Genomic DNA, 240,359 nt, shown 5'->3' on the forward strand with positions numbered 1-240,359 from the left:
TTACATAACCACAGGTCAGTTATCACATTCGGAAAATTTCACATTGATTCATAACTATTTCCTAACAGACTGTCCGTATTTAAACGCTGCCTCTCCTCCCAGTGCTGCCCCCTCCCTTCACGCACCCCCATCCAAGGAGCCGATCAGGGACTGAGTTGCATGTAGTTGCCTTGTATCTTTTCATGACACTGATATTTTTTGAAGAAGATGGTTGGCTGTATGGAATTCTGTCGATTTGGATATGTCTGATTGTTCGTTCATGAACAGACGCAGGTCTGGATTTGGCCTGAGTGATGGTGGAAGTGATGCTGTGTCCTTGGCTCATTGCATCCAGGCGCACATGGCGTCAGCCTGTCCCGCTGTGGGCCATGTTAACCGATAAGGAACTCCACTGCAAGGTACCCCTTTGCCTTCTGCAATACAAGTAATCTGTGGGGAATATACTTTGAAATTGTGTAAATATTTTATTTTTTAAGAATCTTTAATGAACTGATCTTTTCCTGAATCAATTATTAATAAAGTTGGTTATAAAATAGTGATTTTCTGACTCTATCAAGATTTACCTCTTTTTATTCCCTCCCTGTCCTGTTCCTTCCTTTCATGCTTCCCTCCCTCCCTCCCTCCCTTGTTTCCTTCTTTCCACTTTCTTTATATATATACACAAATATACATGTGTTTGTGTCAGTATAGAATAATGGACCATTCTTGAAAGTTCTCTGTTACCCATTCCTCTCATTATTCATTTTGTTGCTCAAACTGACCCCAATTTGGCCAGTGAGAGTCCCTTTATGCTTTCTCCTATTTCTTTTTTAAGTCTCTCATTTTTAAAGCATTTTTTTAAACCTTCTCGCAAACAAGATACCCAAGGTTTATCTTGTACTGCTTCTTTCCTGGCTCAGAAATCATTTACTTCTCCAAAGAGAACAGTATTTAGAAATGAAGACCTAGGCTAGATGTGCTTATTGCATTTCAGAAGTCTCAGCAGTCAGAACTAGGAATTAAGTTTGTGTGTGTTTGTGAGTGTGTGTGTGTGATTAGTTTATATTTTTATCTTCTAATTCCAATGCAATATTATAGAATTCTTCCTTGCCATGTTTGTATCTCCCTTCTGCTACAAAGAAAACCCTGATTCCTAACAAAATCAATGTTCGTTTATTGGTGCCACCCTGCAGTACACACAAAATAGTTTTAAAGTAACTGAAATCCATGTCATTGCTATCAAGAAAACTATTGTTCAAGATACTTTGTAGTTCTGTTTGTCCTTAAATTGAGGTAATACAGTCAAAGTCCTGGGCTCAAACATTCCTTGGACTTGTTCTGTTTTTGTTTTCCCTGTAGTTATGTTTTATATTTGGTTAAGTTCACTTGTTTCTATTTGTTTTCAATTTTAGTTTTGCCCCCCTCTTATTTAATTATTTATATTTTAAAATATTTAAACTACCAAAGTAGTTTCTGAAATCTAAATCATACAATAAGATTTCAGAATTGTGCCGATGCTTATCCTGGATCTTTCTCTCCTCCACACTTATCGAATACTCTCCCTTGTATTTCTGATACTTTTCTGGGAAAAATAAAAGCCATCATCAGCTCTCAGCTTTATTTCCTCAGTTGCCTCCTAGCTGATCTTGCCTCCTTTTGATACAGTAGTTTTGAGTCTTAGTTGTACAATCTTAGAATGGAATCATCTGAGGAACTCTAAAAATTACTGGTGACTAGATTCTATCTCCAGAGACTGTAAATAATTGTTCTGAAGAGGAACTTGGGCATTGGATTTTTAAAAGCTACCAGATCACTTAAAAACTACCGAGATGAGAGCCACTGGGCATCAGTGATCTTCCATAAATGCACATCTCATCATGTTACATCCTCTGCTTAAAATTTTCCATAACTCCACTGCCCTCAGCATGAACACCTGACTCCCCAGCAGGGCTCTTATGATCTGGACCAGCCAGACTTCCGTCCCTTCCCACAGCCCTCCTTCCCTATGCTGTGTGAGCCATACAGACTAAATTGTTTTCATCCCCAGGAATCCACCATGAACTCAGTCATCTCCAGACCTTGGCTGTTTCTTCTGTTTAAACTCCCTTCATCTTATTCTTTATCTGGCTAATACTTACTCATCATTTGGGAGCCATCATGACTATGATTTTTTTCAATAACACTTTCCTTTTCCATTCTGTCCAACTCTGTTAGAAGCCCCTGTGTGTTCTTCCTTGAATCCACCTCTTGCTCTATTGAGTTGTAAGCTTTATGAGAGTTGGAGCCAGTCTGACTTCATCACTTGATGGCACCAGTACCTTGCACTATGTTTAGGCCACTCTGTCAATCACTATATGGTGAAATGAATGACTGGGTGAATAAGCAAATCCATTTGAACTGTATTCTTTTGAGAGAATCCATTTGCGATAGTCAAATGCTGACGTTTCCACTGCTAATCCAATGAGAGAAACAGGTAGTCTTGGGGTGAGAGTGTGGCAGGTGGGCAGATGCTTGACTGACAGGTCCCATTAGTTAATCCATATGCTAATTTAATATTTAAAAAGTATTTATGTCAAAAGACATGTCTTGGGTACTGTGGGTAAACATGAAATAATATTACCTGGGACATGGAATATTTTCTTTTCGGCAGAGCTCACAGGGTTCTTATGTCCATCCCCCCTTCTTAAAATTAGGTAATAGAGGAAACTTTTAAAGATCATATGATTTAATCTTTTAATTTTACAGATGAAGATTCTGAAACTGGAGAAGCTGAGTAACTTCCTCAAGGTCATGCAGCTGGTTATGATCATAGATTTGTATCATTTTTCTGCTTAGTTGAAAATCTGACTCACTTCTCTAAATTTAGCATCCCACTTGGTAAATTCGTGTTCCTGACCATTACCACAGCTATATTTTCCCAATAGGTGGATGAGATTTTTCCTGAGCTAACTGGCCCCCTACACACACACATCTGTAGAAATATGAACACAGTAATCAAGCCCTCCTGCCATCTGCTCTGAACATGCCCAACTCCCTGTCTCATTCCAGAGTGCATTTTTAAAGCCTGCTTTGAAAGGGCCTCGTGTTTTTTTCAGACATTGTCAAGAATTCATCTTGAAAATTACAAAACCAAAATATGTTGAGTAAATTAAGATCCATTTTCTCTGACAGCATTTGGTCTAGGCAATGATTGCAAAAGTTCCATCTGCATTTTATAAGATGCTTCTGTGTGAGTATAGTTTCAACGACTTGATTTAGGAGTGTACTTCCGATGTGAATTTGACCACTGCTGTTTCTGCCGCAGACAAATAGAGGACTGTAGTCTTCAGGGCTTTTCATCAGAGCACCATGTCCGAGAGCATTTCTTTCTCTGAGAAATATTTGTTGTGGCAGTGTTCTCTCTACTGGGATCATAGCTTTCAATCTTTTAAAATGCAGTTTGTCTCAGAACTTTCATTTTTACAAGTTTTGAATTCCTTTTTATTGCCTTTTTTTATTTCTTTACTTTCCTAGACAGAATTTCTTAGAGTAAACAAAGGGGAAATGGCAGCATTTTTCATAGGAGTGTGGATTTTTCTGATTTTTTTTTTTTTTTTTTTGCATGTGTGATAAGTAAAGGGTTGACCTGGAGAGGAAAAGAAAGTATGAAACAGATAAAAAATACATATATTTGATGCCGATCTATTCCTCTTTCTGTGATCTCCCTTTTATTTATGAAAACATTCATTCAATAAGTATTTATTTGGTGCCAAGGATGTGCCAAGCACTGTGCTAGGTGCTTAATATTATATAATAGTATATAATATGATATACTATTATAAAACCTGTCCATGGGATTTCCCAAGCAGGAATACTGGAGTGGATTGCCATTTCCTCCTCTAGGAGATCTTCCCAAACAAAGGATTGAAGTTGGGTTTCCTGCATTGCTGGCAAATTCTTTATTGGTTGAGCCACCAGGGAATTCCACATAAAATATAATCAGTTCAGTTCAGTCACTCAGTTGTGTCCAACTCTTTGTGACCCCATGAACTGCAGAATGCCAGGCTTACCTGTCCATCACCAGCACCTGGAGCTTGCTCAAACTCATGTCTATTGAGTCGGTGATGCCATCCAACCATCTTTTTCTCTGTTGTCCCCTTCTCCTCCTGCCTTCAATCTTTCCCAGCATCAGGGTCTTTTAGGACCATATTATTGTATTATAAAGATTGTATTTACATTTTATTAATTTAATAATAATAGTAAATATATTAATAACACACATTTCTATACATAAACTGTCTTTCTTGTATTACCATATAAACAACTGTATGAATTTCCAGGGGCTGCCATAACAAATTACTACAGACTGAGTGGCTTCATTAAACAGCAGAAATGTATTATCTGACAGTTCTGGAGGCTGGAAGTCCAAAATCGAAGTGACAGCAGGCATGCTTCCTCTACAAGCACTAAGAAAAGATCTGCTCCAGGCCTCACTTGCTTCTAGCTTCTTCTAGTTCCTTGGCTTGTAGCAGGGTAACTAAAATGCCATTTTGTGTGTGTGTGTTTAAGTACAAACTTCCTCTTTTTATAAGGACACCAGTCATACTGGATTAGGGCCCACACATCCCCAGTATGTTCTGCTGCTCCCGCATGCACGCATGCTCAGTTGCTTCAGCCATTTCCAACTCTTTGCGATCCCATGGACTGTAGCCCGCCAGGCTCCTCTGTCCATGGGGATTCTCCAGGCAAGAATATTGGAGTGGGTTGTCATGCCCATCTCCAGGAGATCTTCCCAATCCAGAGATTGAACCCAGGTCTCCTGCATTGCAGGCAGATGCTCCACATAACACTGAGCCACGTGGGAAACCGCCTTATCTTAATTTAACTTATTATCTCTGCAATGACCCTGTTCCGAATAAGGTTACATTCTGAGGCATCAGGGGTTAAGACTATATGAATTTTGGGGCCACATAATTCAAGCCATAACACCAATTTCAATGCCACCTCTTTCAAAGCTATCTTTGCTCCATCCACAATGCCCCCTCAAATATATGTAAGCAATCTCTTTCTTTACCACTTCCACATAGTGCTTCATCTATAACACTTATTTTACCTGAATGAATCATTTTGTAGACTTTATGTCCTTTATTGTTAGGACCCATGACTGATAACCATGGGTATCATGACAGTGATACCTTGCACATGTTGGCATAGAAATATTATAAAATAAGTGAATGAATCAACAAAAAATACATATTCACATATCTGGTCGGCAAATGTTTGCACATATGTGGTCCCTTTTGAACCTTAAAGTGAGTCTTTGAAGTGGGCATGTAGGAATTACTATCTCCATATATGACTGTGGAAAACTGAAGCCCAGAGGTAAATATCCAGTGTTACGTGGAATAGTGGGACTACATTAAAATCCTGGTCTCCTAACTCTGACTTAGAGCTCCTTGTCTCCTTATATTTTATCTCTTCTGGATATTTTGTCTCCTCTGGATATTTTTATCCCTGAATCATACCTGGTTAGTGATTAGTGTTCACCCAAAGCCTATGGCTGCCCACGACTGTCCCTTGCTTTTGAGACAACTTATCTAGAAGCTCCCAAAGTTACATTCCTAAACATGTCTCCTCCTCTCTCTCTTTCTCTCTCTATATGCATATGTATGTGTTTACATTTATGTATACATATCCTCCCTTGAGGTTAAGCCATCCAGAGAGTCCATATTAAGTTAAAAATCCACTTCCCTTTTAAAACAGAATTTTCAATGCTTTATAAACAAAACATCTGATTCTGGGGATTTGGACACTTGAGTAGTAAGAGGGTGGTGTTATGACAGACAGTGGTTACACTGTTTCAGTGATGGGAAAGAACTATTTCCATTATTATTATTAAAGACAGGTTCAGCACCAAGCAGATTTCTATAGCTACCATTAGCTCTAACTAACTCCAAACAGAAAATGTTTTTCAAGTGTTAAATATAACATATACACACATAATAGATATTGTATTTAATAACTAACCTTGAAAATTTTTATATGGCACTGATTGCTGTGGGATGGATTTAGATATAAGAACTAGGAGCAGTGAAAATGATGGTAGAATCTTAGCTTCCATAGTAAATGTCATGACATGGATAATTTTGCTTCATTCTGCTTTTCAGTTACAGTCTTGCAGCCTCTCTGTGAACTACTACCCATATTCCTGAGTTTGAGGGGATTTCCCTTGCACCGTGTACTAATATTAATACTAATTCATTTGCATAATGTTTTTACTGTTGACAGACTTTCATCACCTTATGTCATTTTAACCTTAAAGCTACTCTGAGATAAGCAATACTCTCTTCATTTTGAGAAATGATCCAGCTGCTCAAGAAACAAAGGATTGAAAGGGAGAGATTTAAGACCTGAACCTGGTGTACTGAGTCTAAATTCTAAGTTCCTCTGACTTTATTACCAAATATATGCTTTCTCATTTCCTCACTTTTCACACATCTCAGCTCCCAAACTAGACCAGAACTTAGTCTAGTGTCTAGCAGAATACTCTGCACAGGTTTTACACTATGGAGAACATAGAAGGCTATAAGTTTTGAATTATAGTTTTGCTGGGTCACCTTAGACAAGTTATTTAAGTCTCAATTTCTTTACCTATAGAATGGTGACCATACGATGCCCACATCATAGGATTTCAAGGAGAATTAAATGAAAAATTGTCAATCTTGTTGTTTAGACTCTAAGTCATGTCAAATTTTTTGAGACCCTGCCAGGCTCCTCTGTCCATAGGATTCTCCAGGCAAGAATACTGGAGTGGGTTGCTCTTTCCTTCTCTAAGGGATCTTCTGGACACAGGGATCGAATACATGTCTCCTGTTTGGCAGGCAGATTCATTATCACTGTGCCACCTGGGAAGCCCATGTGTCAAGTCTTAGAAGAGACCATAGTATGATATTATTGTGTTATACAACTTCCAAGTTGTGTGAAGTTGGGCAAGATACTTCATCTTGTTTAGTACCATTATCAGTAAAAATCAGTTTGGAAAATATTAAGTATCTTGCAGGGATATTATGAGGCTTAATAAAATTACAGTTGCAAAGGTGCCTAACAGTGTTTGGCATACACTAGGGACTCAATAATTGTTTATCTCCCACCTACCTGCTTTCTTTCTTTCTTTAAGGGTGAAATCAATAAATGTTTACTGGATTTTCAGTGAGTCCTTTCTTGCAATGATTTTATGACTACTTTTTAGTGTTTCTATACATGGATGCAAGTGTTCGATATCAAGGTGACTTTGACAAACTGTTCTCAAGCTCCAAGTGGAATAAAATGCAGCGTTCTCTCCGAGAGGCAACATAAAGGAATTTGGCAACCTAGTTCAGAGTAATTGCCCAGAAAGTGGCTCCCTGGTGAAAATCCCAGTGACAAACAACAAGACCATGTGTGACTTTGAACATGGACATTAGATTTCAAAGACAAGAATTTGTTAAACCAAAGAGGGCCTCAAAAACTGATTAACTGTTGGGAACGCTTATCAGGATTTACATAAAATTTGAACTTTAGAATATTTTTAAGCGCTGGTTCTCCATATTTAGTTCAGTGGATCCAATGTATCTACTGGTAAAATAAAATCATAGTTGCTTTTTTCATATGAGCAGGAATGCTTAAGTCAAAACTTAGGATTTTCGCAGTTTTACCTTCCACTTCCACATATTGTAAAATTTGGCTAACACTGCTGCTTAGACTAGAACTTGACATATGATGATATGCAATTTATTGCACAATGATAAATTTAGTTATTTTAGTATATCATGAATTACTATTTAATGAATTCTCAGTATTTAAACATTTGAACAGTCTGAGAAATGCTGTTGTATAAAGACAGTTTTCTTAATTTGGGCATTGTACAGCAGATCAAAAAATAAAAGGCAAATGTTATGTGGTTTAAGAGTTAACAGGGGACCTGCTTTCTCAAAAGATAAAATTAAATAACAACACCATAATTGACTTTTTAAAAATTTTGTTTTGGGTTTGGGTTTTTTTTTAATCTGTTTCTTTCTTTTTGGCTGTGCCACATGATTTGCAGGATCTTAATTTCTGACCAGAGATTGAACCTGGGCCCGTGAAAGTGAAAGTGCCAATTTCTAACCACTGAAACCGCTAGGGGATTCCTCAGAATTTACTATCATGTCTCTGAGCAACAGTGAGCATAGAGCACTGTCTCATTCATTTTTGCTTTTCTGGTGTCTGGAGCAGTGACCAGAACAGAGCAGGGCCTCAACAGGTGTGCATCTTATGTAGAAATTGCATGTATTAAATGGAACACTTTGTTTCAAATGTTCTCAAACAGTTTTCTCTGAGAGCCTTGAAGATACAATCGCAAATTTGGTTTCCCTCATTAATTATTTTATTGTGGAATTCTACCTCTATTTCAGACTCAATACCACTCAGGAAACTGTCCTGAAAACTCAAAGCCACAGGAGAATTTCCTTTTCAGCCCACCTTATTTTACAAATAGGCACACACGACTGTACCACTGTGTAGTTTATACAAAGCTCTGTTTGGGCCATGTTAGGCTGTAGGCTTTAGTGAGGTACTGTCCTTGTTCTTAGGGAGTTAATGTGGTGGGAGAGAGACAGATACACAGGCAACTAATTATACTGCAAGGCAGAAAGAAAAACTGCTGTGGTTAAAGTGTAAACAAAATGCTGTGGTTGCAGAGTGAAAGGAGTAATTAATTTGAGCCAGGAGGATCTGAAACAAGAAAGGAGAAACTAATATTTATTGAGGGCTTAAAAGGTGCCAAGGGCGGAGCTGGTCCTTTCTCTCAAGCTCCGAGAGGAGGTGATGTTTAAGTGAGCTGGGAGCTAAAAAGAGAGGGCTGTAGGGGTGTGTTTGGCCACAGGGACCATGTTGGGGAGGCGTGCCTTCAAGAAGCAAGGAGACTGTGGGAAGATACCCTGCCACTGGCCCCGAGGGCGGGGACTGGGGCAAGGAGCAGCCTCAACTTGAGATGGTTTGGTAAGAAAGGGGGTTTGTAAGGGGAAGCTGGTTTCTCTTATGTGAAGGAGATGGAGGGAGAAATTTAGTCAAAGATTATGCCTCAGTGGTAAAGAATCTGCCTGCAAATACAGGAGACTCAGGAGATGGGGGATTGATCCCTGGATTGGGAAGATCCCTGGGAGGAGGAAATGGCAACCCACTCAAGGTATTCTTGCCGGGAATACCCCTTGGAGAGAGGAGCCTGGCGGGTTATAGTCCTTGGGATCACAAAGAGTTGGACCTGACTAAGCGACTAAGGTTGCACAAGAATGTTAGTAAGAACAGGCCTTGGTGTGAGGAGAGGAGAAACAAAGGGAAGGGAAATTAAGAGGAAAGGCAGGGCCTGCTATTTTTGTTGGTGGGTGTGAATTATGGGGGAGGAAGAGAGCAGGGATTCGGGGGTGAACTGGGAATTGTGACAAAGACACATATGGGAGTGTCTATTCGGTGGGGATAATGATGCCGGCCCAAGGTTCCAAAAAAAGCACAAGCTAGTGATGTATCTGCTTGCATGGTCCTCTTGGGTGCCTAGGCTCTGCTGTGCTGGTGACTGTTGGCTGGTCCCTGCAGGAGAGACAGGCAAGTGTCAGTCAGTCAGCTTTCTCTCCAAACTAGAGCTCCCACTTTTAAAAACAAAAAGTTTAGGCTGCACTGGACCTTCGTTGCAGTGTGCAGTCTCCTCTTGTTGCAGCACATGGGCCCAGTGGCCACGTGGCATGCGGGATTTTGGCTCCCCAACCAGGCATTGAACCTGTGTCTCCTGCATTGGAGGGCAGATTCTTAAGGAGCGGATCACCAGGGACCTTCCACTTTTTGAGAGCATAGACTGTCTTCATCACTTCCCTGTCCCACACAGAGCCTAGGATGGGACTGGGCACGTGGCAGATTTTCACAAACTCATAACTGATGCTTGGAAAGCAAGGAGGGTAAATGTCAGCATAGGCAAGAGTTGCAAAGAGCTGGACATGACTGAATACACGTACACACAAAAGACTAGGTATAGACTTTTTAGAGTGGTAGAAGTTTAACCTGAAAATTAACCACACCATTTCAAAGAAGGTGAAAGCCATGGAAGGCTTTATGATGGAGAATGAATTCTAATGCCTTGATTTTACAGGAAGGAAGCTGTGTGAATTGATTAACTTCTACAGTAATTTGTTGGCTGCTCATTATAGCCTCCCGTTTTGACTAATGAATACGTTTAGAGCTGCATCTCTGTGCAAGCTAAGGCATCCAGGCAGTTTGACTGTCTTAGAATAATTAGAGAATTTTGCATTGTCAGCCAGTGGGATACTTACCTCTCCCGGCGCAGCTTCACAGAGTATTTTTTTCTATTTCCTCTTCCTCCCCTCATTAGTGTCTGTTGTGGAATTAATCCCAACTGTCCAACAGATCACTATAAAACATTTTATAGACATTTACAGGACTGATCTGACTGAACTAAACTATTATTAATTTGCTAATTAGGATGATAAGAAGACAGATTTTATTCTTATGTGAGATAATTTAGGGGAATTTATCATATTAGGGCTTAAAGATGTTTTATCTAATTTACTGAAGGGCTAAACCAGGAAAGTTAAATGTGTAATAAACATGCTCCCCTCAGCCCTTCTGTGCCTGTGATACCCATTTATAATTTATAATGCCACTCTTTTCCCCTGAGCCTGCATATGGCTTCACAATTCTCCACACAGCACTGGAAACAGCAAGAGGTTGGGACTTGACATGAAAGATGAACCAGAAAGCTAATTGTTCCTACAAGACTATAAGTCCCTTACAGGTAGGCACCAGGTCCAAGTCAGGACTCGACATACAAGAGACTTTTAATAAATTGTTTTCGGAATGAATGATAGAGAGATGGATAAATTAATGGGTGGATGAATGATATTTCATTTTTTTCACTACTGGTTCAGGAAAGCCTGTGGGATGCGTCCATCTCTGTGTTGTAGGAAGCATGCTTTGTATCACCTTGTGCCTGTGAACACCAGCTCACTGAATAATGTTGCTGGATGAAAACTTAGAGAACATCTTTTCAGTTTTACAGAGATGAGAATAAGGTTCAGAGGAGGCATGCATCTAAAGCCAGGAGCCACTCTGCCATTTTCTACACCTTGCGTTAACTGTGAGACTTTTGGGGTCAATGTTGCCTCTTCATCTGTAACCTGGAGTAGGAAATGACAGCCCACTCCAGTATTCTTGCCTGGAAAATTCCATGTATAGAAGAGCTTGGTGGGTTACAGTCCATGGGGTCGCAAGAGTCAGGCACGACTGAGTAACTTTCACATCATCTGTAAAGTGGGAAGAGTGAGCTTGTCTGCTTTGCAGGATTATTGTGAAGCTTTAACAAGATAAGGAATTGCAAAGTGCTTGGTGTAGTGTTTGGCACATGGTAAATGTGAACTTTCTCCTTTTTCCTTTCTTTTCATTAATATTAGCTGAACCAGTGATGGTACTGAAGATAGTTTTATCATAAGATTTATCATATTGTGTTATACTGTGTTCTCCTTCCATATTTTCAATGAATTGAAAAACTATGCTACCCGTGGATACAAAGCACCTCCTGTAGACTGATGATAATTTTACTTCCAGATGGGACAGAAAATGAAATATTTGTTTGGAGAGTTTGATTAATCTCATATATGAAGTTATCAGCATTCCCTCTGACATTTGCCATCTGCGACTGTGTGTTGTTCCCAGTGTTGTCAAAAGTACATAGTAGGGTACACACTGCTGTTTTCAAAAAGGATAACCAACAAGGACCTACTGTACAGCGCAGGGAACTCTGCTCAATGCTATGTGCCGGCCGGGATGGGAGTGGGGGCTGAGGAGAACAGATGCATGTTTATGCATGGCTGAGTCCCTTCCCTGTTCCCCTGAGACTATCACAGCACTGTTAATCGGCTATACCCCGTTTCTGGTGTTAAAAAGTAAATAAAATTTAAAAATATATATAGTAGATGCTCAATAAATATTTATGAAAGGAATGAAAAAAAAAACAGGCTAAACCATTCCCATTTTATACACATAGAAACTAAGACAAAGAGATGATAAGAAATGGATTCGTATTAAACACAAATGAAACATTTTTACATAGAAAACGTAAAATTCCTAAATTCATTGTAGTTTTCTTTGAATAATCATCTTGCTTCATAATACATATTTCATAGAAAATACGTTTATAAAAGTTGTCTTTAAATAGTGCAGTGATGAAGTTTAATTAAAAAAAATGAGTGGGCTGAATGGTCCTTTAAAAAATCCTCAATGTTTACATTATTTATTCAGACCTTTAGGTCAGTCATTAGTTGCTGGGCGGGATGGGGGTGTGAGGAGGAGGAGAAAAGGGAGAAGCCTTAGTTGGCTTCACACTGGTTGCCTAGAAGCACACAAAGACAGCAGGCGCGCATGAAAAAAACAAGGCCATGTTGCTGGGAAGGTAGTCTTCAGAGGCACACACTTCCCTGGGGCAGAAAGCCTACAGCTGTGTCATCTCACATCTCAAGACAAGAAAACGGAGTTTAAACCCACGACATATGAATAAAGGCAAGGTTAGCCAAAGAGATTTTGAGAAACTGCTTTTCTAATTCATTTTAAATGAGTATTAGAAGTTGCATTTTGTGTCAGTTGCTATAAACCTGGGGGAAAGCTTTTACACTCTTGTAATCAAGCCAGGTTAAACATAATATTGGTGGGGGGATGTTTTAAAAGGATTCAACAGTGGGCTTTGACAATAAACTGGAATTAAGGAAGAGTGAGGGTCGAGAGCTTTCATTCCCTGCCTCTGGGCTTGAATTTTTTGCCTCCTAATTGACTGCCTTGAAATGTACTTTTATTTTGAAATTCGATTGCTAAGTTGTTTCTTTTCAAAGGCACCTGTTGAGGGAAAAGGAAAAGAAAGAAAAAAAAAGAAAAAAACTTACAGAGAGAGTTGAAGGCTGCTGAAAAGAGGTGAAGCCATTATGAGTTGCCAGAATGCTACCCCTGGGTTGAACAAAGGGTCTCAGCCCCGGCCAGAGAACCCGGAGAGGACTTCACATGGTGCAACTGCAAAGGAAGACGCCCGCACCGCGCTGCTTGACAACCAACTCACCCTGGGCGACTTTGTCCAAATACAGAGAGCCTTCGAGGTAAGCACTCGTCTTATTTGCTGGAGAGTTTGAGTTGTTTGTGAAAGAGATGAAACAAAGACTTTTCTCTTAAAAGATTTTTTTTTGTTGTTGTTTTAATACACTTAATAGTTAAAAGGGCTTCCCAGGTGGCTCAGTGGTAAAAAATCTGCCTGCAATGCAGGAGACATAGGTTCGATCCCTGGGTCAGAAAGATCCCCTGGAGAAGGAAACGGCAACCCAGTCCAGTATTCTTGCCTGGGAAATCCCACAGACAGAGGAACCTGGCGGGCTAACAATCCATGGGGTCATGAAAGAGACACAACTGAGAGACACAACAACAGGGGACTGAAGAGAATTAATCACACTTGGATTTAACACGAGAGTAACTTTATCCATTGGTTCATTGGGTGAGATAAAATTATTTGGTATGAAATTGCTGCTACTGAATATCATTACCATCCAGGAAGGAAAATGAATTCTTAGACAACCTTTTTTTTTTTAGACATCAATGTATTTTTGGAAATAGAAAGTTAAAATGCTAAGAAGGGGAAGCCAGATCTCTAGGGTGACTCCCAGCAATAACCATCCTTGTAGGCAACATGGAAATATCCCTCTGGAAATGCAAATAGGCACCTCCAGGTATATGGGCTGCCCAGGAGTAAAGAATCCACGTGTCAGTGCAGGAGACACTAGAGATGCAGGTTTGATCCTTGGGTTGGGAAGATCCCCCGGAGCAGGAAATGCAACCCACTCCAGTGTTCTTGCCTGGAGAACCCCATGGGCAGAGGTGCCTGGTGGGCTACAGTCCGTGGGGTCACAGAGTCAGACACGACAGAGCATGCGCCCACACATTCACCTCCTGTGTGCAGACATTCTCCCTTGCCTCACCCCAGGCAACACGGCTCCTTTTCAAAGCAGGTGGTGGCACTTCATTGTCCCAGATCTCCTGTGAGGAATCGGTCTGCCACTCTTTTTTGTAAATATTGGAGCAATGCCCATGAAAACAAAAATTTCAAATTTTAATTCTACGTATAAACCTTAGGACTTTTAGCTATAAATGAATAAGTTCCTTCTCTCTATCTCAATTAATTTGGAACTCGGCAGCTGTGCAGAATGAACAGCGTACATCAAAATGACTTTTAGCCTCTCTGCTGATAGGAAGAAGTGTTCTTCCATGCAGTGGAATTTCAGTAGACATGAGCCTCCATCCTTTCTACTTCATTACACTTGCTAAAATATGCTCTCAGGGCTTCAGGATGTCCTCTGGGGGTGCTTGAGAATGTCATGTTAATTTGAAGCAGACATAAAATGTTTGGGAATACCACCTTGAAATTAATAAAGCATGGTGAAATCTAACCATTCTATTGCCCTGTAATTGGCACAAATTTTATCTTTATCTACCCCCCAAAATAGTTGCTAGCTACTGAAAAACTACTATACCCTATTTTGTCTAACCAGTTAAATTGTACCTATGTTGATAATGTCTCATTACTATCAATCATCTCTTTTTAATAGACTCTATCATATCTAGTAGGACAGACATGCTGTGCCCTACACTTTTCTCACTTTAATCTTCATGTTTTTGCAGTTCATCCAAACCCACTTGTCTGAAAAAACTTTTAGTGCTGCTCATGTCCAATGCCCCAAATGAATCTGGCATGTTTTTATAGACATTGCAAACACTATGACAGCTTGAGGGCATTCAGAAAAACATAACCACAGACTTTGACAGCTTTGACTCTGGAATGAACAGAAATGTGAGCAGTTTTGTTCTGGTCCTCAGAACATGAAGTAGAGTGCTAGGGTCTGTTAGGAGAGTCTATGTTATAAAGTCCATGCGTTAGACGGTGAAACTGCTACAAAAGGTTGGGGTTGGATGTTCTTTCCAAATTACTGATTAGTCTGGAGTGAACCAAAGTGAAATGGGACAATTCAATTTCAAGATCTTTTTTTTTAAATCTCTAAATGTTTCAAAGACTGGATCACTTGTTTTGAAATTAACCACTTTGAAGATCAGGTACCACTGATGGATTGAAAAGGAGAAAGAGATTACTATTCAGAGCTTGCATGAACCTAGAGAATCTAATGACAGTGTTTAAAAAAGAAATTGAGCTTTGCAGGCGCTTACTTCAAGGAAAAGTGAAAGTCCATCCAATTTTAACAGACTCAACGGAGGGAATGGAATGATCCAATGACAAATGTACAACCAGGAACAAAAATTAGGCCCTCAAGACAACACAGTTTCCACAAACAGCACAGACACCTAGGGAAGAATGATACACTAGATGATTTCCACAAATTCCCTCCCATCTGTTGTGAGGGATGGGCCCACAGGTCACAAGTGTAGATTCCTGTAAAAGGAAAAATTCCTTGTAAAAGGAAAAATGCAGGGGTTGTTCTGCATCATAGAACTCTGAAGGCAGTTATCTGTAGTCCATTCACTAAAGACACACCCTTAGAATGCCAGAATTCTGAAACTGGATCCTTTTAGCTCTTGTTTTGTTTTCTTGCACCCAGATTGCTTATTTGGAGCTGAAGATTTGTCAGGTAATAGGCAAAGTCCATGTTCTTAAATAGCAGTAGGAATGTTTGATTGAAAAATGGAAAGATGAGTCTTTGAATTGTGTAGTGAATGTTTCACATGTTTCCAAGTAAGTTATTACACACCATATAAATCTTAGTAGTACCATTTAGAAATAAAGTGCTTGGGGCTTCCCTGGTGGCCCAGTGGTTGAAACTTGGCCTTCCAAGGCACAGGGTATAGGTTTGATCCCTGGTTGGGGAGCTAAGACCCCACATGCCTCGTGGCCAAAAACCCAAGACATAAAACAGAAGCAATATTGTAAAAAGTTCAATAAAGAAGTTCAAAATGGTCCACAACAAAAAATTTCTTTAAGGAAAAAAAAAGGGAAGAGAACGTGAGTAGTGCTTACGTTTATTGTATGATGGTATAAATGAGTCAGAATCAGTGTTTAAGAGTTGGGGTAAGACTTCTTGGATTTGAATCCTTCTTTTGTCACTGACAATGTGACTTTGTGCAAATCAGTTAATCTCTCTGAGCCTGTTTCCTTTATTTCTAACCTGGGGATAATAGGGTTGTTGTGAGGATTAAATGAAATATTATCTGGAAAGCACTTGAAAGAGTGCTTGAGATAGAAAAAGTGCTCAGTCAACATAGTTATTATATCTTCAGTGAGTAGAAATTGAACCACATGGCCTTTAACAGTCTCTTAACTTTAATACATACATTTTCCCCCAAAATTTAAACTTTGAATAACACTCACAACTATGCTTTTATATTCCTTTTGGTTGGGGTAGGAAGTGGAAACAATGAGTTGCAAAGACATAAATTCACATAGAAGAGTACAAAAGCTCATCTTTTCATCTATTTCATATTTGATTACCATGTGAAAGATGTCAAGATATCTTGATCCTCTTCTTTAGAACAAAGAAGTTATCTGGATAGAAGTACTAGAAAAGTAACTATGAGGTTTTTTTTCTTTTAAATGATGGTGTCCAAAAAGCCATATATCAGTTTGCAGGGAATATAACTTGTATTAGTCATAGAACTGTAAAATGCTTGTTACCCAAACTTCCCTACTTAAAGAAATGATGTGCTCTCTGGATAGTCATATTATTTTAATGTCAAACATATTTTACATTTTCTTAGATACTTCAGTAACCCCTTATTGTATGAAGAAGGATGCCTATGATTTGCTGATTTTATAGGAATCTTGAGAAGTAGAAATTAATGGTCCAAGGGAAATGGAATTTTGGAAATGCTGCATTGAGACTTGATATATTTTGATTTTTTCCCCAAGACTGTGGCTATGTAGGTTCTTAAATGTTTCTTTTCTTGACTTCTCCATCGTTGACTTCTTTATATCAGCACCATCTGCTCTTTGATCTTGGAAGCCTTGTTGTCTGTTTGGCTTGGGTCTATAGTTTGCTACGCTGCTGGACTCCCTGGACTGGGTCCTGACCTGCCTCTGTCAGCCGCGCTGTCTGTAGCATCCCCTGGTACATCCTTTCTGGCTCCACTCTGCCTGCTCTGTGCTGCCCTTTGCCCAAGTCCTGCTAAATCTTAAGCTTAAATAGCTTGAAATAAAGCTCCTAAACCATATGTAAACTGTGAAATATTTATGCTTAAAGTAGGAAGGGCCAAAGCAGTTCAGTGTGAGAAAGGCATAGTAAAAATCCTAACAGGAAGTCCCCAGAGATGTTCAGGGAAGGTTCTCAGAACACACTTATCTTGAGGGGTGAATGGAATCTAAACACAACACACTTGTGCTCACTTAACCTCGATAGACCAGAGAAGTTCAGGAGGTATTTGCAGTTCTGAAATTTGTGCTTAAGGTATAATAAATGATTAAATCCACAGAATTTATGATGTATTCATGCTTGATTGTCTTTATAAAAATTCCCAACATTCTTGTCTATAGCAGGGCCTATGAACAATGCTTCCCTTGTACCAACAGGACAAAATCGAGAGTTCTGATGCCTTGCTTGGCAGGGTAGACTTTAAGGAATCCAGAAAGTCACTGTTATAAAAAATTTAATTACATACATTTACAGTTAGGTAAGTCATATTAACCCCCCCTCCAAACAAACAAATAAACAAACAAGAGTGATCTCGGTCTTCTGATCCTCCTGTTCCACCCCTTCCATCCTCACCTCTCCCAGACATGAGAAGGAGAAATTACTTGAGTAACCTGATTGATGGTGACAGTGTTGGTCTGTATTTTTAAAGTAAGCGGTGTGTGTGTGGGGGGGGTAATCTATTAAAAGGATATGAGATTGAAAAAAAAAAAAGACAGATTCCCACTTTTCCATTGTTTAGCCTCTCTTTTTTATATGTATAAATGAGTTTTATTTATTTTTTGTCCATGCTGTTTGGCCTGTGGGATCATATTTCCCTGACCAGGTTCTAAGCCCTAGCCCCCAGCATTGGAGGTCAGAGTCCCAGCCCCTGGACTGCTAGCAAAGTCCCTACCCTTCTTTCTAAACTCAAACTCTCCCAATTCATAAGGGACTTGCCTTCTCATTGCCCACTGTATCTTTGCTATTAATTTACCCAAATGGACAGGCTTTCCTAGATGTAACTCATGTTCTAGAACTCTTCTTACCTCTTGCTTCTTTTTTTTTCCTACCCTAGACATCACCATCCCAAACACATAAATAAAACCATCCATTTTTGCCTCACCTCTCCTCAGAACTATTAGATTTTGCTTGTCTCTGTCAAAATATGATACAGTCCATGAAGATCACTTAAAAATTATTTTTAAGGTAAGACTGATAGGTGATAACTGTATAGTATGGTATCCAATAAAGTTCTGAAATTAGAAAATTTTACAGGGTGTGCAAATTGTGTGAAGTATATAATAGCACATTCAAGATAGAGGTTTATTTATCACTCATGTAGAGGACAGATATTTCTAATTGGCAGCAGCTCCAAGTAGGGATTCTAATAGGCAGGCTCCTTCCATCTTCTGCTTGCAGGCTGGCTGTGTGTCAAGCTAGTCATGGGAGTAAGAGCTTGAAGGAGCAAGTGGGGCAGGGTTTTGTGGGCCAAACTCCCGTCTCTACTGCCGGGGCAGCTGGAAAGGGTAGGCAGGCGGGTGCCCAGAAAACAGTCTCACTCACTAGCCTCAGAGTGTAATGGTAGGAAAATTTCCGTCTCTCCTAGTAAACCTGTGCGCTGTATTTCATAGATTAAGGAAAGCTACATACCTAAGGATGCTTTATGTTTTGCCTTTGTTGCCAGGAAGTTCAAAGTTAAATTTAGTCCTCAACTGATACAATGATTCTTAACATAAATTTTTCTGAAACAATTATCTTCTGTTTTCATTCTATGATTCTTTTATCTTGGTTTTAATGGTCTGACTGCCTATGTACTGTAACTGAACTCAAGTTCTTTCTGGAAATCAGTGGAGGTAAAAATGATGAATAAAAATTTAATGTCTTTGAAGTACGGTGAGATTTTACCAAATACCTCTGTAGGGATCGTGTGATTTGATCCTCTCACCAGCCTGGAATGTAGTCAGGGCAGGTATTTTTATTTCCCATTTACACATGAGGAGACTAAAGCTCAAAGATATTTAATTGAGTTACCTTACAGGGCAGAGCCAGGGCCCTGGGGCAGATTGTCAACCTTCCAGCCCTTTGTATGGCAGGGCTCCCGCTGGCCACCAGGCACCCACCCTTTGGGATTGGTGCTCTAAGGAACAGGAATCCAATAGGATATGGACTTTAATAATGAAACGAACATGTCAAGTTAGTACCACACAGACACTGTGCCTTGGTCCCTTGGAATTTGAAAATTTATTTGCAAATCAGCAGATAATAAGTCCTATAATAAATCAATGCAGAGAAGGGTAGAAGAATGAAAGGGAGGGATAGGAATAACTCACTGCCTTTATATTACTTTTTCCTTTCTGAAGGCTTTCAGTGGAGGCCTGTGGGAAGGTAAACAGGTAAAGCTTAACCTACAACTGTCTTCCATAGTACAGAGTGCATCCAGCAATCTCAGTCAATCCATCACTTGCTGATCAAAGGCAGCAAGTCAGAGCATTTCTCACTCCAGCTCCCTTAGAGGAATCAAAAAACCTCATTTTTGATGGGAGCAGAAAATCAGTGAACCCTGCAGGTGCCCCTCCTCATCATTAAGGTAATAGCATGAAGACAAATCTGATAAGCCTTGGTGTTGGCACAATCGGAAACAACAGAGAATGCTTTGGTGGTTTTGTCTGAGTTGTTAGAATTCATGGGGAGGTTAACAAAGGATGCCATCATTGGAACACAAGCAAGTGACGTTCTCTGTCAACATACATGAAAAATCGGCCTTCCTGAACACTACTGCCCGTGCGCTGAATTTTGTGACAAGTTCTAACAGCTTCATGCCTTTTCTAATTTCTCTGTTTGCTTTCAGAACTGGCATTTATAAAAATTAATCTAGATTAGAGAGGGTGATGAAGAGTACTTTTGAGGGACAAACATTTTAACCTTAAGCTTTGGACAGCATTGGGGTAGAGAAAGCAAACAAGAAACTTGTTATAAAGGAGAAAGAAAGCAAGCAAAGTTGCCTGTTGCTATTCATTTGTAGTATATCAACTTAGCCAGACCTTTACACCATGGGCCTGTGTGCTTCCTCAGTCACTTCAGTCATGTCCAACTCTTTGTGACCCCATGGATCATAGCCTGCCAGGCTTCTCTGTCCATGAGATTTCCCAGGCAAGAATACTGGAGTGGGGTGCCATGCCCTCCTCTAAAGTATCTTTCCGACCCAGGGATCAAGCCACGTCTCCTATGTCTCCTCTGTAGAACGTGGATTGTTTATTGCTGAGCCACCAGAGAAACCAAGATGAAGGGCACAGCCTACCTTTTCAAATTTCCCAAAAATTAAGAAAGAAACATGAGGAAAAGAGACAACTGGAGAAATATAATTTGTGCTATTTTGATTTTGCATTTGTGCTGTGTTAGCAAGTATAGTTAAACCCAATGATTAGACAAGAGCCCTCTGAATTGCCCTTCGTGATTTCTGATCTTTTCCTGAAGCTCTGGTCAGACACAAGTCCCTCGGGTCATTTTTTCCCCTCATCAGGTGTTACCAACACATTACAGAAAAGAGTCTTGTTAGATCTTGACTCGGGCACCAGCATTCTCTGCTGAGGACTTTCAGGGACAGAGTTTTCCTCTGTTGCTTCCCGTGTTCTCTCTTCTTAATTCTCACAATCTCTGAGGCCAGGTTGTCACACAGGTCTTTCTCCAGATCTGTCCACTATGGCGGCCTTGAGCCAAAGGTGGCTATTTAAATTAAAATGAAATAAAGCTAGAACTTACTTAATAAAATAATTCAATTCCTCACAAGCACCAGCCATGTTTAAAGTATTCAGTAAGTGCATGTGGCTAGTAGCCACCACAGTGGAGAGTACAGGTTATAGAACATTTTCTTCATCAGAGAAAGTTCTATTGGACAATTAGTCCTTTCTCTTGGTATCCTAGTAGCTCGCCCCCTTTCCATACTTCTGGTCATATATATATGGCCAACAGGCTACTCTCAGCCCCTCAGTACACCCTGGAAGTATATCAGACTCCTCATTCCTTAGAGCTGGAGGCCAAACTGATTATTGGCCCTGGTGATTGTTGGTGTTGTTCAGTCACTCAGTCATGTCCGCCTCTTTGCGACCCCATGGACTGCAGCATGCCAGGCTTCCCTGTCCTTCACCATCTCCCAGAGTTTGCTCAAACTCACATCCACTGAGTTGGTGATGCCACCCAAACATCTCATCCTCCTTTGCCCCCTTCTCCTCCTGCCCTCAATTTTTCCAACATCAGGATCTTTTCCAGTCAGTTGGCTCTTCGCCTCAAGTGGCCAATCTAATGGAGCTTCAGCTTCAGCCTTAGTCGTTCCAGTGAATATTCAGGATCAATTTCCTTTAGGATTGACTGGTTTGACCTCCTTGCTGTCCAAGGAACTCTCAAAAGTCTTCTCCAGAACCACAATTTGAAAGCATCAATTCTTCAGTGCTCAGCCTTCTTCACAGTCCAACTCTCACATCCATATATGTCTACTGGAAAACCATGGTTTTGACTCTATGGACTTTTATTGACAAAGTGAACATCTCTGCTTGTTAATATGCTGTCTAGGTTTGTCATAGATTTTCCTCTCAGGAATAAGCGTCTTTTGATTTCGTGGCTGCAGTCACTATCTGCAGTGATTTCAGAGCCCAAGAAGAGAAAATCTGTCACTGTTTCCACTTTTTCCTCATCTACTTGCCATGAAGGGATGGGACTGCCTGCCGTAATCTTAGTTTTTTGAAGTTTGAGTTTTAAACCAGGTTTTCCCACTCTCCTCTTTTACCCTCATCAAGAGGTTCTTTAGTTCCTCTTCACTTTCTGCCTTTAGAGTGGTATGATCTGCATATCTGAGGTTGTTGATATTTTTTCTGTCAATCTTGATTCCAGCTTGTGAGATATCCAGCTCTGCCCTTAGAGATACCAGAAAATATTTTCCTTTTTGCTTTAGTCTAAGACCCATTTCTCCACATTCCTCTACCAGGGTTGTAGAGAATGGGGACATCCATTTCTCTCAGAGGAATCCTTACCTCCCCACTTCAAGCCCAGAGCTTACCCCTCCCCACCAGTATTCAGTTAGGCTTACAGTTCCAATAAGTCAATCACAAACTTATCTGACACTGGAACATTACCCATATTGTCCATGCTTGTGGCATTTTAGTTACTTGAATGCTTTAAGAGTACTTCTGTTTTAGAACCTATCAAATGCCGGTGCCTCAGGTTGAAATATTCCTGCTTCTCTCCCTACAATCTCCAGCTAGCTCCTATTCATACTTCATGTTTAAATATTGCTGTCCCCAGAAAGCCTTCCCTCTCCACCCTGGCTGGATTAATGTCTTAATACCTATTCCTGTCCCCTTTCCTCATAGCTCCTGTATGTTCTTCTCTTGTACTAATTGCAGATGCTCTAATTAAGTACAACTAGAGCCAAGTAGAAGGATCAGAAAGGCAGAAAGAAGTCCATGTGAGATCCCGGAAGGTGGAGACCCTGGGTGCATATGAGATCATCTTGAGGAAAGAGCAGAGTGTCTAAGACTGGATCTTAGGGAACTCCTTCAAGCGGGTAAAGAAACAACTGGACTCCATACAAACAATACAATACAGAAAGAGAAGCAGGGTTATTTCCTAGAAGATGAGGGAGGAGAAACACAGGCAGACAGGGGAAGTTGGTGCAGCCAGTCATATACAATTTCCTTTAACAGTCCTTTTAAAGACAAGTTAGAATGAATACAACATCTTCATGGTTATAAAATCAAATTTATCATGTGAAATCCCCTCTGGCCCACCCTCAGTGACTAGTCTGGGTAACTACTCTTTTTTTTTTTTTTTTTTGGTAGTTGTGCTTTTTTTATTGTAATGGTTTTATTTATTTATTTTTTAATTGGAGGATGATTTCTTTATAATGTTGTATCACTTTCTGCCATACAACAATGCAACTGATAACTACTCAATGTTGCATCCTTCCAGTGTGTTTTTTGTTCATATCTACCCATACATGCACATATACATATCATATGTAGCGTTATTTTGCATATATATTACATACTTTGTCATATTTTGTGCATTCAAGGAAAAGTACCATATAACTAGCTGCTAAACATGTTAAAAGATACTCAAATTCATTAGGACTTGGATTTGAAGCTCTAAGCAAGAAAGAGGACAGCCTTTTCATTCATCACCTTGGAAAAGAGTAGAAAGATTGATGATATTTTCTGTTGGCAAAGAATCAGGAAAATGGACACTATTACTGAGACTGTAAATTGTCAAGGCTGTTTTTGGTAGGCAATTTTCTGAAATATATCAAATGTATACTTTTTGAACCAGCAATTCTAATTCTACAAGCTATCCTAAATAAATTATAACAGGGGCAGAAATAAAATTTGTATAAAAATATTCATTGTAATATTGTCAATAAAATGGAGTATTTAAAATAGCCCAAATATTCATCAATAAATTAACAGATAAATAAATTGAGGTATACTTTAGTTCAGTTCAGTTCAGTCGCTCAGTAGCGTCTGACTCTTTGCAACCCCATGAACCGCAGCACGTCAGGCCTCCCTGTCCATCACCAACTCCCTGACTCTCCCCAAACCCATGTCCATTGAGTCGGTGATGCCATCCAACCATCTCATCCTCTGTCGTCCCCTTCTCCTCCTGCCCTCAATCTTTCCCAGAATCAGGGTCTTTTCAAACAAGTCAGCTCTTCACATCAGGTGTGAATAAGAAAGACACAAAATTGCCAAGATTTACTATTCAGTGAAAAGAAGAAAATAACAGAACAGTGCATAATATTATTCTAAAATGAAAAATGTGTGTTTTTGTGTATGTGTCAAGGTCTCAATTATGGAAAAATAGAACCATGCCTATAGCAGGGTAAGGTATGCCAAATGGCTTTGTGGGCTCTTTATACCATAATTCAATGCAAAGATAAACGTTATTAAAATGTCAGTGTATCTTAATAGCCTAAAGACTTGTTGCTACTGTTTTCTAAACGTATGGTCTAATGATGCTGAATTTAAAAGCAGGACTGTTTTTGGACTTTCCTCTTGGTACAGTGGTTAGGACTCTGTGCTTCCACTGTAGGGGGCATGAGTTCAATCCCTGGTCAGGAAACTAAAATCCTATATGCTGCTCTGTGTGACAAAAAAAGATTAAAAAGTTAAAGTTAAAAAAATAAAAATAAAAGTAGCACCTCCTCTGGATATGTTGTCTTTCTATTAAGTAGTTTTCTTCATCACTTTCCTTTCATTGAGCTTTAGTATCAAGAGAGAGACTATAGAGACCTATTTTATTGCCTATATTTTACAGATGAGGAAACGAAAATCCAAATGAAAGGATTTGTCCAGGTCCATTTGAGTTGTTGGCAGAACCAGAATATCACCCCAAAGTAGTCTCATATCTATTTCTGTCTGTTTACTCTTAGTGAAGAACCCTAAACTTAACTCAAACTTACTTCTAATTTTCCAATATTATTTTACACACTGTGATCTTATAATTTGGGCTTTCTTTACTACTCTGATCCCCGCAAAGTGAAAGTCGCTCAGCCGTGTCCAACTCTTTGCGACCCCATGGACTATACAGTCCATGGAATTCTCTAGGCCAGAATACTGGAGTGGGTTGCCATTTCCTTCTCCATGGGATCTTCCCAACCCAGGAATCGAACCCATGTCTCTTATGTCTCCAGCACTGGCAGGCAATCTTTATCACTGCGCCACTTGGGAAGTCCAATGTGGTGTATGTATACACACACACACACACACACATATATACATATACATATAAACAATGTGTTAGTCCTTTCAGGAGGCTTAATACAATATGACAGATGGGTAGCTTACAAACAACAGAAGTTTATTACTCACAGTTCGGGAGACTGGGAGTCTGAGATCAGGGAACCAGAATGGATGGGTGAAGACCCTCTCCCAGGCTGCAGACTTTGTGTCTTCACATGGTAGAGAGGGCTAGGGAGCTCTAGATGCCTCTTGTACAAGAACACTAATTCTGTTCATAAGAGCTCCATATTCTTAAACTATCACTTTCCAAAGGCCCCACTGCCTAATATCATCATGTTGGACATTATAATTTCAATTGGTGAATTTTGAGGGGACATGAATATTCAGACCATAGTACATCATTTTACCTCAGTCATTTAAAAGTGAGTTCAGGCATGATAATAGTTTGCCCCAATTAGCTCAAAATATATCTCTTAGGAACAAGGGCCTTCTTCTAAATTTAACTTCATATATTACTTAATAAAATGTGTATATTAAAATATCCCCATTTGTCCTAGTAATGTCTTTCATTTTTTTTAAAATTACAGATCCTTTCCAGGATTACACATTTCCTTTAATTGAGAAGCATAATCCTACTTTTTGTGATCTATCATGATACAGACATTTTTGAGGAGTCATGCCATGTCTAGAATATCTCACAATCTGTATTTTCTCATTAATTTGATTTAGGTACACTGTTAGACTTAGGGTCACCATTTTTGGCAAGAATACTTCATAAGAAGTGTTATGTCTACATCTTGAGATATCAGAGGCACAGTATGTTGTTTGTCCCATTATTGGTGATGCTGTAAGTTGGATCCCTTGATTAAAGTGGGTTCAATAGGGGTTTTGGATTCCCAGGGGGCGCAGTGGTAAAGAATCCGCTTGCCAATGCAGAAGATACAAAAACAGAGGACAGAAGAGCCTGGCGAGCTACAGTCCATGGAGTCACAAAGAGTCAGGCATGACCGAGTGACTGTTCTAAACATTGTATTACTCTGTAAAAAAAAGGCTTCTTCTTTCTCACCCCTTTTGTTCTCTTCCCCCATTATCACTCTGTCTCTGTGTCTTGAGTATTACTACAGACTCATGGATTCATTAATTCTATTCAATGCATTATTATCTATTACCATCATTATTCTTTCTGATACTGGAAATTGCCCCAAATTTGGTCAATGTCAGTCCCTTCAAACCAGCTCCCACATCCTTTTTACAAGTTTCCATTAATCTTTTAGGGCTTCCCTGTTGGCTCAGATGATAAAGAATCTGCCTGCAATTCAGGAGACCTGGATTTAATCCCTGGGTCAGGAAGGTTTCCTGGAGAAGTGAATGGCTACCCACTCCAGTATTCTTGCCTGGAGAATCCCATGGACAGAGGAGCCTGGTGGGCTACTGTCCAAGGGATCACAATCAATCTTCTATCACTTCCTTGCTTTCTGGCAGAGCTTCTGCCCAACCGTCAACCTTGATCAACTGTGCACTTTGGTCAGTGAACAGACACTGGTAAATACTGCCAGAAAGACTGGAGCTTTTCCCATCACTAGTGTGGTGTGATCAGGCTACTGTGAAGTTCTGGGGAAGGGAAAGCTCCCAAAGCAATTTGTCATGAAGACCAAATTCTTCAGCAGAAGAGTGGAGGAGGGGATTGAGGATGTGTGTATATGTGGGGGGCTTTATCCTAGTGGCTTGAAGTCACATGGAGGGAGGTTCATGAAAAGCTGAGTATTTATATATATAAATTTTTTCTGAGCTATGTTGCCTGTGGAATTTTCTCGGTGGCCATGTCACCACCCACCATCTTGTTGTCTCCGATCTTGTCCACCTCCCCTGTCTGACGCTATTCTCTTCCCATCTGTTTAATCAAACAACAAAAACTACCAAATTCTTCTTCTCTCCTTTAGAGCAGCTTGAACCTTTTTCTTTCTTGATTGATGTCTTTCATGTGCCTCAAGTTTCACTTTCCAACTAAATAGGAGTATCAAGAATCTGAAACAAAGATATTTTGGCATCAAAATTAACTTGGTATATTTTACCTTATAAGAATTGGAAAGAATCCACTAAAAGATTTAGCTACAAGTTTTTAATCCTCTTTGTAAGAACAGCTTCAGTGGAGGGGAAGGGAAAGAAGCTGGATTGCAAAGATTGAGAAAGTTGGAGGAGAGAGAATTGAAACAGTGAAGGAACTTGATTCCTTCAAGGTGGCTGTTCGAGAAGGGTGGGGCAATGGCTAAAAGAGATGGGAATGTCGGATAAAATTTTTTTTTTTTTTTTGGGAATGTCGGATAAAATTTTTAACAAAAGTAATTTGATTACGTTGAAATGCTAATGAAAAGGAGTCAATAGACAGCAAGAGAAGATATTCACTGAGGTGGTGGGGGAAGGACATATCTAGGGAACAGGAGAATTTCTGTTGCCACAGGAAGGAAGAAAGAAATGGCTATAGATGCAAGTCAATCTCTGTGTGTATGCAGAAGACTGAGGAAGTTCCCATCTGATTGGTGCTTCCCCAACCCCCCACTTCTTCTTCTCTCTATTCCTCTTCATTTCTGTGAGTGAGTAGTCAGATTTCTGTTAGAAATGAACAAGGAAATTATGAAGTAGGTGCTTGAAGAAAGCAAATGAGTTCAGACAGGAAACATGGAAGGGTTCATATTAGCAAAAGAGGGAGTTTTTGAGGTTGGAGATCATGTAGTTTATTATAGTGGCACCGTTCTGCCCATTTCGGTGATATTTGTTCAGCAACCTGGTTGTAGGCATGGAGAAGATGGTTTACCAGGGTTAGTGTTTTGCTGGACACCTGGAACGAAAAAGTGACATCAAAGGAATAAGTATAAGGGCCAGAGATTGGTTGAAATATTGGATTTCTGGTTTGAGAATCCTACAACAGCAGGAAAGATAATTTGGTTTAAAAAAAAAAAAAAAATCCTTTAGAGCCTGGAATGGAATTTTTCTCACTCATTTCCTGCTTACTTTGTTGATTCAGAGTTCATATGTATATTTTAAGTACCTCATCAGAAAGCTTCAGTGTGAAATTGAAAGTATTAGTTTCTTAGTCGTGTCTGACTCTGCAACCCCATGGACTATAGCCCACCAGGCTCCTCTGTCCATGGGATTCTCCAGGCAAGAATACTAGAGTGGCTGGCCATTCTCTTCTCAAGGAGATCTTCTTGACCCAGGGATTGAACCCAGGTCTCCTGCATTGCAGGCAGATTCTTTACCGTCTGAGCCACCAGGGATGCTTCAGTTCAGTTCAGTTCAGTCGCTCAGTCGTGTCCGAGTCTTTGCGACCCCATGAATGGCAGCACGCCAGGCCTCCCTGCCATCACAAACTCCCGGAGCTTACTCAAACTCAATGCCCATCACCTTCCAATGAACACCCAGGACTTATCTCTTTCAGGATGGACTGGTTGGATCTCCTTGCAGTCCAAGGGACTTGCAAGAGTCTTCTCCAACACCACAGTTCAAGAGCATCAATTTTTCGGTGCTCAGCTTTCTTCACAGTCCAACTCTCACATCCATACATGACCACTGGAAAAACCATAGCCTTGACCAGATGGACCTTTGTTGGCAAAGTTATGTCTCTGCTTTTTAATATGCTGTCTAGGGTGGTCATAACTTTCCTTCCAAGGAGTAAGCGTCTTTTAATTTCATGGCTGCAATCACCATCTGCAGTGATTTTGGAGCCCCCCAAAATAAAGTCTGACACTGTTTCCACTATCTCCCCATCTATTTCCCATGAGGTGATGGGACCACATGCCATGATCTTAGTTTTCTGAATGTTGAGCTTTAAGCCAAGGTTTTCACTCTCCTCTTTCACTTTCATCAAAGGGCTTTTTAGTTCCTCTTCACTTTCTGCCATAAGGGTGGTGTCATCTGCATATCTGAGGTTACTGATATTTCTCCCGGCAATCTTAATTCCAGCTTGTGCTTCTTCCAGCCCAGCATTTCTCATGATGTACTCTGCATATAAGTTAAATAAGCAGGGTGCCAATATACAGCCTTGACATACTCCTTTTCCTATTTGGAACCAGTCTGTTGTTCCATGTCCAGTTCTAACTGTTGCTTCCTGACCTGCATACAGGTTTCTCAAGAGGCAGGTCAGGTGGTCTGGTATTCCCATCTCTTTCAGAGTTTTCCACAGTTTATTGTGATCCACACAGTTGAAGGCTTTGGTGTAGTCAATAAAGCAGAAATAGATGTTTTTCTGGAACTCTCTTGCTTTTTCGATGATCCAGCAGATATTGGCAATTTGACCTCTGGTTCCTCTGCTTTTTCTAATACCAGCTTGAACATCTGGAAGTTCTCGGTTCACGTATTGCTGAAGCCTGGCTTGGAGAATTTTGAGCATTAGCTTTTATCAAAATTGCATGAGGCTATTTGGGTATACACATTCCAACCTCATATTTTTCTGTTTTTGTTGTTGCTGATTAATGTGTTATCCTAGAGAGAATCAGATTTTGCTGAAGTCAGTGTATTTGTGCTATGATTAAGGTGGTTATGAATTAAAAATCCTAGATTCTAACCTTATTTCTGGCAGCAGTGAGCTATGTGACCTTAGAGAATTAATTTTAATTCTATGGGCCTTGGTGTCTTCTTTTTAAATGAAGGTTTTGGTATAGATTCTCTAAAATTCCAGCTCTAATATGCTAGAAATTCATGGATGCGTGCAATTCTTTGACTCCACCTATGGGTTTCCAGTGAAGAGACAGCAATTGTTTTTAAAAACAGTGTATATTTATCCTACTGTATTGATGTTTCCAAATGAAGATCTGTGAAACTCAAATGTCTCTTGGCAACACCATTCCATTGGTCAGGGTGCTCCTTCTAAGTTTTTAAGCTTAGTTAAAAGAGATGATAGTAATCAACATGGTTTAGGTCCATAGCAGAAAATTAAAGACTTCCATGGGCTTAGAGAAAAAAGATATGAGCAGTTACACTTCTTAGGAATTATAATCTTTATGTAAAAGAGAAAGATATATTAACTTTTTATCCTGAAGCTGCAATTCACTTCTAACTTATTTATTGGATAGGAAATATGTTGAATTTTGGGGTATGAAGTACGAAGCATGAAGAAAGTCTTTCAGTTGTGTCTGACTGTTTGCGACCCCACGGACTATACAGTCCATAGAATTCTCCAGGCCAGAATACTGGAGTGGGTAGCTTTTCCCTTCTTCAGGGGATCTTCCCAACCCCGAGACTGAACCCAGGTCTCCTGCATTGCAGGCAGATTCTTTACCAGCTGAGCCACAAGGGAAGCCCATTTTTTTGGGGGGGGGGGGCGGTTATGGGAGAGCTTAATTCTAAACCTTCAATTCAGTACAGGAGTTTCAAGGTTTGTATCTTTGTTAGTCGCAAAAACTTAACTCCATTTAGATTTCTGAGTTCTTGAATCATTGATATCATAATGTAAGTGAAAATTATAACCAATTAAAATCCATCGAAGCAAGAATAAAGAGCAGTATGAACTTTGGCTGGCAGACTAGTCTGTTCTGTTCTGTTGTTCAATCTCTTATGAATGTTCACTGGTAGATGAAAATTGCGAGGGATGATATAAAATGATGCATCTGTTTTGAAATAACATATCTAATCTTCTGCTCCAGAAGATGTTCACAGTGTTTGACAGCAAACTCTAATACATATTCATAACCAACGTACTTTGTAACCAAGGGAAATTGAGGCAAGTGCAATGGAATGAAGCGTGAGGAAGCAGCATGCTAATTTTAAATTTAATTATAGAGATGGGGAGAAGGATGCATTGAGATAGTATATCCTCATTCAACTGTCATTGAACCTTACCCAAAACTCATGCCACAAATTTGACAGAAAAAAAATAATAATTTTGGTGAAGTGATTAAACTAGCAGTTCTGGGGAAAACAAGATTCTGAGATCCTACTAGAAACTATTTTTTTTAATTTATTTTAAATTGAATAATTGCTTTACAATAGTGTGTTGGCTTCTGCCATACAAAAATGTGAATCAGCCATAAGTATACTATTTTTTTTTTTAATGTAGAGAAAAAGAAGCACTGCAGAATTCTAATCATCTTAAGAAAAACAATTTTTGTTTCAGAGGAAAGAAAGTTTTCTGGTCCATTCAAGATTTCTGTTCGTGGAATGTCTTTGACATGTTTAAATCCTAAATTCAGTTTGAAATTAGGAAAAGCACTAATTACTGTGATTCTTGTGATGTTTTACTTTTGGTAATAGTGTGATCAGTATGTCGGGGATCCTCACTGCAGTATAAGGATTTGAAGAGCAGAGACCTCTGCTGTCTTATTCAGAGCTGGTTTGGCATGGATCAGACATTTTACAAATACTTGTTCAATGAATGAATAAATAAATCTACCTCATGCTACCTTGTATGGGCTACACGTTCAATATATATTAATAAATAGGTCAATGGGTAGATGGATGGAAATATTTCTCTAAGTGACCTAAAACTCACCATTTGATATTAATTTTCAGAATCTGAAGGAAAATGCTTAACAATGGATAAGGGCAATGAGTGTGACATGTTAACCCACTATCAGTTTTGAAAAATACTCCAGATTTCTGACCAGATTGGATTGTGTCTCTCCATAGTTTTAAAGAAGAACTTGTATTCTTGTCTTAGGCAAGTCTTTTTTACAGAATAGGAAAAAAGAAGAAAAATTATCTTTCTTTTACTCATTATAAAATATTGCTATAGGAAAAAGTTAAGGAAAAAACAAACATAAACAGCATTTCTAAGAGTTGGCGTATTTTTAAAGAATTAAGTGTCTGGTTTGAGAATGTTTCGCTCCGTGTTGCCAGCAAGTATGTCAAGCTCAGGCATACTAGAACTATTTTTTAGAAACCAATCAGTGATTCTTAAAAAAGAATAAGAATACCCCAGCTTGGTGAGGGTCTTGCATGTAAGCAATATCATACTTTGTTAATGAAAATGTAAATTTGTTCAGTCTTTTGGATGACAATTTGGTAAAATATACCAAAATCTTTAAGAACGTGCAGTCTTTGATGCAGCACCTCTAAGGAATTTCCCTCAGGAAATAATTTGACAACTAAGCAAAGATGTATGTGCAGGAATGTTTGTTGCAGGGTTGTTTATTTGGAATGGGAAAACACTGGAACAATTGAAATTTTTAATAATGGGGGGTATAATTGTATTTCTTCTCCATAGAAGATTGTGTGGCCATTAAAATGATGTTAAAGACAAATATATATTACATAAGGTGTAGCTAGATGGTATGATATAAAATGGAAAAAGCACACAAGGTATACATTAATAAATCATGACACCACTTTGTAAATAATGCATAAGATAATGCATAAGTTGGTAGGCTGATGGCATTATGGAGGATTTTAAATTTTGACTTGTCTATATTTTGGCTTTTCTATAGTAAACATGAATTATTTCATGTAAAAGGAAATAATTTTAAAAATGTGTTGGCACACTCATATGTTCCAATTGAAAGTACATGATCTCTTCTTGATGAAAAGAAAGGGCTGTCAAGTATTTTAAAAAGCTATATTTTCAGAAGTTTGAACTTAGGTTTAGTGCTCAGTTTTTATATAAGTTACAGTGAAATCCAAATCTTGACAAAGCTGAAAAGCTGAGAGAGTTTTATAGAGTTCATGCTTTTTATTTTTTTTTTAAAGCTCACAAGAACTGACTGTAGCTGCAGAAGATACTTTCTAGGCAAAAGAAAATGATTTTTAGAATATTCTTTGAAAGGGATTCAGGAAGACAGGAAGACTTTTAAAGGTCTAAAGTTGTGCTTGCTGAAATAATCAACCAGACATTCTGAGTATATTAGCTTCCTTGCAGGAACAGTTGGAGGCCTTCGCTGGTTATTTTCTTAACTCAGTCGTTACATAGATATAGCAAAATAAATTTATTGACATTATCTTAGCAAGGGCTGAATAAGAATATATTTTTTAATAGATCATTCACCCTTTGCTTTTATTAGAAGAGGAATTCTAATAGATGCAGAGGTACTAATTTTTACTCAAAAAGATTGACAGGTTGTGTGGTCATGACTAATAGGAGTGAAAGGGTGTACTTTAAAACACTATGCAGTAGTTTTTGTCTGGAAGTCCTACATTCAAGTTAGAACAAATTGCCTATGGGAAGACAGTTTTGTTAAAGCAATACTAATTAAATTTTTAACTGAAGAGACAATTATTTTGTACTCCGTTTTATAATGAAATCTAATTTCCTAAATTCTTAATATTTTGCTAGCTATACTAACTATATGCTTGTGAATTTAACTTGATGTGGATGTCTTCAACAATAATAAATATTGCTTGAATAAAATCATTTAATGTAAAAAGATCCCATGGATTATAACTCACCAGGCTCCTCTGTTCATGGGATTCTCCAGGCAAGAATACTGGAGTGGGTTGCCATTTTCTTCTCCAGTTTCAAGATGGCTTTATATACATATTATTTTTACTGAAGCCTAATAAAAACCCTGGGAAGTTTAATTAGGTCCCATTTGTTTATTTTTGCTTTTATTTCCAATATTCTGGGAGGTGGGTCATAGAGGATCCTGCTGTGGTTTATGTCGGAGACTGTTTTGTCTATGTTCTCCTCTAGGAGTTTTATAGTTTCTGGTCTTACATTTAGATCTTTAATCCATTTTGAGTTTATTTTTGTGTGTGGTATTAGAAAGTGTTCTAGTTTCATTCTTTTACAAGTGGTTGACCAATTTTTCTAGCACCACTTGTTAAAGAGGTTGTCTTTTTTCCATTGTATATTCTTGCCTCCTTTGTCGAAGATAAGGTGTCCATAGGTTAGAAAAGATGCTGAACATCACTCATTATCAGAGAAATGCAAATCAAAACCACAATGAGGTACCATTACATGCCAGTCAGGATGGCTGCTATCCAAAAGTCTACAAGCAATAAATGCTGGAGAGGGTGTGGAGAAAAGGGAACCCTCTTACACTGTTGGTGGGAATGCAAACTAGTACAGCTGCTATGGAGAACAGTGTGGAGATTCCTTAAAAAACTGGAAATAGAACTGCCATATGACCCAGCAATCCCACTCCTGGGCATACACACTGAGGAAACCAGATCTGAAAGAGACACGTGCACCCCAATGTTCATCGCAGCACTGTTTATAATAGCCAGGACATGGAAGCAACCTAGATGCCCATCAGCAGATGAATGGATAAGGAAGCTGTGGTACATATACACAATGGAATATTGATATTACTCAGCCGTTAAAAAGAATTCATTTGAATCAGTTCTAATGAGATGGATGAAACTGGAGCCCATTATACAGAGTGAAGTAAGCCAGAAAGATAAAGACCAATACAGCATACTAACGCATATATATGGAATTTAGAAAGATGGTAACGATACCCTCAGAAAAAGAGACACAGATGTACAGAACAGACTTCTGGACTCTGTGGGAGGAGGCGAGGGTGGGATGTTTCAAGAGAACAGCATCGAAACATGTATATTATCTAGGGTGAAACAGATCACCAGCCCAGGTGGGATGCATGAGACAAGTGCTCAGGCCTGGTGCACTGGGAAGACCCAGAGGGATCGGGTGGAGAGGGAGGTGGGAGGGGGGATCGGGATGGGGAATACATGTAACTCCATGGCTGATTCATGTCAATGTATGGCAAAAAACCACTACAATATTGTAAAGTAATTAGCCTCCAACTAATAAAAATAAATGGAAAAAAAAAACCCTGGGAAGATTATGACTAACCTATGGTCACACAAATATTATGTTGTAAATTCAGGCATAAAACTCAGATGCTAACTAAATTAGGGCTAATCTAAGCACATGCCAAGCCATACTGTGTTGCTTCAGTTGTGTCTGACTCTTTGCTACCCCGTGGACTGTGGCCCGCCAGGCTCCTCTGTCCATGGGATTCTCCAGGCAAGAATACTGGAGAGGGCTGCTGTGCCCTCCTGCAGGGGATCTTCCCAACCCAGGAACTGAACTCATGTCTCCTGCGGCTCCTGCATAGTAGGCGGGTTCTTTACTGCTGAGCTACCAGGGAAGTCCAATTTAAATACATATCTATATGTATATAATGTTAATGTATATAAACATAAATGTAAATTTATACATACCTATATATAAATATATAAAAATATATCCAAAGATGACTCAAAGATAAATTATTTTGCCAGTTAGGACTGAACCTAATACAGATTGAGAGTTTGTAACAACTAAATCATGGTATGTGCAAACTCATTTCTAAAATAAAGGATTTTCTTCCTTCTTTCCATGAAATTATCTATTGCCAAGAAGACAGGGACTGCAGGCTCACCTGAAATTCATAGAGTGGCACTATAAATAGCTCAAGACAAAATAGGAACTGCAATTACGGTAATGAAAAGTCAGCGATATATAGTGAAATAGTCTTGGTTGCTGGGAAGAGGTAAGCTTTACTTTCACTGGACTCGCCTAGGACAGTTTTATATTTGTGCCTCTGAGGAAGAGCAGCTGAAACGGTGTGCATCTGCTGTTTCATAGTAAGGCAAAAACTAGCATCTGCTCCTGTGACAACAGTGGTCATAGACACAGAGAGCTTCAGGTAACCCTGTGAGAGGACATATTCTTTGGACCCACTAAGATCATTTTTAAGACCATCTAGCTAGTAATTAGCCACCCCTGATAGATAGGATCAATTTACTAAAATTCATAATCATGCATACTTCCCAAGCCTTACACACATACGTACATATAATGAACAAACGAGTTTAGATAAATTCTCAGAGAATAATCATTGCTGGCATGATGACTCAATTTATAGCTCTTTTTCTTTTTCAAGATTTTTGATGTGGACTGTTTTTCAAGTCTTGATTGAATTTGTCACAATATTGCTTCTGTTTTGTGTTTTGGTTTTTCTGGCTGCAAGGCATGTGGGATCTTAACTCCCAGGTGAGGGATCAAACCCACACCGCCTGCATTAGAAGGAGAAATCTTAATGACTGGACCACCAAAAAGTCCCAATTTATAGTTCTTTTATTCTTTAAACTCTTTAGCAGTGAATTGATAATAAATAAGGGTTTCCTTGGTGCTTAGACGGTAAAGAAACTGCCTGTAATGCAGGAGACCTGGAGTCGATCTCTGAGTTGGGAAGATCCCCTAGAGAAAAGAATGGCTACCCACTGCAGTATTCTTGCCTGGGAAATCCCATGGACAGAGGAGCCTGGCAGGCAACAGTCCATGGGGTCACAAAGAATCGAACACGAATAACACTTTCACTTTTTGACTTTCAATAGTAAATAAATAATAACACACAAATAAAAAATAAAAAAAGAAATGTGTTGAAATCACATTAAATGACCCCATGTGGTATACATACATTAAATTATCAACTAATCCTGATAACAGCTCTAAGCATTAGTTATTAGCTCTACTTAGAGGTGTAAGCTGAATCTTCAAGCTCCTATTATGCAACCACACAATCTCCCTACTACAACTTGTGGTACGAATAATACAGTGGAATGAGTGAATGAATTCTAATGCCAGCGCATAAGTGGGAGCCACAGATAAAATGAGAGTTCATTGTTCAGTAAAAGTTAATGCATTTATGATTCTGAGCTTGAATCAAAGTTCATATATTTTAATTGTACATTAAATTTATTAAAACTGGCATAGGGTAGAATTAATAAACAAATCTCACACTGATCTAGGCACAGTGCTTCTTGAACATGTTAGGATTTCTTAATGAACAGCTTCCTAAATTATAACCAAATTATGGCAAAATCATGGTTTTAGTTTCAGACTAAAGCAAATAAAGCTAGCGAGTGAACAATCAGTAATAGAATTGTCAAGGATATATAGTACAATTGTACATATCTGTCAATTTCATAAATTGGAAGTATTTCTCAAATCTTCCCCCAGTGTATATTGGCACTATCAATGTGCATAAAATTATGAAATGGATTGTATGTATTACTTTGGGGAAGAAAATTTATTTTTGTCCTTGTTTATGGTCTATTTACAATTCCACATTCTAGAATGTAAAAAAGAAATTGCCTTTGTATTTGTCAGTCAAAACAGTTTCTTGATTGTAGAAATAAAAATAAATTACAAACTCACAGGAAGAGAATATTTTGATTCAGCTTTAAAGTGTTTTTTTCATTAAATGGATTAATAACAGTAATAAATGGATTAATAACAATGTATATTTGAGGCATTGATTGATGTCATTATGTAATAGTTCAAAGGGTCAACATCTACTTAGCTTTCAGAAACAGTTTGCAGTTTGGCTCAGATGGAGTGTTTTTAGGATGAAACTTCTTTCTGCATTGTTAATATCTGGGTCACTGAAAAATTTCCACCTATTTGAACTTTTACATTAAAAATAATTTAACAAAGACAAGAATGATGGACTTCTGAGTAGTTCAAATTTGCATTTTCCATTTAGGTCTGTGATCCATTTTAAGTTATTGTTTGTGAAGGGAATAAGGTCTGTGTCTAGTTCACTTTTTTGCTATGTGAATGTCCAATTATCCAGCACTGTTGAAGGTGTTATCTTTACTCCATTGTATTGCTTTGGTTCTTGGTCAAAGATCAGTTGACCATGTTTACATGGGTCTATTTTAGAGCTCTCTATTCTGTTTCATTGATCTAGTTAATATTCTTATGCCAATATCACAAATGTCTGGGTTACTGTCATTTTTTAATAAGTCTTGAAGTTGGGTAGAGTCAGTCCTCCAACTTTGTTCTTATCCTTCAGTATTGTGTTATCTCGGTATTCAGACTCTCCATGTTGACTTGGAGTCAGTTTGTCAGTATTAATAAAATGACTTACTGAGATTTTTATTAGAATTGCATGGAATCTATAGGTTATCTTGGGAAGAACTGAGGTCTTAACAAAAGTGAGTTTTCCTATCTATTAACATGGACTATTTCTCCAATTATTTATTCCTTTATTGTGCTGATAGGAGTTTTGTAGTTTTCCTCATATAGATCTTACACGCATTTTGTTAGATTTACATGTATTTCATTTTTGAGAATGCTAATGAAAAGTGGTATTGTGCTTTTAGTTTCAAATTCTTCCTGTTCATTACTGGTGTATAAGAAAGCAATAGACATTTGAGTGTTAATCTTGTGTCCTACAATCTTGCTATAATCACTTATGACTTTTCAAGACTTTTTCCATCAGTTCTTTCATATATTTTACATAGATAATCATATCTTCTATAAACAAGGACAGTTTATCTCTCTTTCCAATCTTTATACTTTTACTTCCTTTTCTTGTCTTATTGCATTAAATAGAGCTTCTAGTATGATGTTGAAAAGCCTTGGTGAGACGACATCCTTGCCTTGTACCTGATCTAAGTAGGAATGCCACAAAGTTCTCACTGTTAAGTATGATGTTTTGGTTAAGCTGTATGTTTGTGGTAGATCCTCTCTTTCAAGGTGAGGAATTTTCTTTCTATTATTAGTTTACTGAGAGTTTTTTATTTTTTAATTTTAAATTGGTATTGAATTTTGTCAAATGCTTTTTCTGCATCTATTGATGTTCCATTTAACATTCATAATCATTTTCCTGAGACTGGCATTTTGCTATATCTACTTTACAGATGAGAAAATTAAGTCTCAACAATGAAATAACTTTCTAGTAGTTCCCACACATCTGGTGAAACCAGGATTAAACCTAAAATTGTTTGACCTGCTCTCCAACATGCTGCCTCCCAGCGCTTACTGTCAAATCTGACTCTTCAGTGCTGAAACAGTAGGAAGACAGATTTTCTCACTGTGAAGCTCACCAAACTAAATAGCCTATCAGTATTAAACTACACAGTTATTTGGAATACAGATGGTTCTCATCATTGTCAGATTTTCTATCTGTGAATTTGCCTACTTGCTAAAATTTATTTGGGTTCCCAAAATCAAAGCTCAAGTCACCTTCATGATCATTCACAGACATGTCAGTCAGTCAGTCAGTTCAGTTGCTCAGTCGTGTCCGACTCTTTGTGACCCCATGGACTGCAGCACGCCAGTCCTCCCTGTCCATCACCGACTCCCGGAGGTTACCCAAACTCATGCCCATTGATTCAGTGATGCCATCCAGCCATCTCATCCTCTGTCGTCCCCTTCTCCTCCTGCCTTCAATCTTTCCCAGCATCAGGGTCTTTTCAAATGAGTCAACTCTTCGCATCAGGTGGCCAAAATATTGGAGTTTCAGCTTCAACGTCAGTCCTTCCAGTGAACACTCAGGACTGATCTCCTTCAGGATGGACTGGTTGGATCTCCTTGCAGTCCAAGGGACTCTCAAGAGTCTTCTCCAACACCACAGTTCAAAAGCATCAATTGTTCGGTGCTCAGCTTTCTTCACAGTCCAACTCTCACATCCATACATGACCACTGGAAAAACCATAGCCTTGACTAGACGGACCTTTGTTGGCAATGTCTCTGCTTTTTAATATGCTGTCTAGGTTGGTCATAACTTTCCTTCCAAGCAGTAAGCAATTTTTAATTTCATGGCTGCAATCACCATCTGCAGTGATTTTGGAGCCCCCCAAAATAAAGTATCTCACTGTTTCCACTGTTTCCCCATCTATTTGTCATGAAGTGATGTGATCAGATGCCATGATTGTAGTTTTCTGAATGTTGAGCTTTAAGCCAATCTTTTCATTCTCCTCTTTTACTTTTATCAAGACGCTTTGCAGTTCACTTTCTGCCATAAGGGTGGTGTCATCTGCATTTCTGAAGTTATTGATATTTCCTGGCAATCTTGATTCCAGCTTGTGCTTCCTCCAGTCCAGCGTTTCTCATGATGTACTCTGCATATAAGTTAAATAAGCAGGGTGACAATACACAGCCTTGATGTACTCCTTTTCCTATTTGGAACCAGTCTGTTGTTCCATGTCCAGTTCTAACTGTTGCTTCTTGACCTGCATACAGATTTCTCAAGAGGCAGGTCAGGTGGTCTGATAGTCCCTTCTCTTTAAGAATTTTCCACAGGTTATTGTGATCCACACAGTCAAAGGCTTTGGCATAGTCAATAAAACAGAAGTAGATGCTTTTCTGGAACTCTCTTGCTTTTTAGATGATCCAGAGGATGTTGGCAATTTGATCTCTCATTCCTCTGCCTTTTCTAAAACCAGCTTGAATATCTGGAAGTTCATAGTTCACATATTGCTGAAGCCTGGCTTGGAGAATTTTGAGCATTACTTTATTAGTGTGTGAGATGAGTGCAGTTGTGCTGTGGTTTGAGCATTCTTTGGCATTGCCTTTCTTTGGGATTGGAATAAAAACTGACCTTTTCCAGTCCTGTGTTCACTGCTGAGTTTTCCAAATTTGCTGGCATATTGAGTGCAGCACTATCACAGCATCATCTTTCAGAATTTGAAATAGCTCAACTGGAATTCCATCACCTCCACTAGCTTTGTTCACAGTGATGCTTCCTAAGGCCCACTTCAGTTCACAGTCCAGGATGTCTGGCTCTAGGTGAGTGATCACACCATCGTGCTTATATGGGTCGTGAAGATCTTTTTTGTACAGTTCTTCTGTGTATTCTTGCCACCTCTTCTTAATATCTTCTTCTTCTCTTAGGTTCATATCATTTCTGTCTTTATTGATCCCATCTTTGCATGAAATGTTCCCTTGGTATCTCTAATTTTCTTGAAGAGATCTCTAGCCTTTCCCATTCTGTTGTTTCCTCTATTTCTTTGCACTGATCATGGAGGAGGCTTTCTTATCTCTCCTTGTTGTTCTTTGGAACTGTGCACTCACAGCCATGTCCAGAATGTCCAAAAGTTGCAGTCTCCCAGTGTGTCTGTTTCGTGCTGAGGTCAAACTTGATGACACTCTGCCTTCTTTTATTTTTTCATTTATTTACTCCAATTGAAGGATAATTGCTTTACAATGTTGTGTTGGTTTCCTCTGTACATCTACATGAACCAGCCATAGTTATACATATGTCTCCTCCCTCTTGAACTTTCCTCCCGTCTCCCACTCCATCCCACCCGTCTGTGTTGTCATGGAGAACCAGGTTGAGCTCCCTGTATTACACAGCACCTCTCCATTAGCTATCTGTTTTACGTACACACTTCGCCTTCTTTTCCCGTTCTTGCACTATAAACAGGGGTTCTACTTGTGCCCCACTTAGTGTAAGGTTTTTGCACTTTGAGCTTTTTTTTTGTGATTTTCACTTTTTAAAAACGCTCCCCAAGTGTAGTGTAAAGTTCTGTCTAAATGCAAGGAGCCTGTGCTGTGCCTTTTGGAGAAAATACATGTCTTAGATAAGCTCCATTCAGTCATAAGTTATAGTGCTGTTGGCCATGAATTCAATGTTAGAATTAACAATATATATTAAAATGTCTTTCAATGGAAACAGACATAAAACAAAGTTACGATTTGACCAGTTGATGAAAATATTGTGACCAGAGGCTCACAGAAACCTAACCTTGTCTTTCCATAAAAGCCATCGTTCAGTATCTGCTAATTTTGTGTTTGTAGAACATAACCATTATAGTGCATAACTATCATGAATAACCAAAATCAACTTATAAGGTTTCACTGTTTTTGTAATTTTGGGTTCGTATAGGTGACTTCTTGCTCTTGGATTAAAGTGTCACTGTGATACCATTTTGCTGGCAATGCTAAACTCTTCTCAGGGATTCATCTATTTTCTCTAAACCACTATATTCATTTCCTATTGATGCTATAACAAATTACCACAAACTTAGTAGTATAAAACTCATACCTGTATTATTTTACAGTTCTACAGCTCAGAATTCCAAAATGGATTTTCCAGGGCTAATGTCAAGGTGTGGTCAAGATGGTCTTCCTTCTGGAGGCCCTCTGATTCCTTGCCTTGTCCAGCTTTTAGAGGTCACCTGCATGCCTTGGTTTACAGTCCTGTGTCGCTCTGACCTCTGCATTTATCATCATATTAAATCTCTGACTTTCCTGCTTCCCTCTGCCAATTACAAGGACATCTGTGATTGAGGATGTCAGCTTGCAGATCTGTCAATTATTTGCTCTGCAGCCCAAATTTACTTCAGTGTAACACCATTGTAAGGTTAGAAGGTATTTTTTTGCATCTTGGAAGAATTGCTGATGAGATTCACCTTTGAGGGTAGCACAGTGGTCTCTTTCACTGATGTCTTATTTTTGTTCTTGTTTCTAGCCCTCGGAGCCCAGTCAAACCATTTGTATGTCCAGAGAAGAGTTTGTGCAGAGAATGACAGAGATTGTTGGCTGGGGTACAAAGGAAGAATATGGAGAGCTCTTTGATAAAGTGGATGTGGCCCAAGAGGGCTTCATTAATTGGGACAAGCTGACTTCATTTCTGCTGTTAACACTTTATGAGAAAGATGAACAAGCAAAGGCAACTGTGGTTCCCCAGTGGAGAGACCTTGAATTTCTCCCAGTGAAACACAAAGATACCATCCAAAGAGTAATTTTCTTAAAAAGTTCAAGTCGTTATCTGACCATCAGTAAGGAAGGTTCAGTAGGAATCTGGGGAGAGAATTTAAAGCTGCAAAAAACACTTCCCATCACTTCAGATGCCACCAAGCTAAAGCACCTGTGGGTGACAAGTATGGTTTCTCTGGAAAATGTAAACAAGGTACATAGTCTGTGTAAATAAATTTATTGCTTGTAAAAGGGAGGAAATGATGAGACAGGACTCCTGATAAATAGCAAGTGTAACACTAACAGTGATAGAGAACTGCATTATTCTTCCATACCTTTAATCTGACCTGGAGGGAGCACAAGTCAAGCTGAGTGAATTATTCCATTTCCCAAACTATTCTGTTGTGTGCCTTTAAATGACAAAGCCGGTGGTGACTCAGATTCTTGGCTCTGTCCCACATGAGGTCAGGGTGCATTACTCGCTGATAAGGCCTTCATGCCTCTGTAGTTTTTTGCAATCTGAAAGTATATACATTTATATGCAGAGTTGAGAGCCTGTCCAAGTGCAAGGCACAGATCAGAAAATTTTAGGAAACATGCAATTTCAGGAAACTGCTTTTCTGATTTTGACTGCTGGATTAGTCAGTTTTTTAATTTTGATGGGTAGTCCATCATCAGTATCAGTCCAGATACCTTCATGTAACCATACCTATGAGGAAGATAACATACTGAAAGGAAAGTCAGTTTCTGAGGGAATAATGCAGCTTAAAAAAATCCATATTCTTATATTACATTAAGCAGATGGTAAATTTTACTGTGAAAAAATTAAAGTGCACACACAAACAGAGATAATCCCATTAAGAGCCAATATTCACCCTTAACCATTTCCAATTCACAGCCCTTCTGTTCCTTCTACATCTCCTCTTTATACTGAAATCCAAAATTCCAATCATTTAATCTGTAGATACTTCAGTATTTCTGAAAAATGTCTCTTTAGCACAACCATAATACCATATCACATTTATATCAATAACAATAATTCCTTAATATAATCAAATGTCCAGTCATGAACATATTTCATTGTCTGATGATTTTTTAATAGTTTGTTGTTTGTTTTGATAGTTTGAGTCAAGGTATGAATAAGGTCCAAACATTATGAATGGTTGATATGTCTTTTTTGATTCACACATTTTCCTCCCTCTCATTTTTGTTTTGTATTTTGTTGTCATTGCTATCGCTGTTCTTCAAGAAGCTAGGTGTTTGTCCATTAGAGTTTCTCACAGTCTAAATCTCTCAGACTGTTTGCATGGGGTAGTTTAACATGGCCACTTGTTCTCTGTGTTTCCAGTAAATTGGTCCTCAAGTCAAAAGCCTTGATCGTCTGTATATTTTAGAAGAGGTGTTCCTCAGTCAGAGGGCACAAAATGCCTGGTTCTTTCTCTTCTTGGGATGTTAACAGATGTTACGGATTATTCTTAGATACATCAATTTATCAGGAGTTGCAAGATGGTGATATTCTAATTTCATCATTTCCTCTTTCTTTATAAGCTGGAATACCTCTATAAAATAAAGAAACTCCCCATCATTAGCTACCGTGTAATACAAATTGGAAAAGACCCTGATGCTGGGAGGGATTGGGGGCAGGAGGAGAAGGGGATGACAGAGGATGAGATGGCTGGATGGCATCACTGACTCGAGGGGCATGAGTTTGAGTAATCTTTGGGAGTTGGTGATGGACCGGGAGGCCTGGCGTGCTGCGATTCATGGGGTCACAAAGAGACATGACTGAGTGACTGAACTGAATTGAACTGAATACAAATTGTTAACAAAAGCAGAATAAATGCCCAGGTATTTCCTTTTATTTACCAGTATTCAAAATAATTAGCTACTTTTCTAATTAGATGAAAAATGAGTGCTATATCATTATTGTTATCAATATCATTATAAACTCATGGGTTTAAACAAACTTGGTATATCTCTATCCACTGAGTTATTATCCTGCCCCCCCTAAATTATACCATCTTTGGACAAAGGAACTAGTACAAGTTAGCTGGAGTCTTCTGATATAACCCTATCTGTCTTTCAAAGCTTCCTCGTTTCCTGGGTAGACTAGATGTTCCAGGATTATCTTGTATATTTATTATGCCAGACCCAGAAGCAGCCATTTGAATGGCTCCAAAGAGCCAGATTCTTTCAAGTGGGGAATAGTATGTTCTACTGCCAAGAACCATTAAAAAATAATCATCATGAACATTAGCTTTCTATGTAACATGCCTTGCTCTATTAATCATCTCCAGATCACCTTGTTGTTCGGTCACAAAATGGTCTCCAATTCTTTGTGACCCCATGAACTTCAGCTTGCCAGGTTTCTCTGTTCTTCACTATATCCTGGAGTTTGTTCAAATGAATTTTCATTGATTCCATGATGCCGTCCAACCACCTCATCCTCTGTCACCCTCTTCTCCTCTTGCCCTCAGTCTTTCCCAGCATCAGGGTCTTTTCCAATGAGTATACTCTTGGCATCAGGTGGCCAAAGTGTTGGAGCTTCAGCTTCAGTCCTTCCAATGAATAATCAGTTTCAAGGGGATGTATTCCCAATTTAAGAAAGAGAGAGGCAAGGAGAGCTTGTGATATGTGCCCCGTGTCACACAGGATGCAATCAGTGTTGCAAGATTTGTAAACCAAGGTGGCTTGATTTTGGAACCTGTGCTTTAGAATCTTCGCTGTGTCCCCAGTGGCAGTTGATGTCATATCCAGTTCTTTCTTGCTAAGGATCTGATGTTAATGTTTAGCTGCTGTGGATTAAAAATGTTTCTAGTTTATACTTTTTTTGGTATGTGTGTGTAGCATTCTGTGCGTGCGTGTATACTAAGTTGCTTCAGTCATGTCCTACTCTTTTGCAATCCTATGGACTGTAGCCTGCCAGGCTCCTCTATCCCTGGGATTCTCCAGGCAAGAATACTGGTGTGAGTTGCTGTCCCCTCCTTCAGGGAATCTTCCCAACCCAGGGATCAAACCCACATCTCTTACATCTCCTGCATTGACTGGGTTCTTTATCACTAGCGCCACCTGGGAAGCCCTGGTAACATTCTGTATTATCATGTAATGTTTGTGTTGGTATCAAGTAATGACTATGTTGCACTGTTTCTGCTTTCCAGGACTGATAATTAAATCTTAGCCTTTCCTTTGTTTTTACCCAGCATTAACATTTATTTTTTTCTTCTTTTTTAAACAGCTTTGTTTAGGTGTGATTATACAAAATCCACTGCATATATTAAAAGAATCCAATTTGACAGATTTTAATATATGTATATAGCTGTGAAAAATCAATAGTATGATGAAGATAATGAATGCATTTTTTCACCCTCAGATTTTCCTCAAGTAGTTTTGTAATCCTTCATCCAGCCCCGCCCTTCCTTACTGGTAAAGTAACCACTGGTATGCTTTCTGTCACTATAGTTTGCATTTTCTCATCTGTTGACATTATACAGTGTGTAAACTTTTCTTTTTTGGTTTGGCTTCTTTAACATAATTAGCATAATTATTTTGAGATTCATCTATGCTGTTGGATATATAAGAAATTTATCTTTTATGGTTGTGTAATATTCCACTTTTGATATAACATATCCTCACCAATACTTGGTATGATGAAGTTTTTTCCCCTTAATTTTAGCCCTTTTAGTAGGTTTGTATTTTATCTTATCGAGGTGTGATTTCACTTTTCCCTAATGAGTAATAATGTTGAACATATTTTCATGTGCTTGTTTGCTACCTATATATCCTCTTCAGTGAAGTGTTTGTTCAAATTCTTTGACCATTTTTATTGGGTTTACTTTGTTATTATTGAGTTTTGAGAATTCTGTATATATTCTATGTATGCACAATTATGTGATAATTTAAAAATAGTGTATCCCAGTTAGTGCTTTTTCTTTTTGTTCTATTAACATCCTCTTTGATAATTTCATTTTCCAATTGTCCATTGCTAGTGAATATAAATAGGTTTATAAAAGTGATCTTATACCCTGCAACTTTGCTGAATTCATTTATTAATTTTAATTGGTTTTGCTGTTGTTTATTTTTCTTGCCTAATTTCCCTGGATAGAAATTCTAGCACAGCATTGAGTAGAAGTGGTAAGAGTGAACATCCTTGTTTTATTTCTGATCTTAGGGAGAATATATTCAGTTTTTCACCATCAAGTATAATATCAGCTGTAGATTTTTTCTTTCTTGTACATTCTCTTTATCAAGTTTCTTTTTATTCCTGATTTGTTGAATATTTTTATCATGAAAATGCATAGGTCTTTGTAAAATGCTTTTTTGCAGATATTGAGATGATAATATAGCCTTTCTCCTTCATTCTTTTAATATGGTATATTACATTAGTTGATATTTGTATGTTAAACTAACCTGGCATTCCTGGTGTTGGGAATAACATGTATATCAGAAGGATCTCAGATGAACTGAGTAACTCACCAAAATGTCCAAAGCCCTCACCTTAAATACCATCTTTGTTGTTGATGTTCTTTGGTTGCTAAGTTGTGTCTGACTCTGCAACCCCATGGACTGCAGCATGTCAGACCTCCTTTTCCTTCACTATCTCCCAGAGTTTGCTCAAACTTATACTCATTGAGTCAGTGATACAATTCAACCCTCTCATCCTCTGTCAGCCCCTTCTCCTGTCTTCAATCTTTCTGAGTATCGGAGTCTTTTCCTATGAGTCAACTCTTCATATCAGGTGGCCGAAGTATTGGAGCTTCAGCCTCAGCATCAGTCCTTCCAATGAATATTCAGGGTTGATTTTCTTTAGGATTGACTGATCACCTTGCAGTCCAAGGGACTCTCAAGAGTCTTTTCCAGCAACACGTTCAAAAGCATCAACTCTTTGGCACTCAACTCAGCCTTCTTTATGGTCCAACTCACATCTGTATAGTGGAAAAACCATATCTTAGATCATACAGACCTCTGTCAGCAAAGTGATGTCTCTGCTTTTTAATATGCTGTCTAGGTTGTGAAAAATACCATCTTTAGGAAAGACAGAAGAGGGTGTTGGAGTGGTGGTTTGGTATTTCAAAGGGGATAAAGACAATTTACATGAAGATGGAAAAGCAAATTTTTGATGTACAAGGGTTTGCTGGGCCATACAGTGATGCTGGGACCTGGAGTAACTCTGATCTCTAGACTCTGAGTTTCTGCCACCACACACACCTAGCCCATGGTCTTTGCAGATATCTCTGGTGATACCTCTGTTCTGGTTTTTGTTGTTGTTCAATAGCTCAGTCATGTCCGACTCTTTGCGACCCCGTGGACTGCAGCATGCCAGGCTTCCCTGTCCTTCACCATCTCCTGGAGATTGCTCAAACTCATGTCCATTGAGTCAGTGATGCCATCCAACCATATCATCTTCTGTCGCCCCTTCTCCTCCTGCCCTCAATTTTTCCAACATCAGAGTCTTTTCCAGTCTGTTGGTTCTTCGCATCAAGTGGCCAAAGTATTGGAGCTTCACCTTCAGCATCAATCCTTCCAAAAAATATTCAGGATTGATTTACTTTAGGATTGACTAGTTTGATCTCCTTGCAGTCCAAAGAATTCTCAAGAGTTCTTTTCCAACACTACAGTTCAAAAGCATCAATTCTTTGGCACTCAGCCTTCTTTAAAGTCTAACTCTCCCATCCATCCATGACTACTGGAAAAAACCATAGTTTTGACTCATATGGACCTTTGTCAGCAAAGTAATGTCTCTGCTTTTTAAAACACTATCTAGGTTTTTGATAGCTTTTCTTCCAAGGAGCAAGCATCTTTTCATTTCATGGCTGCACTCAACATCTGCAAAGATTTTGGAGCCCAAGAAAATAAAGTCTGTCACTGTTTCCATTTTTCCCCTTCCATTTTCCATGAAGTGATGGGACTGGATGATTTGCATGTCTGCTTTTCATTTTCATTTCACTAAGCCATCAGAAATGTTTTCTGATTTTATGTTTTGTTACTTTAGATAGCAGTGGCTTTTACAAGTAAAGAGATTTGTTTCTATGATCTACTGTCCAAAGAAGAATTTCCTTGTCAATATAAACTCCAAGGCCTGAAAGGAACACCAATTTGTATGGATTATTGGTACAACCCTCTTGATGCCAATGAGTCCATTCTTTCTTTTGGGGACATAACTGGAAAGGTAAGTGAGGGGAGGATAAGGTTGAACATTATGGATATAATCATCAAACTATAGCTCAAATAGAAAGAGTGCAATGAATGTGACCTCCTAATTGAACTGCTTTATAGATTACAAGGCCACATACCATGGACATGAAAAAGATGGACTAGGTCATAGTTCCTCTTCTTGCCTATGAAAACCAATCTTCACTGTGGTTTTCTTGCCTAGGTATAGACTCATTTTCTTTCTTTAGGAAAAAGTATTTGCTAACTTTTTCACCATAGGATGCTTAATCTATTAGGTCCCAGTGTTAATCAACATATAATGTTAAATGTCTAAAGTTATGTCTCACAACTGTTTCATATTGATTATTCAGATTTTTATTCATAGGGTTTCAGGCTTCTCAGTAGTGGGCTCCAGGGATATGCTTATTTCCTGTCTCAAGTGACAAAGGAATAGATGCATTAAGGAGAGCAGCACCAAACCTCAGAGACTGCATACAGTGATTTCTGTTTTTCCATCAAATTCTACGATTTTGAAAAATGATTTTTTTAATGAATGACATAGACATAGAATATGTCTATGAATGCTGAAATAGCCTAATTTGAACAGTTTCATTTCATAATTATCTAAGTTTTTCATCCTTACTGTTTTTAATGACAAATATATCATAAAAGCAAACAAATAAATGCCCTTGGTACTTGCCTTAGTAATCTTGTAGTGTCATGCCTTTCAATATAACTGCTTGTGACTTTTAAATAATATTAAATAAATGCCTGTTTGTTCAATATCTATTCCTTATTAATCTTAAAAAACACAGTATCTTCTTTCAACAATCACCCTATGCATATTTATTTTTCTTGCAATGTCTCTCTCAAGGTTCAAGTAATTGCTTTCACAACAGCCTTGATTTCCCTTTTTGAGCATCCTGCTGGTGCATGTGAAGATGAAGAAGCAACAGTGACCATTAACTGGGCAGAGCTGCGCCCTGGACATCACAAATGTTGCTACACGTTAGGGCACAAACTTCATCACGGAGATTGGGTCAGACAAGGTACTGAACTTAAACAGTGATGAAAGAAACAGTTATCTTAGCCTTCTACAGTTGTATTTTTTCATGAAAATATTTCGTATATAGTGTTCAAGTCTAGAAACTAATAATGGACTCCCAGGAGGTTCTGACCTGAACTCGGCTATCCTCTACACGCTAGCAGGAATTACTTCTTTCTTTCTAAAATTTATTCCTCATACAATTAATTCAGATGGACTGTGCAGTTAAGAATCTCAAGAGAGAGGAGAAAATTATCACAGAATCCATTTAACTTCACCCCAACTCTGATCCTAACTAATTTTGTGTGGTCACATTTGGGTCTACTTAATAAAAGAATTTAACAAGAGCCCTTAAAACACTCCCTTGCTTTCTTTATATTCTCATGGGAGGTGTATTAGTTTGACTGTCTTCAGAATGCAATCTTCTTAATTTTCTTTTCTTATTTCTCTTTTTCTGTATAATGACTGAACTGCTGTGATCTAGAGTACTTGAGGGGCAGTTCTCTGTGAGATAGGATTATGTTATAAAACAGTATCTATGGAGGTCAGGACTTTTTAAAAACCTAGTCAACAATGAGTTTGCTAATTTTGTATTATGCCTAATTTTTATGAAATTTGCATCTGATGGTTTAAGATCCAAATGTGCAGTACCTGTTCTGATATCTGTTTTGGTCCAGACCCTAAGACTATGGTATTTTTCTCACTTCAAAACTATTACATAAACAATACCCACTGAAAAGAATGGATCAGTCTCATTGTTATATGGCAGGTATATTCTTTTTTTTTTAAATTTATTTATTTATTTTTATTAGTTGGAGGCTAATTACTTCACAACATTGCAGTGGGTTTTGTCATACATTGATATGAATCAGCCATAGAGTTACACGTATTCCCCATCCCGATCCCCCCTCCCACCTCCCTCTCCACCTGATTCCTCTGGGTCTTCCCAGTGCACCAGGCCCGAGCACTTGTCTCATGCATCCCACATGGGCTGGTGATCTGTTCACCATAGATAATATACATGCTGTTCTTTCGAAACATCCCACCCTCACCTTCTCCCACAGAGTTCAAAAGTCTGTTCTGTACTTCTGTGTCTCTTTTTCTGTTTTGCATATAGGGTTATCGTTACCATCTTTCTAAATTCCATATATATGTGTTAGTATGCTGTAATGTACTTTGAAGAAGAGATAGTCAAAATGGACCCAACAGTTGGTTAGTGTGATAGCTTTACCCTCTTTGAGTTGTAGGAGTTTGGAACTAACTCTTTAATGCATGACCCACAATAATAATATCCCACATGACGAACTATAAGTTCTGCAATTTTTTCTTCAGCATGAATCATGCCGTGTCTTTTGTAATTTCTGTGCTGTGTTATGCTTGGTCGCTCAGTCATGTCTGACTCTTTGTGACCCTATGGATGGTAGCCCACCGGCCTCCTCTGTCCATGGGGATTCTCCAGGCAAGAATAGTAGAATGGCCAGCCATGCCCTCCTCCTCCAGGGGATCTTCCCAGCCCAGCAATCAAATCGGGGTCTCCTGCATTGGAGGCAGATTCTTTAACAGCAGAGCTACCTGGGAAGCCCTTTGTACTTTCTACCTATCCCTTAATTCTTGAATGATATTAATCACGGGAAAACAAAAAATAAAACTTTTGGTCATCCACTATGTGTGACAGGCACAAAATTCTGTGTTATGTTTTCATAACATGGAAACAAGTAAGTACTAGAAAGTGAAGAGAGTACTTGAAAGTGATGGAAGGTGTTACAGCTGCTTCCAAACAAGTATGATATTTTCATATATAAACTAAAGACTTAATATTTTTTGTGCTTTAAAACAGTCTTATGCATTGGAGGCAATTGAAGAAAGATAAATTATAGGCTTATCTCAAAAAACAATATACAAATAAGAATGAAAGACTAATGTAAAATAACTTATTTAAACATTGTACAATGGTACTGAAAATTAACTACTAAGTCATATAAACAAGATTTTGACTCTTGGAATTTGTAAGCAGGAAAAGACATGAGGAAAAGCTTCAGGGGTGAGTGGTGGTAGTTGAAGGATAAATGAGGGGAGAGGAAGAGAGCACAGTGAACATGAGTAAATATAGGCAAGCAGGCATAGTAATGGAGGCAGAGATGGACATGAATACATTAGAAATGGAGTATTAAGAAAATAACAATGCCAAGGTCTAACAGGGATGTCTATTGGAAGATCTTGGCAACCAGACCAAGTTCACATTTAACAGAAAAATGGAACAGTGAAGCCCTGAAGGTTTTTGAGGAAATCTGTGCAGACTTGATATAGATAGCATTTAGGAAAAGTTTATGTAGTAGTTTTGTCCAGCATAGATTGGAGGACAGAGAAAGAAACTGCAATCAAATTGGCTAGTTGGGATCATGAGAAAATGGAAATGATAAATCCAGGAAAGAAACAAGCAGCCTTTTGAAATGGGATCTTCAGAACTCAAAGTCTGAAATGTGGAGTGATGAGCAATATTAGAGTATCTTATAATGACTTCGATTCCCAAGTAGGGAAATGTTCTTTTTACAGATGACAGATGCTCTCTGGAGGCCAATGCTTGAACTCTCCCTAGCTCACTTTCTCAATGTGGACTACTTCTGAAGGAGTCTGTATTCTGAGATATTCTAGATCTGCCACCAAAGAAGAATCTTCCTTGCCAGTATTGTTATTGAAACTTCTCTTCCCTTTGCCAAGCATCATATTTATCTCTTCAGCCATCAAGTGCCGGTGGACGCTTCCTTGTGTAATTTGCAAACTCCTCAATTCTGGCTTTGCTCCTGGGTTCCTACAAATTTCTATTCTCGTATCAGAATCTTGATTCTGTCATAACCTTCCTAATCCCAGCAGGAAGTTTGGATGCCTGACATGCAAATCACATTACACAGAAATTGAAAATTAAAACACCGTTTTTAGGGCAGGAAATATGTCCTTTATTCTCGTTAAGTTCCACTATAGCACATAGGACAATGTTCATAGGGTCTTTCCATTTCTCACTGATTTTAAGCAATTTGATTGTAATGTGCCTTAGTTTTTTTGGTGTGTGTGTGTGTGTTTAGGCTGTTTAGAATTCACTGAGATTCTTGGATATGTGGATTTAGAATACTCATTAAATTTGAAAATGTTTCTATTGTTATTTTTTCCAAAGGTTTCTGTTTCTCTCTTTTTTTTCCCCCAGGGACTTCCATTATTTATATGTAAGATGCTTGATATTGTCCTACATGTTATGGAGGCTTTTTCATTTTTATTCAACTATTTTTTAAAAAATAACTATGCTTTAGATTTTGTGTGTGTGTGTGTTCAGTTGCATTTGACTCTTTGCAACCCCATGGACTGTAACCCACCAGGCTTCTCTGTTCATGGAATTTTCCAGGCAAGAATACCAGAGTGGGTTGCCATGTCCTCCTCTAGGGGATCTTCCTGACCCAGGGATTGAACCTGCATTTCTCATGTCTCCTGGATTGACAGGCTGGTTCTTTACCACTGCGCCACCTGAGGAACCCATGCTTTAGTTGAGCTAGATTCTATTACTCTGCCTTCAAATTCCTAGATCTTTTTGTCTTGAGATATTTCAGAGTGGTTTCAAAGGGTGAGTGAGGCTGCCTCTGTGGTTCAGGTGAGCCAGCACACCTGTGGTTAGGGTCCACTTTTCAGTTCACAGATGCCCTAACCACAACTGTTTCTTGGCTTCTTTGTAACTCAGGTGTTTCAGTATGGGGCGGAGGGAGGAAGGCTGAAATGAGGAGGCAGGAAAAAGAGGAAAGCGGGCTGGAATCAAACATAGGACGGTGGTCTTAGTAGCGATTATGTTCCTTGGTCTTCGAGCCTTTCTCTGTCAGGAGCAAGCAAACACTGGTTGCTTTCATGTGAGGCTTTTTTTGACCCCAGCAACATGAACTGATATTCTTAGACCTCTTCGAGGAATATTTTTACTGATTTCCCTCTCAGTGAGGAGGGAGTACACAACAGACGGAAGAAGCTAGTACATGGGCAAGCTTGGTAATATTTCACTGAAGCTAAGATAAAAATATCCGTAAAACTGAAATATAAGAATTACTCACTTTCAGACATAAGAATATTAGCTTACTGCTTTAAGATAAGGTTCAGGTTTACTTAAAACTTTGAAGGAGAAAATGCTTTCATCTCGTCTGAGTGGTTCTGTGTTGTATCTTAATGGAAAAATAATTACCTTCTGAAATGTAAAGTAAGTGCAGAGTAAGTACAGAGATTTTGAGCAATAGTGGCAAGACATAAACATGTTGAACCTCAGAGAACTTTCTCTCTTTTTTGATCATAAAGAATTGCCTTTTCATATAGATAATATCATTGGAAACCTTGAAACCCACAGACTCGAAGTTCAGCTCTGGAAAGAGTGAATACTAAATTGCCTACAATAAAAATGATTGATTTTTTTATTATGTTGGAAGGTGTTTTGCCCTCTTTGTTTGACCATGGCTATGAGAAGGTACAAAACAGTTTGAACTGATAAAATCACTAATTGCTGAGCTGATTAATGAAAGTGTGCCAGAGAATTTAGAATACAGAAAGCAGGTTGTTTTCTTAGGGAGCCTTCCTAATTGATGGGGACTAAGTCTGAAAGAGAAGCCAGATTTAATGTCTTGCCTGTGTGTTTTTCCACTTCCCTACATCTATGTCAGTCCTCCAGACATAAACGGTGCACCACAGAATCAGCTGGAACATGCTGCTCTTCTGGGCAGCGCTCTTGCTGGGTTTAAAGCAGTTGAAATCAGCCGTGAGCGACTGGCCAATGTTTGCAGTAAAAGATCTCTTCCTGTAGCTTGTCCCATGGTGTGGCAGAAGGGTAAGATCCATTGTAAGTCTAGTCCAGTATTTTGAAAATTCATTAAAAGAATGGCATTATTATTTTTAATATGCCTACTAGGGCTGAGTTAGATTTTTTTTTTTAATGGAATAGCTAGCTTTATTCTTTCTTATCTTTCCTCTTTGAAATGGTAGTTATTCAGAATGTAGAGAGTCCTGGGGGTGGTCTCAGAGAATGGGACTACTCCCACTTCAAAATAAGGAATACAACTGAAAATAAACTCCATCAGACAAGACTACTTCAGACAAGAGACCTTCCCTGATAGCTCAGTTGGTAAAGAATCCATCTGCAATGCAGGAGAATCCGGTTTGATTCCTGGGTCGGGAAGATTTGCTGGAGAAGGGAGAGGCTACCCACTCCAGTATTCTTGGGCTTCCCTTGCGGCTCAGCTGGTAAAGAATCTGCCTGCAATGTGGGAGACGCCAGTTCAACTCCTGGGTCAGGAAGATACCCTGGAGAAGGAAAAGGCTACCCACTCCAGTATTCTGGCCTGGACAATTCCACGGACTGTATAGTCCATGGGGTCACAAAGAGTCGGACATGACTGAGCAACTTGCACTTTCATTTCACTTTTAGACAAGAGAACATCAAAGAAAGTTCCAGGTAGGGAGTTTTCCTAAGTCACATGACTCATAAAGTGAAAACCTGAAAAATGATAATAAGAACTCTTAGTTAGAAATGGCCCAATTTTCTACCCTGCTATAGTTCATGGGGTCGCAAAGAGTCAGACACGACGGAGGGACTGAACTGAACTGATAGCTTCCATCTGTTGGCAGATAAGAAAAAGGGCCTCATTCTAACTTACTCTAAGTACACTTAATAGCATTACTTACTGAGTTTTTAGTATCACTTTTTGTTTTCAAATCATGTTTTCCACATAAACTAATTGCTATTACACAGTTATTTTGATAGCAACACAAGGGTGAGGATCGATGATGACAGCTTCCCTTAATGCTTTTTTTATGACTAAAGGGCAAGACAGTTGGAAGAGTTGAAAGTTAGCGTCTTAAGGAATGGACAGACATGATCAAATTGTCCTTTTTATCCCTCAACATATTATCTAAAAGTAATTTTAAATATTTTTCTACCAATCCTCAAACTCATTGAGAATGTTTAAAACAAATCATTTATTTTATCAGTTCTTCCCATCCCCTAGCTTGATAGTTTAAAAACTTTTTCATCATAACCCATCATTTCCTTTTCTCTCTTCAAGAAGTGAGGAACACATTTTGATCAACCAGGTAATTTGATTTCAAAGAAATGTCTTTACTTTCACATTTTGCTTGGGCATTCTCAGGAACTCTGGCATTCTACAGTTTAACCAGAAACGAGTTATATCTTGGTTTAAAAACAAAGTGTGAATTGTTTGAAGCTCCAGTATGTAAGACTACAGGTCCAAAAATGTCACTTGCTAACCTCCAGATTAAAATCTTAAAGCAATACTTTAAATACAAGGACAGAATGTACTTTTTAATATGTTTTTCTTTAAAGCCATAAAACTGAAGAAGATACCTGGATATAATGACATGCCAAAGCAATTTTCAGGGTAGAAATACTTTATTTTGATTGTACTGTAATGACATTATGGAATGCCCATGGATTTGAAGATATAATTATAGTGCTCTGTAGTATACTTCATGTGTTATACTACTGTCAAGTTATAGTAACTCAGCATTTTCTGTAAACAAAGGGAATTGTTTCATTGAGGATGCTCCTGATAAGGACATTGTCCTCAGATTTTATACTGCTGGTTCTTCTAGTAATGTAGCAGTATTAATGTAGCAAGTGATCAGCAATCTTTATGCTCCTAAAATTAATTGCTCCCCCGTGAGGTTCAAAGGGGCTTCCGCAGTGGCTCAGTGGTAAAGAATCTGCCTGCAATGCAGGAGACCCAGGAGACTCGGGTTCTATCTCTGAGTCAGGAAGATCCCCTGGAGGAGAAAATGGCAACCCACTACAGTGTTCTTGCCAGGAAAATCCCATGGACAGAGGGGCCTGGTGGTCTACAGTCTACGGGGTTACAAAGAGCTGGACGTGACCGAGCGACTGCACTTGCATGCACACAATGAGGCTCAGTGAGTGTAGCTGGTCATGGAAAGAACTTCAAATCAGATAATAGAAAAAACCTGGCATGCCTATGGCAGTGTGACTTAGTGGAAAAGAAAGATTGTTGTTTGCTGTTCAGTTGCTAGGTTGTGTCCGACTCTTTGCAACCCCATGGACTGCAGCATGCCAAGCTTCCCTGTCCTTTACTATCTCCCTGAGTTTGCTCAATGTCTATTGGGTCAGTGATGCCATCCATCTGTCTCATCCTCTGTCTCCTTCTCCTCCTGTCCTCAATCTTTCCCAGCGTCAGGGTCTTTTCCAGTGAGTCAGCTCTTCGCATCAGGTGGCCAAATATTGGAGCTTCAGCTTCAACATCAGTTCTTCCAATGCATATTCAGGGTTGATTTCTTTTAGGATTGATCTCCTTGCAGCCCAAGGGACTCTCAAGAGTCTTCTCCAACACCACAGTTTGAAAGCATCAATTCTTTGGTGCTCAACTTTCTTCTTGGTCCAACTCTCACATCCATACATGACTACTGGAAAAACCATATTTTTAACTATACAGACCTTTGCCAGTAAAGGGATGTCTCTGCTTTTTAATATACTGTCTAGGTTGGTCATAGCTTTTCTTCCAAGGAGCAAACCTCTTTTAATTTCATGGAAAAGAAAGATGCGATAGTACAAATGAAAAGCTCACAGCCAATCAGGATGGCACACAGTCTCGTCTCTATTCTCAATTAGCCACATGACCTAGGGTGATATGGCTTTTGGACTATTTCCTCTTCAGTAAATTTGGGATATCTGCCCACTAAAGATGATTACAAGATAAGGACATGGTTTAATATCTGGTAGTGGAAGGGATTAAAAAAATTACTCTAATAATACTTTTAAGTAATCCATAGATTGAGGGAGATTACATGTTGGGGGATGAGCAAGAAACAATGGTCCAGGCAAATTCTTGGCTGAGTGGAGAACTAGACCATTTTGGCCCTTAGCATTCCTTTTGTGTTTCACAATATTTCACAGCACACTACTTGGTGAATTATTATTCTGCCTGGAGCTCTGTGAGGTCTCCTTTCTAAAAGTCCTCTTTGCATTATCAGAGCCCCTTCTTTTTTCCTCAGAAATTGTGTTCTGATTGGCATTGACTAGTAGAAACTTAGCATCAAAACTCGGTTAAACTCATTTACTTTAAGAAGTAGAAACTAAAAAGAAAAGCCCAAACTCAGGTTCGGCTGCTCACCAATTGAAAGTCAATACTTGAGAGACAAGCGCTGGCAGGAACGGAAGTGCCTTATTCAGGAAGCCTGCATCCTGGGGAAGAAGGTAGACTTGTGTTCCAGAACCAACTCCAGAGATTCTGCTTGGCCTTAAAAGTTTTTAAAGGGAAAAAGGAGACATAATCTCAGTTAAGCATTGAGAAAGGAGGTCAGATTCATCACCATCTCCCACTGCGTGCAGACTTGGGGACTCCTTGTGATCTTTCTTTAGATGCTGTCTTGTTCACATAGGTAGCTTGAGGGATTACGGAAGGGGAAACTGGGGAAAAGATATAGTTCGCTGTTAATTACTTATCCTTCATCTCTATTTCTCTGATCTAAGAAAAGAATCAACAGGTTAGACAAGGCACTGTGTGATCAAAGGATTTGAAAGGTGTGCTTGAGCAGGAGATGAGTAGAGCCCGGGAAAGTCTGGTTTAAAGGTTAGTTACAATATAGCTTTTCTAAAGTGACAAGACAAAAGGGGCCTCCTGCAGAGAGTAGCTTCCTGCAAAGAGCTATTTCCTGCCAAGAGCTGCTTACATGGGTATTGATTAACACAAAGCATATGCATCATTAGTAATAGGAACTTTAAGAATCATTTGAGAAAGCAAGTGAAAGTTTTGCAATCCCAAATTACCTTGTTGCTGGACATTTCTCATTTGATTTCTTCAGATCTATCATTGTTGGGCTTCGTGAATAGAGGTGGGGAGGTTGGGGAGGTTCCTCGAATCCTGATATTTTATACAAAACTTTGTGTGTACACGTCTTTTTGATGGAGAGGGTCTACAGCTTTCATCAGATCGCCAAAGGAGCATTTGATCTCCCAAATTTTAAGAAAATGAAAGCGTTAGTTGCTAAGTTGTGTCCAACTCTTTGCAACCCTATGGATCGTAGTCCACCAGGTTCATCTGTCCATGGGATTCTCCAGGCAGGAATACTGGAGTGGATAGACATTTCCTTCTCCAGGGGATCTTTCCAACCTAGGGACTGAACCTGGGTCTCCTGCATTGCAGGTGAATTCTTTACTGTCTGAACCACCAGGGAATGGTTTAATTCTCTAGAGTATAGAAGGAGAGCCATGCTCTTAGTAATGTATTCTAGTGTCTTGTTACTCAAAGCATGATCATCACCAAAGAGCGTCACCAGCCACAACTGGGGATTGTCAGAAATGCAGCATCTTAGATTTTCTGAATGAATATCTGCATTTTAACACAAGTTTCTAGGTGACTGTTTTGCTTATTACAATATGAGAAGCCCTGTTCCAGTGGTCAAGAGGTCAGGTCTGAATTTGTACTCTGGCTCTGCCAAACTCTAGTTGTCCTGAGCTTGGATCTTTGATATTGTATGTTGTATAACATTAAACCAAACTCAGTCTAAATACTTGGGCTCCAGTCCAGCATTTGACGACAATCAGTTGCTGATTTTTGCCAAATCCTTGAATCTGCACAGGTGTCTATTTCTTAGTCTGTAAAATAAAGAAGTAGATAAGGCCTCTTTTAGCTCTGAATTCTGGAGTTTACATTTGTTTTCCACCCATTGTTTTGTTACCGCTCAGACAATAAAGAAATGCAATGCAGGAGACGTGGGTTCAATCCCTGGGTTGGGAAGATGCCCTGGAGGAGGGCATGGCAACTCACTCCAGTATTCTTGCCTGGAGAATCCCATGGACAGAGGAGCCTGGCGGGCTACATACAGTCCATGGGGTCGCAATGAGTCAAACATGACTGAAGCAAATTAGCACTCACAAAGCACAGTCATGTTAAGACATACATTTTGTAGTGAGACAGATATGAAATATGTTAAATTAAGCTATTCACTTGTCAATTGCAGTTGTTGTTTGAGTCGCTAAGTTGTGTCTAAGTGTATCTCTTCCCATTTACTTTATTAAGTATATTATATTGAGTGTATTGATTAAGTGTATTATATTAAGTGTGTGATGTATATTAAGTGTATTATTAAGTGTATTATATTAAGTGTATTGAGCTACACTTCTGCCTCTCAGAATCCTTGCCTTTACTAATTCAGAAATATATATATTCATATATCTATATGCATATATGTATTCATATGTATACATGCCTCTATATAAAGCAAATTAAATTCTTTCAACCAAAATAGTAAGACTGTTTCCAAGTTAGTTACTAGTAAGTTAGCTTGCCATTTCCAGCACAGCCAACAATACAAATACTGTGGCTCTCCTGTGGAGAAAGAACTTTTAAAATAATCTTAAAATGAGAGAGGACATAAGACTCCTGTGTTACAGAAAAAAGGACTTCATTATTCACAGCACAGCAACCCCCAGAAGTAGCAGCACATTCATGTCAATTCCCCGTGACACTCAGGTCTCACAGAGGCAAAGCGGAGAGTTGCAGATGAATGCCTACACAGTGGGTCATGTTACAGGAGAAGAACCCTGAGCTTATAGAATCTGAATCTTCTGCAGTGGGCAGGACGCATGCTGTCCTTGGCTCCAGAGTTATTTTTGGTAGTAAATTTGTCTATCGTTTGCTACAGAAAAAGAGGCAGTCTCATATTCTAAGGTGTTTTCTATGCAAACACTCTTGACAAGATAGTGAGGAACAAACTGCAGTCAAGGATTAGTTTAATAAGTGTAAGAATTCTAGTGATCCCTGAGGATTGTATTCCAAGCGTGTTAGCTCTTGACGCTGGATAATAAATAGATCAGAAACATTTTCAAGAGCCGTTCTATTAAAACAACTTGTCTTAAGCTGTACGAAGTTACAACACCCCTCTTTGTGTGAGGCAGAAATTTGGGTTTGAGGTCAAATTGGAAATCTTTCACCTTGGGGCACAAATATATTGTCTCAGCCAAATGTGAAAGAAAACTGTCATCTAACCATGGAGGGCATAGTGGTGAGAAGTTTGTGGCAGAGCAGCTGTGTCTTTTGGAGCCTGAGTCTATAGGAATGCACAGGTCTTTCTGACAAAAGACAACAGAATCATTTTTCTTGCTTGTGGGGTTTTGCTGCTCATCTAGCGTATTCTTGCCTGGACAATCCCATGGGCAGAGAAGCCTGGTGGGCTGCAGTCTATGGGTCACAAAGAGTCAGACATGACTAAACACGCATGGTCCTCTCACACTCCTAGTACTAGATCATCAAGAACAGGAAAACTGCCAATCGACCTAGACTTCTAGCTGTGAATCTTGGCAGAGCTTCAAGCCCTGGCCACCCCACTCTCAAACATTCTAGACCAGTCAAAACATAAGTAAACCAATGGTTTGGGCATGAGCTGGACCTCGAGAGTAGCAGATGGTTGCTCACCTCCTGTTTGCCTACTTTAGACCCAGGAAGAAGAACCCAGCATTTTAGCCAGTTACTTATATCTCCAGAATCCCATGTGATTATTGTGATTCATATTGTTTCCTGTCATGTGTTCTAATTAAAAAATTTTAAGCTATCCTTGGGGTCGAAGAAACGTCTGATTGCAGATTTTTTTGTAAGTTTTCACTCTAAGTTTTTTGGTGGGAGAAGGGGTTAGTGAGGTGTTTTCTAAGTGTCAGGTTGTATCATAATATGAGTTTAATTTTTAACTTCATGTATTAAAGTAATACTATTCTGCCTGTGTCTTGTGAGAAATCCACTAAAGATTTTTTTCTTTTTTCTTTACTCAGTTACTTACAGTGCATCTTTAGACGCTATTATTTCCAGTACAACCAGCAATACCAACACTGTGGTGCTGGCCTGGAGAGAGAAATCCAAAAAGCACCTTAAAATGACATCTTTCAACATTGCCCAGGGCATTCATGCTTTTGATTACCACTCTCAGCTCAATTTAATTGGTATGTAAAATAAATCATGATAACTATGAGGGACTCCTGAATAGTGTGCGATGCATATTTGCATGCATGGAGCCTCTTCACCTTGTTGCTTTTATTGCCAGAGAGACCAGCTCGAGCAGCTCACATTTTATTACCTGAGAATGTCTGATAATGATGCATTAAGATGTATAGCATATATGAACTACTTTGGGGTGAAAATATGAGAAAGTACTCTAATGCTTTAATGAGCCTTTTTCTCAGAATTGGTGGGGAATGTAAAATGACATAGAGAAAGAACACTAATTGTGCAGTGTCTGCCCTCTGCCGTCTCCTTAGCATAACCAAATGCTCAGCCTAAACAGTGGAGAAAGAGATGGCTACCCACTCCAGTATTCTTGCCTGGAGAGTCCCATGGACAGAGGAGCCTGGCAGGCCACAGTCCATGGGGTTGCAAAGAGTTGGACAGGGCTGAGCGACTATCACTCACTCACTCTACCCAAATACATCATTTTCCTTGTTCACGTCCACATACACACATACACTCACTAGAGAAATGTAAAATGTAGAACATTTTCTAATCACCTCTCAGAATATAGCTTCTGATGCTTTTGGAAAATTTTCAGACTTGTCCTTTAGCATACTAAGGGAATTTATTTTTAAAGTAAATTTTTACTGGGGGTACATTTGCTTTACAATATTGTGTTAGTTTCTGCTGTATACCAAAATGAAATATCTATAACATATAGGTATATCCCCTCTTCTTTGGATTTTCTTCCCATTTAGATCACCGTAGAGCATTGAGTCGAGTTCCCTCTGCTATGCAGTAATTTCTCTTTAGTTATCTATCTTACACGAAGTATATATGTATATACGTCATTCCCAATCTCCCAGTTCATTCCACACTCCCCTTCCCCATTTGCTGTCCATACATTTGTTCTCTGCATCTGTGTCTCTATTTGTACTTTGCAAATGGGTTCATCTGTATCATTTTTCTAGAGTCCACATATATGTGTTAATATATACAATATATATTTTTTCTTTTTGACTTACTCCACTCTGTATGATAGCCTCTAGGTCTGCAAATGGCACAATTTCATTCCTTTTATGGCTGAGAAATATTCCACTGTATATACGTGCCACATCTTTATCCACTCCTCTGTTGAAGGACCTTTAGAGGAGAGCTCTTTTTTTCTATGTAAATTTTAGCTGAGGAGATAAGCAATAAAGATTTTCAGGTGTCGTCTATTTAAATAAATTTTAGGCATTTTGAAAGCTGATAATTTGATTTATATGATATTAGTTCAAATATGAAAAGTGAGGTGTTATTTTAAAAATTGATAGGGTAGTTACAGAGAATGAATAGGTAGTTACACATGGTCTACAGAAGGGGTCTTATTGACCCTCTTTCAAAAGTTGTCATTCATATAAAGAGTATTGATATCAGCTAAGGGGCTGAATCTCTAAAATTCCCAACAATCATAGCTGCCATTCTTGGTAAAAGAGACTGACTTTGAAGTCAGGGATATGCGAACAGCAAACTTTCAAGGAGGATTGTAGATTTATTAAACAAAGCTGGAGGAGTTAGTGAATTGGGCTTAAAAGGGCTCAAATAACAACCAGTGCTTTGATTCATTATTATTTCAGCCCCTCTGTACTGATCTCTACCATATACCTGGCCCAGTGCTGGAATTACATGTTACTGTATGCAATAATACTCGGGGTAAAATTTATCACTTACTAATTTCATACTATGGGGTAAAGACTTGAAACGAAAGTACATTCAGTTCCTCTTATTTCTGTAACCCTGAGCTATTAATCCAATAGGGGTCTGACATTTACGGTGACTCCATAAATGTGAATAGGTTCAGCTCTGCAGTTGGCCCTAAACATGGGAATAGCAGAGAGGGCTCTGCTGAATTTCCTCAGAACTGAAAAAGCACAAGCACTGTGCTCCCAGTTTCTGATGCACTCCCTGAATATGATTAATTTGCATTTTTTAAACCCTTATTCTCTCAATAGAGCCGGTCAAACACATATTTCTGCTGCTCATTTGCTTAGAAATTCTCCATTATTTACATGACAGTGAAAAAGAATTGATTTCCTTATACTTTTTCATTAATTTGGAAACTTTAAATATTGTTTTAGTTCTCTCTTACTCCTGAGATAACTTTAATATGATCTGCATTCCTAGGCTGTGTAGGCTGGAGAAGGAAATACTGGGACCAGGAGGAAGAATTTTCTGTCCTCCTGCTTGGGCTGCTGGTGCCTTTTTTAAAAATTTTTTTGCTGGTGCCTTTTAAAGAAACTTTTGTCCTTTTACCCCATGCAGGCCCATCTCCCCCACACATTCCATTTCAACTACTTCCAGTGATAGAACTCATGCCCTATTAGCCTGGGCTGTTGCACAGTGATAGAATTTTCCTTCCTTCAAAACAAGGGTGCATTAGTGATGAGAAGGCTTTTATCAGCCTGTGGTGATATAGTATGTGATATACTCATTTCAAAAAGAAAGTGTTGTGGGGTATTCCTGTTATTAAAAACATTTTCTTTTTCTTTCTGATTAGCAACTGCTGGCATTGACAATAAAGTTTGCCTTTGGAACCCCTATTTTGTCTCTAAGCCGGTTGGTGTCCTTTGGGGTCACTCAGCCAGTGTGATAGCTGTCCAGTTCTTTGCTTCAAGAAAACAACTTTTCAGCTTCTCCAGAGATAAAGTAAGTAACAGTGTACATTCAGTTTATTTAGTCCTGCCTCCTCAGTTCCTACCCAAATCTATCTTTGGTTTGAAATTCCTCTTAGAGATGGTATAGATTTTTAAAATATAGTGACTTACTACTATGGTTTGGAAATCTATATTTTTAAAAAAAGATATTGATGATAATTTAGGATAGTCCTGGACAACTGGATGAGTTATTTCATTAAAAAATTTTTTCAAACCATGTACTCATAGATCAAATCCTCATTATTGAGCTCTCGATGGGTTGTTTTAAAAGTTTCCAAAGTATTCATTAATCCAATAAAAAAAAACCAGAAATGGGAATGATAAATGTTACACTGATAAGATATGGATGAATGGAATCACAGATGTAGAGAATGGACTTGTGGACACAGTGGGGGTCAGAGGGGATGGAATGAACTGAGCGTAGCATACACATATATGCACTACCTTGGGTAAAATAGATAGCTAGTTGGTGCTAGTGGTAAAGAACCCATGTGCCAATGCAGGTAGATGTAAGAGATGTGGGCTCAGTCCCTGGGTCAGGAAGATCCGCTTGAGGAGGGCAGTGCAACCCACTCCACTACTCTTGCCTGGAGAATCCCATGGAGAGAGGAGCCTAGCAGGCTGCAGTCTATAGGGTCACACAGAGTTGGACACGACTGAAGTGACTTAGCGTGTATGCAGTGGGAAGCTGGTGTAAAACACATCTGTCCTCTGTGATGACCTAGAGGGGTTTGAATGGAAGGGTGGGGGGGAAACCCAAGAGGAAAAGGACATATGTGTGTGTGTGTATATATATATATATATATATATACACACGTGGATTCACGTTGTTGTGTAGTGGAAACTAACACAACAATGTAAAGCAATTACATTCAAATTAAAAAATATGGAATACACACAATGAACCAGTGTTGCTTTGCTATTGAAGAGTCTCAGTAAGTTAAAAATCAAAGTTAATCTGCAGAGTATTACATTAAGAAATTTCAGTTAAATAGGTCTGTCCATTCTATTTGATGATATTGATACATATTCTATATAGGGTGGAAAAAACATTGTACCAGGATCAGGTAGTCTGGGTTGTATCCTGACCACTACTCATATCTCCCAGGTAAATTTCTTATCTAATAATCTCGTCATTTGTTCCCCTGTAAAGCTTCTGTTTTACATAATGCCTGACATAGATCCAGTAAACATGTGATAGATTTCAAGAAACCTGATTGTGAGGAGAACACGAATAGGCTATAGACTTACTGGGGACAGCGTTTTTGAGAGTTTTTCAGTGACTCGGACTTTTAATTTTATTCTGAAGTGACGCATGTATATATGCAAATCAAATAGAAAAAAAATAGAAATTCACCTCAATTCCTTAGCCTCACCTTGCATAAGGAGAAACAATGGAAACAGTGAGAGACTTTATTTTTTGGGGCTCCAAAATCACTGCAGATGGTGACAGCTGCCATGAAATTAACAGATGCTTGCTCCTTGGAAGAAAAGGTATAACCAACCTAGACAGCATATTAAAGTAGAGACATTACTTTGTCAAGAAAGGTCCGTCTAGTCAAGGCTATGGTTTTTCCAGTGGTCATGTATGGATGTGAGAGTTGAACTATAAAGAAAGCTGAGCACCGAAGAATTGATACTTTTGAACTGTGGTGTTGGAGAAGACTCTTCAGAGTCCCTTGGACTGTAAGGAGACCCAACCAGTCCATCCTAAAGGAAATCAGTCCTAAATATTCATTGGAAGCCTGATGCTGAAGCTGAAGCTCCAATATTTTGAACACTTGATGCAATGAGCTGACTCATTGGAAAGACCCTGATGCTGGGAAAGATTGAAGGCAGAAGGAGAAGGGGGTGACAGAGGATGAGATGGTTGGGTGGCATCACTGACTCAATGGACATGAGTTTGAGCAAGCTCCGGAAGTTAGTGATGGACAGGGAGGCCTGGCTTGCTGCAGCCCATGACTGAACCGAACTGATGCATAAGTCCTGCCAAACTTGCTTATTTTAGTATATTATGTATCAGACTGTAAATCTCCTTCCCCACTGAACTACCAGTTCCAGTTGATTCTGCCATCAAATATATTCATCAGCTTCACCTCTCTCCCATCTGCCACTGCTCTAATCCAAAATCTCATCTTCTTTTGAATTATCTCATCCAAACCATGGCAGAGTTTTCCTAACATGTCTTTCTTCTTGCAGACTGGGCTCATTTCAGTCTGTCCTCCATCCTGCTAATTAAGTGGTTTGTAAGAAAAATTCTTCAGCATCTTCTCTTGCCCTCATTTTAAATATCAGCTCTAAAATTCTGAAGCTTTTATATAAAGCTCTTCCCCAGACCAGTTCCTGCTTTTCTCTTCTGTTCATTTGATTTTGCAGGCATATCACAGTTGGTTCCCACCATGCTGCCTCATGGTTCTGCTGCATGCCTGCTCTCTGTCTTCTGTTCCCTCTCCTCCATGCTCGACTGGCAAAAACCTATCTATCCTTGAAGTTTCAGACTTTTTTGGAGTCTTTCATGCAGACCTAGCTGTTTGTTTCTCTGCACTCCCATTACACCCGTGTCCCTTCTTAGAGCATGTATTCCATTGTACTGAAGTTGTTAGTTTGCGGTCTTAAGCTGGGTCGTATCTTTTCAGCTTGTGTATTGGCATCCATCATAGTGCTTCACACCTTGCAGTGTTTGTTCAGTGATTATTTGTTGACAGTTTAAAGTGAAGACCTATTACTGTGAATATCAAGTAACAAAGAAACTCAGAATGAAAACTTTTCTCATGCCTTAGTCTTATTTAGTTGTTCTATTTCCTAAGATCTTTTAGCTCTAACTTCCATTATTGAATTTCACACAATCTGACAAGTATACTTGAAAGTTGTATATGCACATTGTATCTTTCGCTAGATTTTGAGGGCTTAAAGGCAAAGATTATTTGTTGAATTCATTTCTTTGAATTTTTTTAAATTGATGTGTATTGTTGTTTATTTAGTCGCTAAGTTGTGTCTGACTCTGTGACCCTGTGTACTGTAGCCCGCCAGTCTCCTCTGTCCATGGGATTTCCCAGGCAGGAATACTGGAGTGGGTTGCCATTTTCTTCTCCAGGGCATCTTCCTGACCCAGGGATTGAATCTGTGTCTCCTGCATTTCAGGCAGATTCTTTACCACTAAGCCCGGAGGGAAGCCCACCATACACATGGCAGGTCCTTAATAAATCTTCGTTAAGTAAGTAGATCCTTATCAGAGCTAAGTATGAAGGAAATAACAGATATTTTTATCATTACAGAATTCCCTGGAAGGTGGTATACCTTTATAAGCAAGTGGAGAAAAATGTTTTTAGAGTCAGAATTGTGTATAGCTATCATTAATGTTAAGACTGCCTGGTCTCTTTCAAGGCAGTTTTATCATCCTATTTTTGCTTTGACTTTTAAATCATTACATTGTAATAAAGCTTGTCATGCTGTCTTTCACATTAGTCTAAATCCATTTCACTTCGATAAATGTATAATAATCTTAGCCTGAATGTCTGCACAACAAACAACAGGGTTTTCAGCTACCAGGTTAATCTTGGCTTTATTGTCATAAAATTCTTCTGGATATTTTATAGGACTAGGGTTAATTTAGGGAATGGGGAAAATGAAAGAAAGCGTTCTATTTTCAAAAAGTCTTTGATTGAACCATATTTTGGCCTATGAATTGCTAATTAGAGGATTTTCAGATCAAAGCAATTTAGATCTAAATAACTTCCTCCAATAATGACCTGAGACTTCAATTCTTTTGTGGAAAACTGCTCTATTGTGCTTTCCAGTGATGATTAAACAATAAATTTATCTGTAGAATTTAATATTATACTAAGCAGTAGTCCAATTGCATTTTGTTTCTGAGTTCTAAATTGTCTCATAAGATGGTAATCAGTGATAGATGGCATGGCCCTGCTGGGAACCAATAACTTGGTCATTTAGAGGAGGAATCACCATGGGAAGTAAAAGGATTTTCAAAGCCTCTGGGAAATACCTCTGCTGGAGGTTGACGTTCCAACCAGGGAATCTGATTGGGCTTTTCTATTGCTCCTAACTCCTCTCTTAGGCTGCTCATCCTGACTTGGCCACCAGAATCAGATCAGTTTGTAACTTAATGTTTTGTTTGAGATTTTGATTTTTTCCAGGGTGTGGTTTCTAGACCGTGGTCCCAAGGTTGGGAAGGAAAATACAAAGGCTCTTGTGCTGGTGACTAGCTCTTACCTGTCGGTCTTCCTTTCTCTCCTGCATACCCTTTCTCCTCAAATTTCCTGTATCCATCTAGAGACAAAGCCAGTTTCATTTTGTTTAAATTGTGGAAGTAAACAGATTAATGTTCTTTTGTAGAAATTGCAAACGAGGAAGCAAGTCAGAACGAAGTAAATATTCCTTTTCTTCACCCCTCTTAAAATCAATTCCTCTTCCAAGAAATAGCTATTATTAACACTTGATCTGTATAGTCTCACATCTTTATCATATACTTACATATTATAGTATTGATAAATTGCATTATAATATGTGGTGGTGTCATAATTTGTTATTTATGTACCATCTTATGTGTTATACCAATTCAAAGTACTATTTATTATTGCTTTTATATAAATGGCCTCACGTGATTTATATTTTTCTGCCACTTCCTTTTCCCTAAACAATATCTCCTGTGGATCTTTCATTATGACTGTACATATACCTGATTTTTTTACCTGCTGCATAATGATTCATAGTATGGCAGGTCAACCTTAATTATTCAATCACATGTTGATTATAAGAGATATTGTGTTTAACCAGCTATGACACCTACACATACATGCACATACACATCTTTAAGACCACATAAGTTGATTTCTTTGTTATATGTTCCTAGAGATGGATTTCTAGAAATGATGCTATTGGGCCAACAGGGATTCAATTCTTAAAGAAGGATTTAGATCCAGAATTATTGCACCAATTGGTATATTCGTCAGAGACATGTAAAGGTGTTTGTTTCCCTGCTCTTTTGGTAATGATGTGTGTGTGTGTGTTGTGTGCTCAGTCATATCTGACTCTTTGAGACTCCATGGGCTGTAGCCCTCCAGGCTCCTTTTTCCATGGAATTTTTCAGGCAAGAATACTGGAGTGGATAGCCATTTCCTACTCCAAGGGATCCTCCTGAGCCAGGGATCGAACCCTCACCTCTTGTGTCTCCAGCATTGGCAAGTGGATTCTTTACCACTCCACCACGTGAGACGATCTTTTGGTAATGACAGACACCATTAATGTGCTCATTCTTTTGTGAATCTAATGGACAAAAAATTAGAATGAATTTCTTCAATTATTTACTGACCATTTATATTTCTATTTTTTTTTATGTTGCATTATCTGATCATGTCCTTTATTTTTTTTTCATGATTTAAAAAACTTTATTTTTAATTGGAGGATAATTGCTTTAAAATGTTGGATTGGTTTCTGCCTTACATCAACATGAATCAGCCACAGGTATACACATGTCCCCTCTCTCTTGAACCCTCTACCCCATCCCACCCCTTTAGGTTGTCACTGAGCACCAACTTGAGCTTCCTGTGTCACATAGCAAATTCCCACTGGCTATCTGTTTTACATATGGTAATATATATATATATATCAGTGCTGCTTTTTCAATTCGTGCTATCCTCTCCTTCTTCTACTGTGTCCACAAGTCTTTTCTCTATGTCTGTGTCTCTACTGCTACCCTTTAAAATCTTTATCTTATTAACTGAACTCAGAACTACTATCAGTAGTTGTAGCTTGAAAAATATGTTGATTATCCCTTATTATATATGATGCAAGTATTTTGCCTCTTTCAAGCATACTTCTTTTAAGTTTGTTCATGTGAGTTTAAAAAATTATTTTATTTATGTATGTCTTGGCTGTGCTGGATCTTCACTGCTGCCTGCAGGCTTTCTCGGTTTGCAGTGTGAGGGCCTCTTCCTGCAGTGGCTTCTCTTGTTAAGGGCACAGGATCTAGCGCGCTCAGGCTTCAGCAGTTGCGGCACATGGGCTCAGTAGTTGTGTTGCAAGAGCTTAGCTGTTCCTACACATGTGGGATCTTCCCAGGCCGGGGATTGAGCCAGTGTCCCCTGCATTGCAAGGCGGATTCTTAACCGCAGGATCACCAGGGAAGATCCATTTATGTGATTTTTTCATCCAAAAGTTTTAAATTTTTGCAAAACTGAGTCTAAGAAATGATTTTCTTTATGGCTCTGGATTTTGTATCTAGCTTAAGAATGTGTTCCGCACCTCATATTTATAGAGGTGTTCTTTGGTTTCAGCTAATTTTTCTATTCTTGGTTTTTTTGCATTTAATTTTGCAGTTTATTTTTGTGTAAAATTTTTTGTTCTACAAATGGGTAGCCAAGAGGTTTTGAATAATTGTTTTGAATAATTTGTTCCCTGCTGGCTCAGATGGTAAAGAATCTGCCTGCAGCGTGGGAGATCCAGGTTCGATCCTTGGGTCTGGAAGATACCCTGAAGAAGAACATGACAACCCATTCTAGCATTCTTGCCTAGAAAATCCCATGGATGGAGGAGCCTGGCAGGCTATAGTCCATGGGGTTGAAAAGAGTCTGACACAACTGAGTGATTTCACTTTCACTCACTGGTTTCAAATTCCATTGTTATTATTTGAATTTCCATGTATACATGAATTTGTTTCTGGATGCTTTATTCTTTCCATTAGTCTATTTGTCTTTTCTTGCATGCATATACCACCATTTTAACCAGCATAGTTTTTTTGTATGCTATGATAGCTAGCAGAGAAATTCCTACTTCTGTTTTACTATTTTAATTTTAACAACCCTCTGGCATTCCAATCCCAAAGAAAGGTAATGCCAAAGAATGCTCAAACTACTACACAATTTCACTCATCTCACACACTAGTAAAGTAACGCTCAAAATTCTCCAAGCCAGGCTTCAACAATACATGGTCTGTGAACTTCCAGATGTTCCAGATGGTTTTAGAAAAGGCAGAGGAACCAGAGATCAAATTGCCAATATCGGCTGGATCATAGAAAAAGCAAGAGAGTTCCAGAAAAACATCTATTTCTGCTTTATTGATTATGCCAAAGCCTTTGACTGTGTGGATCACAATAAACTATTGAAAGAGATGGGAATACCAGACCATCTGACCTGCCTCTTGAGAAACCTGAATGCAGGTCAGGAAGCAACAGTTAGAACTAGACATGGAACAACAGACTGGTTCCAAATAGGAAAAGGAGTATATCAAGGTGGTATATTGTCACCATACTTATTTAACTTCTATGCAGAGTACATCATGAGAAACGCTGGGCTGGATGAAGCACAAGCTGGAATCAAGATTGCCAGGAGACATATCAATAATCTCAGATATGCAGATGACACCACCCTTATGGCAGAAAGTGAAGAAGAACTAAAGAGCCTTTTGATGAAAGTAAAAGAGGAGAGTGAAAAGATTGGCTTAAATCTTAACATTCAGAAAACTAAGATCATGGCATCTGGTCCCGTCACTTCATGGCAAATAGATGGGGAAACAGTGGAAAAAGTGAGAGACTTTATTTTTTTGGGCTCCAAAATCACTGCAGATGGTGATTGCAGCCATGAAATTAAAAGACGCTTACTGCTTGGAAGGAAAGTTATGACCAACCTAGACAGCATATTAAAAACCAGAGACATTACTTTGCCAACAAAGGTCCATCTAGTCAAGGCTGTGGTTTTTCCAGTGGTCATGTATGGATGTGAGAGTTGGACTGTAAAGAAAGCTGAGTGCTGAAGAATTGATCCTTTTGAACTGTGGTGTTGGAGAAGATTCTCGAGAGTCCCTTGGACTGCAAGGAGATCCAACCAGTCCATCCTAAAGGAGATCAGTCCTGAATTTTCATTGGAAGGACTGATGTTGAAGCTGAAACTCGAATACTTTGGCCCCCTGATGCGAAGAGCTGATGCATTTGAAAAGACCCTGATGCTGGGAAAGATTGAAGGTGAGAGGAGAAGGGGACGACAGAGGATGAGATGGTTGGATGGTATCACCGACTCAAAGGACATGAGTCTGGGTAAACTCCAGGAGTTGGTGATGGACAGGGAGGCCTGGCATGCTGTGGTTCATGGGGTCGCAAAGAGCCGGACACAACTGAGTGACCGAACTGAACTGAACTGGCATTTTATCTTTCTAAGTAAATGTTAGGATCAGTATTCATGTTCCATGAAAAATTACATTAATTTTTGAGTTGTATTTCCCTTCAATTTGAATGTGACATGTTTAAAATATTGAGAAAACATATTCTGTATTTTACTTATTGATTCTTTTAATGGTCTTTCCAGAATAATTGTACACTAAGTTTCCATTCCTTGTTGAGGTTTTTCCTCCACATTTCAGAAAGCATCTTGTCATAGTCTTGACTTTTATGGGGATGTTTATAATGGGATGTGCCCACTTTCTATATAACCTATGCATTTAGTTTTTAAATGTAACAATTTTTTTTCTAAAACATTTTTTAACTGCCTGTTACTTGCGTATACTCTTTTGTTGTTTGCTCATATGGGGGATTTTGACTTTTAGCTCTTTAATTTCATGTTAATTACTGCATTTTCTTATCAGATAATTTTAATACCTGGAGTCATTGGAGAACCAAATTTGATATTTGCTGTTCTTGTGTTCTCCCACATGGTGACATGTTTCCTTTTTATGTCTGGTTATCATTTATTGTTACCTCATTTTTGGTTGTTGCTAAACTATAGACATTCTGAAGAATGAAATTGAAAATGCTTTCCTCCAGAGAAGATTTGTGTTTGTTTCTGCAGTATAGAAATAAAGAAAGCTATTGTCCTGAGGCTACTGCATTTTCCTTTTTCTTTGTCCTTTTAATTGAACAATCTTGCTTCAGTGCCCCTGTTGTCCTGCTGGTCCAAGGCTTAGGCTCCTGTTTTTAGTCTCTTCATGTATGCCTACTGTTCACTGTCTCCATATTAAGTTTGCTTCTTATACCTCTTTCTTCTTTTGGACCCGTGGAGATTGTCCCCAATCCCTGAAGATCCAGCAAGGCGACAGAAATTATGTTTTAGTTAAAGCTGATTTTCTCTGAAGCAGAAAAGCCCCCTACAAAATCCTAGTCTGCAGTGATACTTGAACCAGAGTTCCCTTATTTTAATTGGTTTTCACTTACTTTCTTCAAAAAGGTTGTTAGTATAAATATTGAACTTAAAAAAAAGAAAGAAGTTTAAAGTGTTTATGTTTATTTTGTGAAATAAAAAAGAGATAGTTGCTGGAGAGGGTGTGGAGAAAAGGGAACCCTCTTACACTGTTGGTGGGAATGCAAATTAGTACAGCCGCTATGGAGAACAGTGTGGAGATTTCTTATAAAACTGGAAATAGAACTGCCATATGACCCAGCAATCCCTTCTGGGCATACACACCGAGGAAACCAGATCTGAAGGAGACACGTGCACCCCAATGTTCATCGCAGCACTGTTTATAATAGCCAGGACATGGAAGCAACCTAGATGCCCATCAGCAGACGAATGGATAAGGAAGCTGTGGTACATTTACACCATGGAATATTACTCAGCCATTAAAAAGAATTCATTTGAATCAGTTCTAATGAGATGGATGAAACTGGAGCCCATTATACAGAGTGAAGTAAGCCAGAAAGATAAACACCAATACAGTATACTAACACATATGTATGGAATTTAGAAAGATGGTAATGATAACCCTATATGCAAGACAGAAAAAGAGACACAGATGTATAGAACAGACTTTTGGACTCTATGGGAGAAGGCGAGGGTGGGATGATCTGAGAGAACAACACTGAAACGTATATTATCAAAGGTGAAACAGATCACCAGCCCAGGTGGGATGCATGAGACAAGTGCTCAGGGCTGGTGCACTGGGAAGACCCAGAGGGATGGGATGGGGAGGGAGGCGGGAGGGGGGTTCAGGATGGGGAATACATGTAAATCCATGGCTGATTCATGTCAATGTATGGCAAAAACCACTACAATATTGTAAAGTAATTAGCCTCCAACTAATAAAAATAATTGGGAAAAAAAAAAGAGACAGTAATCTTTGAAACACAAAGTTTGAAAACTTCTGTTTAAAGCCTGGGAAAAAAACCCTGTTATGTTTTTCAGTGTATGTGAGTAATGATAATAGCCAAAAAATCAATTTAACTGAAATTTTAAAATCCTCCAAATGAACTTTTGTTCTGGAAAAAAAAAAAAAAGCTTTTGAAACAAAATGTTGATGTTAGTTAAATTTATTGCCAAACTTGAACTGGGAAATTAGTGAGATTTTTTTCGAAACAATTCATAGTGTTAAGAAGCATTTTGACTTTTTCAAGGTCAGTGATAGAATACCAAACAGACACACAATAGAAATCTGTGTCTTAGAGCTGTATGTCTTCTCTCATTTTTATTGAAAAAGATGGAAAAAAAAAAGATGATAATGGCTATGGTAACAATTTAAGAGCGAATAGCACAAGAGGTTTTAATTTCCGACTAATATCTTAAATTAGATCTCATCCTGGGGGAAAAAATGGCAAAAATATTTCTTAAAAGAAGATCTGTTATATGACTTAAAGATAAAAACACTAACTGAGGTGTTCAGTAGAATACTTTTGCTAGTATATATCATGTCAAACAAAATTGCTTCTAAACGTTCACTGATTATGCCTTTGTGGATTATCCCAAGGCTTAAATTCTAAATAAATAGACTTGTTAATACATAAAGGTATATTCAGAAGAGCCAATGCCCCCAGTTCCTGTTATCCTATTATCTGCAAGTAGGCTATCCATTTTTGTGGATTATCCTGGAGAGCTGAGCTGCTGCACTGCTGTCTTCAAAATCCCCTAGTGCTATATTCTCTCTCTCTCTCTCTTTCTTATTGTCATTTTATATCTATGCCCTGCAGGATGGCAGGATTTAGTAGCAAATGTTTGATGCAGTCAAACAAGTCTCATTTAGATACAGTTGTCTGGGGTCTGTCTTCTACTTTTTTCTCACTTTTCTAGCATTATTAGGAAACTTTACAGTTTTTCCCCTAACCACTTTGAATTAAATTTGAACATGTTGCCAATATGTAAATAATACTGATTTGGTTTTAAAAAGTGCACTGAAAACGGATTCTATATCCATCCATACATCTATTTGTACACCCACCCTTCCATGAAGTTACCCACTTAATAAATCTAATATTTATAGGATAAAAAAGTTTTGTTTATTTATATATTATAGTTTCATTAGGCTTCCCCAGTGGCTTGGCTATAAAGAATCCACCTGCAATGCCCAAGTCACAGGAGATGCGGGTTCGATCCCTGGGTCTGGAAGATGCAGGAGGAGGGCATGGAAACCCACTCCTGTATTCTTGCCTGGGAAGTCGCATGGACAGAGGAGCCTGGCGGGCTATGGTCCATGGGGTTGCAAACTTTATAGTTTTGTTATGCCTGTGTGAAATGATTCTGCTCATCTCTAGCAGGGGGCAGGAAGAAATTCCTCAGTAAAATTAGACACATTTCTTTAACCCAATTTTCACAATACCCCTTCTTGAAACTGCTTCCATTTTGTTATTTTGGAACGTATAGATAATGGATTGAGCAATTTCAGTGCATTCCAAAAAAATTGGCAGAATTTCAAAGCTGGCAGGGACCCATTCTGTATAAAGGTGAGGAAATGGAAAGATAATATAATACACCTAAACTGACAGACCTGAGTAGTATTAAAACGAAGATCAGGATGTCTGGAGTCTCCATCTTTGATTTCTAGTGTTAGTTATGATTCGTATGGGATTTGCTTTCATAATCCTGCATTATTAAATGGTAACAAGATAAAGATTAAGTAGAAAGATGTCTTCATCATTATGTGAAAAACTAAATTCTGCCTTGATATAAAATCACAAGCTTGGATATTTATTCCTCTAATACTGTAAAAAGGGAGATAAAATAAAGAGCCGTGTATAAATCATTTCAAAGACTAGACTTAGTAAGTCTTGTTTGGACAAGCATCACAAGTTCTCAGGTATTGTGATGAAAATAGAAAGTACAGTTTAGATGAGAATTTATGGAAAATATAAATTAAAAAATAATCATTTACTCAATGATAATTTTTTTTTGAATCTATTAATATTTATTCAATATTTTAACAAATTAAAATGTATCCAATTTTACCCTTTACAGTCGATTTTTCCATATACTTAAAAGGGATCCTTCCCTACTTCTAGGTAGGAAAGTAATCATTTAAGGATAATTGGACATCTAAAGAACTTTGGTAAACTGAACTATAGTACAGTAGTACTTACAAGAGGAAAATAGCTCGTCTTGATTTCTAATTGCTACAGTATGGTGTCAGTGAGATCAAACTCAGGCAAGACAGACCCAATTCATGTTTACATGTGGAAACCATACAACGTTAAGTGGTTAATCTACTGAAAGTTTGGCAGTCTGTTCACATCACTAAGAGGCTTACCTAAGACCTACTTTTATGCTGCAGCATCCTGTGGTGTTCTTGCACCACCCAGAAAAATTCTTTGGGGAGAGAAAAATCACCAAAGCTGTGATATAGCCATTGAAATCCTTAATCTTTGATAACCTTTAAAGCTGGGGAGTACTTAACAGCAGGTAAACATGGAACATCTTCCTAGAATGCCAACTTTACATTAAACATGTAACATCAAAAAACAAAAGTAAATGCACAATTATATTCATATTTAACAGACGAGATGTCCCTCAAGTTCCTGCAACCATTTGTATGATTTCATTGGACTTTGACAAGCTCTACATTAGAAAATGGTTACTTCTGCCATAAGATGCAAATATAATTAAGATATCTGTTTGAAACATCTGAAACAGGTACCACCTTTGACAGGTCACATAAATCTCATCCCTAGGTGACACTACCTAAGCCCAAAGGCAGGTGGGGTTGGTGTTATTTTAGCCTAACTATTGATAGTACTTACACCTCTTATCAAATACAATACTGTTCACTTGTCATTACGTTATGTGAAATGATTCAAGTATACAAAAAATTAGGAGCATTTAACCCAATGACATCAAGTTAAGTGGTAATAGCAAAGGCAATTCAAATAGTAACATGGCACAACTTTCCCTGTTAGCGGTTTTAAAATGCTCATTTAAACAAGGGATGAGTTCACTTGCTTAGATATTTGAAATACAACTTTATTCTGATTCTAAACGAAAAGGAATGGGAATGACAGTAACAAACAAGATTCCACCTCTCAATATTGTCATGTGACTATAGCAGTCTTATATTTGAAACTCAAGGAGGAAAAAACTGTGTTCCAAAACACCTAAATATGCAGGTCCAAAAAATGAAGGTTTTTTTTTTTTTAAACTGCCACATTCACTCCAAAGCCCATCCATCTCCTTCAGCATCCAAAGATTAAGCACATGTTCTGCTTAGCTATATAATAAAGTGGCAAACACGCTGCACCACTGACATCACAGGACAGTTGCCTATAAAACTAGACTTCTGACGCTGGGCCCCAGCTTCACTTTCTCACAGGTCATCATCTTCATCCAGGAGAGCAGTTGTCTGAGCAACCTCTAAATCGTGCTCGTACTGTGCTGCCAAGGCTGGGTCCATGACCACCTCTGGCGGGGCAAGAGCAGGCATGGCGACAAACTCCAAGTTAGGGTCTCCAATCAATTTTCTAGCAAGCCAGAGGAAGGGCTTTTCAAAGTTGTAGTTACTTTTGGCAGAAATGTCATAGTACTGAAGATTCTTCTTTCGGTGGAAGACAATTGACTTTGCCTTAACCTTTCTGTCCTTAATATCCACTTTGTTGCCACACAACACAATTGGGATGTTCTCACACACTCGTACCAGATCTCTATGCCAGTTAGGCACATTCTTGTAAGTAACTCTTGATGTTACGTCAAACATTATAATGGCACACTGAGCTTGTATATAATAGCCATCTCTCAGTCCACCAAATTTCTCCTGACCAGCTGTATCCCATACATTGAACTTAATAGGTCCTCTGTTGGTATGGAACACAAGAGGATGGACCTCAACACCCAAGGTAGCTACATACTTCTTCTCAAATTCACCAGTCAGATGATGCTTCACGAATGTAGTTTTTCCAGTATCACCATCACCAACCAAAACAAGTTTGAACTGAACTTGGGGTTCTCCTTGGGCAGCCATCGCGATGTTACTTCCAGAAGCGTCTCCGCGCCCGTCTGACTCTCAATGATAATTTTTAAGCCTGGGTGTTTGTCCAGTTCTTTATTTTCCCTGCTAAAAATAAAGGAAACATCTCTAAGATATCTGGAATGGAAAATGATATTAAATATACTCCTTTCTGAAATGTGGCATAATTCTCTTCCAGAAGTCAAAATGAACATAAAAAGAGGAAAATCAAGAATTCTCAATAATAACTAGTTATTTAAGTGACATTTTGCAAAGAAAATAGAATTAATGTGAGATATTTTTCATGATTAAAGAGATATAGGCTGATTAGGGGAGCACAGTTTTCTGGTTTAAAGCCAAGTCACATGATATTACTAATTAAGCTGAGAGAAAAAGGCCTTGTTCAAGGAGATTAGCATTGACCTTAAAACCAAGTTGAGAAGCTAAAGTGTAATACAATGGAAATACTTGGGAAATTAAAGAAAACTCATGCTTGAGCCCCATCCTCAGAGAGTCTGATTTAATTGGTTTTGGAAAAGGCCCCAAACATAATCATTTTCTCAAACACCATTGGTATTTCTAGTGTTAAGATTGAGAATCACTAGCATAGATTATGGAAGTGTAGGAAAAATTGAAAATCATATGGGAAGTCACATGCCATGACATTATTTCTGGGAGAACTGAAACACTGTTTTGTACATTGATGACAGTATATAAATGTTGTTGGCTTTGATTCTTAGCAGAAAGAAAAATTAGATAGTTAAAGATGGAAGGGAACTTAGTAGGATCACTAATTATGAAAATTAAGGGTTCTTCAAGGGAAGGAGGGAAAGAAGAAAAGTAAAAATTAATTTTAAGAAAAATTAATGAAGATACACATTATGATCTTTTAAAAGCAACTCTAGTTTTAATTGCTGATAGCAGGAACTCACCTGTCATAGAGTAGAGGTTATCACTCATCTATTTTTAATTTTTCATTTAATTAAATGTGACTAAATGTCAACAAAATATTAAAGTCAGTATAAATGATTTGAACAACGTGTGGAAAATGATTCTGGGGAAATTATAGTCCATTAGTACTGTTGGGTTATTGCTAATCTATACTCAATCTTGCCCAATATTATTTTTCTAAAATGAAGTTCTTCTGAAATAAAGTTAATTTCAGCTTTCTTAGGAACAAATCCATACCAAACAAGACAGGATTTTGAACAATGGGGATATAACCATTTTAAGTTATATGAGAGTTTGAGAGTGATATAGATGTGTTTAATCTTGTGACTCTAACATTCAAAATAATGACTTATCCATCCTATTATATTTAGAACACTTTGAAATATATTTGAAAGTCTTAGTTCTTATAGGATTTATATTTTTGAGGATAAACATTTTCTGGAGAGTTGCCAGAATGTTTTAAATAAAAATTATAAGGTTTAAGAATTAGAATAATTTGTTTAATAAAATATTCTTGCCAAGAAAACCCAATGTACTTTTATAAACATATAGTCTTGGGATTAGAAGGATTGGTAATGCTTTTTATCTGGGAGTTTAGTTTGTTACAGGTGCTAGTACATGGATACATTACCCAATATATCAGTTCAGTTCAGTCACTCAGTCATGTCCAACTCTTTGCGGCCCCATGAACCGCAGCACACCAGGCCTCCCTATCCACTACCAACTCCAGGAGTTTGCCCAAAGTCATGTCCACTGAGTCAGTGATGCCATCCAATCATCTCATCCTCTGTTGTCTCCTTCTCCTCCTGCCCTCAATCTTTCCCAGCATCAGGATCTTTTCACATGAGTCAGCTGTTTGCATCTGGTGGCCAAAATATTAAGAGTTTCAGCTTCAACACCAGTCCTTCCAATGAACACCCAGGACTGATTTCCTTTAGGATGGACTGGTTGGATCTCCTTGCAGTCCAAGGGACTCTCAAGAGTCCTATCTAACACTACAGTTCAAAAGCACCAATTCTTCAGCACTCAGCTTTCTTCATAGTCCAACTCTCACATCCATACACGACTGCTGGAAAAACCATAGCCTTGACTAGGTGGACTTTTGTTGACAAAGTAATGTCTCTGCTTTTTAATATGCTGTTTAGATTGGTCATAACTTTCCTTCCAAGCAGTAAGTGTCTTTTAATTTCATGGTTGCAGTCACCATCTGCAGTGATTTTGGAGCCCCCCAAAATAAAGTCTGCCACTGTTTCCACTGCTTCCCCGTCTATTTGCCATGAAGTGACGGGACCAGATGCCATGATCTTAGTTTACATCAAACATACTCATTTATGCAAGGTTTTTGAAAAATCCTCATAACATTTTATTGTGAATTAGATGAGATCTGCAATTGGGTAAATAACCATGTAGAAGTTGAGGCAAGCTTTGTTTATGGAAGTGTTATATTTTTGGACTTATCCTAGCTAATATTTTTCATTGGTGAGCTGGATAAAAACAGTTATTAGATGAACCACAGATTTCAACAAATGAAGAAAACATCTATTTACCATCTACTGTATTCCATGGGATGTATGGACAAATCAGGGAGGAGTTATCAATATAATGTAATTAGGATTCAAAATTGTATTCTTATACTTTGAAATTAGAAAAATCCTAATTTTAGCTTACAACATCAGATTTTTAAAGGTAGAATGGTAGATGCCTGCCTTGATTGTTTATTCATGGGAATAACACTTAGAGTTTTACTCAGTCAGGACCTCAAGGTAAGGGCAATGCATGTTGGAGTGGCTTATTCAGCTAATGTAAAAATAGGGTGTTTAAATAAGTCATAGTGTCTGTAACAGTGGTTAGAACACACCTGAAATATTGGCTCAATTCTGAGCCCTTTGCTTAAATAAACCCTTGGGGACCCTAAGGTGTTCATGTTATATATTGGTGAGTAGAGATATACTGTCTTCTATTGATGGTACATTAATTAATGTGTAAGTATATTATTTTAAAATGTAACAACACTAGGACTTCCCTGGTGACTCAGTGGCAAAGAATCCAGCTGCAATGCAGGAGCCACAGGAGACATGGGTTCGATCCCTGGGTGGGGAAGATCCCCTGGAAGAGGGAATGGCAACCCACTCCAGTAGTCTTGCCTGGAGAATCCCCATGTACAGAGGAGCCTGGCAGGCTACAGTCCATAGCGTCACAAAGAATCAGACACAACTGAAGCAATTTAACACACACACACAACTAGTTTTTAGCTTAGGACTAAAAAATACAACGCTTAGATTGGGGCAATGGAATAAGAAAGGGAGAATAGGAGTGTAAGTAAGTATTTCTTTCAGAAGAGAGTGTCATTCAATGTTTAGACTAAGCATCAGACTAAAAATTACAATGTTAAGACTGGGGCAATGGGATGAGAAAGGGAGACTAGGAGTGTAAGTAAGTATTTCTTTCAGAAGAGAGTATCATTCGATGTACAATTAATATATGCTATGTTCACACAGGCACACATGCTTGCACACACACACACACACACACACACACAGTTATTATTTGGTGTTATGGAGAAAACCATAACTCAGAAAGAGTCAAAGAATGCTGTCTCTGAGATGGAGGCGGGGGACGGGGACTTGGGATTGAGGGGGATGAATTGATAAAAAAGCCTTTTGATGCCATTGGATTTTACACCATGGACATATCTTATTACATTTTTAAAAAAAGTGATCAAAGCCTGAATGACCAACCTCCCTGAAAAGAAAGTGAAAAAAAAAAAAAAGACAAAGGGAGAGAATCAAGAGACTGTCATGATGGAGTGGGATCTACAAATGATGCTATGATTTAAAAGGAACTGGGGTCATCTACCCTGGACAAGAGGTGTATGAAGAGGCTGATGTAGATGTAGGGAAAGAGAGTAGGATAGAATCAAAAGGTAGAAGAGGAAGTCTTTGGCTTATCATAATGCTATAGGAATTCCTATCCCATGGGATCCCAGGATCTGCATAGGAGATTCGTGTGTCTGTGTATCCAAAGAAATTCTATGGAATATTGTGCTCATATATGAATATGTGCATTTAAAAGGAAGGTATGGGCCATCATTTTCAACTGATTTTTTTCCCCAAAGGAGTATAAGATATAAAATAGGTTAAAACTACAGGGTTGCTTGCCTTATGGAGTAATAAACACTTGTGTAAAGAGGCCATCTTTCATAGATAATTTAGAAATAATTCTCACATTGGATAAAGCACACCAGTTTATTTGAAAGAAACTTTTTCTGCTCTAAAGTTCTAATATTTATATAATAGAAGGAATAAAATACATTTAATAATGAAACATTTATTGGGCACTTACTACATACAGGTCATCACGCCAAATGCTTGACATGGGCTCTCATTCAATCTTTATAGTGTCAGATTACATAGGTACCAGGCTTCCCTGATAACACAGTTGGTAAAGAATTGCCTGCAATGCAGGAGACCCCAGTTCGATTCCTGGGTCAGGAAGATCCGCTGAAGAAGGGATAGGCTACCCACTCCAGTATTCTTGGGCTTCCCTCAGCTGGCTAGGGGGAGGCTCAGCTGGTAAAGAATCTGCCTGCAATGTGGGAGACCAGGATTTGACCCCTGGATTGGGAAGATCCCCTGGAGAAGGGAATGGCTACCCACTCCAGTATTCTGGCCCGGAGAATTCCATAGTCCATGGGGTCGCAAAGAATCGGACATGACTGAGTGACTTCCCTTTCACTTTTCAGGTAGGTTACACATCAAAATTTCAGAGAGACAAAGAAACAAACTAGAGTTCACTCTGCAGTAAGGGACAGAGCCAAGATGACGACCGAAGAAGTCTGGCCCTAGAACTGGCCTGCAGCCCCTTTTGGAGGGGTTTTTCCCTCTTATTCGGACTCTCTCTCACTGAAAGTATTAGTCACTCAGTCATGTCCAACTCTTTCTAACCGTATGGACTGTACCTCGACAGGCTTCTCTGTCCATGGAATTCTCCAGGCAAGAATACTGGAGTAGGTAGCCATTTCTTTCTCCAGGGGATCTTCCCTACCCAGGTATTGAACCTGGGTCTCCTGCATTGCAGCCAAATTCTTTACCCTCTGAGCAACCAGGAGAGCCTGATTCTCCCTCACTGCACTGGGTTAATTCTGCTCCATGACTGGCAGGGGCAACACTGGCATCTGCAGAGCTCCTCTTCCCATATCCTTCAGTGCTTGTCCACGTGTGTGGCATTTTTGTGCCTTAATTGTCTGTGTTATCTGAACTTGATTTCCTTTAATGGGCTTCTCTGGTGACTCAGACAGTAAAGAATTTTGTTTCACAAAAAATACATATATTATCTATCTATCTACCTATTATCTATTTAAAAATCTATATAGAGAAAGAGATCGTATTCGTTTTCTTTTGCTACTGTGACAGATAACCACAAACTCAGTGGTTTGCAACAGCACACCTTTTATGTTTTGTAGGTTAGAATTGTAGCCTGGGTCTCACCGGGCTAAAATCAAGGTACTCACAAGGCTGTCTACTTTTCTGGAGGCACTGGAGGAGAATTTGTTTCCTTGCCTTTTCCAGCTCCCTTGGTTTATAGCTCCTTTTCTCCATCCTCCAAGCGAGGAACACCGGTGATGGTTTTAGTTGCTGAGTCATGCCCGACTCTTGTGACCCCATGGACTGTAGCCTGCCAAGGCTCTTCTATCCATGGGATTCTCCAGGCAAGAATACTGGAGTGACTTGCCACTTCCTTCTCTGGGGGATCTTCCCAACCCAGGAATTGAAACCCGGTCTTCTGCATTGCAGGTGGGTTCTTTACTGACTGAGCTACCAGGGAAGCCCTAGGCAGAGTTTATCTTACATTCTATAACTTTGATCTCCCTGTGGTTATATTGTTGTTTAGTCACTTCAGTTCAGCTCACTTCAGTCGCTCCGCCATGTCCGACTCTTGGTGACCCCATGGGCTGCAGCACGCCAGGCCTCCCTGTCCATCACCAACTCCCGGAGTTGACTCAAACTCATGTCCATTGAGTTGGTAATGCCATCCAACCACCTCATCCTCTGTTGTCCCCTTCTCCTCTTGCCCTCAATCTTTCCCAGCATCAGGGTCTTTTCAGATGAGTCAGTTCTTTGCATCAGGTGGCCAAACTATTGGAATTTCAGCTTCAACATCAGTCCTTCCAATGAAAATTCAGGACTGATTTCCTTTAGGATGAACTGGCTGGATCTCCTTGCAGTCCAAAGGACTCTCAAGAGTCTTCTCCAACACCACAGTTCAAAAGCATCAATTTTTCAGCACTCTGTTTTCTTTGTAGTCCAACTCTCACATCCATACATGACCACTGGAAAAACCATAGCTTTGATTAGATGGACCTTTGTTGACAAAGTAATGTCTCTGCTTTTTAATATGCTGTCTAGGTTGGTCATAACTTTCCTTCCATGGAGTAAGCATCTTTTTCTTTCATGGTTGCAGTCACCATCTGCAGTGATTTTGGAGCCCCCCAAAATTAAATCTGTCACTATTTCCACTGTTTCTCCATCTATTTGCCATGAAGTGATGGGTTCGGATGCCATGATCTTAGTTTTCTGAATGTTGAGCTTTAAGCCAACTTTTTCACTCTCCTCTTTCACTTTTATCAAGAGACTCTTTAGTTCTTCACTTTCTGCCATAAAGGCAGTCTGTCTGCCCTTCTCCATCAGAGGGCAGACTAAAAACCACAAGCACAGAAAGCTAACCAATCTAATCACAAGGACCACAGCCTTGTCTAACTCAATGAAACTATGAGCCATGCCATGTAGGGCCACCCAAGATGGACGGGTCATGGTAGAGAGTTCTGACAAAATGTGGTGCACTGGAGAAGGGAATGGCAAACTACTTCAGTATTCCTGCCTTGAGAACCCCATGAACAGTATGAAAAGGCAAAAAGATAGGACACTGAAAGAGGAACTCCCCAGGTCGGTAGGTGCCCAATATGCTATTGGAGATCAGTGGAGAAATATAAGTCCAGAAAGAATGAAGGGATGGAGCCAAAGCAAAAATAATACCCAGTTGTGCATGTGACTGGTGATAGAAGCAAGGTCCAATGCTATAAAGAACAATATTGCATAGGAACCTGGAATGTTAGGTCCATGAATCAAGGCAAATTGGAAGTGATCAAACAGGAGATGGGAAGAGTGAACATCGACATTTTAGGAATCAGGGAACTAAAATGGACTGGAAAGGGTGAATTTAACTCAGATGACCATTATATCTACTACTGTGGGCAGGAATCCCTTAGAAGAAATGGAGTAGCCATCATAGTCAACAAAAGAGTTTGAAATGCAGTACTTGGATGCAGTCTCAAAAACAACAGAGTGATCTCTGTTCATTTCCAAGGTAAACCATTCAATATCATGGTAATCCAAGTCTGTGCCCTGACCAGAAATGCTGAAGAAGCCAAAGTTGAACAGTTCTGTGAAGACCTACAAGACCTTCTAGAATTAACAACAAAAAAAGATGTCCTTTTCATTATAGGGAACTGGAATGCAAAAGTAAGAAGTCAAGAAACACCTGGAGTAACAGGAAAATTTGGCCTTAGAGTACAGAATGAAGCAGGGCAAAGGCTAATAGAGTTCTCCCAAGAGAACGCACTGGCTATGGTAAGCACCCTTTTCCAACAACACAAGAGAAGATTCTATACATGGACATCACCAGATGGTCAACACCGAAATCAGGTTGATTATATTCTTCACAGCCTAAGATGGAGAAGCTCTATACAGTCAGCAAAAACAAGACCAGGAGCTGACTGCGGTTCAGATCACGAACTCCTTATTGCCAAATCCAGACTTAAATTGAAGAAAATAGGGAAAACCACCAGACTATTCTGGTATAATCCATAACAATTATACAGTGGAAATGAGAAATAGATTTAAGGGACTAGATCTGATAGACAGAGTGCCTGATGAACTATGGATGGAGGTTTATGACATTGTACAGGAGACAGGGAGCAAGACCATCCCCAAGAAAAAGAAATGCAAAAAAAGCAAAACGGCTGTCTGAGGAGCCTTACAAATTACTGTGAAAAGAAGGGAAGCGAAAAGCAAAGGAGAAAAGGAAAGATATTCCCATTTGAATGCAGAGTTCCAAAGAATAGCCAGGAGAGATAGGAAAGCCTTCCTCAGTGATCAATGCAAAGAAATAGAGGAAAACAATAGAATGGGAAAGGCTAGAGATCTCTTCAAGAAAATTAGAGATACCAAGGGAACATTTCATGCAAAGATGGGCTCAATAAAGGACAGAAATGGTATGGACCTAAGAGAAGCAGAAGATATTAAGAAGAGGTGGCAAGAATACACAGAAGAACTGTACAAAAAAAATCTTCATGACCCAGGTAATCACGATGGTGTGATCACTCACCTAGAGCCAGACATCCTGGAATGTGAACTGAAGTGGGCCTTAGGAAGCATCACTGTGAACAAAGCTAGTGGAGGTGATGGAATTCCAGGTGAGCTATTTCAAATCCTAAAAGGTGATGCTGTGAAAGTGCTGCACTCAATATGCCAGCAAATTTGGAAAACTCAGCAGTGGCCACAGGACTGGAAAAGGTCAGTTTTCATTCTAATCCCAAAGAAAAGCAATGCCAAAGAATGCTCAAACTACTGCACAAATGCACTCATCTCACACACTAGTAAAGTAATGCTCAAAATTCTCCAAGCCAGGCTTCAGCAATATATGAACCATGAACTTCCAGATGTTCAAGCTGGTTTTCAAAAAGCAGAGGAACCAGAGGTCAAATTGCCAACAGTCGCTGGATCATTGAAAAAGCAAGAGAGGTCCAGAAAAATATCTACTTCTGCTTTATTGACTATGCCAAAGCTTTTGACTGTGTGGATCACAATAAACTACTGAAAATTCTTTAAGAGATGGGAATACCAGACCACCTGACCTGCCTCTTGAGAAATCTGTATGAAGGTCAGGAAGCAACAGTTAGAACTGGACATAGAACAACAAATAGGAAAAGGAGTACATCAAGGCTGTATATTGTCATCCTGCTTATTTAACTGCTATGCAGAATACATCATGAGAAACGCTGGGCTGGATGAAGTACAAGCTGGAATCAAGATTGCCAGGAGACATATCAATAACCTCAGATATGCAGATGACACCACCCTTATGGCAGCGGGTGGTGCCCATGGAGCACTTATGGCAGAAAGTGAAGAAGAACTAAAGACCCTCTTGATGAAAGTGAAAGAGGAGAGTGAAAAAGTTTAGTCACTAAGTTAAGTCTGTTTTTTTGTGACCCCATGGACTATAGCCTGCCAGTCTCTTCTGTCCATGGGATTTCCCAGGCTAGAATACTGGAGTGGATTGCTATTTCCATCTCCAGGGGATCCTCCTGACCCAGGGATAGAACCCACATCTCCTTCACTGGCAGATGGATTCTCTACCACTGAGCCATCTGGGAAGCCCTGTGATTATACTGGACTTGTCCAAATCAACCAGGATTATCTCTCCATGCTCAAGGCCTTAATTTATGACATCTCTTTGGCCATATAAGATAGTATTTTCACATTTTCCAAGAATTAGCACATGGATATCTTTGAAGACAATTATTCTTCCTAGCACAAGCACCTGCTGAATGCAGGCATTTTTCTGAGGACTGAGACAAAACAAAATCCCTTTCCTGGAACAGATTACTGTTGAGGAAATACTCAAACAGAGAAGGGAAATACAAAAAATGTGTTCTATGAGATAAGGGCGAACAGTTAACAGCACTATGGGGAGCCTGCCTGAGGTTCAGGGTGAGCTAGAGAGAATTTGGTTAGAAAATTAGAATGATTCTTGACATAGTCATATGACTCTGTTACTTCTCCTGCAGGTTTTGAGACTCTGGGATATTCAGCATCAACTATCCATCCAGAGGATCTCTTGCTTTTTCCCCAAGAGTCAGGACTTCAGGTGTCTCTTCCAGTTTGATGAAGCCCACGGCCGACTCTTCATCTCGTTCAATAACCAGCTGGCTTTGCTGGCAATGAAAAGTGAAGCCGGCAAGAGGGTGACAAGCCACAGGAAAGCAGTCACTTGTGTCCTTTACAATTCAGTCTTGAAGCAGGTAACGATGCTTTTCTGTCACTCTTCTAACATGTGCCCACATCCATTTCCTTAATTCAATCTGGGGACACATATAGAAAAGGAAAAGTGGGAATGAAATGATTTAAGCTCTGTGCTTTTCTGCAATAATGTGTATTCAGGTGGATTTGGAGAGTAATTTCATTTTCAACCAGCAACCACAGCAGCGCTGATAGAGTTTCTCGGAGGAAGTATTCCAGCTAAAGCAAACACAACGTGGAATGTAATTGAACTTATCTTTGTTACCAGCTAGTTTGGCTCTTGATACCAAATGCAAGTGAACCTGGCTGTAAAATCCCCTTTTTAAGCACACCATCCCCATCCCCCTGCATCCCTGTGGAAAGATCTGAAATATGCATGAAATGTAATTAGCAAAGATCCATTTTGCCGGCACAGTTTCGGCGAGTGGCTGGCTGTGGCGGCCCGGAATGTATCCATAATAAGATGATTCTGTTAAATGTGCCGCCGCTTGGTATGCGGCTCCAGTGTTGTTTGTCTCCACACCACGTTAATGACGCTTTGCAGCCTTTGCTTACGGGAGCGCTCCCTGCATGTCAATGAGAAAACTGGAGTGGGGATGCCACGGGGACCACAGCCCTTCTTAGAGGACAGGGAGGGCCAGCCTGTGGGTATCGTGGAGGGAGCGGGTACCCATGGAGCTTAGTCTGTGGCCATAATCACCCCAGGCCTGACAGTCACAGCCCAGCAGAAGCCAAGCCTCCGGCCAGCATCCAGCTTGTGGCCGATTAAACAATAACTCCCGCCCATCCTTCTTTCCTTTCTGCAGAAGCTTCTGCATCCACGCAGAAATGAGTAGATCAGATGGCGTGCAACGGGAGGAAAGGCCTTTGTTAGTAATGAGTAGTGTGTCGTGTCGCCACTTCAAATACTCTGCTGGTTATTCTAGGAGATAAAAGTCCTTTACAAAACAATCCATTTTGAATTCCATCTGTGGGGGAAACATTCCCTAGTAAATGTTTTACTGAACTTTATGAAGGCAGCCAGTTAATTCGGCTCCCTGGTGGCCACTGAGAGATATATTTGTTTCCAGAAGAATGTTCTGCTAATTGAGATTTGCAGAGTTAAAGTGCTAAGTTTATGTGTAGATGTTATGATGCTATATGGCCTGACCATAAGATGAGCAATTTTCCATGAGGAATTCAGGAAATAGGACACAAAGAAGGTCTGTAATCTTCCATTTGGAACATGAAGATAAAGCCAAAATAACACAAGGATATGCAAGTTATAGGCAACAATAGAATATGCACATGTGGAATATGACATGCAAAGAATCTCTGTACAAATGAGTTGGATATTGATGCCTCTTTTATTTCTGAGATCAAGATTATAAATAATTAAATGCAATGCTAAAGTGTATATAAAGTACATAGAGCTGTGTATCATACAGAAATGTTTCTTATTATCAGCTAAACTATGGAGAAACACTTTAACATTGTGTAACATTTATAATTGCAAAAAATATATGTTGCAGTCAAATACAAAGGAAACAATGTCACCCACAGACCCATCAGCCAGTGATAACTGATCATTTCAAAGTAGTTAGATAAAACAAATGAAACTGTTTTGAACAAGTGTCAGGTGCCGGGAATGAGGGATCAAAGATTCACATACCACAAAGTTTCTTTGCTCCCTTAGTTCGAGGACATTCAGAGATGCAGAGAATCTTCCCAGAGCTCACTGCTGGGCAGGTGCTCATTACCCGATTGTGGGGTGATATCAGGGGACCAGGCACATGACTCACTCACAAAGAAATGATGGAGTAGAGTAAAATGAAGAGAGGGAAAAGCAAAGTGCTATCCTTGGAAAGAGCGCCATTTGGCCTGGGGCTGGGTGGGTGACAGTTTAGCAGAGCCCTGAAATCTCCAGTGGGAACCTCTGAAAGGAGAGAATGAAGTAGCTTCAGACAGATGGTACAACATGGCCACCTGTTTAAGCACAAACAATGCATTTTTTTCAGGGAGAGGGTTTATTCTGGTGTGACTAGTTTGTGGGTACTTAGCAAATATTGGGAGACTTGAGACAGTGGAGGGAGCTTAGAGTCAGATTGTGAATGCCATTCACTCAATGAACCAATGTCTAGTCTTGGAAAAATATAGACTTGAGGTTAGAACAGCAATTCTCACAGTGCGATCTCAGATCTCTGGGGAAGTCATTTCAGTTCAGTTCAGTTCAGTCGCTCAGTCGTGTCCGACTCTTTGCGACCCACAGACCCTTCCAAAAGACCAAAACTCTTTTCATCATAATATTAATCTGTTGTCCACTTTTTCCACTCTCATTGTTTCTTGAGTGTACAGTGGTATTTCCTAGAGGCTATGTGATGATCGATGGCACAATGTGCTTTTGTATTTTTGTGTTTTAACAATTTCTCAGTTTAAATTTCTAATATGGTAAATATATGTGTTTACCTGTCTTTGTCTTTATCTCTGTCTCTGTCTCCCACATAAATTGAAGCTATTTGGATTCTTCAATGCTTTTCAATAGTGTAAAATCAAAAGACTAAAGTTTTGAGAACACAGAGAGAAAAGAAAGTTCAAATGTTTGGCAGACTACATCCTGTGTCTAAGCTTCAGTTGATTGATTTTCAAAAGTGTGTGTGTCTGTGTGTTGGGGAGCAGGCATGGACATGATAATGGTGGCAATGGCTGTCTCTGCAGCATCACCTTGCTGTGTCCTGCTTCTCAGAGGTAGTTCTCCTTCCTCCCAGGCAGTCAGCCTTAGCAAGTCTCCCCCGTTCCCCCATACCTCTCAGGTTGAAGGGTGATGCTTTTAGTATACCTCTTCCTTATTTACATCTTGATATTTCTTACTCTTTATTTTACCCATGTGACATATGAAGGCAGAAGTTGGAAAGAGAAAGGCAGAAGGACCCCTGAATAGGACTTTGTCTCTGGCCACATGAGATGAGGAAGTGGTTTTTTCCTGCCCCTCCTTTTCTTTGCCACTGCAGTTCTTGCTGGTTAACATTTAGTTCTGGGGTTCCTCTCTGGTCCTCTCTGCCTCTGACGTCTCCAGGAAGATCTTCTGCCACACCTCTCTCCCCTCTTTTCGCATCGGTTGCATTTCTAGTTGTTATCCAGATAAACACTTAGCTAAATTCTCACTTTCTCCTCTCCCATGTTTGATAGAAGGGAAAGATTCTTGTCTTCCTCTTTCGTATTTTCCTGTAACCCCCAGCACTGTTCCAAAGAGCAACAAATGCTCGATTCTAGATTTGGTCATTTGTTGCTATTTCTCAATCTAAGTTCAAAAGGAACCCATGCCTTTTCAGCCCGCTGCTGCTCTTAGGTTATTTGGTTTGGTGTCTTTTTGAAAGACTTTCTCTTTATCTGAATCGAAGGAAAACATGACAACATGCTGTCATTTCAACACATTGCTACACTTTAGTATTATTTCATTCTATTTGGTCATCAATGAGAACTTCCCATTATTCCTATATGAAAGGGACTTGACATATTTCTGTGACTCATCTTCCTGCCTTTTGGTACCTTCACATCCTAATCTAAGAAAGTGATGTTAAGCCACGCAGAAACTTTGAAAATGAACTGCGAGCTTTATTTCATTCAGCAAAGCTTACCCTCTCAGCTAGTGGCAGAACGAGTCGGGACAGGATGAGGGAGTCCTTGGAATGCACAGTGTTGAAAGAATCAAAGTCATATAATATCCTGGAAGTAGTTCTAATGAACTGTCTTTGCATAGAATTCTTAAGTGAAGCTTTTCTTAAAAACCCATGATTATTGGGGAACTTTAAAAATGTGTTTGTAGATATCATATAAACTGAAAAAGAGAAAATTTCTGACTTATCCTAATGATGTACTTTTGTAAAACAGGTGATGTTTCAGTGCATTTTGCATCTAGACATAGTTAGGCTAAATGTAAACAGGCATCAAATCTTGACAATGATATTCACTATTTTTCCCATTGAAATAATTTACTTTTTGTAAAATAATACTTGCTTATTACAAGAAATTAAAATAATGCTGTAAAGTTCAAATAAGGAACTAAATATTGCTGAAATATCATCAACATGTTCTAAATACCTCTCTGGGCATAGACTATTTCACCTGAATATGGTTCTATAACCTACATTTACTCTATAACATCTTGGAATCAATTCCTTGTTCCTGATGTAGATCTCCTTCATCATTTTTAAAAAGCAGCACAGAGTCCCACTGTATGTGTGTATCATAATTTACTGATCCATTTGCCTTGATGAGCATTTTGCTATTATGAATTTCTTTATGCATAAATATATTCACATGCATGACTTTATCTCTCTAAGGCAAAAATCTTAAGAATGACTTTCAAAGTTAAAATATATGTATATGAGATAATTTGGTACACAAATTGCCTCCCAAATCTTACTATGTTACCCAAACTTTAAGAGTAAACACATTAATCACGTAAAGAGACATGTCAGACAGCAACTGCCTGGCAGCTTCTGGCAGGACTTCTGAGATCTCTGACAGTGTTCCTGTAATTCACCATGGGATGTTGTCTTTGAAAATTTGAAGATTAGACCTTCTTCACTTTACCCAGAGTAGTGTTATTTCTTGAGGACCAACTCTTATACAAGAAACATTACGTCAATCATTTGTTTAAAATGGGGCTGGAGTATAATTTTTTAGTGACGGTGCATATCCTGTCCTCTTTTCTGCACACGATTTTGGGGGAATTGTGATGTTTGATAGTCTAACCAATTCAATACATAGTTCCTTTGGGAATTGTAAAATCTGAGTAAAGGGAAGTGGACAAGCTTGAGGGAAATTTATCTCCACTTTACAAGACATTATGCCTCTTTAGTGCTTGTACTTAGGGCAAAATCAATGAGCTTCTCCTTTGAACAGAAGCAGATGAACATTGATGAAAACTTTCTCCTTGCCTGCTTACTGCTGGGCTCCAAGCGACTTGCGTTAATGTGGCTTTTCTTCACTGGTCAGATTAATGCTGCACTTGGTTACATATCATTACTGAGGCTATGAGCTCTGGTCACTTGCTGAAGACATGGGGAACGCCTTAGTCTTAAGGGTAGATCAAGGAGCTCCCCTGGTGTTCCAGTGGTTAAGACTCCATGCTTCCACTGCAGGGGACCCAGGTTCGATCCCTGGTTAGGGAACTAATATTCTGCTTGCCAACATATATACACACTTACATGCATGTGTGTGTACATGCACACACGTGTTTATTTAAAAGTGATTGCTTGGAAGGAATACCACATTTCAGTGTTACAAAACTGAAAAAGACAAAGGGTATGCAGTAAAAATTTCCTTTTATCACTGTTTCTACCTACCAGTTTCCTTTGCTGGAAGCAACTAGTTCATGAGATCCATGAGCACACTTTAAGGGCTGTTGTTTTCATACACAAGTAAATACATATTTATTGTCACAAATAGATGTGTATATTAATTCTTAATATTTAAGAATATTAATTGTGTGGTTTTTATACAAACAGTATGTTATATGCACAGCAACACTGCTCTGTACACTGATTTTCCGCCCAAAAATACAGCCTAACCATCATTTTATTTATCTAATTATCCAGGATATCCTCTTTCTTTTTGACAGCTGCATGGTATTCTATTTAATGGGTGTGCCAAATGTTATTAATCAGTTTTTATGGACATTTAGATTGCTTCCAGTATTTTTGTTTTACAGATAATGTAGTAATTTTAAACCTTGAATGCACAAATTTTGGCACTAGTTAGGAAACATCTGTAAGATAAATTTCTAGAACTGGAATTACTGGGTCATAGAGTGTTTATGTTAGTAACCCTGATAAATATTTTCGAATTTTCTGCATAAAAGTTGCATTTAAATCAATCACATGGTAAGAAATGACCCTTTACTCAGCCTCTCTCATTATCACTGTTTCAGCTATTTTTTTAAGATTTACTACTTTTTTAAAAAAGTTTTTTTAATAAAGAACATTTTTAGGTTCACAGCAAAATTGAGACGATCTGGAAAATAGTTAGACATGACTGAAGCGACTTAGCACGCATGCACACACAAATAATATTGAGTCCTATAACCATGAATCTGGAATAGCTCTCAGTTAAATAGTCTTTTATATCATTCATTAGAGTTTTGAAGTATACCTCATATAGATTTTATACATATTTGTTAGATTTATATGTATTTCACTTTTGTGGATGTTAATGTACATTGTATTGTGATATTATTTTCAAATTCTACTTGTTCATTGCTGCTCTATGGGAAAATGATTGACTTTTGTGTATTAACTATGTAACCTGCAATCTTGAAATAATTGCTTCTTAGTTCCAGGAAATGCTTTTGGTCAGTTCTTTAAGATTTTCTACATAGGAGACTGGGCTTCCCCAGTGGGTCAGTGGTAAAGAATCCACCTGCAATGTAGGAGACACAGGTTGGATCCCTGGGTTGGGAGGATCACCTGGAGAAGGAAATGGCAGCTCACTCCAGTATTCTTGCCTGGAGAATCCCATGGACAGAGGAGCCTGGTGGGCTACGGTCCATAGGATCGCAAGAGTCAGACAGAACTGAAGCAACTCAGCAGGCATGCATGCACATGGAGGATCATGTCATCTGCTAACAAAGACAGTTTTATTTCTTTCTTCCCAAACTTTGTAACTACCCTCCTATTACTTGTCTTATTGCATTATGCCAAGCTTCTGTATAATGTTGAAAAGGTATAATGAGAGGGAACATCCTTGCCTTGTACCTGATCTGAGTAAGAAAGCTGTAAAGTTCTCACTATTAAGTATGATATTAGCTGTACGATTTTTGTAGATTTTTTTTTGTCAAGTGAAGAAAATTTCCCTCTATTCTTATTTTATGAAAGTGTTTGATCATAAGTGAGTGTTAGATATTGCCATGTGCTTTTTTTCTTATCTGTTGATATAATCATGCGATTTTTCTTTTTCATATCAGTTCAGTTGTTCAGTTGTGTCCGACTCTTTGCAACTCCATGGACTGCAGTACACCAAGCCTCCCTGTCCATCACCAACTCTTGGAGCTTGCTCAAATTCACGTCCATTGAGTTGGTGATGCCATCCAACCATTTCATCCTCTGTTGTCCCTTTCTCTACTCTCTTTCAATCTTTCACAGCATCAGGGTCTTTTCTAAGCCATCAGGTGGCCAAAGTATTGGAGTTTCAGCTTCAGCATCAGTCCTTTCAATGAATATTCAGGACTGATTTCCTTTAGGATTGATTAGTTTGATCTCCTTGCAGTCCAAAGAATTCTCAAGAGTCTTCTCCAACACCACAGTTCAAAAGCATCAATTCTTTGGTGCTCAGGTTTCTTTATTGTCCACCTCTCACATTCATACATGACAACTGGGAAAACCATAGCTTGGCCATAGGGACTTTTGTTGGCAAAGTAATGTCTCTGCTTTTTAATACACCGTCTAGGTTGGTCACAGCTTTTCTTCCAAGGAGCAAGCGTCTTTTAATTTTATGGCTGCAGTCACCATCTGCAGTGATTTTGGAGCCCAAGAAAATAGTCTGCCACTGTTTCCATTGTTTCCCCATCTATTTGCCGTGTCCTAAAAGATGATGCTGTGAAAGTGCTGCACTCAATATGCCAACAAATTTGGAAAACTCAGCAGTGGCCATAGGACTAGAAACGGTCAGTTTTCCTTCCATTCCCAAAAAGAGGCAATGCCAAAGAATGCTCAAACTACTGCACAATTGCACTCATCTCACACATTAGCAAAGTGATGATCAAAATTCTCCAATCCAGGCTTCATCAGTACGTGGACTGAACTTCCAGATATTCAAGTTGAATTTAGAAAAGGCAGAGGAACCAGAGATCAAATTGCCAACATCTCTTGGATCATCGAAAAAGCAAGAGAGTTCCAGAAAAACATTTACTTCTGCTTTATTAACTGCACTAAAGTCTTTGACTGTGTGGAAAATTCTGAAAGAGATGGGAATACCAGACCACCTGACCTGCCTCTTGAGAAACCTGTTTGCAGGTCAGGAAGCAACAGTTAGAACTGGACATGAAACAGCAGACTGGTTCCAAATCGGGAAAGGAGTACGTCAAGGCTGTATATTGTCACCCTGCTTATTTAACTTATATGCAGAGTACATCATACAAAATGCCAGGCTAGAGGAAGCACAAGATGGAATCAAAATTGTTGGGAGGAATATCAATAACCTCAGATAGGCAGATGACACCATCCTTAGGGCAGAAAGAGAAGAGGAACTAAAGAGCCTCTTAATGAAAGTGAAAGAGGAGAGTGAAAAAGTTGGCTTAAAACTCACATTCAGAAAACTAAGATCATGGCATCTGGTAACCTTATGTCATGGCAAATAGACGGGAAATAATGGGAACAGTGACTTTATTTTTTTGGGGCTCCAAAATCTCTGCAGATGGTGACTACAGCCATGAAATTAAAAGACACTTGCTCCTTGGAAGAAAAGCTATGATTAACATAGACAGCATACTGAAAAGCAGAGACATTACTTTGCAAACAAATGCCTGTCTGATCAAAGCTATGGTTTTTCCAATAGTCATGTATGGATGTGAGCGTTGGACTGTGAGGAAAGCTGAGCGCCAAAAAATTGATGCTTTTGAACTGTGGTGTTGGGGAAGACTCTTGAGAGTCCCTTGGACTGCAAGGAGATTCAACCAGTCAATCCTAAAGGAAATCAGTCCTGGGTGCTCACTGGAAGGACTGACGTTGAAGCTGAAACTCCAATACTTTGGCTACCTGATGTGAAGAACTGACTCATTTGAAAAGACCCTGATGCTGGGAAGGATTGAAGGGGGGAGGAAAATGGGACGACAGAGGATCATTTGGTTGGGTGACATCACCGACTCGATGGACATGAGTTTGATTAAGCTCTGGGGGTTGGTGATGGACAGGGAAGCCCAGCGTGCTTCAGTCCGTGGGGTTGCAAAAAGTTGGATATGACTGGGTGACTGAACTGAACTGAACTGATGGGGCCAGATGCCATGGTCTTTGTTCTTTGAGTGTTGAGTTTTAAGCCAGCTTTTTCACTCTCACTTTCATCAAGAGGCTCTTTAGTTCCTCTTCACTTTCTGCCATAAGGGTGGTGGTGTCTGCATATCCGAGGTTATTGATATTTCTCCCAGCAATCTTGATTTCAGCTTGTGCTTCATCCAGCCTGGCATTTTGCATGATGTACTCTGCATATAAGTTAAATAAGCAGGGTGACAATATACAGCCTTGATGTACTCCTTTCCCAATTTGACCAGTCTGTTGTTCTATGTCCAGTTCTAATTGTTGCTTGTTGATTTGCATACAGGTTTTTCAGGAGGTGGGTAAGGTGGTCTGGTATTCCCATCTCTTTAAGAATTTTCCACAGTCTGTTGTGATCCACACCATCAAAGACTTTAGCATTGTCAGTGAAGCAGATGTTTTTCATGAATTCTCTTGCTTTTTCTATGATCCAATGATTGTTGCCAATTTGATCTCTGGTTCGTTTGCCTTTTCTAAATCCAGCTTGAACATCTGGAAGTTTTTGGTTTATATATTATTGAAGCTTAACTTGGAGAATTTTGAGCATTACTTTGCTAGCGTGTGAGATGAATGCAGTTGTGCAGTAGTTTGAAGATTGTTTGACATTGCCCTTCTTTGGGATTAGAATGAAGACTGACCTTTTCCAGTCCTGGGCTACTGCTGAGTTTTCCAAATTTTCTGGCATGTTGAGTGCAGCACTTTCACAGCATCATCTCCCAGGATTTGAAATAGCTCAGCTGGAATTCCATCACTTCCACTAGCTTTGTTTGTAGTGATGCTTCCTAATGCCCATTTGAGTTCACACTTTGGTATGTCTGGCTCTAGATGAGTGATCACACCATCATGGTTATCTGCGTCATGAAGATCACTTTTGCATAGTTCTTCCATGTATTCTTGCCATCTCCTCTTAATATCTTCTCCTTCTGTAAGGTCCATACCATTTCTGTCCTTTATTGTGCCCATGTTTGTACGAAATGTTTTTTTTGGAATCTCCAGTTTTTTTGAAGAAATCTCTAGTCTTTCCCATTCTATTGTTTTCCTCTATTTCTTTGCACTGATCTCCAAGGAAGGCTTTCTTATCTCTCTTTGCTGTTCTTTGGAACTCTGCATTCAGATGGATCTATCCTTCCTTTTCTCCTTTGCCTTTCACTTCTCTTCTTTTCTCAGCTCTTTGTAAGGCCTTCTCAGACAGTCATTTTGCCTTTTTTTTCATTTATTTTTCTTGGGGATAGTTTTGATCACAGTCTTGTTTACAATGTTACTAAATTCTGTCCTTAGTTCTTCAGTATTCTATCAGATCTAGTCCCTTGAATCTATTTGTTACTTCCAATGAATAACTGTAAGGGATTAAATTTAGGTCATACCTAAATGGCCTAATGATTTTCCCTACTTTCTTCAATTTAAGTCTGAATTTTGCAGTAAGGAGTTCATGATCTGAGCCACAGTCAGCTCCCAGTCTTGTTTTGCTGACTATATAGAGCTTCTCCATCTTTGGCTGCAAAGAATAGAATCAGTCTGATTTCAGTATTGTCTATCTGGTGATGTCCGTGTGTAGAGTTGTCTCATGTTGTTGGAAGTGTGTTTACTGTGACTTGTGCGTTCTCTTGGCAAAACTCTGTTAGCCTTTGCCCTGCTTCATTTTGTATTCGAAGGCCAAACTTGCCTATTACTCCCCCCCACCCCAGGTATCTCTTGACTTCCTACTTTTTCATTCTAGTCTCCTATGATGTAAAGGACATCTCTCTCTTTTTTTTTTTCATGTTAATTCTAGAAGGTCTTGTAGGTCTTCATAGAAACGTTCAGCTTCTTAAGCATCAGTGGTTGAGGCATAGACTTGGATTACTATGATGTTGAATGGCTTGCCTTTGAAACAAACAGATCATTTTGTCATTCTTGAGATTGCACCCACATATTGCATTTCAGACTCTTGTTGACTATGAGGGCTACTCCATTTCTTCTAAGGGGTTCTTACCCACAACAGTAGATGTAATGGTGATCTGAATTAAATTCACCCTTTCTGGTGAATGATATGATAATATTGCATTAATTTTATGATGATAGTGCATTGATATGATGGTTTGGATTAATTTTCAGAAGTTGAACCAATCAATTGCTTCTTACACTTTGTTGTTTTTGAAATTATTTTATTGAGTAATAAAAGTTTTTCTCTATGTTCATGAGGATATAGATCTATACTTTTCTCTACTTGTATGTCTTTGTCTGATTTTGGTAATACTTGTCTCATAAAATGAGCTGGGAAGTATTTCCTCTGCTTCTTTTCCCTGAACAAGATTGTATAGAGTTGGCATAATTCCTTCCTTAAATGTTTGGTAAAACTCATTAATGAATCCCATCTGCTGCTTTCTGTTTTGGAACACTATTAGCTATCGATTTAATTTCAGACTCCTTCTTGTGTGAGTTTGGACAGATTATGTCATTCAACAAATTAGCCCATTTCATCTAGGTTATCAACTTTGTAAGCATGGAGTTGTTTATCATACCTCTATAATCCCTTTAATGTGTATGGGGTCTTGGGTGAGGTTCTCTCTTTGATTTCTGATGTGCATCTTTTGTCATTTTTCTTACTTAGCCTGGATAGATCATCAATTTTTAAATTTTTTCCAAGAACAAGCTTTTTGTTTCATTAATTTTAATGATTTTTGATTTTTAATTTCATTGATTTCTATTCTATGTAGAGGATCATGTCATCTGCAAACAGTGAGAGTTTCACTTCTTCTTTTCCTATCTGGATTCCTTTTACTTCTTTTTCTGCTCTGATTGCTGTGGCCAAAACTTCCAACACTATGTTGAATAGTAGTGGTGAGAGTGGGCACCCTTGTCTTGTTCCTGATTTCAGGGGAAATGCTTTCAATTTTTCACCATTGAGGGTGATGCTTGCTGTGGGTTTGTCATATATAGCTTTTATTATGTTGAGGTATGTTCCTTCTATTCCTGCTTTCTGGAGAGTTTTAATCATAAAAGGATGTTGAATTTTGTCAAAGGCTTTTTCTGCATCTATTGAGATAATCATATGGTTTTTATCTTTCAATTTGTTAATGTGGTGTATTACATTGATTGATTTGCAGATATTAAAGAGTCCTTGCATTCCTGGGATCAAGCCCACTGATGAACATAGATGCAAAAATCCTTAACAAAATTCTGGCAAACAGAATCCAACAACATATTAAAAAAAATCATACATCATGATTTCTATTCTAATTTTATTTTTTTCTTTTATTCTGCCTTTTTATATTGTATTAACTCTTTTTTCTACTTTTGTGAGGTAGAATTTTAGATGATTGATTTTAGATCTTTTTTCCTCCTAATACATGTATGTAGTGCCATAATTTTTCTTCTAAGCACTGCTTTCTCTGACCTGGGGCTTAGAAGAAAATCTCATAAATTTTGATAAGGTATATTTTCATTTTCATTTAGTTAAAAATATTTTAAAATTTCTATTGATGTTTCTTCTTTGATCCATGCTTTATTTGAAATGTATTGTTTCGTCTCCAAGTGTTTGGGGGTTTTCCAGTTATCTTTCTGTATATGTTCTGAGTTTAATTTCATTGTGATCTGCGATCAGACACTGTATGATTTTTATTCTTTTAAATTTGTTAAGGGTGTTTTGTGACCCCAAATGTGGTTTATCTTGGTGAATTTTCCATAAGAGCTTGAGAAAAATGTGTGTTTTGCTGCTGTTGGGTGAAGTAGTCCATAGATGTCAATTATATTCAGTTGATTGATGGTGTTGTTGAGTTCGACTACATCTTTACTGGTTTTCTGCCTAGAATGGTTCTTTCCATTTCTGATAGAGGGGTACCGAAGTCTCCTACTATAACAGTGGGTTCATGTATTTCTCCTTGTAATTCTACAAGTTTTGCCTCACATAGTTTGACAAAAGGTTTTAGACATATACACATTGGAGATTGTTAAGTTTTCTTGGAAAATTAACCTTTGTCTTTATGAAATGCCCTGCTTTATTCTTTTTTTTTTAATTTTTAATTTTTTTTTTTTAAGTTTTCAGCCTTTTATTCCTTTTTTTTTTTTTTTTTTTGGTTAGTGCTAAAGGACTTTTTTTTTTTTTTTTTCATTGATATGAATCAGCCATAGATTTACACTTATTCCCCATCCCGATCCCCCCTCCCACCTCCCTCTCCACCCGATTCCTCTGGGTCTTCCCAGTGCACCAGGCCGGAGCACTTGTCTCATGCATCCCACCTGGGCTGGTGATCTGTTTCACCATAGATAGTATACATGCTGTTCTTTTGAAATATCCCACCCTCACATAACTTTCCCTGCTTTGAAGCTTGAACATAAAGTGAAAGTGTTAGTCATTCAGTTGTGTCCGACTCTTTGAGATCCCATGAACTGTAGCCCATCAGGCTCCTTTGTCCATGGTATTTCCCAGGCAGGAATACTGGAGTGGGTTGCTGTTTCCTCCTGCAGGGCATCCCCCTAACCCAGGACTGAACCCCAGTCTCTTGCATTGCAGGCAGATTCTTTACCATCTGAGCCAACAGGGAAGTCCACTTCAGAGCCTTCAGAGGACAAAGGCCCTGAAGTCTGGTTTTTCTGAAAGTAATACAGCTACTTCTGCTTTATTTTGCTTAATGTGAGCATGACATACCTTTCTTTATCCTGATCTGTAACCTCAAAATAATACTTGTAAACTTGTGGGAGCTCCCTATGACCAGCTCCTCAGAACTTTTGACTCTCAGACTTGTCCACTTTGAGCTTCCAGCAAACTATCAGTGACAGTTCTGATTTTCCTCTCTCAGCTCCCTTCCCAAGGGAGTTTTGGTTCATGAGTTTCTGCTCTGGTAGGTTGTGATTTTCTTGATCTGCTTGTTGGTCTCTCCAATTTGGAGAGCAATGATCTGCCCTGTGACCTTGTTTCTTGGGGTGGTCTAAGAAGAGTTGTTGATTTTTCAGTTGGTCCACCTTTTTACTCATTGTTAGGATGGAATGAAAACTTCCAAGCATGTGGCACCAGGACCTGCCAAGTCCAGTGCAATCTCAACTATTTTTGGAAGTAGTTTTTTTCTCAGCAATTTTGCAGGAGGAGGGAGGTGGTAAGGTTTTAGAGTCAGAGTTTCCCAATGATTTCCACTGAGCAAGTAATTTAATTTCTTTAAGCAAAGTTTTCTTATCTATAAAATAAGAATTTATAATTTATAAATTTATAATAATAAATTATATAATAATTTATTATATAATAATATATATTATTATATATATAATAATAATATATATATAATAATAAATATATAAATAATATTATTTATATATATAATATATATATAAATAATATATTTAAATAATATTATTATATATATAAAAATATATAAATAATAAATTATAAAGAATTTATAATACCTCCCATGTAGATTTTCTTTAAAGGACAAAGGGTATTGTGTATAAAGATACACAGAACAAAGCAGGAGTAGAAGCTAAATAAAGACTAGCCAAAAAAAGGGAAGTGATGCTTTTCTGGTTTCATACCCTAATCCCTGTGTGTGCCTGGTCATTTGGGGAGTATTTTGAACACCTGAATAATGAGCACAGATGGTCACAGCCTGTGGCCCCTCCCCTGATTCACATTGCCTAAGCCTTGCTGGCCTCCTTGCTAGTCCTTGAACATGCTAAGGACACTCTGTCTTAGGGTCTCTGCATTGCTGTTTCCTTTGCCTGGAACTCTCTTCACCCAGGTATCTGCACGGCTCCCTCCTACATCTTAGTCATGTCTTTCTTCAGATAATTCCTCAGGGAAACCTCACGGAGCCCCCAAGTTTGTACCCACTCCCAGTGATCTCTGCCTTCTTCTTGGTTATAGTTTTCTCCATAAAGTTTTTTGCTGTTAAATATTGTGTGTGAATGTGTGTGTGTGTGTGTGCACATGTGCGTGTATGCATGCATGCCTTTTTTGTCTTTTAGTTGTATCGCTTCCAACCTTCCTCCAATAAATATAAGGGCAGGAATGTTTCCCTGTTGAATCACCAGTGCCTAGGCCTTGTGCCTTGCTTACTGTTGTCGTTGTTTAGTCACTAAGTTGCATCTGACTCTTTTGTGACCCCATAGACTGTAGCCCATAGACAGAGGAGCCTGGCAGGCTACAGTCCATGCGGTCGCAAGAGTAGGATTCTACTTAGCGACTCAACCACCACCATCAGACAAGAATCCTGGAGTGGGCTGCCATTTCCTTCTCCAGGAGATCTTCCCAACCCAGAGATCGAACCTGTTTCTCATGCATTGCCAGGATGATTCTTTACCACTGAGCCACCAGAGAAGCCCTTCCATATTGTAGGGATTCAGTAAACTCAAGGAATGAATCTAAAAAGTCCAATTATAAATTAATCTAGAAAGAGGTGATATCTGACAAATAAGATTTATAAATGGAGAATGACGTCCTTAAATATTTGCATTCTTTGTCTGTACCAGTCCTCTGAGATATTATTTTTCTCCTTACCTCACTACTTACTGAGTTGTAACTTCTAGAGATTTGATGTAAAATAGAAATAAAAGAGGTAACCTGCTTTATATTATGGGACCATAAACAGCACTGATTAAAAAAAAATAAAATTATGAACAGCAATTCAATCAAATGTCCTGATCCCTCGGTAGGCAAGCAATATCCGCCACTGCAATTCTGTAATTTTTTATTCTTCTTGCCTAGACCTAGAACTTGAGATGCATATAAAGGAGAAAGAAGTGCTTATTGTTGTTGAAATAGCAAGAAGACATTCAGGGGGCATGGATAGGCCTCCCATCTCTTACAATTGTCTGATTGACTGTGACAGCTTCAGATGAGAGAGACAAAAAGATCTCTATATTCCTAAACAGCTATTAACTCAGGTACATAAGGTGGAGCATTCCTCCAGTGGAATGGTTTGCTCACGAGGTCCATTTGCACTGAAGTGTAGTTATTAGGACCATGCTATTTTCTGCTCTGCAGATGCCAAAGCTCAGTTCTCAACAGTTAAGGTCTCATCTGATGAGAAGCAGTCAGGAGTAAACTGAAAACTTAAAGGGACTCGGTGTCATCAAAATGTGGCATATAAATGTGATGCCAATACTTATTTCTGGGCTTTATCACTGATAAAAACATTTTGCTATAAATACCATCTTCACCGTCCGATAGTCAAACCTCTTCATCTGCCAAGTGATGTGAAACAGGCTTCTCTCTCACTAGACTTTGAATATCTTTTCACTTGTCTGATATTGTCATAGTGAGAGCAGATTCTGGTTAATACTGGGTGTGTGTTTGTGACATAGTCAGTCCTTATATTTCAACACATGGTTTTCCTGAAGACTGTGCCTTAAGGCAGATTGCCATAGAATGAAATCTGACTGGCTGTACACTGTTGTCATTATTGATTCAGATTTTGTGAGAAATTGTGAAATGAGTAGAGAAAGGTGCTGAAAAGTGATGAATGGTATGTTGGGGCTCAGCTGGTTAAGGCAGAGGAAGGGGAGTATAAAGCAGCAAAAAGTGAAGATTCCTAACTCCTGATTAAATGTCTGCATTAGATAAAAGCGGTGGGTGGTTGATGAGATGCTTTGCAATGTGAATGAGACCAGTCTTGAACAAGTAAGCACATCTTTCTTTGAATATAGTTTATTTTCTTTTGTTTTGTTTCTATCAAAGAATATCCACTTTGTAGTACTGAAATGCTTAGCATATAATAGATCAATGAATATTTTTGAATAGAGGATTTCCAGGTGGCTCAGTGGTATAGTATCTGCCTATCAAATAGGAGACGCAGGTTCCATCCCTGGGTTGGGAAGATCCCCTGAAGTAGGAAATGACAACCCACTCCAGTATTCTTGCCTAAGAAATCCTGCGGAGAGTGGAACCTGGTGGGCTGCAGTCCATGGGGTCTCAAAAGAGTCACATATGACCTAGCAAGAAAACAACAACAAAAAATTCCGTAGCCTTTCTTCAAAGATCACTATCAAAAATTTCCCTTGAGGGGACATATGTAGAGCTAAGGCTGATTCATGTTGATGTTTACCAGAAAACAACAAAATTCTATAAAGCAATTATCCATCAACTAAAAATAAATAAATTAAAAAAAGAATAAAGGCAAGTAATTAAAATTTTTTTCACTTGTTTGGAATATTATGTTTTCTGACTGTCTTTAATGAATACAATCCAAAGTCTTAAGCAATTATGTGCAAAATCTCGTGTGATATAATTTTAAATGTCACGGTTCATCTAAAAAGCTGGTTTCTAAAATGTTACTGTCTACATTCACTCTCATGGCTGGAAGAAACCAAGTCATTAAATATTTTTATTAATTTTGTTTGGATATGAAAAGTGACATGAATTCAAATAAGAGGTCAGGTTATTAAGCCTAAATAGAATAGTAATACTAGTTAACTTTTATGAAGTATTTATTGTATGCTATATACTGTGCTAAGTGCTTTACAATTATTTGCTTACTTAAACCTCTTAAAAACTGTTTGAGGGGTAACTGTGATTCTCTCTGGTTTATAGGTGAGGCAACTGAAGCTTATAGAGATTAAGTAATGAATCCAAGTTTAGACACTCAAACATACTGGCTCCAGGCCCAGTACTTAACCCACCATGCGTATTGCAGAAACCAAAGCAAATAGAAACACAGTCACATGGAATGATAACTAAGTGTTACATCATATTATTATGAAGAGCCAGGTCATTTGCTCTAGAAGTTACACTCTAGGCTATGTGGCAGTCTGGATGGGAAGGTAGTCTGGGGGAGAATGGACACATGTTTATGTATGATTGTGTCCCTTCACTAGTCACCCGAAATTGTCACATCATTGCTAATCGGCTAAATACTGATACAAAATAAAAAGGTAAAAAAAAAGAGTTTGTATAAATTGGGTAGGTATGGATGTTAGAGATATTGATATAGGTATAAATATGTGTTTGTGTGTAGAGATAAATAAAATTCAAGTGTATTCAGGAAAAAAAAAGAGCGGTCTCCATTCATTCAGTCTAACATCTGCTCAGCCTGAAGTGGAATCACCTGTTAGTTTATTAAACTGTAGAATTAATTTATGTGGAAATAAGAGAGGAGGGGGGAAGGAGGCTTTAATTCATACCAAAGGGAGGAATGAATATATATATATATATAAAGAAATTATGCTTTTTTATATTATGTGTTTTGAATTATGTATGTATAAAACTTATATAATATTTTGTATTATATTTAAATTATGCTGTTATACTAATAACAGTAATTAAACACTGAAGCTACTTTTGGTTCACTGAGAGAAAATGTGTAGCATAGATATAGTTTTACATCATTTAAGAAATTTTCTGATTGAGAGCTGCAATATCAGGGGAAGAAAGGACTGCAAGAGCTCCCACGCAAATAATCAGTTCTTTGTTGAGGCATGAAGATTGTTAAACGGTGGCCCTTTCATTCAATCCCTCTTCTCTTTTTGCTTCTGGGAACTACTGCCTTAGGTGAGCATCTCTACCTGGACTGTAACGGCAGCCTCTGAATGGTTTTCTCACAGCCTGTGTGTTTTCTACACTGTTGCCAGAGGTATCTTCACAAACTAATAAAAAATGCACTTCTTCTCTCCTCCTCATTAGAACAAAGAAATCATTCTTAATTTTATTTTGAGCCATACATGCCCAGATAACCAATGAAAAATATGAACCTTTACCCAGTTAACAACGACAACAAAAACTTTATGCACGCTATTATTCTCTGACATTGCTCACTAAAGATTTCAAATATCTGTTGCTAGTTTGCATCCTCACCTGATATTCCATCATTTATCTTATTGTCTGCACTCTGGCTTCGTGACACTTCTTACTGTTTCTCATGCTTGAAAGAGACTCCAAGTTCTCTCTTCTAAGCACTTTAATTATCTAGGGGTACAATGATGAAATAGAGGAAGGCTTTTGATGTGTCTGTCATAGAAGGTCTACGATTCAAACCTTGTTATAAGCTTGGGAATGGTACTTAGCTGATTAGAATCTCAGTTTTATCATGGTAGAAAGAGTGATAACATAATTTTGCAGGGTTTGTATAAAGGTCCAGTGAGATAGTGAATGTAAAGGGCTTGGCACTCATTGTTCCTACCTTCAATCCCTGATTGAGCCTCTTTACATTTTATTGCCATCCCCCACTCCAGTGAATGGATTTGGGGTTTTACTCTCTGTGTTCCCAGATCACGGAGTGCTGATACCTCTGTACTTGTAAGATTGTTGGGTGTTTGTTTATTTCTTATCTGTTTCTCTCTCTTAGCCCAGTAGCACTTGACCCAGGCTGCATACTTAAGTAACCTTTATAAATTCCACTGCTGGCCCAATTAGTCCAGTTGGTCCAATTCCAACTCTGGTCTGGTCTGAAATTGTGATTTTTAAAGTGATTCTAGTGTATAAGCTTAGGCTACAGGCTCCTTGAGAGCAGAGATTCATCAGTGAAGCTCCACTGTCCATGGAGCTGGTGCCCAGTGGATGTTCAATGAATGTGGTAGGGTGAATGAATGAATGAATGAGTGAATGGATGAATACATGCATAGCAGCCAGTTATCTAGGTCTTCTGAACATGCATTTGATAAACTTTAACCCATTTAATTATGAAAATGTGACACTCTAGTTTAACAAATTCCTGATAAATTTATATTTATACGTTATCAATCAATACGTAAGTGGATAAAGTTATGCTTTAAATTTTTAAAAAATCTAGATATTGCTTCAGGCAATTTTCTACCTACATATTTCTATGTTTAGTGTTCTTTTGTTTTTTCTTTCATTTCTTTGCGTCCCTATGTCACATAAGCATGGTAATTTTAACCTATAAATCTCTTAAAGGGCATCTAAATACCTAGAGCTTAAATAAGCAGTCTACTTGCCACTGTTAAGTTTCTTACTGTGGGACTATTACATGTAATCCTATCCTTGCATTTGTTTTGTTGCCTTCTTCTTGGAGTGTATATGCAGGTTTATATTCAACCTTCCTGGATTCTTTGTTTTTAGTGACCCATCAATAATTATGTTTATTGTGAAAATATATGCAGTACCTTGAGGAAAGGAACTAATGGCGTTAGAAGCAGTAGTTCTAGCAATCAGCTGATGTGAACTTTTCCCCACAATGGCTGGTGATGCTTTCTCTTCTGAATGCTAAATGAAAGCTGATATGTAATAAAAGGTTTATTTTCATAGAGTGAATAGTGTCAGAGCATCATGGCTGATAAAATCAACTTTCTCATCTAAATGTGAAAGATTTATAAGCTTATTTTCAGTAGGATTCGATTTCAGGATGGTCTCTAGATACTAAGCTGAACAGTGAGTGAGGGAAGAAGATTCCTATCTTCTCTGATAAAGAGAAGCATGACTTCATTACCTCAGTTCTGGCCTAGAAATTGAAATGTTATCGGCTTAACAAAAGAAAGCAAATGCATTACAAAAATGTCTCTTGACTGTTGGTGGAACTCACTGGTGGAGATGCACAGGCTGGATATTTTGATTGAAATAAAAATGATGGATTCTGGAACTATATTTAATTTCTCCACAATGTTATTTTCTCGTAGGTAATCAGCTCTGATGTGGGGTCGACTGTTTCTTTCTGGATGATAGGCACTGGGCAGAAAATCAAACAATTTACCAGTTGCCATGGTAATGCAGAAATCAGCACGATGGCCCTAGATGCAAATGAGACGCGGCTTTTGACTGGCAGCACAGATGGGACCATAAAGGTGCGAACACAGTGACGCTTCTTTATCCAGATAGGAGGGGGCTAAAACATTGTGCGAGGAGACACAGCTTTGGCTATATCTGTGTTGGTATTTTTGGTCTTGGAAGAAAAGAGATGAGACAAGAAAGAGCTAAATAACTCAAACCATCTAATAACAAAGCTGTTAGGAAAATAAACCTCTGTGGATAAATGAATAAATGATTTTTCTGAATAAATTATTTAAAATCAAGGCACAACTTGTTTTACTCATTTCAGAAAGCCATTTCCAGTGTTCTGGATAGAGGACCACTTTGGGGAATAAGAGGCCTGAATACTTTTCGTGTGCTTCAGCTAATGTCTTTGGTTTCATTTTTCTCAGTTTATAAAATGAGAAATCAGGGGAAGTACATAAACTTTTAAAATGACATGAATGCAAGGTTTTCAGAAAATGAGTATCTTAAAATCAACCTATTTTGTAAATTGCATTTTTGTGTGAAAGGTAAGTATCAATAAGATAGTAAAGAAGGATAGTAGGAAGAGCAATCATAATCTTATTTATTATCCATCCTAAACTACCATTATTTTATCCTCTCAGTTATCAAATTATTATTAATTTCTTCTGGGATGAAAGTGCTCTATTATTTTGCAGAAACCATCAAAATTTCAGGTAAAGCTAGATTCTTACAGTCTAGAATCATGCCTACCAGTGAACCTTCTCTGCTCGCCTCAGCACTGAAAGTGACGACAGTGTCGGATTGGAGATGACTTGTGACACTTGGAGACAACAGAAGGCAGTTTCCCGAATAAGCTTTGAACTGTTCTTAAGTTTCTATCATAAGTGGGGTCAGAAGGCTATTAATTAGAGGTACCTCCTGTGTTAGGGTGTATGATGCATTCAGGTAGACTACTGGGGACGGTAGTGGAAAGTTACCTAGATACGTAGGTAGGTAGTGAGTGAGTGAACGATAGTCACTCAGTCGTGTCTGTCTCTTTGAGACTCTATGGACTGTAGCCTGCCAGGCTTCTCTGTCCATGGAATTCTCCAGGCAAGAATACTGGGGTGGGTTGCCATTGTAGGTAGAACATTGTGGAATTTGGGGGCAAGTATTTAGGAGAATTCCAGTCTGCATCAGTCACTGTGAAGCATGCTGCAGTGAGCATCTCTGGAAATTAGCAGAACGTGACCTCTGGGAAGGATAATGGCTTGAGGTATAGAGTAGGAGCATGGGTTTAAGTCAAGTAACATCTTCATGGGAGAAATGGTAAAATGTGTGAAGATAATGGGATAATTCTAATCCCAACAGTCAGGTGGAAAAAATAGAAGTAACTGGAACTGGAGTATTAGACAGTGACTTAGGCAAAAAAAAAGGTGAGTATCCCACACACCAGTCCTTGGATACAAGGCTGGACTGAAAAAGGAAGGCAACGGATTAGATTTTTTTTATCCCTATGTTGGGAAGTAACTGGTCATAGAGTCCAGGGTAGGGCAGACTTGTAGATGGTTGCAAAACTGGTCCCAGTTAAGGGGCTTGATAGGATCTGCGGACAGTCAAATCTTTATACTACTTTTCTGTGGGTATTATTTTAGGTGGGCTTTATAAGAGCCCTGTTTAGAGGAAAACAAGGTGATGTGGGTGAAGAGCATGTACACCCCTCAATGTCTCAGCTTGAGTCCTGACATCTTAGAAGTTAATGTGAATTTAGTATTACAATCACAACTTTTGAAGGTACATTTATCTTTATCACAATAGCACAATAGAATTTTGAAATCTGGCAACTTCTGTGTAGGATGCATAAATCAAGGTTGAGCTGCACAGGCCATATTCTAAAAAGAAACAAGAATGAATGATATTTTTCCAATCTCATTTATAATTTAGAACCCCAAATCCAGTACTTATGCAATCAAAGATTTAAAAGCATTGCCCTATTTATCATGGTTTTCAAGTTTCTGTTTTTAAATTAATTGTTTTGAATAGTGTATGCACACAATAAAATTTTAAACCTAAAAGATACATACAGTGAAAAGAAAGTTTCTTTCTCACCTCCTGTTCCCTTCTCCTCACTTGTGGCTACCAGTAGCACTAGTTTCTTGCACATCTTTCTAGACTGTGAGCACCATTTGTTTTTCAGTGGTAGTCCACTGTCCATACTGTTCTGCATTTCACATTTTCTGTATTAGACTGATTTATAATAATGAAGGCAAACAACAACAATAATATTAGTTAAATTTTATTGTATATTACTATGAATCATGCACTGTCCTAAGCACTTTACACACACACACACACGCCTCTATATGCTTGGTACCATTATAATACCAGTTGAGAAAACTGAAACCTAAGGAAATAAACAACTTGCTGAAGGTTCTATGGCTGATTGGCTTTGGACAAAGCTTAGACAATTGGAGATGACCCATTCTTTGTAATAGTTGCATTATATTCTACCGTGGAGATATTCCATATTTGGATGTTCAATCCCTTGTTAATGGGCAATTAAGTTGATTCAAATTTTTAGCTGTTATGAGCAATGCTTCCAGAATATCCTTTAAAATATGTCATTTCACATATGAGTATCTCTGAGTAATGATTTTCTAAAAGTTGAACTTTTGAGGCAAAGGGTATATGCATTTTTATCTCGATAAAGTGCCAACTGCCTTTGATGATGTACCAATAATGTTTTGTAGCAGGACTTAGTTTTAACAGCTAATTACTTTGTCTCTTAAAGTGAACCGATTGGTCTACATCCTCATCCCACTGCCTGAGGAGGTAAACTAGAATTGCTTGTGCTTCTGTGGGTGTGGGTCTGGTACCCACTGTCAACAGGAGATTTTATTGGCTAAAGATAGGAAACCTAGGACATGATGATTGTGTTTCAGCTCTGTATTATATGTTTACAATTCCAAGCATCCCTGAAGTAAAGGTCCTATGTCATAAATGAGGAAATCAAAATTTAGAAAGATACTTGGAGAAGGAAACAGGATTTTGACAGACTCCAAAATGAGGCTTTTCATGTTTTTATACTGCCTCCCCCTTAAAAATATACTCTGATGTATTGCCTTTGAATCAACTATTATCAGAGTAGACTGATAAGGTTATAAATAGAGTAATAAACATATGAGCTAAATTTAAGTGGTGAGAAGGCTTTAATTATTATGTGTCTCAAGTGAATCAACCCTAGTGCAGAATGTAAACAAAAAAGTGTAAAATAATCCTATTACATCCTGTTGCTGCACTCACTGAGAAGACATTTTCTTATCTCAAAGCTGATTTTCACTTCTCTTTTAAAGGTCTGGGATCTCAATGGCTGTTGTCACCACATACTCAATGTTGGGCAAGAGGGAGCTGTGGATATTTCACACATCCTGGTTCTGAAGAAGACAATCCTGGTTACAGGCTGGGACAGGTATGATAGACTTCATGCAAAACTGTAGGAAGGTAAAAGGAGAGAGTTTTATAATCCCCTGAAAAAGTGGGAACGGCTACCCACTCCAGTATTCTTGCCTGGGAAATCCCATGGACAGAAAAGCCTGGTGAGCGACAACCCATGGGGTTGCCAGAGTCAGACACGATTTAGAGACCACCACCACCACCACAAAAGAAAAAAAGAACCCAGAAATCCTGTTTTCTGAGTCTTCAACTGATTTGATCCTAATTCTGAGTCTTTAACTTGCTGGTGCCCTTGATGACTGAAACTGTTTGGAACTGGCTGGATGCTTAGTGAATAAAATATTTTGAGATCATGTAGCTTGAACAGCTTTGAGAAGTGTTAACAGGGCTTTCCCCTGGCCTTAGGAACCTGTCTTTTTCTTTAACCATTCCAGATAGAAACATAATACCACTTCCTGAGTGTTAAATCCGAAACCTTCCCAAATTTTACAGTCAATAAATTCTTAATGTATAAACCTCATCCCTTCAACTGTAAAAGGAACTCATTCCCTCTTCTCTTCATAGTTTCAGTTGCAGCACAAGAGGGGAGCAGCCTGCTGAAATCTGTGTTAGCACCTCCGTCACTTCAGTGTAGAGAAGGGCCTTTCACATTGCACTTACTGTTTTCAAAGAGCAATTTTTCCATTTCATTATAAAGAAAATTTCTTTGCTTTCCTCTTTTCCTGAGAGAACTAAGGGATCATAAACAGGGCCTTTTCTATGGCGTTGTATAAGCCCTAAGAAAATTAAAGTGTGATATGTTTCAAAAATACATTGTCTACAAATTCAACAGTTCAAGAAATATTGCTCTAATAGGTAATTTGCCCAAGATTATTCACTATAGAAATATGATCTTAATGGTTTGAAGCTAGGATTAAATCAAATTTTATACCTAGAAAACCAGCAATATTTATCTGGGGATTTTTATCAAGCATGGGGAAGGGTTGTGTCTAATGCAAACGTGAACATACTAGACTAGACTAGAGAATACAGTACCACACAGAGCTAAGTTTTCAGAGGTAGTTTGACTATAAGGAAAGAAAGTATAGTTCAGATTATTCTACTTGCTATTAAGAACTAATTTAATCATCCTCACCTTTGAAAGAAAGCTTCTTCATATCCCTGGGAGCAATCATGATCCATCAATGACTCGCAGCCTCTCTGGTAGACTATGGCCTAATGCTCTCTATAATTAGGCTATGGCAATGAATAAGTGGACTTATCTAATATCGTGGCAGAGTAGATGTGTAGTATACAGCCAGTTCACTTTAATTTTGCACGTATCAAAAAGAGCTTTAAAAATTAATGTGTTGGTCAAAACTGTGGAGACACCATTTTCTTAGTCATATTTTTTAGACATCCATGGTTAGAAATTAGCATCAAATGGAAGGCTTTTTTTTTTTTTAATTGGTCACAGGGTGAAATTTCTAAAGATTAGATATATAGAGTAATTTAAAAGTGATTTAAAAAGAACACCCAATGATCTGATCTGTATTGGGGGTGATCACTTTCTATAACCCTGGGGAGGAATTTTGGGGGAGATTGAAATGAGTGGAGGAAAACATTACTCTTCTCATTTTTCTCCATCTTTTCCACCTTCCATAAGGTTGTCAGGACTTGGATCCTGTAGTTGGAATTGAAAGTTGAATGACTATGCTCCCAGTTATATTGTTTTACTTTCATATTGATGAATTTGAAAATGATATTTTTATATTTTCTAAGCAAAATGTCTTACATTAGAATGGATTTTGCAAGATCTTTGCAGGGTCTTTTTTTTTTTTTTTAACCAAGAGGCATTTAACAAAAGAGGCAAGAAAACAAGTAAGTTGTTGTTTGGTTATATCTTGGGGAGGATAGTCCATTAAGCCAACTCCCTAATAGTTTAGTGACTTGAGAAGAAATAAGTAGAAGTTTGAGAGTCTTTATTAAGCTTTCTTTAAAATCCAGAGGAGGCTGTTATGTTATACTGTAACTTTAACTTTAGGCTCTATTTAAATAAAGAAATTGGTCTGATAATTCTGTCCAAGATGGAATAGAAATTACATTTATTGAGTTTGGTACATAAATATGCCATCAATTTATTTTATTCATAGAGCTTTGTAGCATTATGCACTTTACATACATTATCCAACTTAATTCTTAGCTTCATCTTGGAAGGCAGGCAACATTTTGTAGATATCTCTAATCTCTGTCTTCAGCTCTTATCTTTCTAAGCTCACTCATCCGTTTGCTTGCTGGATGTATCTGACTGTGATCCCAAATTCTTCATGTTCTAAACTGAGTGTATTATGCATGAAAGTGAAAGTGATAGTCATTCAGTCATGTCCAACTCTGTACAACCCCATGGGCTGTAGCATACCAGGCTCTTCTGTCCATGGAATTCTCCAGGCAAGAATACTAGAGCGGGCAGCCATTCCCTTCTCCAGAAGATCTTCCTGACCTGGGGATCGAACCCGGGTCTCCTGCATTGCAGGCAGTTTGTGTATAGTCTGAGCCAACAGGGAAGCCCACTGTATTCATTCCCTTTCCCTAAACCTACTTTTCTCTTAGATTCAGAGCTTCAGTTAATAGCTAGACATACTGGTCATCCACCTGGTCATCTTTCTTATTCAACTTCACAATCAAGTAGTCACTAAGCCTTATCTCTTTTCTAGTCTAAATATTTTTTTTTCAAATCTATACTAGATTTGAAATACTATACTAGTATACTAGACTGTATACTTCAGAGCATCATTTCTATGTACATGAATGTCACAACCTTCTCATTTGTCCTTTTCTCTAGTAAATGTCTCTCTTTTACCTCTTAAATAGATTTACTCATTTTAATGATTTCTACAGTGATTTCTTTCTACAATACCATTTATCTATGTCACTTCCTTGGTTCAATGATTTTTGAAATGTCTACAACAAAAAACCAAAGCTCCCTGTTTCCCAGACCTATTCTGAGCTTCATTTGTACACTCCATTCTTGTGTACATTCTAAACTCAAATAGAAACCTGCTGTCAGAGTGTTCCTATATAAGCTGTTACCATTTCACGCTCCCGTTCCCTCCCCTTATCTAGAAATCTCTCTCCAAATATTTTTCATGTAGTTAATATTTATTCTTATTTGAAGTCTCGTTCATGTATCTTTTCTACCAGAACCTTTCTCTTTGCTCCTATGGTGGAAATATGTCATTGTCTCTGTGCTTTCTAATCTCCTGCACTTTACTTAACCTAGGAATATAAATACTGAACATCTAGTATGTATATATATCTAATATATGCTTATTAGATGTTATATGATACTTGTCAAATGATTTAACATTTATTGAATAGATAGGAAATCTGAAGATTAACGAGATTTAAATTACCCATGGTCACACTCCAAATAAGAGGAAAACAGAATTGATATTCAAATCTATTGTTTCATTACAATAAACCAGAAAGCCAAGTATTACCAATTCTCTTTCACAAAGGAGGAGGCGAGGCTTGATGAGTAACCTGGCCAAAGCCAGTAGGCAGCTGAGTTAAAAGTCTATGCCAAAGTGTGTGCTTTTGCTACCATTCCTGAACTACAGATGGAGTCATTAAATCATGGGAGATCAATTGCATTCTTTTAAGGAAATAATTTGACTAAGTTGATCAGGTCAATCAAAGCTAATGAATCAGTTTTGTGTATTTGAAGGGAAAAAAAATACCACATATTATCAACTTAATAATACCTCAGAATTTTATCTTACCATGATTTTCCCCTTTCCTTTCCACAAATATCTTTAAAATGCACCTAGATGGAAAACACGGAGTTAGGAAACATGGTGTGCTGAATGTGGAAAAGCAGGATTCTTTCGCTCAAGGGCATCACTTTCTAATTGAGGAGTTGATGCATGCAAGGCAGGATATGGAAAAATGCCCCTTTCCACTAAGCAAAGCCTGAATCAGAGAGCCCACTGGGTTGTTTAGGAATATGGCCATTCATATCTAGAGACTACTTCCACCAGAAAAAAGAACCTAAATTCAGAAATTCTACAATATGTTTCGTATCATCTTAAGCAAAATGTACTGAGAGACAAAACTGTAAATTGACATCGCGTCAGTTAAAAAATACTTGGTTAAATACCTAACCATGTTTATGTTGGTAAAACTAAGTGAAGAGATGATCAACCATCTCTGCATTTGTTAAGTAGTCATATAATATGTATAGTTCTGGTAAAATCAAATAAATGATCATAATAAAGTTTAAGATTTTATCTTATTTTTATCTTAAATTTATGCCCTGAAATTTTATGATTCTATATTTACAACTCTCTATAAAAATAAAAATAAGCTCTTCATTTATTTCTCTTCTTTCAGTTAAAGGAGAAAACTTTGTTTGTGAAGGTTTTATGTCTGTAAAATATATAAATACTTATATAAATACATACATATATAATATATAAAGACATAAATTCAGAAAAGAATTTTTCATGTAATTTCAAATAATTCTGAAAATATGATTGATAGTAGCATTCTTCACAGAATTCTTTAAAAAGTAGGTGCTCAATAAATCGCTGTTGATATAATTCTATTTCTAAAAGTATTTTTTAAGGGAATTGAGATTAGGGATTTGAAGTTTCTCAACAATAAAACTTAACCTATCACAAGATATTAAATTCTTAAAATGATTGCCTTGCTAAAGAATTGTATGTAATCTTATATATGACTCAATTGTTTTTTATTATTAGGATGAGAATCCAAATGAGCACTTCCAAAGCTATGACTTATTCTGGATAATCTTGCTGGAGGCTGGATGGGGGCGAGTATGTGTGAAATTCACAAATAACCCTCAAGACTAAGTCTGTCACGGTTTCAGTACCCAAAATTGGGCTCCACAAATTTTAGGAAAAAGCATGAAAAATAACTGATTTATTTTGAACTCATTCCCTACCTTTGAGATAACCTTTATATCCTAAAAACAATGGATATGTTCTTTTGGACTAACAAGACATGAACGATTAACCTCTGAGGGAACAGATGTATAAAACGCATGTCTGACTCTGTGACCCCATGCACTGTAGCCTGCCAGGCTCCTCCATCCATGGGATTTCCTAGAAAAGAATACTGAAGTAGGTTGCCATTTTCTTCCCCAGGGAATCTTCCCAACCTGGGGATCAAACCCATGTCTCTTGCATCTTCTGCATTGCTAGGTGGGTTCTTCACCCAACTGTGCCACTGAGAATCCCCAAGAGAACAAATAATTGACTCTGTTCTTTTGTTCTCAATGTGACAATTTCTACATGATAAATTTTGGTAAAATTTATTATCCTATCTCATTCATCCTAAAAGAGATTATTTTTTAACACATTAAAAATTTTTTTTTTGCTCTTGTCAGGCAAACTGATTTTGCTTTCTCAGAATTGGTCATCATATCTAAATTCTGAATTAGAGATAAGGCCGTCATCAGAAGAACACAGTGACTCAGTAGCTGTCCTCCCAGGACTTCAGATGTGAGGCGTGGAATGGAACTAGTAACCTCTTTCAATGTCAGAAAGAACAAATCTCTCAGACTCTTAAAATGGCCTAAAAATTGGCTTGTTCCGCACTTCAATTTTACTCTTGGCAAAAGTACAAATTTAGAAAAAAGTTATCTTGGAAATGTACAAAGTAAGAAATACAGTGTGGATTCTGAAGGTATTTTAAGGATAACTGTCATTTCAAATGAAAGTTTCAGGTTAGGTTTCAAGGGAAAGTTGGCAGCTAATTAGCCTCTCACCACTGTGACATACAAGGTCAAATATCAGAATGGCTACTTTTTATATCATGTTATGAAAAGGATTTTGTGCTTTGGGGTGTACTCCTTAAGTATATCCAGTTAAAATGGTAGCTTAGCAAAAAAGACAACTGACATTAAATATAAGTGGAGAGATAATAGAGGAGATATGGACTGACATCTTCCATCTCACTCCCACCCTCATACTCTCCCTTATCAAAAGATAATCTCTTCAATCAAACATACCAATAGGTAAAGAGGAAATTTTAAATATATACATATAAAACTCTTACAAAATTCACGACAATTTCAGAACTGCAAATTACCTTGCTTATACTATCTTGTCTTACTAAGCCTTGTATTAATACTATTAAAATAACATTAATATTAGGTTATTGATTTAATAAATAAAGTAATTCATATATTGATTCAGCAAATTTTTATGAAATGCCTATTATTTTCTAGGTACTATTTTGGGCACTACTGATGCTGAGAGGAAAAAAAACAAAAGCTTTGCTCTCCTAGAGCTTACTTATGATAGGAAAGACAGAAAAGAATCAGACAAATAGATATAGATCCCAATATCACATAATGATAATGTAATCAAAATGATGTAGGTGAGGAATGAGAGACTCAAGGAACTCTTTAGCTTGGGTGGTCAGGGAGGGCGTCCCCAAGGAAGTAACATCTGAGCAGAGAATTTTTCATCCGATCATTTGAAAATATTTATTGAATATGCAATATGTATAGGTCACTACGATTGCTACCCAATATGTGTAGGTCACTATGATAGGGTTGTAGAATAAAACACTATCCCTGATTTCTGTGAACTTACATTATAGCAGAGGAGCAAAGACTATATAATATGAATTAAATGTTGTGAGTAAAATGTAAATTATGTAAGAGATCAGAAGAGGGATATATTTCTTTCAACACTAGTTATTAACGAAGCCTACAGAACAAGATAGGACTTAAATGAATGGGTGTATAGACAGATGTGTGTGGAAGGAAATCCATGGAGGGATGGAAGAGCCCATTGTGAGTAAAAACAAAGCAGCTAGAAATGCAAAGCCTATTTAGAGAGCAGTATATGACCAACATAGATAGCATATTAAAAAGCAGAGACATTACTTTGCCAACAAAGGTCCGTCTGGTCAAGGCTATGGTTTTTCCAGTGGTCATGTGTGGATGTGAGAGTTGGACCGTGAGGAAAGCTGAGTGCCGAAAAACTGATGCTTTTGAACTGTGGTGTTGGAGAAGACTCTTGAGAGTCCCTTGGACTGCAAGGAGATCCAGCCAGTTCATCCTAAAGGAGATCAGTCCTGGGTGTTCACTGGAAGGACTGATGCTGAAGCTGAAACTCCAATACTTTGGCCACCTCATGCGAAGAGTTGACTCATTGGAAAAGACCCTGATGCTGGGAGGGATTAGGGGCAGGAGGAGAAGGGGACAGAGGATGAGATGGCTGGATGGCATCACCGACTCGATTGGCATGAGCGTGAGTAAAGTCCAGGAGTTGGTGATGGACAGGGAGGCCTGGCGTGCTGCGATTCATGGGGTCGCAAAGAGTCAGATATGACTGAGCGACTGAACTGAACTGAACTGAACTGAAGAATATTGCTTAGGTCTTCTTGAGTGGCAAGGGAGGTAATGAATTCACAATGCACAAGATGCAGGAGATGCAGGTTCAATTCCTGGATCGGGAAGATTCCCTGGAGGAGGAAATGGCAACCCGCTTCAGTAGTTTTGCCTGGAAAATCCCATGGACAGAGGAGCATGGTGGGATACAGTCCATGGGGTCACAAAGAGTCAGACACAGCTGAGCAACTACACACACACACACACACACACACACACACACACACACACTGATTGACTTGAACATGAGATGTGTTCAGAAACAACCTCTAAATACTCCTAACAGCTTAAAAGAGCTCCTGCAATCAGGGAATCTATTTGAAACTTTGTATTCTATCTATAAAATCCAGGCGAATTTTACTTTCTATTACATTTCTTCATTTATCCTTATTTTAATATAAAAATATTTTCTCCCAAACTCTTCGAGTAAAATGAACACTTAGGAAGGTGCCAGTTTTACCTGTGGTTTCCAGTAGCCCTGTCAAACATTTAACTGGACATTCACATTTTACTTTGAAAACCAAGGACAGAAGAATAAAGGGAAAATTTCTAAAAGAGTTGATTGGATCCAAATATTATTGGGTCTCAAATAATAGGTCCACACATTTGGTTTTTGTCATATAAGAAATGGAAAAACTAAGAAATATTTTTTTAAACAGGGTAGTAACCTTATCTTTTCGATCATGCTGTTTTCCCACACTGCTTGGAGTGACTTCCTCTTTCAAATCTTACCCATCTATTAGGGTTAGGCTCTGTAGGCTCTGTACCCTATAGCACCGTGAGCAGGGACTTTTATGGAGAAACAAGAAATGTTTGTAGAATGAATGTATATGAAGAGCTCCTGAATGAAATGATTAATCTTGTAGCAGGATGAAGGATGTACCAGAGGTGGGTAGCCTCTAGACAGTGAAATTTGTTGAGAGTCCTTTGCAATTGTTGCCATGACCTAGTGAGTGCTAAGCTAGGAAGCCATCATTGATTATTTAAAATAAAAAGGAAGGAATGAATATATAACATCACAGAGGCAGAACCTGAGGATTTTATTTGACTAAGGAAGAGAAAGACAAGCAGGAATTTGGAATTCTAGTCTATTAACCAATTTGGGGAATTTAGTGAGTCCTCCTGTGGAGGGAAGGTAGAAAATTTAGATTTTTTATATTAGCTGATGGAAACTATAATGGAACTGTCAGCTGTCAAGTGAGAATGACTCAACACTGGAAGAAGTCATGAATGAAGATAGCTTTAAGAGCCATGTGTATAGAAGTGAACTGGAAATTATGGTGGTATACAAAATCCCTGAACAAGCCCTTTTGATCAGAGAGAGTGGAGAGGAGGAATGATGGTCAACAGTGTCCATATCGAAAGGAGAAAGAGACAGAAGGAAGAGGAAACAGAGAACAAGGAGTGAAAGGTCAGGGAGCAAGAGGAGAAGCAGGGTATTTGGAAACAGAAGAGTTTCCAGAACAAACTCATCCATCAAAGGGTGAGGAGTTGGCAGGGCAATTGGGAGACCTTTAGTGTGAGTGAAACAGAAGCAAGGTTTCAGAAAAGTGAAGAGAGAATGTGGGTGGAGACCCCAAGCCTGGGGTTACAAATGCCCCTTTGAAGTGAGTGTGGCTCTAGAAGTGGGGAGAGGCTTGCCAGAGGCTGGTGGCCGGAGTTCAGTCAAGAGGAAACAGGGTGGTCCTATAACTTGATGCCTCCATCATGTAATATTTAAGCTCCTCCTTTCCTCCCCAGGCATCAGACATTTCATTCTCTGTCCTTTTGGATCTGTCCTCAAATTCACCAGTAATGCCTCAGGATACTGATCTTTAAAAAAACTACTATTTCTGCTGAAAACATCTTTGTCCTCCATCCCATTCCTTTGAAGCTGCATTTTCAAGTGTTCCACAAACAGTTTCTCAGGATGCTGTATGAGAAAGGACTCTGTGGTCAAGTAAGTCTGGAAAATGCCGCAGGGAATATAAACATGTTAAATATCCTGGGTGAGCTGATGAAAAGAAACTTTAATGATTTTGTCTAAACTATCCAATAGTACTTATTCACAGACTCTGCTCTTTTGTATTGTTACTGCCGTGAAACTCGGTAGTGGTTCCAAGTTGGGACCACTTGGTTTTTTTGTTTTCGGGTCTTGGTGGTGGATGATTAATCTGACAAATGCACACATGTTTGGTATTAATGATTGTGAAAGGAAGGTTAACCCTCTATATTCATAATTTACCAGAGAATTTAAGAGAGACTTCAAAAGGAAGTTCAGTGTTGGGATTTAGCCTTGTGGACAACAAGTAGGGATAAAGTTTTGGATAGCATTGCCTTTTTTTATTTTTTAAAAAATATTTATTTGGCTGTGCCAGATCTTCATTGCAGGATCTTCGATCTTAGTTGTGGCACATGGGATATTTTTTAGTTGCAGCAGGCAAACTCATTAGTTGCAACATGTGGAATCCAGTTCACTGATCAGGAATGGAACCCAGACCCTCTGCACTGGGAGGGTGGAGGCTTAACCACTGGACCACCATGGAGGTCCCCAACATCATCTTTTAACTTCTCAAATCATGCTATTCAACTGTTGGATGGCTACTCCATATCTATATCCACGGCTCCATGTCTATATCCACTTTTATATCCACGGCTAAATGCTATATCCTTTTTTTTTAACTAGGTCTATTACTGTGTTTCGACCTCAGAACTTCAATCAGTTTTTCATCCAGCCTGAAGAATGGAAAGGAGGAATTCAACACCATGATGATATATTATGTGCTGCATTTTTACCTCCACAAACTCTTGTTACAGGTTACTTGAATGTTCACTTGACAATCAGTGGTGAAAGTAGTAGTTTCCTTTGCTTCACTTTGAAAAAGCCTTTTCTCAACTACAAAATGAACAGGTTTCTTAAAGAAGCTGTCTTTGTACTTTAAACTAAATCAGGTCCTTATTTTTAGGGATGTACAACAGTGGTTACAAACATCAGCTCTGAAGCCTGGCTACCGGGCTTCAGATCCTGGTTCTACAACTTGCCACTAACTCATATTGAGCAAGTTATTTTGACTCTAAAATACCATTTTCTCTGGCAAATAATAATTTATCAGCATGTTGGTTTATAGTGAGGATCGCATAAGATAATCTGTGTATGGGTTTAACCCAGTGCTTACAATAAGTCCATCAGTAAATACTAGCTTTCATTTTCATTGTCCTTTTCTGAGGAGCAACGTCAGGGTTGTTGGGTACAAATCCCACTTCTGTCGCACTCAGATCTTGCATAACAGGAACACTGTCTGGGCACAGTTTACTCTAAGTAATGTTGGTTAAAGACTGGTCTCACAAAAAGTCTATAAATCCAAGCTCTTGACAGGATCCACGGGCATACTTTGATGTGGCATATTAAAGAGGATCAGAAATTGTTGAATTATTTCCAACCAAAGAAAACAATTTATAAAGACAGGTTGCACCATGAAATTATAAAGTCCATATTTTGACAGCCTGATTTGTTTTATAGAACCAAAAATGTCATTAATTAAGAGGAATGAAAAATTACAGGAAAAGAGCTTGGATATCTATGAAATGTTACCATATGAGGTTTCCTGCTTTATCTACACTTAGAGTTTTGTTGTTTTCAGAACTTCCAGGAGGGCCAACCCTGCAGTTGAATTTGCTCCATAGTTCCTGGAAGTCTACCCTGCAGCACGTACCATATACCGAAATGTGATGAAAATAAGTATTGCTGTGTAGTTGATATTGTAGAAGTGTCATAAAATACCATTGTAATTGGGGAATAAATAATCTCTTCATTCACTTTCATTCCTTCAATCCTATGTGAACATGCTCGGTCAAACACTTTGCAAGTGAAACATTTTAAAATGATAGGAGAAGGTGGATGTTCCCATGAACAGCTAACCCGAGGAAGCTTATCATCTTTGGCCAGTTTGTGAGTTACACAGGTTGCTTCTCCAGGACAATACAGAGTGCAGTAAGCATTACTTTCTTCTCTCTCCAAATCCCAAGAAGGACACCATCAGTATATACCACTCAGCTCTTGGCTTTTGCTCTCCTCTTGATGTTGGCACTCTGCTCACTAGAGAGCTCTTCTCACGGGGCTGCTGAGAACAGTGGTCTGGGTATGCACTGCTCCTTCTAAAACCAGCTTGGTCAGACTTAGCCTCACTGTTTGGACTTTTCTATGTTTTCTGCATGGAACAGTGTGAAAGGACTTGTGTAGGGAAAGTTCTAGGATTGGAGAAAGCAACATTCAATAAAGAACATAAAAGATAAAAAATAAACAGAACACACCCAACAAAAGAACAGATGTAGGAAATAGAAACCTAGAAGGAAAATTCATTTGCCCTCAATAATAAACAAATAATATAGTAGTTATTAATACTATTTCAGTATTTGTAATATTCTAGGCAGTAGGTGCTTTTCATTCTTCAGACCATAAATTTATTTATCAGATAAATAAATTTATTAACCCATTTTTTTAGGTGAGGAACTTGTGGCATCAAGCAAAGTTAAATAACTTGCCAAGGTTACACAGCTGGTAGGTGGTAGAACCAGGACTCAAACTGATAAATTACAAAGCCTTTATTCTGAAGCCTTTCTTACCACAGAATAAAAAAAGGTATTACAATAATCTCTATCAAACTTACTGAATGGTATTTTGTGACATTTCCAATTTCTAAAGTTTAATAAAAACACTATAATGACTATTCATTCATGTCTCCAAATATATAGAGAAAACTTACAAAGTGCCAGATTCCATGTAAGTTATTATGACAATGATTTCTTCTAATTGTTGTTGCTCGTATTTTCTATCTAACTTTCTGGTAATTTCTATTATCTGTCTTGGCTCATGTAGGGAGTTATGATGGAGAAATTGTTCTGTGGAACAACAGCACAGAAAATGCTCACTATGTCCTTCACCCTGATTATCAGAGGCTGCTAAAATCAAAATCGGGTGAGTGCAAGTTTGAAGCTAAAATAATGTGGCCTGGTTGTTGGTGCATGGGCCTGCTGCAGCTTGCTTCTGAATTATAGATGATTGGCTGTAAGCGCAAGGGATTAGTGATACCGTTGTCTTGTCAAAGTGACTAAAAAGAACCTTGAGATTTACTTGGCTTAGCAAATTCTCCATGGCTTGCTGTTCCTTTTCTTTATGCTACATCAGCGTTTCTGAATTACTGACAGTGGGGAACAGGACTCTCATTTTTATCTAGCTTATTTTTGCCAATAAACCTCGCCAAATTGCCTTTGAGTGAACCTTGGGTACTCCTTGGTAGGAAAATGGGAACTTGTGTTCACTTGATAGGCTGCTCAGGCTTAGTCTAGAGCTTGTATTAAATATTATGCCACCTGGAAATCTTAAATTATTTCTTGCTTTAGAAAACTGTGTGGAGCATTAGATGGAATTATATTGTATTTTATGGAAGTTTAGCAGAGCAGATGAATATTTTATGCTTAAGCAAAATGTCTTGACAATTGCCTTTCACATTTTATTTTAGTTTCCTTAGATACTAAAGGTTTTTCCTTAGACTAATTTATTTGGGTAATGAATATGTCATACCTCATGTCCCAGTGAGGTTCTGTTGTATCAATTGGAAGAACTCACAGAGACTGAATTAGATTAGGAAAGGACTGGTCATCAGATACAGTTTTGCGTGTGTGTGTGTGTGTGTGTGTGTGTGTGTGTGTGTGTTTGTGTGAAAAGCTGAGGGAATAATCTGTTAGGAGGAAGAAAACTAACATAAGAAATTTGGAGTTTACTTGGCTGCAGGCATGAAACTCTGACTTGCTTTGTTTTCAATACAAAGAACTCATCATTAGGGTTCATTTGAATCCTCCATTAAGAAAGTGGAATTCTGCCTCTTTGCTGCATTGGCCCTCAGGGGAATAGTCTTGTTCTCACAGCAGACTTAATTGTGGCTGTGATTAAAAACACAGAGAGACAGATAGAAAAGCAAAGCAGGTAATACCAAATTTTTAAAAGACACAAGAAGCATTGCTGTAGATTTCTTGCTTTGAATGTTTAGGTTCTCTGTATAGGTTTTTCATAAGTATGTTCAGACTATTTATAGATTCTGAGATGAATATCCCCAGTTTTTATTAGTGTAATGTGAAGATGGTGTCATTAGATCATTGAAGTACCATTAGGGATATCCTTTTCAGGGTAACTCACTAACAAATAATATTGCTTAAAAATGATGATTTAAATACATAGTCATTATATCTCAAGTTCATTAAATTATTTACAAGCTTAATATTAATGATTAATAAGTTGAAAATGCCATGATATTAGGATCACATTTGTCTTGAACGTATCAGTATCTCTAAGATGTTAGTAGGGACTACAAAATGAAGTCCCTATTAATTCACATCAAGGAAAAACACAGTAAACTTATATGGAGTATAAGAAACAAAAATGGGATCAAACTGTGAAGTTGAGGTTGAGGAAGTGAACTGCAGGGGGCTCCATGGATGTTGACTGGAAGCCCATTGTAAGACTTGGGGTCATCAGAGACTGTGATGGGGGTGGCCTATTGTTTTTCGTCTCTGTTTGAAGAGCAGATGTTTCTATTCATTAAGTCACATGGCTTGTCTCCATCTCAGATGCAGGGCCTCAAAAGCTTCTTGGTGCTGGGAGAAGCCCCTCTACCCATCCCACCTATGATCAGGCTACCCTCGGAGCCTGTTCCTTTGAGATGGACACTGAGTGCAATCATGCTGTTATGAGGCTTTGCTTCCTTGAAGCAAGAAAAAACATCACAGGGAAAGGTAAAATATATATTTATATTTTGACTATAGACTGCTTTGATACATTGTAAAATGTTGGGACAAGGAACAGTGAAGAAAGTTCAGTCTAATTTGATCTAGGCCTAGTAAAGTTTGACTGCATCTAGCGAACAGTCAGGACCAGATTACAGAAGTCACAGGCCATGACCAACAAGGTTAAGGTTCAGGAGGATGGGTCCAGGAGCAGAAGCTAGACCAGACTCTGCCAGGAATTTATACCATGTTGTGTATGTCAGGATCAGAGAGAGAAAAACTCTGGGCAACAAACAGAATTGAAGAAAACCTATGACAAACCTAGACAGCATATTAAAAAGCAGAGACATTGTTTTGCCAACAAAGGTCTGTGTAGTCAAAGCTATGGTTTTTCCAGTAGTCATGTATAGATGAGACAGTTGGACCATAAAGAGAGCTGAGTGCTGAAGAATTGATGCTTTTGAACTGTGGTGTTGGAGAAGGCTCTTGAGAGTCCCTTGGACAACAAGGAGATCCAACCAGTCCATCCTAAAGGAAATCAATCCTGAATATTCACTGGAAGGACTGATGTTGAAGCTGAAGCTCCAATACTTTGGTCACCTGATGCAAAGAACTGATTCCTTAGCAAAGACCCTGATGCTGGAAAAGATGAAAGGTGGGAGAAGGGGATGACAGAGGATGAGATGGTTAGATGGCATCACTGACTCAACGGACATGGTTGAGCAAGCTCTGGGAGTTGGTGATGGACAGGGAAGCCTGGCATGCTGCAGTCCATGGAATTGCAAAGAGTCAGACATGACTGAGTGACTGAACTGAACTGAATCTAGCCATGGCATAGAGATTTGTTAGGTATAGGGCTCAGCATGGGCTTCCCTGGTGGCTGAGATGGTAAAGAATCCACTTGCAATTCAGATCAGGGTTCGATCCCTAGGTTGAGCAGACCCCTGGAGAAGGGAATGGCAACTCACTCCATTATTCTTGCCTGGGAAATCCCATGGATAGAGAAGCCGGTGGGCTCCAGTCCATGGGGTTGCAAAGAGTTGGACACAACTGAGCAACTAAGTATATATGCAGAGGGCACAGCATGAAATACTCTCCAAATACATGAGCCAAAGCCTACATAGGTTACAAGAGCTGCATCTGAGATGACCACACTGGCAGATGTTATCAACATGGACTAGGAGAAAATAGTGAGAAACTCGGAGATTGGAAGCTATAGTGAAATTTGAAATAGCTGCTGCTAATTGCTGATCCCAGGTCATGAGAACTGCCTGCTCTTTGTCTTAATATTTTTGGTGGGGGTTAGTAGGTAATGCTTTGGGTGTCTATACCAACTGTGCATCCTTTTCAGAATAAGGCTGGTTAGAGCTGCTTCTAAGATACATGCTAACATATAATTTACTACAGTTATTTGATATTATAATAGATGAAATAACTATTTGCTTAATTTCCCTTTTGTCTTCAGTGGTGATGTAAACGTGGCATTGATGCAGCCTGCATCTTCCCCAGATAAAAATCTGCTTCTGAGAGCAATGCATATCTTTTACTTTTCTTCTAAAAAAATAATTTTTTAATTTTAGAAGTATTTTTCCTTAATGTTAGGAATCTAAATCTATATGTATTATATGACTGAAAAAAGAAATAAACGTATCTGAACCCTATTTTCCATATTCACTTTCTCATATTCAATTTGAAGATGGAAAATCTGCATGATTTTCATGTAAAATTTTTCTGCATTAAGAATCAATAAAGGTATATACCCATATAGAGTTCTAAAATCATTGTGGAATATTTAGAATAGACCTTGAAATGGTTAGAGTCTAAAACTTTCTATTTACCAGAAGGCACCTACACTCACAAAATGAACTGTTATCCTGAAATTGCTCTCATTTCCTCAACACTAATTCTTCTTAATGTTATCAGTATTCCCAAATTGTTTCCACTGAAGCGGCTACATACCATTATTTCTACCTTAAACAGATATGATTGTTAATAGGCAGCTCATTTGTGAAGCAAATTGGAAGTCATCTACAGATTTATCAAATAATAATAGGAACTTTGCCACAGAAGAATAATTTAGGTAAAGTGCTTCTACATGCGTATAAAAATGGAAAATGAAAAGGTTAGTTCTAGGCCTATGAACCAAAAAAGTGTTCCATAAGGACTTACAATGATTTCTTGATGAAAGATTAAGAAGCAAGCTCATAAGTAGCGTTCTAAGCATATGGCTGCATAGAGAAACCCATAGCTGTGATACTGTAACTATACATATACGCAAAGCCAGCTCTATGCATGAGGAATTTTACTACTTTGGTATATGTGTCTAATGGGTAGTTAAGAAAGATGGATTTTCTATAACTGGACTATTATCATAAAGTTTAAATTAATATTTTGTAAGTTTGTCTGAAGTAACAGATCAATTTTATCAAAATTTTGAAACCCAAATAATATCAAAATAATGAATGAAGGAGTGGTAACTAGATTTTATAGAACATCTTACGTATCCTATCTCACTTAATACTCAGCACAAACCAGTGAAGCTTTCATAGGGCTTTTCCCAGTGTATATTTGAGAGAATCAGAGTGCTGGGAATTGATCTCAGGGCTGCTCACCTGTCTGACATCCATATGCTTTCAATGAGGAAACTGATGAGGAAGTTGTTTCTTGTGTTTGAGTTTCCTAATTAGGTGTTCTCATATATTAGGGGGAGCCAACCTGGTATCATGTGGAGGATCTGGGTATGTCAGATTCTGGGATACATTTAAGAAGCAACTTTTGGCTGAATTTTTGGCTCATAGTGGAGTTGGTTCTATTATTATGTCTACTGATAAATCAAATCGATACCTCGCCACAGGAGATCTGGAGGGGTGGTTAAAAATCTGGAATATAGAGGTATGTTGAAAAAATTCTCACATTATCATTATTATTTTTGATTGCCTTTTGTTTCAGATAATTATGAATCAGGTCTTGTCTGTTTCTAGATAAAGGGAGAAACATTCAGTATTTTAAAGAAAACTTATGTATTGATCAGAGACTTCTTTAAATACTTCATGGAAAGAAGCAGATTTTACTCAATATTGAAAATCCTCTATTAATATATAGTCAAGTCAGTCTCCCAATTTAGGAATGCAGTATTGTTAGTACGGTACTGCAGCATTGTTTGAGAATAAATAGTTAAGATATGCCTCATTTTAAATGAGATAGTAAGCATAATCTAAATAGTGTACTGGCCTTTTATCTAACATTGTTGTCATCCTGAGTTTGTTTGGGATTTTTTGTGTCACTGATTACCTGCTCAATTTTCTAATAATACTATAAAATTGTATAATATGTGACTACCTATACATGATAAAGTTCATCCACTTTATCTAGTAGCTGACTTTACTGCTTATATTTTTCTATCCTTCCATTCCCCATCCTTCCTTCCTTTCTACTTCTCAAGTTAGTCGAATCAGTTAGAAACCTTTTCTTGAATGTGAATACTATTTTTCTAACCTCTGTTATCATGAGCTGTTCTTTTGCATTTGTATCACAGATTGCTATTCCCAAATGCACCTTTTTTCAATTTCTGTATCAGACTTAAAAAAAAAGTGTTATATCACTGTAATCATTTCATATTTGGACATTTTAGAATTCTGGCATGTCTTTTCATTCAGGAGTACTGTCTTAATTCCAGCAAGAACAAACTCACACAGGCCCCAACTCTGATAAGATCGTTCCGACCTCACGAAGACTGGATAAGCTCCTTAGAGATGTGTGAGCCCGGTGGCCGCCTGCTGATTCTCTCTGCCTCTGCAGACTGCAGCGTTTGTGTGACTGATGTCTGTGGTGTTCCTGTCCAGATCTTTGGTCAGGTAGAAATATTGCTTCTTTACTATTCTAATATTTACCTGACATTTAGTATGAACTTGGCCTGGTTTCCATTTGAATCTCATCGGCTATTAAAGTTCATTAGTCATGAAAGAAGTGACTTCCATTTCTGCAACTATAGCTCCAGGCCTCCCTTATTAACCATGGCAGTTCCATCAAGTAGAGGACACCGGAGACATGGAAAGATGGGGGACCTAAGCAGCTTAAAATATGTAGGGATTTCTGAGCAAAATTTCTCCTCCAAAATAAGTGGATCTCTTCAGTTTCAAAATTCAGTAGAAATACAGTGTGGATAATTGTCCTGCATTACTGTAAAATAGATGACTGTGACAGATAATAATCAGGCAATAATCAAATATAGAAAATTAAAAACAAATCTTTTGTGTTCACTGTCTGATTTATTCCTGCCAAAATCGCATTCATTCATGTTTTCTGAGTTTTTCCTGTTCTAAGGTCTCTATATGCATGCTATGTTGTTTCTGTCGTGTCTGACTCTCTGTGACTCCATGGACTGTAGCCCCCAGTCTCCTCTGTCCATGGGATTCTCCAGGCAGAAGTATTGGAGTGGGTTGCCATGCCCTGCTCCAGGGGATCTTCCTGACCCAGGGATGGAATCCTCATCTCTTATGTCTCCTGCGTCGGCAGGCAGATGCTTTACCACTAGTGCCATGTGGAAGCCCTACATGAATTATTTCATGTAATCTTTATAATTGCCTGTCTCATTAGGGAGGAATGCTCATTATTCCCATTTTACATATGAGGAAACAGAGGCACAGAGAGCTTGAATCGATTGCTGAGCTCACAGACACGAGTAAGTGGTAGGGTTTGGCTTTGAATTCAAAGTGAATCATTTCACAGCTCATGTTTTTAACTTCTTCCTCCCATGAAACTAAGCTCTGATTTATATGAGCCTACAAAAAATGGAACCAGAGGTCATGGAAGAAAGAAAATATTTATTGTCTCACGTTTCTTTTTTCCATTTGTTTTCATGGAAACTCAGTTCTGATTCCCTTTTGTCTGGGGGGCAATATAGCATTTTGTTCTATTTGAACCAGTCTGAACAGTTTCAGACATGGTGGTATGAGCTCACCCAGGAACCTCAGTTTCTGTCTGGCTGGTTGGCTTACTCCTAGTCAGCAGCCTTGGATGCCACCTCATGCCCTGAGCATGGTGGTTCCCTTCTTGCTGGAAGACAAAGTCTGTTGTTCCTTTTGCGGGTCAGCTTGAGGAGGTCAGCCTGCGCTGCCCCAGTCCCGTACAGCCCTTGAGCACGTGGAGGGCGGCGGTGCATCAGAAAATGCTGGTAAATTGGCAGGTGGATTGGCTGGGTAGTGTGGGAGTTCCACGTGACACCCAAGATCTGTACAGCCTCTTCTGCTCTGTAAATAAGGCAAGTGCTAGACTTTTCTTAGCAAAAAGAGTGTCTGAGTGGGAACTCAAATGGGTGTGTGGGCAGTGGTAGCGAGAGAGACAGCGTGGGGCACGGCTGGCATTCTGAACGTGAAAGGAGTCGGAAAGCTGTCTGGCAGCTCTAGAAGTTACTGCAATCCTGACACTGCTCTACGGCCCTGCCGCGTGGGCTCTGGTAAAAAGAGATATAACGAAAGCAAGAGTCACCTGGCAGGTGTGTCTGGAGTATCAGTCCCTTTTGTGTGTGTGTGTGTTTGTGTTAGTTGCTCAGTTTTGTCCGACTCTTTGGACCCCCTGGACCTTAGATGATGCTGAAGCAAGAAGTAGGACTGTTCTAGGTACGGGTGCCACAAAAACTGTCCAGAAAGCACAGTCTGTGTGGAAATTTTATTCGAATTAAGAAATATATGCTAGCAAAACTGTTCATTTGTACACCTTTGGTCATTTTCCATAGTTGTTTTATAAAGTCTTTTGTATTTTGAAGGACTTCAGCCTCAAAAAGCCTCCATGAAAATAGTTTGGTTTTATCCCTTCTGTTCAAGATAGGAAAAGAGCCACTAGAGCCGGGTAGTTTTAGAAAGTAAAGGCTGGCAAAGCAGGGGACAGCTGGGTTTTCTAGGCCCTTCTGCCTGAGCTTTAATTTTTTTCTTTTTCTTTTTTTTAAGAACTCACTTTTATCAAGCACTTGGATATGGTGCTGCTAGTTTCAAGGGCCATAGGAGGCAGTGGGAGGGGAGGGACATGGAAAGGAGGGGAGGAAGAAAAAGGAAATTAGTAGATAACTGGAAAAAAGCAACAGTGAACCTTCTTCTCATAGTTGAGCAGCGGCCTGCTTTCACAGAAAGATGGTAGGCAGATGGAAATCCTTAGATAAGAAGAGACTCCATTTGCAAACATGACTAGGGTCAGAACAATTTTTTCCTGGTCCAACTTGATTTGTACGGCATAGTGACCTTTGACCTATATTGGAATGTTGCAGTTGTCTTTTAGTTGAATTAATTTTGGTCTAGTCATTATAAAAACAAAAGGAAAGGCAGTCGTGTATTTTAATTTCCTTCATTAAGGCTTCATCTTCTGATCTCATTCAATTTAATTAAAGTATTTAAAATTTCATATAATTGTGGTTCAATATATTTCATAAAAGAAGGTTTTTTTCTTAAAAACTGTGAATCGGTTTTACAACATAGCTATTGATCTGGTTGGTTTTCAAGTTAGATCTTTAAATGTAAGTAGTGTGCTAGGTCTATTTCTAGAGTTGGAGAGATGGGGTGGGGATGTTTTATCTGTGGAGATACATTTATCCCAGGAAACCGTCAGATGATTGTGGTATAAAAAGAAGTGAGATGGTTCGTGTGCTTCTTCAGTGTCTGTCTCAGCACTGACCACTGTTGTGGTCTGGCGCCCCCTCCTCAGCTGATGCTTCTGATACTCCGTGACTTTGATTGAGTTTATTCACCCAGTGTTTAAAATTTAAGTTGCCCGTGATTGAACATGAGTTTTCATATGAGATCCGTATTTCTTACTTCTCTCGGAAAAGAACATATGTCATTCCCTGAGAGTAGCTATGGCTCCCTTTATGGAAAATGGGCTTACTTTAAGTCAGTGTCGTCCCATCTTTCTTTCCCTTTTGCTTATGAACACTGAGGCTGAATTTCATTTACTGTTTATCATCCTATGTGAGACCTGATCATTCATTGACACTATATTCCTGGGCCCTGGAGGCATTCTACTCTGTAAATCCTTCCGACAAAGGTTGATCAGTTGCAGGTGAGATATGCTGGGGATCCCTAATGTTCCCTCATCATCCAGGCTGTGTTCCCTGAGGCATTCCTGTGAATGCAGTGTGAACTGGTAGAAGACAAATTATAACTTCAGAAAATTTGTGTTTGTTTCTTATGATGTATCCCTTTCTAATTTTATTAAACTTACATGTGTATGTCCATCTCCCTTTTAAGACTGTAAGCTCCTTGAGAACAGGAGCCATATCTCCTTCATTTTTTGTCCTGAGGACTTCAATTAAGAATCTAGCACATTTAGTCAGTTTGCTCATGTTTGAGTCTTTGCTACCCCATAGACTGTAGTCTACCAGACTCCTCTGTCCATGGGATTCTCCAGGCAAGAAGACGAGTGGCTGCTATGCCTTCTTCCAGGGGATCTTTCTGACCCAGGGATCGAACCTGAATCTCTTATGTCTCCTGCATTAGTAGGCAGGTTTTTTACCACTAGCTCCAAGTGGGAAGCCCAAATGTTCAAGGAAAGTACATTTTATAAAAATAAATCTCTCTCTTTCTTTTTTTTTTTTTAGGAAAAGCATTGGCAACTTGAAAACTGTTTTTCTGTTCCTAAAAGAGACACTAATTTAATGGGAAACAAGAGTCAAGAGAAAAGCATAAAGGAAATTCCCTTATTTTCTAAGGAAGAATCATGTTTAGACCCATCAAAACATTCGCTACTTGATAAGAAAACATTCAGGTTAGTACACCTTACCTGTAAAGGGTAAAATTGGCTCCCAATTCCTTCTATGCTCTGTGGAATGTTTAATGACTACCTCAAGATTCTGCTAACATTCTGGTCATTGGTAGATTGTGTGTGTGTGGCAAGGGAAGAGCTTATATTCTCAGGCTGGTATCTGATTCTTATTTTTTGTCTCTTTGTAATGATTGATTTCTATCCTGTCTTCTAGTCTTCTGTGTCTACACTCCATCATCAACCTAATTTTGGAAATTAACCCTTTTCTTCAAGAGCAATATATGTGTGTATGTGTGTATGTACGTGTCTATCTGGCTAGCTACCTCTCTTAGAATGTATGTCAGATTTTACTTCTCATTTTGGTAAGGCACACAGTGATTTGTGGGCTTCCCAGGTGTTTCAGTGGTAAAGAATCCGTCTTCCAACACAAGAGCTGCAGGAGATGAAGGTTTGATCCCTAGGTCGGGAAGATCCCTGGAGTGGGAAATGGCAACCCAGTCCAGTATGCTTGCCTAGAGAATCCCATGGACACAGGAGCCTGGCAGGCTACAGACTATAGATTCACAAAAAGCTGGACATGAATGAGCATGCCTGCACGCACAGAGGTTTATGTGGCAGAAGTTCAAAGAGCTTAACTTTGAATATTGAACATCACTCTCATTCTATGACTTCTAGCCTTTCCTTCCTGTTGTTCAGCCATTTCATCTCTTCTGCCACTCAGAGGGATCCCATTCTTACATTTCTCTAACTCTCTAATGCCAGGAGGTTTAAATTGCTTTTATGTGGTTGTTGTTGTTTGTTATCTATATTCTTGCTAACTCATGGTCTCATAATTTCATCTTTTGTATTAAACAATTTTTTTAGAAAACAATTTTATTCATTGTATTTTCTTTGATACAGTTGGCATTACTATTACCATGTGCCTATATTACTTTTTTAAGCTCGATGGAAAAATTGCATAGAAAGTAGAGAGTTCATACATGCTCTGCCCTCAGCCCATACAGTGTCAAATGTTAGACATTTGTTACAATCCATGAACCAATATTGATACTTTATTATTAACTAAAGTCCATAGTTTGCATTTAGAGGGTAAAGTGGGGCATTTTCTGATGATGCTACCCAGAGACCTCTGCCTTGCACTTTTCTAAACTAATGCATTCTCTGACCAAACTCTTGGGGCTCAGCCCCACCAGTTGGGGGTTTTCTGTTCCAGTCTCCTCACACTGGCAGCCTCACCTCTTGCATAACTTCCCTTGGGTTAACTTCTGCTTGGCCAAAAGGAAACACACACAATCCTTGCCACCCCAGCTGCTCGACAGTCACCCTGTCTCCTCTTGCTCTCTGGGGCAGTTTCAGTCACAGTAGACTTTGTCAGATATTAATTCACTGGTTCATTGTGTCCCTCTAAGGGTTATCCTGGGCAGCATATGTTTAGCTTTTTGTGTGGCTGATGTGAATGGAAGCTAAAACTGAGGGGAAAAGTCCCTCCTCTTCCGTGAGGGTGGGACTCAGTCCTTACCTGTGACTCTCTCCAGTGCAAATCTCTCTTAGAATTTCTGCATCCTTAGTCTTTTCTTTTGTCCTAGAGTGGTGGTTGATCTGAGCATCACAAGATCAGTTTTGGAGCCACCTTCTTGACAAAGGGGATGAGCACAAGGAACCGATCTAGCACCTCACTTTGAAATGTGGGAATGCTGTCTACCTCTTAATTCATTAATTATTTTGCTTTCAGACTCTGTTGATAAGGAGGTAGGAGAAAAAAAAAATCCCCTTTGAAACATCCTGTTACACTAAATTACCCTTTGGTATTTGTTCTTCCATTTCCTTAAATTATGGCTTGCTAAAATGTCAAGTGGCATTTTGTTTTCAGGCAGAAGAATCTTTCAATTTAGAAATATAGCATGACTGATCCTGTAGAAGAATAGAATGCTGAGAATGGAAAATTTGGTGTATGAGAAAATGCGCCCCCCAGCCACCCAACTTAATCAGGAAATAAAGTTACCCCAGGGTAACACCGATTGATCATTATTTCTCTTTCTGTGACACTTCCAGAAGAGTGAATCCAAGTGTCCACAGATTCTTATTTATTTCAGCCAAATACTAATTTCCTATTCCTTATGACAATCTCAGTTATTTAATTTAAATCAGCCTTTCCTTAGAGTTCAAAATTGGCCTTTTGAGCTCTTTACTTCTTTCCGGACTTCTGTCTCATCTTATGTCCTTTCCTGTTGCCCCATGACACTTGTCATCTGAAAATTAGTGTTGATGTGTAGATTCTTAAATTCACAGATTTTTCCTAAAGCTAGAACTTTGCATCTGCTAGATTAGATAAGACTACAGCAGAGTGATCTTCTTACCTTTGTTATATATTTCTGTGGGCCTTGGGAGAAGTTTCTGGCAGTAAAAATGGAAGTTATTCCTGTTTACTGCATCTTTTCAAGTGACAATATATCCAAAAATATCTGTGATCTTTAAAATTTCTGCCTTTAATTCAAATGGGTAGTTGGCATTATTTTAAAAATTTGTAGCAATGAGATAGTACAGAATACTGTCATTTTGAAATTTTTGAACTAATTGGAAGAAAAAAATTAAAAACATACCCTTAGAATTGACTTGGCAGTCAATTCTTGGCAGCTCTGACTTCTCCCAGAAACATGTTCATGAATCCTATGGAGAAAACCTACAAATGCAATACAACTCTCAGATGTAAAGTAATTTTTGTGGTATTCATCCAGTATTGAAGAGATTATAGATTACCTTTTACCTAAGAAAATATTATTCTGAAGAATGAGACCTATTCCTAATCAGATCAGGAAATTCAAAGAGAAATCATGCCAGTTCTCATCTATATGCAAAAGTATGAAAGAAAAGTAAATACATGAAAGAATTTAGAGAGACTAAAAGGGGAAAAGCACATTTGGTGTATGCATGCAGGTGGGGAGATGTTTAAATGAAGAGGGAGGAAAATAAGAAAGATAGAGATACAAAAAGAAAAAGCAAATAGGAAATAGAAGAAGCAGGAATAATGAAGGAAAAAATCAAATCATGTAAAGCCATGTTCTCACCTTAACTCCTAAGACTCTCTTTCCAGGATAGAATCTTTGCATTTATTATGTTCTGTCTTATACATAAACATCAGGTTTCCATACACTTAAGATATTTTATGATATTATGTGTGAGAAGGTAAGGTAGGTGGTAAAATGTCATCTTCCATTTAAACGTGAGGAGATGAAGATGAATATGGAGTTTAACAGAGAATAGGAAGTTCTAATGCTTAGTTAACAGTTGACCCAGAGAAATAGATTTTTCCCTTCTATAGTTTCTACAAAAGTCATATTACCATCAGAAAATGGGAAAAAAAGAAAATGACTAAAAAGATAAAATGGAGAAACAAAACCACAGTGTACATGCATTTTTCTTAATCTATGGCAATATTTGGTTTCTGGACTCACACAAAAGTATTCTAATCTAGATAAATTACAGATAAAATGAATAATTTAGGCAATATAACCTTAGAATATGTCTTTATTATGAAAATAATGCATGTCCATTAGGAGAAAAATTGGAAGTACAAATAAGCAAGACGAAAAAGATGAAAAGAAATCATTAACAGCAAAACCACCACTAACACTTAGGCATTTCACTCTTCAGGTCTTGTTCTGAGCATGCTAATGCAACTAAACAAATATGCATTTTATAATGGTGAGGATGTAGTATACATAGTTTGTAACCTGTTTTACAACCTAAAAAACATAGAGGTAGTACATTTCCATGTTATTTAATATGAGTGTCCCCAGATACCAATATTCATGCCAACTCCTTAGGAATTATCATGTAGCTTTCTAAACATTCTCTTCTTTTAAATATTTAAACTGTTTACAAGTTTTAACTGTGAATATTTTTTTCTTTCTTTTTTTAATGATTACCTTCTCTTTTATTTATTTTTTTTCCATTTACTTTTATTAGTTGGAGGCTAATTACTTTACAATATTGTAGTGGTTTTTGCCATACACTGACATGAATCAGCCATGGATTTACATGTATTCCCCATTCCGACCCCCCCTCCCACCTCCCTCTCCACCTGATTCCTCTGGGTCTTCCTGGTGCACCAGCCCCGAGCACTTGTCTCATGCATCCAACCTGGGCTGGTGATCTGTTTCACCCTTGATAATATACATGTTTCGATGCTGTTCTCTTGAAACATCCCACCCTCGCCTTCTCCCACAGAGTCCAGAAGTCTGTTCTGTACATCTGTGTCTCTTTTTCTGTCTTGCATATAGGGTTATCATTACCATCTTTCTAAATTCCATATATATGTGTTAGTATACTGTAATGTTCTTTATCTTTCTGGCTTACTTCACTCTGTATAATGGGCTCCAGTTTCATCCATCTCATTAGAACTGATTCAAATGAATTCTTTTTAGTGGCTGAGTAATATTCCATGGTGTATATGTACCACAGCTTCCTTATCCATTCATCTGCTGATGGGCATCGAGGTTGCTTCCATGTCCTGGCTATTATAAACAGTGCTGCGATGAACATTGGGGTGCACGTGTCTCTTTCAGATCTGGTTTCCTCAGTGTGTATGCCCAGAAGTGGGATTGCTGGGTCATATGGCAGTTCTATTTCCAGTTTTTTAAGGAATCTCCACACTGTTCTCCATAGTGGCTGTACTAGTTTGCATTCCCACCAACAGTGTAAGAGGGTTCCCTTTTCTCCACACCCTCTCCAGCATTTATTGCTTGTAGACTTTTGGATAGCAGCCATCCTGACTGGCGTGTAATGGTACCTCATTGTGGTTTTGATTTGCATTTCTCTGATAATGAGTGATGTTGAGCATCTTTTCATGTGTTTGTTAGCCATCTGTATGTCTTCTTTGAAGAAATGTCTGTTTAGATCTTTGGCCCATTTTTTGATTGGGTCACTTATTTTTCTGGAATTGAGCTGCAGGAGTTGCTTGTATATTTTTGAGATTAATCCTTTGTCTATTGCTTTGTTTGCTATTATTTTCTCCCAATCTGAGGGCTGTCTTTTCACCTTGCTTATAGTTTCCTTTGTTGTGCAAAAGCTTTTAAGTTTAATTAGGTCCCATTTGTTTATTTTTGCTTTCATTTCCAATATTCTGGGGGGTGGGTATAGAGGATCCTGCTGTGATTTATGTCAGAGAGTGTTTTGCCTAGGAACATTTCTTTAAATACCTTCATACAGACATGCTAGAACACCTGACTACAATCATCATTAAAATAAATTATTTGAAATGGAGAAGTTGAGTCAAAGTTTTAAAGGTCTCTGAGTCTTGCTAAATTGCTGTCCCAACGACGTGTGGGCTCTACCACCAGCAGGAAAGGGAAATGACTGTGTCTGCACCAACACTGCATGTTGTCATTGTCTAAAAATTGTTGCTCTGATAGATTGTCAGTGTTTTAAGTTGGACTTTTAAATTATTTGTGAGAATAAACATTTTTCATATGTTTATTAATCTTTAATAATTCAGTAACAAACCGAAAGAGGTATCAGATGTCTGGTAGACTAATTCCCAATGCAGCCATAAGAGAAGCATATACCAGCCATATCTTGAATAAATCCTATAGGCTACACTCACCATTGTACAGATAGCCTTCTCTGTTATTGAACCACTCTTCATTATAAAATGACTCTAATGGTAAGTCAGACCTATCCATCTGAACAGACTCTAATCCATCTTTATTCTTATGCTAGGGCAACAAAGAGCACTCTGTCTTTGGAGTGCTCTGGAGCAGTCCATCTTCTATGATCTGACACATTTTTCTTTGGCTATCATTAAAAAAATATTTATAGTGAAAGGATTATTTATTAGAAGCCAGGGTAAGATAATTAGTTGAGATATGAAACATAAATTTCCATTAATTTCTCAGTTTAGTTCAGTCACTCAGTTGTATCCAACTCTGTGACCCCATGAACCGAAGCACACCAGGCCTCCCTGTCTATCACCAACTCCCGGAGTCCACCCAAACCTATGTCCACTGAGTCGGTGATGCCATCCAACCATCTCATCCTCTGTCGTCCCATTCTCCTCCTGCCCTCAATCTTCCCCAGCATCAGGGTCTTTTCAAATAAGTCAGCTCTTCGCATCAGGTGGCCAAAGTATTAGAGTTTCGGCTTCAACATCAGTCCTTCCAATGAACACCCAGGACTCATCTGCTTTAGGATGGACCTGTTGGATCTCCTTGCAGTCCAAAGGACTCTCAAGAGTCTTCTCCAACACCACAGTTCAAAAGCATCAGTTCTTCTGTGCTCAGCTATCTGTATAGTCCAACTATCACATCCACACATGACCACTGGAAAAACCATAGCCTTGATTAGATGGACCTTGTTGGCAAAGTAATGTCTCTGCTTTTTAACATGCTATCCAGGTTGGTCATAACTTTCCTTCCAAGGAGCAAGCGTTTTTTAATTTCACAGCTGCAATCACCATCTGCAGTGATTTTGGAGCCCAGAAAAATAAAGTCAGCCACTGTTTCCACTGTTTCCCCATCTATTTACCATGAAGTGATGGGACTGGATGCCATGATCTTAGTTTTCTGAATGTTGAGCTTTAAGCCAACTTTTTCACTCTCCTCTTTCACTTTCATTAAGAGGCTTTTTAGTTCTTCACTTTCTGCCATAAGGGCGGTGTCATCTGTATATCAGAGATTATTGATATTTCTCCCAGCAATCTTGATTGCGGCTTGTGCTTCCTCCAGTCCAGCGTTTCTCATGATGTACTCTGCATATAAGTTAAATAAGCAGGGTGACAATATACAGCCTTGACGTACTCCGTTTCCTATTTGGAACCAGTCTGTTGTTCCATGTCCATTTCTAACTGTTGCTTCCTGACCTGCATACAGGTTTCTCAAGAGGCAGGTCAGGTGGTCTGGTATTCCATCTCTTGAAGAATTTTCCACAGTTTTTTGTGATCCACACAGTTAAAGGCTTTGGCATAGTCAATAAAGCAGAAGTAGATGTTTTTCTGGAACTCTCTTGCTTTTTGATGATCCAGCGGATGTTGGCACTTTGATCTCTGGTTCCTCTGCCTTTTCTAAAACCAGCTTGAACATCTGGAAGTTCATGGTTCATATATTGCTGAAGCCTGGCTTGGAGAATTTTGAGCATTACTTTACTACCGTGTGAGATGAGTGCAATTGTGCAGTAGTTTGAGCATTCTTTGGCATTGCCTTTCTTAGGGATTGGGATGAAAACTGACCTTTTCCAGTCCTGTGGCCACTGCTGAGTTTTCCAAATTTGCTGGCATATTGAGTGCAGCACTTTCACAGCATCATCTTTTAGGATTTGAAATAGCTCAAATGGAATTCCATCACCTTTACTAGCTTTGTTCATAGTGATGCTTCTTAAGGCCCACTTGACTTCACATTCCAGGATGTCTGGCTCTAGGTGAGTGATCACACCATCGTGATTACCTGGGTCATGAAGATTTTTTTTGTACAGTTCTTCTGTGTATTCTTGCCACCTCTTCTTAATATCTTCTGCTTCTCTTAGGTCCATACCATTTCTGTCCTTTATTGAGCCCATCTTTGCATGAAATGTTCCCTTGGTATCTCTAATGTTCTTGAAGAAATCTCTAGTCTTTCCCACTCTATTGTTTTCCTCTATTTCTTTGCATTGATCACTGAGGAAGGCTTTCTTATCTCTCCTTGCTATTCTTTGGAACTCTGCATTCAAATGGGTATATCTCTTCTTTTCTTCTTTGCTTTTCACTTCTCTTCTTTTCACAGCTATTTGTAAGACCTCCTCAGACAGCCATTTTGCTTTTTTGCATTTCTTTTCCATGGGGATGGTCTTAATCCCTGTCTCCTGTACAATGTCACGAACCTCCGTCCATAGTTCATCAGGCACTCAGATCTAGTCCCTTAAATCTATTTCTCACTTCCACTGCATAATCATAAGGGATTTGATTTAGGTTGTACCTGAATGGTCTGGTGGTTTTCCCTATTTTCTTCAATTTAAGTCTGAATTTGGCAACAAGGAATTCATGATCTGAGCCACAGTCAGCTCCCAGTCTTGTTTTTGCTGACTGTATAGAGCTTCTCCATCTTTGGCTGCAAAGAATATAATCAATCTGATTTCAGTGTTGACCATCTGGTGATGTCCATGTGTAGAGTCTTCTCTTGTGTTGTTGGAAGAGGGTGTTTGCTATGACCAGTGCGTTCTCTTGGCAAAACTCTTATTAGCCTTTGCCCTGCTTCATTCTGTACTCCAAGGCCAAATTTTCCTGTTACTCCAGGTGTTTCTTGACTTCCTACTCTTGCATTCCAGTCCCCTATAATGAAAAGGACATATTTTTTGGATGTTAGTTCTAAAAGGTCTTTTAGGTCTCATAGAACCATTCAACTTCAGCTTCTTCAGCGTTACTGTTCAGGGCATAACTGAGTAAGTTTTTATGAAAGAGAAGGCACACTTACTGATTCTTAAATATATGAGATTATTATGTTCTAGAGTCCATATTATTATTAGAAGGGAACTGATATTTAGTATTATTTAACTGCTGTTGATTTTCTAATTATCTGCCAGTAAAGCTTATGTGAGAAAATAGGAGTAATTGTAAATATAAATAATTTAAATATAAGATAAAAAAAGAATATTAGAACTGACTGCATTCACATGTACTTAGTCGTGTCCAACTCTGTGTGACATTATTGACTGTAGCCCACCAGACTTCTCTGTCCATGAGATTCTCCATGCAAGAATACCAGAGTAGGTTGCCATGCCCTTCTCAAGGGTATGTTCCCAATCCAGGGATCAAATTTGCATCTCCTGAATTGGCAAACAGGTTCTTTACTGCTGAGCCATTGGAGAAGCCCCAGAACTGGCTTTTGGTAATATTGGAACACCTAATTTGAGTGGTAAATATTGTATTAGTCTGTCCTAAAGTGATAGTAGTCAATACTTATTGAGCTCTTACCATATTTCAAGCATTGTTCTAAGGTTTTTATGGTTTAGCTCATTTAATTGTCGCTATAATCCTTGGTCATGTATGGGCGTGAGAGTTGGAGCCTAAAGAAAGCTGCGCGCTGAAGAATTGATGCTTTTGAACTGTGGTATTGGAGAAGACTCTTGAGAGTCCTGTGGACTGCAAGGAGATCAAACCAGTCAATCCTAAAGGAAATCAACCCTGAATATTCATTGGAAGGACTGATGTTGAAGCTGAAGCTCCAATACTTTGGCCACCTGATGTGAAGAGCTGACTCATTGGAAAAGACCCTGATGCTGGGAAATATTGAAGGCAGGAGGAGAAGGGGACGAGAGGATGAGATGGTTGGATGGCATCACCAACTCGATGGACATGAGTTTGAGCAAGCTCTGGGAGTTGGTGATGGGGAGGGAAGCCTGGTGGGCTGCTGTCCATGGGGTTGCAAAGAGTCGGACATGACTGAGCAACTAACTGAACAGAAGTGAACTGATAATCCTTGGTGGTATTCAAAATTGTAATCTCCACTTCATGACTAGGAAAGCAAGACAGAAAAAAGTTAAGTGACTTACACAACCTGTAAGAGGTGAGCCAGGGACCCCAAAGTAGGCTCCAGAGTCAATACGCTTTGCTGCGGCTCTCTTCTGCCCGTGCAACAGTCAGCATGTGACATTATTGAAATGTTGTTGGTCTCTGAGTCAAGTGATCAAATGTTTTGTTGAGCATCTGCTCAACAACAGGGTAAGCAACTACTCTGGGCACCTTCACTTCCTTTAATGCCCAACAGGGCATTTGGGAACTTGTCACTCATCATTCCTCCCTTGTACATCCAGCACTGAGAGATGGGAAATATGGTCTTTCCTTCTCATGGAATTGATGGCGAGGATGCCAGAGTCCATAGTAGACCCCCATCTTGTATCACCCCATTTGACATTTTTGCAGAAGTTTTAAGCTCTATCTATGCTCTTTATTAGCTTCCCAAGTAGAGAACCCGCAGGCTAGTGGTAAAGAACCATCCTCCCACTCCCAGCCAATGCAGGAAATCCAACAGATGTGGGTTCAATTCCTGGTTCAGGAAGATCCCCTGGAGAAGGAAATGGCAACCCACTTCAGTATTCTTGCCTGGAGAATTCTATGGACAGAGGAGCCTATAGCCCTGACAGGCTACAATCCATAGGGTTGCAAAGAGTCAGACATGACTGAGCATGCACGCACGCTTGCTGTTTATTACATCCTTTAGGTTCTCTGTATCTGTCCACTAGGAATACTGGAAACTTGGGAGTATTCACCTCTTTTCAGTTCCCTGTACATTTTCACAGTCACCATTTTCCCAGAAGCCAAATGTGTTTGGAAACAAAGCAATAGGTTGGCCTTTGTGGTTTGGGGAAAAATTTGCACCTACTCTCAGTCTTTGGATGGGAAAGATTTCCTTTAAAAAAGTTATAATTCCAAATAATTTATGTAGATACGCCCCCCCAAACAAGGAGGTAGAGCTTAACTTTCCTCTTTATCTGCCTTCAGAGAGTATTGTGTAGGCATTTAGGGAAAAAGTAACTTTGCTGAGACCTGGCAAGCAACCTTGGCCAGGTGATAAAGTTTACATCAAACAGTGGTAAGTCAGGTCAATAGCATGTTTCCTTGATAAGTTGTGGGCTTCACTTGTGGCTCAGCTGGTAAATAATCCATCTGCAATGTGGGAGACCTGGGTTCGATCCCTGGGTTGGGAAGATCCCCTGGAGAAGGGAAAGGCTACTCACTCCAGTATTCTGGCCTGGAGAATTCCATGGACTGTGTAGTCCATGGGGTCAAAAAGAGTCTGACATGACTGACCGACTTTCACTTTCAGTTTGATAAGTTGTAATGAACATAACACTTCACCTCTCTTATCTTTCTTCCAACAACTCATAATCCCCATCTAAGCATACGAGAAGCATCAGACAAACCCAGATTGAAGGAGACTCTACCAAAAAACTGACTGGTATTTCTTAAACCTGTCAAGGTCATCTAAAACAAGCAAAATCTGAGAAATTGTCTTATACCAGAGGAAACTAAGTAGTCAGAAAATGAAATGTAATGTGGGATCCTGGGACAGGAAAAGGAAAGTTGGAAAAACTGGGAGGATCCTAATAAAATACTACTAATAATGTACCAGTATTGATTTTGAAATTGTGACAAATGGTAATACAAGATGTTAACAATAGGGAAAATTGGGTGAAGAGGTTCCAGAACTCTCTACTATCTTTGTAAATTTTTTGTAAATCTAAAACTACTCTACAATGGAAATTTTACTTTTAAGCTCATTTAAGTTTGAGAGATACAGTCAGTTAGGACAGAGGAAAAAGAAGGAGGGAAATTAACATTTATTGAATACTATTATTTATTAGACATATCACTCAGCATTCATCCTTCTTACCTCCTTTAACACCACAGTAAGAATCACATGCAGAGCAGGAAATTGAGGCTGAGACTATAAGAAACATCTCAAGGTTCTATGAACAAGTGAAAATGAAAGTGTTAGTCACTCAGTCATGTCCAACTCTGTGACCCTGGGGACTGTAGACTGCCAGGCTCCTCTGTCCGTGGAATTCTCTGGATCAGAATACTCGAGTGGGTTGCCATTCCTTTCTCCAGGGAATCTTCCCAATCCAGGGATCGAACGTGTGTCTCCTGTATTGCAGGCAGATTCTTTACCATTTGAGGCACCAGGAAAGCCCCAAAATTCTATAGCTGCTCAGTATGTAACAAAATTGGGAATAAAGGTTAGAAGGGGGAGTAATAATCACAAAGGGTTAAAGGATGCAAGGAAAGTAGGCAGAAGGAAGACGGCAGTTCCTGTGACTCTCAACAATTTTGTGAAAATAGGGATGTTTTCTGACCAGACACTTTCCAAGAAAATAATAATTTTTGGCAACATGGTTTGTAGCTGTTAAGGCTGAGGTCTATGACGTAAATGCTAAATATATTTGAAATCATTTCCTGTTTACTGACTGGAATTATATACAACCATGTAATGGTTTCACTTCCTGTGTTTTCTTGATAAAAACTTTTTCTGTGGATTAAGCAGTCTAAAGTTTTCATGTGGATTCATAAGACAAGCCTCAAAAATACTGAGGTATTTTTTTTCTTTTTACATTTTGGATACCACAAGTGAAGATGCAGGCATAACAATGGATAAAAGAACTTTTTGATAAATAATGCTAATTAGCCCATATAATTTACACATAGGGCAAGGATAGTGTGCATTTCTGTGACATTTTCTTCTACATAGTTTTTTCTCTGACCTTCCAGGTTTATGAGGACGGGACCTTTGCTTAACTGACTTCTTCTCTGTGACTCTTCCTCTTTTATACATTCATCTGGCTAGATCTTTTACTCAAAGATGTAACTTGATTAGTGCAAACAAATGTCACTACTTAAGTCCACAGGATAGAGATTTTGTTGTTGTTGTTAAAGGTATATATTTACAGCCAGAAAGTGTCTGTTAATCCTTTGTGGTTGATTTTTATTTCATCATAAATTATTTTCTTCCAGTGTCAGACCTTCAGAAGTCATAAACTTAGGTGTGAAATATATGGAAAGAAATGTTTATAAGAAAAAATCACATGACCTTTACAATGGTGGAATTATACGAAAATCATTCAGTAAGTTATCACTGTTGATATATTTTTATTATGTTATTATTTTATAGATTGTTATGAAGAAAACAAATAACTATGCTATGTGCCAGGAATATTGGTGGTGGTGGTTTAGTCGCTAAGTTGTGTCCGACTCTTGCAACCCCCAGTGGACTGTTGCTCGCCAGACTTCTCTGTCCATGGGATTTCCCAGGCAAGAATACTGGAATATGTTGCCATTTCCTTCTCCAGGGGATCTTCTTGACTAGGATTGAACCAGGAATGTTGGTATTCCTTAATAAACCTGAAAAAGCTCTTGTGATCTCCATTGAAGAAGGGAAGACAAGGAGGCTCAGAGATATTAAGTGACTTGTCCAAGGCTTCACAGTCAACAAGTGGCAGAAGTGTAAAGTCTAAGCCAGAAAACATGTGGAAAGTGCCCAGTATAGTTTCCAAAATAGAGTTGGCACTGAAATGTTAATTTTATCCCCTAAGTGTTTAAAAGATAAAAATAAAATTAAAACTTTTTTTTTTTGCTCTCAGAAAGCCCCAAACCACACAAAACGGTGTATTTTTTTTTTTTTTTTTAGTTTTGGCAGACTAGATAAAGAATTATTAAAAAAAAAACTAATTAAAACAAAAACACTGTTATCACACTGAAGTGTATTATTTAGAAGAGTAGTGAGAATCATTCTGGAAGCTCCATCATATAAAAAGAATATTTCACTCACTACAAATCTTTTGTCAACTTATGCCCAAGGGGGTGCTGCACTTTCATAGAGCAAATATGCTCATTTCTGTTGAAATTTTTGCTGTCAAAAGGTACATTGTTATTTGTTAATATTCAATGCATGTTTATAAACTAATCTGCTCAATATGGCTTTTGCCAAGATTACATGAAATAATTATATGTGAAGCACTTAGTGCTTGGCATATTATAAAAACTCAATACAATTTTATTACTAATATTATTAATTATTATTAGTATTATACCTTGGAGCACAAGTTTTGGAATGAAATATGTTTGAGTAGATGTCCAAGGTCTGCCATTTACCAATGATACTTTACAGGTTGTGAATATTTCTCCTTTGGTTTGACATACACTGATTCCCAAAGTATGTTCCCTGGTCTACCAGAATTAGCATCACTGGAAACTTAGAAAGGTAAATTCTGGGGCCCTATGCCCACCTGCTGGAGGAAGAAATGGCAATCCACTCCAATATTCTTGCCTGGAAAATCCTATGGACAGAGGAGCCTGGCGGGCTCAGTCCATTGGATTGTGAACAGTCGGACATGACTGAGCAACTAAGCATTCCCACCCAACTAAATCAGAAACAGGAGTGGTGCAAGTGGTTTATGCTTGAACAAGCCCCACAGATGACTCTGACATCTGGTATAGTCTGAGAACCACTGACATAGCACACAGCTTCTCTCTGAGTAGATGCTGGTTATGAGACAACACAATAACAAAAGCACAGTTTTTACCTTAGAGCTAACAATCAAGAACACACAGAATCACATCTTTTTAATTAATTATTTTTTGGCTGAGCCTTGTGGCATGTGGGGTCTTAGGTCCCCAACCTGGGATTCAACCCATGCCCCCTCAGTGAAAGCGTGAAGTCTTAACCATTGGCCTGCCAGGGAAGTCCCTAGAGTCATGACTTGAATTAAGTTTTTGTAGACTTCTATTCCATTTGCTAGGGAGTTCCCCAATGGCTTAGCAAGTAAAGAATCCACCTGCAATGCAGAGGTCACAGGAGGTTTGGGTTCAAGCCCTGGTTGGGGAGATTCCTTGGAGAAGGAAATGACACCCAGCCCAGTATTCTTGCCTGAAAAATCCCATGGACAGAGGAGCCTGGTGAGCTATGGTCCATGGGGTCTCAAAAAGTCAGACATGACTTTTTGACTAAGCACACAAGCTTTCCATTATCCATTCATCCCACGAAACAAAAAGAAAACTTTCCACTCTGTCCAAGACTGTGCTTGCAAAAGGCACAGTTACAAGTCTTCCTTCTCATTATCTCATCGTGTGCATCATAGATATAGTAATACAGCCCTGGTTTACGTTATAGCAAAATGAAATTGTACCTGCATATTCAAAATCTTAGCTATGTTGTTAAATTAAATGCTGAAAAATAGGCTTCACCTCACAAAGCCTGCAATTTTCTTGCAGAAAAAAGAGAAACTGGAGCTTTCCCAAAATTGCAGAATACTCATTTTCTAGGGAAGATCACAAAAGAATACAAAATGAAAAAGAAATGAATGGGGAGTCTTGAGTTTCTTTTCGCCCCTGTGAATAAAAGGACCATGGCTTTATCTTGAACAGCTGTGTTTACAGGGTTTGCTGATCACTGCGGATGTGCCAGCTGGGTAACAGGAAGGTTAAATTTAAAAAAAAAAAGAAGTTAACTTGGAAATGTGCTAGCTCTTTCTGAGGAATTAATGATATTGTACTTTTTTTCATCCTCCCTTAAAACCTGCTGTTGTGAAGGCAGTTTTAGGTCATTAAGCATTGGAACGTTGAAAGAGCTACCTGAAGTGAATAAACCAGCTTTTCTTCTAGACCCTGAGAAATACTTTAGGGAAGGCCCAGAGGAGCAGAGTCCCCAAATTCCAGAGTTTCCATCACTTTCTGAAAGTAAGTCCTCAACCACTGTACCACTTCCATCCTTTCTCCCCAGGAAACTCAACCAATTAAGAAAACAAAATGGAGAAACATGAAGGTAACACATGTTCGCCTTGTAGATGGCAGTGAAATGAAGTGTGGTTTGACTGTTAAGATTTATAGCTTACTTGCTGGTCAGTGCTCACAGAAAGGACAGCTAATGGGCTGAAATACATAAAAGGGATATTTTTATTTTGCCACTTTTCTGAAGTCAGAAAGCCATGAATAATGTGATTCTGCTATGAATAATAACCTTTCTCCCCCAATAATCTGAATTTTCAAATCTGATACCAGAGAAAGAGACATCCTAAGGCTGCTTCTGAACAGAATCTCTGACAATCTGGGCTTGTTCTTTTCATGTGAAAGTCTATAAATGGCGGCTACTTAAAGTGTATTGTCTTAGAACCTTCCAGCTGCAATGCTAGGCTAATAGGATGAGAGGAAAAGAAAGCTTGTCTTAGAACACAGAAGTGAATGGTCTCTGAACATTTGGAAACAAGATGTGCAAAAGAATGCTCTATTTTTTTCAGATTGCTATAGGCTTCCAAGTTTCTAAGAACTTAAAGAGTAATTCTGTACAAACATCCTACCCGCAAAGAGGGACACAACGGGAGTGCAGGCAATACAACCTGCTACTCAGCGAGGCACTCGGAAAGCATATGGACACCGCAGGGAACTCATTTAAAATAATTAATGAAAAGAGACATTTTCAGCTTGTAGTAGTCAAAAGATCAGAACTGCACTCGAACCATCTGAGATCTGCGGTTTCTAAACTTTTCAAATCCTCTGAGATGGGGGTTCAACATCATCCTTGAGAAATAATAACCCTTGTAGGAGGGAGGCGTTTATGCTTAAACTTGAGGAACTTTAAGCCTCTTGTCTCTGCTTGCTTCCCTATGACAGCTGGTCAATATTTGTTTTTTTTTTTTTTTAATTCCACTTGTAAGCAAGGTACAGCTGCCTTTCCTCACCACTGTATTTCCACTCTAATTATTAATCAGCTTCCTTTGCTTTTTCTCAGTTTCTCATTTCTAAATCTAGTGTTGATTTGCTCTAAGGAGGATCATCTATGATACCTGCTCATTTCCTTTTAAAAACATGAATCCATAAACAGTAGGGCTTTAAATAACCTTTGGTTCATCCGACAGGGCTTTCAGTCTATCAGCCAATTGCTTTTTCCCCAGGATGATTCATTTTCAAGAATAAACATGGGAGGACTTATGATGTCCTGCTGAGTCACAGAAGGAAGAGAATTTGGGGAACAGCAAGTAAGAAAAGATCCAGGGAGCCAGAACAAAGTGTAAAGGCAGTCCAGACATAGAACATGTACCCAGGAGGAAACCAAGATGGAGCAGAGTCAGAACTAAGGCAAGAGAAATAGGAGAGGGAGAATGCAGAAACCTGAGAGCCAGGAAGTAGGAGAAAGAAATGATGAGCGCAGTAAATGACTCTTCTCAGACCTGGGAGCTCCTGTGTTTTTGAGGAGCCTTGCACATTCTGCAGCAAGCAGGAAAATTCTCCTTTGTCTTCAGACAACTGCTCCTCATGGGCAGGGAGGATGTGTAATGACTGGTTGGAAATACTGAAAATGCAAAGAAACCTCTAATACATTTTCAGAGTTCAAAGAGAATTTTTTCTCCCAGATATCTTAATGTAACATTTTCCTGTAATTTCCACGCCATTTAAAAAAGATGCTTTCTTTCTTTTGCTTTTCTATTTTATTCTTCAGCTTTTCTTCCTTTGCTCCCTTCTAAGTATTTCTACTCATCTGCTTTCTCTGCAAGGAAAACAGTTCCTTTTTGAAAAAGTTTCATCGACTTGAGAGAGAGACAGATATAAACTATTGAGGGTGACAGAATGCATGACGCATGACACCATAAATGGAATCTGTGGAAGACCGGGCAAGAAGGCAGATTAAGTCTGTGCTGTGCTTATTCACTCACTCATGTCTGACCCTTGGTGATTCCATGGCCTGTAGCCCGACAGGCTCTTCTGTCCATGGGATGGAACCCAGGATCGAACCCAGGTCTCCTGGCACTGCAGGAGGACTCTTTACTGTCTGAGCCACCTGCCTGGGGCATGATGCTTCCCAGGTGGCGTTAGTGGTAAAGAACCCACCTGCTAATACAAGAGATGTAAGAGAAGCAGGTTCGATCCCCAGGTCAGGAAGATCCCCTGAAGGAGGAAATGGCCAATCCACTCCAGTATTCTTGCCTGGAGAATCCCATGGATAGAGGAGCCTGGCAGGCTACAGTCCATGGGATCCCAAAGAGTTGGATACGACTGAGGTGAATTAGCACACATGGGGCATAAGAAGGAATTAGTTCAAATTTCCTCTGAGTAGTAGTGTTAGTCGCTCAGTCATATCCAACTCTTTGAGATCCCATGGACTATAGCCTGCCAGGCCCCTCTGTCCATGGGATGCTCCTGGCAAGAATACTGGAGTGGATTGCCATTCCTTTTTCCACAGAATCTTCCTGACCCAGAGATTGAACCCGGGTCTCCTGCATTGCAGGCAGATTCTTTATCATTTGAGCTACAGGGAAGACTCTGTGGACTTAAAATGGGTAGGAGTTCAAAGGGTGAGGAAGGAGAAGAGGACGTCTAGACCAAAGAAACATAAGGAAAAAGGTAAGGAAATCAGGGGTGAAGCAGGGCAGAAGTCCAAATGATTCCAAGCCGGCTGCAGTGGGTGACTTCGGACAGTGTCATGGTGACTGAGTTTGACACAGATGAATAGAGTTGAGTTTGGAAGGTGTTGAGTTTGAGGTACTGGTGTGCTAGTTAGAAATAAAGGTCTGGAGAATGCCCCAGGATTGCAACATGCTCTGCATAATAATGGTCTTCAACTAGCTGATACAGAAATCATGTCTGCTCGTGGGTGTGTGTTTAGCCTCCCTGGTGAATATTGAATACCTTCTCTGCTGGATGGTGAAGGGACAGAGCTGACATGTAGAGGGACAGTCTTCAAAGTTCTTGAAGGTTAGTTGGGGAAATAGATAAGGAAACAAATCATTATGTTGCAGGAAGGGGGACCTTTTCCAGGGCCGGAGAGGGGGCCCTTGTCTAATACTCGGAAATTAATTGTCTGAGGAGACACGTGTGCTGACAAAGGAAGAGACTTTATTGGGAAGGTGTGCCCAGGTGGAGAGCAGGAGGGTAAGGGAACCCAGGAAGACGGCCTTGCCATGGTGATGGCACATCTTATGCCACGTAATACCATGGTCTTCTGGTAATGGGAGTCATTTCCGGGTTGCCTCTGGCCACTCATTCTGACTCAGGGTCCCCCCTGGAGGCATGGGCATCACTCAGCCAAGATGGACTCCAGTGGGAAGGATTCTGGGAGGGTGGAAGAACATATGGACTGGCGTCCCCTTTAGACCTTCCCTGTTGATGGTGGCTTGTTGGTTCCATGTTCCTTACTAGGACATATGGTTATTATGGTGCTTGGCCAGGGTGGGTGGTTTTAGTTAGTGTTTCCCCCTTGCAATTATGTTTTACAGCAGAGGCTATAATAGCGGTAAGCCCTGGGTACTGTGGGACCATATGGAGATTCATAGATGATTCTCCAGAGAAACCAGATCATGCCTGAGCTTGATAGTAAAAGTTAAATCGATATTATTCAGATAAAAAAAAAAGAGTATATGTTTCTTGTAAAGGAGCAGTGTATGCAAGGGTAAGGTCATATGAACAAGATGGATGGTGTGTGCTTAGGGAGCTATGTGTAGTCCCATTTAAATGGCTGGGTTCTAGAAGGAACATGAGAATTAAGGCTAGAGAGGCAAATGGAAGCCAAAGCATAGAGCACTTGGCTTGCCATGTTAGGGACTTTGGTATTTATTTTACCAGAAATGAGGAGACATTGAAATGTTTCAGTCAACTGTTCTGAATTATCCTATTTTATCTTTTCTACTAATGCTTCAGTTTTTATATCTGTTTGTGTTATTCTTTTAATGATTATTATAAAGGTTACAATACTCTTTCTTGTGTCCTTTAGTTCTTATTGGGGTACTAGGCTTCCAATGACATTACTTTCCTTCATTCAGAAGAACTTCCTGCAGTATTTCTTATAATGTCTGATGGGTCTGATGGCAAATCATTTTCTGGCTTTTTGTTTCTGAAAGATGTGTTTATTCCATTTTGACTTTGAAAGGATATTTTCATTGGATTTAAAACTCTAGATAGCAGTATTTTTCAACTTTTTGAAGATGCTATACCATTGCTTCCTTGCTCCCATAGTTCCTATTTAAAATTGCACTCTTCATAATGTTGTTACTTCTTTGAATGTAATATTTTTTTCTGACTGTTTTAAAGGTTTTTCTCTTTATCCTTTGTTTTTAGCAGCTTTATCATGCTGGGCATAAGTACACTTTTCTCTGTATCTATACTGCTTGGGGTTGATAGGAATTTTTGAATGCATCTTTCTTCAATGTTGGGTAATTCTCAGCTATTGTCTTTATTTCTTTTCAATTACCACTTTCCAGTCCTGCTGGGATTGCAATTACATATATTTTGGACTTTAATTATATCACAAATGTTTCCTGTGTTCTCATATTTCCATTTTATTTTCCTCTCTGGGCTTCATTTTAGATATGTTATATTGATTTATGTTTGCATTCACTAATCCTGTCTCTTTTGCAAGTCTTTTAAACCTATGATATCAGTTTCCAATGTTAGATTATATATAAATATATGTGCGTGTGTGCATATATACATATATTCAGTTCTAAAATGCCATTTGAATCTTCTATATATATTTTAATTCTCAGTTGAAAATACTTATTTTAAGTATTTTAAATTACTTAAATTGAGTTTTAAATTACTTTATGTCATCCATTTTGTCCAAATATTCTCTCTGTTTTCTTTGACATATTCATAATTTAAAGTCCTGGCCTGCTGACATCAATATCTGGATGGTCCTTGGATCTGCTTCTAATATCTATTTTTCCTTTTTGGTTATTGGTCACATTTTATTTCTTTCTTGCAAGTGCTATAATTTTGTACATTTTTTTGGTACAGTTTTTTTAATTGTATGACAGAAATTGTGTAAAAGACCTATAGATAATGAAATTGATGTTATTTTCTTTCCTTAGTTGGACAAAGAGCATGAAGTGTGATTCATGTTAATTCAGTTAGGAACTGAGTTCAGTCAGTGCCGGGTCATGGCTGCAGTTAGACTTTGTTTACTTTCAATTTCAAATGTTTGTTTAAGGCCTCTCACTTTAGTGTAGTTATTGTCTTCTAAGTACTATAAGACTGCGGGAAATGTTAATCTGCCTCCCCCGCCCAGTTCAATTCACAGTCTCCCACACCATCCCAGCACTCAGATTAAGTCCTATGGGGAACCCTGGGCACAGTTACAAAGTTCCTTTGGATTTCAGTCCATCACCTCAACCCACAAAGTCATCCAAAGCGCTTCTGATTTTCCTTTCCCTTTAGAAAAGTCTCTTTGTCTGTGGCAAACCTGTTTCTTAGCAGTGCCTAGACAGGATTAATCCCCAGAGGGAAGAAAAGATTTGGCAATCTCAGCTTACCTGAGAAGGTTCTATTATCTCATGTATTTTAATTTGATAATCTTTGTTTCCACAGCCCTCTTATGGCTTTAAGAATATCATTTCTGTAATTTACCTTTTTTTCTTCTATCTAGTCCAATGAGAAGGATGACCTGCCGCTACTTATATCCGACCCAGAAACAAAATTCCTTTTGAAATCTTTAAACAGGAAAATGCCATGTCCAGATTTGCATTTTAGAAAGCTCTTTGGAAACTGTGTGGTGGATGCATTATAATGGGGCTAAACTGAAGGCAGTGGATGTATCAGAGTTGTGGGAACTTGTATGACATCAACCACCTGCTTGTCCATGTTCACTTTGCCATTTACTAGTTGTTTATATCTGGATAAATTACATAACCTACAAATTCTCAGTTTTCTCATCTGTTGAGTGGGACCAATGGTGCCTGGAGTTGTGTGGATTAATTTTAGCAGTGACTAGCCCATAATAAGCATAAATGGTAACTATTATTATTTTTGAAGATAAGGAGACCCTGAAAGGGAGAAACTAATTTGAGAAGTGTTGCTGAGATAAATGAAAGGATTATATGCCCTGGTGAGATGTTAAGATATATATGACTGTCAGATTTCTAGCCTGGATAACTGTGTCAATAAAAGAGGCAGTTATTGAGAGAGGACTTACAGGAGGAAGAGATGGTGTAGCATTAGTTTCAGACTATGTTGAGACAGAGGTACCTGTGGGTCATCAACCAAGGAAAGCTAGCACATTTCCAAGAAACTGACTATAGTCTGGAGGAAAGACAAAGACCAATAACTGAAAAGCCACTGTAAGTCAGGAGAACTACAGTCAAGGCATGTTTTAGAATTAGTTTTATTTTTTAGTTCATTTTTTTCTTCTGATTTTAGATAGAATATATGCACATTATAAAACACTGGCTAGCAAGAAGTAAAGAGAATTCTGAAGAACACAGGAGGTCTAAAGATCAGCCACTACTTCCAGGCCTGAGTTAGATGGGAGAAGATGCCCACTAGGGCTGAGACCCAGACCTTGCAGGAGTGGGTTCATCCCTGTCTCACTGGATGGCAAGGAGGCAGAGCTGCTGCAGGCGGAATTTGCAGAAATCTGTTCTCGGATTCTCTCCCATCCACGGGGGTGCAGAACTCACTGCAGAGGCATCAAGGGGGCACAGGGGAGGCTGTCACAGGGAGGAATCACACTGGTGGCCTTCCCCTTGCCTCCTGGGATATTATGGAAAGTCATTCACTAGATGGTGGTCAACAGGTGGCACTTGGCTGCAGTCACCTGAGAGGGTGACGAGGGAAGCTGCTGGTTCTGGAGAAGACTATACTTGCATAAGAAGAGTCTGGAGCTGGAGAAGACAGGAGAGGAGCTGGGTCCTGGGGAAGCCATGCTATGGGTGTCTAGCGCTGGAGGAGCAGCCCTGTAGGAGGCTGGTGAGAGAAGCACCCACTTAGAGAGAACTCCAGTGTCCCTCTAGTGCCCTCTAGTGGCAGAGCTCAGCATCATCCCAGCTGTAAAGGAGAGATTTACAGGACTCGGGCCTATTACCACTTGGTGCTTAGCGGTAAAGAACTTGCCTGCGAATGCAGGAGACCTAAGGGATGTGGGTTCTATCCCTGGGTCGGGAAGATCCCCTGGAGGAGGACATGGCAACCCACTCCAGTATTCTTACCTGGAGAATCCCATGGACAGAGGAACCTGGAGGGCTACAGTTCAAGGGTGGCAACGAGCCAGACATGGCTGAAGCTTCTTAGCATGCAGCTTCTTAGCATGCCCATTACCACACAGCAAGCAGTGAAGAGTGCGATGGGAACCGAGGAGCAAAACATTGGTAGTTGGCATAGTATCCTGTTCCCTGGCTATTCATGCTTTTTATTCCACTCCTGTCCTTTGCATTATTTTGTAACCTTTGAAATCACAGTCATTATTCCTCCTAAGTTATAAGGTGTTAATGGTTATGGTTGTCTTTTGAAAAAAACCTGGAAGACTCAAAGCAATAAAGATATAGTTAGGGCCAAATTTCTAGCGTAAGCATGGCTTCAAATCAAGACTACCATTTGCTATCTGTATGACCTTGATCAGGTCAATTAAACTCTCTATGCCTTAGTTTCTTCAACTAAAAATGGGCATCATATTTGTTACCCTCCCCATAATGTTGTTGTGAACATTAGGTGAAATAACCCATGTGAAGCCCTTAGCACAGAACCTGTCACCTAATCAAATTTTAATACATTTTCTTTACTGATGATATTATTATTCCACTAAATAGCTCTATGACATAGGGATTATTATTGCCCCTATTTACTATATGTAGGGTCTCTGGCATAGGCTCAATGGCATAGAAGAAGAGTTTAAATAATTTATCTAGTTTTGCATAACCAGTAAAAGATGGATTATAGTTGAGAAGAATTCATGTTTTTTAGGCAGGTGTCCATGTTATTAATATTTCTAGATGTAGCCTCTCTTGTTCAAATAGTGTTGCAATCACAATCCCTAGGCAACCTATTCTTATGATGATTTATAAATCCAGCTATTTCACTTAATATTGCCTGTTTTTATAACTTTCATTTAAAATTGTTCATTTCCTTTTTCATAGGAGGCTACTGAATTTAAAAATTGCTATTATAAATGACACTTTAAAAAATCTCTTAAAAAATCTCAATTAAAAAATCTTAAAAAAACTCAATCACCAATATAGTCCCTCCTCCACATTATCATTACAGAGTCTACCTTAAGTCTTTGCACTGCATTTTACAAACATTCTTGAAATCTCCATAATTACAGTGTTTGGAAGGTTATTTGGGGATTGTATGATGAGAGGCATTTTGCCAGACTTACTTTCAACACTCTAAACTATTATTTTGGAACTTGGGACAGTTTTCAAACACTTCATAACCCCCAGGTGACTTTTTAATCTTACCTACTGGGTTTTCAATGTTCTTCTGTATTTTCTTTCTTTCCCTTTCAAGTTGAAACATCTTTCACAATCTCTCTTTAGCTTCCAAGTTGTTCCCTGTGGGTTCTCAAGCAGCTTGAAACCCCTTTTTGATATGTTTTATTCAAAAAACTGGAAACTACTTAGAAGTGGCTCTGGGTCAGATTTTGTCAATAAATTCCCCAGAAGTCATTCGAATTGTACCTATAACATCTTTAAAACTTCCAGGATAGAGGAAATGCTGCATTAGTGATACCTCAGGCGAGTTGTTTTGTTGTTGTTGTTGTTCTGTCAAAGACAAAATGCACAGGATAATGTAAGAGATAACTGTATTCAAGCTATTTCAAGAGGAAGAATATTCATTAAAGAGGGATATCTCAAAAAAGGAAGGGGGCTTGAGCTGTTATAGAGACAGGTCAATGAATCCATGAGTCTTATCAGACTTGTGAGGAGGGTGGAGTAGGCCTTATCTGAGGAGAGAGAAAAGAGTGGTCCTTGGCTGTCATCTATTTCCAGAACATGAGAGGAGTGTGGCATTTCTTAACGGCCTCCATGTTCTAATTTTACAGGATTCAGGTAAGGTTCAATGCTGTTACCCCCTCACTTTTGTTCAAGATGAATGAATACCGCTCATTGTTGGACAGCCCCGAGGTGATCATGAATTTTCTGGGTGGGGCAAAACAGTGTCGAAGAAGTGTCTCTCTGGGATTCTTGCTGGCATTGCTCTGGCAGAACCAGTTGAGCCCAATGTTAGGAGCGGGTGGCAAAGGTCAGTTGTTTCTAAGCCCGGGAGGTCCTGACAGCAAAGGAGATGCAGGGCAGCCTAGAGACTTGGCCTGTCAGATTTAGTTCTCAGTTATAGACAGGTGTAAGAAGAACTGAGTAAGTTTGGAGGATTGTAGTCAGATACTGAAGAAAACTAGAAGAACTGAAAAATTGGTAGGGGTTCTCTGACCCAATTTGCAGATAGGTACCCCAACTGGTGTTTTCAAGGAATGGGAGCAGGTCAGTTAAAACTCTTAGAGTTTGCATATCCATGGCAACCTACAATTTACAAAGAGGGGCAAAATAGTTCAAAAATAGTGAACTCAGCTAGAATCTGCCTACTCAGAAGGATATGCTAGAGTCAATACTGTCAATACTGGGTTTTCATTGCTCTCTATAGTTCTTAAACTATAAGTAAGACGTATACATATAAAATCCACCTTGTTTTATAATACAATCTTAAATCTAGTATCAGTAAAGAAAAAGAATCTGATATGGAAATCTTACTTGAACAAATAATTAAATACAAGGAGAATGTATTTATAGATATATTCAGTTTACGTAAGAAATAAGAGATTTCTACATGTTATTCATTCCAGGAAATTTTAGTTAACTGAAGGTCCAGATTGAGCACAAAACTAGAAGTAAACAAAAAATCCTTCCTATTATATCTTTGCTTACTTGATAGCACCATAAATTGAGTCCTACAAAATAGAAGTCATTAATGTGTGAAAAACATTTTTTAAACAGATGGTTCACATCATACGTCACCAGGGAAATTCAAAGTAAAAAAGAACAATGGATTATCACCATGCACTCATTAGAATGGCCAAAATCTAGAACACTGATAGCAACAAATGCTGCTGAGGTTGTAGGGCAACCAACCGACTATCTTCCAAAGTGGCCGTACCATTTTGCATTCTCACCACGGGGAGAGAAGCTAATCTGAAGGTGCACATTGTATGATTCCCATGATTCCTACTCTGTGGGATTCTGGAAAAGGCAAAACTATGGAAACAGTAAAAAGATCAGTGGTTGCCAGGGAAGGAGGAGAAGAGGTGAATAGGAAGAGCACAGAAGATTTTTTTTTAAGACAATGAAAAATCTCCATATGATGTTATAATGAATGATATTTGTCATTATCCTTTAAATATCCATAAAATGTGCAACACCAAGAGTAGACCCTTTAGGTAACTATGCAATTTGGGTGATTATAATGTGTCAGTGTAGACTCAGCCTTACTAAAATATATGCCACTCTGGTGTGAATAATCTGGATAATGGAGAAGGCTATACATGTGTAAGGGGAGGGCATATAGGAGAAATCTTTGGTACCTTCCTTTCAATTTTGTTGTAAACCTAAACCTGCTCTTAAAAAAACCAAAATCATTTTTAAAAAAGGTGAACAGGTCATTTCACCCTGCTTATTTAACTTACATGCAGAGTACATCATGCGAAATGTCAGGCTGGATGAAGCACAAGCTGGAATCAAGATTGCCAGGAGAAATATCAATAACCTCAGATACTCAGATGACACCACCCTTATGGCAGAAAGTGAAGAAGAACTAAAAAGCCTCTTGATGAAAGTGGAAGAGGAGAGTGAACAAGTTGGCTTAAAACTCAACATTCAGAAAACTAAGATCATGGCATCCGGTCCCATCACTTCATGACAAGTAGTTGGGGAAACAATGGAAACAGTGAGAGACTTTAATTTCTTGAGCTCCAAAATCACTGCAGATGGTGACTGCAGCCATGAAATTAAAAGACGCTTGCTCCTTGGAAGAAAAGCTATGACCAACCTAGACAGCATTTTAAAAAAAGAGAGACATTACTTTACTGACAAAGGTGCATCTAATCAAAGCTATGTTTTTCCAGTAGTCATGTGTGGATGTGAGAGTTGGACTATAAAGAAAGCTGAGCACGGAAGAATTGATGCTGTTGAATTGTGATGCTGGAGAAGACTCTTGAGAGTCCCTTGGACTGCAAGGAGATCCAACCAGTCCACCCTAAAGGAAATCAGTCCTGAATATTCATTGGAAGGACTGATGTTGAAGCTGAAACCCCAATACTTTGGCCACCTGATGGGAAGAACTGACTCATTGAAAAAGACCGTGATGCTGGGAAAGATTGAAGGTGGGAGGAGGAGGGGACGACAAAAGATGAGATGGTTGGATGGCATTACTGACCTGATTGACATGAGTTTGAGTAGGTTCTGGGAGTTGGTGATGGATGGGGAAGCCTGGTGTGCTGCAGTCCATGGGGCTGCAAAGAGTCGGACATGACTGAGTGACTGAACTGTACTGAACTGGTCATTTAAGAGTCGTATGAAGACCACTAAAGCATTCTGGCACACTCTCACTACTCTGCAACAACCTGCTGCTTTGGTTACCTGATTGTTGTTCAGCGATGGCTGAAATTAAATGACAGCTTGGCCATCCTTCTCTAGAGTCTAGATTTAGGAATTAGAACCTTGATGTTAAAACGTGAGCAGTGGATTGTAGCCTGGGCATCACCGAGGAGGATGTTAGAATTTCCGAATCACAGGCCTCAACTCAGATCTATGGAATCAGAATCTGCATTCTAACAAGATTTCTAGGTGATTCCAATGCACCTTGATGTTTGAGAAGCACTTATCTAGAGGACTTAGAATAAGATGGAGAATGTGAATTAAAGAGAAGGTTTGCAGAATACTCTATATTCATAAACTAACAACAGCTGGTCATTGCAGTGCTCTATTTGCATGGTTGCTAAGTCCCTTCTTGCTCAGGTGCCTTTGTGAGGCTTGTCACTGTTGTTCATCTATATATAGTTAGTCTTCAACTGGGGGGCAAAGGGGAAATCAGATGACAAAAGATTAACTTTGCTTTATTAAAATCACTGAATCATTTTATTTTCATAAAAATGTTTGAATAGCTTCATGACCACCACATTTTTCATTTTCATCATTTTAAAAACACCTTTTGGTTATCACTATTAACAAATCTTGTTCGGCAGCCAACTATAAAATGAAGTGATCAATGTATAGTGTCATCTTTTCCTGAGTAGGAAGTAGAGACTGTAAATGTTTACTGATAACACTTGATGTTAATTTTTAAGAGCAGGTGTTATGGTTAGTGGATGGATATACAGATTTGTGACATGGAAATCCTCCCTTCTATTACCATAACCAAGTTCCTCCAGTCTCTGGAATGTAAGAATTTCAAAGTGTGAGGAATGAGCCTGCCCCTTTACAAACCTGGAGAATCTTCATTCATTTGTTCATTTATTTTATATATATATATATATATATATATAGCACCACCTTCCCAGGTGGTGTTAGTGGTAACGAACCCACCTGCCAATGCAAGAGATGTAAAGATGCAAGTTCGATCCCTGGGTTGGGAAGATCCTCTGGAGGAGGGCATGGTAACCAGTATTCTTGGCTGAAAAATCCCAAGGACAGAGGAGCCCGGCAGGCTACAGTCCACAGGGTCGCAAAGAGTCAGACACCGCTGAAGTGACTTAGCATGCACACATTGACAAATGGTATGAAAAAAATAAAGCAAGATAATATGATAGAATGTGACTAGATGTAGCATCAGTGAAAGTTTCTCTGATTGTTGAGCTGAATCCTGAAAGATAAGAGGAAATAGTTCTTCAAACAATTGGGGGCAGAATATTCCAAGGATGGGAACAGAAGTGTAAAGCTACATGTTGGTGTATTCTAGGGACAGAAATGTCAGTGTTGCTGGGGCAGAGTGAGAGAGATTCTTGTAGGAGGCATGAAGTGAGGGTGGAGGGGGTTAGGGATCAGGTCACATGAGGCCGTGTAGCTTGGGCAATAAACGTGGGTTAATTTTAAATGTGAAGGAAGTCTTAGAAGGCTTAAGCATGGAATGTGACCCAATGAATCCAAATACATTGGCTGTTTCTTTCCCTTCTGAGTGAACCACTTGCCAAGATTCCAAGTAAGATGTTGGACCCAAAGGACAAGAAGTTTGAGGCTTGAGGTCTACATGACACCTATGTGGGAACTTGAAGGTGCTTTAAGACAAGCTGTATGTTTGAATAAATATAAATTTTATTTACAAAGAGTACCTGACAGATTCCAGTCATAAATCACAGGAACCTTGACAAACCAGTCTATTTGTCTTCATAAGAACACTTCACCCTTCACGATTGTTCTGCCTTAAACAGCACACTTTACGGCAGGTGTAGCAGTCAGAGTTCAGGGAAGCCGAACTAGCAGGACCATATATTGAAATTTATGACAAGGAATCACCTTATGGGGTTGTGAGGTCTGGTGCAGCAAGTCCAAGAAGAGTAGGGCTGAGTCAGGAAGGGAGATTATGGGCAGACTGATCACAGGCTAAAGCTGTCATCCCCAGCAGTTAAGACAGGAAGAGCATGGAACTCTGTGGGCAAAAGCAGAAGCCTTTGTCCGGTATATTGGCATTTCTTTTCTCTCATAAGGAAGCCTCAGCCCTTCTTTTGAGGTCTTCTAACTGGCTAAGTCTGGCTTTCCCAAATTATCCAGGATAATCTCCCTACTAAGAGTCCATTGATTAGGGACTTTATATTTGCAAAAATTTTTCAGAGCAACACTGAGTGTTTGATTGAATAACTGAGAAGAGTCTTGAGAAGAGTCTGTGATGAAAACAAGTCATCACAGCAAGGTTAAAGACATTCTTTTATAATCTTAAAGAGGCTCAGTAAATGGATATTGGTTTCTTACATGTATCACAATCCATGGCAGACTCACTCATGTGCAAACCTTATGTCATGAATCCAGCAGGTGTTGTTACTCTGAATAGCGAGATGGATTGAGGACCATTATTCATTTAGAAGGTGTTAGGTTAATGACATGACTTTTGCCACATAAAGGAGATTGTCAGTGAAGCTAATGTAGGTTAAGTTATGTAAGTTTTATCCACAAACACCCTTGTGAGTATTAGGAGTTACTAATCACTATGGTGGCTCAGATGGTAAAGAATCCATCTGCAATGCAATGGACTGGGGTTCAAGCCCTGGGTCAGGAAGATCCCCTGGAGAAGGGAATGGCAACTCATTCCAGTATTCTTGCCTGGAAAATCCCATGGACAGGGGAGTCTGGTGGGCTACAATCCATGGGACTGAAAAGAGTTGGGCACAGTTGAGCAACTAAGCCTTACCTTATCTTATCACTTCATGGCAAATAAATAGGAAAAATGTGAAAACGTGTCAGATTTCATTTTTTTGGGCTCCAAAATCAATGTGGATGGTGACCGCAGCCACGAAATTAAGAGATGCTTGTTCCTTGAAAGAATAGCTATGTCAAACTTAGTGTTTTAAGAAGCAGAGACATCACTTTGCCGACGAAGGTCCATATAGTCAAAGCTATGGTTTTTCCAGTAGTCATGTATGGATGTGAGAGTTGGACCATAAAGAAGGCTGAGTGCCAAAGAATTGACACTTTCGAACTGTGGTGTTGGAGAAGACTTTGAGAGTCCCCTGGACAGCAAGGAGATCAAACCAGTCAATCCTAAAGGAAACCAGTCCTGAATATTTATTGGAAGGACTGATGCTGAAGCTGAAGCTCCAATACTTTGGCCACCTGATGCGAAGAGCTGACTCATTGGAAAAGACCCTGATGCTGGGAAAAATTGAGGTCAAGAGGAGAAGGGGGCAACAGAGGATGAGATGGTTGGATGGCATCACTCACTCAATGAACATGAGTTTGGGCAAACTCAGGGAGATAGTGATGGGCAGAAAAGCCTGGCATTCTTCAGTTCAGGGGGTCACAAAGAGTCAGAGACAACTTAGCAACTGAAAAACTGCAACAACAGCAAGAAGGAGTTTTAAGGTGTTCTGGGTCAAGAGAGGAAGTCAGGTTTCAAGCAGGGATCATTTCCAGGTAAACATTTCAGTTGCCTTTTGTAAAAGAAATCTGAAGATGAAAAGGACTCAGCTGTACAAAGCTTCCAGTAATTTGTTGAGATTTATTTTCTCATTCTAAATACTTAGCCACTTTTATGAATAATTTTGTATTTGTAATTTTCTGTTCATTTTCTTAAAGAAAACTCTCCAAATTCTAAGCATCAGGCCCAAGAAATAGGTATTCATCCTTGCCTATGAATTTTTTATCATTTGTTTTTTAACTCAAAAATAAATAAATAAATAATCCCAGAAAGACTGCCCCTGTCAAGAACTTACAAAGTCCTTTTGGTTTGTTATTGGCCGAATGGTCCCCAAAACCAGTCAGTTACAATGAAAATTCCCCATCTAGTTGAGACACATCTCAGTAACTAGAGTTTATTTCAGAAGCAGCATTCACAGTGGTCCTCAGGAGAATTCTGAGGCCTTCAGAATGCCTTGTGATGCTACAGTGCTTACCTGCCGGCACAGAGGACAGAATCAACTGAGAGCTGGCAGGAATCCACACCATCTTGTGTTGCTGGTATTAGCGCAGTGGAAAGTGTTTTCATTTTTAGCTTTGCTTATGAGCTAGGTCCAGGTTGCATTTTGTCTTATTAACAAAATATAGGGCTTCCCTGGTGGTCCAGTGGATAAAAGCCCACCTGCCAATGCAGGGGACATGGATTCGATCCCTGGTCAGGGAAGATCCCACCTGCCTCGGGGCAATGAAGCCTGGGCGCCACAACTGCTGAGCCTGTGCCCAGGAGCCCCAACCAGCTACTGAGTCCATGTGCTGCAACCGCTGAAGCCCACGCATCTAGAGCCGCTGCTTCACGGCAAGAGAAGCCACTGCAAGGAGAAGCCCATGCACCACACTAGAGTCGCCCCCGATCGCCACAACAAGAGAAAGCTTGCATGGAGCAGTAAATACTCAGCGCAGCCAAAAATAAATAATTAACATATACATACATTCTTACATGAAAAACAGCATATCTTCCTACTGGTCAAATATTAGAACATATAAAACATTATTCAGTGAGAATTCTCTCTCCCATGATGCTGAAGTTTTCACTCAACCTGTAATCTTTTTCTTTATTTTTATCTGGGGGCGTTGTTATACATTTGTATTGGTAGTACTTTTATAGTCAGAGGTATATATAATTCTTCCAGCACTTTATTTTTCTAGGACAGTAACAATTAGATTCATGTTGACTGATGATAAAATGAGCATGTTTCTTCATTCTCCTCCCTCTCATCCACCACACAATTTTATTCAATAATATGATCTTTGTGCTTTTGTTAAATTTGCTTCTGCTGCTACCACTAGACTTGTTGGTTTAAGTCCTTTCTCTCTTAGCTGTTACTGAATTATCATGAATGAAACTTATTTCTTACTCTCCCAGTTTTTGTTAATTTTATCTGGCATTTGCCTTCTAATTTGTCATCCAAGGCTACGCTGTTTTAATCTCAGTTATACATTTAACTCTTGTCATACTCTTCATGGTTCTCAAGGCAAGAATACTGAAGTGGTTTGCCATGACTATGCCAAAGCCTTTGACTGTGTGAATCATAATAAACTGTGGAAAATTCTGAAAGAGATGGGAACACCAGACCACCTGACATGCCTCTTGAGAAACCTGTATGCAGGTCAGGAAGCAACAGTTAGAACTGGACATGGAACAATAGACTGGCTCCAAATAGGAAAAGGAGTACGTCAAGGTTGTCTATTGTCACCCTGCTTATTTAACTTATCTGCAGAGTACATCATGAGACATGCTGGGCTGGAAGAAGCACAAGCTGTAATCAAGATTGCCAGGAGAAATATCAATAACCTCAGATATGCAGATGACACCACCCTTATGGCAGAAAGTGAAGAAGAACTAAAGAGCCTCTTGATGAAAGTGAAAGAGGAGAGTGAACAAGTGGGCTTAAAGCTCAACATGCAGAAAACTAAGATCATGGCATCCGGTCCCATCACTTCATGGCAAAGAGATGGGGAAACAGTGGCTGACTTTATTTTTCTGGGCTCCAAAATCACTGCAGATGGTGACCACAGCCATGAAATTAAAAGACGCTTACTCCTTGGAAGGAAAGTTATGACCAACCTGGATAGCATATTAAAAAACAGAGACATTACTTTGCCAACAAAAGTCTGTCTAGTCAAGGCTATGGTTTTTCCAGTGGTCATGTATGGATGTGAGAGTTGGACTCTAAAGAAAGAATTGATGCTTTTGAACTGTGGTGTTGGAGAAGACTCTTGAGAGTCCCTTGGACTGCAAGGAGATCCATCCAGTCCATCCTAAAGGAGATCAGTCCTGGGTGTTCATTGGAAGGACTTATGTTGAAGCTGAAACTCCAATACTTTGGCCACCTGATGCGAAGAGCTGACTCATTGGAAAAGACCCTGATGCTGGAAAAGATTGAAGGCAGGAGGAGAAGGGGATGACAGAGGATGAGATGGTCGGATGGCATCACCGACTCGATGGACATAGGTTTGGGTGAACTCCCGGCATTGGTGATGGACAGGGAGGCCTGGCGTGCTGCAGTTCATGGGGTCACAGAGTCAGACACGACTGAGAGACTGAACTGAACCGAACTGAACTGAACTGAATATGTTTAACTATTAAATACATTTAATGCTCACCACCATATCTATTTCCAAATTTTCCTGTCATTTCTCAACTTATGTTGTAGTAATTTCCTAAAATGTACTGTTGGGAGCAGTAATCCCTGAAAACCCTGCATGTTGAAACTATTGATAGTTTTCAAATTTGAAGGGCAGATTGGATGTTTGTAATATTCTTACCTCACATATTTTTTGCTTGCTTATCTTGTGGCAGTTGCTATGTCTACTGTCTACTGGTATTGATCGTCGCTATGAAGATACCTAATGTACGACATTTATTTCTCTTCACTTGAGTGATTAGATCATTTAGGTTGGCTGTCAAGTGATTCTGTCTTTATCTTTAAAAACTAGTGATTTTGCTATTGTTTTTGGCTATTCTGAGTCTATTATTTCTGGCATAAGGTATGTCTTCCCCCCACCCCCTCAATAGAAACAAAAAATAGGTTTTTTACTTATATCTTTTTGCCCCCAACTCCTTCTTTCCACTAGCGATATCACCAAACTCCATCTTTTCCACAATTTAAAAAAATTGTCTCAGGCCAGTAACAAAGATTGCCTGCTTCTAAGCTATACAAAACATAAAATTATACCAAGAAATATCAAATTTACAAGCAAATAAAGGGATTGGGATTTTGGAAAAGTGAAGACATGTTAATAAAACTGATTGTGTTTGGAACTAAGTTACCAAAAATGCAGAGGCAAGACTGAAGCTTCATTGGAACTTAAAAGTTCCAAAATACATGCTATGGGCTGAATTGTGTTTCCCAAAATCCCTAGCCCCCAGCATCTCACAATGTGACTCTATTTGGAGACAAGGCTATTAAAGAGGTGATTAACAACATCTTTTCTGTTTGTCAAGTTGTCTCTTATTGAGGGTAGTTTTACTACATAATGCTTTAAAATATTTCTGCTTACCTTTTCTTTCTTAAAGACTCACCCCGTTTATGCTTGCTGGATCTTTTTCTCAGCATCTCTCATTTCCCTCTAATTTGTTCTTTTAGATATTCACCTTCTCACATTTGCTTTTCTCACTTGGATACTCTATGCCTAATTGTGTTACCGCAATCTTGTGTCCTTGCTATGCCAGCCTTTTTATTTTTTTAATTTACTCTTTTAATTAATTATCATTAATGAGGTTGGTTTTCATAGACTTGAAATTTGTAGTAGGTCCTGGGACCTGTAGTAGGTCCCAGGCCGAGAGCCTGGGACATGTGATCAGTGTGGCTTTCAAGTTTTACAACCTGTAGAGACGGTCTTCTTTTAGCAGAAAATGGCTCGTAGGTGTGATTCTTTAGGTAGTCCTGCCTCATATGTTTCTCTGAAGCACCTGAGAGCTTTCAGTTTCCGGCCTTGTTCACCCCATGTAGCATCCATAGGTGTAAATGAAGGATACAGTGCTTGGACCGCAGGGTGAGCCCCTCATCTTTAGTGAGCGTCTCTTTGCCGGCACTTTCGGAAATGCTGCTGCTCTCTGCATACTTAGCAATTTCTCTTTGTAACTTCGGTCCAGTCTCTGCCGTTTGCTGCCCCTCGTCATGGTTTGTAGGCTGCAGGTTAGGTCTACCTTGGGGTTTTGCTGAATATAGAATTTGTTTGTGCAGTTATTTCCTCTTACTTTCCTGGTTGTTCTTGTATAATATCCAAGAACAAAGAGGGTGAGATACTGACGTTTATAGTTATGTTTGTATGGGACATGGAGAGTTTGGGTTTTCTTTTTTTAAAATCCAAATGTATAAAGATGCTTCTATACTGTGAGATTTTTTCAATGTTTGTGTGGTTTCTTTGTTTCGTATTTTTTGGCTTAGTATTTAAAGTGGCCCTCAGTCCAGCTCAAATCTCATTCTACTTTCCTCTCCTTTATATATCTTACGCTTCTTTTAGATCTTTCTAAATTGCTCAGAGTGGCCAGAAGAGTAGCTCTCTTTCTCCATAATTGTATTTACTTTGTTCCCTCTAGTTGGCTTTCCTTTTCTCCTTTGCAAATGTTTCCTCATCTCCATAGTCCTCGCTATCAATGATAATTCTCTCTGGGCTTCAGGGTCTATCTCAAATAGCATCTCTGATATCTGTGTATTCTCTGATATCTGTGTATTGTTACAATCTCATTATGTGTTTAACCACCATTTACATGGCTCCTATTCTCTTAGAAGAGATCCTATTATAGATGATATTTGGGTTATTTGGCTCTCACTTTCTACCAGTTGGAAGGAAGCCTGCGACTTAGTCATATTTGTGCCCCATTTATACCTGAGCATAGTATGTAATGTATATTCAATCTGCATTTGTTAAAATGACAAAATTTAGCAAAAGGCCAAAAACAATTTTTTTTGGAGTGCAAGACACAATTTCCTTCTGCTTCTCACTAACACATATAACCATTCATGGGGTTAATTTGGCTGTCTTCTGAAGCCACAGATCCCTGCAGATCAAACTATCTTATAAGGATGTGATGGCAGATGTACTTATTTAGTCATGCAGACAGTCACATTGTGTTTTGATGATTTTAATAGTTTTATTTCAATACAGAATAATTTGTTCCTTGCTTTGTACAAGTCCTTGATAGCTGTTAAGTAGATGAAAAAACAAAAATGGAAAATGCAATCTTCTTTAGTCTTTTCCTGTTAAACAGTAGATTTCTATAATGATATAAATACATTAATAGATGAACTCTGTTAAAACTTAACTTCTAAATTTAAATTGAATTAAAAGGAATAGAAGAAGCTTAAGCGAAAATTTTCCCAGGAGACTCTTGGTTTTAAAAGCATCCACGTTTCAAGAAGTGAAATTTGAAAATTTCTCCCCACTATTTCATTTAATTGGATCTTTTACCAAGTACAATTTATATGTCATTTTCTACACCATTTTGCAGCATTGAAAGCAATATTTGATGAGAAAAACCTGTTTCCCAAAGAAATTCTGGATCATGAAAGAAGAGCCAAGCAGTTACGTCAAGAAACAAGTAGTGAAGTGAAGATAAAAGGAAATAAGAAACCATGGTAATTGAAAGAAAAATAAATATTTCATCATTGCATGAAGTATGTATATAAAATGCACAAAAAATGGAATCAAGAATATTGCTCCTTTCTTTTACTCTATATTTGAACTCCAGGAAAATTCATTTTGGAATAGTGTTTAAGTGCCGCTTTTATCCATCACCTTTCAATTTCTCTCCTTTTTTAATAGAAACATATGACTAAAGAGGGGACAATAGCAACTGGTACCTATTCTCATGTTGCTATATAAAAGTTCCAACTTTTTTTCTAAACAATTCCAGAACAAAGTATTCTAACCAGTCACACTTTTTGTTGCTCCTATAGACAAATATGTTTGTTCAATTTTCATTGTAAAATCAATTTGTATTGAAGTTAAATATGTCTGACACAGTGAATATAAACTTGATTAAGAAAAGCATTCAGGGTTATTTGTGCTTTTTTGATTTTAAAAAATGATTCTGATAATGCAATTAAAACTTGTCAAAACAACTATTACTACTGAGTTTTTAATGACATGGCCATCCTTCCAGGTACTTATTGAGAAATCACTCCACATGTTCTATACTTTGTTATGCGCTGTGCAGTACTTAGTCCCTCAGTTGTGTCCGACTCTGCGACCCCATGGACTGTAGCCCACCAGGCTGCTCTGTCCATGGGGATGCTCCAGGCAAGAATATTGGAGTGGGTTGCCATGCCCTCCTTATATTTTGTTATACTGTTCTCTAAAATTGAGTGGCATAGCACAACCAAATAGGGAATGGCCTTGGGGAAAAATAGGGCACTGGGTTGTATAAAATACTCATTTTATATGGAAGGTCAAGTAGGGACTATTTGGTTTGGCTTATGAAAGAGAATTCATGGGAGATACAAACTATTCTCAAAGCTGAGAATAGTATATACAAACTATATTTATATAGTATATATATATATACAAACTATATTTCAAAGCTGCCTTGAAGAAAGAGGGTAGAAGTAGAACTGATGGGCACACTTGTAAGAAGGCAGATTCTGGAATGGCTTCCTAATCTTTGTTAAAACTTGAAAAGATTTCTTATTTTCCTTTTCCTTCCCATCTTCATTTCTCATCTTGATACAGAATTGTTGGCAGCAGTCCTGCTGCATGGCTAGGAAAGAAAGTAGGAGGACCTGAGAGAAAACCCAGCAGAGATAAACTGGACCCAAGAGTATGGGTGGGGGAGGTTAGTGGGAAAGGGTATTGGTGGATGGGAAGGAAGAGGGTTGAGCAGAAGTGATGACCAGCATAGTTGGGAGATTGGTTATATTATAAATAAATATTGAATAAACAAATGAATAAATTAGTAAATATATTGAGAATAATGAGAGCCAAGTATCTCATTGTTATAGAAGGTATTTATAGGACTTCCCTGGCAGTTCAGTGGATAAGAATCTGCCTGCCAATGCAGGGAACACTGGTTTGATCCCTGGTCTAAGACGATTCCACATGTCGCAGAACAGCTGAGGCCCTGTGCCACAACCACCGAGCCCCCGGTCTAGAACCTGCAAGCTGCAACTGATGCTCTCCTGTGCCACAAATACTGAAGCCCCCGCACGTGTAGATCACATGCTCTGCCACAAGAGAAGCCACTGCAACGAGAAGCCCAGGCACTGCAAAGAAGAGTAGCCCTACTCCGCTCACCGCAACTAGAGAAAGCCCATGCAAAACAACGAAGACCAAGTCAGCCAAAATAAGTAAATAAATAAATAAAGGTATTCATAAAATTTGAAAGGAAGAAAACTAGAAAGAACCTTGAGATTTGGGCTTTGGATTATAGACATCAGTTTGAACTCATGATTTTAGCTAACTAGCTAGCTAGATAAAAGAGTGAAATTTTTAGGAAAATTTCAAAATTGTGATTGCAGCTTACTCTCAAATGATTCAGAAAGTACTAATTATAATGTTTATATATTTATATACATAAAAACATACCACATATATTTATCTACACATACACCTATATATATATGTATATATGTGTGTATGTATACATACATATATACATATATGTGTATATATATATGTATGCAAAAGGAGACTAGTGGAAGACATAGGAGCCTGGCATGCTACAGACCATGGTATCATAAAGTGTCGGACACAGTTTAGCAGGTGAACAATAGCAACAGCAATGAAAGGATAAAGAGAGAGAGGGAGAGAAAGAGAGATTAGGTATATAGATAGAGCACATGTATGTGGCGAAATGTTAACAACTGGAGAAACAGAGAGAGGGAGATGGTAGTTCTTTGTATTATAACAGCAACTTTTCTGTAACTTTAAGGTATTTCAAACTAAATTATTTTGAAAAAATGAAAGTTTGCCTTAGTACAAAGGGTTCCTTGAGATGTTAAAACAGAGGCTGAATAACTCTCACGGGGAGTTTGCAGAGAATTCTTGCACTGGTTGGGAGGTTTGACTGGATAATCCATCATTTCTAACTTAGAGCATATGATCTATGAATCATAGATTGGTGACAATACAGTGGAGTGAAATTTGAGCCCTATTTCCAGAAATTTAAGGGAATATTAAGATGTTAAAGAGATGTAATATGGGTGCCAAAATACTTTGAGAAGTTCCTTTTCCACATCCATCCATCCATCCATGTATCCATCCAACCAATTATCGAAGGGATATATGCAAGGCACTGTTTTCCATACCAGTTTTATGTGTATAAATAGAGTACACATTTCCTGCCATCAGCTTTCTTGAGTGAAGGCACATAAAATGCAATGATTCTAAAGTGAAAATTGAATGAACCTTCTAGTTTTTCTGTTGTAATTTGGAAATTCCTTTATTGGACCTATTTTATACTTTTTTAGCCCTGGAGGTGACTTTGTTTGAAGTGATGATTCTGAAGTAGCCTGGTTCATGTAGACGGAACCTCTCTGTAATCTAGTGTATGTGCTTGGCACTATGCTGTGTGTGACCCTAATTCCATCCTTAATTAATTCAGGGCCTCTTTTATAACAGGAATTAAGAAGGGCTGTCTCACAAGTATATTTAATGAGAATAGAGCTTTTAAGAGTATGAAAGTCTCTTTTAATGTTACTGGTTTTAATAATTTATAGCAAAAACACAAAAGGAAAAAATAAAAAGACATTTAGTTATCATGTCTTACTGTCATATCTTACAGAAACTGTGCTAGGCAGGTAGCAGGGTCTCACCTATCCAATGTTAATAGAACTGAAGACTTTATAAGCTGTTTCTGAAATTAACATTTAGGTTCAATTATTTAAGATCCATTTTTCTGCAGTGAAAGAACTTGTCACATTAAAATAGGATGTGCCATAATTTTCAATGGGCTGCTTTGTTTGTGCTATGTAGACTTACACTAAATATAATTTAACCTATTCTCTTTACAGAACATTTTCCTCTCATCACTCACAATATACAGAGCAAACTGACAAAGAAAAGAATGCCTGAAATTAATCCGTGCTCACATGGAAGAATTAGCTTATATGTCTTTTACAGATGAGAGCATTTGCTTGTGAGTTTTTAGTTTAGAACTGAATATAATTTTACTTAAAAAAAACTATAAAATGCTAAGAAAGATAATGAGATTGAACCTGCAACCCTTGCTACTCTTTTTTATACATATTAAAGTGTATTTTTTACAGTGGGAATAGCAATGGTGCTCAAATTTATAGCAAATGCCCTGGTTTTCACTAATGAATTTTCTCTGATGATCTACAGGCAAATAGAGTTATAGAAAAAGCAGATTTGTGAAAATATTTTAAAGGTTTGCAATAATATTTTATGGACAACTGTGGTATCTTTATTGTCTATTAAAAGAGCTTAAACCAGGGAAGAGAAATTCATGACCACTGTTTTTTACTCCCCAAGAGACAGGAAAATATACAATCTGCTTGAGCTGTTCTATCATAAGGTTCTTACCTAACAACTTCATTAACTGATGTTACTAAGACAGTCTGTCTCTGTCATTGGAAGGAAAAGTAATGAGCTGTCCCTGGGTAAATCACATTGTAATCTGAGTAATGTACAGACATAATAATTTGGTAGCCAAGGGTCTTTGTGATGGATATTTGCTGGTGTCATTGCGTGGGTAGAAGAGCATTGGTTGAATGATAGTCTTAGGCATTCAGACTTATTTTTGAATTGCAGAATAGAACAAGAGGCATGATAATGTTGCTAAAATTAAGAATTTTAGTAAATTAAGAGATCATGTCCTTTGTCATGAGGCTTCTCAGTCCTGAGCTATTGCCCTGTTAGGACACTGAAAGAGGTCAACAGGGTCCTTGCAGAAGTATTTTTTTTTTAAGAATTTTGAAAGGTATTTACATTCCTTGTATTTCTTTCTCATAAGGTTATCAGAAATAATATTACATTTAGTGATCAATAGTGAATATTTGTTTAATTGAAACTAGACCAAATTTTCCTTTTCTGAGAGGCCTCTGATAAATAAACCAATGTGTTTCATATCTGATTGCCATTGATGTGATTGATTTGAATTAGAAAAATGAGATCAAAACCCATTCAATTATGCATACATTTTTATTAATAATCTGTTTTTAGAGAACATCATATAACATTTTTTTCATATAGCATTTTAAAAGCATCTAGAAGTAACACCAATGTTTATTATCAAATTATTTATATTTAATAATATTATCTTGATAATTTGGTAAATCAATAATCTTAATCTGGTCTTTTTGCTCTACATAAAGACTGTATGTATTTCTTCAAGATTCACTCCTTCTCCTAAGGCTTCAAATGGGCCTTGTATCTACAGGAAGCTCCTCTGACTATTGTATAATTTGATGAATTGTTGAGTTCTCGGTAAACACAGCAGTAATTTGTCTCTGCATTTTGGATTTGATTTAGCTTTATTCTTTTCCTTATAGGCATTCTGAAATATTTATGATGGAATGCACTGGTAATCTGATGTGAGAGTCCTATAAAAAACAAAAAGAACTAATTACTAGAAAATTTACAACTGCTGGCACATTCTTCCACATTTTGTTTCTACTTACTGTGTGTGTGTGTGTGCATGTTGCTCAATTGTGAAATAATGGATGAAATAATAATTCAAACTTAATGATTTTTAAAAACTCTATTGTTGTATCCCTTGATGCTTGCATATTTCATAATTGATCATTAACCTGGTCATGTTAGTCCTTCTGTACCAATGTGAACACCTGTTCTGGTTTTAGAGGAATTAATTGGACAAATGTTCAAGGTAAATAGAGTTGGCCTTGTCTGATCAGGTGTTCTATGTACTGGTGTTTCCCAGCAGGCACATTTTAGCTGTAACATTGCAGTGAGTAATCAGAAGCCAATTTTGGGGTAAGTATCTTAAAATTAAATAGCTTTTGAATGAAGTATGTATGCAGTAACATTGACCATGAGTGTTTTAATAGAGCAGAGGAATGGCGTTTCAATTCACTTTGGTGCAGGTATAATTTAAATATATCAAATTAACACATCATTTTATTTTCCTTGAAAGACTAAAATTTCCTTAAATTTTCACTATCAGTTTGAAGGTCAGATTCTTATAGAACTATTCATCAGGTTGCTTAGTTCACCAGTCCTTCATGTTTTCTGATGAGGTACAATCTGAAACCCAGTGAGGTAAGTGAATTTTAAAAACATCTTTTTTTGCATGAGCTTATAGTTTATTAAGTGTCTAAAATTTTTCTGGGAAAACAGATGCTCAGAGGATATATACTTTAATTATTAAGATTGTTAATAGGACAACTCCCAGAGTCTACTAAGGAAAAATTGCATCCTTCATAATATTGTTTATTACTCTAATATAAACCAAGTACTTAAAAATGTGCCAAATTGCCACTTTATGACTTAAAAGTATTAACATTTTGACAACTTACATATCTACAAACTGATATTTCAGTCAGAAACCTTATAAGATAATGAATATATTAGAAAATGATACACAGAAATGATTTATTTTGCATGTAAAACTTCTTTTACACTCTGGCTTTTACCACTGTTATACTACCAGTCACAAGCTGATATACTAATTTAATTCTCAATAAGGCACCATAAGGCATCTGCTTGATAGCATATATTTATATTTGAAGTTTGTTAACATGTTATTTTCTAAAAACTGTTTAACTTGCGTTTTGAGGGATTTTCCTCTGTAAGTTGTATATCTAAGCAAATAGAGTTTAACTACACATTTCCAAAAAGAAATGGAAATATCTAGAATATGACTTTATAGCTTAGTTTTGGGAAATAATTGACTATTAGTGTCTTTATGTATGGAGCTTCTCTGGTGGCGAAGTTGGTAAAAAATCCACATGCAATGCAGGAGACCTGGGATTGATGCTCAGTGTAGGAGACCCAGGCTTGATCTCTGGGTTGGAAAGATCCCCTGGGGGAGGGCATGATAACCCACTCCAGTATTCTTGCCTGGAAAATTCCATGGACAGAGAAGCCTGGTGGGCTACAGTCCATGGGTTCAGAAGAGTCAGACATGATTTGGTGACTAAACCACCACCATCACCATCTTTATGTATAATGGTGATTCTTAATGACTCAACCATTTAGGGGTCATGGAAGCCTTCCTAATAATCTGCAGAACACTAGAAATATAGCTTTTCATTTTTAAAATATAAGACTTATAAAACATTATTCCAGAGGTTTTCATTTTTTCCTCCAATAGAGAGTTACTTCCTGAGAGGGTTAAACGAGGAGTTACTTAAAGTGACTAAAAGGTATTATTTGTAAGGTAAAAATTAGTGTTACTAAAAATTAAAATAGTTTAAAAATTAATTTAAAATTTCATTTAAAATACTTAAAATTTCAAGTACTTCAGAGTCAGTATTCTCCTAGAGTCTGCAGCAATAATGCAAAACTCATCCTACTCCAGATGTAATGAGATGGTTGGATTTCCTGCAAGTTTTGTGGAGAGTGTTTTAATAGGATGTCATTAGTGTTATGAATTGGTTACAGTTTTCAACTGCAACTTTCTTATATTTGTTAATTTGTTTGTCAAATTATTCTTTGATTTTTAAAAATTGCTTTCTTATGTTATTACTGTACCGTTTGTATTTGATTGCAATTTTGTTTCTTTATAATTTTTTTCTGAGCTTTTTTTTTTGTACTTCCCTTGGAAAAGTGTGAGGTGGGTTTGGAAGTTCTTTCATCCTACAGTAGCAGATTCTTTAATGTGTGAGACTTGTTACTATAAGAAGTTAGCCAGATTACTCAATTGATTTAGAATACTTTAACTTCCTAATGGTATATGTTCAAAACCACACTGGAATGTATTCAACTTTTATTCCACTTCTCCTTTTGTTCTTTTACCTGTTTTAGAGTCATCTGGACAGAAGTTTCCCTTGGTATCAGAGTCACAAGTGTCTCATTTAAAACCATGGGAAAAGATACAAAAAAGTATCCTATAGATATTCAGAGATAGTATTACTGTTGATAATGTTCCATAATTATAATTTCTCCTTTAATTAAAAAAAAGCTGCAATACATTCTGTACTGCTTGTTGAATGCACGTAAAAAATGTTAACAGCACATGGCCCATTTCTCCTAATAGATGATGCTTAGTCTGAAAATTGGCATTAAAATAATTTTGTGGTAGTTTGTTCCAATAAGATGGAAAGTTCTAATAGGCAGAAATCTTTCTGTTGAACTTACTATGATAAACTCTGATTATTTTTAAAAACTAATCACTTTTGAATTAATGAATGCACAGAGGTCAAAATGGATAAGATCCTGCTGTGGAGTCTCCTATTGACTTTTTCTGGAAGTCGAGCCTCAAGCCCCTTGGCTCAAAGAAATACTGAATTTGTAGTGGATCTTTATCAAGCTGTTGGTTTATCTCATAAAAACAACATCATAATTTCACCTCTTGGAACAACTTTGGCCCTTGGAATGATACAACTGGGAGCAAGAGGAAAAGCACAACAGCAGATAAGACAAACTTTAAAAATTCAGGAAACCTCAACTGGTAAAATTCTTCCTTATGATTATTTACACTGGATAAGATCTGGGCAAATTTATTTTTAAACTATTAGAGAAGCTAAGGGTTGTACAACTTTAGTAAATTTTGAAAGGTATAAAATTATAATAATATGGAGAATTTTAAATGCAAATAATTGTCAATGTAAGCAATTTTATTGTTTCTTAAGGAAAATACTACCAAAATAATTTATAAAAAATTGATTCTATATACATTACTGACTATGTCAGTAATATTTTCTTCTGGCCTGTTTTGGCCAGTTTTCATTGAGATCATGTTGTGTGTGCATGTGTGTGTGTATGAGTGGATATACACCCATAAATATGTATACCTATATTCTTCCACTAGTACTTACTGTGTTCTGATTGTTTTTTTCATATCATGCAATTGTTTCAGAGTATATTTTTAATTGCTGCATTTTATTGTCTCTAATGGAATCACCATTGCATATTTACCTAATCCTTCCTGATTAAGTAGTTTCCAGTACTTCTTTTATAAAAATGCTTCAGTGAGCAACCTCACCCAGAAATCTTTGTGTGTCTCTCATTATTTTGTAGGTTTTTAAAAGATAGCCTTTTAATTGAAATTACCTTTTTCACTTAAATGAGACCAAGAAAAAGCATTTACTTATACAGTTTCAAAGCTTATTTAATAATTTCTAAATATTTTTTAAAAGAATCATTTACGTGACTCATCAGAGACCCTTCCGTGTATGAGTGGTTGTTATCTACTCTCTCAATGGCCTACGTGAGACACCGTGTAGATGGTCTAGTGCTGGTATCCCATCTTAAGGGGTGGTTGTCCATCTCCCTAGCTATCCTGGGCTTCCAAGTTCCATAATGATTTGAATTTTAAACTTTGATGTCACTGTCAGATATCGTGTCCTAAATATTAGAGGTGATATCCAGATTTTTTTGGGGGGTATGTAATTACTGTAACTGTAACTAATTTCAGTATGTCTGCCCTGGCATAGAATTGTTGTTGTTGTTTAGTTTCTAATTTGTGTCTGACTCTTTTGACCCCGTGGACTGTAGCCTGCCAGGTTCCTCTGTCCATGGAATTCTCCAGGCAAGAAGACTGGAGTGGGTTGCCATTTCCTTCTCCAGCGGGTCTTTCCAACCATGTCTCCTGCATTGCAGGCAGATTCTTTTTGCTGAGCCACTAGGGAAGTCCAGCATAGAGTAGTTACATTTAGGAAACTGTTTTCCTGAATAAACTATTTACCAAGTTCTATTTACTTCATTTTAAAGGCAATTTTACATGGAAAAGAAACTGGTGATAGTGAAGTTACTTGACAGAGTTCTCCTTTGTGGATAATGTAAAATGAAGTCACTGTATTCCAGATCTAGTCTCATTGTCTGTGTTAATTTCAGTAAATCCCACGACACAGTCCCAGAAACATTTATATCACATGATATTGCTTTGAAAAGCAGTAGAACGTTCATGAAAATACATAAAGTTGATTCCATGATAAACTAGCAAAATTAGAGCCTCTGAAATTTAAATTACTTTAAATGAATCCTTCTTACAGAGGAACATGGGAGTCTTAACAACTCTGGACTGTGAACATAATAATAACAATGCTAAAACTATCAAATATATATAGTGTACCAGTCACTGTTTTATGTACTCAGTATACTTTATTTTATTTACTCTTCACAGTTACTCTGTGAGCCAGACATAAACCTGCTATACAGATGAGGACACAAAGGCAAAGAAAGTTTGAGTAACTTGCCCAGAACTAATTCCAAAAATGATTCACTGATGGTTATAGATCACAAGAGCAGCAATGAACATTTTAATATTTTCTTTGAAAGAGTATATATGCATAATTAAACATTAACTTTGTAACATACATAACAAAATCTACCAAACTCACTGTCTCTTGTTGTTATTGTTGTTGTAGCTATTCAGTCACTCAGCTCATGTCTGACTCTTTGCAATCCCATGGACCGCAGCACGCCAGGCTTCCCTGTCATTCACCATCTCCCGGAGCTTGCTCAAATTCATGTCCATCGAGTTGGTGATGCCATCCCCCCATCTTAGCCTCTGTCATCCCCTTCTCTTCCTGCCTTCAGCCTTTCCCAGCATCAGGGTCTTTTCCAAGGAGTCGGCTCTTTGCATCAGGTGGCTAAAGTGCTGGACCTTCAGCTTCAGCATCAGTCCTTTCAATGAATATTCAGGGTTGATTTTCTTTAGAACTGACTGGTTGGATCTCCTTGCTACTATCTCTTATACTTTGTTAAAGGAGAGAAAGGCACAGATGGGGGGTAAGTGCAAAAAGAAAAGAAAGACCAACCAAAAAAGGAGAAAATATAAATATTAAACTCTGGAAAATTTTTAGAAAGAAGTTAAGGAGGAGAGCAGAGAGAAAAAAGTGCAGGAAGATGAAAACAAAGAGATGCAAAATGATTTCAGGGGAAAACAAAGGGTTCAACAGATCAGAAGGTAGTGCCTGGTAGGGCCATACTGGAACTCGGGGCAAAAATAAAGATCAATAATTATGATCTTGCCTTTAAATTTCTATGTTTTGTTCATCATGAATTTCTTTGTGTTAATATTGATATTCAAAATATATTTCAGTAAAATATTGTTTATCCTGATTACTGAATTTGTTGCCATCTCCTTAAACTTTATGCCAAAATGAGGGTCTCGTTGACCCATCTTGGTCCTGGCCCTGCCTTCAGTTTCCTCTGATTGTCAAATGGTGCTATCTGTTGATCAGGCTATATTTACCTTCCCTGCTACCAACCTGTTTCACAACCTGCTTATTCTGCAGATGGGCTTATAGCTCCTGGCATCCTACCCACACTGGAGCTCTCAGCGTCCTCACTTACTCTTCTTTCCCCACTGCTAAAACAATCTGTTCAGAATTTACCTTCTCCTGTTTACGGAGCATCTGATAATACTCCATTTTGCTTTGCTTCTAATAAAGTTGCTTATTGATTGAAGACTAGCTTAAAGGTATTTCTTTATTCTAAGCAGTTTATGGAACGAGAACTGCCATGAACTCCTGGCTCAGTTATGCATCCAAATGACCCTGTGATGGGGCACCTTTCAAGCTAGCTTATCTCTCTGGATTTTAGATTCTTCATTATAAAATAAGTTTGGATTAGATGATTTCTATGGGCTTCCCTGGTGGCTCGGATGGTAAAGAATCCACCTGCAATGCAGGAGACTTGGGTTTGATCCCTGGGTTGGGAAGATACCCTTGAGGAGGGCATGGCAACCCACTCCAGTATTCTTGCCTGGAGAATATCCATGGACAGAGGAGCCTGGGGAGGTCTACAGTTCATTGGGCCACAAAAAGTCGGACATGACTGAGCGACTAAGCACTGCACAGCACACACGGACCTTTCAGCTAAAACAATCTATAATCCTGTGACTGCCTTTGTTTTCATCTTTGGATTTCTCACATTGTACACACAGTTGGCCTTTGGGCTTTCAATAGCAGGAGAAGTAAACATGTACTAAAGTTTAGAACTTTCTGGAGGTCTGGTACAACCAAACCAAAAGTCACATTCACTCCAAGACCTATAGGTTTTCCATGGCTCTATTTTAGGAAATGAAATAAACTTACTGCTTATTAGGGTTCATGTATATGTATTCTTTTTGATCTATGCTAAAAGAAGCTATTAATTTGTAAATTAAGTTTATAAGGCAGATAACTTTATATTCTCCAAACTTGTGCTATTGGTGATATTTTTTTCATTGACTTCTGAGTCCAGCAATTTATCAAAGAGCAGCTGACTGTCATACAGTCTTAGACCTAAAGTACATGACATAAATTTATTTGCTCTGACAAATGAGTTGGAACTATTTTTTTTTCCTCCTCTCCTTTTTTCTCCCAATCCTTTAAAGATGTTCATAAATTATGAACTTCTGAAAATTGGTTTCAAAGTTTGCCATTTTATTCCTGACTTTAATTAATTCTTTTGGAGAAGCTGTCATGTCTTCACTCAGAAAGTCATCTTGGTAACTTTTCAGCTATTGAGATAATATTTCAGCTTCCAATAGCAAGAAGTGATTGCATCTGAAATAATTGTATAAATAAGTAAAATAGATTAACATTCTTCATTATGTAAGGAATTCCAGGGTTGTAAAGAATCACTGATATTCTTCAGATCCAATCATATGGAAGAACGTTTTTGTATCTAAAATTGTTTACATCTGTGTCTATATCCCCATGAATGGAGAATCACGGCGTTTGAAATGTAATGCAGTATACCTTCCGAGTCTGTTCTGTGGTTATGTAGGCTGAATTTGCATAAGAGAACCTTCCCAGATGGCTCAGTAGGGTTTGATCCCTGGGTTAGGAAGATCCCCTGGAGTAGGAAATAGCAACCCACTCCAGTACTCTTGCCTGGAAAATTCCATGGACAGAGAAGCCTGGAGGGCTACCGTCCCTGGGGTCACAAAAGAGTTGGACACAACGAACCAGAACCAAAGGACAAGTGGGGACTGAAATGTGGCCTTCACTCAGCTGGACAAGATATGAGGTAATGGGGACCCCCCCCCACCACCCAGCGAGAGCACAACTTATTTGCACAAGGATGTCCTATGGGCTACTAGCTCTCTGATATTAATAAAATGTTTACACACACATGTACACATCTGATTTCCAATAGACACCTCACAGCAAGTTCCTCTCAGTCTTTTATTCTTTATTCAGTGGACATTTCCCAATGATGAACCATTTGTGCTTTCTTCAATAGAGATAAATTGCATGCAATCAAATTTTAAGTTGTGAAAGTAGTATTTTCAGTATTTAACTCAAAATAAACAAAGGCTCTGAAGAACTGTGGATTTGAAATACAGTTCCCAGATTTAATGATTGAGTTCCAAAATTAAGCCAGAAGGAAATATAAAATATTGATGCCTTCCGGTAATAAATTGGAAGCCCCTGAGCAACGATCAGAGCTGAATTCTTTCATAGCACATACACCTTTCTGTCAACACTGTAGTCAGAATGACCCGACGATAAATAGGTATAGGCCGACAGTGATTCTTCGCTGACTCTAAGACCACTCTAGTGGTTAGAGTTGGAATGGTTAAAGATTTTTATTGTTCACGTAGACAACCAAAGTATAGAGACTCATGAATGTGGAGACACAGGCAATTCTGATCCTTAGCATCTCTAGAGATGATTACAGGGGTTACCTCATAAATTTCAAAACTTGGACAGGCACAGTTCATCATAAGAGAGCAATTCTTTCTTAAACTGAAATAAAAATAGTATTGAAAAGGATTTCTCATCACTGTCTTAGCCCTCGTCAGTATTCATTAGTATTCCTCCTTCACAAATATCTCATGTTATGCATAGAATGAGACTCTAAAGATACCTTTCCAACAACTAAGAATGAGCTAAATTTGACTATAAAGAGGGAGTTTCCTTCAACCTTTTTAAATGCATATTCTCATTTTTGACAAATTTCAAATTTACATGGACATTTTTTTCCTGTAGGAGAGCTGGTTTCTCTACAAAATGCATATTCCACAAGAGATAAATGCTTAAAATATTTATACTAACTTAGAAAATATCGTTAGTTATACCTTAGGGTGCTAAAAAATGGTGATATGAATCAGAGCGCTTAGAAGTAAAGCTGAGAAGCTGTTGTTTTTATGTTGTTCAGTATGTCAGTGTACATTATAATTATTTTTCAGGAGAAGAATTTTCTGAGCTGAAGTCATTTTTCTCTGCCATCTCAGAGAAAAAACAAGAATTTACATTTAATCTTGCCAATGCCCTCTACCTTCAAGAAGGATTCACTGTGAAAGAACAGTATCTCCATGGCAACGAGGAATTTTTTCAGAGTGCCATAAAACTGGTGGATTTTCAGAATGCAAAGGCTTGTGCAGAGACAATAAGTACCTGGGTAGAAAGCAAAACAGATGGTAAAGTTTCCCATTTCCATAAAGTCATTATTTGCCATTGTATTCATGGTTTTTAATATACTAAAGTAAAGAATGATTGAATATTTTCCTATTAAACTATGGCTCAGAGGGATCAGTTCCTCTGTTTTGCTTCCCTGTTATTCAAATTAACACTAAATTGTAAAATAGAGAGAAACTGTGAGCTGCTTTGAAAAGTATACAGATTTTTCTTGGACAGGTAACCTGTTTGAGAATTCTTACTGGAAGAATTTTAATAGTAATCTTTTGTTAAAGTGTGTTTTTTTAAGTATGGCAGCAGGAATAATATCTTTGGCCAGATAAGACTTAGATCTATCAATCTCAGATGACTTCTTTCCCACATACACTGTAAATAATTAACACATATTAGCTGGCTGTGTTAATGTTTCATAATAAACATTGATAGTGCCATCATAAAGTTGTAATCTAAACTTTTAGGGATAAGCTAGCAGAAACTCCAAAGGCACCACTGAGAGACATAGTAGAACACAAGTTTAAGCTCATACAGATCTGAGTTCAAATCCTGACAAGTTCTAAGCCACGCCCATTTAAAATGAGGATACTGTTACAATGTTTCAGGATTATTGAGAGATTCAAAAGGATGTGTGTGAAGAGACCAGTATATATCAGGCCCTCAATTTATAGCAACTTGTTTCTTCATTCATTCATTCTGCTATTTTACACAAAAACAACTGTGATGTGTAAGATGAGATTCTGTTTTATGTGGGGAGCCTCCGATGGAGAAGCATAAGTTGAAAATGTGAGATGGGTGTTGTGAGCACTGTTTACAGGCAAGTCCTATTACTGGGATACACATTAAGAGCATCCTTAGACAGCTCCAAGGCACCTGATCATGCTGTTGACTCATAGCTTTGAAATACTTATTAGACATAGAAATCAGAGACTGGTTTTTTGCAAGAGGAACATCACATTAGCAACTCCATTCTTACCCTTTCTCAATGGTAAATGGCTACAGATGCAATAGCAGAGAATTTGAGTGGACCACTAATTTATTAATTCTGATTGACTTGCTGAAGAACTTTGAAATAAAGCTTGAAAAATAACAACAGATATGTAGGAAGAGATACTTGATTTTGTTCTTTCTGTCTGAAAAGCAATTTACACAATTGATTTCACCAAAGAGCAGCCATTGCTAGGTCTGTCTAAATTTGTCTAAGATAATTCCGTATCTCCTGTTTCCTAATGAAGCCCTGTTTGTACCTGTTGCTTTGTGAATATTTAATAAAGCTCCTCCTTAACGCCTCCAAAATTGCCAAGTTTAAATGATAAAGCACTCTATTTTTAATTGATTAGCAAGGTAAATTTTTGTTTTAATTCTATTTAAAGCAGTTCTTTGAATCACTGTTGCATGTTTCTTTCTGCCTCTTCCTCTATTCCCTCCCCAGGAAAAATTAAAGACATGTTTTCAGGGGAAGAATTTGGTCCTCTGACTCGGCTTGTTCTGGTGAATGCTATTTATTTCAAAGGGGATTGGAAACAGAAATTCAACAAAGAAGACACACAGCTGATGAATTTCACTCTGAAAGATGGCACAGCAGTCAAAATTCCAATGATGAAGGCTCTTCTGAGAACGAAATACGGTAATATGAAAAAAAAAATCACACTCTAAAGGACAACTTTGGGAATTGCTAAGCACATTAATATTTTATTTTCTCTGTTTCAGGTTATTTTTCTGAATCCTCCATAAACTACCAGGTTTTGGAATTACCTTATAAAGGCGATGAGTTTAGTTTAATTATCATACTTCCTGCAGAACACATGAACATAGAAGAAATGGAAAAGCTAATTACTGCTCATCAAATCCTGCAATGGTTCTCTGAGATGCAAGAACAGGAAGTGGAAATAAGCCTTCCTAGGTTGGTAATGTCATTTTATCACTCTGGTTCTTATGTTTTCACTTAAAGACGGATTTCAATAGCTGGCTGAAAGATAACTAATGCTTGAAAAGTCTACTGACAAAAAGAAAAAGAAAAACCCGTTAGGAATTGTTACTCTACTTTATGGATACAAAGCAGGTCTGAACATTGCCAGCATTGTTTTGCCATGAGGAGGATAGAATTTAAGTACTTAATATTCTCTGAAAGGAATGAAGAAATATGTCTTCAAAACAGAATGCTGGGATTAAAAAGAATTATTACTCTTTTTATTATACAAACTTATTTTTCTCTAACATTTTTTTTCTAGTTGAAATTTAAAATATTTTATCTTCTTTGTGTTTAAGGAAAGTAAAATCCCCAAGACACATGTGATATTATACAGTTAAAAAACATGTTGTTACCTTTGATAGAGCGTGCTCTCAGTTCAGTTCAGTTGCTCAGTTGTATCTGACTATCTGCGACCCCATGGACTGCAACACGCCAGACTTCCTTGTCCATCACCAACCCCCAGAGCTTACTCAAACTCATGTCCATTGAGTCGGTGATGCCATCCAACCATTTTATCCTTTGTCGCCCCCTTCTCCTCTTGCCTTCAATCTTTCCCAGCATCAGGGTATTTTCCAATGAGTCAGTTCTTCACATCAGGTGGCCAAAGTATTGAAGTTTCAGCTTCAACATCAGTCCTTCCAATGAATATTCAGGACTGATTTCCTTTAGGATGGACTGGTTGGATCTCCTTGCAGTCCAAGGGACTCTCAAGAGTCTCCAACACCACAGTTCAAAAGCATCAGTCCTTCGGCGCTCAGCTTTCTTTATAGTTCAATTCTCACATCCATACATGACTACTGAAAAAACCATAGCTTTGATTAGATGGACCTTCGTTGGCAAAGTAATTGGTCATAACTTTTCTTCCAAGGGTCAAGCTGTTTTTAATTTCACGACTGCAGTCACCATCTGCAGTGATTTTGGAGCCCCAAAAAATAAAGTCTCTCACTGTTTCCATTGTTTCCCCATCTATTTACCATGAAGTGATGGGACCAGATGTCATGATCTTAGTTTTCTGAATGTTGAGTTTCAAGCCAACTTTTTCATTCTTCTCTTTCATTTTCATCAAGAGGCTCTTTTGTTCTTCTTCACTTTCTGCCATAAGGGTGGTGTTATCTGAATATCTGAGGTTATTGATATTTCTCCCAGCAGTTTTGATTCCAGCTTGTGCTCCATCCAGCTCAGCATTTCTCATGCATATACATTAATTAAGCAGGGTGACAATATACAGCCTTGACATACTCCCTTCCCGATTTGGAACCACTGTGTTTTTCCATATCCAGTTCTGTTACTTATTGACTGGCATACAGATTTCTCAGGAGGCAGGTCAGTTGGTCTGGTATTCCCATCTCTTGAAGAATTTTCCCCAGTTTGTTGTGATCCACACAGTGAAATGCTTTGGTGTAGTCAATAAAGCAGATGTTTTTCTGCTTTTTTGATGGTCCAGTGGATGTTGAGAATTTGATTTCTGGTTCCTCTGACTTTTCTAAATCCAGTTTGAACATCTGGAAGTTCACAGTTCACGTACTGTTGAAATCTGGCTTGGAGAATTTTGAGCATTGCTTTGCTAGTGTATGAGATGAGTGAAATTGTGCAGTAGTTTGAACATTCTTTGGCATTGCCCGTCTTTGGGATTGGAATGAAAACTGACCTTTTCCAGTCCTGTGGCCACTGCTGAATTTTCCAAATTTGCTGACATATTGGGTGCAGCACTTTCACAGCATCATCTTTTAGGATTTGAAATAGCTCAACTGGAATTCCATCACCTCCTCCAGCTTTCTTTGTAGTGATTCTTCTCAAGGCCCACTTGACTTTGTACTCCGGGATGTCTGGCTCTAGGTGAGTGACCACACCCTCGTGGTTATCTGGGTCATGAAGATCTTTTTTGTATAGTTCTGTTTATTGCAACCTCTTCTTAATATCTTCTGCTTCTGTTAGGTCCATACCATTTCTGTCGTTCATTGTGCCCATCTTTGCATGAAATGTTCCCTTGGTATCTCTAATTTTCTTGAAGAGATCTCTAGTCTTTCCCATTCTATTATTTTCCTCTATTTCTTTGCATTGATCACTGAAGAAGGCTTTCCTATCTCTCCTTGCTATTCTTTGGAACTCTGCATTCAAATGGGTATATCTTTCCTTTTCTCTCTTGCCTTTAGCTTCTCTTCTTTTCTCAGCTATTTGTAAGGCCTCCTCAGACAACCGTTTTGCCTTTTTGCTTTTATTTTCTTGGGGATGGTCTTGATCACTACCTCCTGTACAATGTCATGAATCTCCATCCATAGTTATTCAGGCACTCTGTCTATCAGATCTAATGCTTTGAATCTGTCACTCCCACTGTATAATCATAAGGGATTTGATTTAGGTCATACCTGAATGGCCTAATGGTTTTCCCTTCTTTTTTAAATTTAAGTCTGAATTTGGCAATAAGGAATTCATGATCTGAGCCACAGTTAGCTCCTGGTCTTGTTTTTGCTGACTGTATAGAGCTGTATAGACTGTATAGAGGGTGTATAGATGCCATACACTGTTTAGACTGTATAGAGGGTGCTCTAACAGTCATTAAATTATAAGTAGGATCCAAGGATAATATTTATTATTGGGGTATATATATATATATATTTAAAACTTCTCATTTTTATACAATTTTAAAGGTTACTTTCCATTTATAGTTATTACAAAATATTGGGTTCATTTTGGATAGTTATTACAAAATGAAAATCACAAAGGCATATCTCAAGAAGCCGTAATTATAAACACTAACTTCTTGATACCATGCTTCTGGGAGATAGGAGAAACTTCAGAGCAAAAGATGTGTCTAAATAACTCTCAACCTGAACTTTTAAAAGGAGACATGTCTAATAGATTATTTTCTGTCCTGTCATTTCTAAATTTTTCTTCAAACTTATTAGGGTCTTCATGGTCTGTGCCCCATTTTCCTGGCCCTCTGTCTTCCCACCTGCTTGACTTTTCTTTCTGTTTGCACTTAGCTAGGATCTAGTTAGTTGTTTGAATCGTACTGTTACCAAACATTTGACATATTTTTGTCACCTGTCTTTGCTCCTTTGTAATTATCTCCTCATCCTGAATCCTGAATATACTAAAAAAGTCTCTTGGATTCCTTAACTACTGATTTTGTTAAGCAAAAGCCCCAAAGCAGTCATTCTGGCCTCCCTTAGGCTGGAGCTTAACAGTCTATCTTCAGAGAATGTTCTTTTCTAACACTCCACCAAGACTTTACCTCTGCTCTCCAGGTACTGCTTCATGTTGATTATCTTACTCTCAATGTATGTCTCAACTCCCTATTTCTTACATAAAACATATTATTATGTAAACTCACCTCTCTACCCTTCATCTCAAAAATTGTATAAATCTTTGCTAAACTTCTCCTCCTCTATCTTCCTTGATACTCAGGAGAAAGAGGTATCCTATGCTTTCTTCACCCTAACTCTGGGCTCTTGATCCACATATTTTTAACCATCCCTTTTATTAAAAAAAACATTCTTTGTTTAACCCCCTGGCATTACTTTTATTTATTTTTCTCTCTTTCTGTGAAATTTTCCTGCTCCCTGACTTACACATTTTTTCTTTCTGTCCCCAGATAATGTTTACCAGATTTAATTTTCAGAAATTTCCTATTCCTACTCTCTCTGTTTTTATTTTTATTCCTTATATTTCATGTCTCTAATATCCAACTCTTAAGTTCCAATCTCTCTTCTAATTCCCTACTGTCTATAAATCTCTACCTGGATGTTATTTGGTCTTTCAGAGTTTTTTTTTTTAGCTCCTACTATGTGTCAAACATTGGGTATATAATGGTGTATGTGACAGATAATTTGCTTATTAATCATAGAAATGGTAATTTTTGGAATTATTTATTTTCAAATTTACTTCTCTCTCGCTTCCCATTGGGAAGATTAATAGAAAAGGACGACATACATAGAAATCCCTGAGTTTGAGGAGTGTCTATACTATGTACTAGCAGTGGGTCGTAGGAGAGTCACTGATGTCCTGAGTTGTGGTTTTATTAGCAAAAAATGGAGATAATGGTACCTATAACCAAGATGGCTCCAGCTTCATCAATCTAGACATCAAATGTCTAGGTAGGAATGAGGTAAGTTCCAAGATCAATTGACAATAGAAAATATAGGCTTTCACCAGAATTCCTTTCTCTACCATATTGGGAATCCCCACAGCAATAGTTCACAGTCCACAAATCCATCTAGACTGCTGCGGTCTGGACAGCCCTTTTCAAACTTCAAGACCTGTTATTAGCCTCTCCAAACTGTAGCCACGTTTCTCATACAACTTCTCCCAAAGCATGGACACAGACTCTGCTTTTAATTTCTCCAAGAACAACTGCTATGAGTTGAATTATGTGCTCCTCAGATTTGTATGTTGAAATGCTAACTCCCACCACATCAGAATGTTTTCTTATTTGGAGATAGAATCTTTGTAGAAGTAATCAAGTTAAAGTGAAGTCATTAGGGTGGACTGTAATCCCATGTGACTCCTTTATAAAAAGGAGAAATTTAGATTCAAAGATACACAAACAGGGAAGGTGTTGTGAAGAGATACAGGTGAAGATGGCCATCTATAACTCAAGGGGAGAGGTTGGAATAGATGTTTTCCTCACAGCTCTCAGAGGAAACCAATCCTTGATTGGCAGATGCCTTGATTTTGGACTTTCAAAGTACAGAACTGTGAGAAAATATGTTTCTGTTACTTAAGCCACATAGTTTGTAGTAATGTGTTAAGGTAGCCTTTGGCAAGTCTATACAAGTAAGAGCAACCTCAATGTTTAACTAAACTCTACTGAAATCTAATATGGGGTTTCCCTGGCAGCTCAGACGGTGAAGAATCTGCCTGTAGTGCAAAAGACCAGGTTTCACTCCCTGGGTGGGGATGATCCCCTGGAGAAGGGAATGGCTACCCGCTCCAGTACTCTTGCCTGGAGAATTCCATGGACAGAGGAGCCTGGCAGGCTGCAGTCCATGGGGTTGCGAAGAGTCAGACGTGAATAACACTACTAAAATATAATAATAAAAAGGTCTTATGAGGTGAAAAGTAATTTAAAACCTGTTTCCAGGGATGAATATTCCTAGAGATTAGGCCATTTCTTGTACTAGGAGTCTTCTGTCTGTTACTGTCCTTAGTCTACCATTATTATGATGTCAGGGCCCACTAATCCAAATGGGGTGTCTTTCCCATCTCTATCAGCATTCAGGATCCTCCAACTTTTCCCAGTGTAAGAAGAAGGTAAGCCAGATTTTCTTCCATCCCCTCTTAGGCTAGATTCCTAGTCACGATTAGAATCTATAGCAGTAGAGTTCAACCCTTATTACAAATTCCAGACACCAAATATTTTTTTAAAATGTGGTGGTAGCTTCCATTATGCTATCTCATTACATACTTCAATTCATAGCACAAAGCCTAACAAGTAGAAACTGCTAAATAAGTGACTTATTTTCTTTGTTTGGAAGATATCTTCTCAGCCAGTACCAAACGAGAACCATTCCTCTGACTTTTTAAACCTCTATCCCTCCTATTTCCTTGGTCAGGCCCTTCTCCGTGGTGTCTAACCAGTGTTTTCTCATTCTTCCTTCTGGGTTCCCTTAAATAAATTACATGTAGGTTTTTCAATATATTCAGTTAGAATCAACCATTCCTTATTTTTATTTCCATAACCCTTTATGCAGATTTACACTATAGCCTGCATTACATGGGGTTTTCATTTCTTCATCACATTTTTGTCTGTCTTATTAAGATGTGAGTTCTGTGACAGTGGCAGACCATAGGGTCAGTGGACCACAGTCCATAGGACGGTGGCTTGCGACATTTTGGCTTCCATAGTCCCTAGCACATTTCATGGTGCATGTTAATAGTGTGGTCTTCCCAGGTGGTGCTAGTGGTAAAGAACCCACCTTCCAATGCAGGAGACATAAGAGATGGGAAGATCCCCTGTCAGAGGGATGGCAACTCACTCCAGTATTCTTGCCTGGAGAGTCCCATGGACAGAGGAGCCTGGTGGGCTACAGTCCGTGGGGTCACAAAGAGTCGGACACAACTGAAGCGACTTAGCACATGCACACACATTAATAGTATATGCTGGATGAATATTATTGAGTTAAATTACATAAATATAATCAAAGAGGTTCTATGTTATTTCCATTTATCTAATTTTATGTATCTCAGAAATCAGAATTCAATTTCTTAGTCACTCTCAGATTCATTCCTTGTGAGGATCTCAGAGAGGCCATCCTCCTTCCCATCCATGCAGCGTAACAAATGATAGGATATCAGTTATTTCTTGGGAAACTTCTCTCTAGAGAAATAAAAATGAGATTTTTAAAATTCACAAGACTGAAAATTCTGTTATCCATTATTCAGTCACATTAATACAACATTACATTTAAAATGTATTCCATTTTCTCTAAAAGGGTGAGTCTTCTGATTTCTTAAAGGAATGATTTGCTTATGTGTTAAGTTCATGAATAATTTTAGTCTATCAAGATGCATGTATTGGATTAAGGTTCCTGAGTGCTCAGATCATGGATTGAAATTTCTAAAATACATTTCTCTCAAAATGCTTTCAATAAAAATAAAATTACCCTTTCAAAATCTGTGGTCAGTGCAGAAGAGGAAAAGCTGTACAGGCTCAATAAAAACTTTTGGGTGAACTTACAATTTTATATTTTATTACTCAATGCTGTGATCCTTTTATATGTGAATGAGTGAATTATGGTTTCGAACTGATAGCTAAAGATTTTGACAAAATAGTTTAATCAGCCATATTAGTTTCCCAGAGCTGTTGTAACAAAGTACCACAAACTAGGTGACTTAACACAAGTTTATTTTCTCAAAGTTCTGGAAGCTAGAAGTCCAAAATCAAGGGATTGGTAGGGCCATGCTCTCTTGGAGACTCTGTGTGGAATATTCTAGCCTCTGCCTAGCTTCTGGTTGTGGTTTATCATCCTTGGTATTCCTCTTCTTGTAGATCCATCATACCAATCTTTCCCTCATGTGGCCATCCTTCTCTAAGTGGCATCCTCCTTTCTTGTAAGTCATATTGGATAAAGAACTGGCTCTATTCCAGTGTGATCCTTTGATCTGAAACAGATAGACTGCCAGATGTTTCTCCTGCAAAGATAGGTTTATTCGGTATCAACAGAGAATTTCAATTTGGAATTTGTAACTATGGCAAGCCATAAGTACAAGCCTACGTACAAGTCCTTCAAAGGCAGGGGAAGGAGAATGATTATATATAGGAGAAGAAAGTTGGGAGGGCTGTAGTAAACAAGGAATCCATGATTTTTCATTGGCTGAGTCCTTCCCAGTAAGGAAGAAGAGTCTTTCTTCTTCTGGTTGGGCTCTGCCATTGTCTTCACAAAGCATGTAGGCTCCCGCTTCTGATCTCCCAACTTTCTTTAATTGCTACTTTTGTCTATTAAATTTTTCACATCCTCAACCTAACTAATTATATCTGCAATGATTCTGTTTCCAAATAAGGTCACATTGTAAGCTGTTGGCAGTTAGAGCTTTGACACATGAATTTGGGGTGGGGGATGCACTTCAACACTTAACACCTACTGTGAAAAATTTTGTAATTGTAAAAATAAATAAACAAATGCACCTTTGATGGCAAAATTCAGTAAATGTCAAGACAAGAAAAATTAATCATAAGAATGCTTGTATATAAGCAACAGTAGGCAAGAGTGTGTGAGTGATTATAGTTATTGTTAGAAACAGTGTAGAAAACAGTTCTTCCTCTCTTTGATGTACGACTCATTTAGATTTGAAGCCAATAGGACAGAGCATAGTCTAAAAACACTAGGATGGTTTCTATTTGTATTTTTACTATTTGTATATTTACTATTTGTAACATACTGGATACCTAATTTTGGACATTATTCTGCAGTTGGATACCAATAATCACATTACCTTTTTCTAAATTTAATAGGAAATTCTACAAATATCTTAATAGTTAGATTTCCTAGGTTTACAAGTCTAATGCACCCTTATTATGTATCAGATTCTTCACTGCATAAGAAAGGGTTTGAGACTGTGTTTTTATGATTGTGTATATGGGCAAAGTTAACCATTTATTACATGTAAATAAGATAAATAAACAAGAAACTTTCATCTACATACAATTTAACTTTGTAAAGCATTTAATATTTACATTTTAATACTAAATGCTGTAGTTCTGTAGTCTGACTTGGTTACAAATTGTATTCCACAGATAAGGAAACTGTCACTCATAAAGTAAATTGATTAACATTCAGTTAAGTTCTGGGAGACAGGTTAGCTCTCATTTCCATTGGTTCATAGCCTCATGATACTATTAGTTTACTACTTATTAAAAAATATATTTCTTCTTCAAAAGCAGAGATTGATTGGGACCCCTCTATGAACAATGAACTGAGACACATGCAAAATGATAGACAGGATTACTATTGAGAAGAGAGTTGCCACTTAGGTGGAGTGGTGCAAGATGCTTTTGAACTGTGGTGTTGGAGAAGACTCTTGAGAGTCCCTTGGACTGCAAGGAGATCCAACCAGTCCATCCTAAAGGAGATCAGTCCTGTTCATTGGAAGGACTGATGCTGAAGCTGAAACTCCAATCCTTTGGCCACCTCATGCGAAGAGTTGTCTCATTGGAAAAGACCTTGATGCTGGGAGGGATTGGGGGCAGGAGGAGCAGGGGACGACAGAGGATGAGATGGCTGGATGGCATCACCGACTCGGGGGGCATGAGTTTGAGTAAACTCCGGGAGTTGGTGTTGGACAGGGAGGCCTGCCGTTCTGCGATACATGGGGTCGCAAAGAGTCAGACACGACTAAGCGACTGAACTGAACTGAACTAATAATTAAATACTGAAAGAATGGTATAAGTAAGAACTTCTAGGTTCATGGAAAAAGAGAGGAGAGAAGGGAGAGGAAGCACCAGAGACTGGAACTGTATAAACAAAGACTTCAGTATAAGGAAGGGTTTGAACTAGGCTTGTTGTAAACTTGTTGAGGTCAGAAGCTATGCATATTTCCTTTCTTTGAAACCATCACAGTGCATGCATCTGAAAAATAGTAGTTGCTCAATTTGTTGTTTTAATTTGAATAGTCATGATGTTTGGGATGTGTTAGAGAGGGAAAGACTGAAGCCCAAAAGATGTTAAGAAACCACTGCAACAATTCGGGCACTCAGTAGTGAGTGCTTAAGGGAGCACCTTCACTGGGAATAGAAATGGCAGGTGAAGCAGAAAGACATTTATTGAAGTGTATGACTAAGTACATATGGGCTAAGAAGGAATAGATTGTTCTGAGGTTTTAAGTTTGACTTTATAGGAAAATGAGAAGATATTGACTTATTTTCTTCTTTCCTAGCAGTCCTTATCTGGGCACCATGGACTTCTAGGATTGTAGAGTAGAATTCAGAGTCCCTGAGCATTGAAATTATTAGCAAATTTATGAGTATTAGGGAGAGTCTTCTTAGTTGTCATTAAGTTTTTGACAGTCTGGGTCTTTGAACTTGTTAAATACTATACTTTTATTCAAAAGTATAGTGATAAATAGGATTCCCGGGTGGCTCAGACTATAAAGAATCTGCCTGTAATGACAGTCCATGGGGTTAAAAAGAGTCAAACACGACTGAGGAGCTAACACTGTCAGTTTACCTTCACTTTCATAGTGATGACTAAGCAAGAGCCACAGTTCTTCAAAGAAGTAACCCTCTTTAAAAATATCGACTGATGTGACATCTCACAGTATCTTTTATCAACAGTTGAAACAAGATTATGGAAAATAGAACATAATATTGAAGACCAAGAGCTTTGTCATCTCCTTACTGAAAAATTTTGTCTTGTCTAAGATTTTTCTCTTACTGTTAAATGAGAGACTGACAATACCTGCCTCTTAGGGTTGTTTCGAGGAGTATTATGAGAAAATGTTTGTTACATTTTTAGTACTCAGTATATCTTATTTTGTTATTATTTATTATTATTATTCTCATTCAGCTTTAAAATTTCTTGACAATCTATTATAGTGGATTGCTTTCCCTGTTTGCCATATCTCACTTAATCACCACCATAAATTTGATAGAAATCTCTTTTTAATATTTAGGTTACGGTTGAGATGTAGACAGGTAAATGCCTTGCCAGAAGTCACAGAGCTAGCAAATGGCAGAGTCAAAATTACAGGGGTCAGGAAATGCTTGTGTAAAGTGGGGCAAACATGAAGGAGGGCACAGAACAGAGCAAATGGTCAGTGACATGATGAGAAGCTGGGTGAGTTACGTGAGGCCGCAGCGCCACAGAGACTCAGAAAGAGTTACACATCCCGTAGGACATCATGTTCTTGCTGGGCTAGTAATCCATCCCAGGCTGGCCAGCCTTGGATCTCTGAGTGCATGAACGTGAACTGTGTGTGGGTGAGATAACATGACCTCAGGGAAAATGAGGTTGGGTGTGAGAGGAGATAAGTTATGACCAGCTGCAGTGGTGATTACAAATGTTCATTTACTTTAACCTATCAGACACTGATACACAGCAGAACCCAAGTTTACATTGAACATTGTCCAGATAGGTTTCCTATGTGACAGAAAGCATTTTTAATTCAGCTCTCAAGGCCAATAGAATATTTTACACACACACACACACATACACACACACACACACACACACACATAGGAAAGTGACGAGAAACTACTATGCCCTCACATAATAGTCCAAGTTGACCACTGTCAAGGATTATGTTATTTTTTATCCTTGTGGGCAGCCCTAAGACTTGGTTCGGTTGTTTCTAAGCCTGAAACTTTCAGTGATGGCTCAAGGCCACTGTATCAAAACTGGGATTCCAAACAATTAAGGATAGGGACCTTGAAGGAAAACCGCCAAAGACATTTTGTTGTTAAACAGGAGTCCTGGGTATAAAGGAGGAGAGACAATAGAAATCCACAGTAGGGCCTGCAGACCAGGAGTGAATCCTTCTTCAAACAGAAACTCTAAATTGTTATCCTTTGTTTTCTGCAGCTTGAACTTGTATGAGACCACTTTAAGCACAATGGTTGCCTATGACAGTAAATTGCTGCCTTTTAAGGAGGTGGATAATATTTACATATGCTAAAACATTCATTTCATGATTGCTTACTTGGTAATTATCTATTGAGTCTTTTTGCTGCTCATTCTTTAAGCTTTAGATGTATTCTTTTGACAATTTTAGAGGAGGGTCCAGGAAAAGAAAGGAAATGAGCCACATCTAGAATAAATATTAAGATTCACAAAATTTGGAAGAGGTACATAATTAACACTATACATATATGGATTGGGGCTTCCCAGGTGGCGCTAGCTGTGTAGAACCTGACTGCCAATGCAGGAGACATAAGAGATGTGGGTTTGATCCCTGGGTCGGGAAGATCCCCTGGAGAAGGGCGTGGCAATCCACTCCAATATTCTTGCCTGGAGAATCCCCTGGACAGAGGAGCCTGGTGGGTTACAGTCCATGGGGTCACAGAGTCAGACACAATGAAGTGACGCACAGCACAGCATATATATGAATTGATCGAGATTACGATTTTGAATTATATTTTGATTAGAAGGCAGTGGAGGTTAGCACGTTAGCTTTAATTGGAATGCACCTGAGTTTGAACTCTAGCCCTGTCTATCTTGTCCTTAGAAATCAACCTCCTCAAAACCTACACTTTCTTATATGTTAATGGGAATGATAATGCTCACTTCCCAGGGTTTTTGTGAAGATTAAAAACTATAATCTATATTAAGTATCTAACACATGGAAGTGCTACTTCACACCTGACTGTTCATGGCTCCAATAACTATGGCTAATTAGAAATTGGCTGTAGATTATATTTTATTAAATGGTTGAATGGATTTCTATCGCTGTAGGTTTCATCGGACTATATTATGAGCAAGACTGTTACTTAAATGACTCTCTGGTATAATTAGGCCTTATTAGAGGTTGTAATAAGTCTTGCAGTATTCTTGTCATTATTCCCAAATCATTGGACTATTATACTAAAAATAGTCAAGTTACAGATGGACTAGAACATTTATCCTTCACCTTTTAGAAGCCCATATTCCATCCTGTATAAAAAAGAATGTGGTAATTAAAACAGAATAAAAGCACAACCCCAAAGCCTCAAATCCATCATGCTACATATTATCTTTCTTAGCAGGAAGTTAAAAAGAAGTTGAAAATGATTGGCATAAAACAAGTTATTTTCATTATCAGTAGGTTTTAACATGCACATTGTGAGTTGTGCCACAATTATGCACAATTATGCTCTGGAATTATGCAATTCCAGTTAGCTAGGGTTCTGAATGAAATAACATCTTCCAAAAGTACATAATAATTTGCCAAGAAATAATTTAGGCCCAGTAAATTTTTGCTACAGAGTGTTCATTGTTTTGAAGAATTATAATTATTATAAGAAGCTTGTTCAGTATTTGGCAATTAAAAAAATAATCTAATTAGACTGATTGTGCAAGCTAATTTCTAGCCCCAGATGTGGGTCTGTTAGCTAAGCAAGGTTCCTGTGCTTAAGCAATCATGTCTGCATCCACACCAGAAGGTACCAACCAGGGCAAAGTTCCAGCCAGGGAACAGACAGAGCTCCTGGGGCAGGAGCCATCCTGGGATTTCTCTGAAGTCGGAAATAGACTTAGCTCCCTGTTGAAGGACTTTATACTCTTTTCTTTCATGAACAAAATTTCCAATCTGGTTGTACAATGTAGATAGATGCTTTTAGCATCTACAATGTCAATAATCTAGGTTTTTTTCCTTCCATTTTATTAAAATGGGAAGGTGAGGGTCATAGATTCCTGTTAGCATGGAATCATAGAAGGTCAGTGCCTGAGAGCATGTTTGAGATTCTTTGGTGAAGTTCCCTCTTTAGGCAAACTAATGCTTGGAGACTTGCATAGAATCTAGAGTCTTAACTTAGGGCCTTGCATTAGAAGTATTGGCCAGCTCTTTCTTTTCTTCCCCCTCCTATAATTTTTACTCTATTTTATTGGAAAGAAATTTAGTCCCCCTTCAGTCTTTTACCTCTTTAACAGGGCTTATTGGAAAGATGTTAGGTATGTCTGTAAACTGAAGGAAGTCACATCAGCTGGGACAGTGGATATGAAAGGATCATAGACTACTGATGCCCCCTCTCTGTACCTCAGGAGCCAACAATCTTTTTAATGAACTGTTGGCTTCTGTTTCTAGCTCATCGTATCTTGGATGTCTGCCAGGAACCATCTTGGATGATGTGAAAAAAAACTTGAGTGTGTACAGTTGCTGGAGGGAAGTTTTACTGTTCTAGGGAAGAAGCCAAATAATCGAAAACTTAGAACTCTCACCCTGTTTTGTTGGGTAATTTTTACCTCAAAAAATAGAGTATTTTCTTCTCCCTTCCCAAGTAACCATTTATCTGGGAAGCAAGTTATTAGCAATCCAAAATTGCTCAGTGGAATAGTGGGGAAATGGTGTGAAAAATGAAGATAATGAAAACAAATTATTTCACAATAAAATATCTTCCAAGTCATCCATTAAAAAAAAAAAAAAAAACCCTTTTGGTAGCCAATGTGTACAGTGTTTCACAAATTTTCCTCTTCATTTTTTTAAGCAGATTTAAAGTAGAACAAAAATTAGACTTCAAAGAAGCTTTGTATTCATTGAATATAACTGAGATATTTAGTGGTGGCTGTGACCTTTCTGGAATAACAGGTAATATGAAAAATTATTCTTATATTATCAAGTAAATATGTTCTCTTAGAAACTGTGTTAACTGACTGATCTTAAAACTGAAAGCGCATTTGGCCCCAGAAAATACGTACACGGGGAATAAATGTCATCGCCGTGTCAAGCTGTCTGTAAACAAGCACTTTATTTTGCATTTAAGTAGTTTTACTTAATGAAAGTCAGACAGCATGTTAGAATGTTAGATAAGCCTTCTAACCACACTTGCAATGAAACTATGCAGGAAAAGTATTATCTGGGGCTTTTATTCCTGCTCTGTTTGTATTTCCTTATCTGAATATTGGGAATTACAACTTTGAGGCTCTCATTTAAACAGAGCTAATAAAACTCCCAATTTGCAAATGTTAATTTGGTAATATTAGAGCCCATGAAATAGGCATCTGCAAGCTGTTGGATGATGAACACAGCCTAGAAATTGTAAGGTTGCAGCTTGTAGATTTAGCTTGAGACTGACAACACATCAGAGGAGATGGAGCTTTTATGCTAACTGGCACTTGGGAAATTGTGCATGGTTAAGGTGCTCACTTTCACAACAAAGCCCAAGACACTATTTCTCATCCTGGCAGTACCTACTAGTTGAAAAATAACTAAAGAGAAAAAAAAATGGAGGAAGAGGGCCAAATTATCCTGCTATTTTAAATTCTTTTAAATTCAGTCTTCTGTTTTATAAAGAAAAAATAAAGTCCTAATGATACAAGCTTGTCTGTCTGATGGGGTTGGATATCCTAACCTAGAATTATTGTGTATTCCTTTATAAAATGTAGGCTTTGGAGAGGTATTCATTAACTTATTCACTTATCAATTATGTGCGTAAGTGAACAGAATGAATGAGTTTTCCTGGTGGAGGAGGTGGGTGGGGTACACAGGTGACATAGATGTTCATTATCACCTTCACACATGATTTAGCTGCCTGTTCTCACACTGACAGATAGATCTGACTTCTTTGACAATTTCATCAGCATCAGGAATGAGGCAGTCAAAATTAAATACTGCAACAGGATTCTGTCTAAGTGTGCCCTGGAATGCAGCCACCTTACCAACTTGAAATAAACCAAGCCATTTTTTAAACACCTCTTCGTCTTAAATGTCTTTCTGGCCTTCGGAAGCTCACTTGCTATATCTCAGGCATTTCAAACAGCCACTTGCTCTGCAAATTCCCAGCAATTTGTGACTTCTATAAAATCTCCTTTTACATCAATAAAATACCCCCAAAATGCTTTATAAGAGAATTTGTACAAGAAAATAACCCTGAACAGAAAAGAATAAGTGTCCAACATTTTTTGCTCTGAGTTACCTATTTGAGTTGATTTAACGACTTTGGTTCTGTCTTATTGCCTGAAATAGAACCACCACAGCCAAGGCTGGCACTATTTCTAGTCTTTAGGAGAACAGTGAATTAATTCCCTGCTAATAGTACGCTTTGTGCAATAAGCCTTTGCTAAAGGCTATTGCAGCGTCTCAGTGGTAAAGAATTCACCTGCCAAGCAGGACACGAAGTTTCTATCCCTGGGTGGGGAACATCCCCTGGTGAAGGAAATGGCAACCCACTCCAGTATTCTTGCCTGGGAAATCCATGGACAGATGAGCCTGGCTGGCTACAGTCCACGGGGTCGCAGAGTTGGACACAACTGAGTAACTAAAACAACACAAAGGCTACTGAGGGTCAGTCCAATGCTACTGCTGTGGGATATTTACACAAAAGAGACACTATCTTATACTCAGACTGTCCACATATTTTGAATGAAATGTTTTTAAAAGAGTTATTTTTAAAACTTGGAGATGAATGTTTGACTTCTGTCACCCTTAGTAAAATATTTAACCTTTCTGAACCTCAATTTTCTAATCTATTAAATAAACAATATATCCTAGTGGCAGAAATAATAAAAGGACATATGTAAATCAGCTTGTTCAACATCTGTTCTATAGTAGATGGGCTTCCCTTGTGGCTCAGATGGTAAAGAACCCACCTGCAATGCGGGAGGCCTGGGTTCGATACCTGGGTAGGGAAAATCCCTTGGAGAAGGGAAAGGCTACCCACTCCAGTATTCTGGCCTGGTGAATTCCATGGACTGTATAGTCCATGGGGTCACAAAGTGTTGAGCACGACTGAGTGACTTTCACTGTATAGTAGATACGCAGTAAATGTTAAATTCGAAAAGAAAATTTTGAGCAAATGGCACATTAATATTTACTTGCACATCTTCAAGCAAAGCTACTGGAAGTTTCTTATCCTCTTAACTTGATGAAGACATACTTGGAATCTTCATAGAGAATTAAGGGAAGGAATGATTACAAAGGTATAGAAACCAGTAAGTTTATGAAGTTCAGATCCCTTGTTCTAATCTAGCATCTTCCAGGTCCTGTTCTTTTTCCAAGATCATGCCATCTCTGTAGAAGATGGAATACAGAAGGTCAAATTGCTCAGTCTACTTAAGCCAAAGGCTCACTTGGTTTGGTGCCAGTGGGAAACTGCATGCAAGAAATTCTCCACTCCATCCCAGCCTGCTATTTGCTCTTCATTCTTTGTATGGGCCCCTCAGTCATCTACTCTGTGCTCTATGCAAATCCTTATTCTAGGCAGTTGTGGGGAAAAAAATGTGCTTATTTGCATGACCTTAAAAGACCACACTCCTGCATTTTAGTTAAACCACACTCATGATATGGACGCCCGTCTTTCTCCATCTGAATTGTTTCTGTCACTGGACATATTCTTATCCATTGATTTATTTATTTGGCAAGTATTTATTATAAGCCAGCTAGCTATGTGCCAGGCAATTTTCTAGAGTTGAATAAAATCCACAAATTCCCTCTCCTAATGAAGTTTACATCTGTTAGGGCAGATGGACGATTAACAAGTAATTAATTAATTAAATGATGAGGTGATAGATGGTATGAATTAACTAAAATAGAGTCATGGGATAAAGAAATTAGATCAGATAAGAGCAGAATTAGACATGGTGGAAAGAGAAGATTGCTTTGAGGAAGTGTCATTTTTATTGAGACCTAAGTAACAGGGGACCCAATCAGGGTAAATTCTGGGAAAAGGGATTTTAAGCAGAGGGATAGATGAGACTAAAGCTTTGATGCTTGACCTTGTAGCTGGAGCTATTGGGTGAGGAAAGGAGGGTAGGAGATGGGGATCAGAGGTAATCAAGGGCCCAGACAAAGTCATCACACACAGAGTCTGGAGTTATTTTTAGGAAGCCATTTTTTATGCAAATCACCCTTTGATGACTTCTCTCTATCTTGCCTGAGGGGATTTACTTTTCTGTAAGCTGTCAGAGATGGTTCCCCTTGACTAAATTATTTCTTCATGAAAGCGTTAGTCACACTGCTGCTGCTGCTGCTAAGTCGCATCAGTCGTGTCCGACTCTTCGTGACCCCATGGACTGCAGCCCACCAGGCTCCTCCATCCATAGAATTTTCCAGGCAAGAGTACTGGAGTGGGTTGCCATTGCCTTCTCTGTTAGTCACACAGTCGTGTCCAACTCTTTGTGACCCCATGGACTATAGCCTGCCACGCTCCTCTGTCCATGGGATTCTCCAGGCAATAATACTGGAGTGGGTTGCCATGCCCTTCTCCAGGGGATCTTCCCAAACCAGGGATTGAACCACAGCCTCCTGAATTACAGAAGATTCTTTACTACCTCAACCAACCCCTATTTCTTTATAAACTCTTCCAAATTCAGTTGTATTGATGGGGTCCACCTGCATCACATCAGCTTTCTCTCTCAAGAGGGACAAAGCACCTTTATCTCCTTTCTCTTCAAGAGTCAAGGCTCGCCTTGCTCTCCTCCACCCTCTTGCCATCACTGAACCCACCACCACCTTTTTGTTGTTTCTGCAAGGAACGTTGTCAGGTCTATCTGGTCTTGACGCAGCAGGGACGGCAGATGGCTTTTGAACTTACAGTTTCACTTCCCCCTTCTCAAGGAGATGCTCCACAGGTCACTATATCAGAGAGGCTTCACACATACATCAGTTTCACCGAGGGGATGAATGGGGCCTTCTCTCTCAGCTTGTTCCCACAGCAGAACAAAATGTTGTTAAGACGCTTACACTGAGAAATCTGACAGGTTTTAAAACCTAGCTCTGAAGTGATTTTGGAACAGATGACACAAAGCCCTTTAGACTTTTATCACCTCACCAGTCTTGAAGGAAAGTAAATTTTGTTCTAAACTCAGATCAAAACCCTATACAGAGTTTAAAAGGCAAGTTGGCTTTGAGGTTGAAAACATAGGGTGGGATTAATTCATATCTGTAAAGCCTTTTTCATCTTATCTGTAGACCATGACGAAGGGGAGCAAAACCTTTGGTCCATTGAAATATTTCACTTAGTGGGGTGCCTGACTTGAGGTTGATCCCCTTCTATCTTTACCTTCCATATCTGAGCTAAACTTGGTCTCTTCATGTTTTCTCTATATCATCTCTGCAAAAACTAAACCTAAACCACCTTTATCTCTAGAAAATTAACTAACTTGGAAAGCATTTTCCCCCTTTTTCTTTGTTCATTTGAAAATGTAATGGGATCCAATAAATAATGGTTCTGAATTTTAACCCTTAAATGCACTTTCATATTTTCTAACAGATTCTTCCGAGGTGTATGTTTCCCGAGTCATGCAACAAGTTTTCTTTGAGATAAATGAAGAAGGCAGTGAAGTTGCAACATCAACTGGTAGGACAAAGGATGTCACAGGAAGCCAGGAGGAAGGACTGGGGGAAATGAGCATGAGGATGCTGGCTCTTTGTGGCTCTCTGATCTCCTTTCCCCCTCCTGCTGTTCAGTACACTATAGGAAGGGCAAAGTGGCTATTTAAGCTATTTATGCATCTGGGTGGCTGGAATTTAAGGCAAAAAAAAAAAGAGGAGGGACTGATATCTACTGATATCTGCTTATTTGTGAACTGGATTACCTGCCCATAGCAGTCAGGCTCAAACCTGAAATCATGATTGCTCAGAAATGTTCACTCTTAAGTAGTTGTATTCATTTCATTCTTCCTCTGTGCTCTTAGTTCCTGCTTTTCTAATTTGATTCTTGTTGTTATGTCTATGGCAGTGGCTCTCAAACTGAGCTGCATGTGAGAGTTAGCTGAAAAGCTTTTAAAAATTCTGTGCCCAGCCTAGAATATTGAATATTCAATTGAATATTGAGCACCCTAAAATATTGAATCAGTATCTCTGGTGATGAGATTTAGCCTTCAGTATTTTCATACATTTTCCTCAGTGATGACAATGTGCATCAAAGGTTGAGAACTATTGCTCTCCAGTGACTTGCAGCTTATCCTTGGTACTGTGAGTATAATGCATAGACCAGCAGCATCAGCATCATTCTGGAACTTATTAGAAATGCAGAACCTCGGGCCCAACTCCAGACTGACTGATCCAGCATCTGCATTTTCCAAGGTCTCTTGGTGACTTGTGTGAACATTACAGTTTAGGAGCCGCTCTTCTATATCACCTTGAACAAATGGCATTTTGAATAGTATCTATGCTGCATAAAAGTAATACTCAACAAATAATTGGAGAAAAAGCCTTAAATTCAATTAGAAGTAGGAAGACAATCTTAATGAATTCCTCATACACATATTTTAATTTTTCAGACTATTTGGATTTTAGCCAGTATGTAAAAGATATACATCCTTTAAACAGTCATATTGATAAATTTATATCCAGATTATTAACTTCTTGATTAATTTATAATGCTATGTAATGCCAATGGGTTTTGACATCTGGGTGGGCCACGCTGGGCTCCCTACTGTTTTGTCATCTCCTGAAGGGCTCCTGTACAGGCTATTACAATCCTTAGAGAAATCAAAGGTGCTGTTGAGATGAAGTTGCTAGTTCATGTAGACAAATTTTCCACTTGCTTTTACATAGAATTGGAAGAGTCCTTATAGAACCTTGTCTGATCTCTCTCATTATTTTGGTGATAAAACAGACCCATGTGTGGAGCAGTTTGCCTAAGGTCATATCAGTAAGAAACAGTAGGGTTTGGACTGAAACCGAATTTCCTGACGTCAGGTTCAGAGCGCTTCTGCCATAGCCCAAGGCCTCTTGTTTTTGGTATGGAGTTCTCTAAGAGGAGATAACAATCACTAAGGGATCAGCAGTGACCGTGATGGCATTTGTTAGTGACCTTTGTTAGTGTGAGTATTTTGACTTTCAGGCATCTCCTCAGTGGATTTACAAAATATCTGGATAGGAACTAGGAGTTCAAACATTATAAAATAAATTGTCTAATGTAAATAAAAAGTGAGCAGAAAGTTACTGCTTAAAAGATGAAATTTTCAACTGCCTTCACTAAATTGAATCTAGTATCTGGCTTTCTTCTTCATTGAGCATAAAGTGTGAAGTTAGAATGATTCCATGAATAATCTAATATCTTTTCCTCTGCTCTTCAATTTTTAGATTTATTCCAAATTTCTCTGTATTTAGAAAATGGTTATTTTTCCACATGGTAACTCTTCAAACAAAAATGGCCTTTCCTGTCTACAAAAAATATTGTGAATATTATGGATATATTTTCTTTACTGATCTTTAAATGTGAACATCTAAATAACTCTTGTCTCTATTTCATAGGCATAAACACACCTGTGATCATGAATCTGTCACGGAATCAATTTATAGCAAATCATCCGTTTCTGTTTATTATGAAGAATAACCCAACAGGTACCTTTTTGAGAATTCCCTGGGGGAACTGTTTAAGTTCAATAGACCTAGCCAATTGAATCTGTTGGAATCTTGCTGTTAATCGCAGTCTGTTCCAGCTGCAAATGACAGTCTGAAATCATTTGTTCTTTCAATTTATTGAATTTATTTTAGTTTTTCCCAAAGTTTTTTAGTGACTATTTGTTGAGTGCTTGTTTTGTACTAAGCATTGTGCTTTAAGAGATGGCAGTGACCTAAATAGATCAGTACTAGTAATAGCTGCCAAGATAGTTTGTATAGGTGCTGGTGATTTTAAATACCAATCTGTACAGTTAACACCATTCCAATAAGTCAGATATTTGATGAATAAAGACATAGAAACTCAAAGAGAAGTTGTGTAGTTTGCCTAAGGTCATACAACTGAAAAGTGGCTGAGTGAGAATAAGACCTGTTTGTCTCAGAAGTCAACTTTCTTTCAATGGGAGTAGAACTTGGAAGTTGCACAGTTGTGAAAGGTTTTCTAGGTAGATTCCAAGAATAAGTGACTAGCTATAGGCTCTGAGTGGGAGGGAGGGGTCAAACATTATTCCAATTCTCTAATTTGGGCAATTCTATAAGATAATGCAGTCAGGTACAAAAGGTGGGGGTAGGAGTCAATTGGACTGGCACTATAGACATGGTGAACACATAAATGCAGATGGTCCGGATAGATGTTTTTGCATCTTATGAAATCAGAGAGGCCAGAAATGTGGATAGTGAGGAAGCTTTCTTTAAGTATATATTTAGGACTCCTCAGGAGTCATAACCCAATGACTGTATACCACTGGAAAAGAGATAATATCTTACTCATTTCTGTACCCAGCCCAGAATTTGGCCAAGTGCCCTGCACTTAATATCAGTATCTCTAGAGACTGAAGGTTTGGACTTGGGTCCAAAGACCAGTTTAATGAACTAATAGTTCTAAGACAAGTCACTATACTTTCTAAGCTATATTTTTCCCACCCCCTATTTGAACATAATATTAGTACTTATGTCATGCTGTGCTGTGCTTAGCTGTGTTCGACTCTCTTCAATCCCGTGGACTGTAGCCAGCTAGGATCCTCTGTCCATGGGGATTGTCCAGGCAAGAATACTGGAGTGGGTTGCCATGCCCTTCTTCAGAGGATCTTCCCAACCCAGGGATCGAACCCAGGTCTCCTGCATTGCAGGTGGTTCTTTACTGTCTGATCCACCAGGGAAGCCTTTATCTCATAGAGGTAAATCAAAGAATATACTAAGCCTGTGACACAGTGCCTGGCACATGATGTTCATTGTGGATACATCAATAAATATACATAAAGGAAGGAAGAAAAGCGGAAAAGTTTCTCTAAATAAATTGATTTACGTGGTGAAGAGACATAGTTAATTTCAGAAACTGAATCTGTTAGTTTAACTAGCAATATTGATATTATTGACCCCCTAAGGGATATATCAGTCTCTTTTTTTAGGTTGTGTGAAACTAATGCTGGATGACCATTCTGAAAGTTACATCTTGGAAACAATGGGATAGTTTCAGATTTGCTCAGGCTGTATTAACACAACTTCAGTTCTATAGGGGATGAGTCAGTGTTATGACATAGTCTGTGTATGTCGTTTGATTTATACAACCTTAACCTTAGGATATCTCTAATTTCTTACCATTAGTATGTAATTATTGAGTATGCAGAACAGAAAGAACTGAAGCTGCATTGGGCGTCAATGCTCAAGGAAATATGGCATTTAGAATAATACTTGGCTCTTTATTTTCCGAGTTGATGACTGAGGGGCTAAGGACATGTAATAGCTATCAGTTAAATTGTAGTGAAAATTCAAATTAATTCACTTATTTACTTATTTGTGATAATGCTTAAGTGTCAAACCCTTAATGACAATTTCCACTGTTTTGTGATCTTTATTGTAATGAGACTTTCTAAACTAAGGTTACTCCCCTAAAGTATTGTTTCAAATGAATGGCCACTCATTTATAGGAGGCTGTAAATTATTGCCATATATAATGCAGAATGGGCTATTATCTTAAGACAATACACGTTCAGTGATTTATTTATTTTTCCTTTTACAAATGAACTGAAGAAATTATTGGGATTAACGAAGCTGGTGATTTACCACGCACGGTGAACTACCAAATGGCATAATGATTTATATAAAATATATTCATTTGACAATTCCTGAAGTATGAGAATGAATGATTTTAGGTTTAGTAAAAACAACTTTTGCCTAGATTTTAAATTTTCCTTTGGTCAAACAAACTTCTTATGCAAAATCCATACATTACTTGTATTTTCCTATCAGTATTTAACTTCCTATAATATATACGTTTCAGTATACTCATCCAAATCTCTTACTGAGCCAAACTTCCAGGGAAATGAAGAACGATTCTTCTTCTTTAAGGTTGAGGGTATAGGACAGCATTAGAGACTTTCAGAAGAAGGTTTTGAAAGATGCTACATGAAATGTGCCATTTCCCAGAAAGTAGTGAATCATGGTTTTGAAACTAACAGTGCTCCATACATAACAACAACAACAAAATACTGTGTTTAGAATTTTTTCAGGTCCTAGGTTGAAGGAAGAAGCAGACTGCAGGGTATTCATTAAAAAATCTTTTTTCTAGGCTGTTAGCTTTGGTTATGCTATTGTATTTTTTACATTATGAACTAAAAAACTGCTTCTGACAGAGATGTTTTATAGCTATATTATTAAATATGAGGGACACCTCTTTAAGAAGGGGGCATGAAAAGTGGAAACAACAATGAATCTGCTTCAACCTGCTCTATATCCATTGAGACTATGTCAAGGAAGATTTCACTAATCTGTCCAGTTTAGTAGTGAGTAGATTGGCTATTGCATGTAGACTTAATTCAAAATGTGGTTCTCCTTGGTCAGAAAAGCAGATTGAAAAGACTAGGGCAAATGGCTTTTATGTAAGGTCCTATACTTCTGATAGTTTAACATTTTAAACTATTGTCTTCAATTTATGAGGTTAGCCACTTTAAAAATTCTCCAAACAAGCATTTCTGGTAAGCATTTTAATGCCAGAGAATTACAAAGATACAAGAGTTATTGTTGGTTCCTCTTGTGACTAAAAACAGTATACAGTCTAGGGAAGTTATTTATGTATCCATGTCTATCTGAAAAAAAAGAGTATTTGTTTTCTAGTATTGTTGGAATTGTTTTGAGATTTTTATGGCAAAGTATTATTAATTATAATCATAAAAAGAAGAAAAGAATCTGCTAGAGATTATGTCTATTTCTGTGTTAATTGGCTTTTTTAAGACTGTGTCTTTGGACTGAACAATAAAGAGTTCATGAAGGGCTCTTCCTTTTTACTTCATTTCTGCCATTGTTAGTTCAGTACTTATCAGTATAATGTTCATTTGCTTTAAAATTATGCAAAATTTTATTTTGTAGTTTTTGAAATGAACCTTTATTACATATGACTTTAAAGGAGGTAACCTAAGGCAACACGACATTGAGCCATTCAAGCCATTTACCTTTCCCTAGTTGGCAAGAAAGGTGAATGGATTTTGACATGTCATTTATTTCTGTTTTGTCCTCTAGTTTTTAGTCCCTTTTCACTTGAAAAACACAGAATGGCTGGAAACAGGTGTTTACATTTATGCTGTATACTATATCACTTTGGTGAGGATGTGAAAGTATGAGAGATGTGAAAATATTGCCTTTAGCAGTAAGCTTTGATTCAAGCTGAAGGAGGAGAACTGAGAAACTGCACTTTTAACCCCAAGGGTTTACATTACATGCATAAAGAGATGACTGCTAATGCCTTAAATTTAAAACGTTTCCTATGCTCATCACCATTTTATTACTCTATGTTTGCCTGACTGAGTCTCTATATTTAGAAGAACACCTCTCTGTCACTTTAATTTTGCTTTCCTTTATGAAAACCAGAACTAATGCATTTTCCATGACAAGCTGTTGTGGGTGTTAATATACTTCATAAATTATCAAAAAATGATTAATAATGATATAGTCATCTATTTTAGAGAAGTAGGCTTTGTTATTAGACATTGCCAGTTTACCTTGTAGTAAAAAGACTAAATGGCTTGTTAAAACATTAAGAAAAATTGATTATTATCATCTTTTTTCCTCCAAAAATTCCTAAAGATCTTTTTTTCTTTTCCTAGATTCAATTTTGCTTATGGGAAGGGTGACAAATCCTGAAACCCATGGGATGAAGGGAAGAGATTTAGATTCACTGTGAATGGCAAGTACAGCCTCGGAATAGAAGGTTATTCCTGGAAAACAGTTGACTGGCAAAATATCATCAAATATTTTCTATACATCTTTTTCTATCTTAAACAGTGGCTGTATTAATCTGTATCCATGAATAAATGAAATTATGCATTAAATGTCTTTGTGCTTTCTGTATTTTTATAAAGTTTATATGAATCAAAAGCAGTGAACTTACATAAAATATTAATATATTAGAACAGTCCATCTAAGATATCTTAGATATAAAAGTCCTGTCTTAGATATCAAAATCTCTATATTCTTACAAGACTGAACTATCTCACTCCCAAATATAGCACCTTTATCCAGACCATGGAGAATTGAGTCAAGAGAGAGAGTGCATGTACTGGTACCTCTCTGGGGTACCACTTGAGATACCAAGATCCGGTACCTATGATAGTAAATGAACTTTGAGTATTTACTTTATCTTAACTTGGCATTCCATGTGTTATGTTTAATAGTTGCCTTGTTTCAATACATATCAATTTTTTTCTGACTTATGCCTTAAACCCATAAAAGGTTATTTTCAGGTGTTTTTCTTGGGTTAGGTAAATTTGTACATTCTCTTTCATGTGTTACATGTTAATCTGCCCTGGAGATTCATTCATCCCTTCCACAAATACTTATTGAGCTTCTATGTTCCAGGCACAGTTGTGTCCAACTCTTTGTGACCCCATGGACTGTACCCCACCAGGCTCTTCTGTCCATGGGATTTCCCAGGCAAGAATACTGGAATGGGTTCCCCTTTCTCTCTCCAGAGGATCTTCCCGACCCAGGGGTCAAACTTGTCTCCTGCATTGCAGGAGGCTTCTTTACCACTGAACCACCAGGGGTAAACCAGTAAACAAAACTGACAAGGTCTCTGACCTCACCAAACTGACAATTTACCAGTGGTAGAAACATACTAAACCAGTGAAAAAATAAAGTAGGATAATGAAATAGCAAGGAATTTATAACATCAAGTAATGTAATAAAGTGACTGTCCAGGTTTCACTTTAAGTATATGTTTTCATAATATGTTCCTAATATATATGCTTCTCTTAAGTAAGATTTGTTAAATGTCTGCCTCGGTTTTCCCACTATGGAGTCCAACTTTGCATTGTTGCTGTTTTCTCTGCCAATTTCATGCTCTACATCTGGTAGGCATTACTTGCCTTACAAAAGGAGGTGGTTTAAGCTCCTTATAAAAGAGAGGAACCTTCTGGTGTGGATTCAAGCTTAAAATATCTCCTTTCCCCATTCTAGACACATAGTTGCCAGAGCATTTCTAAGATTAAAACCTTAGTCTTCACTTTCATTGCAGTTAACTCAGTGGTTATTATAGTTTCATATTACAAAGGTTAGAAGTGTCTGGAATGTATTTATAATATATATGTGTGTATTTACTTATTTATGAAATAAAGTAAGTATGAAATAATTTTCTCTGCCAAGCTATACGAAACCATTAAGATTCACAACAGTATACAATATATGTGGGATTAAAAATATTTTCAAATTAATAACCCTCATAAAAGCTTAATATGTCATATATATAAGCTTAATATATCATATATATAGATGTAATTTCAAAGTTATTAAGAATTAGTTTCATTGACTTCACATAGTTATAATACATGGCATATTTTAAAGGAAGGAGTCTGTTACATTAGGAAATGGGGCCTGGGAGATCAAAGGTCTGAGACAATAAACAATTTCTATTTCAGGGGTGAGGTTTATAGAAGTCTCTTGAATTGGTTAATAAAAACCTGGAAACCTTGAAAGATACAGAGAAAACTTTAGGGCAAGTTTTATTAGAAGCCAGTATTTTGGACCTCTGTAAAGAAGATATTTTCTCTCAGGAAGGTGTCAGACTTCCCCCTATATGGGGTAAGTCCTCCTGATCTATGGGTCCTGAGACCGACTCATGCTTAGGGTGAGAAAGGGGGTCTACTGAAAGTCTGCTCATAAGAGCACTGTTTCTCCCTGTGGTTTAGTCACTAAGTTGTGTCTGACTCTTGCGACCCCGTGGTCTGTAGCCTGCCAGGCTCCTCTGTCCATGGTATTCTTCAGGGAAGAATACTGGAGTGGGTTGCCATTTCCTTCTCCAGGGGATCTTCCTGACCCAGGATTCAAACCCGGATCTCCTGCATTGCAGGCAGGTTCTTTACTGACTGAGCTTCTTTGTCCTGGCTCCTTGTGTGATCATCTCTTAATCTGAACCTGAAATTTAAGAGATCAAAAATCTAGTTTCTTTTTCTTTTTTGATGCCTCAAGTGACCACCTTGATGTTATAATATAAAGGACTCATTTTTCTTTTTTTTTTTTTTTCATTTTTCTTTTTAATCATTTTTCAACTAAAGATGTATTTTTCACTAACATTATATTTTTGCCTGTCATCTCAATTTTCTGGAACTTCAGTGTCCTCACTTGTACAGTGAAGGGTTGGACAAATTCTATTTAAGTTCCTTATTCCAAAGTCCTATGCTTGTAAATCTCAGGATTTCTCTACAAAGGTATGTTTGGAATAATGTCTTTTGAGTCATATTGTTTCTATAAACAGTGTTTTTGCATAAATGAAGCAGAAATCCAGGATGCACTAGAATTTTGGTTCATGATACTATTGTTAACTATTTATACTTGTTTCTTTTTATAATTCTATTGGAGTATAGTTGATTTACAATGTTATTAGGTTTAGGTGTACAGTAAAATGATTCTGTTATTCATATATGGATATTCATTCTTTTTCAGATAGGTTATAAAAATGATAAAATTGTTTTTTCATAGGTTCGAGATTTAATTTTTAAAAACAGAATGCACATAAAACAATCTTACTACTGTGGCAGAGACTCCTCTCTAGTGAAGGCTTTTGAGCGTGGTTTTGAGATGTTGCTGGACAGTGGGAGCCTAGCGGAGCACTTCATTTCACCTATCATTGCATTTATCGAAGTGGAGCCCTGTAATTAGTTCTCCTTAGTGGAATTTGAGTGGAGGTGAGTGTCACTTGTGAGTCTGTGTCTGACTGCTCTCTTCTCCTAAACCAGCCAGATGCAAATGCTCAAGGCCACCCTGGAAGTTCTATTTAGAAGATGAGAGAGGTCTGCTAGCCTGGGTACCTCTGTCATTGTATGCTATAGATCCTCTTGCTGCTGGGTCCAAAGCCAATCAGGAATACCAGCTTGGGACTCATGTAAGCAAGAGTTCCATTTTCACTGGAGTTAGGTTGTTAGTGACAATGGTGAGGGTTGACTTGGTACTTTTAACGTGGTGATTCTATAAAGTAGAGAAAACATGTGGTGTAACTTGAAATTGGATGCAAAAACAACAAGAACACAGACATAGCAGGCTGAAAGCAGCAGAGTTTGTTAAGCTGTGGAACTATTTGGTAAACTGCTGCTTGTGATAATCTGGAAAGTAGACCGTATGTGTACAGACCCAGTATCTAGCCAGAGATGACATTTCACATCTCTCTTGAACTTGGTGGAGTACTGGGCCAGGAAGATCCCTTGGAGAAGGAAATGGCAAAATTCCAGGATTCTGATCTGAAAAATCCCATGGACAGAGGAGCCTGATGGACTACAGTCCATGGAGTTGCAAAGAGTTGGACACGACTGAGAACTAAGCATGCTCACACACACACACACACCCCAAGCAGAATATGAGCAGAAATGTTACCTGTTTCCTCTGGCCACAGTGATTAGGAAGCAAATTTGCCTACTTTTCTTTCTCTTTTGTCCACTCTGTTTGGGGTATATCAACACTTAGGATGACAAGAAAGCCTTAGAAGACATCTGAGAGATAGCTTATCTCTATCAGCCTGGGTCCCTGAATGATTGCATAGATCACAACCACTCTATTCTCTGTTATACCATCCTTGACCAGAGATTCCTGCACTGTACTAGGGGCAAGAAATACATCATATGATGCTAAGCCATGTTAAGTAGGTAGACGGAGCTCACCAAAATAATATAATGATGTTTTCAATATATACATTCCATGTGTTAACTTGTAGTGTATATTTTCTCATCCTGGCGCTTGGCACTTGGTAAGACAATATTCTGGAATGCTATTTCATTTTGCCTGCTTCATGAAAGAAACTCAGGAATTATTCAGTGCATTTTCCCGAGCAAACTCTTCATCTCTGTGATAAAAATGTTATCTTTACCAAAAGAGAGAAGAGGATATAAAATACAGAAAGCTCACTAATGAGGTGCTTTTCTGGCTACCACACAACTCTCTGAGTAAAAAAAGCAACTTTTACCTCCTAGTTACTCTGTGTGTGTGTGTGTGTGTGTGTGTGTGTGTGTATGTGTGTATGGTGGAGATGGGGGCTAGGGGTTGAGGGTATCTTTAAAGGTTTGTCCTGAAAAGGTTTTTGACTAATATAAAAAGTAAACATCCTTTGCTTGCTTGCAAAGGATGCAGATGTAGCCTAGCTAATGATGACTTAAAAGCATGTGCTCAGTGCTTCAGAGAAAATGACAAAAAAAAAAAAAATCGCAAGTCTTAGAGCTCAACAATCATTTTTGGAGATCAAAAAATATTATTTTGGATACTAATATACATATTATATTTGAATTCTTCAGCTTGTCATGGCTTGTATCACATTATTCATATTCTTTGTGTCCATGAAAATACATAGGAAAAAACATCTCTGGCAGTTAAGTTTCTGTTTTGTAATTGAGAGCTTATACTCACAGAGATCTTACTATCACTAAGTAATGTATATACAGTATCTTATTTAATCCTCACATTTCTCTTTCACCATTTGTAAAATGATAAAATTGAAATCAAAATATTAAGACACTTTGCTCTAGAATATATGCGGAGTATAAATAATAGAACTGGTACTTGACTTCTGATACATCTACCTGCCAATGCAGGAGATTCAGGAGATGCAAGAAACTTGGGTTCTGTCTCTGGGTGGGGAAGATCTCCTGGAGAAGGAAATGGCAACCCACTCCAGTTTTCTTGCCTGGAAAATTCCATGGACAGAAGAGCCTGGCAGGCTACAGTCCATGGTATAAAAGCAAAGTTGGACACAGTATTCCTGGTTTCTCTGACTCCAGACCTCACTTTTAATTACTAAGCTAGTAGTTCTCACACTTCAATTGCATCAGAATCATCTGGAACCCTTGTCAAACCAGATTGTTGGTTCCTGCCTCCAGGGTTTCTGAATTGGGAGGTCTGGATTGGGTCCTAAGTACTTACATTTCTAATAAGTTTCCAGATGGTGCTGATGCTGCTGGTCTAGAAACCATTTGAGAACCACTGAAATACGATATACTTGCTACTCTTCTATGATCTTTTATTTTTATTTTTTTGCTATACTCAGAATGACCTGATAATCAGTATGATCAGAAAGGAACCACAAGAACACATGATTCAATGAAGAAAGAGGCTGATGACAAAAGATTACATTAAAATCCGAATGAAAGAAGGTAAATAAATGGCAAAGGTGATGATTCCTCATTGCATGAAGAATGAATGCAAGCCTGCAGCCAATATTTAAAGTCTCTTATGAACTAACCCCAGATTTCTAGACTAATCTTCACTCATCTGTGCTTGGTCATCCAGCACCTCTACACTCTCTCACCTTGGGTGGTATCTACTAATGGATACTAAAGGATACCTCCTCAGCCTAGAAATGCTTTTCTCTCCCTTCCTGAAAAATCTGTCGAAGGTCTAGTTGTGCTTCAAGATTTAGTCCAAATAGTTCCTTTCCTAACACAGCCATCCAAGTCTCTCTTGATATCTACTTCTTCCCACCAAAATTCTTCCCTGTCTCATCAGAATTATTTGAGTTGTTCAAATAACAATGGGTCTAGGAAGAGTTGTGTGTTTTAATTGCACGTAATGAAGTTTCATTCGTATTTGTTTCCCATAGGATTTAGGACTCTGCTGCATCCTGGCGGTTGCTCAGTGCTGCTGCTGCTAAGTCGCTTCAGTCGTGTCCGACTCTTTGCGACCCCATGGACCGCAGCCTACCAGCTCCTCCGTCCATGGGATTTTCCAGGCAAGAGTACTGGAGTGGGTTGCCATTGCCTTCTCTGGGTTGCTCAGTGAGGGCTCATCAAATCCAAGTAATTAAAGAAGCTTGTTAGAGTCACCAATTCAGGTATATATTTGTCTTATCAGACTGTATGAGGGCCCCCAAATTATAGATAATTGTATAAGGTAGAATTTTTTGACTATGAATAATAGTGTTTCCAAAAAAAGTAACTTAAAATGACAAAAATTTACTTCTGTATCAGATCAAAGCAGACTGGAGGTTGTCAGGCTACAGCTGATACAGAGCTCTCATGACTGTAGGAGACTCAGTCTCCTTCAGTAACTCCATCTCTGTGGTGATGTATCTTAACTCAGGCTGCATCAATGAAATGCCATAGACTGGGTAGGTTAAACACAGACATTTAATTCTCACAGTTAGTGAGGTTAAGAAATCCACAATTAAAGCGTTCCCTTTAGGTAATGTAACCTTGTTTTCTACTTGCTTTTCAGCTATTTAATTACAATGGGCTGTGACATTATCTTCATTGCATTCATTCTGCTTGGGGTTGTTGTCCTTACTGGATTCATGGATTAACATCAGATTTGGACTTTTTGGCCATTATTTTTCCAAGCATTTTTTTTCTCTCCCCACATCTTCTGGACTTCCACTGCATGTAGGGTAACTGTATTACATCACTCCACAAGACACTGTGGCTTTATGTTTTTCTTTGTAAATTAGTGTGCATAGATTCTGTTTTCATGTCTTTAAAGTTCAATAATTTTTTGTTTGGCAGATCTCATCTTCATTGAATTCCATCCAGTAAATCTTTTACTACAATTTTTAGCTCTAAAAGATTCATTTTAAAAAATATTTTCTGGGCTTCCCTAGTGGCTCAGTGGTAAGAGTCTGCTTGCCAATGCAGGTGACATGGGTTCGATTCCTGATCTGGGAAGATCCCACAGGCCTCAGAGCAACTAAGCCTGTGTACCGCAACTACTGAGCCTATGCTCTAGAGCCCTGGAGCTGCGGCTACTGAGTCCACACACTGTAGACCCTGTACTCCAAAAGAGAAGCCATCACATTGAGAAGCTCACACACCACAACAGAGTAGACCCCACTTGCTGCAACTAGAGAAAAATCCACAGCAACAAAGACCCAGCACAGCCATAAATAAATAAGTAAAATTATGTGCAAAAATCTTCAATTGTTCTCCAGTTTTTATTTAGGATTCCCTTTAGATCTTTAAATATGTTTATAAAAGCTCTTTTAAATCCTTTTCAGTAGTATTCACTATTATTTTAGGGTCTACTTTTCCGTTGGTTGATTTTCCTTTAATTGATGGATCACATTTTCTGCTTCTTTGCACATGTAGTGATTCTGATTAGATGCTGGGCATTGTTAATATTGTTATTATATGACTGTGATCTGGATTTTGTTGCCTGCCTTTAAAGAGAATTGAGTTTCAGTCTAGCAGCCCTGAAATTACTTGCAGATCAGCTTGATATTTTCAAGGCCAAAGACAGGAAATTCAGTTAAGATTCAGAAAAATGATAACATGAAAGGGAAGAATATGATTTATGTGTAAAAGGGTTAAGTCTTCAAAGAACTGGAAACTTCTGACACTGTTTTCCCTGCTGATATTTAAAGTCAATATAAATAGCTATTTGTTTAGTTTTATATCCATATTTTCTCGTCTTGTCTCCACTTTGGGAAAAAAAGTTTAGAATTCAACAGAGAATATGTAGATACATGTTTTCCCTCCATATCTCCTGCAATTTCACTGAAATCCAGACAGGCTACTTCTCAGGCTATTTCCTGGCCTTTAACATCACCTTGAAGGGTGTGCAGGCCCAGAGTAGAGAAACGAACAAGGAGGTAACTTTAGATACCTTTGTAAATATCAAATTTAGCATAGAACTAATCACCTAAGAACAGGTAGAATATGATTAAGTGAGTTTGATTCTGGTGCATTTTCAAAAGATTGTTAAGAGGTGAAATTGAGTTTTATCAAATTATCTAGAGATTATTGAAGAAAGATAATTTGGAAGTTGGGATATTTGAATTTTCTCAAATATACCAAATCACAGCATATATTCTCCTTTTAGAGATTTATAGAATTCGGCAATTCAATTTTGATTAGTATATTTATTTATGCACTTCTTGTACCAGGAGTGTGTGTGCACATATATATAATATATACTTGTATATGGTAAAAAATATATCAAGCTGAAAAATGCTAGAATAGTCCAATTCTACATGGGAGCATTCAAAGGAAAAAGTGGTGCTAGTCTTTGAAGAGATTTAATAAAGTAAGTTGCTAATTTATTCATTCGGTCTACCTGATAATGAAAAGTTAACAAACCAGCCCACTATATGAATAGATTATGTAAGCTTTTTCAGACTCAATTTAAATTTCACCAAAGTATATTATGCATTGGCAAATTTAAAGTAGGAAAGTAACTTCCCCTTCAGAAACTAGTGGTGTAAGATGCCACAAATATGTGAATTTGTTCAGTTTAGTTAAAAGCCACAACAAAAAGATTTATTTTTGAAAAACTGTTTTATATTTTATGTTTTGACTGTTAATATTGTAATTTTTTAGTGTTTGGCTGTACTTTTCAAGGTATGGTCTGGGAATCCTTGGGAGCAACTGAGACTGCATGAGTTCAAACTATTTTGATAACAACATTATGAAGTTATTTGCCCATTTCACCCTCAGTCTCTCATGAATGTACAGTGGAGAGTCCATGGGATTTGGACAAATGACATAACACTGCAACAGACTGAACGCAGACAGATACAAAACTATAGCTGTCTTCTATTAGACGAGATATAAAGGAGGTATGAATAATGTGAAGATATGCTACTCTTTCCTGTAGCTTTAAAATTTGGAGAACAGTTTTTTAAAATAAAAATACACTGTGTAACACATCATAGATGTTTATTGTCATTTTATTTATTTTGCAAAAATATTTATTTATTTAGTTGGTTGACCTGGGTCTCAGTTTCTGCACATGGAGCGCTTGATCTCTGTTGCAGAATGTGGGATTTTTAGTTTCCGCATTTGGGAATCAGCTCCCTATACCGCGGGGATGGAACTGCAGCCCCCAGCATTGGGAGCGTGGAGTTCCAGCTGCTGGACTGCCAGGAAATTCCCATATTATTGCCATTTTAAAGTGAATTAATACAATTATTTAAAAATTGTTCTTTTTTTTTCTCTAGTATGAAAAAACCTTTAAATATTTAAAATTATCTTAAAAATGTGATTTTTAAGTGTAGATCCCTTGAGACCAAAATGCTTACAGACCCCTAGCATACATGTATGTAAGCCACATTGACATGAGTTAGTTAAAGATTGTGCCATATGTTCAGTTATGTCTGACTCTTTGTGACCTCATGGACTGTAACCCACCAGGCTCCTCTGTCCTTGGAATTTTCCCAGGCAAGAATACTTGATTGGGTTGCCGTTTCCTCCTCCAGAGGACCTTCCCAACCCAGGGATCGAACCCATGTCTCCTGTGTCTCCTGCACTGCAGGGAGATTCTTTACCCGCTGAGCCATCAGGGAAGCCCCTAGTTAAAGATCAGAAAAACAAAAACAAATAAATGAGATGAGAAACCAAGAGTATATGACACTGTGAAATAGGCACATCACAGAGAGGTGTGTATAATGTGGATAACTATTTCAAGTAGTGTTGCATCTCAGTCCCCTGTTGTTTTTTTTTCTCCTACCAGAAAAGGAAACAGAATAGCCATACAATCTTTTATGTGATTACAGGATAGCCATGCAGAGCATGGCTCCAGAGCAGATACTGCCATAGGAAAGGCAACAGAGAATTAATACGATTGAAAAATTCATGAGAGAGAATAAGATGGCTGAGGAGTAGGTGAACATGGAGTACGTCTCTCTCCATGGATACATCAGGAATACACCTTCATACACAGACGTTCATGCAGAACACCAGCTGAGAGTGGACAGGAGTACCTGACCGGTGGAAAAGAATATATAGAACCACACAAAACTCGGTAGGATGAAGGAACTCGGGGGAGAAACAGGAGTGTTGCTAGGACTGGACCTGCCCTCAGTGAGTGGAGGAACTAAAGCAGGGGTCCGATCCCCACATCAGGGCAGTTGTCTGAATCAGAGGAGAAACATTTAAGGCTGAGAGTGAAGCAGCTGATCTGTGGCAGCCTAAACGGAAAGAGAATCAGATAGTCCTTGTCGCAGCCATACATATCCTGAACGGGGACGCAGGTCCCCTAGAAGGCAAAGTGGCTGGGAACTGGAGCTTAGGGATGGGAGGAGATTGAGGTGGGAAATGCCTGTGGAGGAAAGCCAGGCAGTCATGGAAGCAAGGCAGTACTGCTGAGTCATGCGTAGGGGGTGGAGCCATCACCATCGCCTCTCTCTCCCCACTCACCAGCATGGGCAGCTGAACAATAGAGAGGCTGGCCCATCAAGAGCCTGAGGCGTGGAGCTACAGAGTAGGACCCCACCCATGGCGCCCCTTTAAGTGCCTGACGTGCTGATCTACAGAGTAGGACCCCAGCCTCGGGGAGCCCTCTATGTGCCTGACGTGATGAACAGAGAGGGACCCCAGGCAAGGGAGTCCTCTAAATGCCTGAATGGGTGAGCTATGGAGAAAGAGTAGCCAAAGAGTCCTTCTGATTGCCAGTTACCAGAGGCTCAAAAAAAGACTCTAATAGGGCCACAACTCCAGCAGCTGAGGCAGTCCATGTCCCTGCACAGTTGGTGCCACTAGGGTCCCCATGACCCAAGCAGCTGTGCCAAATTCATGCTCAACCCTCACTGGGGCAGAGGTGCCACAGGAAAAATTAAAAAAAGCCTTGCATCGTTCTTGTCCAACTCTTTGCAACCCTGTGAACTGTAACCTGCCAGGCTTCTCTGTCAAGGGGGTTCTCCAGGCAAGAATACTGGAGTGTATTGGCCAATATTGGTTGCCATAGCCTTCTAGAACACTGTATTTCCTGCTTCCCTAGCCACCAACACCCCTGAGTACCTGGTGCTGCCAGAACCCCTGCAACCCAAGCAGCTGAACTACCTCCACACCCGGCCTTCACTGGGGCAGACCCAAGTCCTTCAGGGCAGCCTCAAGAGCAAAACCCCAGTGGACAACCCACGTGCCGAGGTGGAAATAAAACCACAATGAAACCCAGGGGCAGTGGGGCTAAGGAAGAAGACCCAAAACCTTCCCACCAGCTGTCCAAGCTGCAGATTAAATCCACACGACCAACTAGGCAGACTCTGTCTATAGAATATAAAAGAGGACATTGAGAGCTCCCACAAAAGAAAACACACTAGTTCTGATAGCTGTGGACATTGGAGGCAAGAACACACAGGAGTAGGACCAGATTAGAACCTGAGCTGCCCCCACAGCAGGTCCAGAGGCCAGCACAGGGTTGGAGGGCATCCTAGGGAGCTGAGGTGGACTGTGACTCCCAACAAGGGAAAGGATCCTGACAGCAGTGACTCAAGAAAAACATTTATTATTCTTATATGTTGACTTGTTCTGCAGTTTCTTTCAGATTTTTCTTTTCTTTTTTCTCTTTTCCTTTTCCACCCCCTCTGTTGTAGTTGTTGATTTTATTGTCACTATGAAATCTAATTAAGCTTTTGAGTTTGTCTTTTTTTCAATCACACTTTTTACTGTAGTTATAAACTTCTGCCTCTACTTTGGTCTTTTGCAGTTCTGTGGAGTTTTCTTTTTTTTTCTTTCTTCTTCCTTTTTTTCTTTTCTTTTTTAATTTTAATTTTTAATTTTTTAAACCTATTATTTTTTTCTACATTTATTCCTTTGTTTGCTTTTCCTACTGTTCCTTTCCCCTTGCAGTTAATCTTTAATGTATATGAATCTTCTTTATCTACCCCTAGTTAGCTTTGCATATCTATTCTTTCTTTCTTTCCTTTCCTCTCAACATATTTGTTACTTTTGTTTTCATAGCTTTATCCCCCAGTTGGCACCTTGCTTTAGTTTTGTTTTCCAGTTTGTGTTTTAGTTAGTTTTGTTCTTAACTGGTGGATGTAAGTTTTGGTTTCCTTTGTTATTTGGGTCAATCTATTGTACTTTATTTTTATTGGACTGTTTTGATTTTGCTTATAGATGTATATGTGTATATTTCATTATTTTAATTATTATATGCCTGATTTTGTACCGTTTGTCTGGGGTTCATTTTTGGTTTCTCATTTTTGGGTATGTGTTTTAATCTCACTTAAGGCCATAATACACCACTTGTGGAATTATCATTCCTGACCAGAAATCAAGCCCTGAGCCTATGAAGTGGGAGCAGTGGCTCCAAGACCCTAGACTACCAGAGAACTAACCCTTGGGAGTATCAAATAGTAAGAACTCCCACAAAGGAAACCACTTGAATAAAGACCTGGCATCACCCAAACACCAGTAGCAACCTATGCAGGATGCCTCATCCAAACAACAAACAAAGGAAAAATACAAACCCAATCATCAACAGACAGGATTACCACCACCTCACTCAGCCTTGCCCATCAGAGGAAAAACAAAACAACAACAACAAAAACTCAGCATAAGTCTCATCTTACACAAAGCTTAAACAAACCACTACACCAACCTTGGAGGGGGGCAGACACCAAAAGGAAGAAAGAATTCAACCTTGAAGCCTGCAAAAAGGAGACCTCAAACACAATAAGTTAAAAAAAAAAAAAAAGAAAGAAAAGGCAGAGAAATACTGCACAAATGAAGGAACAAACTAGAAATACAGAAGTCCAAATAAATGAAGAGGAAATAGCAAACTACCTGAAAAAGAATTCAGAATAAGGATAGTAAAGATGATCAAAAACCTTGAAAAAAAAATTAAGAAAATGCAAGAATCAATTAACAAAGACCTAGAAGAATTAAAGAATAAATATACAGAGACAAACAACACAATTACTGAAACTAAAAATACTCTATAAGGAATCAATAGTAGAATATCTGAAGCAGAAGAACGAATCAGTGAGCTGGAAGATAGAATGGTGGAAATAACTTTTGAAGAGCAGAATAAAGTAAAAAGAACAAAAAGAACTAAGGATAGTCTCAGAGACCTCTGGGACAAAATCAAACATACCAACATTCGAATTATAGGGGTCCCAGAAGAAGAGAAAAAGAAAGGGTATGAGAAAAACTTTGAAGGGATTATAGTTGAAAATGTCCCCAATATGGAAAAGGAAATAGTCAATCAAGTCCAAGAGGTGCAAAGAGTCCAATACGGGATAAACCCAATGAGAAACATGCCAAGATACATACTAATCAAACTAAAAAGATTAAACACAAAGAAGGAAAATTAAAAGAAACAAGAGAAAAGCAACAAGTAACATACAAGGGAAACCCCATATGTTTAACAGCTGATCTTTGAGCAGAAACTCTGCAGGTCAGAAGGGAATGGCAGGATATATTTAAAGCACTGAAAGGGAAAAACCACCCAAGATTACTCAACCCAGTAAGGCTCTCATTCAGAATTGAGAAATCAAAAATCTTTCAGACAAGCAGAAGTTAAGACAACTCAGTGTCACCAAATCAGCTTTACAACAACTATTAAAGGGACTTGTATAGTCAAGAAATACAAGAGAAGAAAATGATCTACAAAATCAAACCCCAAACGATTAAGAAAATTGCAATAGGAACATATGGATCTATAATTACTTTAAATGTAAACGGATTAAATGCTCCAACCAAAAGACACAAATTAGCTGAATGGATAAAAAAATAAGACCCGTATATATACTGTCTACAAGAAACCCACTTCAGACCTAGAGACACATATAGACTGAAAGCAAGAGGATGAAAAAATATCTTCTATGCAAATGGAAAGCAAAAGAAAGCTGGAGTAGCAATCCTCATATCAGACAAAATAAACCTTAAAATAAAGAATATAACAAGAGATAAGGAAGGACACTACATAATAATCAAGGGATCAATCCAAGAGTAACTCATAACAATGGTAAATATCTATGCAGTCAACATAGGGGCACCTCAATACATAAGATAAACACTAACTGACATAAAAGGAGAAATTGACAGTAACACAATAATAGTAGGAGATTTTAAGATCTGACTCACACCAATGGCCAGATCATCAAAGCAGAAAATTAATAAGGAATCACAAGTCTTAAATGATACATTAGATGAGATGGATCTCATTGATATCTTCAGGACATTCCATCCAAATGCAAAAGAACACACCTTCTTCTCTAGTGAGCATGGAACACTCTCCAGGATAGACTACATCTTGGGTCACAAATCAAACCTCAGTAAATTTAAGAAAATTGAAATCATATCAAGCATCTTCTTCAACTACAATGCTTTGAGACTAGATATCAATTACAAGAAAAAAAAAGCACTGTAAAAAATGCAAACACATGAAGATTAAACAATATGATTTTACATAACTAACAGGTTACTGAAGAAATCAAAAGTGAAATAAAAAAATTTCTAGAAACAAATGACAATGAAAACACAACAACTCAAAACATATGGGATGCAGCAAAATCAGTTCTAAGAGGGAAGTTTGTAGCAATACAATCCTAACTCAAGAAACAAGAAAAACATCAAATAGACAACTTAACCTTACACCTAAAACAACTGGAAAAAGAAGAACACCCCCCCACACACAATTAGCAGAAGGAAATAAATCATAAAGATCAGAGCAGAAAGAAATGAAAGAAACAATAGTGAAGATTAATAAAACTAAAAACTGGTTCTTTGAGAAGATAAACAAAATTGACAAATCTTTAGCCAGACTCAAGAGGAAAAGAGAGAAGAATCAAATCAGCAAAATTAGAAATGAAAAAGGAGAGGTTACAATAGACAATACAGAAATACAAAGGTGTATAAGAGACTAATATGAACAACTATATGGCAGCAAAATTGATAACCTGGAAGAAATAGACAGATTCTTAGAAAAGTTCAATCTTCCAAGACTGAACCAGGAAGAAATAGAAATTATGAACAACCCAATTACAAACACTGAAAATAAAGCTGTGATCAAAAATCTCCCAAAAAACAAAAGCCCAGGACCAGATGGCTTCACAGGAGAATTCTATTAAACATTTAGAGAAGAGTTAATGCCTATCCTTCTAAAACTCTTCACAAACACATGAAAAGATGCTCAACATCACTCATTATTCAGTTCAGTTCAGTTGCTCAGTTATGTCTGACTCTTTGCAACCCCATGAACTGCAGCACACCAGGCCTCCCTGTCCAACACCAACTCCTGGAGTCCACCCAAACCCATGTCCACTGAGTCAGTGATGCCATCCAACCATTTCATCCTCTGTCACCCCCTTCTCCTCCTTCCCTCAATCTTTCTCAGCATCAGGGTCTTTTCAAATGAATCAGCTCTTCGCATCAGGTGGCCAAAATATTGGAGTTTCAGCTTCAGCATCAGTCCTTCCAATGAACACCCAGGACTGATCTCCTTTAGAATGGACTGGTTGGATCTCCTTGCAGTCCAAGGGACTCTCAAGAGTCTTCTCCAATACCATAGTTCAAAAGCATCAATTCTTTGGCACTCAGCTTTCTTTATAGTCCAACTCTCACATCCACACATAACTACTGGAAAAACCATAGCCTTGACTAGATGGACCTTTGTTGGCAAAGTAACGTCTCTGCTTTTTAATATGCTATCTAGGTTGGTCATAAACTCTTCAAAAAATGGCATAGAAGGAACCTACCTCAACATAGTAAAGGCCATATATGATAAGCCCTACAGCAAACATTATTCTCAATAGTGAAAAACTGAAAGCTTTCCTCCTAAGATCAGGAACAAGACAGGGGTGTCTGCTTTCACCACTATTATTCAACATAGGTCTAGAAGTCCTAGCCACAGCAATCAGAGAAGAAAAAGAAATAAAAGGAATCCAGATTGGAAAAGAAGAACTAAAGCTCTCACTGTTTGCAGATGACATGACACTGTACATAGAAAACCTTAAAGATAGTATCAGAAAATTACTAGAGCTAATCAGTCAATTTAGCAAAGTTGCAGGATACAAAATCAATACACAGAAATCCCTTGCCTATCCATATACTAACAATAAAAAATCAGAAAGAGAAATTAAGGAATCAATCTCATTCACCATTGCAACAAAAATAATTAAATATCTAGGAATAAACTTACTTAAGGAGACAAAAGAACTGTACACAGAAAATTATAAGACACTGATGAAAGAAGTCAAAGATGACATAAACAGATGGAGAGATATTCCATGTTCCTGGATAGGAAGAATCAATATTGTGAAAATGACTATACTACCAAACACAATATACAGATTCAATGAGATCCCTATCAAATTACCAGTGACATTTTTCACAGAACTAGAAAAAAAATTCACAATTCATATGGAAATACAAAAGAACCTGAATAGCCAAAGCAGTCTTGAGAAAGAAGAATGGAGCTGGTGGAATCAACCTTCAAGACTTCAGATCATACTACAAAGCTACCATCATCAAGATAGTATGGTACTGGCACAAAAACAGAAATATAGACCAATGGAACAAGACAGAAAGCCTAGAAATAAACCCATGCACCTATGGGTGCCTTATTTTTGACAAAGGAGGCAAGAATATACAATGGGGCAAAGACAACCTCTTCAGTAAATGGTTATGGGAAAACTGGACAGCTACATGTAAAAGAATGAAATTAGAACACTTTGTAACACCATACACAAAGATCAACTCAAAATGGATTAAAGATCTAAACATAAGACCAGAAACTATAAAACTATTAAAGGAAAATATAGGCAGAACACTCAATGACATAAAACAAAGCAAGATCCTCTATGACCCACATCCTAGAGTAATGGCAATAAAAACAAAAGTAAGCAAATGGGGTCTGAGTAAACTTAAAAGCTTTTGCACAGCAAAGGAAACTATAAGCTAGGTGAAAAGACAACCCTCAGAATAGGAGAAAATAATAGAATGAAATTCTATTGTGCCAATAGTTTGTGCCACAGAATGAAATTCTGTGCCAAATGAAACAACTGGCAAAGGATTAATTTCTAAAATATACAAGCAGCTCATACAACTCAATACCAGAAAAACAAAAAACCCAATCAAAAAGTGGGAAAAAGACCTAAACAGACATTTCTCCAAAGACATTTAGATAGCTAACAAACACATGAAAAAATGCTCAACATCGCTCATTATTCATTTCAGTTCAGTTCAGTCGCTCAGTCATGTCTGACTCTGAGACCCCATGAACTGCAGCATGCCAGATCTCCCTGTCCATCACCAACTCCCGGAGTCCACCCAAACCCATGTCCATCGAGTCAGTGATGCCATCCAACCGTCTCATCCTCTGTTGTCCCCTTCTCCTCCTGCCCTCAGTCTTTCCCAGCATCAGGGTCTTTTTAAATGAGTCAGCTCTTCACATCAGCTCATTATTAGAGAAATGCAAATCAAAACTACAATGAGATATTACCTCACACCAGTCAGAATGGCCCTTATCAAAAAGTCTACAAACAATAAATGCTGGAGGGGGTGTGGAGAAAAGGGAACACTCTTATACTGTTGGTGGGAATGTAAATTGATATAGCTTCTATGGAAGACAGTATGGAGATTCCTTAACAAACTAGGAATAAAAGCACCAGATGACCCCCAATCCCACTCCTAGGCATATACCCTGAGGAAACCAAAATTGAAAAAGACACATGTATTCCATTATTCATTGCAGCACTATTTACAATAGCTAGAACATGGAAGCAACCTAGATGTCCATTGACAGAAGAATGGATAAAGAAGTTGTGGTACATGTACACAATGGGAGATTACTCAGCCATAAAAAACAATGCATTTGAGTCAGTTTTAATGGGGTGGATGAACCTAGAGCCTATGAAGTAAGTCAGAAAGAGAAAGATAAATATTGCATACTAACACATATATATGGAATCTGAAAAGATGGTACTGAATAATTTATTTGCAGGGGAGCAATGGAGAAACAGAAGTAATAGAGAATAGGCTTATGGACATGGGAAAAGGGGAAGAGAGGGTGAGGCATATGGAGAGAGTAACATGGAAACTTATATTACCATATGTAAAATAGATAGTCAATGAGAATTTTCTGTATGTCTCAGAAAACCCAAACAGGGGATCTGTATCAACCTAGAGGGGTGGGATGGGGAGGGAGATGGGAAGGAGGTTCAAAAAGGAGGGGATATGTGTATACCTACGGCTGATTCATGTTGAGGTTTGCCAGAAAACAACAAAATTCTGTAAAGCAATTATCCTTCAGTTAAAAAATAAATAAATTAACAAAACAAAACAGATGGGTGTGTATTTCTTCCCTTGAGGAAATATAAAATCATTGGAATTGTTTTGTAGAGAACACACATTAAGAGAAAAGCAAGACTAATCTTTGTCTACTCAGTGTTTGCAGAGTTCTTTACAGGGTAAATTAGAAATTCAAGTAATATTTAGTCAAAGCTCTTTGGCTACAGAAACTCACCATATTGAAACAGGAAAGAGGATTTAGGAATATTTTGATTACCAAGGGAGAAACTGTAACCAACTCTCAGGAAGGATGAGAACCCAGAAGTAACCAACATCTTGTTCAGAATGTTATTAAATTATCATCCTTCTTTTTGAAGCATTGGTTTCTCATTTTTGCTTTTCTTTGGGATCCTGATAAATTCATTTGTCTCTGTAAGTCAGATTTTTTGCTGCTTCATGCATACAGTTAAGTGTATAGTAAGTTCCCACATAAGTTTCCATATTCACAAGCCAACCTACCAGCAGAGGCTGGTTAGCATCATTAAATTTCAGTTCCAGATTATTCCAGCTTGCAATAATCTGATTAGCCCTATTTGGGTTATATGTTCAGTCCTGATTAAGATAGTTATTGTCTACAGATATTTAGGGGCTAACATTCCTGAAGGAATGTAAATTAGGTCTCAGAGAAGAGACTTGAGAGCTGGACAAACACTGCCTTTCACTAGAAGTAAGAGAGATGTAATTATATTCTACAGATTTCTACTTATATTTAAGTAACTTGATTACCCTATCTAGAGTCTCAGCCAATCATGAAACCAACCCGTAAACACTGCAGCTTTAGTAACTAGCATAATCACTTTAAAAAAACAAACAAAACATATCATTGTAGGTAACTGTTTTGGTGTAAGGCCCCTGGACAGTTCTCTTTATGAAGCTTGGGGCTCCCTAAGCAATTGCTGTATTGTAATGAACTTTCCCTCTTTGGGCATCAGTTCTCACCTAAATTAATCAAAATCTATGTGTAAATGGGGGCTGATGCAACCTGAGAAAATAACTGTGGATATCTGTAAGTCTGAAATGGACTCCTGCAGTTGACTTTAAGCATTGGGATCCGTGTTTAAAGAATTCTGTTCAGAATGTTCTTTGCCAGAATGCCTCATCACTGTTAGTGATGTTAGAACTACACCCAATTGCAGTCATAAAATGGAAGGCCTAAATGCCACTCCTTCCTTACAGCCTAACTCAATGGGACATGCACCATTTGATCTGACACACAACTGTGGACTTCTTCTAGAATAGCCAAAAAAGCTATTAGGAATGTGGTCCACTCCCTTTCAATCCTGCCTAGAGGATGCTGAGGAAATTTAACATCTATCTCTCTTCCTTTACTATGCACTTTTATTCCTCTAGTTAAAGGGAGCAATTGGGAGTGGTATTCAAGGTTGCCTGTCTTATCAGGACTGCCTTATGTGTCTCTATGTAAGTAACCACTGAATTAAAGGGGAAAAAAATTTCTATAGCTCTACACTTGGGACTAGAAAGTCAGATCTTAATTAGACTAATCTAGTAATGAGGGCAATATGACATATGCTACAGTGATAGTTCTTTTTATAAACAATTCTTTTAAAATTCTCATTTCCAATGCATATCATAGGTATGCCTGAAATTTTTTCTTCCTAGTTTTTCACCAGTCTTGGGGATCTGATTTGATGTGATCAAACCCCATGCCAATGTATAATGTAGTTCACAATTGACATGCTCAAGAGGGTCCTTTCCCATATATTAAGACCAGCTGGTTGTATTAGGAAAGAGGACAAGAACCCAACGTTTAAATCTCCTGGTTGCTTACTGCTACCCTAGATTGGGTATCACAATTAGATCCAGGGAAGAGAGTTAGTGTCCCATGATATAAACCTCCTCTGACCAAGGAGTTAAAAGTCTGCAAAACTAAGGGAATGAATCCATCCAGAGCTTGGAACCCTCTTATTTAGATCTTTAAGACCATGCTTTAGATACTCAAAATCCTAGAATTCACTTCTCAAACAGTCCCAAGCCTTCTTTCTAGGCTAGTGTAGGGCATTGCCGAGAATCTGTTCTCTCTAGGAATTGTTGCACAGTTAGCGAGACCATCTTGAGACCCAGGAAAGGGCTGAAAGACTGGTGTTCACAGGGTGGCAGATGGAGACTGGCTTTACAGGGTGGGATGGGTATGCAGCCAGGCTGCCTGCAGAGTGAAGCAGAGGCAGGGTGAAAGAGAAGAGAGTGGGTTACTTCCTTGGGGATGAGGGTCTCGCTCTCTTCTTACCACCATGTTTTGCTAAAGGAACCCAATTAATTCAAGAATTCAAACCTCCTTCCAGGTTACTATGAAGGTTTATTTTAAGGTAAGAGAATAGATTTATTTCCCTTAAAATTTTGGCTGGATTTACAACTTTTAAATACTTAGACAGATTTGTATGTGGGCCTCCATTTCTCTCTTCACAGGGACCTGCAAATATTAGCAGTCAGCAGGCTCAGATTCTTAAGAGCTTCCAGACCAAGAAAATGCAAATGCTTTATTAATATTTAAACACTTCTATTTTGCCCTAACTGCATAGTACCCTTCTTACAGGCTGAGCTGGACAGAAAGAGACAAAAATGAAGTCCTCTATGATAGGGCAGCTTCAACTGAACTCAGATCAGGCTTCATTACATCAAGCTGTTTACAGCTTGTATAGCTATGTATCAGCCCTTTAAATTCAATCTTCAAAAGCAAGAGAAGGTGAACCTAAAAAAGTGCCTGGTAAAGAAGGGTGAAAGAGAAAGGGATCAGCATAAGATTCAGAGAAGAGCAGACTAAAACCATTCTGTATCTTGAAATATATTTTCTCTATCTATACCTCTCTCTGATTTCTTTGTCAAAAGGCACTGAAATTTGCCATCAAGGTATTATTTGTCTTTCTTGGTCATATATTAAGTCAAGGAACTGCAGGTTGAGTATATTCTTCTATGACTGCTTTTGCTCTTATGATCAAACTCAGAACAAAAATCACTTTCAAAGGTTGCTATAGATGGGTGCCTAGACTTGGCAGACCAAATATACAACTGAAGCTAAGATCATTGGGTAGAGCAGGCTAAGAAATGCTCTCATGTGGTATCCTTTAGAGAATAATGCTGGAATGAAGTCCATATCTGCCTAGGTTTGCCCTAAGTCATTCAAACACAGCCTTTCGTGAGGGACCAGGGAGAGCCAGGATTGCTTTAATACTGCATCCAAACAGTAGCATGAATGCTACAGATTCAAATTTCCTATTATTTTTTATCTGGTAAATTTCACAATATTTATTTTCACAGTATTTTTTTTTCACAATTTAATTTCACAGTATTTTTTATTAAGCCCATTGGTATCTCACCATTCATGTGATTTTAGGACACCTAATATTAAAGCACAGTTCAGAGGTCAATAAAATTAGCAATGTCAATATTACTCACTGCTGATCTCCTGATAAACTGCCACATTTTATGGCAAGTCAGAATGTGGATATATTAGCCATACAGTTTGTTTTCCGGCTTGATAGTATATACATCAATGCAGCAATATTAGTGCTCATAAAGCCTAACTTTGCAGGGTTCACTCTGTGTGTAAGTAGGTTCAGTTCAGTTCAGTTGCTCAGTTGTGTTTGACTCTTTGCGACCCCATGAATCACACCACGCCAGGCCTCCCTGTCCATCACCAGCTCCCGGAGCCTACTCAAACCCATGCCCATTGAGTCGGTGATGCCATCCAACCATCTCATCCTCTGTCTGCCCCTTCTCCTCTTGTCCCCAATCCCTCCCAGCATCAGGGTCTTTTCCAATGAGTCAACTCTTCGCATGAGGTGGCCAAAATACTGGAGTTTCAGCTTCAGCATCAGTCCTTCCATGAACACCCAGGACTGATCTCCTTCAGGACGGACTGGTTGGATCTCCTTGCAGTCCAAGGGACTCTCAAGAGTCTTCTCCAACACCACAGTTCAAAAGCATCAATTTTTCGGCACTCAGCTTTCTTCACAGTCCAACTCTCACATCCATACATGACCACTGGAAAAACCATAGCCTTGACTAGATGGAACTTTGTTGGCAACATAATGTCTCTGCTTTTTAATATGCTATCTAGGTTGGTCATAACTTTCCTTCCAAGGAGGAAGCATCTTTTAATTTCATGGCTGTAGTCACCATCTGCAGTGATTTTGGAGCCCCAAAAATAAAGTCTGATACTGTTTCCACTGTCTCCCCATCTATTTCCCATGAAGTGATGGGACCAGATGCCATGATCTTAGTTTTCTGAATGTTGAGCTTTAAGCCAACTTTTTCACTCTCCTCTTTCACTTTCATCAAGAGGCTTTTTAGTTCCTCTTCACTTTCTGCCATAAGGGTGATGTCATCTGCATATCTGAGGTTATTGATATGTCTCCTGGCAATCTTGATTCCAGCTTGTGCTTCTTCCAGCCCAGCGTTTCTCATGATGTACTCTGCATAGAAGTTAAGCAGGGTGACAATATACAGCCTCGATGTCCTCCTTTTCCTATTTGGAACCAGTCTGTTGTTCCATGTCCAGTTCTAACTGTTGCTTCCTGACCTATATACAGGTTTCTCAAGAGGCAGGTCAGGTGGTCTGGTATGCCCATCTCTTTCAGAATTTTCCACAGTTTATTGTGATCCACACAGTCAAAGCCTTTGGCATAGTGAATAAAGCAGAAATAGATGTTTTTCTGGAACTTTCTTGCTTTTTTGATGATCCAGCGTAAGTAGGTTAGGTGGCTGCCAACCTTTCCTATTCCTAATATTGTAAAACAACAACTCCATACATGCCATTGCAATGAAACCAGTGCTAAATGCTCGAGCTAGATAGACATGGTTTTTCCCTTTGAATCATTAGTGCTAGGAAAGTAGCAGATGTGTCTGACTTGCTATGGCCTGGGGAATTCTGTAGCAGAGCTGCTCCTTGTCATTAAGTAACTAGGTCTGCAAATGAAAATGAAACTCACTGGTCTAGTAACATCTGTACTAGTTAGGTGAAGGCTTAATAGCTATAAAATATAGTAGGTCCCAAATACAGGGACTTTAAAAGATCTACCATTTCCTGGGAAAAGTCTTCATCTCCACAATACAAGCTGAATTGCAGACAAGTCTGTATTCTGGCTGGGGGCAAGCTAAAAGAGCAGATGTCTAAGGCAGGCAATTTTCCTTTAAACTAATGAGGTAGAAATTGCACTTATTACTTCCATGCATATTCCACTGATGCTAAGTAAGTCACATCCCAGCTACAAAGGAGTCTGTTAAAGCAGTGGTCTAGCTAGGTAAGCACATACTCAGTTTGAACCCTGTTACTGTGGAACTGACTCTTTACGACCCATGGACTGTAGCCCAACAGGCTCCTCTGTCCATGGGATTTTGCAAGCAAGAATACTAGAGTGGGTTGCCATGCCCTCCTCCAGGGTATCTTTCCAACGCAGGGATTGAATCCATGTCTCTTGCGTCTCCTGTATTGACAGGTGGACTCTTTACCAGAATAAGAGTGTAGATTTTGATAGAGCAGCAGCTGTATCCACCACAGAATCATTCGGAACATTTTTGATATGGTTAATTCAATAAAGCAGCTATTGCTTTAGTGAAATCTTGAAAGTATGAGACATACAACCAGAATATTCGTAACGGGAAGACAGTGAATAAGCCCTCTACAGGCTGGTTGGGCCTGACTGTGAGCTGGGTATGAGGAGGCAACTGCAGTTGCCTGAAATAAGTTTAGGGTAGAATATAGTAGCCAAAGATAAATCTGGAGGCACTAGAAGGGATCACCTTGGGGCACAGTGAAGATGTTACCATGAGCTGGTAGGACCAGGTCAGGATCTTTCCAGAGCTGTCTGAAAGCATATCAGTAGTTACAACACATGGATAGGGACTTCCCTGGTTGTCCAGTGGCTGAGACTCCCTGCTCCCAATGGAGGAGGCCCAGGTTCAAGCCCGCGTCAGGAAACTAGATCCGGCATGCCACAACTAAGACCTGGTACAGCAGAATAAATAAATATTTTTTAAAAACATGGATAAAATTAATAAAAAGCTTGTATATTATTTTCACAAACCTCATTGAACCCGTATTTGCCTCAATGACTGGAAAAATTATATAGGTACAGAGATCACCTTTGGGCATTCCTTCTATATGAAAATGTTTTAGCATTAATTTGAAGATCCTCTGGAGATGGAAATGGCTACTGACTCCAATATGCTTGCCTGCAGAATTCCATGGACAGAGAAGCCTGGCAGGCTACAGTCCATGGTTCACAGAGAGTAGGACATGACTGAGTGACTATCACTTTCACTTTCCTTAGAAAAAATCATTTTAAAATGATGCATTACACTTGGAGAGATTTAATATTCTTTCTTTCCGGTATCATTATTTGGATTTTGTTAGAGAAATTTTAAAAATAGGGGGTTGTGTATTTATACTTACGCATTTGAAGTTTTTGAAATGCTGGATGCTGCTGGGATTCTGTGGTTATGTGAGGATCTGGCGCCACCCAGCAGACCAATTGAACATTGATTCAGTGGACACCTAGGGCAGAGAGTGGAGTGAGCAGGCAGAAGGCATTCCTAGTGGTGGGCTGGGTGTTAGAGCTTCGAGCTTCAAAAGCAACAGCCTGTCTGCCCTTCTGGTCCTGTCAGTGGGCAGAGAGGCCATTCAGGAATTACTAGGAGAAAAGTGATCGCTTGAGTTAGATTATTATTTTTCAAATACTAAGTCTTACCCACAAAATTAAAACTTTTCCAACTTGTATGATTTCTTACCTTCTTTGCAGAAATAATGTTAGTGTTTAGGTCTTGGTTGCCACTCCTCAAAGTCCTTTCTTCTCTCTTCTTCCTTCCTGGAGATCAAAGTAGAAAAACAGAGAGCTCCCTGATTTGCAGTAAAATCTGAAGTGTAAGACTTTTCCTAGATATATCCCTGGTGCTTACATTGAGGGTTATTTTAAGGAGAAACATCATATGAAGGGGTTTATAATTTAGATTTCTCCTAGCGTTTACATCTTATCTACATACCCTTTCAATCTCATGAGCTCCCTGGAAAGTGTATCCATTGTATGAAGATGTGTCAAACCTGTCCACTGTTGGGAAGAATGTAAGTTGGCTTTTGCCCAAATTACCTTTGAGTGTTTATTGATATTCTTCCTATAAATGTATGCTTTTCCTCAACCCTTTACACAGAAGAGCTGCTTATTAAAGCCTATTATCAAGGGCTAATTATATCTGAAGATGTCACTTAGGTTGAAAATCAACATAACATAAAGGGAGATATGATAATCTCTTTTCCAGCTGGGAAGACTCTATTGGTTGAGAAAGTGACTACTACATCTTTCTCATCATACATTTTTTAATTGTTGGTGACAACGACTCACTTGAACGTCTCCTTCAATTACTCATTTCAAGTCAGGAGTTCCCATTCTGTTTAAAAGTCAAGCTCCCAGAAAGAACAGATACTAACTCTTTCTTCACCTTCATCTCTCATTCATCTGCAATTCAGTGCCATGAGGTTTTCATCTCACCATTTCATGAAAGCATTCTATCAGAGTTCAGGAGTGATCGTCTATTCCCCAAGTGATTGAATGTGCTTTAGTTTTCATTCTCTTCCAACATTTAGTTCCCTTGGACACTATCCTCATCTCAAATTAATCTCTCTCCTTGTTTTTTTTTGTGACATACTTTTTCTGGTCATCATCTCGTTCTTTCCTTGTTTTTTCTTTTTTTCTTTTTGCTTTTTAAAAAGAAATCAACAGGAACATAGAATGCCAAAGAGGTTGTGTCAAGTAGATTCCTGATTAGTGTATTATTATTGTTGTTGTTGTTATTTTGGTCACACCGTGCAACAAGTGGGGCATGGGAGCTTAGTTCCCTGACTAGGGATTGAGCCCAGGCCCCTTGCAGTGGAAATGCCGAGTCTTAACTACTGGAACACCATGTAAGTCCTTCTTTCTTTACTTCTTAGTCTCCGTCTCAGGATCCTTATCCCCTGTCTACCTTTTTTAATGGCAGAAATCAACAGTTCTGCCACTTCTTTTTCTCATTGAGCTTTTTTGACCATTCCAGTGAATTCAGTTGCTGCAATTGTCTCTAACTGGACCTCTTCCCTGTTCTCCAAACACATAATTAGAACTCTGTAAATGACAATTATTGTCATTTATAGTATTAACAAAATATTTGTTAAGAATTATTCACAAGATACTTACTAAATGAGTGATTGAATGAATGAGTGAATGAATGAACAATAGTTGTCACGCTTCAATTAAATTTTCAATAGCTTTAGCTTTTACTTGGATTATCTCTATAAATTACCTTTTCTTGTATCTTAGATTTGCTCATTCTCATCAGTTTAACAATGGTTCTTAATACAAGGTTTTGAATGTAGCCACATTGACCTACAGCAATACCCTGAATATTTAAAAACAATATATTTCTGGTGTCTCACATGGCCTCAATTTTTGCTAAAAGGTTGCAAATATCAGATATCTAAAACTAAACTTTGATGTGCTATCATAACTATTTAGATAAAAAAGAGAAGGATTTACAGTAAATACCAACCAGCAGTGATTATAAACACTCATTAAATTTTATGTAATTGATTTATACATATTGCATAATAAATTCACTAGATATAGAAAATATTTCTTAGCTAATACAACATACATAGCACTATTTATGGCCTGTAATTTTCAAGTTCATAAAAATCCAGACAATATTTTTCTGAAGAACTGGGGATTTTTATTTTCCACAGTAGAAGCATGTTATTGACTATGTTATCGAGTCCTTCAGAGAATCTTATCCTTTTTATGTTTGTCTTAGACTGACAATAGTCTATCTGACATTTCAAGATAAAATCAGTTTGCATTGCACAGTTATAGTCAAGTTATCCCTTTTTGCTATGATAAAATATTGAAAAGGGGGGAAAATAAACCTCGTAAGGCATCCTGACACATCTACACATTTCTGAAACATAAACAAAATGAAGAATTTGAGAGCCTACAAATCAATTTTCCGTTGTAGAGATTCATTATCTGTTATCTTGCTTGACTGAACAGCTCTATGGCTGAACAAGAATTAGAGCTCATTCATTTTTCTCATCTTCAGAGCACATTCATGAAACAAGGTGTTGGGATGAAATGGGCCCACTCCCAACCATGTGGATTTTTCTCTTATACAACAGGACGCCACTGTTGCAGGAAGGGGTACCCCTTCCAGGGCCTGAAACTGGGCTCTTGTCTAACACTTGGAAATAAACTGTCTGAGGAGACACATGTCTGACAAAGCAAGAGATTTTATTGGGAAAGGGTACCCGGGTGGAGAGCAGGAGGGGAAGGGAACCCAGGAGAACAGCTCTGCCATGTGGCTCACAGTCTTGGGTTTTATGGTGATGGGGTTAGTTTCTGGGTTGTCTTTGGTCAATCATCCTGACTGAGAGTTCTTCCTGGCGGTGCATGCATCACTCAGTCAAGATGGATGCCAGAGAGAGGGATTCTGGGAGGTGGACGGACACGCAGTGTCTCCTTTTGACCTTTCCCAAATTCTTCCGGTTAGTGGTGGTGGCTTATTAGTTCCGTACTCCTTACTAGGACCTCCTGTCATAAAACAACTCATGCGAATGGTTACTAGAGAGCCTGGCCAGGGTGGGCAGTTTCAGTCACTGTGCTTCCCCTAACACCACCATTCTAAATGTGCTTTGCTTCTTTTCTCCCTAACCTCATTGCTTGATTGTCCTCATCTGAAATTAGCAGTTTGCTGAGTTTAAATTCATTCTCATTTTACATGCAAACACAACCTTCTTTTTTTGCCAGTGAGTTTCAGTTTAGTATTTAGAAAACCACATAAGGTTTTTCCTCCCAAATGCTGCTGATTCAGCAGGGCATTTTTCCTTTTGAAAGGCAAAACCATTTCGAGTGAAAGTTCTCCTAAAGATGATTTGTTTTTTCTTAGCCTTATAAGTTTTGTCATGGTCTGCATTTTTCTTGGCATAAAAGGCTCCCTCCTGCCTTTCCCCTTTATTTATTGTTTGCTGTACTAACAATAGTTTTCTTGGAAGCAGAGAAATTTCTTACCTTCTGACTTCTTGCTGGTCAACACAACTCTCTACTTTGACATGTTACATTGGGGAATGAAATATTAATATATGAGACTAGGTACTATTTCAACGAAGACAAAGTAAGGAAACAAGACATATCTGATAATTTTCTCTTGACCTGGAAAAGGAAAAGTGTGTGTGTGTGGGTATGTGTACCCGCGTGTATGTTAGAATGGGACAGGGAGTAATTTAATATTTCCATAAGTCATCCATACAGTATACAAGAGGTGACTGGTGTATCTTTGCAGACCTAAGGCAGAGCTCTTCCTCAGTCAAATGAAACTTGGCAATTTAATTGGTGGCTTGAAGGAAAAAAAAAATGAAAAATGCAAAGAAAGTGAAATGAGGGAAGACAAGTGAGATATAGAAGAAGTTCGTGGAAAGGGGCCAGATTTCTACCAGCAAGAAGCTCTGTGCTTAAAAAATATCTCATCAGATTTGCAGGCAAGTAGCTGAGTTCCTCATGTTTATAAATGAGATACTCAAGGATTTAATGATTTCAAAAAAAAAAAAAGGTAAGCAGTGTCATGCTTCCCATATGAGAGTAGAGCACATTGCCTTCCTCCCGGTCTTTCCTCTTCAGTAACAACAACCAAATCTGACACTGTGATATTTTATTTAGGTCTTGCAAAAAGCAGAGACAATTGGTGATAGCTGAAATTCTCTGAGGTCATTTTGCTATATTTCAGTCTTCTTTACCCTTTACTCTTTGAAAGAAAATGACAAAAAAAGATTGCTAATGTTATTTTTCCAATTAAAGTGTTCATTTGCAAAACCCTAAAGACTTTAGTGTATCATCATCATTGTGTTCATTTTGAAAGGACTTTGCCATTTGCACACTCTCAATCATAAATCATAAATATTTATAACATGCCCAGGCATTCATGACTAGTTTCAACAAGATATGCATGCATGCATGCTAAGTTGCTTCAGTCCTGTCTGAATCTTTGAGACCCTATGGACTGTAGCTCACCAGGCTCCTCTTTCCATGGGATTCTCCAGGCAAGAATACTGGAGTGGGTTGCTGTCCTCTAGGGGATCTTCCTGACCCAGGATAGAACCCACGTCTTTTATGTCTCTTGCATTAGCAGGCAGGTTCTTTATCACTAGAGTCACCTGAGAAGCCCCTTCAACAAGACAAAGCAAAACAAAATAAGCTGCTAATTCTTAAAATAGGTCAAATCTGTGCATAAAATATAACAAGAATCTCTAGGTTTGTGAATCTCAATTTTGCCTACTTATTTGAAATTGCATATGGGTCCATTTGGATATCACTTT

At 38.4% G+C, this 240,359-nt stretch overlaps 3 protein-coding genes across 3 annotated transcripts; 2 read left to right on the plus strand and 1 right to left on the minus strand.

Moving 5' to 3' along the window:
• Positions 1 to 8,882: 8,882 nt before the first annotated feature.
• Positions 8,883 to 170,660, plus strand: WDR49 (WD repeat domain 49). Its single transcript, XM_043473817.1, has 19 exons — positions 8,883 to 8,976; positions 12,864 to 13,121; positions 42,049 to 42,489; positions 48,265 to 48,441; positions 49,300 to 49,474; positions 61,277 to 61,444; positions 63,988 to 64,136; positions 88,081 to 88,314; positions 108,853 to 109,017; positions 112,282 to 112,397; positions 122,452 to 122,582; positions 124,642 to 124,740; positions 126,390 to 126,554; positions 129,250 to 129,437; positions 130,202 to 130,399; positions 134,131 to 134,297; positions 146,770 to 146,879; positions 149,344 to 149,490; positions 170,119 to 170,660. The coding sequence occupies exons 2-19, from the start codon at positions 12,954 to 12,956 to the stop codon at positions 170,247 to 170,249; spliced, it is 3,129 nt and encodes a 1,042-aa protein (XP_043329752.1). The 5' UTR covers positions 8,883 to 8,976; positions 12,864 to 12,953; the 3' UTR covers positions 170,250 to 170,660.
• On the minus strand, positions 77,288 to 78,333 carry LOC122444965 (GTP-binding nuclear protein Ran-like). The gene has a single exon (XM_043473818.1). The coding sequence runs from the start codon at positions 78,297 to 78,299 to the stop codon at positions 77,649 to 77,651; it is 651 nt and encodes a 216-aa protein (XP_043329753.1). The 5' UTR covers positions 78,300 to 78,333; the 3' UTR covers positions 77,288 to 77,648.
• A 7,247-nt stretch (positions 170,661 to 177,907) lies between the features above and the next one.
• SERPINI2 (serpin family I member 2) lies at positions 177,908 to 210,864 on the plus strand. Its single transcript, XM_043474137.1, has 8 exons — positions 177,908 to 178,197; positions 183,874 to 184,104; positions 185,529 to 185,723; positions 185,807 to 185,999; positions 199,687 to 199,784; positions 204,406 to 204,492; positions 206,397 to 206,486; positions 210,644 to 210,864. The coding sequence occupies exons 1-8, from the start codon at positions 177,951 to 177,953 to the stop codon at positions 210,718 to 210,720; spliced, it is 1,218 nt and encodes a 405-aa protein (XP_043330072.1). The 5' UTR covers positions 177,908 to 177,950; the 3' UTR covers positions 210,721 to 210,864.
• The last annotated feature ends 29,495 nt before the right edge of the window (positions 210,865 to 240,359 follow it).

This window comes from Cervus canadensis, chromosome 7 (genome assembly GCF_019320065.1).
Source record: "Cervus canadensis isolate Bull #8, Minnesota chromosome 7, ASM1932006v1, whole genome shotgun sequence".
Classification (NCBI taxonomy): domain Eukaryota; kingdom Metazoa; phylum Chordata; class Mammalia; order Artiodactyla; family Cervidae; genus Cervus; species Cervus canadensis.

What these genes read in the sequence shown, in the direction of transcription:
- LOC122444965 (XM_043473818.1), bottom strand. Translation starts at nt 78,299, where the DNA reads ATGGCTGCCCAAGGAGAACCCCAAGTTCAGTTCAAACTTGTTTTGGTT.
- WDR49 (XM_043473817.1), top strand. Translation starts at nt 12,954, where the DNA reads ATGAGTTGCCAGAATGCTACCCCTGGGTTGAACAAAGGGTCTCAGCCC. An exon ending in CTGGTTACAGGCTGGGACAG is followed by an intron (nt 112,398 to 122,451) that starts GTATGATAGACT and finishes TTTTTTAACTAG; the next exon opens with GTCTATTACTGTGTTTCGAC. An exon ending in AAAAAACATCACAGGGAAAG is followed by an intron (nt 126,555 to 129,249) that starts GTAAAATATATA and finishes CTCATATATTAG; the next exon opens with GGGGAGCCAACCTGGTATCA.
- SERPINI2 (XM_043474137.1), top strand. Translation starts at nt 177,951, where the DNA reads ATGGATAAGATCCTGCTGTGGAGTCTCCTATTGACTTTTTCTGGAAGT. An exon ending in AATTCAGGAAACCTCAACTG is followed by an intron (nt 178,198 to 183,873) that starts GTAAAATTCTTC and finishes ATTATTTTTCAG; the next exon opens with GAGAAGAATTTTCTGAGCTG. An exon ending in TGAAGTTGCAACATCAACTG is followed by an intron (nt 204,493 to 206,396) that starts GTAGGACAAAGG and finishes TCTATTTCATAG; the next exon opens with GCATAAACACACCTGTGATC.